Below are 282554 nucleotides of genomic sequence, written 5' to 3' on the forward strand. Positions count from 1 at the left end.
CCTGATGTCTGAGCTTTGCTTTCGGACAACTCAGCACACTGTGGGACGTATAGAAGAAACCGGGTCTTCCAAATTTTGATATCTGTTAGTGCTGGGGGTTGGTGGTTGGGAGGGAGGGTCATGATGTCATTTTCTCTACTTTTATGTGTGTTTAAAATTTTCCATGAAAATGTCCAATTTTTCACCTCTACTTCCAGCCAAAAGTGTGAGAACTTGCTATTGTAAGCCTCAAGAATTACCTATTGTAGAGCATTTTTAAAGTCATACGGCCCTGTAGGTGAGCATATCATGAGATTTTCCCGGCTCACCAAACTGCAAGTGTAGAACAGTGCCCTCCAATAGAAATAGAACACAAACCACATACGTAATTTACGGTTTTCTTGGCCACACTAATGCAAATAAAAAGGAACAGGAGAAGTCAACATTAATAATAATTTTACTTAAGTCAACACATCCATCATATTATCATTTCAATGTGTAGTATAAAAATTATTAACAAAATATTTTACTTTCTTTTTTATCCTCAATCTTTAAAATCTGGTGCGTATTTTACACCTACAACATATCTCGGTTTGGCCGAGCCACACTGCAAGCCCTCAATAGCTTCACGTGGCTACTGGCCACCATACTGGATGGCTGGGCAATCAGGACTCTGGGGTTCTTCTCTGCCCAACTTCTCATGCATTGTCCAGTTCTTGGGTAAGCTTCTTCCTGGCTGCAAGAAGACTTCCCATAGAAACCAGGGCTCTGTGTTCCTAGTTCGCATTCAACAGGACTGAGAACCTGGCAAACATCTTCTAATGTCTCCTTCACCCATGAGGCCTAGACCTGTCATCCTGAGCATTGCAATCATTGGCAAAGGGCACGGGATTGACCTGATTGGACAGACTAATCAGAGGCCTGGAGCTGGCGTCATTCTCCTGACTCTCGCAGCTCTTAGTGGGAAAGGGAGGTGATGGATGTTGGGGAGCCACGGCCAAAGTCTATATTAGGGAAGGTGCTAGCACCTGGCATTACCATCCAGACTGCTCAAAATCTCCTCCATCGCCCATGAGACAAGAGAACGCAATTCTTCAGTGGGGCAACTTTAATGACCTTTTTCACAAAGGAGCAAAGAGTTCATTAAGAGTCTGTTTGCAAGCCATCCAGCATGAAGCTGAGCTGTTGGCAGAGACCCATAGACCTGCCTAAGGAAACAAACCCACACTTCCACATTCCTTCCGCACAGTGCAGATGCCTGAGATACACAAAACAGCCCCACCTGGCATCCTCACCTGCTCCGCCCACCGCTCATTAGCTGAGAGAACTTGGGCGGCACAGTGGGCTGCCCTGGCTATGTTTCCCATTTGTAAAATGGGGGATTATTTTACAACAGGGGTGGTCAGTGGTTGACCTAGAGTCTTGCGGAACTGAGCCTTTAATCTGTGGGGTCTGCGCTAACTCGGAGCGGGTGGTGCCGGATTTGAATGTGGGGTGCCCAGTCAGCATCTGGAGAGGACTGGAGAAGCGCTGGATGTGGAAAACCCCACGCCTTTGGCGTCACAAGTGTTGTTGGTGTGAGCAGGAGTAGGGAAAACCGGTCTTTCTCCTCCTGCATGCATACGCTCACGGGAAAAATGGGGCAGACTTTGGTAGTCAGGGTTATCCTAGAAAACTTAAATGCCGTCAGTTCATAGGGACAGAAGTAGAGCGGTGGTTACCAGGGAGGAAGGATGGGGAGTCGATGCCCAGCGGTGCCGAGGTTCAGTTTGGGGTGATGAAGACTTTCTGGAGATGGACAGTGGTGATGGGAGCACGATAACGTGAACACAGTCAGCGCCACCAAGTTGCACCTAAAAATGTTAAAATCCCAGGCAACATGTATTGTACTGTAACATATTTTTTCCAAAAAGTTACCCTGGAAAATGCACAATCTGTTGACTACATTTTGTTCATGGAACCGACTCACCGAAGCACAATTCTCAGCTCTGGCTGTTCCACCATTTGTTCTCCCCTCACTCTGAGAAGGTTAAGGTCAGGGGTGTTACAGTCAGACAAACCTGGGGTGCACGCCCAGCCCTATCACTTGCTGGCTGGGGGACCAGGCTAAGTTACTCAAATAGAAAATTGTCCGCTCACATTTATGGACTCACTGAGCATTGTCCTTTAGGGTGGGCACTGCACTGAGCGTCTCACATGCATCACTTCATCTCATCCTGGTCATCGCCACATACAATCCGTTCTAACATTTATTCCCGCGTCTCGGGAGGAAAGTGAGGCGCGGCGAGGTAAAGTAACTCAGCCAAGGCTACACTGTCAGCAAGCAGGGGAATTAGGACTCACGCCCAGACCTGGCCGACTTTTCCATTTGGCACGGGAGGCACATGTGGAGGACTCACAGTACTTTCAGGGGGCCACAAAGTTGTTTTAATTTTCATTTACTTCTAAATCAGAAGGAAAAAAATTACTATAATGATAATGACTATACAATAATGAATTCAATCTGGATTAGGTTCATCTTTATTCCAATATAGTCATAAAATATGCTTAATATTTTTATGGAAGGGAGGGGCCCATAAGGGCAAGAGTGCCCAGGGCCCATGATATCAGGACCTCTAACCCCAGACCCTCTAACTCCAGGCCCCCAGGTTTAAACCATTACAGCTTACCAACTCTCCAAACCTTGGTCAACCCACTTTAAGACTGGATGTCTGTGCAGACTCAGACAAGACACCTTTTCTATGCCTCAGGCTCCTCCTCTGTGACATGGGGCTGATCGGTGGTGTCTATTTGCCTCTGGCCACGCAGATGCCCTGAGTAAATGTGCAGAAGACCTGAGCAATGCACCCGATGCTCAGTGAGGGCTCTGTAATGACCAGCTACGTCTGACATCATTCCTCACTGAACAGAAGGGGCTGCAGCACAGACCCCAGAGGGGCTGTCTCTGGGAGGGCCAGCTGGCCAACGGCCTCAGCGCAGCGACACCTCGTCAGGCACACCAGGAATTCCACAGCATCTTCACAGTGGCCCCCAGAGAGATTCAGAGGTGTTGTTCTTCAACCAACCAGGGGAGAGCCATGCTTATAAAAGCTTCCAGGCCTCAGTGATAATGTTCCCCCTTCCCATACCCCTTGCCACTCCCCTGGGCCCTTTTCTACCTTCGCTCAGTTTCTGCAGGAAGCAGGACAGAAGGGACTGTGTTTTAAGCAAGTGTAGAAGAAAGAATACAGGCTTGGAACTCTCAGGAACTGGCGTTGCATTCCGGCTCTGCCAAAACAAGTTTGAATAAGTCACGCAACTTCTCTGAGCCCAGAGCCCTTGGCTGGATATTAGGAACACATAATTAACTGAGGAATAATACTCGTGACCATCATTACTACAGGGTAGTGGTACAAGCATAAGGGCTAAGTGATCAGAGTCCCTCAGTTCAAATTCTGATTTCCACCCCTTGGAAGGATGGAATGCAATAATTATATCTAAAACTCGGCAATACTGGGGACACAAGTAAGTATAAAGGTCAGCAATTTTCACCTTAATCATAATTGTGCCTCTTTATGAGCCCTCTAGCAAATAGTCCAGTTTCCCAAGTGCACACAGTAGGTGTCCAGTGAACAGATGTTAAATGAACAGAGGAATGAATCAATGGGTGAACTAATGAACAAGCTTGCTATCGCTCTCTGTCTGGGGCTCTTTTCTTTATGCCAAATCTCCCTTGACCTAACTAAGGGCAATAGACATTTTTGCAGCCTCAACATTTTCCATTTTCTTGTTTCTTCTGGACTGTATGAGGTGGTTTAAAATTCACCTGGGACGTTGACTCTCCTTTCAAGAGTCACAGGTTAAGTTTTGACCCTCATTTCCTTCCTCCTGACTGTCAGCAGAGCATAGTGACTCACTCCTACCCAACAGAATGAAATGGAAGTGGCAGTGTGCAACCCCCAAGACTAGGTCATAAAAGTCATCGAGGCTTCCACCTTGGGCTCGCTCTGGGCTCGCTCACTCCCGGGAAAAGGCTGCCACGTCGTGAGTACCCTGGAAGGGCGCATGGAGTGAGGGACTGAGTGCGTGCTGCCGACGTCCATGTGAGCGGGCCCTCATGGATGCAGGTCCTCCAGCCCCCGTCAAGCCTTCGATGACTGCGGCCCCAGCCAAACTTGTCAGAGATTCTGAGCAAAAGCCACCCAGCTGAGCCACTCCCAATTTCCTGGCCACGGAAACTGTGAGATAACGTGTTATTTTCAGCTGCTGTTTTGCGGGGGGGTAACTTGTTACACAGCAATAGATAACTGATACACTTTGTTGAAGAGGTTGAACAAATACTTTTCTAGTGACACCTGGCCCATGGAGACTTCTGATGGCCCATTCTCCGTATTGTTTTAACACTATTCAGAAAGTCAGAATCCACACTTTACTTCTGACATTAGTAGACCATGCTTGCTAATGAATTAAGAACACTTTCCCCATTCGGGTCTCAGGTGGGCTGCATCCTGACACCTGTTATACATCAGCCCTAAGAGGGGTTGGCACCACCAGGTCCCCATCGGGAAAGAAGAGCCGGGCTTGGGGCCAATCAGGCTGCCATCTGGTCAGTAGCTCTCACATTGTCAGCTTCAGGGGGGTCCATCTCAGAGCACCCTTTCCTTTCTCGCACCCCCCATGCTGTTTTCACAGCAGCTAATCCCTCCACCTCATTTGGAGACAACTCCAGAATCCTTTCCTGGGTGAGCCAAGTCTCTGTGAGCTCTGCGGGGAACCCTCACAGGCCTTTGCACCTGGGGAGTGTCTGCCTAATGTGGAGAAGAGCCCGGAAGGGGTGTCTGTGCCGGCCAGACTGAGGGCTGAGGCTGACAAAGTCAAGCCAGCTCTTCTCATCCCACAGTGAGGACTTTCGCCATCGGGTTGTCCTGGGGCATCGCCAGTGTGGCTATTGCCATCAAGTTCAACAGTCTTTTACTGTAGACAAGACCAGGGCACGATAATGAGCAGACAAGGTCCATGCCCTGAAGGAATGCACGGTTTGTTTGGGAAGACAGGCAAACCAATCAATAATTACAATTAGGAACAGTAAGCAGAGTTCTGCCCACGCAGGTGAACTGAGAACACAGAGTAGCAGAGAGCAAGGAAGAGTTCCTTCCTTGGGGATGGAGGAGAGAGGACAGAGGCAGGGAATGCTAAGGAGGCAGGATTGGCCATGAGTCAAGTACAGAAAGGAATAAATCCTGGGTCAAGGACCTGGAAGGCTAGGGCAAAAACACCTGAGTTCTTGGTCATAACTTCTGGGTGCAGGTGGGATCTGATGTATCCTCCTCCAAATCCTCTTGGAGTCTGGCTGGAACACGAACCACCAAACCAGACGTGAAAGTTAAAGGAAGTTCTCATGAAAAGAGACCACACCCAGTCTGTAGTGAGAGTCATGTCGCAAGTGCTGAGTGCAGGTTTCTTGTCAAATCCGAAGTCTGTTCACTTTCTCCATCTGCACTGCCCTCAGCCGGGTCTCAGCCACCATCCTCTTCTGCTCAGACTTTGCAGTAGTCACCTAACTGGTGTCCTCATTTCTAGCCCCCATTTCTACCTTTACATGACAGCCACAGCAACCCTTTCAAAAACTCAGACTCTATAATGTCACCCCCCTGCTTAAAACCCTGGGAAGGTCTTCTAATAACTCTCAGGATAAACTACCCTCTTTTCTTCACTCTACCAGGCCCATGGTCTTTCCTCTGCCTACCTCTCCTGCCCTGCCCCACCTGCTCACCCTGTCCCACTCACTGGCCTTGTACTGTTGCCCAGTATACCAAGCTCTTCCTCACTCAGAGCCACCCACTTACTCAAAACGTATTTATCTAGCACGTTCTGTGCACCGGACATCGTTCTCAGCACTGAAGACACAACAGGCAACAAAATGCACAGAAGTCCTTGCCCTTGGGAAGCTTACACTTTAGTGAGGGAAGACAGATCTAAACAAGACAAGTAAAAAATAACTACAGTATGTCGGATGGGAATCAGTACTAAGGAAAAAAAAAGAAAGCTCAGAGAGTGGATCAGAGGTATTGGGAGTGAGTTTACAGTTTTCAACATGGTAGCCAGGGATGGTCTCAGTGAGATGGTGACACTTGAGACTTGAAGGGGGTAAGGGAACAGGCCATGCACGCAAAGGCGTGGAGAAGGAGCACTCTCGGTAGTGGGGATAGCAAGTGCAAAGGCCCTGAGGCCGGGCCATGCCTAGTATGTTCAAGGAGCTACAAGGAGGCCAGAGGGGCTAAAAGGGAGTAAGAGGTGAGATTCAAGAAGTAGTGGGGATCCCAACCAGGGGAGGCTGACAAGCTGGCACAAGAACTTTGGCACCGTTAGAATCTTCTACCTAGAGTGTTCTATCCTGCCCCTTCACGTGGCTGACTCTCTCCCATTTTTCAGATCTCAGAGAGCCTGTGCTTGACCACCCTCACACTTTACTATCACAACTCCCTCTCTTCTTTGTAACGAGTCCCCAGATATGCAACTGTTTGATCTAATTCCATAGCACAAGTCCCACCAAGGGCAGGGGTCCTATCTGTCTTGTTGACCATTGTAAACCCAGGGCTTAGCAGCCTGTCCAGCACTTGTACATGTTCAACAAACAATTTAGTGAATGAAAGAAAGAAACAGGGAGATTCTGTCATTATTATTTCTAGTGCAAATCCAATGGAATAGGAAGAAATATGTTTTGATGTTGGAGGAAGATCCCCAGGAATTCTGTGGACAGCGGCCTAGAGGTGAAAGAGCTTTCAGACGGAGGGAGGGAGAAAGGGAAGGAGGGAGAAAGAAATCAAAGAAATTGAGAAAATAAAAAACCAAAAACATGCCACACTTAAAGGCTTGGGAATGAGAATGGCCTTCACAATAACAATAGAAGCTAGAAGGCAAAGGAACAAAGCCTTCAGAATGCTGAGTGGAAGATATTGTTAGCATCCAATTCTACACTGGGCCTATCTACCAGTCAGGTGTGAGACAGGATGAACACAATTCCAGATACTCAACCGCTCAAAAATGTTACCTCTTACGCACTTTTTCTTAGAGAGTAATGGATGGTGTACTCCTCCCACATGAGAGAAAAGCACAAGAAAAAGTGCTCCTTATGTGCACTTACACACACAAAAGCCTGCACATGGATGTTTATATTAGCAGCTTTGTTCATAATCGCCAAATATCGGAAGCAACCAAGAGGTCCTTCAACAGACGACTGGAGACACAAACAGCATTCAGGTGCATTCAGGCAGTGGATTATCATTCAGGCTGAAAGGAAATGAGCTATCAAGCCACGAAAAGACAAGGAGGAACCTTCAACACATGTTGCAGAGTGAAAGAGGTCTTTCTGAAAGGATGTTTACTGTATGATTCCAACTATAGATCATGCTGGAATGGTAGCCGGAGAATGATGGACGATGTACTCCTCCCATATGAGAGAAAAACACAGGAAGCAGTGGCTCCAACCCAGGAGAAAGGTGAGGGAAACTCACAAGCTGATGGCAAAGGGAAGGCTCCGGATGACAGCTGTGCAGAGCTCAGTCCAGATGTGCACAGGACGGAGGAGGGCTCCAGGATCGAGGTCTCCTGGAAAATAGGGAATTCACACACTGTGGACCCCATGCAACCAGCACAGCTTGCATAATTTGCAAAATAAAAATGAAGATCTTGTTCAAAAATTATTAAGGATTTCAAGATGGTGCAAGCAGAGCATTAAAGCTCCAGGTCACATGCCCAGGCAGTTGAGAGCTACTCGTATCAGAGGGTGAGAGAGACCAACTACAGTTGATTTAAGGAGAAAGGGGATTTTCTAAAAGGATGTTAGGTGACCCACAGAGTCTCAAAAGGGCTGGAGAACTTCGTTCATAGCTATCCAACTAGAAATAACTCTTGAAACCAGGCTGTTAGCGGGTCAGGTGAGGGTGACGCTGCTGCCGTCCCCACGTACCAGGCACCGCTCCTTGTAGAGCTGACACTGCTGGGTCCCTCCCTGGGCAGGGCTCGCTGCAGGCCCCCTACAACTTCTTCTACCACAAAAACATCCTTGCACTTCCTGCTTCTCCAGTGATTACTGGTCTATTTGAAGCCTCAGACGTGTGCACTGCATCCGATGGGTGAGCCCAAGCCAGGTGCCCATGCCCTAGCCCCAAGGCACTGGGAAAGCGAGCATCTAGAATCTTCCTCTGCATTGGTGGAGCTCTGCTTCCCACAAGTCTCATAAGGGGGAATTCCCCAAGCACAGGATGGGTTCAAGATTCGTCATTTTGGAAGAATGACAAGAATTGTTGATGTTTTAGATTTTTTAAAAAACACAGAAGCAAAACTAAGCAAATGAAAAAAAATGAGACAAATAGAAACACAGACAAAAATGAAACGAAAAGTTGTTCAAGAAGGGAAACAGAACCACAGTGTTGTGCATTTGCATATTCTGAATATGCACAAACCGCAAGTGGATTTAACCCAAATTCTCCTATTTAGCACACCGTGAAGATGAAAAGGGGAGAATCGCGGTTGTTGATGATTTAAGAAAGCTAACGTGTCATCTGCTGTAATAGAAGTTAATAGAGAATGCCTAAAATGGATTCATGGAAGATTAGAAGTAAAATCGTATTTAGAGAGAGGGACATAAATGCCAGAAGCAGCTGCTAAAACACTGAAAGTGGGCCTCTGGGGACCAAGTTCATAGTTTATAGCAGGGCTCACTCTTCGTGTCGTATAGTCTATGGGCTTTAACAAAGGCGTGATGTCAGGTATACACCGTTATAGTATCCTATAGAATAGATTCATTGCCTTAGATATCCCATGGGCTCCACTCATTCATCCCTCCCCATTTCCATACTCCCTGAACCCCTGACAACCACTGACCTTTTTACCATCTCTATAGTTTTGCCTTTTCCAGAATGACCTGTAGCTGTAATCATATAGTAAGCAGCCTTTCATGATCCATTTTGAGGTCATTTTTGTGAAAGGCATAATGTCTGTATCTAGAAAGACCTCTTTCACTCTGCAACATGCATTGAAGCTTCCTCCACGTCTTTTTGTGGCTTCATAGCTCATTTCCTTTCAGCCTGAATGATAATCCACTGCCTGGATGCACCGCTGCTTGTGTCTCCAGTCTCCTGTTGAAGGACCTCTTGGTTGCTTCCGGTATTTGGCGATTATGAACAAAGCTGCTAATATAAACCTCCATGTGCAGGCTTTTGTGTGGATATGAGTTTTCAACTCATTCAGGTAAATACAAATGCGACCGGAGGAATGCAATTGCTGAGTCTTACAGTAACAGCATGTTCTGCTTCATAAGAAACTGCTAAACTGTCTTCCAAATTAGCTGTGACATTTCGAATTCCCATTAGCAATGAATGGGGATTTCCTGCTGCTTCACACCCAGCACTAGTGTCATCAGTGTTTTGGATTTTAGCCCTTTTAATAGGTGCAGGGTGGTGTCTCATTGTGGCTTTAATTTGCAATTCCCTAACGACATATGATACTGAGTTTTCCACACGCTTATTTGCTATGTGTTTATCTTCTTTGGTGAGGTATCTGTCCAGATCTTTTGCCCACTTTTTAATTGGGTGGCTTCTTTTCTGACTGTCGAGCTTTAAGTGTTCCTTGTATGTTTTGGTACAGTTCTTTATCAAATATGTGTTTTGAAAATATTTTCTCCCAGCCTGTGGCTTATCTTTTCATTCTCTTAACTGTGTATTTCACAGAGAGAGTTTTAGTTTAAATGAAAAGCTCCTTATCGATATTTTCTTCCATGGTTTGTGTTTTTGGTGTTGTGTCTAAAACTCACTGACAAAGCCAACGTCACCCAGATTTTCTGCGATGTTGTCTCCTAGACGTTTTATGTTTTACATTTAGCTTTATGACCCATTTTGAGTTCATTTCTGTGAAAGGCATAACGTCTGTACCTAGACTCATTTTTACTGCATGTAGATGTTCAGTGGTTCCAGCACCCTTTGTTGAAAAGACTCTCCTTTCTTTACTAAGTGGCCTTTGTTTCTTTGTAAAAGATCAGTTGCCTCTGTGTGTGAGGATCTAATTCTGACCTCTCCATTCTGTCCCATCAACCTATTATTTTTTCATCAATACCACACGATATGATATTGGTGACTGCGCCTTTAAAGTAAGTACTGAAGCTGGGTAGTGGCAGTCCTCTGACTTTGTTCTCCAACATTGTGTCGGCTACTCCGGGGCTTTTGCCTCCCCGTGTAAACCCAGTTAGCTGAAATTCACAAAATAAGTTGTGGGGATGTTGATTGGGATTTAATGGAATCTACAGATCCAGCTGGGAAGAAATGACAACTTGACACCGAGCTTTCCAATCCATGAACATGAATTACCTATGCATTTATTTTGTTCTTTGATTTCTTTCATCAGAGTTTCGCAGTTTTCCTCATGTAGGTCTTGTATACGTTTATTAGATTTTATACCTAAGTTGTTGTTTTTTTTTCCGGGAGGTGCTTGTGTAAATAGTATTGTGTTTGTTCATTGCTGGTACACAGGAAAGTGACCGGCTCCTGTAACCTCGCTTAGTCACTCATTGTTCCTGGAGTTGTTGTTGATTCCTTGCAACTTGCTACAGACGACTGTCCGTGATTTTAAGATAATTTTATATCTTCCTTCCCAATCTGTGGACATTACACCATAAATGCATCATTTCGCTAAAAATAAAAGTTGGGGATACCTTGGAAAGGTACTTGAAGTACTGAGGTGCTGAGGCGCTCTGCTATGAGACAAAATATTTTAAGTATATCAATCTCTGTTCCCTTGTTCCTCAAAAGTTAATGACCTTACAGAAAACGACAAGTGTTGGCAAGGACGTGAAAAAATTAGAACTCTTGTGCACTGCCTGCGGGAATGTAAAATGGTACAGCCACTGTAGAAAACAGTGTGGCGTTTCCTCAAAAAGTTAAAAATCGAATCATCATATGATTCAGCAATTCCACTTCTGGATATCCACCCGAAAGAATTCAAGGCAGGGTCTCAAAGAGATATGCGCACACCTATGCTCACTGCAGCATTATTCACAGTACCAAAGACGCGGGAGCAAGCGAGAGGTCCACAGGTGAATACATGGATAAAGAAATGTGGTACAAACATACAGTGGAATGTTACTCACATGCTACAGCCTGGATGGACCTTGAGGAAATGATACTAAGTGAAATAAGCCAGTCACAGAAAGACAAATACTGCATCATTCTACTTGTATGAGCTGTCTAGAGTCATCAGGAATCACAGAAACAGAAAGTAGAATGGTGGTTGCTAGCAACTGGGGAGGGGGAAATGGGAAATTGTGTAGTGAGTGTAAGTTTTGGTTTTGCAAGATGAAAAGTTTCTGGAAATCTGTTGCACAACAGTATGAATATACTTAACACTACTGCACTATACACTTACAATGATTAAATAATAAATTTTATGTTGTGTTCTTAATACAATTTTTAAAAAGTTAATGGTCTTTCCATATTGGCCTGGAAAGATGAATTAGAAAGCTCTTCAGGTCCCACCAGACCTTACTAGAAATCTTTCTGTAAGCAAATACTTAACACACCATGTTATTACTATTTAAATTTTAAATCTTTTAGTCCTAAAGGGGCTCTTTGTAAAAGAAATGATTATTTTGTAGAGAGTGGCCAACTTTACCCAATTTGAAAAGTTAAAATTTTGTGTCTTGAGCTTTTTAAAGGGCATCAAAAATGAAAACACATCCTGGGGTTAAAAAAGTTTGTTGCCCCGGCCAGGTAACTTAGTTGGTTAGAACGTTGCCCACGTATGCCAGGGCTGTGGGTTCGATTCCTGGTCAGGGCACATACAAGAAGCAACCAAGGAATGCATGGATGGGTGGAACAACAAATCAGTGTCTCTCCCTCTTTCTCTCTCTCTCCCCATCTCCTTCCTCTACCTCTAAAATCAATAAAATTTTTTAAAAATTAAAAAATACTTTAAAAAGAAGTTTGTTTTGTGAGTCCAGACAAAATGCAACTATTCAACTACCATTTACTATGTAAGTAAAGAAGTAGAGCCAGCCATGTGGTCTAAGCAATCAGTTTGTTTTCCGTCTTAAAGGCGCTATCAGTTATATAGCAAAAGCGCCAACCAGGAAACTCAGAACAAGATTTTCAGCGCGCCCCGAACATCTGCTCACAGCTTTCAGCAGTCTGCGTTTGGGCGGCTTTTGTTCTAATTTGCCTCTGACTCCACCAACTTATTTTCTCCCCTAATTTTAATTTAGCCCCAGCTTCGCCACTTAAAAAAAAAAAAATCTTCTGCACAGCACACATTTAGTAAATCCTCTTTGGAACATAGGAAGGTATATAAATAAATGAAACACAAGTGAGTAATGTGAACGGAGCACCTTACAGATCTGCTCTTACATTGTCACGAATTTCTAAACATCATCTAATCCATTACTTCCGAAGACAAATAAAACTCTAGGGCCAAGTAACATTCATCTTGTGAAGCACGAGGAAGCAGCAAAGCATTAAGGGTGAACTCTTCAACTAATGTATTTCATATCTCTTTGTAAACAGGAAACACGCAGCTCTAACAGCCAAGCGGCTGATGGGGGAGGAGGCGGAGAGGAGGGCTGGGTCTGTGAATGAACTGGAGCTGGGGGCAGCCATTGTTCACTGCACCCCTGATTGAAGAAACCTGCAACCTTCTAAGACAGAGATAGGAAGTGAAAACTATGCAGCAAGGAAACTCCTAAACTCACAGATGGATCGTAAATCAAGATGACATTAATGACTTCTGTTGGTTGTAATTTGCTTTGAGCGTTTCTGCAGCGGTGGGAATGGGGGTCTTGGAGCTACCCGCACTCTCCCTTCTAGTTTTCTTTCCTAAGAGCCATGACAGACTTGAGTGAAATTGAGCGAGTGCTCATCAATTAGGGCTCTTGGTTACAAGCCACAAAAGCTAACTCTACCTCCAGCAAAACCAGAATTCACTAGATGGGTGTTATGGACAGAAGGTGTCCACTCCACAGATTCCTCTGTTGAAGCCCGCCGTGTGATGGGGCCTTCGAGAGGTAATCAGGGTTAGATAAGGCCAGGAGGGTGGGACCCTCACAATGGGATAGTGCCTTATAAGAGGAGACACCAGAGAGCTAGCTCTGCGCCCCCTCCCACCCATCACATGCAAAGAAGAGATCAAGCTAGTACACAGCAACATGGCAGATGTCTACCAGCCAAGCGAAGAGGCCTCAGCAGGAAACTGTGGCACTCCCACTGTGTCTCTGATCTTACCTCCTAGCATTCCTCCCTTCACTTACTCTGTTCCAGCCACACCTGCCTCCTGGCTGTCCCTCCAATAATGTAAACATCCTTTTTTTGCCTCAGGGCCTTTGATCTTGACCTTCCGTCAGCCTAGAACTCCGCTCCCCCAGGGAGTTGCCTGGGTCCATCACTCGGGTTCTTCAATCTTTGCTCAAATGTCTTCTCAACAGAGAGGTCTTCCTTGACCACCTTTTGACCCTCTATTTCCCCACCCTGCTTCACCTTTCATCACAGCATTCCTCACCCCAGACACGTTCCACATGTCTGTTTAATCGTTTGGCGTCCGTGTCTCATCTGAGAGATGAACTCCGTGAGGGCTGCCGGATTTCGCTGTGAAGTCTGCCTGAAATGGAGTGGGCGCCCCGTGAATGATTGAGACGAGGAAGAGCCCCGCCCCTGGGAGGGCACTGCTCCACTCAAACCCTGGGAAGCTCAGGACCCTGCAGACCCTGCAGGCCCTGCAGTGCGAACCTCTTTTCCCACCATCTGAATGTTGATCTTGAATTCCTTCACTTTAGGAGGACTCTCCAGAGGCTAAAATTAAAAAGCATTGGCCTTTTAAGCCCCAAAATGCCTTAAGAGCTGGGAAGAGCGTAGTCCCAGAGCAGGGTCAAAAATATTTTCTTTTTCTTGTCCCTATCACCCGGTTTTGTTTTTCTTCATAGCGTTTGTCACTGTTTGAACTGGAGCGGAAGCCCCGTCTAGCTACTTGGCTGTTCCTTTATTTTATGTTTGTTCTTTCTCAAACCTTCTCCTTCTGATTTTCTTTTGGGGACACTGCCGCTCCCTCACTCTCAGTCTATATGACTCAGTGGGCATAACTCTCACCCTGGCTCCGGGAATGGGCATGGGGACCAGGCGTATCCTAGTCAGTCTAGTTTATCCCCCTGGCTGCAGGGACTGCTTTGAATATGGCCATGTGACCCCATTCAGACAAAAATAATCAGAACCAATTCAAGTTGATGGGACTACTGGGGAAATACAGCATCTTCTTCCTGCAGGTTTTAAGAGAGAACACCTGGAACTGCTGGTGCCACAGCTTGGGAAGAGCCTTTCTGTATAAAGTTTCACAACAAAGAAAGATGGGTCTTGATACCACTGAGCTCCTGGATTCAGCCATTCCTGATGTCAGCAGACTTTTCAGATACATGTTGCCTAACCCAGTTTGAGTTGTATGTTACTTGCCACCAAGGGAGCTTTCCTCTTTCATTCACTCTTCCCTCTCCACTTACTATACATTCATTCCCTCTGACTTCTCTTCTGTTAGTAGGAGCTGTATTTCTAGGTCAGACATCAGACTCTGAAATAGGATATAAAAGTCACTTCTTGCTCAAAGCCCAAACAATTAGATGAAGAAGGGGAAAGGTCAGTCCATTTTCTCCATGTTTTCAAACATTTGGACACTTGTCAACAAGAAGATGGAACTTCTAGCTTTTTATCTGGTAATTTTGGAGCTCTGTTAACGCCAAAGGGTCTTATTCTCATGCTCTCCTGAGAACTGTAAGACTTCCTAGCGTTTGACTGAAGTCTTACACCTGAACAGAATAGGGAGAGTGGGGTCCTGAATACACGTGCCGAAACATTTACCCACCTTCCCCTTAACCTCCTTAAAGGGTGTTGTTATTTTTAGTGCACTGTGACCTATTTTTCCTCGTCAATGTGAAAAGCACAGAGATAGCTGTATAAAAGCTAGATAGATGTGTATCTAGACTGTATCTTCATTATTTTTTATAAATAGTTAACCTTCATCACTTTTTTCTTACTGAAGTGCTAAATACCTTATAAAAATAAACCATTACAGAAATATGTGAAGAATAACCTGTAAACTTCCCCACGAGCTTACTCTCTAGAGTGATGTGACTTACAGTTTGGTGTGAATTCTAATGTACACCGTTACATGAAGTTCTTAGACACAAATCATACTGACCGTTTGTGGCTTATTTTTTTCTTTTATATACCGTGGACAACTCGCTGTGTCTTTATATAGAGTTATCACAATCTATTAAAATGTATCATATTCCATTGTGTGCAGGGCTATGTAGGTTTGAGTTGCTCTGGTTGTAGAGAAATAGCATAATTCATCTTTCCATTCTCTTTTTAAAAGATTTTGTTTATTTATTTTTGTTTATTTATTTTTAGAGACAGGGGAAGGGAGGGAGAAAGTGGGAGAGAAACATTGATGTGAGAGAAAAACATCTATTGGTTGCCTCTTATACGCACCCTGACCAGGGACCAAACCTGCAACCCAGGCACGTGCCCTGCCCAGGAATCGAACCGGCAACCTTTTGGTTTGCGGGATGACACCCAACAAAATGAATGGCCAGAGCTTCAGTCTCTTTTTGCTGGACATTTGGGTTATTAATAATCTGTGCTCTAATAAATCACACTATGTTTTAATCTTTCTATGTTCACATGCTTGTATGAGTTTATAGAATGTTTCTAGATGTGGAATTCCTGGGTCAAAGGGTATGAACATTTAAATTTTAATAACTAATGCATAATTTTCCTCTGCACAGGTTGTACCAGCTTTTACCAATGGTGCATGAGAGTGCTTTGGATAGCATACTTTTTTTCCCAAGTAAAAAATTAAGTGTCAATCTATTCGGGCTGCTATAATAAACTGCCACACACCAGGTGGCTTATAAACAGCAGGAATTCATTTCTCATAGTCCTGGAGGCTGAGAAGTCCAAGGTCAAGTCTCCAGTAGATCACTGCCGAGTGAGAACCTTCTTCCTAGTTTATAAATGGTCACCGTAACAGAAGGAGCAAGAGAGCTCTTTGGGGTCTCTTTTAAAAGGGCACTAATTCTATTCATGATGGCTCCACCCTCATGACCTAATCACCTCCCAAAGGCCCCACTCTTAATGTCATCACCTCAGCAATTGGATTTCAACATAGGAATTTGTGGGGGGACATAAACATTTAGTATATAGCAATAGGATTGTGCTCCCCCCATTTAGTCAGTATTAGGAAATGGGTTGCAATGAGCTATTTACTTTCATTGGTTTCATTAGCCAGAGGTAAAACTCAAATTATCTCGGCAAAAAACAGAAACTGAAAAGTAAAGTCAATGGCTTCAGGCACAGCTAGCTTCAGGGCTCAGGTGATGACGTTGGAACTCATCTGTTTCTCACTGGGTTGGCTTTATTCTTCTGCTTCAGGTCATGCCCTAAGCAGCTCTCAGTTTTGCCCTTGTAGTGGCAAGGTGGCTGCAGCTGCTCCAGCCCTCATATGCTCTCAGTTCTAAGTTCTGCACACAAAAGTAAATTTGTTTTCCAGTAGTCTAAGCCATAGTCACTCTTACCAGATCTATCATTGATCCCATAATAGTGGCCCAAGAAATGAGCTGAGCTGGAAAAAAAGAAGAGAAGAGGAGAGAACTGAGCTGATTAAGGTAGGCCTAGGTGGTTGAGTGCTCCCCATCTGGCAGAACCCAAACCCCCACCACACAGGGACTGAGAATAAGGGGAGGGGCAGAGAGCCGAATGGATATCTGAGAATGCCAAGGGGCTGCTGGGGAAATCAAGTTCATCCAGCTCTGTCAGTCACTACTGCCTCCAGTGCTGTCCTGCAGAAAATCCATTCTTTACCCCACAGCCAGGAAGGGGCCCTCTAAAAGAGAACAAATTTTAGCCTTCTTTAAGACACCTCAGTGGTTCTTTCCTTGTTCTCAGGGAAACTTCCACCCTCCTTAACAAGGCCTGGGGGACCTGGCCTCCCCTCTCCACACCAGCCTCATTTCTCCCTACCCCACAGTCCCAGCATCTCTTAGTAAAGCCATGGCCATGGCTTAGCTGCCTGAGTGGCCTCGTTCTCTCTCCCACTTCTAGGCCTTTGCATAACAGTCCTAGTGATTTATAAAGCACTTACTAAGTGGCAGGCCATGTGCTAAGCATTATATGTTTATTATATACCCCGCCTGAGGACTCACAAAAACCCCATGAAAGACAGTAGGGTGTACAGATAAAAACACACACTCCGGAGTCAGACTGCTGGAGTTCAAAGTCAGGCTCACATATTAATCATGTTTTTATGTTCTGTGTTTTATGACGCTTTGACATTTTAGGGCCCTGCTAATCCTGGAGAGACTGCCTCTTCCAGGGCTAGCTAATTCTCAGAGATAGTAAACAGTTTGCCTGCGAGCCAGCCTTTCATCTGCAAACCAAACCACTCAGAGCCCGAACACCCCACGCCTCCTCTACTTAACTCTCACACACCGAGTGGATATCCCTCTGCCCTAAATCACCCAGGGCCAAGTACCAGACAACCAGGGGTCCCCCCAGAGCCCTGGAGCCTGCTGAAAGTACTCAAACTAAACAACCCTAAACTGTGTACCTTGCCTCTCCCATTCCTTCCCCATGAAAAGCACAATAAAGTCTTTGGCCCAGGCTTTTTTCTGTCTCCTGACCGGCCCTGGTTCTTTCTCACAGGGCCCTGCATGGCATGGTTTACCCCTCCCCTAGGAAAGTGCAAGCAATACATTCTCTCAAAGGCAGTTGTCTCCATGTCTGTCATCTTCCTGTATCTGATTAAAATGCAATCTTGGGTACATTTCACAACCACTTAGCCCAGTGATTTTCAACCTTTCTCATCTCTTGGCACACATAAACTAATCACTAAAAGTTTGTGGCACACTAAAAAATACATTATGTGCCGATCTGACAAAAAATTGTTATTATTTTGATTCATTCGCTCCAGACATCCACTGTTGTGTGCTGCTGTCATTTTTCAATTTGGCACTCTAAGGGAAAAGAGGTCAGCGCCCCTGACTAAACAGTCGGGTATTGCATGTTTTAAAAATTCTTGCATCACACCTGTTGGAAATTGCTGGCTTAGCTCTTTGATAGTTATGTGAACTTGGACTACATCTCTGCCTTGAGTTCTTTCTATCCAAAATGGAGATGATAATAATACCTACTTAAAGGGAATAGGGAAAAAACAGAGGAAGACTTTAAAATGGAAAAAATGAAAGGAAGGAAGGAAGGAAACCAAACAGGGTTGACTGCCTGCTGCAACGAAAGCCAAGCTCGTGAGACAGGTGTTGGTGAAAGGAAAAAGATCTAACTTAAGTACCAGTCACCTGAGAAGACCGGGGACTCAGGTCTCAAAGCCCATCTTAATATCTCAGTGCAGGCAGAGGTTTTATTAAGGAGGACGAGGGAAAGCAGAACAAAGAGATCAAGGGGATGGGATTGAAAGATTCTCTACGTGCAGGTGAGCACAGTCTGTTCTGAAAAGCATCTCAAAACTGGTCAAACTGAAACTGGAAAAGTCAGCATTCACGCTGCCTGTCACTACCAGAACAAGTAAGTAGAGACAAGGATTGAGCCTTTATGGATACTTTATTCGGATACCAGCGATCTGAGAAGACCACAGGTTATGTACCTTAAAAACCATCTTAACATCTCATCTCAAGCCTATATAGAAGGAGATAAAAAGGGTAGGTACGGGATGTGGACAAGGTTAAGTTGCAGTCCGGCCACACTTTTCCTAGTACTTCTTTATTTGCTGATCAACAATTCTTTATATGTGTCACAGACGTTCCCTCCCTGGAACACACTGGCTCAGATGCCACCTCCATCCCTACAGACCCCCCGGGGCACAAAGGTTGAGTTGCTCGTCGACCTCCTGGAGTCACGTAGGTCCTGTATTCCAGTTCTTGGAACGACAGCTCGTCCTGAGGATATTGACCGGCTTCATCAGTTTTGCAGTTATTTGTAATCACTTCAGCATCCTTTTCTGACTGTAAATGATAGTACTTTCAGTTTTCCTTTCTCGTTTTTCAATTTTCCTTTTAGCCACCCGTAACATCATACTGGTTCCCTCGTTACTTAATGAGCTCAGTAAAGTCTTTAATAATGTTTGTGTATATCTGTCCATCCAAGAGTCACAGTTTTACCTTTTTTTGAAAATGACCCTTTGATGTTCCACCGAGATGTCCACCAGAGCCAGGTAAGCTGCACTGGCAGAAGTACACCTGCCTCATGGGTGGTGTGGACGCAGACACGACCCTTCTCGGCTCTCAGAGGTGAATCCTAAGTAGCAAGAGAACTTAACTTTACTAACAATCCACTTCTCTATTTTCTTTTTCTCTACTAAGTTTGTGTTTTGTTTTTGGCTCATTCACACCAGACATCTGTAGCTGATAAGTTTTCTTCTTTAGAGGCAGCAATGATTGGGAATTTGATTTATCTGGTCAGAACAATTTAGTGATCCCTGTAAGGGGCTAATGGATTATAAAGATCTATTCTCTGTTGGGAGAAGCAGAGAATCTGGCTTGTTTATCTATTTGAGCTCAAATCCAACAAGAACCTCATGCCCGCCAGGAAGAACGGCTCTTTACTACCTGGACCAGTGAGCTTTTTGTGTTTGTAAGTTTACTCTTGATCTGTGTCTAAAATTGTATATCTGAAGCTATAGGCTCTCTATGTGTGTAGAAAAGCCCTATGTCTTCTTGCGTAAGTGTGTAAAGTTTTCCTATCTTTACAGAATATTAATAAATTAGATGATGAAGTTTCTTAAAGGAGCTCCTTTCTGAATTGCTTGTAGAGATTTTATTTTATTTTGTAAGATTTTACTTATTTAGTTTTAGAGACGGGAAGGGAGGGAGAAGGAGAGGGAGAGAAATATTGATGAGAGAGGGAAACAGCAATCAGTGGCCTCTTGCACACGCCCCAACTGAGGACCAGGCTGCAACCCAGGCACGTGCCACAACCAGGAATGGAACCAGAGACCTTCTGCTTTGCAGGATGACACCCAACCAACTGAGCCGTGCCAGCCAGGACTCTTTCGCTTTATTTTTAAAAATTACTAGGAATAATTGGATTTGCTTGAAGCGTTGCATAGGATGACTTGTCAAACAGAAGAGGTGCTCAGCTTTCTCTAGGTGAAATATGTATGGGTAAAATATCATTTACATAAATATTCTTAAATTGTAGGCTTTATGGGAAGTCCTTGGAACACTGCTCTTGCTCTCCTTAGTGTGTTTTCACCCTCAAGGAAAACGCTCTTGTGAGCTAGTTCTTTTAAGGGCTAGACCAATGATGAAATAGCTCTGTCAATTTTTCTGCTTTCCTCAGAGGCCTGTCGGTGCTCCGTCTGATGATATTGGCAATAACGCTATAGTGTATCAGTCATGAGCTCAGATAGTATATAAAACATTCGCTTGCTGTAGCCTTCCTTCTTTATTTGAGTCTAGCATGGTCTGGGCCAGTGGGATGCATATCAGGCTTATTTATCATGGAGTAGAGATCTATAGACATCTATAAGATGTCCAGGCCCCACTCCAGGCTTACTGAACCTCTTTACTTGATATTCTTGGTGCAAAATATAAATTATGTCTCAGTCTTAATTACATTATACCTAAAGATTTTTTCCTCTGTACAAATTATGTCCGTCCATATTTATGAATCATATGTAACAGGTACTGACGTCTTTAAAAATAGACTTCATCATTATCTTGAGAGCTATTTTACCTAAATTTTATTCTTTTTGGAATGGTTTGATTAACTTATTTTGCATGCCAGAAACAAACAAAAATCCTGTCAGTTTCACGATTGTTGTTATGAACCCTCGTCAGACCTTTCACATTGGAAAATCGCCAGTAATAAATACATCAGCCACAGTCAGTTGTCAGTCATTGCTACCTACAATATCTCTGAGGCTCGCCTGAAGACCTTGCTATAAGCTACAGGCCAGAGTTTGTGTTTTCGGAAGAAGACCGTCTCAGAGCCTCGCGGACAAGGGCTGTACGGGATGCTTCAAACTTCTGACACTCAGCACTGAGCCGGCACAGCTCACACGACGCTCAGTCTGTACTGGCGGAGTGAGCCAGGATCTCCAGGTCTCTGCAGTCAGGCAAACGGCTTCATGACTCTACTCAAGAGCCAGCAGGGCAGGAATTAACCGCATAGGGCCCCGACCGGTGTGGCTCAGTTGGTTGGGTGTCATTCTGCAAAATGAAAGGTCATCAGTTTGATTCGTGGGCAGGGCACATGTCTGGGTTGCAGGTTCAGTCCCCGTTGGGGCACATACGAGAGGCGACTGAGTATGAGAGGCAACCAATTGATGTTTCTCTCTTGAATCCATGTCTCCCTCCCTCTCTTTCTCCCTCCCTTGTCCTTTCTCTAAAAATAAATTTTAAAAAATATTTTAATAAAAAAGAATTAACTAATAGAACTAAATGAACTGATGAGGGAAATTTTCTGGTAGTTCTTTGTTCGGAATATTGCGGATCTAGTTTTAATGTCCTATTTTCCAGATTTACAAGGAAGCCTTTTGTCTTTCTTCTGAAGCCATCTGTAACCCATAACAATGTAGTGGATTCCGTTTTTGTAGACTGAACCAAAACACTGAAAAAAATCTGATTTTCACCGACCTTACAGAATTCCGAACCCCTGCATGTCTCCTCACTTTCACCGTAATAGTATTCACATAGGTTACATGCCCTCCACCTTATCTCATTGTAACTGTGGGGCACTTGATTTCTCCTCTGAACTAGTCATACCGCCTCACAGGTTCCCTCACTACGCAAGAGGTTCCATAAACTCTTTGATACGGGTTCATTTCGTATGCATATGAGAATCAAAATTTTATATTTAAAAAATTACCTTCTGAGTTAATATACGTAAGATGTTTAGAACAGTGCCTGGACCCAGTAGAAGCTCAATAAATGCCAGCTTTTGTAAGTAAAGGATTTAGATTATTTGCATCTTGCAGGTGAGGAGAATGAGGTGCAGAGAAGGTAAGCGACCTTGCTTAGATGGCACAGCGTGTCGGAGGTGGAACAGAATGAGAGGTCAGGTCTGTCTGCCCTCAGAGCCCGTTTTCTTGCCCCCACCCCACCCTGCCCCTCTCCTCCCCACAATCCTCTTTGGCTGAGCTCTGCTAACTCACACTCATTTTTCAGGTGTCATAGTTGGAATGTTTCTGGATCCATCTGGACTAGGTTAGCACCGCCTCCAGCCTTGTATCTTTCCCTACTGAGCTCCTACCATAAATATGTTGCAACCCTCTATTTCTCCATCCAAAGTATGAGCCCCATACCACCAGGGACCAATACTGTTTCCATCACCATCCAGCCCAGAGCCTGGCATGCAGCCAGTGCCCATGTGCATGGGCCAGGAATGAAGCCGTGAGGCCAGGAGGTGGGTGTGGTGTTTTCTCCCCCTGGGATGGAAAGCAGGATGCTTTCTGGAAGTGTCTGGAACCCCTCTGCTGCTCTGTTCTCTGCCAGCTCCATACTCCCTGGGCTTCTGGTCGCTCTAGAGAGTACCAAGCCTCCTAAAGAAGATGCCCAGAGCTACTAGCCTCTCATGACTTGAGTTTCTGGTTTTTGTTTTTTCTTTTTCTTTTTTCCCAAATCAAATTCCAGAAATGCAAGTTTAAAAATAACCAAGAAATGCAATCTTCTCCACCAAGCCACTTGGCAAAAACAAATCCTCAACAAAGACTAGTGTGCAGGCTCCCTTCACACTTACTCATTTTCAGACGCCAACTCAGCTCTGTTTTGGGTGGGGAGGAAAGGGGGAGGCAGGACTCCCTGGGGCTCAAGGGCAAGAGCACCAGAGGAGCAGGGCACAAGCTGGGCTGGATGGCAGGGCCGACCCCGTGTTATGGGCACACGCCCTTGCAGGAAGACAGCTGCTTGAGACTGCTGTGAAGTCCGGTTTTCCTTGGAGTTGCAACTTGCTGGTCCCCAGCCCTGGACTGGGCAGCAGATGAAAGCAGCCCTGGAAAACGGTCTCCATTAGTGATCCGGAATTCACTCTCCTTCCCTGGGGAGACATCAGCTTCTGCTTGAGCTTGCCTTTCCCCATCATGAGTTAGGAAACTGGTGGGAGGAATAGGGAGCAGCATTTACGCTCCTGCTCAACAACATCCTCAACCTCCCTCCTCTTTTCTACGTGGTCTATTTTTTGACCCTGTCATCTTTCTTAATGCCCATTTTGTGGGTAAGAAAAATGCGTGATGGAAGAGAGGAAATTCAGGACCAGGGAAGGCCTGGAAAACTCAAATTTCATATTTCCTCCTCTTTTGAATCAGCATTTATGTCCCTCAATGGGGTTTTCCTGCATATGCTTGTATAACTCCCTTTTAAAACAATTTTTGCTGTTTTTTCCTTTCCCTGCCCCTGGGTAAGTTATTCCAACGACTACTTTCCACCTCAAAAGAAAGTAGTGGACAGGAAAAAAGTGGTCGTGTGGTCTGTTGGCTACGACTCTAAGTGGAGCCAGGAGACTTCGGTTCTATTCTGAGCCTCTTTCGGAACAGGACGAAGGAGAGGGACAGGAGCCCTGCCCTTTTACCAGAGTTCCCAGGACCCCAAGCCAACAGGGGGACGTTTCTCACTCCAGATCAGGAGACCGGGCGTTAGCATTTATGAAACACCTGCAAAATGCCAGGGCCTTTCCCGACCAGCTCCCTTCATCCTTGCAACTTTGTAAGATAGGCTTTTGTGGTTTCCACATTACAGGTGAGGAAACTAAGGCTCAGAGAGTGGCAGCTGGGAACAGAGCCTGGTTCTGGTTTTCATGTCTGAGCTATTTCACGTGAGTGTGCAACCTGCCAATCCTGCTTTATTCACTGAGTTACTCAACTTTTTTTGAGCACCTATTATATGTCTCCTCTCCCCCACCATCATAGTCGTGAGCAAAACATGGATTCCTTTCTTTATGCAGCTTATTTTCTAGGTGGGGATGGGTGGAGGAAGGATGAAGACAGAATATAAACACAACAAATAAGTAAATTATGTAACATGATAGGTTTTACATGCTAAGGACAAAAGAAACATTTCAGTAGGCCAAGTGTATTGGGAAGGCTGGAGACACAGTTGTATGTTTAAATAAAATAATCAAGATAGGCCTCCTGAAGGAGGTAACATTAAAGATGTGAGTCAGCAATGCTGATATTTAAGGGAAGATTATTCCCGTCAGAAGGAATAGTCAAGTCAGTGCAAAAGCCCTAAGCTGGGAGGTTGCCTAGCAGGATTGAGGAACAGCAAGGAGGCCAGGGTATGTGCCGCAGAGTAAGCAAGGAGTCCTTACGCAGAGAAGGGCCACGCTCACTATTTTGTTGAGAACAGACTGCAGAGGGGCCAGGAGGAAGCAGGGAGAGCGGCGAGAGGTCCTGGTGCTGAAGACCAGGCTGCGGGCAGTGGAGGGGTGAGCAGCAGGGCTGTTCGAATCGAGTCCTGAGGCTGCAGCTGGTCCGCCTGGGCTCCCCAGCCTGTGCTGCCTATTTACATGTGACTTTAGGTAAACTACCTAACCTCTCTCTGGGCCTTCACTTCTGTGTCTACACTACAGGCATGGCAATGATAATAACGCCACCAGAATAGACTCCTCGTGGGGTAGCAAGTATAGGATGCCTAGAACAGCGCCTGGAATGTAGAAGGTGCTTGCTTTATAAGGATTTATTTTTATTAAGGGCTTCCGCTCTAGAGAGAAATAGATTGGATTTGATTGTCAACATAACTTCTTACGAGCTGTGTGATCTTGGGCAACACACTCACCCTCTGTCAAATATTAATCTGATTCTCTCTAGATCAGTAAAGGGTGGTTGTCAAAGATATTACACATCTACTGACTGGCACAAACAATCTCTAACAGATACATGCTTAGTTAGTGTTAACATTTATTATTATCATTATTGATTGATTTACATCTCTTTTCAACCCCATCAGTTTCTGTAATGCTTACTCTTTTGTCTATATTTTTAAATTGTTTTTGATCTGAGAGAGAGAGAGAGAGAGAGACATCGATTTGTTGTTTCACTTATTTATGCATTCATTGGTTGATTCTTGTATGTGCCCTGACAGGGGATCGAACCCACAACCTTGGCGTATCAGGATGATGCTCTAACCAACCGAGCTACCCAGCCAGGGCTACCCTTGTTTTTATTGAGCTTTCTCAATTCCTTTTGTTTTTTTACTTGATGGTTCTGTGGACTATCTAATATAATCAAATTATTAAGGTTAAATATGGACATTTATTACCCAAATGCAAGTACTTATTGAGCTCTTAGCACACATCAGACTGTGTTTCAGGCACATGGATACATCAGTGAACAAGAGTCAAACATCCCTGCCCACAGTATCTGACATTCTAAACATTAAACATTCTGCCTCCTACAAAGTCCCCTTTACTGAGCTAGAGAGAATCAAACTAATATTCGACAATAATAACTTTACATCAGTTGGACACAGGTCTATACTATCTTTCCCCAGACACGCCTCTATAAGCTGGGCCCCCAGTAGCTCTCCCAGCCCCACTCCCACCACCAAACATTTCTTTCTTCCTTAGACATGCAATGCTCGTTCACGGTTCATGCCTTTGCACATGCTTGTCCCTCTGCTCAGGACAGAGTTCTACATGACAAACTCCTACTTGTTCTCTGGGTCCTGAATCAAACGCCCACTTCCTCCATGAAGCTTTCTTTGACTCCCCAAGGCAGATGCCCACTCTACTTGAGCTCTCCAGGGCACATCTGCTTATCTCACCCGATTACCATCAATTCCTCAATCATCCTTAGTAGTCCTTTAGGGAATAATCTCCTTCTTGCTTTTGGTCTAATGGGCTGATCTTTACCCTACCTCACCCCTCATTGCAGGACTGATCTCTTGACTAAACGTAGCCAATCAAGAGTATTTCATGTCCCTAGCAATAGTCATTGGTTCAGGGATAGACATGTGACCCAAGCCTGACCGATGAGATTCAAACCTGGGACTTTTTGTTTAAGCCCATTTGAACTGGGTTTCTGTCCCTCACAATCAAGAATTCTGACTATTACAAGCAATCCCTGTGTAGATTGCTTTGTGATTTCTCCATTACCTTCTCTCTCTCTCTCAACTATTAAATATGACAGGGCAAAAATTGTTCTTATTCATGAGACGATCTGGGGTCCAGGTCCCTTCAGACAAATGGCAGGACAATTGATATAGTCCTGGGACAAGACTGTGAATACATACTCTTGTATGTCCCATGAGAATGTGAACTGCTTCTGGCCCTTTTTGGTGGGGATGGAACAGAATACATTTGCCAGGTCAGTGACCCCCATACCATGTATCTGAGGTTGCATTAATCTGCTCTAGCAAACATCCCTCATCAAAAATAGCAGCTGCGATTGGTGTCACCGTTCAGGATCTGCCTGGCGTTTGTCGGGACCACACTGGTGAATTCACCCTCTATAGCTGATTAATCACCCTCAGCCTTTTCTTTCTCCAGTGCATTGGTGACCGTTAGCAGTAGCCATCGGATTCCGAAGTCTTTAAAACTCTCAAAAGCCTGATATACCAACCCATCAGGTTATTCTCTTCCTCTAATATCCCACTTCAGGTCACCACCAGTGAAAAATTTAACAATTGCACTGTAATTGCATGCCAGAGGCTCCTGGTACTCTACAAACCACCACTGACAGGGTCTTCACTGCCATGTGATTGGCAGGTGGTCTGGCTCTAAAATCCCATTCTTAGTTTGCTTCCTAAGACTACTTCCAGTATTGGGGGACTTAGGCTGGATTGGTTCTCTGTGAAACAGATTCTGAGTCTGAAATTGGCATGTAAGTAGTCGAGGGGTTTGGCAGGGATGCTTCTCAGGAAAAACCCCTTTGAATGAGTGAGTGAAAAAGAATTGGGCAGAGAGGGAAGGGGTGCGGTTTCTCTGAACGCTTCACACAGAACCCTGGAGGAGCTCTGGAGTTGAAATGGACTTTCAAAGTTGTCCTGCCTTGAAGCAAGGGGGGTTAGGCCTTTATACTCCCTACCTGGGGGACCAGTCATTGGATGCAAGATGCCTTTGGGGGGGACTTGATCTTGGGCAGGGCACCACTCCTTGGCTGGCCTAGGGGAGGAAGTGCCTGATCGTGAGGCGGGGGGGGTCTGGGAGAACACCACAGCGCCCTCTACAGAGAACCTGTCTTTTTCATGTCGACGTGCAGGCATTGCACATACATTTTATAGATCAGCCTCTTGTCAGTTTGTTTTAGACATTGCAGATGTCTTCTGTCACCCGTCTGCTGTGTCTCGGTGTCATTTGTTAAGCAGAATTCCTTAATTATGATGTAACCAAACTAATAGATTTCCCTTCTTAAGAACTTGTCTCCAGTCCCTAGATCCCAAAGACATCCTTTTACATTATGTTCTTCCTTTGAGTATAGCTTTCCTTTCATCTTCAGGTCTTTAATCCTTCTGGAGCCCACTCAGAAGGTGGGTATTGTGTAGACACCCAATTTTTCCCCCTTTTCCATTGTATTATCAACCAGCTTTTCCCTACATGTCTTGAACTCTCAGCTTTCTGGTTTCTGCCCTCACCACAGTCTTAAGATGCCACATCTGCAGAGCATCATCCACCTATCAATATTCTTACTCCACGGCTTTTTTTTTTTTTTTTAAGATTTTATTTATTTATTTTTAGAGAGAGGTGAAGGGGAGGAGAAAGAGAGGGAGAGAAACATCAATGTGTGGTTGCCTCTCGCATGCCCCCTACTGGGGACTTGGCCTGTCCCCCCAAGCATGTTCCCCCCAAGCATGTGCCCTGACTGGGAATCGAACCAGTGACCCTTTGGTTCACAGACCCCTGCTCAATCCACTGAGCTATAGCAGCCAGGGCACTCCATGGCTTGTTAAAAATCCCTGTTCATCTTGTTCTCCATGCAGAACTAGACATTTTGGATCACTTCTTCTGGAAGCTCTGTGTGTGTGCCCTTTCTAAACTTTTTATTCTTGTCTGTCTTTTCTTTTCTTTTTTTTTTTTTTTTTGGTCTCTTCCTCCTCTTTCACCCCTAGGGTTTTGATGGCTTAACTTTCACTTGCAGCTCTAAACAATTGGTGTAATTTAAGGCTCTATCCTTGTCTTTATTTTTATCCCTTGTAATCCCATCTTTTTTGAGAAATTCATCCACTAGCAAGATTTCAATACCTCCAGGTGAGTGACTTGCCCGACTGGCAAACCCAGCCCTGACCCCTCTTGTGAGTGCCAGTGATCAATTTCAAACTCAAAATCAAACATTTTTTAGTTCAAATGAACCTTAACCGTGAAAGTAATTTATACGATTCGCCTGTATTTTATACATTTCCAAATCCTCCAACGTTCTAGCACAGTACATTCTAGAAACCAGGTGTTCCACATATATTTATTCAATGAGTGAGAAGATCGTTTCTGTTTAGCCATATTAAAAGTTCAAGTCAAATTGTTTGGTTCAAATATTCATGGTTCAAAAAATCACATAACATTTCAGAGGGAAGTTCAGCCAAGAGTCAGCTTTCTTCTTCCTTTGTGCAGAGAGCGGCTCTCCCGTGGCTGGTCGCCTCCTCCTGTCTTGCACTGAGATAGAGTGGGGAGGGAGGAGCTGGGGTTGTCACTGTGCTACACTGGAAGGATCAAGTTTTGGAGACAGAAAGACCTGCATTGCAATGCCACTCCCTCTACTTATGGGGGGCTGGTTTCCTTATCCAGAAAAGGGGGTAGGAGGGGGCAACCCAGGTGGCTATTAGAAGAATAAAAGAACCAACACGTGGAAAGTGCCTTGCCCCCCACGCAGGCTAAGAATTGTGAGTTCCCTGCCCTTCTTCCTCCTTGCATCCCTCTCCTGCATGCAACTTAAAGCTGAAGACAGAAGTGTCTTGAGCCCTCAGGGTAAAGGGTCCTGTCTGAGCATTCTGCACAGCAGAAGGGGAAAGTCGGGCTGAAATTCTCCTCGGTCCACACAGCATCCCCGCGCATCTGCAAAGTACAGTAGGTTGAGGGAGCTATACTTGTCTCCTCTTTACAGATCAAGAATCAGAAGTATCAAATTTCCAAGAGCATGCAACGACCATTTTACAGTTTACAACAGCTCAGAACTCAGACTGGCATGCAGGGAGCTTGGACTTAACTTTTCAGATGGGCACTGAGGAGATTGTGCCAAACTGTCCATCTACCATGATCCCGTTAAATGACCTGGGAGGATATTGAAGTTGCTGCAGGGATGAAAGTTAAAGTCACCCAAAGCATCCTCGGTTTGTCTTGGGAATCCTTCCAGACCACCTCCTGGTTTTTCCATCCCGCTACTCCTTACTCGTAAAGTTCTTGGTCCTCAACTCTCTTTGTTTTGGCTTCATACTGTGGTTCCTATCCTCCACCCATTTCTTTGCTGGATGGTCCTCTGGGCTTGACTCACTTTTCTGGCTCTCACCAACCACACCGATCCAAGCCGTTGCTTTGGTCTTCGTCCTTCGATCCCCCACACTGCTCCCACGGGTAAGAAGCAGCCCATCTGTTGGACCTGCTGGGTCGCCCCACCCCTCACCAGGACCACAAGGCTCGTGGCGGCCTGCCAGTTTTGAGATGGCAGAATAAAGATGTTGCTGTCCCCCCACCTTGAAAAATCACGCCAAAACAAGAAATGCAAACAAAAGTTTTGGTTAGTAAACCAGGAGAAAACAGCAGCCCCTGATCATACTAGATGAACTGGAGAGAGCAGGGGAAAAGCATCCCAGGTAAGTGGTGGGCGTTAGAGCATCCTCTGAGGGACACCAGGCCAGACCTTAAAGACGACAGGGGGTTCGGCTTACACATTTCTTTATCCCCAGAGCTTAGCACGGGACTGGCCAAATCAAGTCCTCATCAACACTGGTTGAATGCATTGCATCATTTTACATTTACCACATAACATACATTGTATATAATATTATCAGCACATGAAGACATATTTTACTGAAAGAAGTGTTGGGAGTGTTTACTACATTGCTAACGGAGCTGCCACTATTTCCATCAGAGAGAGGGCCCTTCGAAACCCGCGCACTGAGGAAGGGAACGCAAAGCAATACCCTTGCCCTGACGTTCAGCATTTCACTGCTTCAAGTATTTTTTTTTAAACGTACAAAATCTGCTCTTTCATTAGCTCAGTTTTCCTTTCTCATTATTTGAATGTGAACTTCGTTCCTGTGGAGGCCAGGACTTGATAATTACAGTCAGCCCTTTGCAATTATTAGTAAGGAACCAGGTAACAGCACTGACATTTAATATTTAATTGTTTTTGATCAACATTAATTAGTCACAGATGCACACTAGATTCCCATTTAATTAAATACTCTTGGGAACATATTGTGGGCTCAGGGATTCTAACCACATCAAAAAGTAAATGTTCAACTTTAAAAGTTAGGCCCTAGAGACCCAGGCATCCATGGAGAGGAAATTCCAGATGTCTAGCATTCTCCCTCTGCTCAGAAATAAACCTCCTACTCCCAGCCCCTGGAATCGATACCCTGTGGGTTTCTGCTGGGACCTTCCGGGCTGCAGCTGTCTCCTCTTTTCTCTCGCTCACCTCACCACTGTTACCCTCTCTGCCGAATCCTTCCCATCCACACACGTGACTAAGGCCTCTCACCTACAAACCTGCTATCGACTCCTCCCCTTTTCAAGCTATGGCTCCTTTTCTTCATCCCTCTTTGTGGAAACACTCCTTGGAGACTTGCTGTCTCCAGTCTTTCTCTGCCTAGTCTCTCTCAAGCCCACTGTCTTCAGACTTGGGCTCCAGCCCCTCCAAGGAAACTGTTCTGGTCAATGCAACCAAAATAACCCTCTTGAAATTAAATTCAATGACCAATTCTCCATCTTCGCTTGACCCAGTTTATCACGTTCTCTTTCTTGAGACATTTTCTTCATTTGGCATCCAGGAAGCCTTTTGCGGCGGGGCGGGGGGGGGGGGGGCGTTCTTCCTATACAAGGTCATTCCTTCTCATTCTCCTTTGCTGATTCACCCCCAGCCTCTACATGTTAGAGGGTCACAAGGCTCAGTCTTTGTTCTAACTTTCTCCTCTGGCCATACTCATCCCATAGGAGATCTTAGAGAAGCATATATATGCACTGAATTCCCCATTTTTATCTCCAGCACTGACTTTTCCTGTGCTTACTCTGCATTTCCACTTGAACATTGGCTAAGCCTGGGTTCCTTAGAAATTAGAGCCTGAGGCAAAGCTCATACGTGGGCATGCTCTGTTGAAGAAGTGCAATCCCAGGGCGGAAAGGGAGGGGAGAGGGAAACAAGGGAAACACAAGAAGTACATTATCAAGCTAGCCACAGATTCATAAGAAAACACAGCTAGTGTCCAGGTCACACGAGAACATCTCCAGGGGGGAGGGGGGGCAGGGGGACAACAGAGCTTTGGTGTTACCTCTTGAGAAGGAGACTAGAATTCAGAAGGAAATAGAATTCATCTGTTGGCTCTCTTTCATCTCTTGTCTCTAGACAATAAAAGTTTACCCCTGAATCTCTGGGTTGTAGTCTTTTTGCGCTTCTTGGGGATGTCAGCTCCCCCAGCTCTGGGTTAGAACGTGATCTGGGTTCAGAAGTGTTGGGAGGAAGCGTAGCCTCTGTGTCTGGTCACTTGGGTCTGGCGCCTGGAGCTTTTGCATGATGGAGGTTAGCTGGAGCCTGGCCCTCTCCCCCGGGGAGACTGAGACAGCCTGTGGTCTTAGCAGGAGGTCGTTAGCTGCGGTGCCTTCTTTGAGTAAGCAGTGAAGGGGGGAAGGAGGAGGGGGGATGGAGGGGGGGTGAGGAAACAGGGGGTAGCGCACAAACTGGGTCTACTGGGCAGCTCCAAACTTAACCTAGCCGACGCCGAATTCCGAATTCTGTTCCCGCACATACAAGCTTCTTTTTCCATCTTACTGTGCACTCCCATCTTTCCGCTTGCTCACCCCAAACATCTTAGAACCATCCTTAACTCCTCCTTTCCCCCCCTCAAACCCCACATCTCCTCTGTCAGCAAATCCCGTAAGTTCTACCTTCAGGAAACATCCAGAAGCCAGCCTCGTCTCATGGCCTCCTCCTCCATCATCCTCAGATGATGGGACAGTCTTCCTGCCTGACTCCCTGTCCCAACACTCTGTTCTCAACACAACAGTCCGAGTGGTCTTTGTTAAATACAAGTGAAGAGGTATCGCTCCTCCCCTCAATAACTGCTGGTGTCTTCCCATCCCACTCAGAGCAAAACCCAAGTCTTTGTCATGGCCTCCACGGTTCTACACCATCGGCCTCCACCACCCTCTTGAAAGAACAGAGCCAGCCCCATCTGCTGTCGTGGCACCACTGCAGCAGACCGAGGACCTCATTGGACATGACGGCCAGTTTACTCTTCGGAGCCTGTCCCCAGGACTGGCAACACTGGACAGCAAGGACAGAACTAACTGCTCCCTATGGCCGCAGGCAGAAGATAACATTGGGACAAACTGCAGCCTCTGGTTACAACACCCCAACACAACAGCCCAGGGGCCACACAACAGCAACCCCCCACTCCGACCCTTTTTTAATCCAATAAAAGCTCAAAGTCCCCACCCGTCAAGGCTGGTGTATCTCTCCGCACTAAGTCCCTCTCCTTTCCTGGAGAGTGAATAAAAACTTTACTCTCTACACTTTCTCCTCTTTGTGAATTCTCTCACAGCCCACGTCATTGTCCACCTTAACAAGCATGGTTAGTTTCTTCTCGGTGACTCAGAAGTCACCAAGTGCTTGGTGACAGGCTTGGTGGCCCATGCCTCTCTCCTATCTTCTGGTGATTAATCCTTGGCACATGGCATTAATCCTCACAGGCACACAGCTCCAATCTCTGCCTCCATTGTCACACAGCCATTTTCCGTCTGTACCTGGCTCTGTATCTCTTCTCCTCTTGTAAGGGTACCGGTCATTTTGGATTGACGGTTCCTCTTATTCCAGTATGACCTAATCTCAACTGATCACATCTGTAATGACCCTGTTGCCTAATAAGGTCACATTCTGAGGGGCCAGGAGGGACATGAATCGGGTGGGGAACATTATTCAACCCAGTATATCTGCTTCAAGGTCACAAAGCATTAAGTTTGCAAAGTGTCTCTATCATCTCCCCTTGACGTGGACCTTTTCATTACATTTTTTTCACTTTGCCCTGGCTGGTGTGGCTCAGGGGACTGAGGGCCAGCCTGTGAACTAAAAGGTCATCGGTTTGATTCCCAGTCAGCACACGTGCCTGGGTTGCAGGCCAGGTCCCCAGTAGGGGGCACACGAGAGGTAACCACACATCGATGTTCCTCTCCCTCTCTCCTTCCCTTCCCCTCTCTCTAAAAATAAATAAAATCTTCGAAACTTTTTTAACTTAATTTTTTCAATTACAATTTTTTTTATTGATTTGAGAGAAACATTGATTTATTGTGCCACCATTTATGCAGCCATTGGCTGATTCTTGTCCGTTCCCTAAACAGGAATTGAATATGTAACCTTGACATATCAGGACAAGTCTCTACCCAACGGAGCTACCCAGCCAGAGCCCCTTCCATCACATTTGAACCCCACACTCCTATCACATTATATATTCAGAACGCATGATTGAGTAGTTTAATAATTTGAAAGAGCAAGAATTACCCCAATGAGATGCCACTGTACACCTATCAGATTGGCAACAACTTTAGAGTGTAATTAAAAACCAGCTGTTGGCAAGGATATGGAATAACGGGAACGTTCGTTCACTGCGGGTGAAAATGTAAACTGGTACGATCACTTCGGGATAAAGCTGGCGATACCTAAAGAGCTGAAGATAGGCATGTCCTACTGCTCCCTTTAGTTCTATGTCCTATAATCCTACAAAAATGCATGTCAATCCTCATAAGGATGCATTTACGAGAACTAGGAGCCTTGTTGGTAATAACCTCAAACTGGAAGCAACCCAAATATCCATGGACAGAAGAACAAGTAAGTAAATTATGGGTAGAATATAGTAGAATACTATATAGCAATGAAACCAGAATGAAATATACACACAACAAGCATGGATGAATTTTAAAGCATACATAATAATGAGCAAAATAAGGCAAATACCATAGAATGTGGGATATATGATTCTAATTATATAAAGTTCAAAAGCAGGCAAAATTAAACTGTATTGTTAAGGATATATAATCAGGGAAACAATACCCAAAGAAAAGCAAGGAGCCCTGCCTGATGTAGCTCAGTGGACTGAGCATGGGCCCGTGAACCAAAGCGTCACTGGTTCGATTCCCAGTCAGGGAACATGCCTGGGTTGCAGGCCAGGTCCCCTGTGGGAGGCAGGCAAGAGGCAACCGCACATTGATGTTTCTCTCCCTCTCTTTCTCCTTCCCTTCCCCTCTCTCTAAAAATAAATAAATAAATAAAAGAAAAGCAAGGAAATGAGTGACATGAAAGTGGGGATAGCGGTTGTGCTAGCAGAGAGGAAGAGGCTGTGATCTGGCAAAGGACACACCTTTGGGAGTGGGCTTCTGAGGTGCTGGTGATGTTCATTCTATAGCAATTTATTGGTTACGCTGTACTGACGTTTCCAGCACTTCTCTGTATGCCTGTTACCTTGTAAGTACCAATGTATGTATGTATGTAAATATATATAAATGGGAGGAGCTTCTGGACTTTGGAACCAAAGAAACTACTTAGTAGCTGTTTGAGTACATTGCTGAAGGGACAAAACAATAACATAAGACCCTGCTTGAAGAAAGAAGATAATGAAACAAAAAAAAAATGTGAACCTCCCTGTAAGAAAGGAATTAGTTTTTAATAGAAGGGAAGCAAACAAAAAACACCCCACTGAAATCTAAAAGACCTTTGTGCAGGTGCTGTGCTATAAAATATTCTCATCTGTGTTGTTAATGAAGCTGGGTTCACAACCTGGTAAACCAAACGAAGAGCTTTACGTCAAGTTGATGAACCAGTTGGGGCTGAAGTCTAGTGTACTTAAGTGACAGTTTTTGCTTTTTCATTTGTCTTCTATCCAATGTAAAAAGATGCTGGCTCTGTTGTTGTGAAATTCCTCTATCACAAGACTGTCTTAACCCATTTGAAATGCAAACTTCTATCTTTGTGAAACTTGTCCCATACAATTGAGAGAAATCCAAGTGACACTAATAATGACTTATACAGAGACCCAACTGGGAACGAAGCACTACTGTAGGCAGATTGTAGTTTTTGAAACATTTTGCCATGAGAGCCTTTAAATACTTCCTTATTTGGTGACACAAGAATCTGTTCCATTCCAGAGTCATCTCATATTCTCTCTGGTACAGCCCTAGAGTCTCAGTGTTTTCCCAAGGAGCCCTGGGTTCTTTTAGTAGAGAACAGTATTTAGAAGCCAAGACCTGGGCTTGCATATTGCTACTGGTGTGCCATTGTTGGCAGGGCCCCTCAGCAAACAGGAACAGGAAATACACACACACACACACACATTTTTACATCTATCTCTGTTATACTAAATGCCATGAGTCCATACTGATACAATGAACTCCAGTCCAACAGCAAAGAGTCCTGTCAGGCTTTTCCCCTTTTCATGTTTGTAAGTAACTCCCTTCTCCAGCACTGGGAAATCTATTTTTAAACATTTTGAATGTAACAAAATTTATAATGTATGTACTGTTGGGTTTTAAAAATATATATTTTTCTTGTACTGGTCTTTGTTCTCCAAGAACTACCAAAACTCCAGAGATTTCATTTATTTTATTCATTCAACCAACATATATTTATCAAGCAAATACTACGTGTCAGGTAATGTTCTCGGGCTGGGGATACAGCCGTGAACAAAACATTGCATTGGGAAAGAAAGGAACATGGAAGGAGAATGATACATAAAAAGCCAGGAAATGGCAAAGCTGGGATCGGAACCCAGACAGCCTGGCTCCAGAATTCAGACTATACCATCTGCCTCCGATTGCTTTTGTAATTGCTCTCTGCCTTCCACAAAATTTTACAACTCTCTTGAATCCAATAAAAATGCCTCTGTCAGTTTCTAAGTCTACACAATGCATCTTCCACATTAATTTTGCTGATACTCAGTTTCCAAATCTGTGAAAATATACTAATCTCAACCTGCTGTGAGGATAACTGAAATTGTACGAGATGCCTGGTGCTACTTGTGACACATCATAGGTAGTTAGTGAAGTTAATTTTCCTTTTCTATTTCAACGTAAGTGCTACCCTATAAAGTTCTTCCAGAACAAAGACTTTTTTCTTTTCCTCATTCAATCAATAATATATTCATATAGCCATTTATTCTTTTTTTTTGAGATTTTATTTATTTATTTTTAGAGAGAGGGGAAGGGAAGGAGAAAGAGGTTGAGAAACGTCAATGAGAGAGAGAAACATCGATCATTTGCCTTTTGTACAAGCCTCGCCTGGGGACCAAACCCGCAGCCCGGGCATCTTGCCTGCGACCTTTAGCTTTGTGGGTCGATGCCCAACCAACTGAGCCACACTGGTCAGGGCCCTTCATTCTTACAGCCATTCAAAAAGCATTTACCGAAAATCCAGTATCTACCAGGCTCTCTGCTAGTCGTGGGGGATACAGGAATGGTACAGTCTCCATTCTCCAGGAGCTCACAGCCACATCCAGGAGACACACAAACAGTAACAATAAATCCAATATGTATTACAGCTCAGATGAGAGCTAGAAGGGAGGTCACGGAAGAAGCCTTCCATGGAAGTGCGGGCTCTCTCATAGCGAGGACTGGTACAGCAGTTCTGCTGTTAAAGTTGCCAAGGACAGTTAGATGAAAACATAAACAGGTGCATGAATTCGATTCAGTGCAACAAATCTTTCACAGACAATCTTACTGCCCAAGGCATTGTACTCTGAACTGGCAGTGTGTGTGTGGAAAAGGGGCACCACGGGCTCTTAATGAGCTTCCAGAATACTTTTCCTGGCAGATACAAACTTCTGTAAAGAGATGTTTCAATAAATGGAGCGAACTGTAGGGGTAGGCAAGCTCCTGTGACAATGAGATGGTGAAGAATTTGAGCAGAGGCCTAGCTGAACTCTAAGGTCTCTTAACGCAGGCCTCCTAGAATGAACTTGTTGAATTGAAGCGGGGCTACTTGTAGCAGATAAATGACAGTCACTGACAGCTTCTACTCAAAGGAATAGTATAGTCGGATTGGTATTTATTGATAGGATGGAAGAAGGAAAACTAAAATCGACGACACCCGCAAGGAGGCTGAATTAAGAATGCAAAGCGTGGGGCAGACGTCTGTTCGGTGTGCGGGATCTGGCAGTTGCGCAATTACTCAGGGGCAGTGTGTAGAGTGAAAAGAGCATCAGTGGAAGGTGCCCCATGAAACGACGCTCTTTCAGCTCTGGCAGAGGAAAAGCCGCCATGGAAGGACACCTAAAGAGAAGAGTCAGAGGAGGAGGACTGGGAAAGACTGGTGTGCCGGGAGTCCAAACGAACTAAGAGAGGGTAGAGCCCAGGAAGATCAGGAAGGAGGGAGCGGTTGCGTCCAGTGCTGCACCGAGGTCCCAAAAGCCTCCACGCGATTGGCAGTAGGGGACCTTTAGCCAAAGCAGTTTCTATGTTAAGTGGCGCCGGTGGGAGTTTCACTGCAATAAGCGAGTGAAAGAGGGAGGAGAAAAAGTGAAGGTGGGTACGTGAATGAATGAATAAATCAAGCGCTGTGCCCTCACTTGCCTTGGGAATTTCCAGAGCCAACGTCGGGAGTTGGTGCGGAGGAAGGGCTTCCAGACAGGGCTCTGGATGCCACCTAGGAAACCTGATAGCTTCGAAACCCTCAGGTAGGCACAGCTCCAAGGTCAGGGTCACCTCGGGCCTCTCAGCAACCCGTCACCTTGACGACCAACTCAGAAAACTGTGAAGGACGGAAGCAGTCAGATCATCTCGCGATATCTGGCAGGCCGACGCCGGTCTGCTGGGCCTGGGACCCGCCGCCAGCTCTCGCGAGTCTTGCCTGGAGTCGGAGCGCGGGTCCCGGTCGTAAGCAAAGCTGTAGTTCAGGGCGAGAAACATGTCGGATTCAGAGCTCGGCAGGAAGTGGGACCGGTGCTTGGCGGATACGGTCGTCAAGATGGGTAAGAGGCTGCTTGCCCCTGGCGGCCGCCGCCCGGAGCCGGGGAGCCAGCTCAGGGCTCCGCTGACCTGGAGGGCGGAAGGGAAGCTCCGGGAGAGGTCAGGCCGCCCGGCCTGTTCCAGTCCCTCAGGCCAGGGCCAGGTGCCCGAGCCCGGGCGGGAGGTCACTCGGGCGGTGGGGAACTCGGGTCGGAGGAGGCCGGGCGGCGCCGGGCGAGAGGAGTGGAGTTGCAGCCCCGAGGAGGTGGGGGGGTTGGGTTGGCAGGTGGCACAACCGCGTGCCAGAGGCTTGAAATTCTCCCTGGGGCCACATCTCCCGCACCGGGAGTGGAGCCCGGTCAGGAGGCCACGGCCCACCCCAGCTGAAAGTAAAGTGCCTTCTAAAGGTGGTCATCGGGAGCACTTTATGACGCCGCCAGGCCCTAACGTGAGTTGCTGTCATTCCCGAGTTGTAACCTGATTTATCCGGGCCTGAAACCGGAGACAGTGATGGTGAGCTGGAATGAGAATTGCCCTGGAAAGTAAGACGTTGGTCACTTTGTAGTCCTGAATGTAACTGTAGCCTTTTCACATGTGCTCAGGGACGACACGCATTACCAAGAGGGAATTCCTTTACGGAGCGAACTCCTAGTGCCAGACACGGTGCTGGGTGCGCGACTTAATTCATTACCCCATAGTGGTCCTGAAATTGAGAGCCAGGTGGAGGGATCTGCCCGGGGTCTAATAAATGGCAAACGTGGGTGTTTGTCCCAGGCTTTCTGGCTTCAAGTCCCATGCTCTTTCTTCCATACTCATTTTCATTGTTCAAATTTGATGTTTTTGCGTGGAACTCTTACAGAGGACTTAAGAGGATTGTCCTTCAATGACAATATAGGAAAAGAAATAAGATCGTAAGCTCCATGACAACAGGGATGTTTTTGGTTTTATTCACTGCTGTATCCCCAACCCCCGGAAGAGTGCTTAATAAAAGTCGTTGAGAAGAGTGACTAAATGAAGCAGTGTATCTTAGGTATTCAATACCACTTCACCCTTGAATTCACTACTTACCAAGCTGTGTGATTTGGGGCAAGTTATTTAACTTCTCCATGCCTGTTCCCTCGTTTGTAAAAGGGCAATAAAAATGATTACTATCTCCCAGACTTGTTGTGAAGATTAAATGAGTTAGTTTTATGGCTTGAGTATGACTCACTTATTAAGAATGGATTATTTTGGAAGTGACCAAACAAATGCACAATTTTTGTTTTTCTTAACAGCTTACATTTTGGAGAGAAGATTTAGCTCCTAGATATAAAAAGATAAAAGTAATTACTACACAGTCTGATGTAGTAGTTAAGAATGGGCGGTAGATAGAGCTGAGTTTGAAATCATCCACTCTCAGGCTTCACCCCCACACTCAGTAGTTTTGTAGCTTTGAGTAAAGTCGCTTCCTTAAATGGGGACAAGGAGACAGATTTACCTAAAAGGATTATGAAGAGTGAAGGTCGAAAACCCGTGAGATACGCAGCAGAGTGCCCGGCACTGTGCATAGTAGAGGGTGGTAGTGATTGCTGATAGAAGTGTTGTTTTGCCAGTGACGATCGCCCAGTGGGGCGGTGGCTGGGGGTGTGGCATACACAGGTAAAATTAGATGAGACACGGTGATGTATGACTACAGATAAAAATTAAAATGAGTGATTGCGGCTCTTTTGCTGTAGCAAGTAAGTGGAGTGATGGGCTAATGTCATCTAGTGAGAGTTTGAATGGGAAATGGGCCCGTTAGCTGACCTTGGAGAAGGACTTGGACGTGGATAGTCAGGGAGGGTGGAAGAATTTGAGCAGAGGCCTAGTTGGACTTAGTGGAGGAGGAAATTGAAGCATGGAAAGGTCAAGTGGCTGGAAGTGGAGGAGCTGGGTTAGAATCCCGGGCATTGTCATTTCAGCACCCCTGTTCCTCAGGGAAGGCTGGTTTGGGTGAAGTCAGAACTGGGCCACGTCTTGGAGAGATTCCACTTTGTCTTTAAGGCTTTTTTACATGCATTCTGTAGATTCAAGGCCTCTGTCTTGGGTTAAAGCTACTACTTGATCCTTCCAGGGCTCATTACACGTAGGCTGGTGGGGAATCGTGGGATGGTTTTAAACAACAAATACTTATTGAGCTCTGGGCCAGTCCGTGGGCAGAAGGCATTTCACTGCCCTCAACAGGGACCTGATGTGATAGCCTGAAATTTCCATATGATTGTTCTGGCGGTGTTTTACACAGAACAAATCTGGAGTAGAGGAGACAGACAGTACTGTAAATGTGAAGCGAGAAAAGTCTGAACTGTTAGACCAGAAAGAAACATTTGAGGAACTCCAGACTTTTTTCCCCATTTATGAAATGAAAAAGTGTAACCCACTTCCTAGACCAGCACAGTGGCGAGGACAGAGTAGGAACTCAGTAACTGCTGTTTTTTCTTATTTTCTCTCCAATTCGTTAACTTTACCTCATCCTCATTCCTGATAAAGATGACTCCTGGCCCTGGCCAGGTAGCTAAATGGTTAGAGCGTTGACCCAACGCACCAGGGTTGCGGGTTCAATACCCCAGTCAGGGCACCTAAAAGAGGCAACCAATGAATGCATAGGTGGGTGGAACCACAAGTTGATGTTTTTCTCTCTCTCTGTCTCTCTCCCTTCCTCTCTCTCTAAAAATTAAAAATATATATATATGTGTATATATATATATATATATATATTTAATGGCTGCAAGGTTAGAGCTTGGGTAAGTGGTAATGTCATTGATCAGAATTTGGAAGTAAAACAGGAGTGGGGTATGTGTACCTCACTTACACCAAGTAACATATAAGACTTAGTAACTGGTTACCTTTAGCAGGAGAGAGACTATAGGGAGAAAACAGGGTCATGATTTTGGTTGCTTTTCTAAAGCTTACATAGTTGAATTTGAGAGCGATAGCGGAGAAGTTGAAAGGGGGAGCTGAGTTCCGATTTAGAGGCGGTTGTCCCTTTAGTGATGGTCGTAGACATGGGGCATAAGAGAGACAGGCATGGAGTCTAACTTGGGGAGCCTTATTTAGTCTGAATGGTCCCTGAGACTGTCGGGGTGAACTCCCCTCTGTGGGGAGTGTGCTAGCTCCTGCTCCTTTAGGCAGTGAGAACTCTTTAAACCTCTTTGGAGCTGTGCTTTTCCAGTACTTAAGAGTAGAAATGCGCTCGGAACGGCAGCCCGTCAGAAGACAGAGGCTGTTTAGAAGAGTCAGGCGGGGACGAAGGGCCAGTGCAGGTTTCAGTTATCCATCGATACTTTTATACTCTGCCTTGACCGAGACCGCAGGGCAGCCGTGGTGAGTGGACAGCTCCCTTTGTGAGCACGTCGCTGTTTGGCTAAAGCCTTTTTGTTTTTTCCCCACTGGTTTGCTGGGGGAAAAACACTATTTTAATTGTTCATGTTTGGCCTAGATGTTGCACAGATGAGTTAGATAGCCCTTGGAAACACGTACCTTAGACAGTGTTTCCCCCCCACACTTTTTTAAAGATTTTATTTATTTATTTTTAGAGAGGGGAAGGGAGGAAGAAAGAGAGGGAGAGAAACATCAATGTGTGTTGTCTCTCATGCGCCCCCTACTGGGGACCTGGCCTGCAACCCAGGCATGTGTTCTGACTGGGAATCGAACCAGTGACCCTTTGGTCACTTGCTTAATTCACATGTTTGATCATGTGTCCTTATGCTTTTGGGACTTTTATCAACTTTGTATTTCATCTGGGGATGTAAATTACTGTCAGTAGCTCTTAATATTAAAGGAGTATTAGAAATGTTTGGAGGTAGTCAACCAAGAAACATAAACCAGAGAGCAGTTTTATTTTTAAACAGAGAGTGATGTTGCTTTAAATGCTAGTGCCAGCGCCTTACTGCAGGAAATTAAAAAGGGATGAAGGATATTACATTTCATGAATGTCATGTTCCGTTGGTTTTATGTGACTGCGTCATTAATGGCTTTTGATAATTTTATGCGTTTATTTTTAAGTTTGTTATCAGGTTTATTGAATGCTCTGGTTTCCTTTCCTCACTCGCTTCAAGGCCTGTGCCGTTTATTTTTCTTGTAGTACTGAGTAATTTGTCTTGTATGCACCCACATACATCCCACATTCTTGTTAATGAAAATAGGAGGCATAGGCTCTTGCCAGTGTAGCCTGGATGGGAGGTTCTGCATGTTCTCTTTCCTGGGGAAAGTCAGTTTCCAGATGAGAAAGTCACGGACACCAGGCCCACAGAGGTGCCTCCCTCCCTATGGCTTGAGCACCTCTGAGCCCTGCACACGTGGGTCACGGAAGCACTCTGTTGCCTTGGAGTCCTGTGGCAACTCCCCCCTGAGTGCTGAAGGCCAGCACTGCAGGCTGCGATCTCCAGACCAAGGTAATGTGTGTGTGAGGATGGCCAGAGGGCCTCAGGGCTGCAGATTTGCAGGAGACTGAGGAAAATCTGACTCCAGTACTTCCCGGATTCATGTGGAGGTCCTGGGAATCCCTAACGTGACTTGACAAGCTGTAAAATCGGTGGTGTCCCTCTTCCCTGCATTTCATTCCCACTGTGAGACGCGAATAAGCGATATCTAGTGTACTAATCTGTGTATCGCCCAGGAAATCTGAAGTGGTTGGGGGAGGGGTGGGCCAAGGCTGTTGATACTTTTCTGATAAAGGCTGTTTTTGCAAGACGGGTACATTAAGCACCACAGTGTTTTTCACTTTCTTAGTGACAAGGAAAAAGGCAAGCCGTGGCATTTGTCAGCAGCCCCTGGAACGTATTCCGTTCAGTGGACCGTGGCAGCATTCGTGTGCCTTTGCTTTTCTTTTACCCACTTTTTCCCCATTAGAAATAAATGCACTTCCAATAAGTGCCTCTCTGTACCTTTTCCCCTCGTCTGTAAAATAGTAGTACTGGCTTCAGACGGTTGTTGTAAGTGAGGAAGTGAAGTGATCTCTGTAGAGCAGTTAGAACATTAGCTGTTCTTGATCAATGTTAGCTGCATTAGCGATCATAAGTTAAAAAGACACATTTGCTCTGATCTTGGCTATTGTGAGTGGTATGGAAGCCTGACTAGCTATACACACACACACACACATACAGTCTCGTTGTTAATATAAATGAGAACGGTTTGTGCAACATCGATGTAACCTGGCAGCCAGGGAGACTGGACTGGAATGCGCATGTGTGAACAATGACGACTTCACAGTACTGATCAGTGGGGACAGTAGGCGTCACTGAGTGAGCGTATGTACCATGTGGCCATCACATTCAAAATGACTGAGCAAGTAGAGCAATGAATCTGCATCAAGTTTTGCATTAAGCTTGAACACTCCTCTATGGAAACTATTTGGATGGTTCAGAAGGCTTTCAGGGACGATGCAATGAGTGCAGCCCAAATAAAAGCGTGGCACAAGTGCTTCAAAGACGGTCAGAACCTGTTGGAAGTGATCCACGTTCTGGAAGGCCTGCCACAAGCAGGACACCTGAGAATGTTGAATGTGAATGGCTGCAATAACAAACATTGGTGACTGGCAGTGTGAGAACTAGAAGCTGATCTAGAGATTCCAAAAACTCCCGTGTCTGAGATTTTGATTCAGGATCTTGGCAAGAAATGTATTATGGCAAAACTCATTCCATGGCTTCTGTTACCAGAGTAGAAGGAATGCTACTCAGTAGCAGTTGCTAATGACTTGATTCAAACTGCTACTAATGAACCAGATTTCCTCAAGGCTGTAACTTTGAAGGGGACTGAGATGTCATTGTCCTGTGTACAGTGTTTCTTGTGTCTTGTATCTGCTTCAATAAATGCCTCTTATTTCATATTACATGGCTGGTTACTTTCTGGACAGACCAAAACTGTGTGTATGTGATGATTGCATAATATAAACGTTAATGTATATCCTTCCCAACACAATACCAGGGGTTGTGACAAGCCTGGGGTATGGGGGTTGCACAGATGAATAGGCACTGGCCCTCCCCTTGAGGGGCTTATCTCTTTGAGGGGTGTGAAAGGGAGGTGGTGACATTGGAGTTTTATCTCGGGGACAATATGTGGGCGTTTAGTAGGTGGGCCCGGTGGAGGACTGCATTCCAGGCCCCGGAGACTGTCCAGGCTACTCCCCAGAGGAAAGAGACTTTGACCCCTGTGGGGAATGATGCTAATGGCTGTCATTTATCCAGCACTTACCACGTGCCAGACACTGTGCTAAGCATGTTACATTTTACATGCATTATATCATTTAGTCCTATATTTCCCTGATATTTGTCCAATTTTTGTATTGTGATAAAATATACATAATATAATTGACCACTGTAACCATTTTTAAGTGTACAATAAGTGGTAGTGTCAAACACATTCGTAATACTGTGCAGTCGTTACTATCACCCATCTCCATGACTTCTTTTCTTCTTTTAAAACTGAAACTCTGTACCCGTGTGATAATGACTCCCCGGGCCCACCTCCCCCCAAGCCCCCAGCAACCATCATTCCACTTTTTGTCTCTGTGATTTTGACTGTTGTTAGGGACCTCGCGTACGAAGAATCGTGCAGTATTTGTCTTTTTCAAACTAGCTTATTTCACTTTGCATTATGCCTTCAAGTATCATGATGTAGCATATGTCAGAATTTCATTCCTTTTTAAGGCTGAATAATATTCGCGCGTGTGTGTTTGTGTGTTCACTTGTTGATGGACATTTTGGTTGCTTCCACATTGTAGCTATTGTGAGTAATGGTGTTACGAACATGGGTGCTTACTCAGAAGTGGAATTCTTGGATCATATATTCATTCTATTTTTTATAGTTTGAGGATCTGCCACACTGTTTTCCACTGCGGCTGTACCATTTTACATTCCTACCAACAGTGCACAAGAGTCTCAATTTCTTCACGTCCTTACCAACACTTTCCTCCCTCCCTCCCTCCCTCCTTCCTTGATAGTAGCTCTCCTAGTGGGTGTAAGGTAGTATCTCATTGGAGTTTTGATGTGCATTTCCCTAATGATTAAGGGTGTCGAGCATCTTTTCATGTGTGTATTGGCCATTTGTTTTTCTTTCTTGGAGAAATGTCTTTTCAGTGTCTGTTGTGTTTTAGGCACTCGTTCTGTATATTCTGGATATTAATCTCTTACTAGATGTATGGTTTGCAAATATTTTTTTCCATTATGTAGGATGCCTTTTTACTCTGTTGATATTGTCTCTCTTTTTTTGAGCTGCAGGAGGCTTTATTGATCTGACAGTTGAGGATAAATTCATGCACAGGGAGGTGGTAGTGGTGGTGTGGCCGTGGCTGCTTGTGTAGCTGGTCTGGTGGCTGCTGGTAGCCATATCTGGGGTCCACGTGGCACCGTGCTGACTGCCTAGCACTTGCACCTGGAAGGCAGACGTGTGGGGTCCCATGCCTGGTGATCAAATCTCCTCTGGGGGACAGTGGCCTCTCACTATCCCCCAGAGAGGTTTGTACATGTGTGTAAGAAAGAGAGAGAAGAGAGAATTACACTTTGGGGTTTTTTTTCCCAAATTGCCAAAGGAAGTGCTACAACTTGGTGGGTATTGATGGGCTGACGCATTGACAGATTGGTTGATTTTTAAATTTCACGGAACAGTTCATCATCCATTTACCTCATTTCAAACATGCGTACTCCCCCGCGCCCTGTTGTTGTTAAAGAATGCTGAAACTGACGACCGACCACATTGCACCAGCCTTGCCCACACCCTCCCACTTGTTGCCTTTGGGCCTCGTTTTGTTATGATATTGTCTTCTGATGGACAACAGTTTAAATTTTCATGGAGTCCAATTTGTCTATTTTTTCTTTGTTGCTTGTGCCTTTGGTTTCTGAGCAGGAAAAACTTCCGTGTTTCTCTTTTACTCACATACTCCCAGTACTTCTGACATCAGATGTGTGAGTTTTCCATGCTAGGCGATTCTCTGACACCAGCTAGATGTCCTGTAATTCAATTCAGTTCTGACGCTCACCGGAGTTAGCACAGAGCCATAATGAGTTGATTTTTGTATTTGGTGTCAGGTAAGGGAGGGTCCAACTTCATTCTTTTGCATATGGATATCCAGTTTTCCTAGCACCATTTATTAAAAAAGACTATTCTTTCTTCATTGAATGGCCTTGGCACCCTTGTCAAAAATCATTCAATCATATACAAGCGTTGTTTCTGGGCTCTCTGTTCCACTGGTCTATATATCTTTATGCCAGTGTCACACTGTTTTGATTACTGTAGCTTTGTAGCAAATTTTGAAATCAGGAAGGATGAGTCTTCCAGGCTTGCTCTTATTTTTCAAGATTACTTTGGCTGTTGAGAGTCCCTTGATATTTCATGTACATTTTTTTAATGGGTTTTTCGATTTCTGCAAAAAATATGTCATGGGATTCTGATAGGGGTCCGTAGGTCACTTTGGGTAGTACTGACATCTGTTGCCAAATAATCGTCTGTGGTTTGGAATCCTGCATTCTGTTTATCCATTTGTCAGCTGGTGGGCATTTCCGTTGTTCACACTTTCTGGCTATTAGGGATTATGCTGCTGTCACCCAGTGCATGAGTTTTTGTGTGGACGTACGTTTTCATTTCTCCTGGATATGTAATGGGAGTGGAATTGATGGGTTGTACGACCACTCTTTATGTAGCTTTGAGAAAAACCATTGAATGTCAAGTTGAAGAGTGACATGGCTGCATTTCTGATTTCAGAAAAGTCACTGAGTTAGCATGAGGAGAATGAATTGGAAAGGGTCAGAGTGAAGACAGAGAGATGGGTTAGCGTATTATTGCAAAATCTTGCCAAAGATGGTCAAATTAGAGGGGACCGGCAATCAGGTGGGAGCAGGAGTGGAGTGGAGACTGACGTGTGGTGACAGTACCATGGTTGTACCTACAGAGCTTGAAATGCAGGCCCAGGAGTGGGAGGAGCGGGCTGATGCCTGGCCTCTGCACACGGAGAATGCTGTTGGAGTTGACCAATAAGAGAGGCAGGAGAGGAGCCCCAGTAACATTTTGCAGTTTATTAATTTCTGGTTTATCTTGAGATCGGTCATTGGTTATATGCAGCTCAAGTCAGCGGGATGAAAGTTATTGCCTTGCTATATGTTCATCTTCATGAAAAAAAAAGGGGTTTGGCCTTGTTCCTTCCTTGTTAAGAAAGTAGGACAGGCCTTTCCAGTGGTGATGACCTCCCCATGACAACATCCCTCTCACTAAGGCTCTCCTTCGTCCCTCTGCAGAAGAGGAGAAGAGGAAACACAAAGAGAAGAGCCTGGTGCAGAGCCCCAGTTCCTGCTTCATGGGCGTGCAATGCCCAGGACGCTGTAAAGTCCCCTGGCCCGGCGCCTGCCCCCCCACCATCTGTAGCCCTGCACAGACAGAGGTCTTGTGTGCTAGCTGCTCCTCTCTCCTCGGTCGCCTGCAGGAGGAATAGCCAGGCTGACCAAAGGATGCTCCTTCAGAAGGAAGCAGCACTAAAAGCACCCCAACTCAGAATGAGTGGGGAACCATCCCAATAAACACATTTTGAATAATAATAAAAAAAAAAAGGACAGTAAATAACTTACTTAGCAGCTAGGCTTCCTTAGAATTAGCCAGCAGATTTTGTGTGTTCATCCACTGGTCAATTAAGTGTAGTTAAATTAATTGTTTCCAACCACTTTAATGTTAAAAAATACTACACTGAAAGAGACCTTGAACAAAGTCATGGAAAAAGAAAGCAAGTTTTTGTTTTTCTTTAAGTATCAGTTCATCTGATAAATGTGGGTTACCGCAAAGTATTGGTGGTTCACCAAAAATTGCCTTTTGGTGGCCTGTGTTTGCAAACTGATGCCTCTCCATTTCAGGGAGCGATATCAATTAGGCCAGACGAAAGTACTTCAAAGGGTTTTGTTTGTTTATAGGTTTGGGTTTCAAATTAGTACATGTTAATTGTTGAATTAGTAGCCCTGTTTTGTTACATGTATTTCTAAATAGTGTATGTATTTCTAAGCAATTTCTAAACAAGCGCAGAAATACTTTTTCCATTGGCAGCAGCAATATATGAATAGTGGAACATTGTGATCTTGCTAGAGGAGACTTTTCTGTCAGTATTATAGAATAATGTAATTAGGCACTATATGGAACTTGAAAACATATTTACATTTTTGTTTGGCTGTGGTTTTATGCTTTCCTAAAATGTGGGCTGAAATAGTTTATTAGTAAATATGCTGAATTGCTTTCTCTGGCAAGTGCATTTTAGTGTTGAATCCAAGTAAAAATACAAATATTTACTTATAAAAGTCATTTGGTGTGGTAATATTTTTACTGTGGCCATTGACCCACTAGTGAAATGGTAGGGCATTGCTGGATTGGGTCCTATTTATTTAAAGGCCAAGAGAGGGAAAGAGAGACAAAGCTAACGTTAATTTAATGCTGGTTATTTGCCATAGTATTTGGTACACTACCATATTAGCCTTTTTTACTCATCCAGTGAGGAAGTTTATCTTTGTTTTTCCCTCAAGAAAAATAATGTTCAAAGATATTTATAGGAATTGAGAAGCTTATTTTAAAATCTATATGAAAAAGTAAACAATCCAAAATAGCCACAGAAATTATTTACTTATTAATAAAGATTTTATTTATTTATTTTTAGGGGAAGGGAGGGAGGAAGAAAGGGGGAGAAACATCGAGGTGAGGAAAACATCGATCGGTTGCCTCTCACACGCACCCCATCTAACAGACCGAACCCACAACCTGGGCATGTGCCCTGACTGGGAATCAAACCAGTGACTTTTCGCTTTGCCTGATGACAGCCAGTCAACCGAGCCACACTGGTCAAGGCAGCCAAAGCAATTTTTAAAAAGAAAAACCAAGTTGTAGGAATAACATTACCTGATTTCAAGACGAACTGTGGAGCTGCAGTGAACAAGATTGTGGTACTGGAGGCGGGGTGTGCATGCGGGTCGGTGGGGTCAGCTATGTCCAGAAATCCTCGCACACCATAAATACACGGTCAGTTTGTTTTTGACAAAGATGCCCAGTCAGTTAATGGGAAAAGGGAAATCTTTTCAGCAGATCGTGTTACAATTACTGAATATCCATGTAGAGAAAAAAATGAACCTCATTATCACACATAAAAAAATTAACTTGAGAGGATCACAGACCTAAATGTAAAAGCTAACACTGTAAAATCTCTAGATGAAAACAGGAGAAAAATATTTGTGACCTTGAGCTCAGAAAAGATTCCTTAGGGCACAAAAAGCAAAAATTCGCAAAGAAAAAATGACATACTGGATTTGATCAAAATATAAAATGTTTGCTCTTTGAAAGACACCATTAAAAAATCAAAAACACAGAGCACACTTTCCCTTTCCACCTAAGACTGCGGCTCTCTCCCTGGCTGAGTTGAAACCCTGAAGATGTCTCTCTGGAGCTGAGGGGAGCAGACCCTCGAGCAGAGCCGAGCCATCCAGCTGGAGGGGCCAGGCCCCTGGCCGCCTCACAGCCAGGCTGTGTCACACTGAGCTGTTCTGCAGCTGCACAGCCGTGCTTCGCTGCACCCCCAGTGGGGGATTCCTGTTGGCGTTGAGCTGGTGCCAGCAACCACCGATGGACACTCGCAACTATCGTAGCTTTTCCTCCCTCTTACGTAAAAACAAAAACTCAAGTGCATATTGTTCCTTTAGCCTAAGTAAGTAGATTTTTTTGGAAGCAGAGGTGAACCAGGCTGCTCAGTTGGGATTAGCGGGAAACCCAGCCCTTCATTCTTGTCCCCAACGGCTGCACCTGGCCGCTGTTACAGAGCCGGCTGAGCAGCCCGAATCTTGCCAGCCCCCAAACACTGTATATCTCAGACGCTTTGAGTCTGTGAAGGGATAGACAAAATGTGGACTATTACTCAGCCTTAAAAAGGAAAGCAAAGAGGGTGGGGGAACAGTATGAAAGTGGTCAAAAGACGCTTCGGTTGTAAGACAGGTGGACACTGGGGATGGGACGTGCAACGTGGTGGCTACAGCGGCACGGCTGCGTGGGCACCTGAAAGCTGCTGAGAGAGTAGGTCCTACAGTTCTTATCGCGCGGAACAAGCACACAGCACACAGCGACAAGCCACAGAATGGGAGGACACCTTCGCAACGCATGTATCTGACAAAGGAGTTGTTTCCAGAATAAATTGGGAAATCTTAAAATTAATCACAACACAACTCATTTAAGAAAATGGGTAAAATGTTTGAAAAGATTTTTTACAAAAGAATTAAAATTGCAATACGAGATACCCCTACACATCCATTAAAATAGTTTAAAAGACTGACACCACTAAGGTTCATGCGGGTGTGGACCAGCTGGCATCTTGCACACCGCTGATGGGAATGTAAAATGATGCCGCCACTTTGCAAAACTGGTAGGTAGTTTTTATACAGTTAAACACACCGTGTAGTCGTTCTAGTCCTGGGGATTAACCCAGGAGAAATGAAAACACGTCCACAAAGAGTCTGGCATATGAATGTTCATAGCAGCTTTGTTCATAATGCCCCAAAACTGGAAAGAACCCAGATACCCATCACAGATAAATGGATAAGCAAAATATGGACTAGCCATAGACTCGAACATTTGCTAATAGAAGGGAGCAAATTGCTGCTGCACACGACAACATACATGCATTTCGGAATCATTCAGTTGGGTGAAAGAAGCTAGACACAGAAGAGTACATATTGTCTGTCCTGGGGTTTCGCCACCAAAACACCCTCCAAGCAAACAGACAGACAAAGAGTGCAGGCAGACCCTGGAGATGGGCCATCGATCACAGCACTAGACCACAGCAATAAAGCGGGTCATAATCTTTTTGCTGGTGGAGGGTCTTGCCCTCAGTTTGTCAAAGCACATGCCTGGGAAGCTCAGTAAAGCAAGGTGCTGCAGTAAGCAGCGTGTGCCTGTGTATACTTTATGATTCCATTCACATGTAAATTCTAGAAAATGAAATCCAATCTGTGATGACAACACACAGGAGATCAGTGGTTGTCTAGGGCAAAGGGGGAAGGGAAGGATGGACTGCTGAGAGGCACAAGGAAATTTGGGGGGGATTGTGGTGCCGGTTTCACATGTATACACACCTATCTAACTCACTGAATTGTACAATCTGAAAGGGTGCATTTTATTGCACATAAATTATACCTCGAACAGTATTTAAAACCAAAGGGATGAAGTATGAAAAGGATGACAGATACTCGGTGTCAGTGAAGATGTAAGCAACCCCCCTTAGGCTCATCTGGTGGAAGTACAAATCAGTTGTAACCCCTTTGGAGAATCGGCGGTGTCTGCTAAAGCTAACTCTACGTACACCCTGTGACACAGCAGTTCCACTCCTGGTGTATATGTACCCAAGAGACACGCATGCATCTGTTTCACCAAGTGACTACACTAAAAGTTCACAGAACACTATTCTTAACAGAATCAACTAGAAACTACCCAAATGCCCAGCAGAATGGGTAAGTAGGTTGTGGTATGTTAATGTAGTGGCCTGCTATACAGCAATGATAATGGACGGACTTTTGATACATACAGCCATCCACAACGTTGTTGGGTTAAAGTTCTCACTGTGCAATTTCATTTCTGCAAGTTTAAAAACAGGCGGAAGTACTCTGTGCTATTAGAAATCAAGATGGTTATTTTGGTGACAATGTGGCTATCTTTGAATGGAGAGTTCTGCCAAAGGGAGCACAGGTGAGCTTCTGGGGGTGTCACTTAGCTTCTGTTCCTTGCTCTGGTTGCTGGTGATGTGGCTGTGTTTAGTTTGAAGATTCATCGAGTGGTCTACTTAACTGTGCAGCTTTCTGTATGTATATTTCAATAAAAAGTTTTAAAAAGATGTACTGTCACAGAAGGCTGTCCTTGATAATTATAAAGTGAGAAGAGCAAGTTGTAGGACATCATGCATGATATGATACTGTTTATATAAATGGACTGGTAAACTTAATCCAAAGTATCCCTTGGGAATAATAATGATGCTTGGAGGGGAGGATCATTAACTTCGTTTTTGTAACGTAAGCAAATGAACAAATGAGAACAGTTTCTTTTCAAAATATATTTACCACTGAATTCAGTTGGTTCCTATAGTTGAAGACAGTGAATACTCTAAATGAATATGTTAAGTCTAGTCTTGTTACTGAACAGGTGAGTAGTTTAACGTGAAAGTCCAACTGTGAAATCACCTTGGTCTCTATTGATGAAGTTTCTCATCGGTTGACAGGTTGAAAGGATTTACTTGCTCTTGGTGGATGTGATCATGTCCCATTGTTGTTTTTCTTGGATGGCCCCGTGTTAATAACCTCCGTGAATTCACAGACTTCCAGAATGATAGATGATTAGAGCCGGAAGAAACCTTAGGGACTCATTTGGTCCATGGGTTTTTTAGTGTCCTCCAGAGCATCCCAGGAGTTGCCATTGGGTAGGAGTGGGTACAGAGAGGAAAGTGAGGGGAGGCTGAGAAAGTGCTTTCTGGTCAGGCTTCCAAGCCACTTCCCCCTGCCCCCCAGAGCAGCTCCACTTTGATCTGTTTTATTTTCTCTTTTCTGTATGATGCGTATTTTATTTGGAAAAATAATTTTATTCTTTGGGGGGTGGGAAGGCTGGTAACAGCTAAGTTATTTCAACTCTCTGGTTTCACAGATTAGAAAATTGACACCTGGGGAGACTGAGACCTTTCCCTAGGCCCATGAGCCAGGGTGATTGGTTTGGAGCCTGTTTCTTTCTCTGGGTATTAGACAGATTTGTCCATGAGACTGCTGTCTTCTGTTCCCAGCCAATAACTCTTCGCCTCCTGGATTTAACCAGCCATTGGGGTCCCACCCACTAGGCACAGACATACACCCTCTCCATTCCCCCACCACTGACCCGGAACTAGTTTGGAGCTTGGTTTAGGATATTATTCCCCCTGAATGGAGCTGGTTTCTATTTCAGCTAGAGACCGTGCCTACCTGAGATGGCTGTTTGGAATCATGTAACTTATAACAAACGGGAGAGTTCATTTATTACCAGTTCTCAAAATATGCTCTATGGAGCCCTAGAATTTGTGGGTCTCCTCTGGTACAAGTATGAGGTTCAGGAGGTAAGGCCTGGATGCTACTTGAATTCCTCCAATAGAAGCTTAGTTTTTATCTATTGAATGTACTGGAAGAAAGGCCTTCTTTCTGATTTGAAACTTCCCCAACTTCTCACTCTCTGTGACTCCCCAGCCACAGCCCTTTCAGACTAATACTGACACAGCACAGGGTCACGGGTTCACACGTCTGTGCGTGCACACTCTTCCAGCGACTGAACAAGATGGGGATGAAGAAAGAGGAACAAACAATAACTAGCATGACTTTTTTAAAAATGTAGGTTGTAATTTTAAGGTTTTTTTTAAAAACCAAAAGAATGCTTGTAAAAAAGGAAGATAGAAAGAAGGAAAGAACTGTATTATTTATAAAGTGAAAGTCTGTTTGAATTGGTAACTGTTAACAGCAATTTAACTTGGCTTTTTTAAAAATAAGAAGTGGAGAAAATGAATCTGAAGTGCTCTTTAGACAGCATGACAGGAGTAAGAAATACAAGATAAACTTAAGTGCAAACTAGAAAAAGTACAGGATGTGAGAATAAGGGTGCATATTAATGGGTGATGGGGAGTTGAACGGAAAAGCGGTGTGAGGCATGTCTCGGAGAGAGGGCGGGTGGACGGGCAGATCACAGCATGGCCAAGGGCTCGTTTAAGGTCACATAGACTCTTCGGGTGGCTTCAGTGATGTCTCTTCTAGTAGAATTTTAAAACCGTTTGATTAATAGTTAACAGTGTACATGGGAGGAATTGAAATCCTGTGCTTTTACTTCAGGTTTCTTTATCCAACCTAAACCTGCATTAGGATGCGTAGGATAACTTATAATTAATGTAACACTGTCACATAATTGTTGATGGATTTGTAGACTTACTTAACTTTGACAAATGTTTACAAGTTAGAACAAATGTTTCTGATTGTTTGTCAGAACCTGCACATATAATCCACTCAGAATTCCTGTTTGATGGAAGTTAAATGATTAACTGAAGCAATTGATTTAAAGCAGCATAATTCACTTTTTACTAGGAAGGTAGTCCTAAGAAAGCTGCTTGTTTCTTGGCATCATTTCAGACGACTACATCGAAATCCATTAGTGGTAGGAATGTGTGTTTTTATTTATCTTTTTACCATTTCAGCACAGGCCTGTATGTGACAGACCCTGAACTCGTAGGCTCCTGAATATCCCACTTTGACTGGAAGCAAAAGTACAGTCTGTAACTGCTCCAGTCATGCTTCGTCTTGATATTAGAACAAATGCTGGGAATCGCATGTGTTCCCAGAGAGATTGACTGTGATCATTGACACATTACAGCTTATTTTTCTGCTGGTTTCAGTGTAGCTTGAAATTCACTTTATTTCCGTTCATAACTTATATTTTAGGAGATTTCTTTCTTCACTGAGTTTATGAAACTAAGTTTTTGGTTTCTTAAAGTATCCAGTGGTTTGGAGAGGTTCACGTCTGGGGCTTTGTAGAATGTCGGCCCCTTTCGGAGTGCCCCTGTGGAATGCTGCTGGATGCGAAGGCGTCGGGGTGCTGTGTCCTGTCTGCCCGCCCACGTAGTCTAGGCGCTCTATTAGAACCAGATCTGAGGAACAGAGAAGAAGCCGCGTGCTCACAGGAAGCCCCCAAAATTCAGGCGAGGCCTTCCGACACCTTTGCAATGCCGATTTGAGATATTCACTATTTGCACCAGCTATACCTTAAATACAACCCGTTGGTATCTTTTAAAAATATTTGACCCCCTTTTCTATCTCTTTTACTGTGTCCATGACTACATGTATCTTTACATTGGGATCTGTTATTTCAGAATCATCATTAGGTGTGGTCACCCCTCCTCAGAAGTTCCTAGTTCCTGTTCAGAGGTCCCTTTTGTTTCTCCCTGGCATGGAGTACAGCGAAGGTGGGGGGACAGCTGTTGAGGAGGGACAGAAGTATGTAAGGCAACGTTTTTCAGTTGCATGGGCAGGAAAGGTAATCCGTGCTCCCTGTAGTTCATTTCTCTTGCCACTGTCCCTCCCCCTCCCTTCTCGAATGGTGCGGGCGCTCTGTCCATTGCTTCTGGTACACCCTGCTTCTGTCGCTGTGGCTGGTGCTCCACACTGGACAGTGAGCGCAGTGAGTGCAGGAACTTACGCCCCAGGGCCCAGCATGGTGCCCGGCTCTCAGTTGGGACTCGGTTTGTGTAAGTAAGGAAACGCCTCACTTAGTGTTGGCCAGGATGAATTTGGGAAGGTACTTAATTTCCTTTGGGAAGTCAGAATTAATGACTGTAATCATATGATTATGATCCGTACATCTGTGAGGACGCTGCCCTGGCAGTAATGCAGCGAGCGTGGCAACCAAGGACTGGGCCTCTGCAGTCAGACCGCCTGGGTTCACATCCCAGGTGTGTGACCCGAGGCAAGTTACTTAACCTCTCTGTGTCTCGGTTTCTTTGCTATAAAGCGGGGCCAATAAAAGAAGTTTATTGTGAGGATCAAAATGAGGTGATTTAATCCCAAAGCATAAGTGCTTAGTGAATGTTCTTAACTTAATATTGCGTGGTGTTCCTGAAAAGAATGTACATGTTGCAATTTTATAAATCAAGTTATATTTTAGACTTATTAAGGGACTTTGGTATTAAAGCTGATTTAATGACTTATAACTAGCACCAGTGTTTTTATAGTTATCCAGGTAGAAATTCTCAGCGTTTTCTTTGCAGCCTTCCCCACAGCACCCTCCAAAACCCCAGATACACATACACACACTTAATCAGTTGTTAAGTCCTACAAATTCTGCCAGCAAAATGTCTCTTGCTTTCCAAGTAATCCTACACACCTTAGTCAGACGACTCTTCCTAAAGCATAGCCTCAATCCTGTTAGCCTTTTAAAAAACGCTTCAGGGAACCCCCCTGCCTGCTGAATTAAGTGCTGTGGAGGCTCCTTGGCCCAGATTCCCGTGCCTTCAGAATGAGTCCCACCCCTTTCTAGCCTTATCTCCTGCTCTTCAGGACCAGCGAGCCTCGTGCTTTAGCTGGACTGCCACCCTCCCCCACTCCCACCTCCCACCCCATTTCCCTACACAAACCCTGCTTTTCTGCCAGTGGGGGGAATGCATGCCCATTCCCCGAAACCTCTGGCGGTTAAAAAAGTCTGTCCTTGCCCTGGCTGCTGTGGCTCAGCGGGTTGAGTGCCAGCCTGCGAGCCGAAAGGTCACCAGTTCGATTCCCAGTCAGGGCACATGCCTGGGTTGTGGGCCAGGTCCCCAGTTGGGGGCGTGTGAGAGGCAACCAGTTGGTGTATCTCCTTCTCTTCATCCCTCCCTTCCCCTCTCTCTAAAATTAAATAAATAAAATCTTTTTTTTTTTAAGTCTGTCCTTTAAGACAGCTCAAACGTCACCTCTTTCTTGAAGGTTAAAAAGAAATCTTCCCGGTAGAACACTGCCCCTCTGTCAGGTCTCGGGGCACCGAGGATCTGCTTTTGTTCGCCTTTGTGGACGCCTGACCTGTTACCCTTTCCTGATCATGAGCTCTCCAAGGACGAGACAGGTTTTACTCATCTCTGACCTTGGGTAACCGCAGCACTCTTGCTTGCCCTTCGGTGCTCAGTACACATTTAAGGCTTGGGTTTGTTCGTGAGAGGCTTTCTGTGGAGGAAAAGAGCAGTGACGCTGTCAACGCGCTGTCCTTCCGAGCTCTCTGCACGCGTGCTCTTTAGTCCTCACTGCGCCCAGTCGGGGATAGGCCTTGTGAACGTCGCGTGCTCCTTTTCCACGTGAAGAAACTGATGCCTAGAGAAGTTACATAACTTACCCGAAGACTGACCCCCAACTGCCAAGTAACCTGAGCAGTATCCTCAGTCACGTTCAGCCTGTCTGGCCCCCAAGCCCATATAAGCTTATAGCTGAAGTATAACCACTGTGTAACACTTCCCGCTTTTCAAAGAGTAAATACTATGTATTGGAGCGGCGTGCTGCACGAGTAAGGAAATCTGTGCTCGGTGCCTTCTCCTTGATAAGTGCTAGTGCAGGGGTACCTGGGCGCTCGTCGTTAATCCGTCCAGAACTCGCGAGGAGCGACACCGATGAGGACCGAGCCATCGCACACTTTCTCTTGCGGGGTGGTGGTGTGACTCGGGCGAGTTCTCGCAAGCGCCAGGTGCTGAAACATTATTCTCTCGTCAGAATGCGAAGAGTACAGGGGTTGACGAGTTCCGAAGCCCATGAGTAGTGAGGTACGGATGTAAATGTGTGAGGAAGAGAAAGTGCTGGGACTTGTTTCTCGTTAAATTCTTCACTTGAAGCAGGACTGGGCGATCACATAATAACTACGATGATGGTGCACATCGGGTGTACCAGATTCCCGATTCTTGTGTTCACTCTCACTAGGAAGAGAATCCGGTTACCGGCATTGGTGAGAGAGGCTAGAGGTATTGGAGGTGTTGGGAGGGAAGGGACCGGCAGCTTGGAGTCATTTGTCGGCCCTCCGCCCGTTTGGGCTCTTTTTGCCTCCAGTCAGTGCACTGGGAAATATTTCCTGACTTGATTTGTTGACTTTCTCATTGATTCTAAGTAATTTTCGGGGTTTTGTTACCACTCTTGATTGAGTCAAATATCCATGGTTTCTGTTGTTTTCTTAGGGGACCGAAGAGTAGTAACAGAGTCATAAATCGTGCACACATAGTGCTGTAATCCGGAGAAACACTTTGTTGTCACGTGTAACAGTGGCCCTGCCACTGCAGACCTCTGCGGGGCTCATGCTTGTGTACAGGAAAGAGCCAGCCTGGGCACAGGAGGCGACAGCCTGGGCGTGAATTCCACCTCTGCAGGTGTGTGTACCTGGGTAGGTCACGTGACCCCTCTACCTTGTTTACGCTTCTGTAAGCCAGGACCACTTCTCTTGTGCATCCTTGGAAAGTTGTGTGGCGTCAGGATTCCGGAAGTTGGGTCATGTGCTGTATGCATTTATTTAAAAACGACCCTTTTGTGGGTTTGGCTCTTCTGGAAGCAGAGCTCCAGGAGTGCCTTCCACGGCTGCCTTCCCTGCCTTTCCTCCTTCCTGCTGGCTGGTTTGTGTGTCCTGGTCAGAGTGCGGGCAGTAGGCGTCTACCGGGGAAATTGCTGCAGATGTGCCAGCCCCTGTCTGGTCTGGGTGGCCACGGGAAGGTGCCGGTCCTGTCGCCTCCGTGCCCTGCAGCAGTGTTGACTTCTGAGAAGCTGATGGACACAGGTCCGACCTGCCGTCTCCAGGTCTTTGTGGTCTGGCACACGTTCTCGGTTAATTCGCATGACTCGGCATTTACACTCGGACACCTGGGGCACTCTGTCTTTGCCTCAAAGGGTTAAGTGACACAGTTTGGAACTGACTGAAAACCCTTTCTTTCTTCATAAATTGGGCCTGAGCATCTTTCATGGAAATGTGATTCTCACTAAACTCAGTCCCCGGGGTCCTTTTCTGTGAAAGCGCACTCCTGTTTGTTCTGCCCCGGCAGATGCATGTGGGGGCTACAGTAGCATCGATGGAAACAAGACTGAACAGGAAAACCTGCCCTTGTAAATAGGTCAGTGTGATAGTAATCTGTGTTTAAAGCGTACCTCCAGCTTTATTAAACACAAGACAGCTCTAGGAAAGCCTTCATTTTATACTTTAAAGCAAAATGTTCGACTTCAACAGTGAGTCTGAAGGAATTCCCTGTTTAAAATATATCTACATGTATACCAAAACCTGATATATTCCTAGAAGCAATTGCTAATGCCACTAAAATATAGTCAACTATGCTAAGAAAGGGGGAAAAGGTTCTGATTTTCAGCTGTGGCTCACCCTTGGTATATTTTAATAGAAGATTAACTATTATATTACACTTTTGACATTGTTTGAGTTTTGTTAGGGCTCTGGCAGAATTTAGCGCCCTTACTGAATTCTGTCAGACATTCCTACACGCAGCAGCTGCGTAAGCTTGTCCCCACGCTGCAGATGAACGGGCCTGAGGCCGGAGAGCTAGCAGGCCCTGGGGCACAGGCTTTGACCGGGCCTGTGGCGCTGCACTGCCGGTCCCCTCCGCAGGAGAGCCAGCCCCTCCTTTTCTGGAAGCTGTGTCTTTTCTTTCTCTTTCAGACCTTCGGGAATAAAGTTGTGCCCTGGCTGGTGTGGCTCGGGATTGAGTGCGGGCCTGTGAACCAAAGGGTCGCCGATTCAAATCCCAGTCAGGCACATGCCTGGGTTTCAGGCCAGGTCCCCAATAGGGGGAATGAGAGAGGCAACCACACACTGATGTTTCTTTCCCTCCCTTTCTCCTTCCCTTCCCCTCTCTCTAAAAATAAATAAAATCTTTAAAAAAACTCTATTCTAAAAAAAAGAATAAAGTTGTTTGGCATATGGCTTCTAAGGATCTTAAAAACTTGCTTGTTAATTTCTGTAGTTCTCATATTTATAAACTGCCAATTGCTTATGGTAAAGTTTCTGCTCATGCATCTTGATATAAGTTGTTATACAAATTAAAATGGAGTTGCTTTGCAATTTTAATTAATTTTTAGATGCGCATCAAATTTAGCATTGATTACTATACATTAGGCTTATGAATTTAGGAGCTTGGTTTGAAGTGTTAAGTGTGAGCTGGAGTGAGACCTTAATTACCATACTAAATAACATACTAAATAGACCAATGAGGTGGGTTTGTGGACTTTTCCCCTCTGTAATTTTAGAGAAATGTTTTCTAAGAAAATTTATGAGGATTTGTTTTTTTCTGCACCTCTCCAAACAATAGTTATTCCTTCTTAAGTGGAAGTCCTTTGGCAATTGCAACTTCTACAGAATTGATGCTGCAGGAGCGTGTGGTATTCCGGCTGGTCTTGCTGAGGAGCTGTAACATCCGAAGTACCTCTCTTCCCCAAGACTTCCCCAAGATCAGATGGTGTGGCCTGCACGTTAATTCTTGCCGACTGCGTCTGGTTCCTCGTTCTCTGCAGTGAAGCAGAAGCTTCATGGCCTGTGGCCTGCTGAGAACAGAGATGTTTTCTGAGTCAGGTCGCACCGGCTGGCTGGCTAGTGTCCGAATGCCATGGTCACAGCCTTCTTCCTCTTTTTCACGCAGAGCGTGGCTTAAGGTGTGCGCTGGCACGCCGCTGTCAGTTGTCATTCTTCTAAATGTGTTGTAGCGTCCACCTGGGTGTAAGATGAGGCAGAGTTTTATGTGTAGTCAGTGGGAGTGAGTTCTCTGTTGTTTTGGTATTAAAATAGTATCAGATGACCTGTTAGGGAGTTGCTCCTTCCTAAAAATGTGTGTTTATCTACTAGCCAGTTTTATGATGTCCTTTTGGGCACTAAGCGTGCATTAAAGTGCAGGGTCAGATTGATTTGGAGTAATTTCTTTTTGAAAGAATTTGTGCCAATTCTTTTTCCTCTCCAAAAGAAATGGTTTCAGAGCACGGGCTCTTTGCCTAATGTCAATTCCATAAGGCTCCTCTGTTGTGGGGTTTTTTTTTGTTTTGTTTTGCTTGCCTCCTGTCTCGCCCTCCCCTCCCACCCCGCCCCCTTTAACTGGGCTTTGCTGTGAGGAAGATGTGCACCTATAATCAGGCATTTCTTTACTTTGGGGTTATTTGTCATTCCAGACAGCAGGGACCAAAAGAACAGGCTTGAGTTGGGGGAGGCAAAGTTATATAAACTATGTTCATAGTTAAATATTTGCTTCCAGGGAAGGTGAAAAATGCTTTGTACTTTTTCCTTTGGCTTTTTTCCTCTAAGGGAGCTTGTCATGCAACAACAGAAAAAAGTGGCCAGAGGCAGAGAAAACTGTTCTCTTTTCCACGTTGGTTTGTTTTTATTGTAAGAGAAACCTTTCATGTTTTGTTGTTAATGAAGTTTAAACCTGGTGCAGAGGTGCCAATCTTTAGTGGAAACAGCTGCATAGCTGGTGTCCCCTGCTCAGGTGGGACTTTCTTTGAAGCAACATGCTGCCTTTTAAAAGAAAATTGAACATGTGAGAACTTGAACCTATGAAACTCATCAGCAGTTCCATCATTGTTCATCTCTTCAAAACTGAGATAGTTAACTTTCAGTAACGCACTGGCATTTAAAAGGCATTTTTCATATTTTTTCCTGAAGAAGACAGTCTTGTTATTTTGTGTCTTAAAAATATGGAAATGAAGGGTGGGAATCACTCGAGGACTGAAGATGTAGCAGCCCAATGTAACTAAGCTCATAGGCACACTCTGTCTTCGGCCAGTCTGAACTGTGATGTTGATCTCGTGGGTACTTGCAGATAACTGCCTTTTATAGGAGCAGAGCTAGGTGGTTGGGCATATACCTGAATTTAAATAAAGTCTAGAGATGAAAGATTTTCTACTCTCTGTTGATGAGTGTTGAAGTGTTTCTCATCTTTGTGGTGGAGTGATACTGTTAGCAGTGGGTTCTTGGTCTGCTGCTCGGAAAACTTGAGCATCAGAGAGCTTTCTTTCCTTGGGGGAAAAATAGGAGAGACAGGCATGGAGTCAGAGGGACAAGAAAAATGCTGAAATATTTTCCTGTAGGGCTTTTGATTTGTTTGCCAAAAAATTGCCTTCCAGATGGAGAAGACCGAAAGCTCTGATTGTAAGCCATTATGTTTTTACTGGCCTACCTCCCCGTCCCATTGCCTGGTTTGAAATCTGTAAACCGGTCCAAACCCTTTACCTCATTTTCTAGTACCAATTTACTGTCTTACTCATCTTCCAGCTGCAAGGGGGTGAGGCAAGCCGTTTTGAAATTGAACCCTGTGCCATTTTATGACCCAAGGAACAGTAGGTTCTTGCCAAGGAGTATCAATTGCGATAGCTTCCATTTCTCTGAAGTTCTTGACTCATGCGCACCAGGTAGACCTGTGCCTGTGACATGTGCGGTCACATTAGTCTGGGAATGAATCTGAACAAGCCCTTTTGGCCTTGTGTGGACTTGTTACTACTACCCTGGTTGCCTAGCATTCTGGGCTCTTGCATGGGAAGCACAATTCCTCTTTGGCTGTATCATGGTGCGCTGGCAGTAGAAATCTTGATACTCCTCTTTCCCTTGGGAGGTAGTGATTGTTTCGGGGTTGAAACTGTAAGGGAGTCCAATGTCAGGACATACAGTGGGGATAGCGGCTTTGGAGTCTGGGAGACTGGGGCCCAGTTCGCTGCTCTAACGATACACTAACTAGACAGTGACCTTGAGCAAGCTGTATTCTGCATCTGGACAGTGTGGGATAATGCCACATCAGGTCGTCACTGGCTTTAACAGATAGTTTTTGGGAAGGAAGAGAATGTTGGGGACTCATGCGAAATACTGAAATGTTAGTTCCGTTTCCTTCTTGTTCTGTCGATCTTGAGTAGGTTAATTATTATGGTCTGTAAACTGACCGGTTTTCTACCATTCTGTTAAACTATGTGGAAATTGAGAAGACATGAGCGATTTTCAGGTATTGCACATTAAAGTTGGCACCAGATCAGTACCTAATGCACGGTCTGTTGGACAGAGCAAAGTAATAATTTTTAATTAAGATTCATGTTTATGTAGTGTACAGTCGTAGGAAGAAACATACACCATGGCTACATATACACGGTAGGGGAGAACAGCCAGAAATCATCGCGGGTGCTAGCATAAATACCTTCTTCAGGCCAGCATCAGCTGCACTGTTGCGTAGCTAGATCAAAAAAGATGTGAATTAGCTTGCTCGCTAGTTCTCTGTGTCTGGATGAGGAAAGGCCAGGCTGGTTGACCGAGGAGCATTGGCAGTCCACACAGCAGCAGTCAGGGTTAGCTGGAGAAGCAGCTCTTTGAGTTCCAGTAGTTCGGATTGGAAAACCACTCAGGCGACTGAGAGCTGAGACTGTGGTGGTGCTCGATTGCAAAGACGGTAGTCAGGGACTCTTGGCCTGCGGAACAGACAGTCGGTAAAGAGCGTCAGTGCGCTCGGAAAGGTACAAATAAAGTTGTCAAATCTGAATGGAAAAAATTGGGTTTTGGTTCTGTTCCTTGGCATGTTTAACTTTTTTTGATAATGGGAAAATAAGTTTATCTTAAAGTTTGGGACATGTATCACTACAGTATGTGAGCTGATTTTTTCCCCCTAAAGTGGTACTACAGACAAACATTTTTATTTTATTGCTTCTACATTTTAACACACCTTGTGAAAAGAAGTATAGCTAGCATTCAAATCTGTGATTATACCAATAATATATACTTAAGTTGCAGCTAAAGTTATGTAATTAAATGCATGCATTGATTTTCTTTTTTCTTTTTTAAAGAAAACTATTAAGTAAATAGTTGTACAGGTGATATGTGGATTTAGCAAAATTGAGGCAGTGGAATTGGAATGACAGTGTTTGAGAAATGCTGGTAAAAATGAGGGTTTGGTCCTTTGTATTCAAGCTTAGATGCCTGTGAAGTTTAATTTAAAATTAGGCATTTACAATTTTTTTCTACCAGACCGTTAAAATAGGCTTGTGTGTGTTCTTTTATTTTGAAGGATAGTGGTTAAAAGTGCCCTCTGAGTAAAATGAGGGGAGGGGGTAATCTCCACATTTGGACACTCTGACTTGTGACAACCTTTACGATTTTCCTTAAAAAGTAGCCATCACTCCAAGTGTTGAAATGACAATGGGAGCTTCCAGTCGAGGGTGTTTATCTGGATTTCTGGCTGTGGCACCCCTGGGGAAGATGGGCAGGAGAGAACCAGGGTGCTGGAGACTGTCCCCAAGCGGTGCAGGAACATCTGCTCGAGAACAGTCTCCTGGCTCGTTCTCTCCCCCTCCAGGACTTGTCCAGACAGAACGGGGAGTGAAGTTTTTATCCCCTATTGTGGGCAGGGGACCAAAGGCATCTAAAAAGCCTCTGACAACAAGGAAGAACGTTAGAAATGAGAAAATCAACTCTACCAAATTCCGCAAAGAAAAATCTTTTGCAGATATTCACATTGATGGAATGTTCATTTTGTTTTTGTCAAGTTACTGTTACGAGATGTAACGTGTTGTTCCTCCCTCTCCGCAGGTACTGGTTTTGGATTAGGACTTGTTTTCTCACTTACCTTCTTTAAAAGTAAGTGTCACTCTTACCACCTTTTCAGCATGATGTCCTAGTTGTATACACATAGCAGGGATGACACTGCTGGAAGGCACAGCTGCATGGCTGCCAACCCTGGCCATTTATGGGTTTCGGCAGCTAGACAGAGAATGTGGACTCAAAAGAGGTCAGAATAGGTTGAGCGTCTCCAGAATTCCCCTGGGGAATATCTTAAATATGATACCATTTAAAAAGCCAGTGAGGCAGCCCACTGCCTTCATGTCAGTGAGTCATTTGGCCAAATGTAGACATGCTCAGATATTTCTAATTAATTATAATTTGGGGGGAAGGAACTTGAAAATGAGAGTACTGCTAGTAGTAAAAACAAGTGGACCAGAAATACACATGCTTTTGACCAAAAGTTCTTCTCAGCAACGGCAGGCAATACCCCTTTCATTCTGCGGAAGAACTGGTCTGGCTGTTGCCCTCTTTCCGTGAAGAACTGGTGGGAATTCATAACTAGAGAATCTTAAATAACATTTCATGCTGACATGAAATAAGCATTTACAGCATTGGCCTAAGTATACCTCACCACTAACTGTAATCAAAATATGGAAATATTGGTGAGATTCCTAGATATTTTTAAAACCCAAGCACCTTACTGAAAGGTGGTATTATTTCTGCTAAGGTTAAAAAATTAGTTAATGAGAGTATGATTAGAACTGGTAAGAAGTTGTTAAAAGTTTCAACTATGTCTGCTGTTTTCATATTATATGACATACCATTCATATGTACCATTATTAATACCTCAAACCTGGCAGCATAAGTACTTAATAAATACTTGGTAAATTAAGAAGCTTATTAGTAGCCCCCATCTTCCTTCCGTTGACTATTGATGAAACACGGACAAAGCCTGGCATCATGTAGTTGAGTACCTGTCGAACCCTAGGCAGGTGTATGCGAGCCAGAGAGAAAGCTGCATCTTCTCACGGTGGCGCCCTGTCGGGACCCCTGTTTCTGCCCACCAGGAAGAATGTGGCCGCTGGCCTTTGGCTCCGGCATGGGACTGGGGATGGCCTACTCCAACTGCCAGCACGACTTCCAGTCTCCGTACCTGCTGCATGGGAAATACGTCAAAGTACGTACCAAGGTGATACTTCCCTTTCCTTCCAGAGAACAGGAGTTTCCTCCCGAGTCCTCGAAGAATTCCTCATAGTATGTGTAGGGAACAGGCTGCGTGTGTCCTCCGCCACCACTGAGGCCCTGATGGCTCCCCGGCCATTAGTGATGCTGCCACCCGCGTTGGTGCCTGCAGTCTGCCCCCTCCCCTGTACCGTGAGGCACATACGTACCTTCGGATAGATGCTCACACGTTACCTGGCTGGTTGACAAACCTGCCCGACAGTGCATCATCACGGGGAAGTATCCGAAGTAGCACTTCTGTTCAGGACCTCAGGATACCCTGCAAACACATGCACATGCTAAACTTGCGTACTTCTGGGATTCCGTCATTATTCTGCTTCTACTTGAAAAGGCCAGGTTTTGACTGTATGTCCCACATAATTCTGCCAAAGTCTTGTCTACAGATGCATTTGTTAGTGATGCAGACAAGACGAAAAATTACAATACTTGCCACAGGAGAGCAGGTGGCACATTTCCTGAAGGTCGTGTGCGTGGCAGCGCTCCTCGTTGCCTTACTGCAGATGACGGCTGGTTACCGTGGGGTTCAAGTGAAGGGGCCTGGGAAGGGGCCAGGGTGCTGCAGGACCCAGGGGTATGTCTGGTTTTGTTTTCCCAGGGCCTAGGACAAAGTAGGCACACGAATGTAAAAGGAATGAATGAATGGAGTAAATGGTTTATCCTATTAGAGGTGTTAATGGCCTCAGACTTACTAAGGGGTAACCTTTATAGCAATACAAACTTCAGGAAGAACTTCACATTTCCTAGCTATGTAGAATCATCTACTTCCTGGGCTGCCTTTGAGCTAGAATTGCTCTGAAGTGGACAGCCTCAGGGGCCTAGCGGAAAGAGCGCGGTCGCCGGGGGACCTGGGTGTGAGTCTGGTCCCTCACTTGCTTCCTAAGGGGTCTTGAGTGTTCACTTTGGAGACTCTCCTTCCTGTCTATGACATGAGGGAAGTGATTGCTATGCACCGGGTTGCTGTGAGAGTTAAATGTGAACGTGGTTTTAGGAGGTGAGGTATTGTATAAATAGATGTGTTCATTATTATAGTTGAGGCCAACCAAGAACGGGGTGATTGACTTGTCCATTGTTCCATCGTAGTGACAAGTAATGAGTGTCCTAATTCCGATCAAAAGCTGTCACCAAATCTGAAATGACAGCACACCACCACCGCTCAGTAGCCTCTCTCTCATAACCTGCCCAGAATGCCAGCTGCCTGCCGACCCTCCTGTGCATGTTTGGAAAGAGAGTGGGAGCCGGGGGGTCAGCCGGTTAGATGGTGGCTGGCCTTTTGCCGCCTCCCATGTTAATGAGCCATTTCTGTGCCAGAGCCAGGGTGAGGTAATCAGAGGGACAGCACGGGAAGAGGCGCAGCTGCGTGGCACAGAGCTGACGACAGGCAGTTTCCACCGCTCCCCAGCTCTTCACTTCGTTGGCACCACAGCCAGATTTGGGGGAGAACAGAAAGGCACGGGGAGAGGAGCTTCAGGTCTTTTAATTGTTTGAAATGTTCCCAACTGAGTTGCCATGGATAATGGCTCAGGGGTGGTTATAGGCATATTATATATTTAATGGCTGGGACTTAACTGTGGAAAATATTGTTACATTTTTTACAGCCTTGTGTGTACTGCTCCAAAATGGCCTTGTAACTTTATCTGAACTTGAGTCTATGCCTCGATGTTGTCATCCTCCATTCTCTAAAAAGAGGAGCAAAATCCCAAGTTGGAGCTTTCTGAATGTAGTCCTATTATGGTAATTGCTGCTTGAGGGCCCGCTGTGCCCTGTGGGTCACCCAGGGTGCTCTGCATTCTTTCCCTAGCCCTCCCCGGGCCCCAGGACATCTGTGAGAGATAGCATTATCCTCATTCAGAAGAAGAGAAATCTGAATCTTACTGAGGTTGAGAAACTTGCCAAGGATCCCATCGTTAGTGGGCTGTTTGATTCCAGACCCATGTTTCTCCCACTCCCCTGCGATCTGCCCCTTTGACGGGTTTAGGAATATACTTGTTCGGGTGCTGAATATTTAGCCCTGTTCCACTCCTTCCCCACCGCCCTTCCTCAAAGCTGGGGAACCTCTCTTCAGAATGCGGGCAGGATGGTACAGTCCTTTTGTGAGACAGTTTTAAAGCAAGTGGGGGTGAGGTTTGGGGCCCGTTGGTCCCTCGGGTGTGACCTGCTGCCGCAAGGTAGAGGGGTTGTGAAACGCGGTCCGCACAGCTCTAACGCGAGTGCCCTTGCTTTACAGGAGCAGGAGCACTGACTCCCACCTGAGAACGAGCCCCCCAGTGGGAGGCGAAGAGAAGGCACGTTTATCCCTCAGGAACCCTGAAGTGCTCTGGAGTGAGCCGACACTCTTCCGTAGCGATGTTTTCAGCAATGCTTTAAACTCCAGCACTCTGTTTATGTATTGAAACCAAGTCTGTTTCTTGTTTTGTATTTTCTCTCTGGAAATTGCAAGGAGGTGGTCTTAAAAGAAATAAATTAAACAAAAATAGGCAGCCCAGTGCAGTGCCTGCATTTCTTTGCCTTTGGTGCCTGAGCATGAGGAGCATTGTACTGGAACTGCCCGCTGCTGTAACCGCCCAGTCCCGGCCGCTCCGAGAACCTTCCTGAAGCCACAGCCGTCGTGCGTTCCTTGCGTGTGGTTTTCAGAACGGCTTCCACCTCGTAAGTCAGGGGGTGGGGGTTGCTGCTCTGTTGCCTGACGGAGGTGATGAGTGTCGAGTGTCATGAGGAGCCTGGCCTTACTGTTCTCACTCCGGGCGGGCCTGGCGGGTGCGTTTCAGCTGGGCTTGCTACATGGAGGTCAGGTAGCAGGCTGTGTCTGCCCCGTGCAGCCTGGCCATGCTGATGGCTCCCCGTGCCATGTCACGGGTTTCCGCAGCTCCTTGGAGCTTGACACGTGCCAGGCTTCAGCGCTGCGGGCTTCGTCCTGGGGTCTGGGACAGTGTGTGGCATACCCACCTAGCTGGAAGGGCACTTGTAGGCTTGGTTTTTGTCTTCATGTGACAGCTGAGATTTGAGGGCCAAAGGGCCGCTTCTAATGCCCCTCTGTGCGTTTATTCCTTTGGTTTTACTTGAAATGTGGACGCTGAACACAAAAGTAGTATTATAGCAATTTCTTCTGAAAATACAGAACCCCAGAACTCAGTCTTTCATATCTTATTTCTCTCCTTATAATAAAATTAAGATGGGCAGAGCTTGGTCCACCTGTTCCTTTGTCCTGTAAATATTGATTGAGCATCTACCAAACAGAGTTAAGTGGATGAAAAGGTAAGACAGACGTGTCTGTCTTTCCACCGTCTGTCTGGTGGAAAGACAGACGTACAGACTCTTTTGACACCGGAAGAGGTTTGTGGACAAAGTGCAGGGAGAACAAAGGAGAGGAAACAACTGAGTCTCCTCGGGGTGTCCTGGCAGAGGAGGAAATAATGTGGACTGAGACTTGAAGTTGACCTGGGCGTTCCCGATAGCCGAGGACGAAGAGAAAGGCAATTCACGCCAAGGCTTGGAGTCCTGGCTCGGTGTTAACGATGGTTGGGAAACTGCGAGTGGACCAGGGTAGCTGAAGCATGCAGGGCAGGGGAGGGGTGCAGAGGGGTGAGGCTGGGCACCTGGGTGCCACTGGTGCCTGACCCCAGTTCTGGGACTTCTACTAGTCAGTTCTTGCCGGTGGTGTAATGAGTAAATTCAGGGTAGGAACACGGCCTCTTTTTTCCTTCCCTCATCCTTCACTGCAGTCCTCTTTCCGGAAAGATGTGCCAACCTCTGGACCAGAAGCAGCAGCAGTGGCCCTCTGCCCTGCGCACTGTCCGGGCTCCTCTGCTCTCTGGGCTGCCTTGTTTCTTTGGGTCACTTAGCCCAGAGACAGGCCCAGCCTAGGGCTGTAAGTCGTGGCCGTGCCTGGCTATCGCCGCTCTGCTGTTGTCACTTTGCCCTGTTCGCTCCATGATCAAGATGGCCCGCGTAATTAAAAGAAAAATAACCCAGCGACCTGTTTCGTTCCTTACATGTGTCTTCTCCATGTTTGCTTTAAAAGTTATTTCCCCCCAGTGTTTCCATTTTTATTCGGGCAGAGAGAAGAATGACAGGCCCCCTCCCCAAAAGAGAGAGAGAAACAGAAAACATGCTCCATCCCCTGATTCTGTGGGTGTGTCAGAAGACCACAGAGCGGGAGTGGGCACAGGGGTCACCCCTCTCCATCTGGTCAGTTAGAGGGTCAGGCGTTTATTTGGAGGGATCCCTTTGCCCAGCATCTCTGAAATACCGCTCCTGTGTTTTTGAGAAGCTGGTGAGCACTGTGAGGAAATAGTTCTGGGCAAAGGCCAGCTGAAGGAAGCAGTGGCTGTTTGCTTTAATTCCAGGGTACTTTGTATTCCTGTCTTGTAGCGCTTAGCAGAGACTGGCCCAAAGCACAATGCTCGATCTTGTCCCCACTCCCTGCCCCCATCTCAAATCAACCTTCAGAAAGTTCCAGCTCATTGGCAAAGGCATACATTCTGTTCTACTCTAGTTTCATTAGAATTCAAGTCTTCCGGGACCTGTTCCCTTGCGGGGTTGTGGAACTTTGACTTTGCTTCTTGTCTTCCCTTCTGGAACCAAATGCAAGGAAATTCATGGGTTTGGGGGGAGAGAGAGAGATGGGAACCCAGCTGGGTACAGGATACGATGATAAAATTGTGGCGCCCCCAAAGAGGCCTGCTCTGCCAGCTTACATAAATGCATATAGTCTGAGCTTGACATCGCAGTTTGGCCCAGAACAATATGTATTCGGAACTCATTTAGGTGAGTGACTTTGCATTCCAAGTACCCACGGGGGGCGGGGGGGGGGGGGGGCTTATAGAGCTGCGATTGCCTCGTGCAGAGCACGCCTGTGCTCTGAGAACGGCCTCAGACACACTCAGTTGAGCTGTCCCCTCCAGTGATTGTCATCCCCGCTCACCCACTTCAAAGATCTGAGGATGCGGTCTTGAACTCCTGCTCGCAGGAAATGCAGAGGTTGGGCACGGAGGGGAAAATCCATGTAGTTTTGCGTTTAGTTTTTCCAAACCTCATTGTTTACATTTTTTCCCATGTAACCAAGCCATAATTACATTTTACTTGTTGTGGTACAATCTGATTGTATTGTTGCAGGACTATTTTTGAACCTGTCCAAATAAACTGCAAAGTATTTCCACAAGGATGGACTCCATGGGGCTGAAACAGCCTTCCCCCTGAATGGTACTGAGATGCGAATGGTTTCCTATTGCATGCTCACTAATTACAGAAATGCAGAGGGGTGGAAGGGAGAAAGTGGAAATTCTAAGTAGCAAAAGGAATGTCAAATTTAGAATAACAGGCTCATCTGGAAGCTATCACCGCTTCTTAAAGAGTGCTGCTAGCACCGCTTCCCCTCTGAGACCAGAGAATGATTTTGGGGGGAACAGACCTGGGCAGGAGCAGGGCAGAAGTTCCCACGTTCACTGAGCTGCCTCTGTGTGAGACAAGTGAGAGTCAGTGACACGTTAGAGTGGACGGGGAACAGGGGAGAGGACCCGGAGTCGGAGGGCCTGGGTCCAAGTTCCTGTTCCACCATTTACTGGTCATGTGAACACGGGGGTGAGAGGGTGGGGTGCTCTTCAAACTTCACTTTCATCTGTAATGGGAGAAAAAGTAATTCCTACCTCATAGGCTTTGGGTGTCAAATACGTGTGCTAACACAAGTATTTAAAAAGTTGTTGCTGTTTCAATCAGAATAGAGTGCATGGTTTTAATGGTTGGTAGGGGACTGTTCTGGAACAGAAAGGGCATAATCTCTGGGCTCCAGTTGGCTCTTAGAGTCTAAATTAGCAAGATCTGAGGGGAAAAATAAATTTCTCAAATGGGTTCCTGGTAATAAGAATTGTTAGAAAACTCTGCATCTTCACACGTATTCGTGTCAGTTGTCTCCACTCCGTTCTGTTAAGACATGTATAAGTAGGCCTTGACCACTCGGCTCAGGTGGGTGGGTGTCGTCCTCCAAGGCTCCAAGGCGCAAGGTTGCTGGTTCGATTCCCTCCCAGTCACGTTGATGTTTCTCTCCCTCTCTTACTTCTTCCCTTCCCTCTAAAAAGAAATTTAAAAAAAAAAGATACACACGAGTCAGGTCACTGCGGCTTCTCCCCTTCTGAGCCCCACCTAATGGGAAACTGGGGGGGCTCCAGCATCGTAGGAAACGAAACAGAGGCTAAGTATCTGCGTGCAGGGTAATGGGCTTCAGCTGTGCCACCCTCACTCCTGGAGCCCGGAGTCAGAAGATGTAATGGAGGAAGGAGGTGTCGAGATTTCTAGGAGGAATTCGGGAGTGGGCAGGAGTGAGACTATTTAATAGGGAAGAAACTGGGCCTAGAAAAAGGAGCTCCTTATCAACTGCCAGTCAAGTCATCTTTATTCCCGACCTAGCCAGTGTGAGGCCAGCAGAACGTAATTTGATCACTTCAGATGAATATATAAGAACAGTTAGTACTTATTGGATACATACTTTGTGCCAGTTACTGTTCTAAGGCTTTACATACATCATGTGGCTTAATTTTGACAACAATCCAATGAGAAAAGTACTATTATCCTCATTTCATAGATGAGGAGACCTGTTTTGAAAGGATAAATTAACTTCCTCAAGGACAAACAGCTAAGAGGTGATTCAGGAGGGATTTTTACTGATTCCCAAACCCAGACACTTAACTGCTCTGCTATGCTGGGCGAGAACTGTTTAAACTGGGAAGCTTCATTCCAAATGGTTTGATCCAGTTTAAACCTGATTTGACACAAACCTGATTGAACTAGTTGAAATCGATGAGTCAGTTTCATTGAGTTTAAATTGATAAAAATAAGTTGATCTGATTTGGAATCAGCCATATTTGTTAAAAAGTAAAAATAATAATTCCTATGTTCATTAATTGAAACATAATTGTCAACTGAGCTTCAGGTCAGTGGTACTGATGAGTTCTAAGTCCCTGCAAATGTAATTAAGTATCACAACATTTTATTAATCTCTGCATCTTAAAAGCTGCATACACTTTCAGTTAGGCTTTTTTAAGACATAATTTACAAACAGTAAAATATACCCACCACTAGGTAGAATATGGAAAGCAACCTTTTTTATAATATATACCAATAATATTTACTACCTTTATATTTTACTTTTAAAGGGTTAAGTTTTTTGGTAACTTTTGATTTTGCTATAATTGTATACCTACAGAAAAGCTGTGAACATAATTCAAGGAACTCCTTTGTGCCTTTTACCCGTGTTCACCAGTTGTTCACATTTTTCCTTATTTACCTTATTGTTCTGTGTGTGTGTGTGTGTGTGCGTGCGTGTAAACCGTTCGAGAGTAGGTTGGAGACATCGCGCCCATTTACCCCTAAATACTTCATTGTATTTTCTAAGAATCAGGACACTGCCTTGTATAACCACAGTGCAGTTACCAGAGTCAGGAAATCAACACTGGTACAATAATGTTATTTAACCCACACTGCACATTCAGATTTTGTAAATGGTCACAATACGTGTCATCTGCCTGTTTTCCCCAGTCCGGGACCCAGTCCAGGACCACGCACTGTATTCCGTTGCTGACTCTCTCTTTCAATCTGGACCAGCGCATGGGCCTTTTTCCTGATCTGGACGTCCCTGAAGAGTACAGGCCGGCTGTTCCGTAGAGTGTTCCTCAGTTCACCTTCGTCTGCTGTTTCCTCACCACCGGATCTCGGATCTCGGTTCGCAGTTGTGGCAGAGGCGTGGGTGTGTCCTCGGGCCCTCACGTGATACACCCCTGCCTTAATGTTAGTGGTGCGAGCTTTGGTCAAGAAGCGGTTAAAGCGGTTTGTCATTAGTAAGCAAGTTGTGGGAAGACTCTCCTGAGACTGTAAATATCCTGTTCCTTATCAAACCATCGTTGGCTTCAGCATAGATCGGTGGTTTTTCTAAATTCATCATTGCTTGTTACTCGACATTTTGTGAGGAAGAACTTTCCCTTCTCCCCCAAGTATTTGTTCCTTTATTTATGGACTCATGAATTTTCACTTTATTAGACTGATTATAAGCCATTATGGCCAATATTTATTACTCGAATTGTGCAGACTTCTCTCTAACAGGAGCTCTTTCGAGCTGGTGCCTGCGCCCTTCTGACGTGGCCACCCTGCACTTCAGGCCCCGGGCACCTCAGACTCTTCTCGGGCCGGCTCTCCCCCAGCCTCGGAGTCAGCCATGTCCCCAAAGAGCCCCCGTCCCTCCTGGTGGGAAGGGGTCATTAGAAACCGAGGTCTGTAGCTGTGCTCATTGCTCTGCATGTGCCATTGCTTCCAGGCCTCTCGCCAGACAGAGCTCCAAAATAGGGGTGTGTCTGTGACCTTGAGTTTGTACTGACGCCTTAAGTCCAAAACCTAGGGTTTAGTCCGGCCTCCCGCCTACCATAACTCCCTCATCTTCTGAAGAGAGCACTGACAAGTCAGGCTGACTCGGCTCCTGTGTGGATGGAGCGGAGTGGAACTGGGCTGCGGTCCTCTGAGAGATGGGCGTGGCGCGTGTGTGCTCTCTGGTCTCTGTGCCTTCGTCTGCCTTCAAGCGACTTCCAGTCTCTGTCATTCCTCGCCCTCCCCTGTTTCTGCTGCCTGAACCTCTGCGTGCCGTGAAGGCTAGAGTACATTTTTATTACATTTATGGCATGGTTTTACCCTTACTATTTTTCAGTTAGGTGATTCAGTTTAATGCTTCCTATATTTTTAAAACTTCTAAATTAACTTCCTTGTTAAGTGGGTGGCCCTGACTGATCATTTCTATGGGTCAGTGACTTTCAATCAGAGGAAAGGCTTCCCAAAATTCGTACTATAGAGCATCCTCTGTTCTCATCTGAGCTGCTCCCCGGGGTCACTGTAATCATGAGGAAGTCACTGATCTCTCTCGGCCTCATGGTGTAACGATCCCTTCCTGCCACGAAGTGCAGACGTGAGGTCCAGCACTCTGTCATTGAGGAGAAAAGTGAAGTAGCCGGCTGAGCAAGATTGTTTTATAGTACGATCAGCTATGAAATAAATTATAATCAAAAGAGCGACCCCCCATTTGAACTGGAGGGAGGGAGGTGCATCAGCGGTGCTGCCGCGTGACAGACTTGTCTCCCACGGGAGACGGCCCCCCGCTGTTGCAGACCTGACTTCCTCTCTCTCCACCGGGGGACTGTGTGGATGAAACTCAAGTTCTGCTTGTTTTACCAGGAAGGGCTCCCGTCAGGGAGTATAAAGGTAATTACAGATTTTTCCCTTGTCTCTGTAGATGCCCTTCTTGAAGACCAGGGAACAGAGCCATAGAAGATGAGGCATAGGACATGCGGACCAGTAGCCACAGCTATTAAGGTTTCTCGACTCCTCCCCTGGGCCCCAGAGAGCAGCCGTAAAACTTCCCTTTGGCCTGGACCCCTGATCTGTGAAGACAGTTCGGTGGAGGATGGGGAGGAAGGGGAGCCTCAGAGGGTTGTTTTCACATTGCAGGATCTCCGTATGCCTTCCAATGGCCTCAAGCCTTCAGCCTCTCCCCTCCTGTCCGCCTGAACGCCGTTTTAAGCATGTTGCTTCCTGTTCAGAAGTGTTCAGTGGCTCCCCAGAAATGCACAGATTATAGGTCCAAATTATTTAGCCTAGCACTCGAGGCCCTCCACCATCCAGCTCCCAGCTCTACCTTCCACTGTGTGCTCACTGCCCGTCCATGGAGTAGGACAGAGGCCAAGAGCAGGGGCTCTGGACCACACTTCTGGGGTCTGAATTCCAGTTCTGACACATCTGCTGTGGGGCATTGGAAGTTATTTACTCTGTGCCTTGGTTTCCTCATCTGTAAATGGGAATGATAATACCGACCTCCAAAGCTGTTTATGAGAATTCTTATACGGAAAGGCCTTGAACAGTGCCTGGTGTAGAGTAATGTTAGACTGTGCAGTATTATTATTATTGTTGCCCCCCCATACATGCTTCACACAGCAGCCAGTGTTAATACACAATGGGACTGTGTCAGTGCTCCGCTCAAAGCATCCCAACGGCTCTTCCTCCCATTTGAAGACAAAGCCCAAGCCACTGCTGCAGTGGAGTCCCAAGACCCTCCCAATCTGGGCCTCCTGGTACCCGCCTGAGCTTGGGCTGCCATCTTCCGCCTTGCTCCTCTGCCTCAGTCGTTCTGTGCCCGTGGACCCTGACCCCACGGGCACATTCCCACCTCGGGGCCTTTGTATTTGGGGCTCCTGCTGAGACCACCCTTCTCCCAGGGGTCCACATGGCTCGCTCCCATCTCCTGCCAGTCTTTACTCAGTGAGAGGTCTGCTCCTCAGTGAGGCCTTCCCTGACCACTCTGGTTTGTATACTCTCCCCACCCCACCCTACCCCCGCCCCGCAAAAACACCCTAACCTGCTTCCCTGCTTTATTTGTCTCCATCGTTTACCACTCACTGTCACACAGTCTAGCTTTACCTACATATTTTGTTGATTGTCTCCTCCCAGAGCTTGGCACATAGTAGGCACTGCATAAATATTCGCTGAATATTAGTATATTTACTTCAGTCAACTAAATCTAGTTATTTGTTCCTGAAACCCGTCTTCCTTGGGCTGTCAACATTCATCCAGGTGAGTGAGTTTCATCTCATAAGCCCATGTACCCTTGCTGGCAACTGCCTAGAGGAGATGTGTTGAGAAGGATTCTGAGGCTGTTTCTGGGCACATCCAGAAAGTGTGTTGCTGGTGTCTGCGATGCTGCCGTGGAGTCTGGTCCCCTTTGTCTGTGCAGATTCCTTTTTCTGGTCCCTTTCTCTTGTTCTAGTCCCATTCAAACGTGGCCCCTCCAGCAAGCCTTCTGAGGCATGGCAGCCACCTGGGGTCTCTCCCTTCTCTGAACTCTTTGGCCCTCAGGGCTGGGCAGCTTCCTTGGGCTTTTCCTTTGCTCTGTGACTTCCCATTATTTGCGTGTTTGCCTTTTTCCCTTAGAGGTCAAGCCTTAGGCCTTATTCTATCTCCAGAACCTGGTACTGTGCTGGACACTTAGTAGATAGTCGGAAAAACACATTGTTTTGCCTTGACCAGGTGGCTCAGGTGGTTGGAGTGTCGTCTCAGACACCAAAAGGTTGCGGGTTTGACTCCCTGTCAGGGTGCAGATGGGAGGCAACCCAGTGATGTTTCTCTCTCTCTCTCTCTTCCTCTCTCTCTGAAATCAGTAAACTTATCCTTGGGTGAGGATTTAAAAATATCAGTCAGCTGTGGCTGGTGTGGCTCAGTGGATTGAGCACCGGCCTGCAAACCAAAGGGTTGCTGGTTCGAGTCCCAGTCAGGGCAGAAGCCTGGGTTGTGGGCTGGGTCCGTGGTTGGGGGTGTGTGAGAGGCAACCACACATTGATGTTTCTCTCTCCCTTCCCCTCTCTCTAAAAATAAATAAAATCTTTAAAAAATATATCAATCATTTAAAAAAATTGTGTTAATCAAGACTCCTTTAGCTCGGGTTAAGATTGTAAGATACTGGAGAAGCTCAGAGATTCCGAGGAAAAGGGGAATATTGAGGGTGCACAAGGCAAGAACCAAGCCGTCCTCAGCCTCTTCGGCAGTCAGAGCCCCTGGAGGTCTGCCCTTAGTGTGGTTCAGTGCCCTAACACAGAGTCCGTGCCTCTCAGTTCCGATTCCAATCTGATTGGCCCAGTGTGGGTCAGGTATCTGCTCTGGTCCAATCCGCTCCAGCCAGCAGTGCAGGTTCAGGGAGAGCAGACTGGGCTTGGGGGGTACCCTGTGTTTGTGGATTTGGTGGGGGCGGGTCCTCCAGAAGAGGGGCTGACTGGGCAGCTATCCAGATGATATTCTTTTGTGCCTTCTTTTTCTCCAGTTCCCATGTTCCTAAAAAGGGGATTTTACAGTGAATTTGTCTTGCACAAAGGCAGAAGAAAAATGCTGTTCTGTGGGATATTAAATATGCACAGAAGGGCCGACTCTTGAGGAGGGAGAAGCATTCTTATCCCACTCCCTGGATATGTGTGGGCCGCTGGGGGCTGAGAAATGGAAGGAACCTTGCAGGGGGAATGGAGAATCGAATGTAGGAAGAATGCATTTGCGTGGTGCCACCCACCACCCGGCAACCTTGCTGACCGAGTGTAGCACAGGGGCAGGGCAGGGCAGGGGGGTACCAGCAGAGGCCCCTTCCTGAGAACCCAGCCCGGGTGCTGTCCCACAGAGGCCAGTGGCTTTTACTGGGGGGGGGTCAGTCAACTCCAGCTGAAGAAGACAGAATTCAGCTCCATGGGTGTGTGTGTGTGAGAGAGAGATGGGTGGGGGAGGAAGCAGACACACAGAGCAAAGTGAGTGGCTGGGGAGAACGCCTGGCCCCCACCCCTGGCATTTAGGCCACATTCCTGGTATCATCCGTACATTGTTCTTACAGATGAGGGAAGAGCCGTAACCGGCACGCATTCTGCCTCTTTGGAAGGGAAAGGACAGTTGTTGGGAGTCAGGCAGACTTGGGTTTAAGTTTCCACTCCCAAAATCCCAGAATCTAGTGCTCATCTCTGACTTTCTCTCCTCTCATTCCCCTATTCTTAGCACTCAATCCCTGTTCTTGATTCCTGGTCTTTCACCCCACCTACAAAGAGCATTTTTAATTTTTCCCCAGGGCCTCAAAGTCTAGGCCAAGGCCATACCTCCCACTGCCTCAGGAGCCCTGGGGACAGACCCTTTGGTGCAGAGCCTGAGATGAAGCCCAGCAGCTTCCTGAGCCTCGGGGATCAGAGGAGGACACAGCCCAGGGGGTGGGCTCAGAGTCAGAGTAGCTGGTCCTGCCCCGGACTCCGGAGTGAACTTCGGCAAATCCTTTTCCTCCTTGGGAAGGGATAACAGAAGCAGCTCCGGCTTCCTGAAAGCTGAGCACGGCCAGGCTCCGTGGTTCAGGTGCAGGTCTCTCAGTGAACTCTTGAAGGAAGCCTGCAGGTTGGGTGCTGTTAAAATTCCTGTTTCACAGATGCAGACACTGAGACCCGAGAAGTGCACGACTGGATTGAGTGAGGTGAGAATGCTTTGTGCTGAAGCCTGGGTTTGATCCAGGGACTCTGTCTCCCCCCTCCCCTCTGCTACTTGCGAACCTCCCTAAAATAGCTTTCATTTTCTGGAACACGTGTTATTTTCCAGGAACTGTGCCGAGCACTTTGCATCCATTTATCTCCCGGAGTCCTGGCTCCCTCTCATCGTAATCTTACCTTAAACGTCACCTCGCTGAGATGTCTTTGGAGGCCTCTCCCATCACATCACACCCCCTGGCTCACTCAGTCCCTTCATGAGCCATCGGTTAGGAGAACCCCATTCGTCTGTTTATTTGTATACTCTCTGCCTCCCTGCTTCTTGAGGGCTGGGACTGCATGGGTCTCGTCCATTGCGTCCCCAGCACCTCTGTGCTTGTCTGGCACATAGTAGGCATGATAAAGATGTGTTGAGTGAGCGAGCCCCCACAACGACTCTGTAGAGTGTACACTGTACCAGCTGCATTTTACAGAGAAGGAAACCGGGGCCAAGACATGGGATGGCCTGCAGGGTCCCCGAGTCACTGGAGAATGGAGCACGAATTCAAATCCCAGCAGAAAGACTCTAGAACCTGCCATGATGAGTCCCAGTGGCTCCTCCCAGCTCCACACTCGGAAGCGTGGACACCTGGTCTTTATCTCATGGGAGGGGAAGGACTGTGGTTCTCCTGGGCCCCAGTACCAACCCTCTGCTTCCGTGGGGTGGACTAGGAAGGAAGGCCTTTTGCTTGTTTTCGCGCTTTCTCCAGGAGAGTGCAGAGGTTTGGACCCCTGTTGAGGCCGGGCTGACGGGGATTAGAGGAAACAGCTGGCCTGAGCCGTGCCCTGCGGGAGGGAGCTCACATTCCCGGGACTCTGGGAGGGAGCGGCTCCCCACAGCCCAGTCACATTCCAGGTCGGTCTTTTTCCTGAGCCCAGATGTTTGCTAATGAGCTGGGGAGAGAGACTTTCAGCCCTCTCCCCCGGCTCTGGGCCCCACATTACCTCGGCCCCAAGAGGCTGGCCCAGGGCCAGCAGGCTCTGGCTCCAGGCCCGTGCCCTGTGCCAGCCAGGCCTGTCGGGGCAACTGGCATACCGCTGCCAACCAGGTGCACCTCAGTGAGCGTGGAGAGTCTAACGTGACAGGTTCTGCCTTTCCTGCTGGGGCTCCACCACCCCAAGTCCTGTGGTGCACTGGGAGGGGCTCTCGGCAACCACGAGGGTGTGGTGGGCAGAGGAGCACTGGCTTGGGTCTGGGTTCAAGTAGAGACTTTGTCAGTCACTAACCACTTGATCTTGGGCAGGTCCTAAACATTGTGACGCCTGGACTTCTCCCACCTGCTAAAAGGGAATAACGGTGGGATTGTGGTAAGGCTGCGATAGGGCTTAGCATGATCCCTGGCACATAACGGTAGCTGTCGGTATTATGAACAAGTCACTTTTCAGACCCCCTCCCCTCACTGTGGCCCTCCTGCAATTCCCAGTCTTCGACAGACAGGTGTGACTCGACCCCAAACCCGTAACCTTGATTAGGCCGTGGGGATTGTTCTAGCAGTGGCTGAACGGTCAGAGGCATCCAGTCGTGGTTCTCTGGGAGATTAGCTTCCTGCAGCGCTGGAGTGGGTTCTTCCCAAAGGTGGGCGCCCTCCCCGGGGTGCACACTGAGGACGCTGGTGGTAACCAAAACGGTATCTCCTGACGCCTGCTGTGTGCAGTGCAGCGAGGCTGGGCTCTGTGGGACGAGATCATGCAGTAGACAGTGGCCGTTACCGGCCTCACTGCGTACCGTATCACCTCGTTCAGTTGACCTCTCTCTGTCTTGTTTTATTTTTATTCTTTTACTTAGAAAATGGGGTTAACAATACTGCTTATCTCATCGATTTATTATGTGGGGGGAAAGTACTTAGAATAGGACCAGGCACATAGTAGGGACCTCACTGTGTGTGCGTGAGTACGATTGTTATAGTTGTCCCCGTGGAAGCCCTTTCCTGTGGGGGGTCATGCTTCATTTAGACAAATATATTGTACACCTTGTCTGGCCCGATGCTGAAATCCCTGTCATCCCTGCCCTCCAGGAGCCCACGGTCTAGTGGAAGAAGGGGATCCACTTGACCCGCCCAGAGAGAGCAGTGGTAACAGAGGTGTGAGTCCCCTGCTCCAGGATCACACGGGAAGAGGGAGTTATGCCACCTGAGGATCTTGGGAAGGCTTTCCACTCTGATGCTTGAAGAATGCCTTTACCAGGAGACGGAGGAGGGGAAGGGACCCCTGGCAGAGGGAACAGCATACACAACTGCTAGGAGGATGGAGAGGGCGGGGAAGCCAGAGTACACCATGCAGTCATCAGAAAGCCTCTAGGAGCCACCCGGGATGCCCAGCAACCTCCAGACTTCAGATGAGCGGGGCTTCATCAGTCTGGGAGCTTCCAGCCAGGCTGGACACAGACAACTCGCATAGAAAGCAAATCTCCGAGTCCCAGGATTGTGTCCTGGGCGGCGACGATTTTGGAGCAGTGCTATTTTCTCACTCCACTGGGCACAGAACAGAGAGGGCACGACTGCAGTCGACCCAAGTGCCCGCCTGCAGGTGGATTGGTTGGGTACCTCCTAACTCATCTCCAGGTGAGGCTGGGGGCTGCAGGTTGGAGGCTGGGCCCAGCCGGGGCTCTGCTCTTCACTGGAGCCCGAGAAGGGAGTCCCTTTCCTGCCGCTCTCTTTCCGAATAGTCCTTCCCGGGGCTCTCAGACCCTTCTCTGGATGCTTAAGCCAAGTGTCGGCGTGGAGGGGATGCTGGGCGGAGGGTAAGAGACACTAGGGTACTAAGAGTACGGCCTGACCGGTCCCACATCCAGGGGTGAATGGATAGGCTGGGCGCCCCGCAGGACTGCGGAGCGAGGAGTCTCCTGCTGGCGGGACTCGGCGGGCTGGAGCGCCACGCCCTCGGAGCAAGACTGGTATTCCCACCTAAAGGAACACCTCCGTCTTTGTCACCCCGAGGCCTGGCAGGGCCTGATGCCCCGTCTCGGGAAAAGTTAGGCGGAAAGAAGTCGAAGAGCTGAGAAACACCGCGGAGGGCACTTCAGAAGGGGCAGGGGCGCTGGGCACTCCGCCCTGGCCCTAGGACACAGGCCAGGCCGGCACCGCAGCTCGGCCGCGCGCCCTGTCCGTGCGCGCCGAAGGCCCGCCAGGGGCTCCCAGGCGGGCGGGAGAGGGGGCCGGGGCCCAGGGCGGCCGAAGCGCCCCCTCCTGCGCCCCGGAGGGAGCGGCCGAGCGAGCCCGCCCGCTCTTTCTTCTTCGCGTCCCTCCCTCCGCTGCCCCCGCCCTCGCTCCCTATTTGGAGCGGAGACACCCCTGACGTCGGAGCCGCTCGCTCTCCGCTCCCCCGCACCGCGCGCCCGCCCGGGGCCGCAGACGGCGCACCGCGCAGCCCAGCCGAGCCTCGCAGGGCCGCCACCAGCCCTGCCGGCCGAATCCCCGAGCCTCCCGGTGCTGCCGGGCCTACCATCCCCGCGGCCGGCAGACAGCTCCGCACGACCCGGAGGGAGCGCCGCGTTCCTCGCTGCCGCCACCGCGCGCGGTAAGTCCTGTCCGGGCCGGCACGCGGGTGCTCAGCTTCCAGAGGCTTCGGCCGCAGGGGCAGCGCCGCACCCCCGGCTGCGAGCTTCACCCCAGCCTGTCCGGCGGCCCAGGACATGGAGCCGAGACGCTGCTGCCAAACCCCTCCGGACGCCGGGGCTCGGGACGTGGGTGCGGCATGGGGTGGCCAGGGGACACCTCTGCTCCCTGAGCCCGTCCCCAGACTCTCTCGCGATCTCGGGATTTTCACTTCTTGGTAGGAGTCTCCACAGCCAGGGCAGAACGGGAGGGAGATGCGTGGCGGAGCGAAAGCCCAGTGGGTCGAGGGCGGGTCGGGCCGCACGGGCGCCGGGACAGCGCCCGGAGCTCGGTAGCTGGGCTCGTGCGTCCCTCCAGCTGTACCCAGGCCTCTCCGCTCCGGTATGTTTCTGCCTCCTTTTTGTGTTTCTCCCTCTCTTAATCTCTCTCTCTCCCTCTCTCTCTCCCCCCGTCTTTCTCTCCCTCCCCCCATCCATCTGTCTCCCCCTCTCTTTCTCTGGTTCTGTCCCTGTTCTTTCTGTTTCTCCGTTTTGAGTTGCCCTGGGTTTGTGTCTCTGCCTGTGTGTTTTCTCCGACTCCCAGTGCGGCCCCTCCGAGGGGGTCTCTCACAGTGTCCTGTGCGTGTCCCTGATCCCTCACCCTCAAATTCAGACAACCCTCCAGTGTTGGAGTGGCCAGAATAGTTTCCTAGACCCGGTAAAAGAAACGAAACCCTCCCCCTACCTTCCGCCTGCCCCCAGGGCCTGGCTGGGGTCATCCCCCTGGAATTGAGCCTGGGGCAGGGGGAGCCAGCCTTTCCGGGGGCTTAGTTTTCTTAAGAGTTCCACCCCTGCGAGGCAGCCTGGACAACAGGGCCCTGCTGCGGGCCACCTGCCTGCGCCCTGGGCGGGGCAATTCTGATCTTTTACAAGCAGCAGTAAAGGGGCAGCTGCGGGCCTTGGCCTGGCCAGGGGGGTGGCGGGCACCGCAGGAGAAGTGCACATTTTCAGGCTTTCTGAGGCCCTCGCCGCTGGAGGACACCAGCCTGTAACTAAGGGAACCCCGGGGAAAACAGAGGTCAGGGCCTGAGGCCAGCGGCTGGGCGCTGGCAGGGGATGGGGGTGAGGAAGCAATTTGTCAACAGGCCCCTGGTCCTTTGTTACTGTCAAATCACCAGCCTCCTGAAACTCCAGATGCTGAGCCGCTTGGGTGTGGCTTGCTTTTAGCTGGGGCCAAAGAAAAGGTGAAGCCGGAGCATTTCCTCAGTGGCCCCCCCTCCTCTCCTCCCACCCCTGCAAGCTTTCTCCTGGGCCTGTGTGCAGGAGGGGCGGATGCTCTGCACTGGCCGCGGCTATCTCCTCATCCTTTTAAAGTGAAATCTTGGACCAGTGTAGCCCCTTCTCCCATCCCCAGCCCCAAGGGTCCCAGGAGCCAGCACCAATGCTGGTGAGGGCTGCAGGGGGACTTCTGCTGAGCAGATGTGTCGCCGGCCCAGCAGCAGCTCATTAGCATAGATTTGTTTTGGAGACCACTTTGGGTCTGGCAGGAGGGTCTGCAGGCAGGAGGGCCGGGGCCTAGGTTGGGGGTTTGTAGCCTGGAAGGTGGAGTTGCCAGGCAGAGGTGGGCAGGCCTTTTGGGCCTGGGCTTGGCCCTGCGTGTCTGCCTCCTGGATGGCTGGTTCATGCTCTGCCAGCGCTGACGGGGGAGGAAGGAAGCCGCCCTGCGGTGAGACTGGGGTCATGGAATCCCGGTGGCCTCCAGCAATACCCAAGGAGACAGATTCTCTGTGAGGGAATCAGCTGAAGCGGACATTCCCAGGCTGCTCTCCCTATTTTACAGACATGAGGCGTAGGGAGCCGAAACCAGTGGCCTGCAGCCTGGGCTGTAGCCATTAGACTGTCCTGCCTCCAGGCGCACTTTGAGCCAACAGATGAGCCTGGGCCTGACTTTGCCCCCGGCCCCAGAGTGGGCCTGGGAAACCTCACTGGGCGGACGGAGACTGGCCCCCTCCCAGAGTGACCTTTCCAGTTGCACCATTCAAGGAAGTCCCTGCACTCAGTCCAAGATCTGAAGTGATTGCCCCACCCTCGCTGATCCCTGAGCCCAGGGCCACGAACCACACCCTCTGCACCCAGCAGCCTGGCAGCCAGGCCCAGCCTGTTTTCTGGAAGTTGGATTCTTGAGGGGGCTGGTTTCTCCTGGACCCTGTCCTTTCAGTCAGCAGCCCAAGAATGAAGAGTCGGAGTGGGATCTTGCCCTGGGCTCCCACCCTGGCAAGCGAGTGTGAGTGAGGCTGGACCGGATGGTTTATAAAGCCCTTTCCCAGCCATCCCGTCATTTGCTTGAGCTTCTCCTCGAGGTTCCCCCTCCATCCAGTTTCATCGAGGCAGGTGCAGCCCCGGATTTAGATGTCAGGACCACCCAGGATCCGGTGGGAGGGAGCAGGGAGGAGAGGGTGAGGCGGGGAGCGTGTGGGAGGCAGAGGGGTGGGCATGAGCAGAGTTCAGGGAGGATGAGCGGCCCAGGGTGACTCCGAGCTAGCATTAATGGTGACATTTACTGAGGACGCACCCCATGACAGGCACCCTCCCCAGAGGTTTCCATGCACAGCTGCCCTAGGAGGTGGGTTTTATCACTGCCCACTTTGCAGATGAGGAAATTGAGGCAGAGAATGTTGAAGTGGCTGAGCGAGGATGGGACCCCGGTCTGTCACAGTCTCTTGTGACAATGGAGAAGCCCGAGACCCTGCCCTGGGAGGTATGGGGGGGCTTGGGGTGAGTAGGTACTTTCTACCAAGAAAATCCTGGTGTGCTTGGCACTAAGGAACCCAGAATGTTCAAGGTCACCCCAAAGAGGGATGAGGAGTGGTTGTTCACGTGTTGGACGGAATGGGCTCTTCACTCTACAGAGGACCTCTCAGTGGGTGGTGGCGGGCCTGGGTCTCCCTTGACATCGGGGCCCCTCTGAACTGGAGGCTTCACTCCGAGCTCCATGATGCAGGCAGTGGGGTGGGTGGCCCCCTAGTGGTAGTGCTGTTATGGGGGCCCCTTCCCTGGGGAGTTTGGCTCTGGCTCCTCACCTGGCCGGGCCTCAGGATCCTGTGGGGGCCCATGCAGATACGCCCAGGCTGCACCCCAGCCCTGAGGGGTCAGACCCGGTACTGAGCCTCTGAGGCCTGGACAAGCCTCTCAAGGAAGAGGCTGAGTTGCAGGCGGTGTGGAAATGTAGAGGACCCCAAAGGCCTGCTGCCCCCACCCCCAGCCCTTCCCAAAGCGTGTTTTTTCACTTCCCTCTTTCCCGGTGTGGGAGATTCAGTGGCCACTTTCTTGGTCTGTGCCTCAGTTTCCCCAGTGCTAGAATGGGTCAGCTAGCGTCCCCCCTGGAAACTCCCTTTCTGTGTTGTTGGCAGCCTCCGAATGGGCCAGTGTTTGCGCCAGGCCTCGGATGGTCCGAAGGGCTTGGACTTGGGAGGGCAATGGGGGGGGGGTGAGAAGGCCTCTGCCCTGGGCTGTAGGTGCCCTCACTTGAAGCCTGCAGAGGACTTCAGGAGTGGGGCTTGAACCCTGTTTTGAGGGGCTCCCAAGCTCCCCAGACAGGTGGTGGCTGAGAAGGGATGAGAGACATAGCAGCCAGGCCGGGGCAGGGCCAGCGCCAGGGCCAAGGGCAGGGAGCCCCAGGCCTCCTGGCCACTCCACGTTCCCCGCCGCCTTCTCTATTTCCTGCTTCCTCTTCTGTGACCCTTTCATCTGCAAAGGTGGCCGGTGGTGTCCAGGGTCAAAGCTCAGGTCTATTTACTATTTATTGGTTGTAACTATGGAGGAGGCGTTCAGAGCACCTTTCATGTATTCCTTTATTCAGTCTTTCCGACAGAGGCACCGAGGTTCCTTGTAAATAGTAGATCTCTTTCTCTTTACTTCTCCGTAAGTCTCGAGCCAGCCTCTCAGCCTCTCTGTGCCTCAGCTTCTTCACCTCTGCAGTGGGGGAGTAAGGGGAATACGAGGCTCTGTGGCACAGGGCTGTTGCGAGGACTGAATAAATGGATTTACGCAAAAGCGCCTGAAGCAGCGCCCAGTCCACAGTCGCTGCGCTGGGCTGACGTGGATAAACGCCCCTCTCCGGGCCTCGGTTCCTGCAGTGCCCTCAGCCAGGAGCACGCTTCCTGTCCCCGCCATTGGTAACTCATCGAGACCCTGTGTTAAATCCAGGGTCCTCCACAGTCCTCTCGGCCGGCCCCTCCTCTCAACAACCTCCCCTAACCCACCCCCCTTCCCCCTCCCCATCTAGGCTTGGAGCTCCCAAGTGGGCACAGGGTCTGGGGCCCCAGCTCCCCTGCCCACACCCTTGCCTTCCTCTCTGCCGCCCTAGGAGGTGCTCCGTAAATAAGTGGGGATTGCAGGGAACCACGGGACTCGAAGGAAGAGTGCTGCTTGGCTGACTTGCTAGGGGGCCTTGGGACGAGGTGGGGAACCCGCCTTCCCACCCTGGTGTTCTGCGAGTCCGTGACTTGCCATGTGACATTCAGGGTGGGGAGGAAGGGGTGGGAATTGGGGGGTGAGGCTCTCAAGTGTCAAGAAGGGAGGCCTGACTGCCGCAGAAAGATAAACCAACAAAAAGGTAAACTTGTCGGGCAAAGAGCCCGCCCCAGTCAGTGTGAAGCGTTAGGGTGGGGGTGAGACGGGGCAGGGATTCTTGGTGGCTGGGTGTGAGAGCCGGAGGAGGGTGGGTGTGTCTGGATGACAAATGTGTCTGTGGGAGAGTGGCCTGGCCTCCTCCCTGCCTCCTGCTCCAGCGCCCAGCTTTCGCTCAGATGCCCACCCAGCCTTTCTCAAGACCCCCCGGGGGGAGAACTGACCTGAGCTGGGTGCCTGCAGGGTATTGGGTGCTTTCACTGCATCTTCCCACTTGCTCTCCGAGGAAACTGCTATGCTCCCCGGTCTAGGGTTGAGGTAGGTTGTGCAGGGAGGTGAACTTTATTTCTGGAAATCATATAGCTCCTAGGTGGGAAGGCTGGGACTCAAATGCAGGAGATCCCAGGGGCCGTGCCTGCGGGATCCCAGGCAGCCTGCTGGAGCTCAGGGCTCCTGGCCCAGGGAAGCTGAGTGTGGCCCCAGGCCCCTCCTCTGAGGTCCGGGCCAGGGCTGGGGGAGAGACCACCTGGGCTGGGTTAGTGTGCCCTCTCTGTGGACACAGCTGGCCCTTAGGATGAACTCTCAGCTGTGTAGTAGAAAAGGAGGAAGAGCAGGGAGGTGGCCTTCTGCCTCAGTGTGTCTCATTCCTCATCAGCTTCTGCCGCACGGTGACCCTAATATCCAGTCCCCATCCCCTGGGCCAGCGACTCCCTTAGACTCACTGCTTTCTCCCAGCAAGCCTTGTTATTAAGCTCAGCCCCAGTCTCTACTTGCCTTGAGCCTGACCCTGGTCCATGACCTCAGTTCTGACCTCTCTTCAGCCCAGCTCCACGTCAGGCCGGGGTTTCATTAAAATCCCAGTCTTGATTCCCAGTCCTAAGAAAACCTGAGATCACCCCGTCCCTGCCGCCTCCTTAGCCACCCCTGCCCCGACCTTCTTGACGAGTTGTGATGGAGTCAGGTATAGGACAAAAGTCCCTGGATTTCTCTGAGGTCTCTAGAGGACCAGTACCTCCTGGGGAGACCCAGGGGGCCCTGGCCTTAGGTGGCCTCTAGCCTCTTCTGAGTCAGACCCTGCCTGACTCAGGCCGATTCCTTGGGGACAGATGGGCACCACTGGGAGTAAGGAAGCTTCCTAGGTGCTAAGCCTGTTGAAAATTTAGCTAGGTGGCCAGTTAGGAACAAATCCATTCTATTTTGTTAGGATGTGGTTGTATTAAAAACACGGGCTTTACTGTCTGTCTTGTGAGCAAGACCAGAAGTGTGTGGGTGGGGGCCTGGGCCACGGCACGGGCCCATCTGGGACTCACCTCCTACTGCTCTCCCAGGTTCACCCCACCCCGCAGCTGAGGGGACTTGCTGGGTGGAGAGAGCAGAGGGCTGTGGCACGCAGGCTGGCCCAGCCCCTCTCTGCAAGCCCAGCTGAGCCAGTGCACTTAGGTCTTCCCTGCAGGAGCAGGCAGGACACCCTCAGCATGTCCCTCTCCCCAACACTGTCGGAAGTACCTGCCTCTTGCGTCAGAAAGCGGGCTAAGCTTGTTCTGCCTGGGATGTCCTGCTCCGAGCCAGCCTATCTCTAGCACTGGGCCTCTGTGGGACCAGTGGGTCCATACCTGCCCCCTGCTCCTGTTTCAGCCCCACCCAGGCCCCTCTGGGGACTATCCCAAGACACAGAATCCCAGACTGGCAGAGCTGCGCTGGTTCCCACACCTGGCTGCGTATCCGAACCGTCCTGGAAGCTTATTAGAATCGCAGACTCCCACCCACCCTCGGACTTTCGCACCACGAGTCCCCAGGGGATTCTAAGGATCTCAGAAACCAGTGGCCTCGGGCACCTCACTCACTCATCTTACAGGAGGGGCGGTGTAGCCCGTGTGCAGGGGCACAGCACTCGTGGACTCCTGACTGTCCAGCGCCCTTTCCCCAGGGGCCTCCTTGCAGGTATTGCCTTCCTTCCTGAAGTCCCCCAAAGCCTTCCTCCTCCACATTTTTTGAGGTGGGGGGGTGGGGGGAACCCTGGGAAAATTAGCTGGGGAAGGTTGGGAGAGTCCCCTCCGCGGCAATCCGTGGGACACACACTGCCCTGCAGCGCCATCTGCTGGCAAACTCTGGTATCCTAGTGTCTTACCCTTTCTATCCGTATTTTGCCGTGTATAACGTGCACTTTTTCGCCCAAATTTTTGAGGGAAAATAAGTATGCGCCTTATACATGGGCAGTACTAATTCTGTATCTATATAAATGTTTATAATTCTTTTACTTAGGCATTAAAAGTGTAACTCTAGAAGGCAATAATGATATCCATGTGCAAAATAATCCGTATGCTAAAATTCCTTTATAATACAAAAAACCCCCAAGTATCTAAATAAAAATTTAATTAAAAAACTAAAACGAAAGATTTTTTCCCCTGAAAGTTTGGGTCAAGAACGTGGGTGCGCATTATACGTGACAAAATACGGTAAATTACTGAGGGGCCAGCCCAGGTCATGGATTGGTTCCCACCTGCCCCAGGTTGGGATGGAGCTGCCCACGGTGGTGTGTGTGTAGACTCAGGGCTCGAGGCTTTGGTGGGGCATCCGAAAAAGAAACACAGTCCAGGCTGGGGTTGTTTAATTTTTAAGCTGAGGTCCAGCCAGCCAACGTGGCCCGAGAATTCAGTGATATGAAGGTGTAGGTGAGCTTTCCCAACAACAGCCGTGGCCGCAGGTCTCCGCAACGTGCTGGTTGGCCAGCCCTCGAGGGCACGTGCGGGCAATTTCTCGTTTGCCTGGGGAACCCACAACATCAGAGGGAGGAGGGAGCTAATTAATGATTGCTCAACCCTCAACACGTGCTGAGACTTAGTGTCCTGTTGAGTATTAGCAGCAGTCCTTGGACACGCCCAGTATCACCACCCCCGTGTTTTAGATGAAGTAACTGAGGCACAGCGGTAGAAGTAATTTGTCCAAAGCTACCTCGTACGTTATGAAAATAACTGACACATGGAGTGTGTGTATTCTCCTGAGGGCTTTTCATGTAACACCTCATTTAATCTTCAGGATACCCTCTGATGCACATACTATTAGCAGCCCCAGTTTTTTAAAGATGTTATTTATTTATTTTTAGAGAGAGGGAGAGAAACACAGATGTGAGAGAGAAACGTCAATTGGTTGCCTCTTGCACATGCCCCGACCGGGAACTGAACCAGCGACCCTCCGCTTTGCAGAACCATGCCCAACCAGCTGAGCCCCACCAGCCAGGGTAGCAGCCCCAGTTTTGAGGTTCACAAGGGAGAAATAACTTGCCAAGGTTGTGCTTGTCTAGGATTTGAACCCAGGGGGTCAGATGTCAGAGTTCATGCTTTAAGACTACCGTTCCCCTCTTCCCAGCCTCCTGAGCCTGGCTGGCCTCACCCACAGTCTGTGCTCAGTTCTAGGGCTCTCCAGGTCACGGGCATGATGCTCTGGGTTCTGGTGGGGGCTGTCCTCCCCACCATGCTGCTGGCCGCTCCACCGCCCATCAACAAGCTGGCGCTGTTTCCGGACAAGAGTGCCTGGTGCGAGGCCAAGAACATCACCCAGATTGTGGGCCACAGTGGCTGTGAGGCCAAGTCCATCCAGAACAGGTGGGACCCAGGGGTGTGGGTGGAGGGGAGGAAGACAGGGGCCCAGGAGGGAGGAAGAGGCACGGGCTGCCCATCCTTGCCTCTGCCACGGTTGACAAGGGCACGGTGACCTCTCCTCCCACAGAGCGTGCCTGGGTCAGTGCTTCAGCTACAGTGTTCCCAACACCTTCCCGCAGTCTACGGAGTCCCTGGTGCACTGTGACTCCTGCATGCCAGCCCAGTCCATGTGGGAGATTGTGAGTACCGCTGCCCGCCCCTGCCCCGCCTGCCGCGCCCCACAGAGCCCGGCGTGGTCTGGCTCACCCGTCTTTCTAGCTTCACCTTGCTTCCCTCACCTTCTTCGCTGGTTTGACACTTGACACCAGCTCACCTTTCAGTCTCTCACACCTGCTTTGCTGGTTACCATCACCACAGGGCCTTTGCACATGCTCTTGGCCCTGGTTGGAACACCTTTCTCCTCCTCCTCACCTAGTGAACTTCTATTCAACCCTCTGCTCGTAGCTGACGCATCATTTTCTCAGGGCCCCTTTCCTGAGCCCCGAGCACCGTCTGCCTCTGCTTTAAGCATCTGTCACATCCCCAGTTCTCTGTCTGCATTTGGGAGATTTTGACAAGTCTGTTTCCTATGCTAGACTCTGAGCTCCTGGAGGGACCGTGCCTCGTGTCCTGGGAGCTGGCATGGAGTAGGTGCTGTGTGGAAGGAGGGAGGGAAAGAAAGGAAGGGAAGGAAGGAAGGCAGAAAGGAAGGTAACTAGGGGCAGAGGAAGATGCTAGAGGGGTTCGTACAGGTCTGACCTCAGCTGGGCTGGGGGTTCTGGGGTCGGGGAGCTCTTTGAGAAAATGATGTCTGAGCTCAGACCCAGAGATGGAGTAGAAGGTAACTGCAATGTGTCAGGCAGGTGGTAGGGAATAGGTGGGGTGAGGACCTTCCAGGCAGAGGGAATAGCATGTGCAAAGTCTCATGCAGCTCATTCAGCCCAGTGGGCGGGAGTGGCACAAAGTCAGGGGTAGAGAGGTTCGCCAGGTGCAGCCCGAAGGGCCAGGAGCCCGGATTTTCCTCCAAGTGCGGGGCGGAGGGAGCGCTGAGGGGGAATTTTAGGCAGAGGCCAATTCACACTGGGTTTTCCCCCTCAGGGTGCCCTCTGGATGCTGCGAGGGGATAGATGGGAAGGTGGCAGGACGAGATGTGAGGATACAAGTCAGGTGGCACCTGCAGGGACTCCCCCTCTGCCCCTGGATGGGTCCCCGGAGCTGACTGGGGTCTCAAGGGTGGGCTTAGGACTCCAGGGTCTCTGGGATTCTTGGTCCCATGAGGATGTGTTACCCTTGGGACTTCCCTCCTGGCCACAGGCCTTTGGAAACACCCCTGCTGCCCTTCCCAGGTAACGCTGGAGTGCCCCGGCCACGAGGAGGTGCCCAGGGTGGACAAGCTGGTGGAGAAGATCCTGCATTGCAGCTGCCAGGCGTGTGGCAAGGAGCCGAGTCACGAGGGGCTGAGTGTCTACGTGCAGGGCGAGGATGGCCTGGGCTCCCAGCTGGGCACCCATCCCCACCCCCACCCTCACCCCCACCCTGGCGGGCAGACCCCTGAGCCTGAGGAACCCCCAGGGGCCCCCCACACCGAGGAAGAGGGGGCTGAGGACTGAAGCCCTCGACTCTTCCTCCCCTCTCATCCCCCATGGAATGCTGGGGGAAGTGTGTGGGGAGAGGCTGAAGCCCCTCTTTGGCACTGGATGGACTTGGACTTGGAATGCTTCCCAGTTGCCATGGAGATCTGCAGGGAGGGGTTGGAGCCAAGCTGCACAATTTAATATATTCAAGAGTAGGGGGAGGAAGCAGAGGTCTTCAGGGTTCTTTTTCGGAGAAGGGGGTTCCCTTCCTTTCTGCCTCCTAGAGATGTGCCCTGGGGAAGGGGAGGAAGTTGGCTAAGCTGCTGAGGCCATCCAAGATGGCAGGAGTCAGGCTAAGGCCCATGCGGCCTCTGGTGGGGCAGGGCCCCTGGGGTACAGTGGTGGAGCTGGGCCCTGAGCAGAAGGTGGGTACCTCTCCAGCAGTGGCCCTGAAGGGGATGGGTCCAGGCTACGAAGGCCACTGGCTGAAGCAGGGAGCTCACCCCAAAGGCTGCTCACCCCACTCCCATGCCAGGGCAGCTTCTCTGCATGGCCCCATCGTGGCCCCCCACCCTCCGTGGTTGGGAGTCAGGCCTGGGCAGGACCCTCCTGACTCGTGGCCCTGGGGCCAGGGGCTAGGCTCTTTGGGCTCTGGCTTTCTTGGCTTTCCAGGGGATGTAGGAAGGCAGGGGAGGAGCCTTCCTAGGCTAGGGCATAGCAGTGACCCCCCAGACCATCACTACAAAGAGCATCCCTCCCTCCTGTCTCTGAGGACTTAGTGCCTCCCACTTGCCCCCAAGTTCCAGGCCCCTCAGAAAGCCGATGGAACCAGCCTCACCCTGTTAGGGGAATTCTTTCTAAATATCTAATTTGGGGAGGGGTCACCCTTACTGAGACTCCAAGGAGGGGCCTGGGTGGGATGGACACTGGCTAAGCCTCAAGAAAGGAGGAGGACGGGCAAGGGCTTCCGTGGGTGGCCTGTTCACTGTGGATCTCCAGCTGCCCGATCCCACCGGCCTCCCCACTCCCACTGCACTTTAACCCTAGAGGGGGTGAGGGATCCAGACCAGGTCAGGGAAGCACTACCTGTGTCCACTCTTCTGTCCCAGGCAGCTTCCAGCCCCACCAGCCCCCTGCCTGGGGCTGCCCCACCCCTCCCAGCTGTTCTGACAAGAGCTTCTGGAGCTTGTAACCAGTAGACTGTCTCTCTGACGGACCCTGAGTTTTCTCACGAATAAATTCGTTCAACGCCTGTGTTTCCTTCCTCGCTGGCTGGCTCTGCTGACCCAGGGTTCCTGCGGGGGTCTAGGGGGAGGGGCCAGGCTATGCAGGGCATCCCAAGTGGATGGGCCCTCCTGCCGTGAGCACCCTGGGCCCTGTCTCCCAGCTCCCACCTCTCCTTGGGTGCCCATTCCTGGCCTTGCCTATATCTGGTGGACCTCCCCAGCAGGGCTTTTCTGGTTGGGGGCTTGCCTGATGCCATCTCTACCCTTGCAGCGGCCCCGCCTCTGCCCTTCCCTGGCACCGAGCCTGGCCTGGACCGGGAGGAGGGGAAACAGACAAAACTGGCTACTGAGGACAGACTATATACAGGTGGGGTGCTGTTCTAAAGATTTTAGGCAAGTAGCTTGCCTAATCCTCACCGCCACCCTGTAACACAGGCATGGCCCCCATTTTGCAGACGGGGCGTCTCAGGTGCAGAGGGGTCAGTGTGCCAGGGCCATCCAGGAACAGGACTCAAGGCCAGGCAGTCCGGACTCGCCACTCGGCTCTCGGTATAACCTTAGGAGTTCCCCGTTCTTGGCCTGCTGTGAGCTGGGCTGCTCCTGACACCCCACGATAACCCCACCAGTGTGGTAACATGACCCCCCCCCCCCCCCCCGGTTCATCCTTGGGACAGGACAGGGTGAGGGCTAGGCCCTTTCTTCCTCACACACATGGCTGTACCCACCACATGCCAGACAATTACATTATTTCTAATTCGGGGAAAATGCTCATCATGCTAATGAGAAAAACGAGGTCCTTAATGACCCTGGAGAGATTTGCCCAAGCTGGAAGGTAGCGGCCCCAGGATTCCAATCGGGCGCCCTCTAGTGGTGAGGATTGTGAGCTGCACGTGTCCCGAGCCTTTTCTTCACGGCTGCTCTGCACTGTCGCGCCGGTTGTCCTGACTCTAGAACGGCACTTCTTGCACTCGTGCTGGACACAGCTTGCGTGGCCACCCACAGTGGTCCTGCAAGCCTTGTTGTGGACTTCGGAGGGTCAAGCCCTAGCCACGTTAGTAGTCTTTCGATATGGCTGGAGGTGGGAATTCACTCCAGATTGCTGAGTCCTGCGGGGCTTCCGAGGACACAGAGACCAGGTTCAAATGAAAGGTTATGGGGGCTGTGGCTTTGGTGCTGGGCGTCTGAGACCGGCACTGTCTCGGCAGGATGTCCCTTGCTCAGGAGCCGCCTCCACCCTCTGTGTGGAATAAGGCAGGGTATAAGTTCATAGAAACATAAAGAAATTATTAAGAGGCTGCTTGGAAAGAAAGCTGGCGAGGGCTGGCGAGGCTGGTGGCAGGCCTGGAACGCCGGTCAGAGTGCAGACTTCGCTTACTTTGCAGTAAGAGCCCTGGAAGTGTCTGCGCAGAGCTGAGTTTCATTAAGACTGAAAAGAAGGCTCGTGGGGAGGAGCGGGAGGCTGGAGACCAGCGGGAAACTGCAACAGCCCAGTCAGGAGATGATGGAAGTCAGAGTTGGGGAGGAGCGAGTCTGAGGAGGCGGGGTCACCCAAAAGAGACGCTGCTGATTGGACTTGGGAGCAGTGAGTGGGAGGAGCCATGTTTGAGGGACTAGAGGCTCAGGTTAGCTGTGCTGGTTTGCCAATGGGAGTGAGATGCGAAGTAGTAACTGCCAGTTTTTCTCTCCACCTACCTCAAATGGACAAGACAGTCCCCCCAAAACTGCATCTCCCCCTCCGCCATCCTTCCTCCCTACCCGCGCCCTCAAGGGATTAAAAATCTTTACAAGGGCCCTGACTTGCGTGGCTCACTGGGTTGGGTTGATTCCGGGTCGCGGCTCATGGCTCGGTTGCAGGTTAGGTCCCCGGTTGCGGGAGCGCGAGAGGCAACCGACCGATGTTTCTCTCGCACATCCATGTCTCTTTCCCTCTCTTTCCCCCTCCCTTTCCCTCTCTCTAAAAATAAATAAATACAAATCTTAAAAATAAAAATCTTTACAAGGGGTTAACACTGACGCAGCATGGGCAACTCAGGCCCCTCCCCGGATGGGTGGGAAATTGGTCCCACTTCCCTGCCTTGTTAGCCTCTGTGAAGCCAACAACCCCCAACTAGTTTTTTTCCTCCTGCTCCCAGGCTCAGGAAAAACCCAGTGCTCCTGGGTTCAAATCCTAGCAAAGCCACTTCATAGTTGTGTGATGCTGAGCAAGTCCCTTGAGATCTCTGAGGCTCAGTTTTCCCATCAGTAAAATGCAGAGTAACGATCACACCTTTTTCACTCTCGGGGTCGTGGTGAGCTTTGCATCAGTCTGTGTACCCATGGGGCCTGAAACAGTGTCTGGCATGTAGTAAATGTCAGCCATCACTGAAGGTATTGGGAATGAATGATTGGCCCGCGCCTGCTAGTGGTCGGGCGGATAGTTTTGTTCGTTCATTTATTGAACATACATTTACAGACAGCCTAACATGTGCCGAGGGCATAGCAGTGAACCAAACCCACAAACCGCTACCTTCATGAAGTTTACCTAGTTGGCCAATGTCTTGTGTGAGAGCAGTTTTGGGCAGACCTCACACCCTCCCTGGACCTAGGTTTCTCCATCTCTGTAAGGAGTTGCTCCTTTTGGTTCTCTACGTACTGACAAAAACAGGCCTGGGGCAGAGCACTTCCTGAGACTCAGCTGTCCCATTGTGGCACCAGCCTTCTCCTCTAGAGAGAGAGCACCCCGTGGCCAGAAGTAACCAACCAAAGGCTAAGCATCCTTGAAGGTCCCTCTTTACCCTGAGATGTTAAGGAAGTCTAGGACATTAATCGATGCCGGAAATGAGAAATTTAGGAGCACCCTCGGAACTTTGGAAAAGTTCTTAAATGCAACATAATAGCAGCATGGCCACAAGGTGGCACCACCACCCAGGCCCAAGTTTGAAAAAAAGATTTTTTTTTTAAATTATAGCAAAGTACAGATCATAATATAATAAACATCTGTGAATCTATCACCAAGAATGAACAAACATTAACATTTGTGTCATGTTTTCTTTAGGTCTTTTTTTTTTAAAAAAAGATAAAAGCTATCAAATGTTACAGCTAAAGTTAATGCAGAAGGACTAATATTCTCTTCCACTCTTCGCCACTAATTTTTCAAAGCTAAAATTTATCAGGCAGCGCCCTCTGTGTGAAGTGGTCAAGTACTCATTCTGTCCACATCTTCACCTCCCCCGTTTCAGGGAATGGAAGCAGAGAACTGAAGAGGCTTCGCTAAGTTCCCAGAGCAAATAGCAGAGTCAGGATCGCCAAGCCAGGGCCCCGGGCCCCGAACCCCGGACCCCAAAGTCGGCCGCACACAGTGCCGCTCAGGTGTGCCATTGCTCGGCCAGACACCCCCAGGCCGAGGGGTTCACTGCAGAGCTGAGTGCACTCGCATTGTTCACACGGGAACGTCGAGGCCGACAGCCAGCTAGCACTGGCGCGGTGCCGTCAGGTTTTCAGATTCTGCCTGGGTCATTTCGTCCCCCGACAACCCTGGGAGGAGGTGCTGCATTGCTCTGCTGACTATTGCAGACGAGAAAATAGTGACCCAAGGAGATGGGGCCGCTGGCCCCAAGTCCACAGAGCTGGTGCGTGGCAGAAATGGATCCCAAGTCTAGTCTTTACAATATTCACCCAATGCTTGGTATACTACACCCTGTTCCTGGGGGCACGGCAGAAACTGTCGGGGGGGTGCAGGTGGTGTTGGAAGGGACTACAGGCCTCCTCCTCCTGCTGCCCGGACCCATGTGCGGGCAAGACAGGGGCTCTGAGCACCAACAGTGACTCGTGGGAGGGTGAAGGGTGCTGTCGGGTCTTGAGGTTTCTCTGCCTTGGGTGTCAGGAGACCCGGGTTTCAGTTCCACTTGATCACCTGCTGCTGGAGACCTTGGGTGAGGCCCTTGGCCTCTCTGAGCCCCACTTTAACGTCTACCGCTCAGCATCATTAGAGAGGTCAGAATAATAAAATAAAGCCTTTGAAACAGAGCAGGGACCTTAGCTGTGGGAGCAGTTGGGGCTCAGAAAGAGTCTCCACAAGGCGTGCCTCTGTGGGGCCCAGACTCTGGAGCTGAGGCGAGCGAGACCCTGTGGGCTTGAGAGAAACTTGGACCTCTCTCTCAAAGAATTTAACTGTGGGGCCTTGCCCATGATAGGAGTCATCACCAGAAATAAGCTTTTCCTGGTATACTGTGGGGCAGGGCAAACATCTAATCATCGAACACCTGCTCTTCTTACGCGGCTGTGAATGGCCCTCCTCCCGTCTGAGGCCTAAGGCCCTGACCCCATCCTTAGCTCAGGACGGCATACACACCTCACTGTCCGTGTCTGCCTCTGAGCCTGGCATGTATGTGGGGTTCCCATGGGTTCGTATGCAATTAAATTTGGTTATTTTCTCTCGTTAATCTGTCTCACGTCAATTTGATTATTAGATCAGCTGGACGAACCTAGAAAAGTAGGGGAATATTTCTTCCTCCCCTACAGAGGTATCACTTTTCTGTTTCTATGAAGGGAAAAAGTCACACACACCCCTTTAGATTCCCTTTGCGTTGCTCTCCACTTTATGTTTTTCCTATAGCAATTGTCACTTTATGACTAAGTATCTATTATTATGCTTATTGTTTGTGGGTCTCCTTCCACTGGGACGTAAATGCCACAAAGCTGGGCTCTCTGATTTGGTTACTGTAGTGTCCCATTCGGGCAGAACAGCGCACCAATGGGGACACCACAGTGGCGTCAACTAGGTGCTCAATAAACGTTTGTTGAAAGGACAAATGGAATTCACCAGTTAACCAGTGAAGTCTGATAGACACTCTGGGCAGCCAGGAGAAGAGATACACAGTGGGGTAACACCCTGGACGCAGGCCCCACCTCTATACCGGCAGTGGGCCCCTGGCCTAGAGTTCCCCCAACCTGTTCGCACCCTGTTAAACTGGGAGTGCCTGCAGACCAGGGGCTTCGTCCTTGGTGCCAGCGCGGTGGGCAAAGGGACGGTTTCTGCTGGAACGACCCTGAGGAGGGGGCCACCTGCTGTTTAAACTGAAGGTTTCATATATGATATATAATATATGGTGTGTGATATGTAATATTTTATATTACATTACATATAATGTATAGTATATGTTATGCATAATATTACATATGTTCATATGCATATGCGTGCGTGTTCACGTATGGATGTCAAGCAGTCTGCCCAGTATCTCCCAGCGCGCTCGGGCTGATAGTGCGGTGGCCCGGCTGCGGGTGGGCCGACCGGCACTGGGGGCCGTCCTGGATAAACGTGAGCCACAGCCTCCTCCTCTGAGTTCCTCCTGCGCCGTCGCCACGTGTGGGTTGGGGAGGGGTATGCGGTGCTGTGGAGGCTGTCACAGCTGGGGAGGCGACCTGCTGCAGCGGGGGCACCCGGATCGTCCCTCCACAGACCTGGGGAACCAGGCACCCCGCCTGCCTGCGAGTCCAGGGCTCGGCTCTCCCCGCCCACCTCGAGGAGGGGCGCAGGCTCCACGACGCGGGAACCACGCGCTCCTGGTAGCACCGTCGGCTCCTCTGAGCGCGCCGGCCCCTCGCCGCGCCTCCCGGGCTCCCTGGGCGCCTGCCCGGCTGGCGGCCGCCTCTTCCTCTCGCAGCCTCACGGCGCCTGCCGCAGTCACCGGCGGTGGAGCAGCGCTGAGCGCCCCAGGTACCGAGCGCCGGCAGAAGCGGGGCCCGTGACCCGGCGACCGGGTGGGGAGGGGGTGGAGGCGCGGCCGCTGCTCCTCTCTCCCCTCCAGCGGGCCCAGCATCCCCACCCCCACGCCGCAGGAGACCGCGTCCGCCCAATCCCAGAAATGCCTCTGCACCGCCTCCGAGACCTGCCTTCCCCGCGGGGGGCTTCGCTCTGGCGCATGGGTTCCATCCTGAGACCCCAAGCACTACGGCTCCGGCCCTACCTCCCCCAAACGCCCACCTGCCTCGGGGGAGCTTGTCCGGGGCCCTAGATCGCCCATTTGCCCTCTGCTCCCACCTCCCCGGGTCTTTGCCCCAGGCGGGCGTCCTCACCCTGATCTTGCCGCTCCTTCTAGGGGGGCTCCGCTCCCACCCATTTAACCTCCAAGAGTCCTCTGGCGCCCCCATCCTCCGGACTTTCCGCCCGCCACTCTGCTCCTCACCAGGCGCCCCCTCCCAAACTTCCTACCCGGTCGATCCAGGTGCCCCGCTTCCGCCCGGGGACGCCTACAAAACCCAGTCCACCGTCTTCGGGTCTCTGCCCGCTGACGTACCGCCCGTTCCTCTCTTCCCACCTGCCCTCCCCCGAGGGGGTCTGTTCTTCCCGACGACGACGCCACTCCAGCCTCCATTCCTTCAGGCCGCCCACCGTGCTCAGGATTCCTCTCGGGCCCCACGGCCTCGGCCTTGCTGTCCACACCCCGCCTCCATGGTCCCAGAGCCGGGCCCCGCGTACAACAGCACCCCCGACTGGGGCGCGGGGCTGGTGTCAGACCCAGGGGGCAGCGGCTGGGTGGCGGCCGCGCTGTGTGTGGTCATCGCGCTGACTGCAGCCGCCAACTCGCTGCTCATCGCCCTCATCTGCACGCAGCCCGCGCTGCGCAACACGTCCAACTTCTTCCTGGTGTCGCTCTTCACGTCCGACCTGATGGTGGGGCTGGTGGTGATGCCGCCGGCCATGCTGAACGCGCTGTACGGGCGCTGGGTGCTGGCGCGAGGCCTCTGCCTGCTCTGGGCCGCCTTCGACGTGATGTGCTGCAGCGCCTCCATCCTCAACCTCTGCCTCATCAGCCTGGACCGCTACCTGCTCATCCTCTCGCCGCTGCGCTACAAGCTGCGCATGACGCCGGCGCGCGCCCTGGCGCTGGTTCTGGGCGCCTGGACCCTCGCCGCGCTCGCCTCCTTCCTGCCCCTGCTGCTGGGCTGGCACGAGCTGGGCCGCGCGCGGGCCCCCGCCCCGGGCCAGTGCCGCCTGCTGGCCAGCCTGCCCTTCGTCCTCGTGGCGTCGGGCCTCACCTTCTTCCTGCCCTCGGGAGCCATTTGCTTCACCTACTGCAGGATCCTGCTGGCTGCCCGCAAGCAGGCCCTGCAGGTGGCCTCCCTCAGTACGGGCACGGCCGGCCAAGCCTTGGAGATGCTGCAGGTACCCGGGGGTACGCAGGGAGATCCGGGCTTGTGGGTTGGAGAGAAATGAGCAGCCAGAGGGTACCTAGGGGCATCCACACTTAGTGTACTGCCTGCTGGTGGCTTCCAAGTGGCCATCGCAGCTTCCGATTGTCTCCTGAACTCCAGACTCAGCGCCCCACGGTCCACAGGATAGCTTCATCAGGATGTGAGGCAGGCTTCTGGAAGTAACATGTGCTACTGGGAATTCAGGGTGTTCCAGCTCTCCCGCCTGCACCTCCCAGGTCTTCCCCATGATGGCAAAGGGCACCGCCATGGCTTCACAGGATTCCGCCTGTCGGTGCTGTCTCCTAAACATGTGCTATCCTCAATGCCCCCTTCCTCATCCAAGCCATCCTGGCTTTTAACCTGGGAGCCTTTGATAGTCTCGGGCTGGCTCCCCCACTTGCACTCCGGACCTGCTCCCACCCATTTTCTGCACAGCAGTGAGAGGAAGTAAGAAGAGTGGCATGTCACTTCCTTGCTTCAAACCCTCAGTGGCTCGCCATTGCTGTCAAGATAGAGAGGAGACTCGTGTCAGGATCTGGCTGCGGGACCCCGCCCTGCCCACCTCTCCCACTGCACCTCCTTCCCCCACCCTCTGCACCAGCCACGTGGTTCTTCTGGCTGAGCCTTGAAGGCACCAGGCCGACTTCCGAGCCAAGGTCTTTGCCCGTGCAGTTCCCTCTGCCTGGAATGCTTTCCTCCCCGGGAGCTTCGCTTGCCTGGCTTTTCAGCTCACAGATGACCTTTTCCTAGAGGCCATCCCTGACCTCTCTGCCTGCGGGCCCACACTCTTCTCCACCCAGTTGCTCTCTAGCTGAACCCTTGATTTATTTGTTCATTGATTTGTTCATTGTCTCTCACGCCACCCGAATGTAAGCTCCATGAGGACTGGGCATGTCTGGGTAGGTTTTGATCTGCACTGTGCATAGTAGGTGCTTCCTAATTACTTGTGAATGGGGTAGGTGCCCTTAGCTCAAGGCCCTGCGGTGTCTCAAGGTAGAGTACCTGCTTTAGCCACCCAGGCCATGTGATGCCCAAGTCCTATTGTCCACCTGGGGGATGGGGGTTTAGACTGACCAGGCCTGAGCCCCAAAGACTTAGGTCACAGGCCCTAAGAAAGGTCCCATCTGGGCTCTCCAGGCTCATCTTGGTGTAGCCTCAGGTGGAGGAGGCTCTTTCTTACAGGCTGCCGGGGGTGGCTCATGGGTCACCGGGTGAATGGGGAATTGACTGATATGGGCTGCAAGGCTATCACCCTGTCAGCAGTCCCCCGGAGCTGCTTGTCTGTCCCACCCTGGCACTGCAGCTGGCCATCAGCCAGGAGGGTGGGGCTTCGGGTGGGCAGGAGGTCCTGGCTGCAGGCCTGCTTTCTCCCCTATCTGTGCTCATTGGAGAACATTCTTGAGTCTCAGCAGGTAGCTGTGACCCTGGCTTGGTTCTTCAGCAGTAGGGAGAATTGCCACGGGCCATCCCTACTCTCTGGGTTCTTGTAAAGGAATGTGTCCCAAACTTCAGGCTAAAGGAACCACCTAGGGACATCTGTCTTGCTGCCTCCTCCCCCTCCCCCAACCCCCACACTCCTCAAGCCACTACATTCATATGTACTTAGCATTTTCTTTAAATCACCTCATTTACCTTTTTACTTCCATGAATTTGTTTTGGAAGAAAACTTGTCTCTTCTGGAAATGGACAATCAACATCTTTGCCGTAAATAGAAGGCGATCAAACGCAGCCTCGGTGAGGGTGCAGAGCCGGTGGTGGAGCCGGCCCAGCTCCGCTGGGGGGAGTGACGGGCCGCGCCTGCTCCCGCTCTGTTAAGTGTCAGACGGGTGTCAAAGACAAAGCAGCGTCCACAGGAGACTTCCTCAGGACGAAACCGGAGAGCTAGATGAGGCCATAAAGGGCGAAGGTTCCCACCCCGTTTCAGTCATTTCACAGGGTGTCCATTTCCTGCCTCAGGTCACCCCCCACCCACACTGTGGGGAGCTCTTCACTCGTGACCCAGGATGGGAGGAGTTGGCTGGTCCTCCTGAGGCTGGGGTGGGAGAGGTCTGCTTTCTTGGTTCCAACGGGACCCGTGACACACAGATTTTCTCACCGTGAAGCTAATTGGGTGGTACCAGGACGTAACCTGAGCTGGTGGCCTCAGAGCTGGGGCGGGCATCCCCCAGGGATGATCCCTCAGCCCTGCAGCCTTTGAGGACTCCCTGTGTGCCCGGCACAGAGCTGAGCTAACCCCCAAGCTCCCAGTGAGGAAAATACAACCACCATCTCTGTGTGACAGATGAGAAACAGATTCAGGGACAGGAGAGGTGACTTGTCCAAGGCCACACAGCTGGTTAGTGAGGTTCGAGCTCAGATGGGGCTGATGCTAAGGCCTCAGTGTGAGCATTGGACTGCCTGTGGGTGATGACATTCTCTTAAAACAGTGCTTCAGGGACATCATCCCGTGTCTCTCTGCCTCACTGCTGTGTCTTCTCAGTCTCCTCGGTTGGGTCCCCCAGCCGTGATATCTCTGGGCCTCCAACCTCGCTCACTTTCCACATTCTCTCCCTGGTGAGCTCATCTTGTCTCATGCCCTGAATACCACCTACACACTGGTGATGTCCAGCATGGGCTGCTCCCTTAGGAGGCTCCAAGCAGAACTCGGGGTTTCCAGGCCCCAGCCCTAGTCCCCCCACAGTCTCCCTCGCATCGGTGAATGGCAGCTCCATGCTTCCAGTTGCTCAGGCCAGGAACCTTGGAGGCAGCCTGGACGCCTCTCTTTTTCTCTCAATCCACAGCTAGTCTTCTCATCTCCACTTTCAGTACATGGGCAGGCTGGCCACTTCTGGTTTCCATTGCCGTCCCCCGTCCCCAGGCTGAGCCCCTTCATCTGATGCCTGGGTTATTGCAAGGCTCTCCCACTGATCTCCTGATTCCATCCTCTCTTCCTTTCCAGCTGACACAGCAACCAAAGCCATCCCCACCTCCCTTTTTTTCAGAGCCGTCCCTTTAAAATGCAGTCCTGTCGGGTTGTTCCTCTGCTCCCCTGGCCTCACATCTCCCATCATCTGGCTCTCTGCCCCTTCTGGGGATGCCTTTCCTTCCTCATGCTTTCTCTTTAATCACGCTGGCCTCTTGGCTGTTTCTTGAGCACACCAAGCACAGTCCTGCCTCAGGACCTTTGCACTTGCTGTTCCCTCTGCTTGGAGTGCCCCTTCCCTACATCTCCACATGGTTTCTCCACAACCTCCATCACTTTCTTCGGGCCTCTGCTCAGTTGCCAATCAAGAGTAGCGACTGCCTCATGTCCCTGGATCCCCTTCAGTCCTCATGTCCTGAGTTGTTCTCAGCAGCACTTAGCACCCCTGATTTGTGATACACTTTCCCATTTGTTTAACTGTTGTTTATTTCCTCCTACTAGAATGTCAGCCCTGGGAGGTGGGTGGGCCCTTGTCTCTCTGTTTACTGCCGAGTCCCAGCCCCTGCGACAGTGCCAGGCCTGGCCCCGGCGCTCAGTGCTTGTGGACGGAAGGACTGAAATGAACACAGCTCTCCACGGGCCGGCCCGCAACCCCTGTCCATGTTGCTTCCTCTCCGCCCACTCTTCAGAATCCGCTCTTGTAGCTGATGGATCCCACGCTTTTTCGTATATCAGTTTGTTTGCATGGTAACCTGTAGTGAGGACCTACTATGTGTAGGAGCTGTTCAGGGCTGTGACTGCCCTGAATAAATGGAAAGAGAAGGTCCTGCCCTCTCGGAATCTGCGTTCTAGTCGGGGAGACAGATATCGATCACAAAACCTTATCAGGATGAGGGTGATGGAGCTATAAGAGGGGTGCCTCACCCCGTGAATATTCAGAGCCTGTCATTTGCTGTGCATGTGTTTGCAAACTGAAGCCGAGAGGGCTCAGTGAGTCCTAAAACCAAATGCTGGGAGGAGCCTTCATGGGTCACTGAGGCCGGCACACTGCCTCCCAGGCGGGATGAGCCATGGGCCCCTCAAGCCAATCCCTCCCACTTCCTGGAAAGCCTCTTCTCCGGGTCTGAGTGTGGGAGTGGCCGACCCCACCACTCACTACCTGTGCTGCCAAAACCACTCTGTCCTAAGCAGGCCTCTGAGCCCTATTTTCTTCATTGCCCAGAGAATTGCCTGCGTTTTGGGATTTGCTTGCTTCTGGGGTGTTGCCTCCATTCTGGCCTCCTGGGTCCTGACCCCTTTCCTCCCACTCTAACTGGCCTCTCCCAGACCAGCATTGTCCAGCCTGGGTGTGCAGGCTCCTCACCACCTGGACCTAAAGGACCTGATGAGAACGGACAACACTGGGGCACATGGGGCCTCTTTCCTCCTGGGTTCGGCCCCATTTAGCCCTGAGCTCCCTTCCCCAAGCCAGCCGCTGGCTTCCCCAGAGGGGGAAGGAAGTGGGGCCCAGGTCCCTGAATTCTGGGCATCCGGGTAGAGAACGCCGGAGCTGAGCAGGCTTAAGCGTTTCCTCTCCCTCCACCCCCCACAGCTGCCTATTTATGTGAACAGGCTTTTAAAAAGCCACCGGTTCACTCAGTGGTTTCAGCCAGGTCTTCCCGGTCCCAGGGGCTGTGAGAAAAGAGTGTGTGTGTGGGGAGAATCATGCTTGGAACTGAGGCAGGGACTGTGGCATAGGAGGGAGTGGGATCAGAGCGAGATGCTGCCAGGGAGGGGTCGGGGGCGGGGAACAGAGAGAGACTGTGCCCGTGCCGGAATGGGGCTCATCCCTGGGAGGTTCCAGAGGGACCAGTGAAGAGCTCAGCAGGGTGGAACCCTAGCAGGTGGCCCTCCTAGCAGCTTCTGTTTTCTCTCTGTCTGCCAGGATTCCTGTGACTGGGGTCCACAGCACCCACCCCTGCGCCTCACCTTTTTCCCCTTCTCCCCACTTCTCTCCTGCAGTTCCATTTCACCCCATTCTCTTCCTCCTGCACCCTCTTATCTTCCCAACCCACTTCTCTCCCGGCAATGTCTCCTCCTGTCCCTGCTCTCCAGCTTCTCCCACCCACCCTCACCCAACTATGCATCATTCTGTCTTCACGATCCATCTTCCCTTCCCCCTCTGCCTCCTCCTCCTCAGAGGGGGAGGCTGTGATCACAGAAATATCTCCAAGGTAAAGGAGGGGGCTGACCTGGGGAGAGGTTGACTGGAGGAGCAGTGTTGAGCATAGCAGGCTTGGCTGCTGCTGGGACCGAGGTGACCTGGTGGGGCCAAGGCTGGAGCCTGTGTGTCTGGCTGGTCATAGGTTCAAATCCTGCCTCCTTCCCATCACACCCAGATGACTTCAGACGAGTCCTTCACCTCCCTCTGCCCCAGGGTTACTGCTGTTTATCACTTGAGTTTGTTTGAAGAACCAATGTGATAATATATGTACACCTGACACATCGTGGGTGCTTGACAAATGTTCCTCTCATGGTAAAAATACGGTTTGGGGGAGCTCCCCCCCTTTTAAGCCATTCTAGGGAAAATACTATCGCTGCCACCAGCATCATCATCACCACCATCAAAGAGCTAAACTGGACACTAACAGCAAAAACAACAGCAACACAGCCAACCTGAGGTTCAAACTCTGTGCTGAGCTCTGTTCGAATCACTTGCTATATGTTATTTCATTTACTTCTTACTACAATCATATGCGGTCCATGCGCTTAGGGTTGCCATTTTGCAGATGAGAAAACCGAGGCACAGAGAGGTGAAGTACCTCGCTGTAGGTCACGCAACTAGTTAACAACAGAGCCAGGGTTTGAAACCAGGCATTCTGGCTCCGGAGTTCTGCCTTGTCACCTCACACTATGATTAGATGGTTATAAAAAATTTTTAATTGCAGAGATACATTTTAAAATAAAAATTTAAATATAGAGATAAAGGGTAAGACCCCTCTGACTTCTAACCAGTCACTTTCCGCTCCCAGGGAGCCTCACTAACTTAGATTATGTCTCTCCAGTCTTTTTTCTGTGTGTTCACATGTTTTTTATGCACCTAAGGAAGTTTAGCATTTTTTGCATTTTTTAAACAAATGAAATCATGCCTCAGAGCTCTGACAAGATCAAGGTCCTCTCTCGCCTCTCCCCTGCCCCAGGGCCCAGGGCTCAGAGGGGTTCCTGTGTGGGTGGGGCCTTCTGGAGACCATGGCTCCTCCCCCCCATTGTCTGTGCCCATTGATGGCAGCAGTGGGAAGGCATGGCAGATCTTAGGAGATTCTTTGGGGGAACGGGAGACCCTCTCCCAGGCTGACCATGGTGAGGCCACAGAAGCCATGTGGAGACCACTCTAGAGGAGAGGAAACAAGGAGAGAAGGATAAAAGCGGATCCTCTCCCCCCACCCACCCCTGCCCCTCACTGCAGCATGGTGAGTCAGAGCACCTGTCCTGACGTCTGTGCCGCTTTGGGGATGCCGAGCTGCGGGCAGAAGGGCCGGCTCCTGAGGCACTAACACTCCTCCAACCTCATACACGTGCCCCTGAGCCAACATCAGGCTACCATGTATTTAGCGCTTACTCTGCGCTGGGCACCACGCAGGCATTTATTTCCCACAGCCTCACAGCGAATTCCGTAAAGCACTGTTTCTCCCTCTGGTGGGTGGGGAAACAGAGACTCTGTCAAGGTCACAGAGGGAGTAAGTGGCAGAGGCACGGTTTGCAGCCAGAGCACTGGTCTTAAAAGCCCAGCTCTTGCCTCTGCACAATGCTGCCCCGCCAGGACAGGGGAGAAAACAAGGGCTTCTCTTTGGCTGCTGTTTGGGAATTTGACCTTGATATTCATATAGCCAGACTTCACCTGGATAAACACATTGAAGGGTGGCAGTTGAAGTTTGCTTCATCTCTCCCCTCCGGCCCAATGCCATTCCAGAATTAGACCCCTGATCCTGTAGAAAGACAGAATGGAACAGGTGTTTCAGCACCATGGACAACAACAAAGTCTGGCTGCTCTGAGGAGGCGGGGAGAGAAAAGCAGGGCTGGAAGGAGGCGGGGCCCTGCATCGGAGGGCGGTGTCGGAGGCGGGGTTCCAGTTTTGTGCTAATGTAATGGAGCTGGCACATCTTGGTTTGGTCTCTTCCGCCCCCTTTCCATCTGCGACGGTTGCCTGGGAATCTGGTTCCCCTCCTGCCTCCTGTGACTTTAATCTCTATACCCAACCAGTCACTGGCTGCCTCGTGAACGGAGCTGGGCTCTCAAGCAGTTTAGGAAACGTTGGGCAGAATCAGAATTCCCAACTTTCAAAGCCCAGGTGTGCTCCACTGAACACACTCACCCTTTGCACAGTTCAATGAAGTGTGCACACCCCTGCACACTGATATTTACTTAAATTGTGACTATATGTGGGTCCCACTTTGTGTAAATCTTATGTGTGAAAATCCAAATTGTTTACAACATATGATTTAGAAGAGGACTTCACGGACCCCCAGGGGTTCACAGACGGACTTCCAGATGGTTTCAGAATTCTCTGGATGTGTGCAATTTTTTTAGTGAGTGTGTGTGTAAAAACAGGTAAGCCTTAGGTTTTCAGAGGAGCAGTGTAGATTCTGATTCTCAGTGGGCTCATGGGGTTGAAAAAGTTATGGGAACTTCTGGGCTGAAAGATCGTCCAGCTGAGGGAGACTTTTCCTGTTTCGGGTCTGTGGGCCGCCAGTGCGCAAAGTCAAATTCTAACTTCCTCATGCCCGTGTCTCAGGCTGCTGGGGAGCAGCTCCTTTCTCCCCCCTCCCTTCTCTACTCCTGCTCTTGAAGTCTCTGTCTGGGAATGGAGACGTCTGCCAGTCCACACATAATTTGAGTTGTGAAATGCCAAGCTCACTAGCACCCCTAGTAATTTGCAGTAGATTCATTGTAAATGAAATTTGTTCTGTGCACACGTTTTCAAAAAAGCACCTTATTTTGTGGAGCCTGAGGGTCAGAGTGCAAGGAAAACTGTTACTCCAAAGTACGGAGAGAACCCATTTGCAAGAGATTGCCAAGCCCGGCACAGTGCCGAAGCCTCTTTTGTCAAATGCTATTCAGTTGCAACTGGTTCTTGCCGCGCCAAAGGCTTTGGGAGGTGCGGGGGCTCACGGTTGTGCGCTGGCCAATGCCGTCGTCGTCCTGTGGGTGGAGGGTGGATCTTTTGAAGTGATTAGTGCTCTGGGCAGTGTGGCCGCCTCACTGCAGTGCCTAGAGCTCCTCGCGACATGTTGCACCAGGGTCAGGGCTCAGGCTGGGGCAAAGGCTGGCTCGGTGTGGTGCAGGCCTGAGGCTCAGTTTGAGACCTTGGTCATATAGGGCTCAGTCTACGGTAGGCGGCAGGGATCCGTCTGGGCCCAGGATCAGGGCTTGGTCTGGAGTCAGGGTCAGGCCTCAGGTTAGGACTGCAGTTGGGGCTCAAAGATTGGGGTGCAGTTTATTGCTGGTACTAGGGTTCTGTCTAGCATTAGGGTCGTGGCTCAGCCTGCAGGTGGGGTCAGGGCCGGACAGGGGCTCTTTCTCAGCTGAGTCATGTGGCCTTCCTTTCCGCAGGTGCCCAGGACCCCACGCCCAGGGGTGGAGTCGGCTGACAGCAGGCACTTGGCCACCAAGCACAGCAGGAAGGCCTTGAAGGCCAGCCTGACCCTAGGCATCCTGCTGGGCATGTTCTTTGTGACCTGGCTGCCCTTCTTTGTGGCCAACATAGCCCAGGTAAGGCCACCGCAGGGGGCAGATGCATCCAGGCCTTGCTGGGGAGGCCCCCGAGCTCCTCGCCAAACCAGGCACGGGGAGGGGGCACAGTGGGCTGCCTCTCGTGGTGTGTTTGTGTGTGTCTGTGCCGGCTGGGTGGGGTGGTCTGTGTTCCTGCCCTGGAACCAGGTGTGATGCGCCCCTTCCCTCCAGGCCGTGTGCGACTGCATCTCCCCAGGCCTCTTCGATGTCCTCACGTGGCTGGGTTACTGTAACAGCACCATGAACCCCATCATCTACCCACTCTTCATGAGGGACTTCAAGCGGGCCCTGGGCAGGCTCCTGCCATGTCCCCACTGCCCCCAGGAGCACCGGGCCAGCCTGGCCTCCCCCTCCATGCGAACCTCCCACAGCGGCGCCCGGCCAGGCCTGAGCCTGCAGCACGTTCTGCCCCTCCCCCTGCCCCCCGACTCTGACCCTGACTCCGACTCAGGCTCAGGAGGCTCTTCAGGCCTGCAGCTCACGGCCCAGCTGCTGCTACCGGGGGAGGCCAGCCAGGACCCCCCGCCGCCTGCCAGGACTCCTGCCACGGTCAACTTCTTCAGCATCGATCCTGCGGAGCCCAAGCTGCGGCTGCATCCGCTCGGTACCCCCACAAACTGATCCAGGCTTGTAGTTGGTCAGCAGGGAGCTGGACTGAATGGAACCAAGTCCCTAAGGCCTTGGGCCAGCTCTCAGCTGAGGCCAGGAGACTGCGGGCCTCTTGGGCGCCCTCTGAACTCCAGTGGGGTGCACTGAATCAGCCCTCACTCCCTCAAGGTCCTCCACCTATGGAAGCCTATAACTGGCTTCCACAGTCTTCTCCAGGATGCTGCGTTGCCGATCACAACTTGTGGCTGTGTGTAGAGGATGGTTGGGGGGCTCTGGGTGGGGGCGGGGGCCTCTGGGTTCAGGTTAGGATGAAGACAGTCTCCTTTGCACACTCCGTCAGCTCACAGGGGAGGGAGGCCTCCGTCTGCAGAGGTGGGTCAGTGCAGGGCTGAATCCCTCGCTCCTCTGAGTGTAGTTCACGAGCTGCCGGATCAGCAGGGCCCCTGGGGGTTCATTGAAAATGCACACCTCTGCCTCCACCCGGACCTGCGGAGTCAGAACCTACAGGTTGACAAGGTCTCCTGGGACATGTGTGCGGCGCCTCACAGTTTGAGGTATGTTGGCTTAGTTGATCTTCAGCCCTGAGGATGGTTTGCTGGACAGTTTTTGGGACCAGCAGCCCCTTGGATGTGGGTGGCCTCACCAGAAACCCCTGAGGCTGGGAGACCAGCAGGCCTAAATTTGAATCTCTGCCCCACTAACCTATAAGCTCTGGCACAGGTGCTCGACCTTTCTGAGCCTGTTACTCCGCGTACAAAATGGGGTCATGATGTCTCCCGGCCTCATGGGGTTTCACGAGAATCGGGGCAGTGCCCATAGGACGCCTGGCACACGGCATGTGGCCGGCAGGTGGCACCTGCTGTTGTTATTGCTCCTGGCCATTCAGCACCCTGGCCTCTGGGGAAAACAGCGGGAAACAAGGGCCATTTGTTCCCACTGTTTTTATCCATCTTCCTCCTCTTCTTCAGCCCCGTACCAGCTCCCAGGGTACCACACCACCTCTCCTGGGGCAAAGGGGTGACTGGTGATTTCTTGCTCATCACCTGGGATGGGTGTTCCTCTGCCCTGGGCTTCCTAGGACCTAGAAGGGAACCAGCTGATGGGGATGGAACCATCCCCTTTCCCTACCTCCTTCTGGCCTTTCCTGGGTCAGTGAGGGAAGGGGGAGTGGTGGCCACTCAGGCCGGTAGAGCTGGAGAGGAGCTGTCCCTGGCGTCACCTGATGTAGGCAGGTGAACCCTGTTATGGGGGCCTGGCTTTTTTTTGTGGGGGCAGGACTCAATTCCTACACATTACCCGCTGCAGGTTCCTTCTCAAGCTGAGGTTTTCCTTACCCCCCACTTGCACTAAGTTCCATCAACCTGAACTCCCAGGGGTCTTCCGAGGTGGCCTGGCGCCCTCCTTGGTGCTGATTCAACTCAACTCCACCCTGGCTGCGGGCCACAGGGGGACCACGGTGCTTGTTGGGGCTTCCCCTCTGCCGGGGGCCTGCTCCAGTGGACGCTCAATAAACACAGGCTGAAGGCAGCAACTGCAGTGTGGACTGGATCCGCCTGAGGGGCACTCGGGCTGCTGGCGAGGCAGCTGGGGATGTGGGAGGAGACCCTGGGCACAGGTGTTTTGGGTTCTCCTTCAGACTCTGCCCCTAATTTGCTTTGGGACCTCAGCAAATCATTTTCCCTCTCCGGGTCCTCAGTTTTCCATGGGTGACATAAGCTGTTTGGATTAATAGCAGCAAGAGTTCTGTAAGTATCTGTGAAATGAACAAATACACATGACCCCGAGGGCCAGTGCAGCTTCAACACCCTAACTTCCCCTGTCTCTCCTCCTCCCCACTTGTCAGTACTGTCCCTGCCGGGGCCTTGGTTTCCCCTCCCGTACAAGGGGCGGGGGATTATCTCTGGTCCTGTCATTCGGGGACAGTGGGAGGAACAAAGGGGAAATGTCTCAGAGATGCAGGTACAGGGCTAAGAGCTGGGCTCTGACGGCCGACGGACGAGTTGGAGATGGCCCAGCTGTGTGATCTGGAGCAGATTACCTGACCTGCCTGGGCGTCAGTACCTGCAGGTGTGAAAGGAACGTAACAACAGGGAGACGATCCCTGTAAGTGCTCTGTGAGCTCTACGGTGAACACCCAGTAAGTGGTAGCCATTATTCTTTTTTATTTTCATCATCACCTCTGCTCCTGCTACAGGAGATCCTCCCCCCATACAACCCATTATTGCTACCAGGGCCAGCTCCCACCTGTACTGCAGGCAGACTCAGCATTGACCGCCGTGCTGTCACAATTACATCCAGGGCCGCCGCGCAGCACACCTTTGGGGGGGCGCCCTGCACATCACGTCTGTGTGGCTGATGCCCCTGCGGGTGTGCAGTGCACAGCCCGCATGGCCATAAGTGACTGATCCGATCGGAACTCCCAGAGCAGGGAGTGAGCTGCCCCCTCCCTGCTGGAACCTGTGGGCTGATGGACAGCCCTGGAGTGGACGGGAGAGCAGGCAGACACCTGGCTTGCCTGAGGCCGAGGGAGAATGGCGGGTGGGAGCTTCAGGCCCTGGAGAGGCCCCCGACCTCCTGATGGACAGCCAGACATCACAGCTGTGACCCCCCAGGCCGTAGTCCTGGGCTCTCAGCTGTGCTTGGTTGATTCCACAGGGCTCTGGCTTCGCTTCCCCAGGGAGGGTCTGTCACCTCCCTACAAGTCTCCCTGCTGTCAACTCCATGCTTTTTAATCTCAGAGCCTTAAGTCTAGGAAGGGCACTGGTGGAAGTTCTTCAGAGATCCTGTGGGGAGCCTGGTGGCGGGGACAAGAGAGCAGCGAGGCCTATGGAAATCTGGGAAGACACTTCAAGTCCCCTTTTGGGGTCAATCCAGCCCCTTGGGGCAGGGCCTCTGAACCTCGCTGGCACAGCTGGGGCAGCCCAGTGGGTTGGGGTCCACGCCGTGGCTGCACGTCTGGAGGCTCTCAGCGGGGCAGGCAGCAGTGGGAAGGGAGGCCCCTTCGGACTGGTCCAGCCCCGTTGGCACCTGGGCTTGGCTGGGGTCAGCGGATGTGGGCACTCTGGAGGGGTCTCCAGGTGCAGGACCCTGGCTTTGCCCATCCTGATCGGTGGTCTTATCTGCTGAGGAGAGGGCTGCTGCCTGGCGAGGTTCCTCTTGGGGAAGGCTGCCTGGGGCCAGCAGAAGCCCCTTTTCATCCCAGCCTGGCTTGGTGTGGATGCCCACAGCCTTCAGGATGGCGTCCATCTGCTTGGCATAGTCCAAGTGGCCGCTGACCTGCAGGGGAACAGTGAGTGCGGGCCAAGGTGGGTAGGCAGAACCCCACCCTCCCCAGGGCCCCAAGCTAAGCTCCTGGGCCTCACCCTCTCCCTCGGTCACCAAGGCCCTGACTCCCTCCCGCTCTTCATGACTGACATGCAGAGTGGGGTGGGAAGCCTCTAGGTTCAAGGCTGCTCTGGAACTCATTCGGGAAAGACGAAGGAAGTTCCTCTATAGAATCTGGGACGTCTGGGGGCGGGAAGGAATCTCCTGATGGTGGGAGTGGAGGTTCTCATTCTGCCTGCAGCTTTGGGTCTCAGCAGAAGGACTCTGCTGCTCACCAGCTCGGGGGCCTTGGGCCAGCCTCTGGCTTCCGCTGGCCTCACTTAGCTGCAACATGGGGACAGTAGTGCAGCTACAGGAGAGGGCTGCCGTGAGGTCGCAGCAAAGCCCTCAAACCGGAAATAGTGCCGTGGCACAGACTGCAAGGTACCTTCTACACTTCACTCTCCCCCTTTTCCTTAGTCATAAGAACTTTGACTTAACAGCTGGGTACTTTTTTCTCCTGCAGCAAAGTGAGGCATTGTGACAAGTTCTGGCCAATGAGATGAAGGGGCAGTGTTATGTGGTGCTCCCTGGAAGTCTCCTTAAAAGGGAAAGTGCTCTTCTTTTTCCCTATTTCCTCTTTCCTGCTGGCTGGAATTCAGATACAATGGCCAGAACTTGAGTAGCCATTCTGGGCCATGAGTTGGCCCACTAAGGTCCACTTGCTGGCTTGCAAAGCAGCAAGACAGGGGGAATTTTGGCCCCTGAAGAGGGTGGAGCCGCTATACCAGCCCTGAACTGCCCATCCTGGCCTTTTCTTACACGACAACATTAACTCTTGTTTGTTGAAGCCGCTTCAGCTCGGCCTCTGTTATACGGACTTGAATCTTCACTAAGACAAGGGTCCAGAACTCAGAAGTGTCTACCCTCTTCCTCAGAGAATCCAGACACCCCCATTTTTGTGTCGGGATGTGCCAGTGGGTGACAAGTAGAAGTGCAATTAGAATGCTGGATGCCTAACCGTGGTAATGGACAATGCTCAACGCCTAGGGGGTCCTTAGCACGTTGCAGAAAATGAACCTATTGGGTATACTCCTTGACGGGGGTCGGCTGCTAACTGTAGATGGAGAAATTGAGCCATGGAGAAGTAAAGTAAGTGACTTGCCCAAGGTCACACAGCTAGGACGGGTCAGAACTGAGATCCGAATCAGCTCTATCCTCTTCCCAGAAAATCGGAGAGTGAGAGGAAATTTTAAAAATCATCTGCATTTTATAGATGAGGAAAGTGAAGCCCAGAGAGGGGCGGTGGTTTGCTTAAGACACACAGCACGTGAAGTGCAAGGTCATGAGCTACGCTTGTGCTGAGGCCGCTTAGCTCAGATGTGCTCCCGGCCATGGAGCCTCATGCTTTTCCAGCCGGTCTAGGGGTCAGAAGTGAGCCCAAGACACAGCATTCCTTCAAGGCTGAAGAGGAAGGATTTTGCTTACAAAGAAGACAGGAAAACACCAGGAGGCAAGTGTGAGGAATCTTAGGAAACAACACACAGGCTTGGCTGGTAACATCTGCATTTCCATGTGATCACACTGGGTTATGCAAACGATTTTTCAAGAACACAGGAAGAGAGTTCCCTGTACAGTTTTGTTATTGTCTCATAACCAGAACCTGCCTACTTCTTGTTCTTTTCTTTCCCAACGCTTTTAAACGGTGCTCGGCGACAAGGCATGCATGTACACACACCCTGGGTTCAGGGTGGGGGTCAGGGTGGGGCAGCTCCCTTCCACGGGCGTTTTGAGTGGCTGTGTGGCATGAGAAAGAAGCTAAGTTTGGGATCTGAGAAAAGGGGGTTTGGTTCTGTGTTTTTCTAATAACTGGGCGGGTCCCTACAATGTCCAGAAGCCCAGCTTCCCCAGCTTTCTCTGTAAAATGAAGATGGCTCCCTTGGTAAGTTCTAGAAGCCAGTTGGCATTTCCTTTGAGACCTGAAGAGTTCAAGACCCTGGGCTGGGTCTCTGCCCCCAGAAGCCTCATGAGTTGGGCCCCTGGAGTGGCAGGGTTCCCTGCCCACTGCAACGCAGTCCCCACACTAGGAGGCAGCCTGGCCTTTGTCTGCTTCATTCACCCTGAGACGCCCCTGCCTGGGGCAGGGCCAGCCCCTCACTCGCTCCTGGCTCAGGCTTGTCCTCAGACCAGGAGCCACCTCAGACCACGTTGGGGGCATTTGGGGAGGGTGGCTGACCTCTGAGGTGATTCACAAAGGGCCCAGCCCCTGGCAGGAAAAGGCAGGCCCTGCAGGTCTCTGCCCCAGGGCGGGGCAGCCAGGGCTTCCTCTAAAAGCAGTAATGAAACTCTTTCTCCAGCAACCTCTCCTCCAGCAAGAATTTTCAAGGAAAAACAGGAGGGAGGCACAAAGGCAATGCTAATTACTCTAATTACCCCAAAGAGGAAAGCACTGCTTTTTGTGATGTTCTCCTAATATGATAAGGAGCTATTATTAGGCAAGAACTGCGAAGCTGCCATCAAGGCAGGCGGAGGAGGGATGTCCCAGAAGCCCTGGTCCAAAGGGCAGAACCGAAGGCGGTGGCAGGAGAGGAGGGAGCTAGTATTAAATGAGGGCCTACTATGCGCCAAGCACCTCACATGCGCTGTCCTGGAAAGTAGGTGATTTCCCCATGAGAAAAACAGGCACAGAGAGGTTAAGTAACTGGCCCAAGGTCACACAGCCAGTACACCAGTACACCAGCAGCCAAGACAGGATTCTAGGCCAGGCCTCCCTGGTGCCAAAGGCTGTGCCCACCCTAATATATCCCATTCAGAGGCTTCGTGGGCAGAAGTTGGATCTTGTGAGGGCTTGTGGCATTTAAAGGGAATTTTCATTTAAAAGGAACTTTCAGCTGTTCCTCCTTCTGGCAGAGGGAGACTCTTGGGATGGTGAGGCACAAAGTCACTTCTCTTCTTCCCCACTTCAGGATAAGGGGCCCTTAAATAGGACAGAGACCCCTGGACACGCGTCAGGAAGCACCGCTGGATCCTGTGGTCCCTGGTCGGTCTCATTACCCAGCTTCCCTCGCTCCCACGTTCCCCGCTCTGCGACCCACAGTGGCACAGCCAGGCCTTCAGGAGCTTCTGCTGTGGTCTGGCCTGACTCCCACCCCCGCCCCCACATTCTCTAGTTACATCTGGGGAAACAGACTGTCCTGACTAGTCATCTGGGGGCGAGGGGAGTTGGGGTGGGGACACTGGGAAGAGGAGTGGGGGAGGGAGGAGAGGGGACTGGGGCAGTAATGTAGGGGCCAGAGCATGGGCTCTGGGGGTTCAAGTGCAGGCTACTAGTCGGTAGTTGTGTGATAGAGACTTTTCTAAGCCTCAGTTTCCTAATCTGCAATACGGGGGTAATAAGGCCTGCCCAGAGGCTGCGTGAGGGTTAGTGGTAATTCGGGTAAAGGGCTCGGTGACAAACCCATGGCACAGGGATGGGGCTGTAGATAGGAGTCACCTCTTCCCAGCAAATGCTGTGATCTCCCTCCTCCAGGGTGGAATGGGCCAGGGCTAGTGTCCCTGGGGCAGGGGCTTGCTGGGCTGATTAATGAAGTCCCCGCCCCTACCCCCACCCCACAAACGCAGAGCCCTGGGGGGCCAGGCGCCGGTACTCACGATGGAGGACAGGTCCACGTTCTCCACCCTCCTGTCCTGCAGCAGCACGGGCTGCAGGCCGGCGACGTGCAGCTGCACCGAGGACGTGCGGTACACGAAGCTCAGCAGCCAGTCTCCCCTGCGGGCACAGAGCGGGCGGACATCAGCCTCGGGAGCCCCAGGACAAGGGTGGGCCTGCCTGGCCCTGGGAAGTCTGGTGCGACTGGTGCTTTTGTGGGAAACCAGGGCCCTGACTGCACCATGGGGTGGGAGCGGCAGGGACCCTCGGGAGTGCTGCCCGGGACATGGGAGCTCCACACAGGGGTCTGCTCTGCTCCCCGCTGGGTCCCCAGAGCCGAGAACAGTGCCTGACGTGCAATAGGTGGGGTTCTAGTGAACGGATGAATGAATGAGGAAGCTGGACGAAGGTCTCGACAAGTCCGCGTGTGGAGCAGGAGAGCTGCTCTCAGCTCAGCGGGGTCCCAGTTCCCTGGGGGGCCGGTCTCAGGCTCCCCAGGAAGGAGAGAAAGGCAGCAGGCTCCTTCTGGGGCAGAGGACCATTGAAACTGGGGGCCACCATGCTCTTCGGGGTGGTACTCTAGGTCTAGTCCCCACATCGTCTACAAGCTGAGAGCTATGGTCTCCCTGCCCTTGGCCATCTCAATAGGAGTGAGGATGGCCACCTGGCAGGTCACATCCCTGGGAGTGCTCCTCTACTTTCATGGGTGCTGTGAACCCCATTCCCTGCACCCACACACCCCAGTCAAACACACCCCTATACCATTGAGAGAAAATAACCCTGGACCCTCTGCTGCCTGTTCCTTCAGCGGCAAGAGCGCTGTCAGTGGAGGATGTGGTCTGAGGTCTGCGGGACAGCTGTCCTTCTCGAGCCCTTGAGCTTTGCCCTGGGGTTAAGCTGGGCCGGCCCTGAGCCATGCACTTGACCTCACACTCAGCAAACCCACGCGTGTGAGTGCTCCTGTCCTCCCCTCTGCATCCGGGACTGAAGTCCAACTTAGTGCATCCATTTGTCTTCTATTTAGACCAATTCCACGCTGGTGTGCGTGCAACTTAGTCCAGTGTTTTTGTGTGCTTGTTTGAAAGGGCCGTCCTTCACTGCAGGGCGGGGGGAGATGGCTGAGAGTCCCCCAGCTGTCTGGAGTCCAGGGTGTGGTGGGCTCTCCAGGCTCCCTCTGTGGCCTCTGACCACATGGGGCCTGTGTGGTTCCCACTCAGGAAGCCCTTAGGAGGACTGGCCCAGTGTTGAGGGGCCCACTACCAGCCCTGCTGGGGCCCCAACTAAGCTTGTCAGCCCCCGACTCCTCCTCCACCGTCACTGACCTGCTCCTCAAGTAGAAACCAGCAGTGCAGTGTCTCGGGCACCCTTCCCTGTGGCCAACTTCCTGGAGCCTTGCTGATTCTCACCACCCCTTCCTCTCTATACCCAGCCCTCTGCTCCAGCCCTGAGGTCCAGTACCCAGCCCCCCACAGACCAATGCCATGGCCTCTGCCCTGTTCGCTCTGTGCTGGCCTCTCCTCCTCTGAGCCACCATGGCCTTCCTTAAACACTCATCTGACCATGACCCCCACTGTCTGCAGGCTTCCTCTTCTAGAATATTCCTCAGCTCTCTCCAGACAGCAATGCTTGCCATCTTAATGTCAATGATAATCTTAATCAAGCACTGTCTCTAACAAGGGTGGCAAAGCGGGGAAGGAGGGAGATTGACTCAAGTTTTTTCGCTGAACTAATCGTCAGACGCACGTGCATCGAATGCTGAGTAAGAGAGTGGTCCGTGAATGTTTCTGATGTAGGCGGTTACAAAGGAGCCAAGTCAGAATCACTCCTTCGCAAACATTTGTCTCAATTATGACGACACTCTACTTAAGGTGTAAATCGCACTCACACACATTTAGGGGCGGAACAGGGACACACATAAGAAGGTTCCGTATCCTCTAAACTGTGCTGGGCAAACCACAGGGCTTTTACTGGCACTCGAGACCCTTCACCTGCCTCTCTTGCCGGCGTGGGCCACGTGGAGCCAGGTCCAAGTCCCGCCTTGTCAGTTACTGGCTGTGTGACCCTGGGCAAACTGCCTGACCCCGCTGGGCCTCAGTCTCCTCTCGGGCTGGGTGGAGAGTGTCCAGAGCCGGTGTGCCATGTACGCAGGGCTCCCACGTGGGCACTTAGGAAGCATCTGGCACCATTCCACCTCCCCCTCTGGGCCTTCGCGTGCGGGTGGCCCTTCTGCTTGGCCTAGTCTTCTAGTCTCTGATGGGCTTCTGCCCATCCTTTCAAAATTCAGCTTGGACGTCACCTCCCCCAGGAACTGGCCCTGAGGCCCTCCCGCTGATATTATTCTCCCTTTGCCCCTCAGGTGCCCAGAACATGCTCCTTTAGTGATGTTTGTCACATGTCTTCTATGCGTCTAGTCCTGGCTCTTTTCCTCCAGGCAGGACTGTGCCTCAGTCCCGTATCCTGCATCCTGGGCTGCATTGGGAACTCCCTAGGGTAGGACCAGCAAGCCACGCCTGTGGCCCTCCAGGTGATGCTGATGCAGGAATCTCACAGCTGAATCCTCGATTTGCCCTCACGTGGCATGCTGAACAGCGCTCCTTGGCTACTCACAGGCCTGGAGCCACTTGCAGGCAGGGGTCCTCCCTGCTTCTCCTCCTACCATCATCTCCTGCCCATACGGTACCTACAGCAGAGACCATGGGGAGCCCCTTGGGGGGCTCAGGATAAAACCCTCTCATTGTGGAGTGAGATGGGTCTGCCTGATGTCACTTCCTGGCTCTGCTGTGTGATGTTGGTCAAGCACCTGACCCTCTCTGAACTTCAGTTTCTTCACGGTACCAACACGGAGCAGTACCACCTGCTGGCCAGCTTCCAGGGTGTTCACGAAAGCCCAAGTAAGAGAAGGAATTTGCATAGAGCTTTATGAAGGCACATTATAAATTTATAAGTGCACATAGTTGGGTAGTGTTGGCCCGAAGCTCCCCCCACCCCCTCACCCCACATTTAAGCAGGCTCACGGCAACTATAATGCCTTCGGGAGCTAAGAATACAAATGTCTGGTGCTTAATTTACCAAGAAACTACAGTTATGGTTTTGGTCTGTTCCTTTCCTCTTCTTTCCTTCTCCCTCCTCCTCCTCCCTTCTCTCGCTAGAGAAATGGCCCAGGATTTCACAAAATAATTGAAAAGCAAGCTTTTATTAGCCTCAAGTTCTCAATAGAACAGATGGGTTTAATAAGGGCTTGTTGGTCTCATACTGCACACATGCAATTTTAATCCCGTCCTTGCTGTTCATGGAAGGCACCGAAAAGCCACGTGCTGTGTGGATGTGTCCGGTAGCAGCACTTCTAGCTGCTATCGCGTAGTGCCAGCCCTCTCCCTCAACAATCTCTCTTACCTTTCCTAGAACCGTGTGCAGAAGGGAGTGCGATCCCATTCCACAGGCAGGGAGACTGAGACTCAGGGTTGTTTGTCCAAAGCCACCACTCAGTAGGAGAATGGTGGAGCCGATTTTTTATCCACATCTGAGGATATATATTTGTTGATTTGGGAGAGCGGGAGAGACAAACACTGGCTGGCGGCCTCCCATGTGTGCCCTGACCAGGGATCAAACTCGCATCCTAGGTACGTGCCCTGACTGGGAATTGAACCCGCAACCTTTTTGGTGTCTGGGACAAGGCTCCACCCAACTAAGCCACCTGGCCAGGGCAGTGGAGCCAAAATTTTTACTGAGGATGGGGCGCCATCAAAGGTTGGTCCGTTCTTTTTCTTTTATTATTTTTTAAACTATCCTTACTTAAAAAGTCAAATTAAAGTCTCTTTCATGCCGTACTTCCAGTGCCTGTCCGTTCCTGGGGTGGGTGGGGCGCCGTTATCAGTCTCTGCCGGTCTCTGGGCCTCCCGGTGCACCCTCAGATGGGCAGGCACGTACACGCACGCACAGACATTTCCCCCGACAAATGGGATCGCAGTACACACGGTGGTGCTCACTTTTTCTCCCCTGAACTAGCCCCCTGTTTACGGTCATTTAGGTTGTTTTCATTTTTAAATTGTAAATAAAGCTGCAACTACCCACTTTTTACAGCCTTCTCTGTGCACATGTGCATCTAGTATAATCCGGACCTTAGAAGTCAAAGTTGGGGGCGGGGGTCAGAAAATTGGCACACTGAGAGTTTTGAATTTTGATTCTGTCAACTGTCCTCCAAAAGGGACTTACTAACTCCAGCTGCCGCCCACAGCGGTGAATGATGGACGGCGCTCGCTTCTCCACATCGTCGCCAACACGAAACGTCCTCGTTTCTAAGTGTTCGATAACCTCATGCGTGCGTGCTCAACCATAGCTTACTGACTTTAACCTTCATTTATTTCATTAACGATGCAGCTGGGCCTCTTTCCAAACGTTTATTGACTATGTGTATTTACTCTGTGGGCTTGTGTGTCGATATCCTTTGGCCATTTTCTTACGTATATATTTTTCTTGCTGATTTGCACGAGCTCCACACACGCTACGGCTCCTTGTCTTTTGTTTCTCTGCTCTGTTTACCACGCCCTGATTGTAAAAGCTCGGCCAGGAGTGCGTGCGATGGAGACATGCAATGGGGTGCTTTGCGGCCTGCTTGATGCCCTCTGCTGATAGCCGGAAACCGCCTTTACCTCTAGCTCCGCAGAACACAGCTACTCCTGTGGGCTCAGTACTCAAATGACAAAGACTTCCCAACCTATTCCAACTTTGGGTCCTGGTCCTGCTTTAGGATGGTTGCCCTTTGATCAAATTTAAAGGTAATTGGCTTTTTGACGTGACCTCTCTGAGCCCCCATTTCCTCACGTTTAAGACTGGATTCCTAACACCAACACCGTGGGGTTCTGGGAGGGTCAAAGGAGGTAATTATAACAAAGACAGGGTCCGGCAGGTGGGAAGAGTCTAATCCTTGTTATGTCCTCCCCCCCTCCATTGCTTCATGACGGCACTTTTAGGTTTTTAAAGATAAGTGTCTGTTTCCACGTGTCCCTTCACCTAGACAGAAGCATCTCTCATGTGCCCACGTCTGTGTTCCCATGTCCAGCATCAGGTCCCGGGCACAGTGTGTGGGATGATCCTGAGTTGCCCCAACCTCAGGGTGGAGCCCCTTCCTCCTGCCACCCTGAAATGTATTCCCTCGCCTTGGGAATCCGGTGTCTCCTCTTTCTCTACACTTCGCCTTTCAAGTGCTCTCACGGGTCCCTCCAGCTTTAGCTGAAACTGATGAGCCCACTGGTCCTTGCTGTGGTTCTAATTCCTCTGCGTTCTAAGGTGTGCTTCCAACTGCCTTCTGGAAACTTCCCCAGTGAGTCCTACCTCCTTATTTTTTTTTTAATTGTAATTTTAGAAGTTGTGTTAATGGAGCTGGCCACCTCCCACCAACACTCCAGAGTCATTTTTCCCTCCCTTTTCCTTTTTGCCCCTACAACTAGACACCTGACCTTACTGCTTCTTAAACTTCAAACTTGTCCTTTGGACCTGGGCTGGGAATGTCAGCTTCTCTGCTGACGCAGTCAGTACTCCGCGCTTTTGTGGCAATGACCTTGAAATATGGGTCCCCTATCCAAAATCTTCAGGGGCCTGTTGATTTCAGGATTCAGAATAATGGTTTAGGTTTCAGGAAGATAATCTGGCTTGTAGCCTGGGTATCAGGTAATACCCCCGCAAGGCTTGCAGTGGGGCCCCCAAGCCCAGTGGGAGAAAGACGCAAAGCCTAGACATCGCTCTCATCAGCTCAGGGCCAGTTTATCCCTAAACACTTGCACCATTCCTGGGGAGGAGCCGGCTTTCCTGCCTGCTTTCCCCACCGAACGCTAGGTTCTGTGGGGCTGTGCTTGGTGCCTATTGCAGCCCCAGTGCGGTGCTCAGCACGAGGTTGGTGCTCACTCAGAGGCTGTTGAATGAATATGCCAAGTGGCTGCTGCTGCTGCTGGTGAACAGTAACATCATCTGCACGTACTTAACACGTGTGACTCTATTAATCATTTTACCATCGTTGAAATCCGGTGGGGAATCACGAGTAGCATCCCTCCTTCACTGATGGAGAAACTGAGGCCAGCACAGGGGCCCAGCTCTGTGTGATCCCAAATTGTGAGCTCTTAAACTGTAACCCTGTTCTGCTTCATTTGGGGGCCGATGAGCCTGGGTACCTTCTCAGGCCCATCTCCTGAGGTCTCAGTGGTGGATGTCATCTCTCTTCTTCCCTCAAGTCTGGGGCACAGCCTTGGCCGCAGCCCCTTGAGTTCCCTCAAACCCCAAGCCCAGTGCCTCCTTTCCAGTCCCCAGCTGTCAGCCATGGCAGGCCCCCACCTGTAGCCAGAGATGTTTCGCAGGGTGTGGGTACAGGCTCCCCCACGGTTGTCAGCCTCCGGTTCTATCACCTGGCCTTGCCCTGCAGCCATGCTCTGGGGCCTCAGCCTCCCCCTTCCCTGTTCCTGCCAAATGAGCACATTTTTGCTCCTGTGGACATTGGAGGACCTCCCACTTGAGGCCTAATCTTTGTTTTCCAGTCTTTGTCCCATTTACCCATGTCCCCCTCCCCAGATCATGGTGACAACCTGTCTCTCCTGTAGGCTGGTCTCAGGCCTGACGCTGAGAGACTGATATTCACCCTAGGGGGATGGAAGCTTCCCAGTTCAGAACACTAACAGGCCAGTGCCCCCTGGTCCCTGTGTCCCCAGCACAGGGCCCGGGCATGGTAGCTGCTCAGTAAGTGTCACCTCCCACTGGCTTGGGTTTGAACAGACCTGCAGTAGCCGTTGATGATTCTCCCGGACACCACCTTCCGGAAAGGCTCCCAGTGCTTGGCTTCTCCTTCCACAGGAGCACCCAGCAGGACAACGTCCTCGATGATCCCTTGGCAATCTGGTGAGAGACCCAGAAAAGGCCGTCAGTGTCCCTAGCTACAGTGGTGGAGGAGATGGATGTCTCACGCACTCAAGCACACACATGCACTCACACGCTCACACACACATCCATGCACACATTCATGCATACGCCCATGTGCGCACAGTAACAGGGGCTTCCACTTCCTGAGTTCCAGGCCCTGGGTGAAGTCCCTCACGTACCTGAGCTATTCCTGCAAAGCACCATTCTCCCAACTTTAGAGTTAAGGAAAACCAAAGACATTTTGAAGATCACATGGCTAGTAAGTGACAAAGCCTGAGTTGGGACCCAGGTTTACTCCCACCATTCATGAGGCTCACCGCTGGCCATGGACTTGGATGGGACGCCTTCCCTTAGAAGGACTGACGGGCCCTGGCTCATCACACCACCTAGTGGGAGACACCACAGCTTTCCTTGGCAACTGTCCCCTGGGGCCCGTGCAGCATGGCAGGAAGGTGGGAGTGAAGAGGGGACAGGTGACGAGGTCTCGGGACAGGGAATACAGTCATTAGTGGCACTGTTTTGTTCGTGGCAAAATTATGCTCAGAGGCTGAGATTGCCTTTGCCAATAAATTATTTAACACAGGTTCACTGTGGGGATTATAATTTATAATAATACTTCACAAGCCAATAGCACACAAGATAATGTCTCTTAATAAGCCAATCAAGTAATAACATCCTCCAGCCCTGGCTGGTGTGGCTCAGTGGATTGAGCGCGGGTCTGTGAACCAAAGGATTGCTGGTTCGATTCCCAATCAGGGCACATGCCTGGGTTGCGGGCCAGGTCCCCAGTGGGGGCCACGTGAGAGGCAACCACATAGTGATGTTTCCCTCCCTTTCTCCTTCCTTTCCCCTCTCTCTAAAAATAAAATCTTGAAAAAGAAATAGCATCCTCCAAAGTGACGATAGTTTGGTTACACTCCTGTTCCAGGCAAAGGGGAGACGAAAGAAAGTCTAGATTTCACTGAGGTGTAACCTTCTACTTGGCTCAGCCAACCAAGAGCTGACATCCAGCTGCTGCCAGTGGGCAAGGTCCTCTCCTTCACGGGCTATTGCTCGGTCTTCACTACTGCTGGCGAAGAGTCGCCTGGCACATGGCTGGGGCTAATGTCCGAATGTTTTCAGAGAGCTCTTTAAGATCAGCAGAGAGCAGCCCTGCCTACACCGAACACTCTTGGGAAGTCTTCCCAGACTCTTGGTATTTCAAGCGTAAATGTCCATTACGTCATTGTCGCTCTTCCATAAGTTTGTATCCACACACACTCAGTAGCATGACAATTCTGACAACAGTGCCAACAAATTCATCCTTAGATCAAAACAACTTCACTCAAGTTATAAACACGTGGATTCAAAACCCTAACAAGCCAATACACAACAGCGACCTCATGGTTCAAGGGTATCTTAGGCCAGGGTTGTTCAAAGTGCAATTCACGGCCAGGGCTGCTCCACGGACTACTTGTCCTGTAGAAGCAGGGAAGAGGCATGTCTTACATCAGACTGGAGACCAACAGTTCACAGAGGGGCGTGCACACCGCACCTTGAGGAGCATGTCTCTTGACCAATGAGAGGTGCACACGCACCTCCCGCCCCACTCCATCACTCTCTATTCCTTTACTCTGCTGCACTTTCTTCTTGCCACACATCACATATGTCTGTCTCCCCCTCTAACATCTAGGTTCAATGAGGACGGGTGCTTTGCCTGCCTATTCACAGCTGTAAGGGCTTGGAATGGTGCCTGCTGCACGCTTGGTACTCGCTTAACATTTGAATGAATGAATGAACTGCTATCCCTCGGGAAAGCCAGGATAGGTAGTTTGCAATTGCAAAGCCCTGGGTTCAAATCCCAGTTCCCCACATCTGGCACTTTCTTATGATTCTGAGTTCCTGTACATCTCAGAAAGCTGCATGCTCAGTGCCCTCCTGGGGAATGGGCCCAGGAGGGGGCAGCTCTGCCCAGCTTTGCCACACTCTTGCTGAGTGACACAGGACAGCTGGCCTCCTCTCCCTAGGCTCCAGTTTCTCACCAGAGTGCGTCTGTTTTCTGTGTGGGTGTCCATGTTGGAGTTTGTCTGAGTACAGTGTTCCAGGCTGACAGGAGTTTGAGAACCCCCGTGGTACCAAGCTCTCTGAGCGCTGCGCTGGCTCCGCTGCTGAACGGTGCTGTGGCACAGAATTCTGACCTCACTCCTCTCACTTCCAGGCAGACGACCCTCTGGCAGAAGGATGTAAAACTTCAGGAAGCTGGTGGTTTGTTCTGAACAGCAAGGCTGACTCAGATACCTCTTGATGCAAGGGCTATTTCAGGGGCTTATGTTGCTGGCAAAGCTGCGGAGAACGAGGTTTTATGCCAACCGCTTCCCTTGGCGGATGAGGAAACTGACTTTCAGAGGGGATGGAGCATGCCCGAGGTCACACAGGTGGTGGGAATAAAGCTGGGACCAGCGTCGGGCTGCACAGAGAGCTGCCGGGTCCCTGAGGCCATGCTTCCTGCTCTTTGCAGTAACAGCACAAAGCGCAGCAATGCAGGTGGGTTAGCATTGCTCCCACAGGGCCAAACGGTTACCAACCCAGGACCAGGGTCAGCTCAGCAGCTCTCTCTGGGGGCCTGCCGCTCAAGGCACCTGCTTTCTGGGAAGAATCATGCCCTGGGTACCGATACCTGAAGGGCTGGGACCCTTTGTGGCCAGAAGTGGTAATGCAGGGTTCCCGATGATGTCCAGAGCAGCTGCTAATGCTAGGGTCTTGGAAGTGGCTACCGAACAGGAGAGCTGTTTTGAAAAGCAAAAAAGGAGTTGCTTGTGACCTTGGACTGAGACAAGTAGTTAAACCTCATTTAGACAGCCCAGGGCACAGCCAAATCAGGTCAGGGTGGGCGGCAAGCTGGAAACACAGTTACCCATCTCTGAAGCTGGCTGGCAACCGTCCTTACTCGACATCCCCAGATTTCTTTCCTCTTCCATCCCCAGACCGCTGCCACACTCAGACGCGCTCTTCTTAGTGTTTTAGGGAGGACCTGCTCTCTTCGAGTGGCAAACCTGGACATAAGCCACGTGTCAGGCTCTCGGGAATGCACAGGTGTTAGCTCAGGGAAGTCTGCGAGAATCACTTTAGACATACACAAGGCGGAATTCTGTGGGGCAGCTCAGACCCATCATGGCCTCACTGACCAATCCCGTAGCAGGACGGTCCAGGAAGGGGCCCTGCGCTAGGAGAAAGAAGACACTGCTGCTGTGGTAGATGCTGGAAATGAAAAAATGTCAACATTCCTTGCTTGGTTCCAAACCCTATCATACCAGGGGATTGCAGCCTCCCAGGTAAAATACGGACAATCCTGACTCAGGTGCCACTTTTAGCACCAAGCAGACGCCGTCCATGGGCACCCACAACACCTCCCGACATGACCAGAATTCAGTGCAGGAGTGCAGGTGTCCTCACTTTTCAAGACCAACAAAAGAAACTGGAATTTAACATGTTTATAACAATGACCATGAGACCTCACCGCCTTTTTGCTGCAAGGATGATGGATGTTTGTTGAAATGTGTTTAGATTTATTCCTATGGTTACCATCAACCTTTTTCCTTCTGAACTTTTTAAGGTATTAAGATAGTCCTGTAGCTTTGTGGATAGTCACACTGTTAATGGAAAAGAGGGTAGGATCCAACTTGCATTCTGTCACCTTCAAGTTCAAGAGCCCCAGGCAGGTACAGATTTTAGGCTTGGATTTCTCGTTTCTTACACAGTTGTCTGTATGTTATTAATGCCCTCCTTTCCCTGTTGAAGCTGGAGGCCCTTTTTCCTGTTACAACTTTGGCATCAAGGAGGCTCCAGACTGCCAGTAGTTACAAAAGAAAATCCTTATCAGTCATGTCTTTATTTCTCCACTTTTACTCATTGTCACTCATGGGAGCGGGGAAGAACGTTTCTTCCCCACACCTTTTCGTCTTAACACAGAAGCCAAAGTGATCCCTTTAAAATGCAAGTCACAGGCGTGAGATATCTTTTGGGGGTGATGGGAAGGTAAAATCGGGGTGTGGTGGTGCTTGTACAACTTTGTGCATTTGCTAAAAATCATTGAGTTGTACTTTTGTAGTATGTGAATTATACTGCGGGAAAGTCTCATCATTTCACTCCTGAGCTCAAAATCCTCCACGGCACCCATCTCTCATGGAGTAAAAGTTAAAGTCACTGTGATGGCCTGCAAAGCCCTTTGTGGGCTTGCCCGTGCCACCCCCTCCCCCCACTCACCCTACCCCAGCCACATGGGCCTCGCTGTTCCAGAACATGCCGGGCTTTCCCCTTGCTGTTCCCTCTCCCTGAATGCTCTTCCCTCCGACATCCACAGGTCTCCTGCCCCCCCTCCTTCACCTCTCTGCTTACATGCCACCCTCCAAGGGCAGGCACACGCAACCCCACCCCTACCAGGCAGGTGCCCCTCTCTGAATTCTTTTGCCCTATTGCATTTAAGACCTCCTGACTTACTACCTACTTTACTTTTAAAAGTTGCACTTACAGTCTGTCTCCTACTAGCATGTGGGCTCCCCAAGGGCTGAGCTTATTCCTTCTTGTACTCCCTAGTGAGTCCCCAGTGCCTAGAACAGTGCCTGGCACAGAGGCTGTGCTCAACACGTATTTGTGGAATAAATGAAAGTGAGCAATGAAACTCACTTTATTGAGTGAGCAGCGTGAACCCTTCATCTGAGAACAAATGCAAAGAGATTGTTTTTCCTCCTTCCTTTTCTTTTTTCCTCCTGGCACAATCTCTCCCCAGTGGCCAAAGATGGGGATCTGTAAAGGCAATATAAAAGCAAATGAAGAGTGCTAAGCCTGCTCAAGGAAAATGGAAGGGTATTCAACCGCTGTCCTCAGCTCTTCAGTTGCTCGTTTCCGGAGCTGTGCTGGGGGGACTGGTGTTGCTGTGAATGGCTGCGGTCTGCAGTGGGCAAGAATAATGAACGTGCTTCCCAAGCTAACGCCGCCTCAGTCCCTCCCCTCCCCCCGCCCCCAGACACCGTGATCCAAAGGCTCTCGGCAACTCTCCCAAGGAGCACCAGCACGAGCCCTATTTGTAGAATTCCTTGGCCCTAGCCCTCAGCCTAAGAAAGCTCAGGGTCTCCAGGCCCTTCAGCTCAGTCATGGTATGGTTCAGGGGTGCCCACTCTCTGGGGACAAAGATCCAGAGTGACTTGGAGGGTCTCAGGAGCCAATTAAATGTCTCATGATTCACATATCAGGTGTTGGAATTTCAAGACGGCAGGTGCTGGTGGGACTCACAGGATTCCTGGATTCAGGCAGCGTTCGGTCATGGCACATTTTCTCAGCCAGGAGACAAAGCTTGGCTATACTGCCACGCGCAGGTCTGGGGAGACGTTGCCGTTAGGGGGGGCCCATGTGCACAAGGACACTGGGAATCGCTGGCCCAGCAGTGACCTCCAGCACGGGAGGGACAAAGCTGTGTTCAGATCCTGGCTTTGCCGCCGAGTGAACTGAGCTCAGTCATGGAGTAACCTGGAGCCTCAGCCTCCTCATTGGAAGATGGAGGTAAGATAATCGTACTGGTTTCCCAAAGCTGGGGTGAGGGTGTGGGTTTGGGGCAGTGCCCGGCACCTGGCTTGGCCAGTGCTGTCTGCTTCACTGTTATTCCCACACAGGCTGTCAGTCTGGCAGCTGGGCCGGAAAGGTGTGCGTGAGCCGTTGTCTTTGGGGACAGCCCCTTGGGGTGCCTGTTTCCCGCCATCCACTCATCAGTCGCAGGCACTGTTTCAGGAGTTTAGCATTGCTGGGTGATGACTGGCAGGTGGTGGTCGTGAATGGGAGGCTCGGTCTCCTTCGGAGCCGAGCCGCTGGAGAGAAGCAGCTGAAGAGCTGCAAACTGTGGTTAAACAATTGCTCATTCTGTCCTGGCTGGTGTGGCTCAGTTGGTTGGGAGCCATCCCACAAAGCGAAAGGTTGTCGGTTCAATTCCCAGTCAGGGCACATGCCTGGGATGCGCATTTGGTCCCAGAGGCAACCGGTCAGTGTTTCTCTCTCATATTGATGTTTCTCTCCTTCTTTCTCCCTCCCTTCCCCTCTCTCTAAAAGTAAATAAACACATACGTACATACTAAAAAAAGATTGCCTATTTCTAAAGACATTTAAAAATGATGGCAAAATACACAAAACATAAAATCTACCACCCTAGCCACTTTTAGGCGTGCACTTGCGTAGTGTCGAGTGCATTCACATTGCTGTGCAACTGTCCTCGTTTCCTTGTAGCCATCAGAGCTCGGACACACCGGCCTCGGTCTCGTCAGGCGCCCTTCCGCTGTCTGCTGTTCCCGCTGGGTGCTCACAGGACACTTCTACCACGTGGCACTTCTCAGCCTGGAGATTGTCTTAGCTTTTCAAAAACAATTAAGAGCTGAGCTTCCGTACGATAGCAAACTCTTACCTACACTATCGCCTTGGTCTTAAAAATTGTATGTAAATTGAGCTTTTATAAAACTAAACATTCTTCAAATGTACCAAGCAGGGCCAGCTCTTTCTAAGAGCCCAGGGAGACTCCTTTTGCACAGTGGAGGGGCCCGTGGCCTCTGGAAGAACTACTCCTTTGTCCTTCTGTCTTTTCCACACAGCGGGCTCTCTTACAGCGAGGCAGGCCCGCCTGGAGCTTTCCAGGTGTTTCCAAACAGCCTCCTCCGGAATTACCCAGAAATCTCATCAAATAGCTGAAAGGCAACAGCACACACTCCCCCATGCCTGTCACGTTGTCAGTAATGAGATTCTCCTGGGCTGCAAAGACCAAAGGATCTCAGGTTTGAGGAGCAAACGAGACAGCTTTGCTCCCTGCCGGCAGGGGTTGTGTGTGCAGAGTGCGATAAGAGGCGAGCGGAGGAGGGAACGGTCTCCCGACCGCGGGTCCAGGAGACAGACCTTGAAGGAAATGATATGAACTGCCTCTGACACAAGCAAAATCCCTTCCAGAGACGCACCCTCACAAGCATGATAAACACGGAGAAGCCGCCACAGGGAGAGGGAGGGAGACAGGGAGAAGGGGAGACAGAGCTACAGCAAGAGGGAAGCTTTGACCAACTCTCCTTGCTGTCCACCCGCCCCCCCCACTGGAATAAGGTTCACACTGGCAAGAATTGCTTAGAGAAGGCCGTTTGGATATATTGTAAAGATTCGGGATGAATTCTTCAGGGGATGAGGAAGCCTTCATCTCCCCCTTTGGTCCCCATCTCTTTAACTGGGCCATGCAATGTGGTGTGGCTATCACCAGCATCCTGGCACCTAGGACATTAACCTGCACGCCTGACCCCTCCACACGTCCCGTTGTGGGGACTAAAGCTGGGTCTGTCCGAGGACAAAGCAGCTGGTGGGTGGATTCCACGGCAGGGACTAAATCACATCAAATGCGATGTCTGCTCTCACAAGGATCAAAGGGCCAGCTGACCCAATGACAGCCTGTTCTGCTTTTCAGCTGGTGTCTAGAGGCGGCTCGGAGATGGTTTTCAGCCAAGTGGGAGTTTCGGGGCTCAAGGGCCAGCATGTTGGAACGTATTGGTGTGAGCTAATTGACAAACTCTTTTGCCTTGGTTTTATCTCGTGAACCTTATGGGCAGTCGCGCTGGTTTGAATTCACAGGTGCTGGAAATGAAATTGGAGAGCTTGCTGCAAAGGCTTTTTAAAAAGTTCTGGAATTCTATTTCCGAATCCTCCCCCTGATGATGATGATGATGGATTGCCATCATCATCATCATTATAACCATCACAGCTTGCTTCAGGACAGGCCAAGTGCTTTATACATCTATCATTTCTTTTACTCCTCACCGCGATCCTAGGAGGCAAGCACAATCTCTCCCGTTGTGTGGTGGGAAAAGCTTGCCTCAGAGACCTAAGTCACTTGTCCATGGTCACACTGGAAGTGGCGCAATGGAACTTTGTTATTCGTCCATTTTCTCTCCTATTCTCCTGTCCCATTTTCCTTTCCAATCAAATATAATCTTGAGCCCTGGCTGGTTATATATATAATCTGATTATGTATTATAAATATAATCTTGAGCCCTGATTATATATATAATCTTGAACCAAAATGTCTCTTGACAACTGTGACACCTTGCAGAGTTGTGTGTTAAACGCAGAACACACACTTCCTTCTATCCCCGTCTTTCTTTAGTCCATGGGTCCCGTTCACTTTTGATGTTTGCGGGGCTACAACGATGGTTTGCTTTCTGACAGCGCAGCTACTTTAAAAGGTGGCCGTACTTCAACTAGTAATTTGCCTAATTTGACTGGATCTAAGTACAAAGATGAGATTTCCCCACAGTTGCTTCTTCCAACCCCCTCCTAAGCTATACAACTGCTCATTCTGTTCCTGGAACAGCTGGCATAGCGATTGCGGCGGGAACAGTCAGGGCGGGGAGCACCGATAAAGCTGCAGGCTGCGGGAAGTCTCCAGGCTAAACACCGTCTCCTCGCATGAGCGGCCCTGCCAAGCTGGAGCCCTGACTGGAGACCTGCCTGTGTATTTGGATGTCCCTGTGAACATTCGCGTGTGTCCATGAACTTGGCCAATGATTTTCTCCCCTGGGGTCTGCCACACGACAGGGCCTCCCAGTGACTGCTGGGAGCTGTAAAATGATCAGAAAACAACTTCACCTGAGTTCCCATCCACCTTAAAAAAAAAAGAGCCACGTGACCCCATTTTTAGTGTTTTGATCATTTTAAAACAAGGTGACTTGTCATTAATGGGATCCAATGTGTATTTCTTTGTTCTTTCTTCTAAGAACTTTTTTGTTAGATCATTTCCTCCTGATTTGCACCGAGGAAATAAAGGTCACTAAAAGGAGAGCGCATGCTGGGCAGCTGCTGCTTGGAAGTCCAGTCACGCTTAGATGCGCCGAGCTTTTACTTTGGTAGTGGTCCGACGCCCATGGGAGCTGGGGCCGGAGCACACCTGTCCACTTCCTCACCTGGAAAATGGCCCCAGAATCCTAGAAACACCTGTCACAGCAGGGACTTGGTAAATATCGATTCCTTCCCCTCTTTGTATTTTGGGTGCCTAATAAATGTAAACCAGAAGGATAAGTAGGTGGCACAGAAATTTCTCGGGAAGCAGGAGCAGCTGCTTGGCTTTACACAGCCCTCATTGGAGGCAGTCAGACCTGCCCCAGCCAGCACGTGGTACAAACCCATAACTTGGGGGACCCCCCTCCTCTGTGTCATATGTGCCCCCCACCGAAATCCGCCGCAAGGTGGTGCTGTGGCTGTCTCTCTGGCCGGGTCCTGGAGCTTCCTGGAATGTCTTTACAGCTGGAGAGGGTGAGACAGCACTGCCAGTGGGTGGGCTGCCCCCACCCCCCCCCCCCCCCCGCCGCACACCTGCTGCTCCCCGGAGTCTCCGAGGTGAGCCCTGAGACTGGGACTACAGACCTGGTTGGCCCTGCCTTTGACTAGCTGTGCAGCCTGGGCAAGCTGGGTCACCGCTCAGCTGTAAAATTAAAGGGTCCCCAGAGGCAGGGTTGGGAGTCAGACAGGGTTGGGGCCCACCCTCAGCTATGTGGCTTACAGGCTGTGTGATGGTGTACAACCCCCCTGAGACCTCTGGGCCTGTTCTCTTGAGAACCAGGGACAAGTGTCCATCTCTCCATGGCTGGCTGTGATGATGAATGAGACACCACAGGGGAAGGGCCCGCCAGGAAAGGCACTCAATCATCTGGCTTCGTCTGGGGCAGTTTGACAAACCCTGTTATTGGGGATCCCAAGTGGGGCCAAACTGGGGGCTGGAGACCCCTGCCTTGGGGAAATGGAGCATGAGAGAAAAGGACTCTGGTGGGTACATGCAGCCCCAGTGCGGACAGCTGTAGGACAGGGTAGGGACTGCGTTCAGAAGGGAGGTCCCCTCCTATCTGAAATCCCAGGTGGGGATGAAGTCTGCTGACCTCCGACCCCTCTGTGCCCTGCTAGGGTCCTGGCACATGGTAGGTCCTCAGCAGAAGTCTGCTGATGATGCATAAATAAATACATCAAGTGAAAGTTAAAACTGAAGACTCAAGTCAGAGCTGCGTCCCTGTTTCTGCTTTTCATCCAACAGGTGAAGCCTCTGCGTTCTGAACCCTGTTCATCCCTCCAACCTTACTTCTCCCAACTTCCTAGCAGAAGCCTTGGCTCAGGGGGTGCCTTCTTGGACCATTTACTTTCCTACCTCTGGACCTTCGCTCTTGTCAATCCTGGGCTCTCAGGCCTCCTGCCTCCCTCATAGCCTCTCAAGGCTCACTTGTCCTTCAATGCCTGCCACCTCCTCCTGGAAGCCTTCCCTGCCATCTAGAGGACAGACTCCCTCCTCCAAACAGCTTCATGTCTGGACCCTTGTGAAGAAGACCCCTGGACAAGTCACCCAAACTCCCTGGGCTTCTGGTTCCTCATCCATACATATGGAAAGTACACCACCTGTTTCCAGGTGTAACCAGGTCCATACCTTTCGAGGTGCCTGGGGAAAAAGTCAAGATGGGATTCTGTTCCTACCCAGCACATAGTAGGTTGTCAATAGCCACCAGCTTCCCGCTCCCCCCTGCTCCCCTCGCTGGGACAACAGTTTCCCTTCTGGAAATGAGCAGCTGTTCCCCAGCAAACTTCTGCAGTGGAATGTGGCAAGACGGGCTAACCCCGCCTTCCAGTGCCCGCTGAGCCTGTGGTCCAGGCTCTGCAGTCCCATGAAGCCTCCTGAATCTCTAGCAACTGCTAAATCACAAAATGGAAAGTCACCCAGATGAAGATCCACCTTGGGGCCCATCGCCTCATTAACAGTCTTCCAAGTACCCAGGTGATCGCCAAAGCTGAAGAGATCGTGATCTCTAGGCTTAGTTTCTGAAGAAGTCCCTGCTACACGCTTCCTGTCAATCAGGCAGCTTCCTGGCAAGATTATTCCCAGTCAGGACGGTCTCCTCCTGGTTCCAGGTCTGCAAGCCAAAGCCCCAGCCGCGACCTTTCCAGCCGGCCAAAGGCAGACATGTCGGAGGCTCTGATGGCTAATTAAACCTGAACGTGAGCGCTCAGGTCCTAAAGAGGATGCAGCTCTCAGAGGAAGTCCAGCTGAAATGGAAGGTCTTGTCATCTGTGCAGCCGGCACCTCCACATGCCCTCACGGAAATGAGAAATAGGCCGTCGACGCCTTCCGTTTGGGCTCTGATGGCTAGGAAGCTACTAGCTAAATTCGCAGCTCAATTACAGCAGCTGGGCAACCACAGGAGAAAGTATTACCATAACCACAACAGTGACAAAAATCGTGGGTCCGGAGTGCCTGCGACCAGCCAGCCATCCTGCTGAGTGCTTTTCATACAGTGTCTCACTTACTCCCTTTAATCCTCCTCTGGAGAAGGTATCCCTAGACCCATTCCACAGGCTGGGAGATGGAGGCCGAGGGACTAAGTCCATGTGCCTGTTTGTTCAGCCAGTAAGAGGGAGAGCTGGAACTCAGACCCAGGCCTGGCTGCCAGGGGTGGGGGGCAGAAGGGGGCGGGCAAGCTCCTCCCACGCCAGGCCCTGCTCCTGGCATTTGAGCCTCTCCACTGGCTTATGTGCCCCATTCAGACTGGTGTTTTCTCTGGTCCTGAGGGTTTGTATTTAACCGTAAGCTGTTGCTTCCATGGCTGTGAGAAGCCCTGCAAACCCTCTGAGGACGGAGATGGGGCTTTGCACAAATTCGTAATTACGTGCAGGTGTGGACAAATGACTGAACAAAAGACAGAGGAAATGAAGAATAATGAAGACTGTACTAGAGCCCTGAAGGCCAGAGTTCACACAGGGACATCCTGTCCTGGGGTGGCAGGGCCAGGGGCCCCCAAACTGAGGCCCTGTCATTACAACACAAAATGTAGGGTACGCACTGACCCACTAACAGAAACGGTTTTTTATCTTCTGTTCTGCACAGCGAACGGGCCTGGCAAGTTTTCAAAAGATAACCCTTGTGACAAAACCGGCTAAGCAGGCTCGATGGTCCCAGATACAAGGAAAAGCAACCCCACAGTTTCCATTACAGAATGCTGAGAACTGAGGTGGCTCATTAATACGTAAATTAGCGAGACCTGGGGTGTTTTCTTCCCCTGTTTGGAACACGCCCCAGCCCCCTCCCCCCCAATGCTCCTTCTCTGCAGGCAGTCTGGGTGCTTTAGTTACTACTGACCAAGTCTCATACACAGACTTGCTTATGCAAAGTTCTGAATGAGGGGGAGGGCCAGGAGGGAGAGGGGGATGGTCACTAGAGAGGGATCAGTCCTCGAGAAAAAGAGAAATGTTCCTGGAGACCACTCCCTCCCTACCCCTGTGCTCGCCGCCCCGGACTCTGGCACTTGCTGTTTCCTGGCAGCCTGGGCAGTCAGTTCCTAGCCCTGCCTCTTGTGAGTTTGCTTAACGGGGCTCTGACCAGCTCTGAGTGCAAAATGGGTAAGATCGTGTTTCTGAAAAGCCTAGGACCAGACCTGGGGACATGCTGGCCAGGCAGGTACTGCAGCCCTCAGGGCTCCATCAGGGTGCCAGCTGCCTCCCTGGCCAACATCAAGGGCATCTGCCACGCCCAAGAGGAAGCAAAAGCCTTCAAAAGGAGTCGACATAATCCCTGCCCAAGCTTCTTGGAGAGACCCAGTTAATTTAGATGAAAGCGGCAAAAGAATTCTACTTTCTGCTGACTCATTCAGCTTCCTGCTGACTCTTCCCCGGGAGCACAGGCCGTCTGAAGACAGTACGGTTTTCAGTGAGCTCAGATGCGGTGAGTGCCGCAGCCTTGGGTGGACCCACCTGGATACAGTAATGGAGAGAGGAGGAAAGGACCCCTGACTCACCGAGGGTCTACCATGTGCCGCCACGCACTGTTGTCCCTTCCGCTGTGCTGAAAGGCCAGCTATGTGGTCCACCCTAGGGACTTCGCTGTGCCAAGTCCCATACCAGGTGCCGGTGACACAGGGGTGAAGGAAAGGGACACCGTTCCTACCCTCGACCTCTTCCTTGGTAAAATAGGAATGTCGGTACCTACATTGTAGGGTTCGTTGCACATTAAAGGAGAGAAAATATGCCAAGTGCTTAGTGTAGCGTAGTGCCTGGGACATAGTAAGTGTTCAACAAATGGTCGTGATTAGGTCCCAGAACACTCTCGTTTTACTAAAAGGCCTGGAGCTCAGAGGTGCAATGACTAGCCTAAGGGCACCCAGACAGTAACTAGCAGAGTCTGCCCTTGAACTCGGGCTTCTAAGCTCTAGGTCCAGTGTTCCTTCTTTCAGCTCATCACTCTCAGCTGGCTGCTATGGCCCCTTGCACCTTGAAGACACGGGGAAAAGTGATTGAATGGAGGCTTCTTACAGATGGAGAAGGGGTGGGGGAGCCAAGGTTGACTTAATTAATGGGCCCCAGGGCCTAGAGTTCAGCAGCCCTGCAGGCTTTTATTTGCTAAAGGAACACGCTGACAGGCAAGCTGGCTCCTCTCGTGATGTCTCTCCAACTGTGTGGACAGGGCCACCGGGAAGAGACAATATGTAATGCCTCTAATTAATTCCCTCCAAATCCTTTGGGAATGAAGAGGAGGGCAAATGCATAAGCAAGCTGAAGCGGAGCTGATTTCTTGGTTCATGTGGCCATTTCCTGGCTCAGCTACCTACCACGCGTCAGTTGGAATTGAGCTCACCTTGCAACTACCTAATTTCTGAAATCTTTGTAAAGCAAATACACAGAAAAACGAACAATCTGCTGGGATCTGGGGCCCAGAGTCTCGCAGTGGGTACTTGCATAGTAGCTCTTCTTGGCATCAGGCACCACCACCCCCGTCCTCGCCACCTGCTGGGGCCAGAAATACCCTTGGTCAGAGGGTCAGTCACTCCCAAAGCAAATTCACCCTGTGCACTGGCAGATGGGCCATTGTCAGAAGCAGACTGTTGGTCTCTGGGAATTCTGGCGATGTCCATTTCCTGTCCAGAGGCACAAACACATGACAGGTGCACTTTTGTCTTGATTTTGAGTGGGCGCATCGTTGCGTGGGGTGGGCACGTGCCCGGTCGCGCCTGCCGGGCAGCCCGGGAGTGCAGTGGCCCGGCTGCCCTGGGTCACTGGGGGGCTTGCACAATAGGCCAAGCAGCTGGCCCAGGTCTCGGGGGCTGTGAGTTCTACTTTGCTGAGGCAGCTCAAGCCTTTCATCACCCACAGGCCTCGGGCATCACCTTCTGCAGGCGGCATTCACAGCAAGTGTCACGGCTGCTCTGTGGGCCCTCGTTAATCAACCAACTACTAACATGTACTTACTGGGTGTCTCCCTGGGCCAGGGCCTGGGCCGCAGGGGAACCAAAAAGACAGTTCCTGTCCTGAAGCTGAGCACCCTCTGGTGGGGGCCAGAGACCTGTCAGCAGGTGCCCAAAACAGTGTGTGTGGTGCGGGCTGAACAGACAGCCAGGTCAAGGGTCAGGCAGGGCAGGAGGTGGCCGGGCGAGGTAGAATGACCCAGACTTAGGGGTCAGGCACTGGGCGGGAATCCCAGCTCTGCCACCTTCCTGCTCTGACTTTGGGCAAATGCCTCGGGCTCAGAGTCCCAGTGGTCTACGCCTCTGTACCACGGGATGAATGACACAGGCCTCCTGAGGACACTGAGGATCAGAATTAATAAAGTGACTGCCGTCCGGCACCAGCCAGACGTTCCATCCCATGGTGACCCATGCCAACGCCAACACCAAACCCACGCTTTACCCTCTCTCAGAGGCAAAGCAAACATAACAGGGCCACCTTGTCTACTTCTAGTTCCCAAAGTCAACGGGCACTTCCCACGAGCCGCTGACTCACTAATGGGAACAACTCTGTCCCTGGTGTTTGGGAGGCTGAGGTCTGAAGATACGGCATGCCCTGCGTGGCTTCATGGGAAATAACCTCGGGAGAAAGGGCTGCTTTTCCATCAGAAACGAACTGATGAAAACTCCATAACCCTGGTAATTGTGAACGCGTTTTCCCTTTCAGAACCTGGTGAGTGTGGGTGTGTGCGGGGGGGGGGGGGGGGGGGGGGGGGAGGTGTAATTTGGCAAGCCAGGCCATCTGAAGTCTAACCAATTTATACCTTTTTGCAAGAAACAACTTTTCTTTTCAAAATGCTTCCAAATCTGCCCTAGCCAGTGTGGCTCAGTTGGTTGGAGCGTCATCCCATAGACAGGAAGGTCATGGGTTCGATTCCCGGTCAGGTCACATGCCTGGGTTGTGGGTTTGGTCCCTGGTTGGGGCGCGTTCAAGAGGAAACTGATCAATGTTTCTCTCTTGCATCCATGTTTTTCTCCCTCTCTCTCTCCCTTCCCCTCTCTCTGAAATCAACGGGCACATCCTCAATGAGGATTAAAAAAAATGCTTCCGAGTCTGAGTCTTCCTTCAACGGGATTTTTGAGCCATATGTTGAAGTGGGTGTCTGAGCTGGCGCCAGGCTGTGGGTCGGGAAGAGGGGAGAGTATTCTGGAGGGCAAGAACAGGTATAAAGGCATAGGATGCTGGGCTTAGGCAGATAGGAGTTGTCCTGAACCCCCAGTTTTCCTTGTTGGGTAGAGGGGAGCTCTGGGTGTGGCTGCAGGAAGGACAGCTGATGGAAACCTCAGGACTTGCAACCAAAAAATCCCAATGGATTCACCTGGCTCATCACTTTGCTTCACACTGAGCCTCAGGTGATATTAAATGGAGATAATTATCCTGGCCATAGGTCGCTCTGAGGATTAGGGGTCATTCACCAATAAGAGCCTGAGTTAGCCACTGTGGATCCAAATTCCAGCTTCATCGTGACTAGTCCTATAACCAGGGGCTAGTGACCACGCCTCTATAAGCCTCAGTTTCCTTATCTGTAAAATGGGGGTAGCCAAAACCTCATAGGATTATTGCAAGGATTAAATCAAATAAGGCATGTAAAGTACTTAGCCATGCCTGGCACATAGTAAGTGCCCCATAATTGTTAGCTGGCAAGATGATGACAGAACAAATCAATCAGGCAAGTAGGTGGCAGAGGTCTTAGTTGAATCTGGGTCTATTTCTGTTTGAAGATTCTTCAGTCACACCAAGCATTTAAATACTCATCCAGAAAGCAAAAGATTCCTGCTGGAAGTCAGTCCTTCCCACCCAGCCTGGGCGCATCTGAATACGGCAAGGTTGCTCCGAGAACCCCAGGAACAGATGGAGAAAGCTCCACAGATGCTGTGCACATCTGTAGGACAATGCACGGTGGAGTGTGGTCTAGCCCCCGCTGTGCCTCTGCTAACCCAGCCACCTGCCTGGAGACACGAGAGGAGCAGAGCCGGCTGGCCTGGCAGCCTTACTGAGCAGCTGACCACATCCTGCGGGGCTGGCTTCTTGCGACTCTTTCTATTTCCTAAGCCAAGTCCTTACGGGCTTGAAGAGGTGGACATAGTGGTCTCCACCTAAGGACAGGACACTCAGGTTAAGGGCATCAGCCCCAGCTGAGTGGCTGCCCTAGAACTGGCTATGGAAGAACAGCAAGGGCTCCCTCAGGGAGCACTTGCTATGTGCCAGGTGCTTTTCAGCTGATGGACACACGTCACTACCAACCCCCACAGCCATTCTGCAAGACTTGAACTCATTTGAAAGGAAGCTGCCCACCCTGAGCTTGAGGGAGGGGCAGGGCGGCGGTCAGGAGCACCTCGTGAATGGTGGCATATCTGCAAAACAGTAACCCCCTGATCTTTGAAACATCACTCCTAAAAGGAAGATGGAGCGGTGAGAACGGTTAATTCTACAGGCAGCGGTTCTTGGGGAAGAGGGGAGGGGGGATGAGCCACAGCTAGGAGGGAGTGGGGAGGGGATACCGGCTGCAGGACACCAGTGGGATTCATCACTGCATTTCATCACTCGGTCTCCAGGGCACTCAGAAAACAATTAGTGGATTCATATGCACTACGGTAATTCCTCTGTCTCATCCCCTAACTCAGATAATGACAGCTTTCCTGCAATTAGGAAAAGGTCTCCCCTGTGTGCAGATTCATTGGGTGTTAAACAAGCAGGCCTGCCTGAAGCCAGACAGGGGAGCTGGGATGAATTAGATACGAAACAGCAGCTCTGGGCAAAGAGTGAATAATTCATTCACGACCACAGCCAGGTGGAGACTTGAAGATGCCCCATTGGTTGCATGAGGCCAGGATGTAGGAGGGGGCTGTCAAGGAGGAAGGTAGTAGGTGGCTCTGGAGACAGGCAGGAATGGGAACCGCAGGCCCCAGTCCTGGGGGAGGCCAGTGTTAACCCAACTCTGTCCACGGCCCATGTTACCCTCACGGGGTGCTCCCTGTCTGTGGGGCCCTCTAACGCCATGGGCCAGCTCCCACTGAGAAAGCATACGACAGTTCCTAGCATAATATAAATGCTCGATAAAAATTGCTGGTCTCTTACTATTTGCCAGCACTGGTAGGCACTACTGTGCTTCATCCTCACCACAATGTCTGTGCCGGTACCATTATCATTCCTGTACCGTGTTTCCCACAAGTCACCTGGAGTTCAGAGAGGTTAGGGTACTTGCCTGGTGTGTGTTTGGGCTTCAAACCAGATGCCCTAACTCTAGAGCTGCTGCCATTACTACTTCTACTATTATTATTAATATTATTATTGGAATCTATTGTTAATAATCTACTATTGGAATCTAGTATTATTATTGGAGGGAAAGCTTCTGACAAGGTGAGACCTGAAAAATGAGCAGGAGTTATCTAGAAAAGATGGAGAGAGAACACGGTCTGTCTGGAAATGGAGCTCGGTCTGCCGGAGCCCGGGGGTGGGAGGAGATGCTAGAAGGCTGCTCACGGGCGGGCTGTAAGTCAGGCTGAGAAGTCTGCACTTGATCTAGAGACTAGTGGGGCTGCTGGAGGCCCCTGGGGTCCGGTGAGTCGCTGCCATGTGTATCTGAGTGTGTGTGTGAGTGTGCCTATGTGGGTGAACTACAGGCTGCCCGGGGCCGACCTGCCCCTAGCTCCTCCGCCCGCAGGACCCACGCAACTACTCATTTACTCCTGGATTCAGGGACCACACCAGTCGGGGACTCCTTCGCCAGGCGTGGGAGACCTTGTGCCTGGCTCCTGCCCAACCATTTCCCACCGTTCCACCTCAGTCCCCTTTCACCGGCTACAGAAACACTAGACTTAATGTTCCCAGGCCCTCCCGAGAAGCCTGTCTCAGCCCTGCTGACTCAGCCCTCTGGCCAGTCCTTTACCTCTGGCTCCACTGGATAACCCCAGCCCATTGTTCAAGGTCAAGGTCCTGTGCAAAGTAGAGAGCCGTCCTGGGCACACATCCTGGCTCTGGCACTTAGGACTTGCATGTCATACCCCCGAGGCCACCGTTTTCTGAGCTGAATATGCCCCTAGGGTTGTTGTGAGGTTGACCGAGACCCTGCGTGGACATGCTTAGTACCCGGCCTGGCACACGGTGAATTAGGACCTGGCTCATGAGCACAGCAGCACGTGCTTGAGTCCCTCACCCAAAGTCAAGTTCCTCCATCTTCCTGAGCACTCCACATGTGCCCGGCGCCAGGCAGATGGGGGGACACAGGCAGATCCCGCCTACATGGAGTTCAGGGCCTAACATGGGAGCTGGAAAGGGAACAAAAATGACAAGCTTCTCTTTCTACATGACACTCACCATAATTCTCCATGCAAAGCAGGTCCTCAGATTAGAGGTAGAGGAAGAAACATTCACCCTATTCAGGGCAGGTACTTTCCTTAGTCATCAGCTCATTTTAACCTTCAAGGTAAGTGTTCTAAGCCCCACATTCAGGTGAGGAAGCTGAGGCTCAGAGAGATTAAGTGACCGGCTCAAGGTCCCACAGCCAGTCAGTGACAAAGTCAGGACCCAAATCCAAGTCCACCTGATACCAAAGCCCCAGTTCTTACCAATGGGCCATAAAGATCCAGGGGAGGGAGCAGGGACCAGGAAAGAGGCAGGAAGGCAGCTGCTTTGGGAGCCATCCCCCAAAAGGCTGAGGTGCAGGAACACCTTGGTGTCTCACTAACCAGCCCTGCTACCCAGAGGCCACCGAGGCCACCTGCCTGCCTGCCTCTCTCTCTCCCACCCTCCCTGCAGTTCCAGCCTCACATTCCGGAGGCAGCTCATGGGCGAACTCACTTCTGATTGCCACAGCCAAACAGCAAATGGTAATTAATTCAGTTGGATCAGTAAGGGAGCTGAAGATCTGGCTTGTATTAGTGATCTGAAGTTAACATGTAATTTATTCTAATTGCAGCCAAAGACATGCCTTTCTCCTCTAAATTGAGAATCGGTCCTATTCATAAGATCACGTCACTCTTGGCAATGAGGAGCCTGGTGGATGGTCAGATGGTCTGCTGCATGGGTTGGGGGAAAGGTGACTAAGAAGGGGGCAAAAGGATGATAGCAAAGAGAATGACAGTTTTTCAAGAGCCTCTCCTGGGGGGAGCAGCTTTAGAGAGCAAGGGGAGTCTGCAGCCACCTCCTGGACCTGCAGCGACCTCAACCTGAAGGATGCAGCTGGAGGGTGTGTTGACCAGGACCCAGCATGGGGTTGGCTCCATGCTCTCTGGCATTTGCCAGTGCCCAGAGGCGACATTAATCTCTTGTTGCAAATGGAGAGGTGCATGTCCAGCGAGGCTGCCTCCTTGCCTCACCCAGGCCACCCAGGCAAGCAGAGGCAGGACTCAGAACCAGGTCTCAGATGACTGCGAAGCCCATGCTTTCCTTTCCCCCAGCAAGAGAGTCTGGGTTAGCCTTAGCATCTGGATTACTGCTGGCAACCACTCGCTCCCCTCCAGCCCTGCTGTGGGCGCACTGCCCTCCTCCCCCCACTGACCTAGGGCTTGGCCATCACTTGCTCTGGCAAGCAGAACATGAGGAAGATTAAAAATCGCCAAAAATTCTTTGCCCCTTCTCCCACCCAGAAGAGGAATCTTCCCCACTTTGTCCCTTGAATCTGATCAGGCCTGAGATTTGTTTTAACCGACAGACTGTGGCAGAAGTGATGTGTTCTGGAATCTTGGCCTTACGAGGCCTTGCAGGTTTCACTCTTGCCATCTTGAAGGAGGTCGGGTGGGGCTCCTGGAGGGTGTGAGAGGTCTGGGTAAGGACTGAGGCATGCTGGGTGATGGCCAGCACCAACCGCTGGGCAGGGAGTGAGGTCGCCTTAGACCTCCCGGGCATTCCAGCCCTGTCTGCAACTGCATGAGTAAGAGGAGGGGAGGGACTGCTTAGTCCATTCATAGAATTGTGACAAATAATCAGTTATTGGTGCTTTAGCCACTATGTTTGAATAAGTTGCTTGCAGTAATAAATAACTGATGTAGAATGTGTTCAGCCACTGTGTGTGGATAGGTTGTTTGCCGTAATAAGTAGCCGATGCAGAATGTTAGTAAATACTGCAGGAGCAGAGGTCTTAAATGCGCATCTGTGGTTTGGCTTGGCTGTGGCACTCTAGTGATGGACGAGAAGAAGAGCAAGCCCCGGTGGCTGCTGCCTCTTCAACCTCACCAGGACAAAGACACGTGGAGCAGATCTGAGCCCAGCCCACAGTCTGGGGCCAAGCCTATCCAACTCACAGCCAGAAACAGAGGCTATTCTAGAGCAACCGAACCACAGAGAAGCTGTAGATCCTGGGCATGCAAATATTTGGTGTTGTAACCCTCTGAGTTTGGGGGTGGTTTGTTATGCGGCATCACAGCAGCAATAGCTGACTGATACACCCATCCTGCCTCTCTATAAACCACACATTTTTATAGCAGAGACTGAGTTCCGTGTGAGAGACAGACCCCCTATTTTTCTCAGCAGAGATTCAGACAGTATAAGTTACTTGCACAAAGTTGCAGGAACAGAGAACATGGTGTTGTGCAGTAGGACTCAGTGGTGTTGCTAGAGCTCAACAAAGCCATTTACTGGAGGGAATGAAGGGCTGAGGATGGAGACATGCCGTGGGTACCCAGGGGTTCCTCCCAGTGGGCCATAAGGTCCCGGGTGGATTATCTGTGGCAGGTGGAGCAGGAGAGGCAGGTAAGGGATGGCTTTTTGACTTGCTCTGCCTCTGCTGATGCCAGGGAGGAGGGAGCATGTATTCAGAAAGAGAAGGCACAATGCTGTCCACGGTAAAAACGGAAGCACCTTTACCAGAGCTCCAGATTCAGCCCTGTCTCCCCAGTGGTCATTGCCTGACCTCTGATCCCAGGCTGGAATTCATGCTGAAAACAGCTCAGAGCTGGCTCCCCAGGCCCTTCTGCATCGCCGTTCCAGGTTACCCAAAGCTACTGGAAATAGGATAGAGGTGCCTCCCCATTGCTTATTGATGTGGACAAAACCAGGTGCAAAGGAGGGGGCTGGAAGCTATAGGGGCTTCAGGGTCCTCCAAAATGGCACAGATGAGCTGGGAGGCTCACTGCAGGGCTCACACACAGCGGCTCGGCACCCCCATAGTGACTGCCAAGCATGGCACACCCCCCTTGCCTTTGCAACCAAGAAAACAGCTCTGATCCTCAGTCCACTTAAGCAAAAGATAAAGAACAGGAAAGAATCATGCTCCTGAGCTCCAGGGTCTCTCTGATGCCCGCTGGTGACGCCAACACTGAAAATAACACCAGTCAGCCCCGACTCATAGCATTGTTTCTCAGCTCCAGCAACGGCAGATGTTCCTGCCCCTCCAGCTTCTTAGCAGTTGGTCAGCAATCAGGTCACACGCTGGGGACGACCAAGGGGAGTGGCCAGGGGACATCTTCAGGGGTAGCCTTAGGTTGGCAGACAGTCTGAAGAGCGGAAGCTGCCAACGGACATCCTTGAGCTGAATGTGGTCACTGATGGGCTTTACGATTTGCAAAATACGATACGTGGGGTTCCTTGCTTGCTCCTCAAAGGAAGCGCGTGGGGTGGGAATTATTAACTCTATTTTTTAAGCGGGGAAGCTGAGGCTCCGAGACGCATTCGAAATCACCCTGAGTAACCATGCTGGGCATCACTCCAGCCTCTCTCGTCCCCACTCTGCTCTCAGGACAAGGATGCCCTGTCTCAATCCCTTCTCTTGCCGTTAGGTCCTGCTGCTGCTATGCTTCACCAGGAGAGAGGTTGCTCTGGGACACGCAAACAGAGGACCACTAGCTCCAAGCTCTGCACTGCAGCCCCCTGACCCCCTCCTACGGCAGCCTCTGCTGACAGACCTGCCCCCAGAGACCTCACCCACCCGTGGCTCCCCACTGCTGGGGCACGGGAAGTACGCCCCCAGAGGGCACGACACACACCCAGAGGTACCTGTGGCGGGTTGCATGGTGCCCCGCCCCCAAAAGACATGTCCACCTGGAACCTGTGAGTGAGACCTTTTATGGAAAAGGTGTCTTAGCGGCTATCATTAAATTATGCAAATGTAATTGTTTAAGGATCCTGAGATGAGAGAGACCATGCTGGATTTGGTGGGCACGAAATAAACCCAACAGCACTGTCTTTAGAAGAGAAGACAGAAAGGAGAGGGTGGTGTGAAGACGGAGCGATGCATCTGTGAGCCTAGGAGTGCCAAGGAGGGCCGGCAGCCCCCAGCAGTGGGAGGAGGCACCACCGAGCCATCCAGAGGGCCTGTGGAGTGCCCGTGGCTCTGCCGCCACCTTGATTTTGAACTCTTCATCCAGCTCCTTGCCCTCCCATTCAAGAACATGCATCAGAACACCAAGACCAATGTCATTATTATAGGACTGTCTCGCATCCACTCTAATTTGGATACAGAAAACATACACAATTTTCCAAATGACTTCACGATTTTGTCTGTCTTCAAACTCTTAAACAGTGACTATGGCTTCTCAAAGCTGAGAACACTTTCACAAGACTCCCAGCTCCTCTCCCGAACCTCTGGACCGGGGGTGAACTTGGGAAGGGTTTTCACCTGTGACAATAAGCCAGACTCACCTTTCTCCTGCGCCATCTCTTGCAGGCAGAAGTAGATGACTCTGGCTCCCAGGCTGAAGCCAATCAAAGTGACCGGTCGCCGGCCCTGAGGCAAAAAGGACACAGGTGTCTGGGATGGGACACAGCTGATTCTAACAAAGCATCAGCCCTGATGAGGAAGGCCCTTCCATGCTCCCGGTGCCGGCCTTGACTTAATGAATGGTGTGTGTGCCACTCCGGGCCCCTCGTTCATGCAGGGCGTGCCTGATGCAGGAGTTGGAGTCCGGGGCCCTGGAGTCGACAGGCAGCTGGGTTAATTCCCTCTCATCTCACACTGTTATCCAGCTGCCAGTCTCTTCTTCCCCCAGACACAGGACTCACCCACCTCGTGGCAAAAGACTGAGGTGAAGTGGGGCCCTTCTGGAGCCAGGGAGGGGAATGGAAGGTGCCCTGGGTGCAACGGGAAAAAAAGGCAAAGAGTAACATGGGAGGGACAGCTGTTCTGTTTCTAGAAAGGCAGGTGGGACCTGAAATATTGGCCTTGCATTACAAGTGTAGGTAGTAAGTTAGACATAAAGAAGAACTTCCTGACTAAAGAACTTGCAGGAAAGGCAACTCATAAGAAAAAGGAAGTTATCTGGGGTGTCTGGGTACCAGTTCTACTTGGAAGGAGCAGGAAGGCACAGACGAGTCCAAAGGTCATCTGGTCTCACCAGTCCATTCCTTCTCCTTGTTTTTGTGCCAGTAAATGTGTCCACCCTCCCCTCCGCCACCCCCACTTACCACCATAGGAAACCATTGAAGTGCACTCCAGTTCTGCAGGAGACTGGTGGCAAAGGCTGCTATCCACCTCCCAACACCCGTGCACCCACCCATGGCCTCGGTGACAGAATTCCTGAGTTTTCTCGGGCTACGCAGCCAAAGACTGAGTTTCTCTAACTCCCCCGTAGCTAGGGATGGTGCCACAGGGCTGAGTCCTGGCCCGGGATGTGAAGGGAAGCAATAGATGTGCCTTCCAGTCATGCCCTTCACTCCACTTTCCTGCCTCCTACTGTCTGGAACGTGGACATAACCCGGACCACATTCCATGGCACTTGGACCACTGACAATGTGTTCAGAGGGTCACTCTGTACTTCCAGGGAGAAACACCTGGCCTCGTCTATCCCTGCAGGTGCCTCAGTTATTCGGTCCTCACCTAGTCACCTGCCAGGGATGCAGCCTGTAGCTCTTACTGGTCTATCCCAGAATACTTCCATGACTTGAACTGGAGGAGCAGCGAAGACCATCTGCTCCCCAAAGCCAGTGGGCCATCTCCACACAGACGTCTTTAGGGCTGACGTCCACAGACGAGTCAGCCCCCTCACGTCCCCTGTGGGCCCCCACCCGAAGCCATTCCCAGGTACCTGCTGCCGGGAGAGCAGGATGTGGGCCAGGTGCTTGCCAACCTCTGCTGATCGATGGAGACACACCCCCCAGGGGTTGTCGATGATGCTGGCGACACTGAGGAGTGAGGCCGGCCAGGTCAGGGCAGCCACGATGCCTGGGAAGGTGACATGACAGTGATGTAGGCGGTAGGGGTCCTTGTCAGGAAGTGGCTGGCTGGCTAATAGATGCCCGAGTGAGGGCACACAGTGTCTCTCACTTGGGACTGTGGGTTCTCCAAGGGTTGTCAAACCGCTCAGTGGCACAGAAGAAAGTGAAGCTCACGCATGTCTGACCCATGGACCAGATCCTTGCTGTTCAGGTGTCTGACATGTGTGAGATTCCAAAGATGGCCCCAAGTAGTCACTCCACCTGGCACCCTCCCACTTAGCCTCATCCTTCTGCAGGGTGCCTGCCCCTGCCCTGCCCATCCACAGTGGGCTCGGTCATGTGACTTGCTTTGGCCAATGAGATGTTACGAGATGTGACACCTCAGATGGACTTGTGCATGGAGGCTGGCCTCTCACGTACTCCATCACTGGTGTGGGCTGGCCTGCTGAGCCCAGGAGGGTGAGAGACAAGTGGAACGGAGCCACGTCACCCTGGCTGTCCCAGATGAGGCCAGCCTAGATCAGTGGACAGCCAGCTGACCCACAGATGCATGAGCAGGCCTGGCAGAGATCAGCCCCATGAAGCCTCATGGCTCCTGAGCTATTAGGATAAATGAGTGTTATTTTAAGTCACTGAGTTTGGGGGTGGCTAATACATCATGTGATAATGTGGCTGGCTGTCCACCTATCTCCTCCCACAAAGGTGCTATGCTTCACAGACAGGAATGCAGCCTTAAACTCTCTGTGTTCCGAGGGTCCAGCACAGCGCCTGGCTCAGCGGGGCCCCTGGGATGCAAAGGTATGGTACCAGCGTGGGTTGGGAGCAGAGGGCATGTTGCTGGTGGTGGGGACAGGGAGACTTACCAGACAACATCGTGTACTTTAGGGCCTCCTGGGCCACCATGTTTGCCAGACCACTGAGGATGGTCTCCAGGGCGTTGCCGAGCTCCATCAGGTACTTGGCCTCCCAGGCCAGGCAGTACTGCTCACGGCTGTGTGCCAGGGTGGCCCATGGGGCACTGAAGGTGCCTGGGGAGGACACAGGTAGGTGGGGTCTCCCTTGTCTGTGCCAGAGGATGCCCCACCCACTTTCCCAGACCGGGGACCACTCACCCTTGGAGGGAGACAAGAGGCCCACCCCTGCTGATGAGCGGCAGCTGTTGGCAGAGTGGATGGAGCACCCAGATGGAGCATGGCGCCACCCTATGAGTCAGCAGGCTGGGGTGAGAGTCCCAACTCCTGCATTCACTAATAGACGGGCGACCTTGGCACATCACTCTGCTACCCTGAGCCTCACTTTGCTTATCTGTGAAGTAGGGAGCTTAATACTTATTTCCCTTCACAGAGTAGTAGTAAGAATGAAGTATGAACTTCTATATAGGAAAGTGGCATTCTTCTGTCGTCCTGCATTAATGCTGGCACCAAGCTGCTGAGGACACACAATGGGAACACACAAGGGGACAAGCAGGGATCCAGGGAGTCAGCATTGTCTCATTCAACATGCACTGCCTGGGAAAGACTGGTCGTTTGGGGCAGAGGCATTGGAGCCCAGCTCTGCCGTGACCCCGCTGGCTCACCCAGTTCTTTCTGAGCCCGTTTTCTCACTTGGGGACTGTAAATGGAAGGATGTGACAGCACCACCACAGTGACCAAGGTCAGGCAGGAAGTATGGCCACCACGGTCTGCCTCCCTCTCCCCCCTCCCAGCCCTCTCCCTGCCCTGAGGATAGTGTCACCTCTCCAGGCAACCTGCAGGCCCTCTGTGACCTGGCTTTCTCACTTGCTTTCTTTTGGGTCATTTAGTGGGAAGAGGGTATTACAGGAACTACTATAAAGGACACATGGACAAAACCAAGGGGGAGGGTGGAGAGGGGGGAGGGAGGTGGGTTCACCTGGGGTGGGGTAGAGGGATGGGGAGAAAAGGCATACAACTGTAAAAAAAAAAAAAGAAGAGCCGTGGCTTCCGCCCTCGGGTCCCTGAGACCTGGGAACTGGGGGGTCTGAGCGTGCGTGCCTGGTTGCGTGCCCAGGATTCCCCGGCCCACCCTCCCTCCCTCCGAGTGACGAGCTCTGTGCTGGGCCTCACACCGTGGAGGACGCACACGTTCAGGGGAGACCAGCAGAGGGAACTACGTTGGTGGATGCCAATTAGAAGCCAGGGGCCTTCGATATGTTATCTTGTTTAATTTAATCTTGGTAAGTTCCTTGAAAGGCAGGAACAAGCAAGCTGAGGCACAGAGAGGTTAAGTAACTTGCTCGACGTCACACAGCCAAGGCATACTGATCTCTCACCTATGTGCTTAAGTCCTTTGCTCTCTTCCACCTGCTCTCAGGACAAATTCAAACTCCTCGCCTCACGTGCTCCTGTGCGATCTGCTCTGGCCCTGCCCACACTTCTGCCTCCTAGCTCCCTACTCTGGCACCCTGTGTTCCTGTTGGTTCTTTTGCGCCACCGGGCCTTTGTACATGCTGCCCCTTGGCTCGGCGTGCACTTCTTGCTCCCTCTTTACCCAGCTGATTCCCAGGCAATCCTTAGAAAAGGTTACTTTCTCTAGGAACCTTTCCCATGTTCTGCAGAAATGCTCTGCGCTTCCCCTATTGTGCCGTCCACAAAGCTTCCCTTGATGGTCACTTGATCAGCAGTCTGTCTTCTGCCTCAGACCAGGTGTTCCGCGGGAGCGGAAGCCGCAACCGTGTCGCTCACCACTAAATTCCTAGGGTCTGGCTCGCTGTCCAGCACACAGTGTGTGTAGTGCCCTATGCATGTTGCCGAACGGATGGATTGAGAGGCGGGCGGGTGGGTGAATGGATGGATGGGTAGATGGATGTGTGGATAGACGGGTGGGTGGTAGATGCACAGACAGTTGGATGGATGGATGAATGAGGACAGATGTGTGGATAGACGGGTGGGTAGTAGATGCACAGACAGTTGGATGGATGAATGAGGACGGATGTGTGGATAGATGGGCGGGTAGTAGATACACAGGCAGTTGGATGGATGAATGAGGACGGATGTGTGGATAGATGGATGGGTGGGTGAATGGACAGAGAGTTGGATAAATGGACCATGGACGGAGGGATGACAGGTGGAGGGGTGTGTAGATGGATGTGGGATGAAGTCTCCTCACGGCTTTGAGCCTATTTCCTCCTCTGCGAGGTGGGGCTCCCCTCCCCACCCTCTAAAAACATACACAGGCAAGAGCCTAGGCCGGAGTCTGGCCCACAGCAGCAGGCCCAGCTCAGCTAATGTCTACCCCTCTCTACATCCTTGTCCCCTCCATCCCGGTCCTCACGGTATCTGCCGGACGCCAGCCACCCGGTGATGGCGATGGTGATGCGCAGCTGCCTGCCTTCCGTCAGCGGCAGAAACGTGAACTCCTCAATAGCCCCGACACGCTTCTTCATCTTGTATCCTAAAGATCCAGACACACGAATGGGAACAGAGGCGACTGCGGACCCCGGGAACGTTCGTCAGAGGGTCTCCCTGGGCTTGCATCGTGTCCAGCGAGCGCCGACCCTGTGCCCCGTCCTAGGACAAATGTCTCATTTTTCAACTCATTAAGGTAGGTGTCATTATTTCCCCAATTACAGATGAGGGTAAGAGGCTCCCACAGGCTGGCCGGCCCCCGAGTGCAGAGTCGGGGTGGAACAGAGGGCCTGGGAGCATAACCACTGCTCTGTCCTTCCTCAGCGGTTCCAGGTCATTTTCCTGTCTGCAAACTTCAGAGGTCCACTGCACTCCTCTCAGTGAAAGGGGATCAGACCGACCAAAATCCTCAACGCAGGAAGTGACATCCCTCTTGAAGAGTGGAACAGGAATCCCTGTGGGACTTGGGGGCTGCTGACGTACGATTTGGGAAGACTCCCCCAGGAGGTGCCGGTACATGAAGGGTAGCCACGCGCTCTCTTACGAGAGGAAGCTCAAAGGTCTCTGAGGGGGCCTGTCTGGAAACTTCCTAAACGGAGGCAGGCAGGTCCAACAAGGCCCTTCTCAGGAAGTCTGCACGAGGTGCAGTTCCTCAAACTCAGCCCTGACACCGACCCACGCCGAGCTCTCGCGCAGTTCTCGGTGAAGCCTGCTGCCAAGTTCTGGTAGGGCTGGAACCCGGCGTGAGGAAAGCTATGTGTTCCTCCTCCATCTCCTGGGGAGCCATCACGGGGAAGAATTTGGGCATGGGGAAGTGTCCTTCAGGGGCTGGGCCACCCTGGCTGAAAACCCCTCATGGCCCACTATTGCTCTCGAAACTTACCTGTCAGGCCAGCTCCAGCGGCACCAAACAGCGAGGTCATGACAGCTATGCCGGCCACTGAGCCCAGAGCCGCTGCCCCGGCGCTGCCAATGATTGTTGCGGCCCCGGCGGCAACAAGGGGAGCAGCTAGACCCCCGGTCACACCTGCAAGGAAAGCAGGGTAGAGGTGGGAGTGAGGATGTGGCCTGCTGGGTTCTTCCCGCGCCAGCTGCCCACTGCCTTCCACAGAGGCTTCTAACAACACTGATGAATACACTGCTGAAGGAGCACCTACTACGTGCCCAGGGGCACCTTCCAGCCCATCTCCCGCCCTCTCCATTCCCAGACTGACATGGTCCCTCACTCTGCACTGCACTGACCCATGTGCCACCGTCTCACCTTGAGCTGGCCTTACCGATCACTGTCCCGCCTCCGACGGTCGCCAGGCCTATCAGGAGATAGCGTTTCCACTTCCTCCGGTTTTCTTTCTTCTTCCTGGATGCCTCCGCCGTTCTGGGGGAGGAGAGGTTGGTCTTTAGGGTTAGCTGTGCCTGGGACCCCCTGAGGCCTCTCCATCTCACCAACCCCTAACTGGGAGCAATGCTGGGTACTCTGTTATTCAGAGCAAGGTACCAAGTCACCCTGGGCCCATCGATGCTTTTAAAAAGCTGAAAACATTGTAAAACCCACCTGGGGGATCCCAGTGCGTAGGATGCACTACTTACCCAAAGGATCCATCCTAACAGGGTTGCAATGTGAATAATGGAAAGACAAGAAAATGACAATAATAGTGAAAGAAGCACGAAAATTATCTTTCAACAGGTGGACCCAGATGAGGACCAGGTAGAATCACAGACTGCATCGCCTCCCTCCTTCCTTCCCTTCCCCTCAACATGGGAGCTCGGTCTCCTGGGATATTTGGAAACCAATATCCTTCAGAATAGTCATTTCCAAGGTGGGTTACTAGAGAAATGCCTGCCCTGGAGACCTTGGCCTTGGGGCAATAGCTAGAGTCGTTCAGACTTGAAATGCAAAAGGTGTACATGCAGCGGAAGGGAAGCATTTAGAGTGAACTGGGCCTGGGTGAGCCCTGAGCGTAACCATGGTGAGGGCTCAGGAGCTTCCCGTTTTCCTGTGGGACACCCGGTCCTCAGTGCTTTGGGACAACACGGGGCAGGACCGGGGGCAGGTCGGGGAGGACACGATGAGTGCGAAGCCTGACCTGAGGCTGGAGTTTGGACAACTCAGTGTGTGGACCGATAGCAGACGATGATGATAACAGCGGGGTGGCTCATGTTTACTGAGGGGTTCCTGCGTGCCCGCTGCCACGTTTTGTGTCTCACGTGGTTGAACTTCTCCTAGAAGCAGCGTTATTTTTGTCCCCGGGTTTGGAGGAAGGGCTAATGGTGCCCACCTCCGGGGGGCTGTGGGGCCAGGGAGGAGAGCGTGTGCCAACCACGAGGCACCACGGCACAGTGAGTGCACCGACAAGTGGTGGCCCCCGCATCTCCCCGAGCCCCAGTGTCCTTGTGTGTACAATGGGGATAAGAATATCTTCCTCTTAAGGTAGCTGGTTTGTGAGGATTAAATTCATTCCTTCTTCCTCCATTCAATCCGCACTCTTCATCTGAGAGTGGATGACATGTGGGCTCCTCCGGGCGCCACGTGCCAGTGAGCAGAACAAGGTGGTTTGAACCAATCCCTGTTTCCTTCCCAGCCCTGTCAAAAAGGACTGGGGTCTGACTTGGGCATTTGGGCAACTGCGATGCTTTTTGGGGTTCTGCTAGCTCAGCTCAGCTGACTTTTGCCCTGAGCGGCTGCTAGGTGGACCTGCACGGCACTGTCGGATGCTCCACTACACAGAAGCGTGACCCAGGGATGAGGTCTCCATGCACATCACAGGCGCCCGATCTCCCTGCCTGCCTGCAATGCATCGGACACGCGGGGTGAGGCATTCGGAGCTATATGCATTTAGCCAAGTGGAAGGCGGATGTCGAGGAAACGCCTGGGTTCTGAGGTCAGGACTCCAGACCCATCAGCACAGGCTGGAGTGCTTCCTCCGCTGGGGTGCTATGTGTCACCCGCTGCTCATCGAATCCGAATCCTCCATTAGCCCTCCCTGCCCTGGCCTCCGATGGGAAAAGTGCACCCCCCTCCCTGTTGAACTGGCTGGGCCCATGACCTGCTGTGAGTGCGGGAGACCGGTAAGTCTCCTGTTCTGCTCTGAGAACAGCAATGTTCAAGAGAGAGGTGTCACTGTCAGCCTGGGACCCAGAACCAAGGCAGGGTGGACTAAAGCCATAGCCAGTTGGCAGTGGACACGTCGTACGGACAAGAAATGCACCTGTGTGGCTCTATGTCACTGAGATTCGGAGGTCATTTGTGAATGTGGCAAATGACTGTCCCGAGGGAGAGAGCCCCATCCTCATCCAACAAGTGGGGGTAGTAACAGCACTTAGTTCCCAGGGGTATTGTGGGAGCTGCAGGCAATAATCCACATACAGCACTGGCGTGTTGTAATCGTCCGGTATGTTTGTTGCTATTATCATTGCGTTCATTATTAACGATAGTTTCCACCTAAACGCAGGAGATATACTTTGGCCCTTAATTGCTAGCACTAATCAGGGCAAAGATAGGAAGGCTGTAAACAAGTTGTTTTTGGCAGAGGTCAAGGCCGGAGCAAAAATTCAAGTTGTCAAGGACATACAATGGGAACACACAAGGGGACAAGCAGGGGCTCAGGGAGTCAGCATAGTCTCATTCAACACGCACGGCCTGGGAAAGGCTGGTCGTTTGGGGCAGAGGTGTTGGAGCCCAGCTCTGCCGTGACCCCGCTGGCTCACCCAGTTCTTTCTGAGCCCGTTTTCTCACTTGGGGACTGTAAATGGAAGGATGTGACAGCACCACCACAGTGACCAAGGTCAGGCAGGAAGTATGGCCACCACGGTCTGCCTCCCTCTCCCCTCCTCCTGGCCCTCTCTCCTCCCTGAGAATTCTGTTTCCTCCCCAGGCCCTCCACTACTTGCTTGCCTCCTTCACAGACTCACTGCTCATCACTTTAAAAATAATAATAAGTTTTAAATTTAAGTATAGCTGGTATACAATCTTACATTGGTTATATTAGTTTTAGGTATACCATACAGTGATTTGACATTTTTTAACAAAGATTTTATCTATTCATTTTTAGAGAGAGGGGAAGGGAAGGAGAAAGAGAGGGAGAGAAACATCAGTGCGTGGTTGCCTCTCACCCCCCGCACCCCCCACTAGGGACCTGGCCTGCAACCCAGCATGTGCCCTGACTGGGAATCAAACCGGCGACCCTTTGGTTCACAGCCTCCGCTCAATCCACTGAGCTACAGCAGCCAGGGCTGATTTGACGTTTTTATAGCTTACCACGTGACCACCCCACTGTGCAAACTTATCACAATCTTACTGACTGTATTCCCCTTCTCCTTTTCACCTGTCCTCCACCCCTCGTTATGGCAACCACCCCTTTGTTCTCTGTTTCTGTGAGTTGGTTTGGGCTTGTTTTGTGGCCCATCTCTTCCTAACATACCCTTTGCCCTCCAGGCGCATGGACCTCCCATAGACCACTGCCTCTACACCTCTGTACCGTGTCCCCGCTGGCCCTCTGTTGCCAAAGAACTTCTTAAAGAACATTGGTCAACGGTCACCTCCTCCAGGAAGCCTGCTCAAGCCCCAAGGTTACTTAAATGCCCTGACGCTGGGTCCTCCAAGCCTCCAGATGGAAGTAGCCTGCACTTCTAGACCACTGATTTTCGAAGAGGGGGCTTTGGATCACCTGCATGAGAATCCCCAGGGATTCAAAGCACAGCTTCCTGGGCCAGAAGCTCTGGGCCTGAGGGTGAGGAAGCTGCCTGTCACAAGCTCTCCAGGCACCTGCTGAGTCTCAAGTCTGAGAACCGCTGGGCCAGACCTTCAGGGCACAGGCCGAGCCTTTCCTGCTCTCCACCCTCCGCTGCCGGTCGCCATCAAGAAGGAAATCCTGGTTCTAATAGCTGCGGACGGTGCCAGGTGGGTCCTGGAAATACTGAGGGAAGCACCGGTAAAGTATGTGACGGCCTAACCGCTGTGCTGTTCGCCTGAAAGCAATACAGCGCAATATCACATGTAAACTGTAATTGAAAAAAATTATTTAAAAAGCCCCAAATTCTGGGATAGTAGCACAAATCTGGAGTGTGTACAACTTTAATGATTACTACAGAGTTAGTTTTAAGGACACAGTGAAACTTTTGGGCGGTGCACTTGACATTTCTCAGCACCGTCTGCCTCCAGGCGGCTCCGGCAGCGGCATCTGCACATCTCGCGTGCTGGACGGTCAGCACGTGTAGCCGGGCTCGTGGCGGGGGAAACGCGCAGCCTCCGGGGAATAAAGTGATTGAAAAGTAAATACATTGCAATCGTTCTTGAGGCTGGTTTATTTAAAGGCGTGAAGGCTCGTATATCAAATCCATACTCTAACCTCTAGTATTCTGCTTTGTATTGTTATTTTAAATGTTTCTAAACATTTGCTGAGTCAAAAAGGATGTAATAGTTTCCCTTAAGTTATTTAGCTAAGGCACTGTCTCATAACGTTCACCCGAACCCCCAATCTATTTCCTTATCTCTGTAAGTACTTGAACGCTCTTAAGGACTGTTCTATACCTAAAGTACAGAGCTTCCCCCGACGTCATTAATGATCACAGCCTTTTATTCCTGCTACTCCTTCAACTGTCCGAATTTCCACATCTGAGGCACAAGAGGAGACATGCGCTCTGAGTTACGTCGACGACGTGCCCGGTATGTGGAAGCGAGAATTCAGGGCACGACTTCCCATTCAAATGAAGCCCCGTTCCTGTTACTGACAGTGCTCGTTGGTCACAGGTCATGGCCACACTCAGGTTCCGCAAAGCCAGAAATGACCCCGAGCTGGCGTTCTGTGTCAGCCTTCCAAAGACGGAGGTGGGAGCCTAAATGCAGATCCTGGGCCGAAGCCACTGACACCCGGTGAAGAGCAAGGGGCCCCGCTGCCCACTGTCCCACAAGCCAGGGTCACTCCCTGCCAGCTTATCTCCCCCAGAGAGGGTGTTCCTTACCCTTTGGTCCTCACCACCACCCTCTTCTTTGTTTTAATCACTATCTCCGTTGATAGAGAGGGAGAGCTTATCACGGGGAAGTTTAGAGACACTTCCCTAGTAAAAAGAGCTATCTTTACTGCTTTCTTCAGATTAAGGAGGGAACCTAGGATGTTCAGCTGGGCCTCGAGGGATGCCCAATCGACTGGACACGGTGTTAAAATCAGACAATGCCTTGATGGGCTGTGTGGCCTTAGGCGAGTCATGTCACCTCTCTTTTCTGTTCCTTTACCTGCAAAACCCTCAGGAGACTGTTATAACCACTGAGTGAGGTGACGGCTTGGGCCTGCATCGAGTCAACACTCAATAAAAGTTAGATATTGACGATGTTATTATGATATGACCAGAGTCAGCTTCCAGCAGTGCACTCCCTCATGTTTATTGAGGCCCGCTGTGCCCCAGGCACTGTTCCAAGCTTTTGATATGTATTAATTAATTTAATCCTCTTAACTGCCTAATGAGGGAGTCATCTCCATGATCCCTGGGTCAGAGAGGAAGAAACAGAGATGAAGAAGAGGAGTAAAGTCATCAAACAAGTGGGGGAAGCTTGGATGGCCTCGGGACTCCGCTGGGGACCCGAGAACAGAGAGAAGGCACGTCACACCCTGAGGCCCAGCTGCAAAGGATCGCCTTGGGGTGCTGAGTGATAAGCTCGCCTTGCAGAGACACAAAACCTTAGTTAAAAGAAGCCTACATATAACTGAATCCTCTGCGTGCACTGGTGAGCACTCTGGTGCTGCTGCCCCGAGGGGGAAGCAACGTGCCCACACAGAGACCTGGTAGCAGAATCCCACTGAGGACGAGGCTGAACACTCACTATCCTTTTCCTGGGTCTCAGATCCTTCCACAGACCATCAACAGAAGCTGAGAGGTCTCCAAAGTCCCTAACGCTGAATGTACATGTTCCACGCGTGGAGTATCCTTCTGAGGCAAGGACTCATACACGGTAGTAACGGCAACGATAGCAGATACTACAGCAAATAGTGATGTTTATCAACTAGTGATTCTGTACAAGGCCTGCTCGAAGCACTTTACACGTGTAGACTCATGGAAACCTCTAAGAACCCTGTGAGCAAGGTGCTATTATTATCCCCATTTTGCAGGTGAGGAAACCGAGGCCCAGAGACGTTAACTAACTTATCCAGGGTCTAGCATGGCAGAGCTGGGCCATGTTAGAACTTCCGTTTTTACATATTCCGTGATCTGACTACTGGTATAATCAGAGCAAGTCCTCTGGGTGATATATTTCTTTCTGACGACAGGCTCTGCACACAAGAGCTGAGAGTTTCCTGCATTTCAAGGTGCAAGAGATACTATCGATGTTCCGTCCAGCCCCGGAATCTGGGCAGCCCTGTGATGGCGGTAACTGACCTGTAACTGACCTGGGTCCAGGTGTTTCTTTATTGACACAGCTCTGGGCATCAAAACCAGCCTGTTTTCAGGTTATTTCAACAGACCAAGTTCTCTCACTTCTCAAGGAAACTGCCTCCCCCTTCTCCAAACCCTGGCAGGGGGGTGGCTCCAGTTCTGAATTTGGCCTTGGAGCTAGATTCCCAGGTGGGCTGGGTTGGCACATCCTGGCTGTTCAGAGCCAGTCATTATGTCCCAACATGACCTGAGGCTGGGAGATGTGCCTGGTTTGAGGAGCCGGTAATTAGGCTGTGACTGGATCGATTGGTTGCTCTGGGAGCCTGTGCAAAGTTTTTAGCAAAGAGCTGAGCTGTGGCCACAGTGCCGGGCTAATTTCCCTCTACAAACTCCTACGTAGGTGGCAAAGCCGCTCTACAGCTGGTAGGTGCAGGGGCACGTGGGGTAAGGGAAGGGCTCATATTTTCCAACCACTGGCTCATGCCAGCCCTGGGCCGGGCACCTTATGATATGGTCACATTCGTTTTTCACAACTGCCCTGGGGGACTCTATCCTTACTCCTGTTATTTAGGTAAGGATCCTGAGGCTCAGACAAGGTGGGGGCACCTGCCCCAGGTCAAAAAAAGCAGATGGATGTCAGAGGGGGGATTTAAACCCAGGCCACTCTAGCCTGCAAACAAGAATCTGGTATAAGGCAGGGGGTCAGGGCCACCGAATGTTGGTCACAAGCCCTTAGCAATCATCCATTCAACCCCCTCTTCCTAGGAATGAGGAACGGGGCCCAGAGGGGGAAGTGACTTTGCTGAGGCCCCTCAATGAGTCCAGGCTGCCCTGGGGACACCCCGTGCACAGTCTCTTAATGGAGGGAAAGGAAAGAGGGGGCTGTTATTTGAAAAGTGCACTCAAGTGGCAGTTCTTGATTCCCAGCAGGTGGGGCCAGGGTCTCAGGGCTCTCTTACTCAGATTCCTCCTCCTTGGTTTCCTTCAGGCTCTCAAGGAACGTTTCTTCCAGGAGCTCCAGCTCCCCCAAGGGCACTCGGAGGACGGAGGTCATGTGGCAAATGAGGACTCGGGCCCGCGCGTCGTATTGCCCTCGAAAGAGAGAAACAACACGAGCAGAGAGTCGGCTTGGCTTTTGAGAACAGAGATGTTAACAGCAGAGTAACCGATGAAACCCAAACCCAGCGAACGTCCGAAGCACACAGCCAGCGCACGAGAACCAGGCACTCAAACAACAGTGCAGCTTCCTGGATGGAGTCCGGTGCAAGTGTTAAAAACAGTAATCAACAGCAAGGTAGTGTCGTTTTCACCAAATTAGCAAAGGTCAGGTTTTTAAAAAAATCTAACCCCAAAGCTCTCAAGGAGACAATGGCCACAGGCGCCCAGGTGGGAGGGTGCATGACATAAACTCCCTGGAGGGCAGTGTGACAACATTTATATCAGGAAGTTTAAATACTGTGCACCCCCCAAGTCATAGGGCCGGAAGGTAGAATGGTGGCTACCAGGGGGTACGGGAGGGGGGGATGGGGAGTTAGTGTTTCACGGGGGCGGCCTTTCAGCTCTGCGAGATGAAGGGTTCTGGAGACGACAGTGGTGATGGTCGCACAGCAACGTGAATGCGCCTAATGCCGCCGAACGGTGCGCTCGAACGTGGGCAAGATGCTAAAGTTCATGTGAGAATTTTACCACACACACACCCAAGCCCGGGAACGAGATGTGCAGCTCCTTTGGCCCAGGAGCTCTATTCCTCGAATTCGAATCTTAAGAAAACAATCTTCAGTGTAGGAAATACTGAGTAAGTAAAGGCCTTACTGTTGCATCTGTAACATGGAAGTGGGAACAATGGGAGGTTTCTGACATCGGGGGTTAGATGAGGGAGCACAGCCCACCGCCCAGTGGAAAACTGTGAAGCCGTCAAGGATGATTCCTAAAAGTCTGTAGTCACTGAGGAAAATGCTTGTGTATGAAACAGATTTAAAAAGTGGGCAGAAAATTTATGTGATCCTATGTCACAGGGTCCCAAGTAAGGAAAAAAAAAAGCCACTGCATGGAGTAAAAGGAGAGGGAAATATGTTAAAAAGAGGGGTTTTTTTTGCCTTTCAAAAATTACCCATAATCACTTTGGGTTAATTTATAATTGGAAAAATGAATCTGTCAGAATCTGACCAAAGGTGTTCTGTCCAAGCTCAGAAGCCTGTAAGAATGCACCAGTGCCCGGTTCCCAAGGACGGGGGACCCGAAAGGGGTCAAACGAACCAGCTCCGTGTGAGGGGTTTGTCTTCGGGCAGCACGAGGGACAGGGCCCTGTGCAAAGTGCCCCTAGTCTACCATGACTGCTTCCATTACCAGCCTAAGCTGTGCCCCAGCCTGCCCGCCAGATGACGGGCCCTGTGTGGCATAAAGGACCCTTCTGGCTCTCCTCTTGGGTGCCTAGCCTTAGAGCAATGCATCACCCAGCACCCGAGCCAGAGACCAGTGACACCCACCTCCCTACTCCCTCACCCCTACATCCTAGGTCTCTGGGTTGTATGGACTCTATCTAAAAACAACCCTGCTGCCTCCATGTCACTTCTCCCCGCCCCCCGCCTGGCCTACCCCAAGCAAATCTTCACTGGTCCCTTCACCCCATCTGCCCACAGGACCCAGTCCATGCCTCGTACCCTGGCATGTGGGGGTCGCCTCCCCCCCACTCCCACGCCAAGCTGTGTGCCCCCGACTGTGGGCCCGCAGGGATCCCCTCACTGTGCAATGGAGAAGAAGGGCTCTGTGCTTTCCTGCAGCTACCAGAATGGTTCTCCCATTCATCGCTTTTGGTTTTAACCCCCTCCCCTGCCATTTTCTTTTTTTTAACAGTAGAAATTCCTATGTTACTGCATCGATGATTTCACCCCACCTTTTTTTTTAACCCTCACCTGAGAACATGCTTATTGATTTTAGAGAAAAGGGAAGGGAGGGACAGAGAGACGGAGACATTGACGTGTGAGAAAAACATTGATTGGCTGCCTCCTGTACGTGCCCCGACCCGGGACCCAACACGTAACCCAGGCACATGCCCTGACTGGGAATGGTACCCGCAACCTTCTGGCTTATGGGATGATGTTCCAAGCAATGAACCATACTGGCCAGGGCTCCCCTGCTATTTCCCATTTAAGGGGTCTTAGATTACTTTACCCTTCTGATGAAATGTTTTCTGATAGTAAGTGAACATCATTACAATAGTGCAGCGTGCAAAGTAAGATGTATGCATTTCTTATGGCTGCTGTAACAAATTCCTAGACTTAGTGTCGTAAGAAATGCAATTTATTATTTTACAGATCTGGAGGCCCCAAATCCTAAAATCAAGGTGTGAGCAGGGCCGACTCCTTCTGGAGGGCCTAGGAGAGAATCTGTTTTCTTATCTTTCCCAGTTTCCCCTGCAATGCTGGATGTGTGGCTCCCTCCTCCAGTCCCTCTGCTCTCTGCTTCCCTCACCCCATCTCCTACTTTGACTTAGAGCCTCCTGCTCTCTCTTAAAGATGGTGATTAGGTTGGGCCCACCCAGATAATCCAGGACAACCTCCCCATCTCAAGATCCTCAACTTCCTCACACCCGTAAAGTCCCTTTGCCTTAGAGGTGACACAGTCACAGGTTCCAGGGATGAGGACATGGACATCTTTGGGGGAGCATTATTCTGTCCATTACTTAAACCTTGAACTTCTATTTCCTCCCAAGATGTGGCCGGGCCGTCACCTCCTCTCTGAGGCGTCTCCAGAGCACCCCTTCCCTGGGGCCCGCCGTCCCCTGCACAGGCCTCGCTCTCATCACCTGCTCCCTTTCCTGGTACCTGCCTGCGTTCTACATCAAAGTTCCTCATCAGCATCTCCGAGCCCACCTCATGGTAAGAGCTCAAACAACACTTATCCCAGGAGCGAAGGAATGAAGAAACTCTTCAAATCTCTAGGTCAACTTCTTTATGATTCCAGCACGATGACAGGCTTCCAAATGGGATCTTTTTGACAAAGGGGGCGGGTCCCAAGGACTTAGTGTCCAGCTAGTCTTCGAATAGGCCGTGTGATGATGTGCATTGTCTAAAGTCCAAATTCCCAAATCCGACGGGACATCATCATTTGAGAAGGAAGGGCTCCCTTTTCTGACCCTGGAGGGTGTATGGGAGCCTCCTTTCCCTGGCCTCAGGTGTCCCACCTTCTCTTTCCACTTGTCTCCTCCCCCGCTGCCCTTCCGGGCAGGAGTGTGACTTATCCGACTGGGTCCGGTCTGACATTCTCTCTTCTCTCTGGGACCTGCCTGGCTGCCCACTCCAGCAGGGCAGTTAGGTTCCCTCAGGTGGGACATGTCATGCCACTCAATCAGCCAAACTGCTGCCATATTCTCCCGTCACCCGCTGACATCGGAGCTCCATCTACCTCACTCCTGTGAAATCTCTCAACTGGTTCCAAACTGGCGGGGACAGAGGGTGTCACTCATGGCACTGCTCGGATGCAACGAGTGCCACCTCCCAGAGATTCTGACCCCATAGCTCTGGCATGGGACCTGGGACCCATCTCCGAACACGCACAGCCAAGTCTGAGAATCACTGGCCTGGAGGGACAGACTGCTGTCGCTCTGACTCTCCCCTGGGTCCCTCTCCCTCCTTGGTTCCAGTGTCCCCACCCCCAGGAACTCCTGTCAGGCCTCCTGGCACTTTGCTCTCTTCTTTCCTGGGAGATAATGTAGTCCTGCAGTCTGTCACCATTAGAACCAAGTTCAAACTCTACCAGGGCCCAGAAGGGCCCTGGCCAAATCTCTGACCTTCCCTTCAAGAATGATCCTTCTGCAGAGCCTTTGCACTCGATGGTTCCACTTCCTGGAAGGCTCATTTTCCAGATCTTCCCCTGGGGCTCCGCCTCCTAATTCAGGTCTCTGCTCAAAGGACTCCCAGCCAGAGGGGCCTTCCCAGCCACTCCCCACCCCTCTACCCCTTCACACTGCATTTTATTTCTCTCCGAGCTCCCCACTCTACCATCCCCATTCATTTGTTTGTCTCACCCTCTGAAATACAAACTTTATGAGGGTCATCGTTTTCATTGCCCTGTCCCTGGTCCTTAGAACAGGGCCCAGCCCAAAGGATAAACATTCAGAGGACATGACAAACCCGAGTGGGGATTCCACTTGTGCACCTAATCTCGAGCGCGGAGCTCATCCTTGCTCAGGTGAGAAGTGGAAACAGAGTCACGTCACAAAGTTTTGAGGAGAGGGCTCCCGGTCTATGTCACGGGCTGGTCTCCTCTGCTGGGTGTCTGCCATGCTGGGCAGTGACCTTGTACTACAGCAGTGGCGGCTAGCCTTCAGCGTGACAGAGCCCCCGGTCCCCCTGCCCAAGTCCTGAAGTTTGATGTTTCAGCTTCTGCAAAATAAATCGGTTCCTTCCTTAAACTAGGGTCCTCAGAGGGAGCTGTGGTCGGCGCACTGGCCTCGCCGCCCCTGGCTGCCTCCCCGCACGGAGAACTGTCTACGTGCTGGGGAGCAGACACTGCGTGCTTTGTCTTGGGGTTACTAGGTCAGTTAACGCTCCAAACACAGGCGTTCCCTGTGTCCAAATTGGATCATAGACTGTTGCACCCTGGTGATAATCGAGCTGTGGAAACCACCAAGCCTTGGCCATGGTGATTAATTGGTGGCAATTACAATTAGTCACTAGTTCATATTCCATTTATCAAGGCTGCGGTGGTACGGGCTGCCAGGCACACAGATAGCCCCGCAAGGTGTTCTCAGGCACAGGGTTCTAGAGTGTCAGCCTCGCGTAAGCGTCGTTTCAAGGACGTTGGTGACCAGGCTGCTGGACTGGGAGCTGATATTCTATTAAAGGCAGGTGCTAAGGGGTGGGGGAGGGGCGCGAGTCCCAGGAGACCCAGGACACAGGGGTTCTCTGGTCTTGGCTCTACCGCCAACCTGTCAGGTAGCCAACTCATCCCTCAAAGGCCTGTCTGCTCTGTCTTGGGGTTCAGGCCAAAAGCCTGGGAGTTGTTCTTCATCCTTTTTGTTTCTCCACCCCTCACTCCCCAATCCACCAGCTAATGCAGACAGTGGCACCTCCAAAACATGTCCTGAGTCTGACCGCTGTGCTCTACCTGCTCGGCTATCGCCGCTGTGACTGCCACCGTGACCACCATCACTCTCAACTGCCACCCACCTCACTGGCTTCCCATCTTTCAGTCCTGCGTCTGTACCCTGTGCATCACACAGCAGCCAGAGGGGTTCTTTAGAGTCATACATCTGATCACGTTCTCTCCCCAGCTTGAGACTCTCCAGCAACTCCCTGATACACCTGGAATCGAGTCCACATTTCTTCCCATGGTCTGTAAGGTGGACACCCTCTTCCACCTCACTTTCTATATCAGTCCTTGTTTCATGCACCAGTATCTGTTCCACCAGGAAGCCAAGCTCAGTCCTGCCCCAGGGCCTTTGCACTTACTGCTCTAATCAGAAAGTCTCTCCCCCAGAGCTCCACCTGGCTGATCCCTTCTCACCCATCAGGTCTCTACTCAAACATCACCTCCTTAGAGGAGCCATTAGCCTCTGAGGTGGAACAGCCTATGCCCCAGTCCCCTAGTCCCCCTCACCCTGTTTCCTACCCCTGTTATATCTGTGACTGGGGCTGTAGCCTGGACCTCCCCGCCAGAGCGTAAGCCCCACCAGGGAAGGAAGTTTTGCTTTGTTCCTTGCTGTTTCCCAGTGCCCAGGACAATGCCGGGGATTAGTAGGTTCCCCATTAAGATCTGTGAGCTTATTAACTGACTGAAGCGGTTGCCCTCAAAGGGCCGAAATACTTTTAGGACTGTATAAATGTAACTACTCCTTAACTGTTAAGGAGTTGAGATTACATCTGGCCCTTCAAAGGCAACCTCGAGGCTCATGTGGCCCCCGGTGAAAATGAGTTTGACACCCCTGCTCTACCGGTTCTAAGGGCTGCTCAGGTCCCGCCCAGTCTAGTACCTGGGCCAGTACTTTTGGAAACCCACCTGAAGGACCAAGGAGCTGGTCTCCTGAGGTCCCTTCCAGCACAGAGAGCTGAGGGTCAGCCTCAGAGTGCCTGTTCCCCGTCAGAGGGAGGAATTTTCAAAAGTTCAAGGTCAAATGGAGTGGAAACATCCCAACAGCAGCCTCTACACCACCATCTTTAGACAACCCTGGGAGACAGGAGTCTGCGAGATAGGAGTCACGGTGTACTTGAATCCAGATGTGGCGTCTTGAGAGGAAGGTGACCTCTCCAGTGGGGCCTCCAGTGGGAGGTCACAGGGGAGCTGGTGAAAGTGCAGATCCCTCGGCCCCGTGTGCAGATGATCTGGTGTGGGGCACAGGAATCTGTATGTGTAGCAACTTGAAGCAGGGGGTCCAACTCTCAGAAACCCAGCTGTGCGCCAACAGGTCTGAGGTCTGGGTGCACTTGTGCCTGGGAGGCAGGGTGTGATCGAGACGACCCCTGTGTCCCCTCTGCCGGGAAGGAAAACCAGCATCCTTGGCGCTCCTACTGAGTGCCAGGCATCATCACTCAAGGAGCCTGCATCTGTGGTTGCCAAGCCTCCCAACGGTACTGGGAAGCTGGCCGTGCGATGCCCCGTGTTGCAGATGGGGAGGAACAGTGCAGAGAGGCTAAGGAACTTTCTAAGTCCCACAGATGAGACAGTGGTGGAGCCTGGAGCTGCGCGCTGCTAAGACAGGTCAGGGACCCTGTGCCTCTCCTCTCCCTAGGGTCCGAGGACACACCTCTCAGGCTGTAGTCACACAGCTGCTTACCTGGCCCACTCTACTACCATCCATGATTCACCGACTTCTCTAATTACATATTCGTATGTGTAGTATTTAGAATATTTATCCCAATTTTCACCCTAAGTTAAATTTTTTTTTCATAGAAAGAAACCACACCTCACTCCCATCACCCTGGCTGCCGCTGGGCAATGGGTTTGGGCTTCTACGTGGAGGTTCAGGGTCTGCACTTTGTGAGGGGCAGTGTGGTGGAGGGTGGGGAACTTTAGGACGGGCCCCCTCACGGGCCAGAAGTTGAACTCAGATTGTTTCCGGCATGATCCTGCCTTTTCTCTTCCTGGCTTATTTTGGGGGGACAGTTTCATGACCAGGGTCATGGGGGTGGTCATGGGAGCAGAGGGGCCACTTCTGAGGTTCCCCTCCAGCTCTCCCCTCTAGGATGCTGGCAAGATGGGCTGTGCCTCTGGCCCCAGCCACACGGGGCACCCACTCTGCCTCCCAGCCTCACCACTCCCTCTCTACGTCAGCTGTGAGGGCGAGGGCTTTATCCATTTCCCCCCATGTGGGAAGCACAACAGCAGCTGAGAGTGGGCTCTGGAATCACACTGCCTGGGTTTGAATCTTGACCCCCTTACTTTCTAGCTTTGTGACCTGGGGCAGGTTACTTCCTGCTCTGTGCTGTATTTTCCTGTTTCGTAAAATGGGGACAGTAATACTATCCACCTCCCAGGGTTGCTGAGGAGTTTAAAAGAATTAGAATAAAGTTCTGAGCTCAGGGCCTGCACATAGTAGGCATGCAATGAATATCAGCTATGGTTAAAATTGCGCCTGGAGCCCAGCACAGGGCCTGGCGCATGCAGTGGGTGCTCAGTTCTCATCTGCGGAATGAATGAAGCAGCCGTTTTTAATGCTGATTCCAAGTTGTGTGACTCTTTAGGATGCTGGTGGAGAACCCAGCAACCAGCGACAAAGTTTGCATCTCACCACGACCAAAGACCAGTATCTCGAACCCTTCTTCTTCATCGTGGAGGCAGGGCTTGCAATTCAGTAACAAAGACCAGGTCAGAAAGTAGGGCCAAGTGGGTGGCAGAGGTTGCTGGCCCCATGCGGCGCGCCCCTCCTCAGGTCCCACGGCCTGGAGTTGATGCCATCTTTGGCTTCGGAGGACAGGGGACAAAATCCGTGATTCAGTTTAAGTTTCCTGGGCACCAGCGCGGAGTTCCCAGTGAGACTCACTTTGCCTTAAGTGGAAGTTTTAAACTCTGAAATGTAGTCCTGGGCTACTTAACCTTCTGAGCCTAATGTCCTTCTCCTGTAGGTGGGGAATAACGGGACCTACTTAGCGGTTGATCCGAGGATTCTATACTCTGCAATAATTCACTAGCTTTGTACAGGACCTCGAAGAGCAGCTAGAATACCTGTAAAGATTACCAAGTACAAATAAACCAGCCCCACCTGAGATGGCACCGGTTCTCAAACCAGGGCTGTTTTTTGCAACAGCTACACCCCCACCCTTCCTCCACCCTGGCCCCCCGCCACCCAGAGGACATTTGAAAGCATGTGGAGACATTTTTGGCTGTCACAACTTAGGAAGTGCTTCTGGTGTCTACTGAGTAGAGGTCAGGGATGCTCCCAAACACCCAACAAGCACAGGGTGGCCCCACGACAAAGAATGATCCAGCCCCAAGTGTCAGTCATGCCAAGGTGGCAAAACCTGGTGCAGGGTTAGCTCGGGTTCAGGTTAACCCTCAACACACAAGAGATGCATTTTTGCAGGTGTGTGGGCAGAGCTTCGTGGGCGGTCACAGGACGAGGAGAAGAAAATGATTAACACACGCGTATGAAGAATTCCACCCAGCTGCCCAGAGGGCCTTGTTTTGGGACTAAGATCCTAGTACTGTCGGTAAAGGCCAGCCTTCCAGGAGGTTCTGAGAAATGCAGCTTTTCATGTTGATTTCCTGACTAATCGCCTCACCTCACGCCCAGGAGAAACCCAGCAGCACAGACAGCCAGCCTCCGCCTCTGCTGTGCAGTTTAACCCTCAAGTTCAGACAAACCTCCCTGTTAGTATGTAAACTCGTTCTCTAAAGAAAGGCCACCCATCCATCCTTCTGTCCATCCATTCTTCTTCCATCCTGCCATCCCTCCATCCATCCAACACTAAATGCCCACCACGTGCCCATCAGTGTTGCAGAGCTGAGAGACGATGGCGAACAATCCAGAGAAGGCCCTGCCCTCACGGAGCCTGTGGGGACGGGAGTGAGCAAGTAGTCCACTTGACACCGACCTTCGCTGCACCAGTCCAAGGCCCCTGGGGGATGCCTCAGACTGTGGATCGCACCGCACCCTATAAATGCTATGTTTTTCCTTTACATATATACCTGTGATGAAGGCTGATTTATAGATTTAGCAGAGTTAGAGATCACCAGTAACTAACAGTAAACGGACAACTACAACAACATACTGTACTAACAGTTAGGTGAGTGTGGTCTCTCACTCTGACCGATGACCTGAGACGACTATCATGTGACTAAGGGGACGGGGCAGGGACACGCTGGGCAAAAAGAGGATTCACATCTCAGGCCAGACAGAGCAGGACTTCAAGATTTCATGACACCACGTAGAACGGCCTGCAATTTAAACCTTGTGAGTTGTTTATTTCTGGCATTTTCCATTTAATATTTTCAAACTGTGGTGGGCCACGGGTAACTGAAACCACAGAAAGCTAAACTGCAGCTAAGGGAGGGGGGGCTACTCTAACTAAGTTAAAGATCTCAAGGTGAGGTCAGCCTGTACGATGTCCTGGTAAGAGCAATGCAGAGGAGAGGAAAGGGAGGAGGAGGAGAAAGCATGGAAGACGAAGGTGGAGGCTGGAGTGATGCAGCCACAAGCCAAGGACACTCGGAGCTGTCGGCCGCTAAAAGAGGTACGAAGGATTCTCGCCTGTAGCCCTGCGGAGGGAGCAAGACCCTGCTGACACCTTACTTTCAGGCTTTCGGCTTCCAGAACTATGAGAGAATCAGTTTCTTTTGGTTTCAGCTTCCCTGTATATGGTAATTTGTGTTGACAGCCCTAGGGCACGAATGTAGTGAAACCCTGTGCTGCCACTTCCTGAGCAATCGTGGGCAAATTGCTTAACTTCTTGGAGCGGACTTTCTCGTCCATAACACGGACCACTGGGATCCATCTCATTAACCCAGTCGACAGATGTCTGCTGAGTGTTTACTGTGTGCAGGTGCTGGAAGTACACGTGGTGAAGATAACCGGGCAGGGTTCCGCCGCGGAGCCCACGGTCTGGAGGGGAAGCCAGTTACCACGAATGCAACAGGCGGGAGGCCAGGAAGGCTTCCCCTGGGAAGTGACGACTGAGCGGAGGGTTGAGGGAGAGGCAGGGAGTAGCTGGGCGAGTGGAGCAGTATGTTCTCCCGCCAGGGGAGGGGCCTGCGCAAAGACACTGGGTGCCAGAAGCAGGGTGCACTCCACGTGGGAAGAGGGGAGGGGCTGTGGTGAGAGATGAGGAGGGGGAGGGGCCAGCCCATCAGGAAGGGCCACCTTCCTCCAGCAGGAGTGGTGGTGGGTACAGGCTGGGAGGCAGCATTGTCACACCTGCGTCTGGAAAGGGTGGTCCGAGCTGCAGGGTGGAGGACAAATTGCTGGCCAGAGTGGTGGCAGGAAGACCTGGGAGGAGACCCCTGCTGTCATCCAGGAGGGGGTTGGGGGTGGCCTAGGCCAGGATGGTGGGTGGAGATGGGGAAGGGCCAGATCAAGAGCTACTTAGAAGGTTAAAACCTCAGGGCATTACAGGAATAAACGAGGTAACCGCTAAGAAGCGCCACACAGCGCTTGGTGCAAAGGAAGTGCACACTGACTTCCTGACTACGTGGGGTTCCCTTTCCTTCCTTGCAAGGAAAAGACCAGGCAACCAGGCCCCAGGTGAAGACAAGAGCCCACAGTTTACAGAACTTAGAAATCAACTCACCATCCTTGAGTGAGAAGCTCAGCAGGTCCTGGGGAAAAGTGACAGGGATTGGCAGTAAGTTGATATGTAGTCAGCCCGCTCATTGGACAAATATTTATTGACTCTTACTAAGTGGGAGAACCAGACGGACAACCCCTCTGCCTTATACTCCACTGGTGAGTCAGACAAATAAGTCAGCAAATGAACGAATGTGTGAGAATTTCCGGGAGTGAAACGACGGAGGGGAAGGGCTGTTTTAAATCTGTTCTCGAGTCACAGCTGCCTGTTGCACTGCGCACAGAGCAGGTGTGTGACTAGCCCAAGGGCACACAGCAGAGCTGCTGCTTCTGACAAAAGGCACCACAGCACGGCACTCAGGAGCAGGGGCTCTGGAGTCAGACTGCCGAGGTTCAAATCCAGGCTCAGCCCCTTGTCGGCTGCATGACCTGGAACGAGTTACTTAACCTCACTGTGCCTGGGTTTCCCCCTCTACAAAACGGAATGCTCCTGCTACCAACCTCATAAAGTTGCTTTGAGAATTAAAGGAGTTAATATTTGTAAAGGTACTCATACTAAGCACTGCTTAAGTAATAACTTAAATCAATAGTAAATGTTCAATAATGAGGATGTAACTTAGCTATGATCATCATCACCAGATGATATTTGGATGAAATGTTTTATCTTTCCACTACCCCACTTAGAAGCAACGTTCAGACTGACTAAGGAAATGCTTTGTCCTGCCTCCCCTGGCAGCTACCGCCCAGGGGTGGGTGTACCTGAGAGATCACCAATGGGTCCTCCTTCAAGATGGGGTCCTTCATTAAAATCTGAGCAAACACGTCAGCTCCTTCGCCTCCCACGCCACTGGCAAAGGCATTCATGGTTGGCAAGACAGCTTCGGACAACTCCAGCCACTTCACCAGGCCTGCCACAAACTCCGTGCAGAAGGAGCTGAAAGACAGACACAACTGAGATTCCGAAGCTTCCAGACTGTGCACCTCACAAGGCCACTGGGCAGTTCAGCGTGGATGTGTTCACGCATGTGAACAGCCAACACATAAGAAACCATGGTGACTGCGGTCCGTGGAATCCAGAGGAGCCAAAACCCAATTTTAGGTGGCGGGGATTTTAGCTTCTTCCCCCAGCGAACCTTTGACCGAAAAGGCTGATAAACCAGAGGCGATGAGCAGCCCCTGACCACGTGCCCTGGGCCCAGCCTGAGCCAGGGCTGTGCCTGGGCCGAGGGATCAAAGAGGAGTGAGATGCAGCCTCTGAGGGGAAGCTCCCAGCGGGTGGATACGGGGATGTGACCAACAGATCCTGGTGGTGTGTGTTGTGCTAGGCCAAGGGCAGGGATCGAGCCCTGGTGAGTGCAGAGAGGGAGCCCCAGATGGGTCTGCGGAGGTGAGAGCAGCGACTAGAAAAGGCTTCCAGCAGAAGGAGGTTGCTGCTGTTGGCAGTCCCCGAGGGCGTGTTTTCTCGGGAAAAGTCAGCCACGCGGCAGCAGATAAAGTGCAGAGGAGTCTGTCCACCCTCCGTGGCCACTGCCACCGTGGGGTCTCCACAGTGGGCATTTGAGTCCCACAGAAGTCCCTGGGTGGGTGGTGGCTGGGACGCCGTAGGGAAGAGGGAGCCCCAGCAGCTGAGAGACAGCTGCAGCAAGTGCATGGCATTTGGGGGACAGCAGCAGCATCCACATCAGGTGTTGACTCGAAGTCACCACTCGTGGCAGTGAGGGCAGTAAGCAGAGTGAGAGGTGGGCAGGGGGACGTGGGGCAGGGGAGTCAGCTAGGAGCCCAAAGCAAAGGCTGAGACCTAGGGGTCAGGATTATCTCCAAACCCAGCACCCCGTCTGCCTCCACCACGCTGCCCTGGCGTTCCCTGTACTGGGTTCTGCACCCCCAGTTCTGGCCAGACTGGGGTAGGATCAGGCCTCCCAGAAACAAGCAGAGCTCCTTGGGGATGGCAGCGACATCAGGAGGCTCCCTGCTTGTACCACCTGGTCCTGGCCCCCAGGGATCCCAGGCAGCCCACCCCTCCCAGTCCTGAGAGCTGGGGCCTCCGAAGCCCGAGTGGAGAGATCTCTGCAGGCCGGGTCCCTGATAGGAGCGGGGAAAAGCTCAGGTTCAATCCTGGCCCCACTGTTAGGGTCCAGGTCCTCAGGAGGCAGCTCTGAAATGATTATGAGGATCCTCTTGGGATCAGCGCTTGTGGGAGGGCAGGGAGGGTGCAGGACTGGGCAGGGGGAGCAGTGGGGGGGTGCGCCGTCTCTACTGAGGCCTCAGGCAGCCATGCAGGGAGTGCTGAAGGCAGGTGACCCTTTGGAGTTGCCCTCACGAGGCAGGAGGGCTGGGCCTTTATGCAGCCACATCAGCTGGTCACAGCCCTCTCAGCAGCTGGAGGAAAGTCTTTTATTCTTAAAGAGGCGCGTCAGCAATGCAGCATGTTGCAAAAGGAACTTGACCTCTCTGTGCCTCAGTTTCCTTATCTGCAAGTGAGTTTAAGAGAGCAACTTCTCTGTTGGAGGTTAAATGAGACGATACCTAGGAAGCACCCAGAGCAGGGCTCGGCACGTAGTAGCTGTTCACCTCATGTTAGCTGGCGCCATTGCTTTTATTATGGGATGGCCAAGGGAGGCTGTGGGGAACAGGGTGCGGAGTGAGGCCCCCGAGTCCCCTGGGGTGTCCCCCTCGCGTCTTTTCTTCATCTCTCTCAGCTTCATGGTTTTCTGCTGTAAAGTGCAGTTGACACCAGGCCTGCCTCAGGTTGGCTGGAGAGATTAAATGACACAGTAACAGAGCCTGGCACCTGATAACCCTCAGTACATGTTAGCTACTGCTACTCCAGCTACGATAACTTACTTTGCTGCCACTACTGGGGTCACCCCGGGATGGTGTGCGGGGGTGTGCAGGGGGCGGGGGAGGACTACGTGGACTGAACAGTACTTAGGAATAAACTTCCCTGCCGAGAGGGCGCAGGGCTGAGGGTGGCAGCGTGGCCTGGCCCTGTGTCCATGAAGAAGGTCTGGGAGGCAGAGAAGCATCTCATAACAAGAAGGGAGGGGTCAGGAGCACACACTCTGGTTCAAATCCCAGCTCTGCCTCTAGCTGTGGGATCTTGGACAAGTTACCTAAGCTGTCTGTGCCTCGGTTTCTTTATCTGTAAAACAGAGGCGATACTGATGAAACCTATTTCGTAGGGGTGTTGAAAGGATTAACTAAGCTAGCATTTGTCGTGTGCTTATCATAATACTTGGCACGTACAAAGCACTATGTGTGTGTTTCTTTAAATGAACGAGTAAATTAATATTTCGTATATATGGAAAGCGGCGGTGCAGCAATCTATCAAATAACAAACGGCATTTTTGATGGGCGGGGCCTCGGTAACTGCTTCTAAAGTGGTGGGAGGTCTAGTCGAGATCCATGAAAATCAACAGCAGCAGTGACAAAGAACGACAACCACGGAGCAACTGTCCCTCAGTCCCCATGCTAAGCGCTTTGTACACACGGCCTGTTCGCTTCCCATCACACCCCCATGAGGGAGGGGGTACTATTTTTACCCCTTCTAGGTATAAGGACACCCAGACCCGGAGGGGTTAAGTGTCAGCTCCAGGGTTGAAGACCACAAGTCTGACTCGGAGGTCATCCTTACCCACGGAGAGACCGCAGATTACGTTCCTGGGCACTCGCCACATGCCGGGCCTTGACAAAGCAGGCGCATCAAACACCCTCTTTCATCCTTACAGAGCCTTGCAGGTGGAGCCCCCGCTGCAGAGATTAAATGCCTCCTCAAGGGTATCCCTGATGGGAAGGGCAGAGCTTCCCCTGGAGCCCAGAGACCCTGACTGTGGCCGAGCTCTCCCGGCTCCCCAGGGGGCTGCACACCTCCCGGGCGGCTACACCGGCCTGCAGCCTGCGCTTGTAGATTAAGTTTCACCGAACAGTCACACCCAGTCCTTTACTTACGGTCTCGGGCAGCTTTAGGCTACAACAACAAAGCTGAGGGGCTGGGACAGAGACCTCACGGCCTGCAAGCTAAAATACCCCATCCTCTACAGTAAACACAGCGCCCTGCTCTACCCACGCATACCTCCACGTTTAATGAATAGAATTAATCGTAGAAAACAGCGTCTGTGACGTTTACAGCACGGGGAAGAAATAAGTACAGGGGTACCTCGGTACTCATCGTTAATTCGTTCCGGAACTCGTGACGAGTGGTGAAACCGATGAGTACCGAACAAGGAAACACTTCTCTTTCAGGGCAGTGTCTGGATCCACACCAGTCCTAGCGAGCGCGACGAGTCCTGAGCAAGCGCCGAGTGCCGAAACATTTTTTTTCTCGTCAAAACGTGACGAGTACAGGGTTTGGCAAGTTCTGAAGCCAACGAGTACCGAGGTATGACTGTATCTTAAAGGCTTGCTTTTATGTCCCAAGTGGACAAAAGTGGCCACAGAGTGTTCGCTTTGCTTTGCTTTTTTTTTAAATCCTTGCCTGAGGATACATTTATTGATTCTAGAGAGAGAGAGAAAGGAAGAGAGAGAGAAACATCAATCAGTTGCCTCCTGCCTGCAACCCAATGGGAGAACCAAACCTGCAACCTAGGTTTGTGCCCTGACCAGGAATCGAACCCAGAACCTTTTGGTACACCAACCAACTGAGCCACACTGCCCAAGGCCACAGAGTGTTTTCTTATGATTACTGAAACCAAGAGCATATCTAGGCTGTAAAAAAAAAAATTGAGGCTGTGTGTAAAATGTGTTTTGGGCCAAGGAAAACCAAGACCAACCACGTGGAAAGAGTTGGCATACCGAATCAGAAACTTTCCGGAAGGAATGCCGCAGGGCAAAGGCTTCCAGATCCATGTGCTTAGAACAATACTTGATGTGTGCCTGAGAGGGGCACAGAGGACAATAACTTGCTTCCCTAGGTGCCCCGCACAAGGGGTGCCCAGCACAGGCCTGGCACAGTGCCCAGGTTCACAAAGCTCTTCCCTACCTATGTATCAGCTTACCAGTTAGGGGTTTACCAGGTCAGGGGAAGCTTCCAGAAAGATGGAGTCTTCCTAGATAGGGCACTGGGATTGTCCAGAACAGGGAGAGAGTTGAACGCTCGCAGGAGATAGGACTCTGGCTTGCTTAGGAACAGAATATCCAGTGAGATATATTCCAATCTCCAGGTAGAGTACATGACTCCGTTATTAATAATGAGAATATCCAGTATTTGTTTGGTAGCAGCTCCACGCCAGCTCTGCGGGGTCCGTCAGCACATTCCCTCCTCACGAGCACCCTCTCTAGCGGATGCTGTTTCTCTGCAGCAGTAATTCCCCAGCCCCTTCTCCCTGGCCAGCAGAACCCATCTCTCATGATGGAGGTTAAAAATGGCAAGTGCCTTTATTTTTTTCCCAGCCCCCTTTGCAGATGAGGCTTGGGCAAGTGACTGGCTCTAGCCAAAAGGGGAAGCCTTCTTGGCCTAGTCTGGGAAAGCTTTCCTCCCTGATGAGAGAGACTTGAGGGGAATCCCTGCCCTACTCCTTGTGCCTTGGGCCTTTTCCTGTGAGGATGTGATTTGTGGAGCTGCAGCAGCCATCATGTGACCAGGTGGCAAAGGCGAAGAGAACTGCAGAGAAGCCAATCCAAAGGCTTTTTGAGGCCCTGAATCAAGCCTGGAACTCCCTACCTTTTGATTTCCTGTTAAGTGAGAAAAAAGAAATCTATTGTGACGTGCAGCTCCAAACACCCTGACTAGCAGGAGTAAGCTCAGTGTTGTCTCCGTTTTACAGATGAGGAAGCTGGAGCAAATAAAACAAGCCACAGAGCTAGCAAGTAACCATTTACTGAGTGCCATTTACTGTGCCATTTACTGAGCACCTACTATGTGCCAGGCACTGTGCTGGGGGCTTTACCTACATTATCTCATTTACTTCTCCCCCCACTTATTGAGATATAAGTGTTATATATATATATATATATATATATATATGTATGTCACTGTGTAAGTTTAACTTATATTAATATATGCAAACCAGCATAATGGTTTAACTTACATATATTGTGAAGTGGTTACCATAGTAACTTTAGTTAGCATCCAGCATCTCAGATAAATACAATAAAAAGAGAAAGCAACAAATCGTTTCCCTTGGGATGAGAACGCATAGGACTGACTCTTAACCACTTTCATGTCTGTTGTGTGGCAGTGTTGATTACACTCACGCCGCACCTTACATCCCCAGCACTTACTTGTCTTGTACAAGAGCTTGTACCTTTTGACCACCTTTCTCCAATCATTTCATTCCTGTTGTCCCCCTGCAAGGGTGGGTCTTATTAGCCCGCCCTCAGATGAAGAGACTGATGCTTAGGGAAATTAAATAACCTGCACACCGTCTACCATCACATGTACCTGGAAAGCGGCAGAGGATTTGAACACAGATCCGAGTCCAAAGCCCATGGAATGTTTCCTGGGCTAATAAAGCCAGCATGTATCTACCACCTCTTGTCGTGAACCTCACCCTGTGTCTTTGCTACGCTAAGCTGGGTGTAAGGCACTGGGACTCAGAGGTGAATGAGGCAGCTCCTGCTCTCCAGGAGCTCAAACTGCCGGGGTGGTGGGTGTGGGGAGAGATCCAGTGCAGCCTGGGGTCATGGTGATGTGTCACAGGTAGAGAAACACCCTGGTCTGACAGTGGGGAAGGTCAGGGAAGGCTCCCCGGAGGTGACCCCCAAGGAGATGAATACACTCAAGTGTTGGGTCCAGTGGGAGAGACAAAATAAAAGACAAAACAATACAACCAAACAAAAACACCCAGCTAAGACCCAAGGCATGGGGAAATTTACTCATGGGGGAGGTTTGGGGGGTGGGATCTTGAAAACCCTGCTGATGTAAAAACTTCCTGTCATCTCCTGTCCCCCAACCTGCTGTTCCCCACCTCAGTAATGATATCTCTGTCCTCCTAGGTGCCCTCTCCACCTGGACCTTTGGGGATAGTTAGTTCCTCCCTCTGCCCGTACAACATCCAGCCCGTTCCCAAGTCAACCCCGTTCTCCCTGAGAAAGGTTTGTCTCACCCGTGCCCTCCACCTCTTGGTCACTGTCCTGGTCTCCCAGGTGACTCCATCAGCCTCCTCACTGGCCTCCTCCTGCCTCTAAACTCTTTTCCCATAGAATCCTCGAAGCCCTTAAAGGCCAAAACCCAAGCTTTGAACAACTCTCTATTAGAACTTTAAATATACATTTAAATGCACGTGTTCGACAGTGACAATGGCAGATATTAACATGTTCATTAAACTTGTCATTCTTTTGCTCCTGTGATACCCCATCTGTTGCTATTATATTCAGTCATTTAGGTACCGCCCCACCCTACCAGACCTTGCTCTTCTTTGTTTCACCTACAGGGTCTTGTCATATACCCAGCACATACTAGGAGTTCAACAAACGCATGTCACATGAATGAATAAATATCTTATCCCCGTATTAGACTGTGTCCTACCTGAGGGCAGGGATACTGTCTGCCTTGTTCACCTTCTTCATGGATCCTTCCATATACTTCAAATGGTGCCTGGCGCACAGTAGGTGCTCAGAAAATGCTGGGTGAAGGTGTGAGTGAGTGAGTGCTGAACGAGATGTCCTATTCCCCTGGCAGGCTGTGAGCTCCTTAAAGGCAAGGACAATGACTCCCTTCTTTCTGTAGTGCCCCAAACACCTGGCAGGCCGCTGGGGCGGTCCCTAATGGTCTCCCTGAAGAAGTATGACCTTCCTGCTATGAGACAAAAGCACTCACCTTTGCTCAGGTTCTGGAAACAGCTGGGACAGGGATATGCCGCAGAGGGCAGCATAGGCAAAGCGGTTGGCCTCGGACAACTCCCGGCCCAGGGGCTGCCGTGGCTCCCCCTCCATGGCCGGCTCGGCCACCTGATGCAGCCTGAGGCTTGATCTGTCCCGTGCGGCCATTGCCAATGCTGCAGGAAAAAAAGCCCAGTGAGCGAGAAATGCGTCCAGGGGTTAGGCAGAGGTCACTTAAATGGGACACAAAAATTCAAGCATAAGAGAAAAGATTGATAAATTAGCTATCTTAAAATTAAGAACTTCTATTCATCATCTTTAAGAGAGTGAAAACTTATACCAAACACTAGTAGGAGATATTTTCAATATGCATTTCAAGAAAGGATTTGTACCAGAGTATATAAACAATGCCTTTAAGCCATAAAGAAGAAGAAAGGATGCAACTTTTAACACAGACAAAATAGCCCTGGCTGGTGTAGCTCAGTTGGCTGGAGCATTGTCCCATACACTGAAAGGTTACTGGTTCAATTCCTGGTCAGGGCACATACCTAGGTTGTGGGTTCAGTCCCCCGTTGGGGTGTGAACAGGAGGCAACTGATTGATGTTTCTCTTTCACATTGATGTTTCTCTCTCTCCCTCTTTCTAAAAAAAAAAAAAAATCTTAAAAATAATAGGCAAAATAAGTACTTCATAAAAGATAACCAATGGCCAATAAGCATGTGCAAAAATGTTCAACATCATTAGTCATCAGAGAAATAGAAATTCCAACCCCAATGAGACATTACTCCTCACCCATAAGAATGGCTAAAATAAAAGACCGACAATACCAAGTGTTGATGAGGGTAAGAGACAAATAGAATATTGCATTGCTATTTCCCCTTCTTGCTCCTTCCCTTCCCTTCTCTCTAAAATCAATAAGCATGTTCTCGGGTAAGGATAAAAATGCCCCAATGGGATACTACCATTCACCTGTCCGAATTGTTAAAACTAAAAAGACTGACCAAGTGCTGGTGAGAATAAGGAGCAAATGAAACTTTCATACACTGTTGATGAGCATGTTAACTACCATTTGGAAAAGGATTTGACATTATCCATTTAGGCTAAGCATATATTCTTCTCTTTGCCCCAGTAATTTCACTCCTGATAATGAGGGCTTCCGTCCACCAAAAGACGCGTACTCGAATGCTCATAGAAGCTTCATTCATAACACTCCCAAACAGCAAACAACCCACATGCTCGCTCACAGGAGAACGGATGGACTGCACCATATTCAAACCGTGGACTATAACACGATGAACAAGAATGAAGTCTGGCTAATAACAGCAACATGAGTGAATCCCATAGACACAATGGGAAGCTGACAGCCATTCATGAGGATACATTCTGTGGGGTTATGTTTACATGAACTTGAAGAACAGATCAAACCAATCTGGGGTGATAGCGGTCAGAAGAGAGGTTACCTGCGGGAGGGAATACTGGCTCAGAAGGGGCACAGAAAGCTTCTGGTGGCAGCAATGTCCTATATCTTGACCCACGTGGTAATTATATGGGTACAAGTATATTTAAAAAGTCATTCAGCCGTATACTTAAGATTTGTGCACTCTATGTATGTTCTACTTCAGTGAAAGTAAGGAAGGAGAGAAGAAAGGAAAGGTGCCCAGTGCAGCCAGGGTTTGGACAATGGGAGGGAAGAGACGGGGCGGGAGGGGATGCCGCCGCCAGGGGCCACGCACTGCAGGCTACGTTCTCCCAGCTAAGGGCTGAGACTTAGCTGCAAGGCCACAGCCATGCGAGGAGCTGCGAGGTCATGCGGGACCTCTCCGTACTATTATTTTTACAACTGCCTGTAGTCTATACTTATTTAAAAATAAAAACTAAAAAAAAAAAAAAAGAAAGAAAGAAAAGAAAAAGCACTGTGATGTCTTTACAGGATTTGAAAGACCTTGTCTTAAGGTCTGAGCAACTAAAAACAGAAATTCACCTCCTCCCCAAACTAAGCAGTTAGTTAATTGAATAAACCCATATTGGCACCTACTATGTGCCAGGCACTGTCCCACATGCTGGGGACACACGGTGACTAAGACAGACACCAACCCTCCATCACAGAGCTATGTTCTAGTGGGACAGACAGACAATATGTAAACTCGTAATATCTAAAATAAGACCATCTTAAATAATGGCGAGGGTTTTGAAGGAAAAGAAACCTTGAATAATACTTACCCAGATTTCCAGAACAACTGTGGGCCTCCCGTCGGAGTCTGAAAACAGGCTGCCAGCGTCCAGATGGCTCTAGGGAAATATGCAAATTGCCCTGGAGGAGCAAACCAGAAAAACCAGCCCGTGGGTCCACAGGGTGTGGGATCTGCAGGAGGCCTGTGGATGCCCAGGCGCAGGAAGCCTTGCCCCACAGGTCCCTGAGCCTGGGATCCTTTCTCAGAGAGCAGCAGGCAGCTACCAGCCACTGAGCACAGCCCTGGACTCTGCTTGAACCGTCTGTTCTAACTCCTCGGACCCTGAGCTGTGGTTGCTGCGCCTGCTCCTTGGTTAGCCTGGTCATGGAGGGCGGGCACCCCATCTCCTCCATCCCGGTGCGCAGCCCTTGCCTGCCACAGAGTGCTCAAAAATGTTATCAAATGAATGAATGAACTAGTTTGGGGGCTTAAGCAAGAGCTAGACTTTCCTGGTTATTTCTCTCCTGTTCTTACCCTCCCATTGGGCATTGGATGAGGAACAGAGATAGAACAAGGGCCACGTGTCTGGAATTACCCGGGGATGGACTAGAGCGCCAACCCCAGGGTCCCCAAAGCGTCAAGTAACCTGAACTTCATCCTCATGGCCCTTTTCCACGCCAAAGAGCTAGAATACTATTTTCTGCCTCTTTAAGCCTCCGCAGGGTTTTTAATGTTCGCCTTCCGGGGGGCGCGAGAACGTGCCCGTACCATGCCTACAACCTGACAGACTGCAGCTACCAGTCCAGCCACGTTAAAAAGCTGCACAGAAGAAAAATGGCCGGAAGAATAGCGTCCACAATTATTTCTGAAAGATGAGAGGCCAGAGACTTTTCTGCATTCCCCGAGTGTTCTGTCATAACCACGTACTGCTTTTGAACTTGGGAGCAAGCTATTTTGTTTATGTGCCTGTCCATAGTGAGGGGACTGTTGGGACTTGCCTCAGGTTGGTGGCGGTGGCTGTCTTCAAAGGCAGGGGGGAGGGTTGATTATAGGTGATTTTAATTTTTTTCTTCCCCATTGCTGTTTTATGAATTTTTAAGAATGAGTATGTATTGATTTTAACATTAGAAAATAGATGTGATTTTAAATTATAATGTGATGTGCTGTCTCACGCTGGCTGGAGAGAAGTAGCTCCATGCATTTCTTTCAACTCCGCAGTCCGATGACGCCGGCGGCCTGAAATGGGCCACGGCAAGAGTATTTACACCACAGAGACTGGCAAGTGCTACAAATGAGGGATTCTATTTTCCAGAGGGACGGCTAAGAGCATGCTGCCGGATACGCAGCACAATTCCAGTTATGTTTCTGAAAACTGTTTCAGATGATCACAAGGAAGCACATTAACATGTTAATGATCAGCGTTTCTCAGCGGTGGGGCTGTGAGGCTAGAAGTAACTGGTTTTTGTTCTTTCTATTTTTCTATGTTTTTAAACATTTTCTGTCATGAGCTTCTTGGTGCTTTTATAACAGAAAAATAATTTTAATTAAAAACAACAATTCTGCCCTTGAACCCTTACAGGGGGAGGGTCTCATCTCAGAAAGCCCTGGCCCTGTGTGGACCAGCCGAGCCTCACAGGGTGGAGGTCACAGTTAAGTCCCATTCCTCTGCCAACAGGTCCTGTCGTCAACAACATGGACAAGGGCTGGCGTGACAGACAGGAGTCTCCAGCTCTCCGTGATGGTGGGATGGAGGTGCCCATGGTTCCAACTCTGTAAACTGTCACGTCAGACAGGCTGGGCTCCAAACTATTCCAGCTGCAGAGTGCAGTGGCAGCTGTGGGCAAAGGGCATGTGCCACCTGAACTGTGTATACTGGTTCTCAGGCGCCTCCACCTCTTGGTCTGAGCAGGGATCAGGATCCAGTCCAAAGCTGAACTGGATTCTCAGGTGCGTCTGAGGAGCCAGGCTGATGCCAAGAGAGAGTGCTGGGTTCCCGCAGAGAGTAAAGGCCCGGCTGGTCCCGGCCCCTGGTGCTCTGCCCTTGGGCTTGGGGGGGTGCCTCCTGTGCGCAGAGCTCATCCAGCAGCACCCGGGGCTCAGGAGGTCACTGAGGGATGGGGCAGCCCCCAGCTCCCAGGGGTCTCCTGGGGGTCTTGTTCCTGCCCAGGCACTGTAAGGATGCCAAGGCCTGCACTTCACCCAGAAGGGCCCAGACTCTCAGGGACACAACAGGGACAGAGTGAGGAGAATGGGGCGAGCACTGACCCGTGGCTAGACTGCAAAGACCAGCTATGGGCTAGACAGGGGTCATTCTCTAGTAGGACCTCAGTTGGATGCTCTGCGATTATGACTTTTGTCCAGCTGGTCACATCACCTGTCACCAGAGAAAATGCCGGCTGCGTTATTTTTGTCAGTGGTGGGGGCAGCAGGGGGGGGGGAGGCACAGACAGTTGTTCTGCACACATCTGTCCTCAGCCTGCAAGAGCCCACAGTAGGTGCCCAGGCAGGATTGGGCCACTCACAGCATAAACAGCACGTGGGGTTTCTTCTCGGGGAGATAAGAAATTCCAAAGTCAGCACCAAGGAGAAAATCAAAGATGGTCACTGTTGCCCTTGAAAATCCTTTAAATCACCCTTAGAACTCCATCACCTGGGCCCTTAGTCCATCACATGCAAGAACAAATTTCATTTGCTTTGCTTACATGGCAGCCAGTGGTGGCCTTTAACAATAAAAACAAACGAACAAGAAACAAACAAAAACCTTGAAGTAGCCAGGGAAGGCCAAGGTCAAATCCAATGCACCTATGAGTGCATGTGTGGTGTTTGTTCTCCTTCTCTCCCTTTTCCTCTTTTCTGGTTAACTAGTCACAGGTGCACTTTTAAATAAGTCCGCAGTACAGTAAAACGAGCGTTACTACTGGAGAGATGGCTATAGTGCCTCAGGAAGGCTAAGAACTAATCGTCTAATTGTTCTTGCGCCAAGAATGAAAAGCATCTGGCTGAAGGAATCCTTTATAATAATAGAACTCAGCACTGTTTTCAGGCCAGAAATGCTGAAGACTGTAGATCAAAGTTCTCACACACACACACACACAATCTCGAGAAGGTCCCAGAAGGGAGGATTCTAGCAGGCCCAATATACTGCCCCCTTCCCCTCTGATTTGGGAGAGAAACCCACTCATTCTCTATCTCTATCTGGAAGTTAAGTTGGAAGCCAGTGGTGAATGCAGCATCTCAGCAGATCTCCATGGCAACAGATCCAACAGAGAAGGGGGTGGGGTTGGGACACTCCCACTATAGACTGGAAGGAAAAAGGAATGTTGGCACAGAAAGTTCCCGCCCCAACCCGACTTCAGCAGCTTGGAGGATGGGTGAGGTGGGTGCAGGCAACAGGGTGCCATTGGGGCGGACACCCAGGCGCTGAAGCATTTTGTCCGGATTTACTGTTGTGCCTGCCTCCCCGACTCACCCCCTTGTACCAGCTGCCATCACCTCTCTGGCAGGGGCCTTCTCTCGGGCCTCTGATTTCATTCTGCCCTTGCCCCTACCTACCTACCACACAGCCCCAGACCGCTCCATTCTAAACTGAAGTCAGATCATGTCCCTCCTCTGCTCCAAACCTCCAAGGACTCCCTCCTCACCAGTCACAGTCCTTACAATGGCACCTCGGCCAGATGCAATATGCGCTCCTCCTCTCCTCCCCTTCACTCATTCTGTCCAGCCCCACCCCCTGGGGCACTCCAGGCACATTCGCACCTCAAGACCTTTGCCTGGCTGTTCCCTCTGCTGGGAATCCTCTCCCCCCAGATAACCATTGGCCAACTCCCTTACCTCTCTGGGGTCTGTGCTCAAATCTCACAGCGCGATGAAAAGGCAGGTCAGGCCCGTCCCACACATGCTTGGGGCTGGTGGAAAAACGAGATGTTAGTCTGCAGACAGGTGGGAGCTAGTGAGATTCATCGAATTTGGCGGTTTTCAAATTGTGTTAGATATCTTTCTGGCCCCTTCCGGATATCCACTAGTCCAAAGAAAAGCAGCGTGAGCCTCAGGGCTAACACCCAGGCACACGTTTCAATTGCACAGCACTTTTCCCGTGACCTTGCCCTTCATTTCTGAGGGCCTCTCTGTCTCTGTCTGCATAATGCAGATAATGGCACCTGTGCAATGGGACTATTGGGAGAATATTAGATGACGTATACAAAGCGGTGGCACATGACTGCCATTTACGAAGCATTTGCTGTTAGGACTTTCAATTTAAAATTTTAATTCTGATAGAATATGCATAGCACACAATTCCCTGTCTCAACCGTTTTTAAGTGTGCAGTTCAGTAGTGTAAGGCACATTCACACTGTTGTGCAAGCGATCTTCAGACCTGTCCAACTTGCAAATCGGAAACTCCATACCCAACAGCAACTCCCCATCCCCCTCCCTCAGCCATGGTTACCAGCACTCTACTTCCTGTTTCTGGGATTTTGACTGAGTCTGTGACCAGTTAACCGGAAAAAAGGGAAAGAGAAAGAGAACACCACACACGCACGTCAAATTTGACCTTGGCCTTCCCTGGCTACTCCAAGTTTTTTGTTTGTTTGTTTGTTGTTCGTTTGTTTTTATTGTTAAAGGCCACCACTGGCTGCCATGTAAGCAAAGCAAATGAAATTTATTCTTCCGTGTGATGGACTAAGGGCCCAGGTGAAGGAGTTCTAAGGGTGATTTAAAGGATTTTCAAGGACAACAGTGACCATCTTTGACTTTCTCCTTGGAGCTGCCTTTGGAATTTCTCATCTCCCCGAGAAGAAACCCCACGTGCTGTTTATGCTGTGAGTGGCCCAATCCTGCCTGGGCACCTACTGTGGGCGCTTGCAGGCTGAGGACAGATGTGTGCAGAACAACTGTGTCCCCCCTCCCCCCGCCGCCCCCACCACTGACAAAAATAACGTAGCCAGCGTTTTCTCTGGTGACGGGTAATGTGACCAGCTGGACAAAAGTCACAATTGCAGAGCATCCAACCAAGGTCCTACTAGAGAATGACCCCTGTCTAGCCCATAGCTGGTCTTTGCAGTCTAGCCACGGGTCAGTGCTTGCCCAGCTCTCCTCACTCTGTCCCTGTTGTGTCCCTGAGAGTCTGGGCCCTTCTGGGTGAAGTGCAGGCCTTGGCGTCCTTACAGTGCCTGGGCAGGAACAAGACCCCCAGGAGACCCCGGGAGCTCCTGAGCCCCGGGTGCTGCTGGATGAGCTCTGTGCACAGGAGGACCCCTGCCCCAGCCCTGAGGGCAGAGCATCAGGGGCCAGGACCAGCAGGGCCTTTACTCTCTGCAGGAACCCAGCACTCTCTCTTGGCATCAGCCTGGCTCCTCAGACGCACCTGAGACTCCAGTTCAGCTTTGGACTGGATCCTGATCCCTGCTCAGACCAAGGGGTGGAGGCGCCTGAGGACCAGTATACACAGTTCAGGTGGCACATGCCCTTTGCCCACAGCTGCCACTGCACTCTGCAGCTGGAATAGTTTGGAGCCCAGCCTGTCTGACGTGACAGTTTACAGAGTTGGAACCATGGGCACCTCCATCCCACCATCACGGAGAGCTGGAGACTCCTGTCTGTCACGCCAGCCCTTGTCCATGTTGTTGACGACGAGGCCCACGTGACTTCAAACCCAGGTTCTTTCCCACTTCCCTAAAGGGGCTCAGGGATGGCCATGAGCCTGCCTGGTTTTGTCCAGCTAATGTGCGCTTGCCACCTCTGAAGCACCCCACGCTGTGTCTGGGCCACCCCAACTCCTCTCGGGTTCGCTACTGGTTGCTCCTGTGCCTGTGCCCGTGACGGGCTGGGTCAGGGTGGGAGTGGATGATGCTCGGACATCAGTGCCCCCACCCCCTGGCTCCCCAGCAGAGCTCCCTCGGTACTCCTTTGGGTCTAAAACGGCAGTTACCACCACTTCCCCCTCCCACCCGAGACTGCTGACTGCTCTCCAGAATCTGCCCCCACCGGATGATGGATTACAGGCTTGTTGGTGGTCTGTCTCCCTCGCTAGGGAAAGCTCCACGCGGCCATTGGCTTTTGTATCATGTTCCTGGACGTGCCTGGCAGAGCAGGTGAAAGAATGAGTGAATGAACACCGACCCCCCACAGCTAAGAAATGACTTCAGCATTACTTTTTGACGAAGGACCATACAGTTTTATATAAAGTGGGGTCCCCACATTTGCTCAAGAGCTACCCCCACAAGTAGATTTCATGAATGAGCACCCCTCCAAGTGAAATTGGACCAATCCCTGAGGGCCTGGAGGTTTCGGTCCAGGTGGTGTACAGGGTACAGGCAGAAATTATTCCCAGTGATAAGTGTATAATTCCACCTGAGCTAAACTTCCCATGTACCTGGGATGCCATGTGGCCTGGGGCACTGGTCTAGTTTGAGCTCGGATCTGAAGGATGAGGAGGTGTTAACCTAGGAAAAGCGAGATGAGGCAGGATGAGTGGCCTGGAAGAGCATGTGCAAAGGCCCTGGGGCAGGAGGAGCCATGTGCCTCAAGCACAGAGGGCTATGGGCAGAGTGGTCTGAGGTAGGCTGAAGGAGTAGGCCGGGCATGCGTGGGGCCCAGACTGTGTAGGGCCTTGTGGTCCATGATAAGTTTTTTGTTCTTTATCGCAAGAAAATGGGAAGCCACAGCAGGGTTTACACAGAAAGGGTACAATCAGATTGGAGGGTAGCTAAGTGGAAAGCGGGTTGGATTCCCCCCTTCCAGCCTCCTTCTGCCCGCTGTATATATCCAAGGCAGTGGAACCCCCACCTCATCGGCAGCCCCAGTTTATAACATACAGTAGTCTCCTCAGGTCCCACATGTGCAGGCCCGGGTGGCTGATGCAGCCGCTGTAGCTTGGTGGTCCCAGGGCAGGGAGAGAGGGTTTGAGGCCGATGAGAAATTCTGCGGGCCCTGACCTTGATAAGCTCCCAGGCTGAGCTATGGCACCGAGTCAGTCATCTCCGCCCCTCTGAACACTCCTGGGCCTTAAGCCAAAAAGCAGAAGGGCTCCTGGAGTGGCAGGCACTGCACAGGGCTCTTTGAGGCTCCAGCCCCTTGCATCCTCATGACAACCTTGGACACAGGGAGTTTACAGATGAGGGCATTTGAGGAGGCTGCAAAGCCAGGACCTGAACCCGCGTCTGTCTGGGGCTGCACGCGTGCCGCCCGGGCTGGAAAGGCTGAAACACTGACTGCGATAGGGGCATTCTGTTTGTGGAGTCGGGCAGGGAGCCTCCGTCTGGGCGCCTGGAACTCAGCCACCCCAGCGCTGCCTCTTTTGTCTCTTCACAGAGAGCAGTAACAGGTTATCACTGCGGTTCCTAGCGGCTCCAAAGCAACCCGCCCGAGCTCACGCCCACTTTGACAAGGCCTCTGACGGAGGCCGCACTTGGGGCCATGCTTTATCATTTGTGAAGCATTTTCACATAGTTTCACCAACTCTATGAAGTGTCGCGACACCCCCCCCCCCCCATAAGAAAACAGAGGCCCAGAGAGGTGCGGTGACGAGATCACACAGCTAGGAAGTGGCAGTTGCAGGTTTCCAGGCTCTGAGGTTAGTTTAGGACTTCCTCTGGACCACTCCCTATCCACCTAGCACCCCCCCCACCCCAAATCCCTGGGGGGTGGGGTGAAAGCTCAGGCTGGCAGAGCATCTCCAACAAGCGAGAACCAAAGGCTCAGAGGGCTGGAGGCTGTGAGGTTCAGTCTCTGTCCTCTTGACCTACTTCATAGGTTGGGAAGATTCCAGTGGTCTCTCCTCCCTGCCCAGCCTGTCCCACCCCCATGCGCCCAGCCGAACGCAGAGTTCTATCCCACTCTCTGGAGTGTACTCCTGGAGGGCAGTGCTTGTTCACCGCTCTGTCCTCAGTGCCTAACATGCACACACCGGCACACGGAAGGTGCTCGGTAAGTACTTGTCGAGTGAACAAATGGATGCCCCTAAAGCTTACAGGGGTTTCGTGCTTCTGCAGCGAAAGAAACACCAGGTGGGGTAGGGAACAGAGAATGAACCTGTGCACTCCTACTTTGTGATAGCAGCGTCCAGGCCAAGACCCTGGCTCTGGCCTGACTGTGCCCCAACTGCCTGGGTGACCCCAGGGCAGGGCAGAGAAGGACACTGTGACAGCCTACTCCGCGCCAGGCACTGGGTCAGGCTGCGGGGTAGGGTAACCCAGGTTCTTATCCTCCTGTTCTCCTTCCTTGCCCTGTGGTCTTCAGGAAGTCATCCATTTCTCTGAGCCTGTTTTCTTAGCTGTAAAACCCACTCGAAACTCAGTAGCAGTAATTCCCCCCTAACAACAGCAGCTGGGCGAGGAGACATGGCCAGCCTGTAACACGAGGGTCTGGGCTTTTCTCCAGAGGTTATTCCCCAACCACCTCGGTTTGGGTGTCTGCTGTGAGCTCAGAGGCCACAGGGGCAAGGAAAGCAGGGGCGACGGCTGCCCGAGGCCTTCCTCACCAGTACCTGGTGTGGTGCGCAGGGAGGCTGCGTGGGACCAGGTGAAGCCCAGTGAACCCGTGTGTGTGACCTTGAGCAAGTCCCTTCTCCTGGGACCAGAGCAGCGGGCTCATTTATCAAGGGAGACACTGGGTGATCTCTAAGGATTCGGAGCTCCGACCTGGGAAGCAGGAGATAACCCCTGCGCTCTGCCCCGCCTCAGTTTCCCCAGCTACCTCCCCGCGTGATTTCTAAGGGCTCTTCCGGCTCGGAAAGAAAACAAGCAACAACCAGGCCGCCTCGTCTCAAGCAGCAGTCAGCGCTGGGGAAGCGCGCGGCCACTCCCGGTGGGTCCCGCGCCCACGAGCGGCGGAGGGCGCGGTGGGGGGCAAAGGGCTCTCAGGGTGGCGGCGGGGAGTGGCCCCGGCGGGAGCTGGCCCCTTACCTGGACGCTAAGGCGGCAGCGGCGCGAAGGCGAAGTTGGCTCCTCCCGCCCGGCTCCTCCCCCGCCCAGGCCGGTGCCACCGCCTGCCCTGGGCCGCCCGCCCCGGGCGCGCCTGGCCCCGCCGCCCGGCGGACGTGCGTCGGGACAGCGGGGCCTTCCGGGCAAAGCTCGCGAGCAGCGAGTCCCCACCCGGCTCGTCCCGCCGCCACCCCGCGGCAGGGGGGCCGGCTCAGGAAGTGACGGGCCTGTCCCGCGCGAAACTCGGGTTGTGGGTGTATTTGCCCTGCAGGAAGCTGCGCAGGGCAGGGCGCGAGGGAAGGCCGAGCAAGGTTGGCTTTGCAAGAAAGTGCCCGCGACGCGTCCCGGCCGGTAGTGGAAGGACGAACAGCAACTTGGATGGAAATCTTACAAAGTAAATTAGGAAAAAATCAAAGAACCAGCCACAGAAACACCCTTGCCGCGTGTACAGAGACCCTGTTGAAGTTTACAGAGTGTTGAGATATCCATGCGCAGTCTGATTTTTCTTTCAGTTTCTCTAACGCTAACTAACTTTGGTTCAGTCGCAGGACCTTCGCATTTGAGGTGCCTGTGCCTGGCACTCTGCCACCACAACTTCCTCTTCCTGGGTATGTTTCCAGCTTGACATCGCGCTGGCATCTGTGAGTCTTCCCTAACCACCCAGCAGACTCAGTCACTGAACAAATGTTTACTGAGCACCTACTATGTGTCAGGTACTGTTCCAAGTGCAGGGGAATCATACCAGGCTTCCAGTCTGTTCTACTTGATCATAGTATTTCACACTCTTTGGTATTACTTTGGCCGTTTTGTTTGCAGTTTATTATCTGCCATCCCCACTAGAATTAAAAAGCCTGGAGAATGGGAGTCTTGGCTGCCTTGTCCTCAGCTGTCTGTCCAGCCCCAGGGGCTGTGCCAGGCACTTCTTAGGTGCTCAGAGTCATTTAATGAACTCATGAATGGGCCTTATTCCCCTAACAACCCTATACATTCTTATCACACTCATTCCACAGGATAGGAGACTGAGGCTTAGGTCTGGCCAGGCAGAAGCCACAGAGCTAATGAGTGCCAGAGTGGGGACATGGGTCACCGCGGCCACAAAGGCTGCTGCTCTTTCAGTGAAGACAGCTCACGGCCCTGAGTGGAGGAGACAGTGGACGGGGTCAGAGACCAGCTGTCAGTGCAGAGTCTGTGAGTCATGCGTGCCTCCAGAGAGTGCTCTGGGCCTTTGCCTGCTCATCTCCACGCTGGCCAATCAGGACCAAGAATAGCCTCTCTGCCTACTGAGGTCACATGTGTCAACAGTGTGCACCTTTTAGGGGCAGAGGGAGTTATAGCTGAGCATGTGGGTCTTGTCAAGATAGAATATTAGTAGCCACGTGGAAGTGACACCAACAGAAAGCCTCCAGCCAGCCCTCCTCTCGATGTCTGGAGGCCCCTCCCAGCCAGACTGGCTGTGAGGGACCAGGCAACATCGTGCATGTGTCTCCGCTCTGCCCTGTGTCTGGTTCGGTTTGAGATCCTGTGATGAACACTCTGGACTCTGGACATTGGATCCAGTTACAGCCACTGCCCACCCCGCACCCCATCACCTCACTGAAGAGCACACAGACCTCATCCATAACCAAGGCTGTGGTGGGAAAGGCGGGGAAAACAGGGTTTCCTCTCCAGTGTACACCTTTACACCTTTTGAGGTTTGGTGTTGGACTTTGAAGAGTTTACCTTCCTCAACTGTACAAGGGGATCATTATGGCCCCCACAAGGGCTGTCGTGAGGGGTAAATGGGAATATACAGCTGAAGGGCTTTGTGCAGGGGCTGGCACGTGGGACGTGCTCGGGAAAAATTAACTGCCCTCAGTCTTGGTGAAAGGCACTTCTACTGAGATGTCTTCTGTCAGCTTCTCCTAAAGGAGTGTTTAGGGGGTTGTACTAGAAGGAGAAGCCGTTTCATAACCATTAACTAATTCAACCAGAATTTATTGAATAGCGGGTGAGGTTCTAGGCATTGCAGATACAGCGGGGGAAAGGCTGATCTTGGGCAGAAGTCACCAAGTGCAGCTAATAAAAATGCAGGACACCCGGTTACATTTGATTTTCAGGTATACAACAAAGAAATAGCTTTTCAGTAGGAGTATGTGCTAATATTGCCCAGAACGTAGTTATACTAAAGAATTGTTCATTGTATATCTGAAATGCAAATATAACTTGGTGTTCTATATTTTGTCTGGCAACCCCCCTGGGGCCCCACCCCCAGATTCTGATTCTGCTGGTCTCGGGTTAGGCCAGGCATAGGTATCATTCAGAAGCTCACCAGGTATTCTAATGTGTGCCCAGCATCAGGAACCACTGACGGAGGGCCTGTCTGTGGATTTTATTCTGTGTGAGATAATGAGTGGTGGAGGGTTTGAGGCAGTGATGTGACATGATCTCATGGTTTTTTTTTTTTTTTAAGATTTTATTTATTTTTAGAGAGGGCAAGGGAAGGAGAAAGAGAGGGAGAAAAAGAAGCATCCATGTGTGGTTGCCTCTCGTGTGCCCCCTACTGGGGACCTGGCCTGGCCAGCAACCCAGGCATGTGCCCTGACTGGGAATCAAATCAGAAACCCTTTGGTTTGCAGGCCCGAGCTCAATCCATTGAGCTACACCAGCCAGGGCTGATTTCATGTTTTCAAAGGCTCTCCCTGGCTCTTTGTGGAGGCCAGATCGATGGGAATGGACACGGGCAACCAGTGAGGAAGCTGTTGCAATAGCCTGGGCCGTGTAGGGAGCCTACTATGGGCTAGGCAAAATAGAAGTATATCATGGCGGCTTAGGTGCTTGGGCCCTGCCCAGACCTACCCATTTTAGAATTTCTCAGGGGTTTGGAAACCCAGGAACTTATACTTTAACAAGTATACTTTAACAAGTAACAGGTGATTCTGATGAACAATCAGTTTTGGAACAACTAAATGATTGGATTCTATTGTCCCAGAAATTATAAAACTAACCATGAATACTGTTTAGGGAGCATTATCCTTGTGGCTGGCTCTGTGTGCTTTTTATACATGTTTTTTATCATTTAATCCTATGCAGTTTATACTATCATTAGCACATTTCATAGAAGAAGGAACCGCAACTCCGAGAGGTTAAATAACTTGGCCAGGGTCACCACGCTACGACACATCAGAGCCAGGATTTGATCCTAGATCGGGCTGATTCTGCTGTCCTGACCTCTCATAGGTTTAAACATCAATACTGGTTCAAAGACATTTGTATAAGTTGCAGACAATGGATTCCCAGCAGGGGATGGCTCCTTTGCTGTGTCCCACAGGTGTCCATCTTTCTGGGATGTAGGTGGGGTGTGCCTTGACACAAAAAAATTGCTGTTGAATGGAATTGAATTCAGAAATGATTTCACTGAAGGCGGCCCATATCTCTTGGAATTGAATTCAGAAATGATTTCACTGAAGGCGGCCCACATCTCTTCCCATAGAGCATCTTTATGATGCTGTTATGATGAACTTGAGACTGAGTGACTCAGCCGATGTATGGTAGTCACTTCTTCTCTAATGACACGCGGAAATAAACAGTGCTCTGGTGGGGAGGGACTGGACACACCTTAGAGGAAGGACAGGGTAGAGGGTGTTGCAGATGGTCTGTGGTTATCGAGGATGTTGTTACATTACTGAGCAATCTCTTGGGTCCCTAAGGCATCTTTGACCCACAGACTTAACCTCTTTTTGTTAATTGGACCATCAACGGGAATTGGCTATGCTAGGTGGCAGGGGCTGGGGGTCAAAGCCACTTGGGTTGATATTTTCCCCCATTGTTCTTGTGTGCTAGGTAATAATTTTGTAGCCCTCTACCTTATCTCTTATACGGAGACTTGGGTGACGACCTCTACCTGCTTCTTACCTAAGAATGCTTTGCACTTGCCCCTGCTCTCATATGTTCTAATGCAGAGACCCCGATCACTGATGGCATACAAAGTACCTTTAGCTGGTGCATGAACTTGCATTAAATCACTTTGGATCATACATGAGAAAGTTATTCCTTTCAGTCCTTATTCTGTTGAGAACAGTTTGATGCTATTGAACCTTTTATTTTTTAAGGTACACTTTTTATTTGTTTCTTGTAAACTACTAATCAAGGCCATTACTTAACTAATATTTAAACTATTTTTCTCTGTGACTTACAGGTTCACAGACGAGCAAACAAAAAGTGTATATATAAATTTTCTTTTAAAAACAATCATTGATATTTTAACATGTGAAATGACATATATTTAAGGCGCACGAGTTGATGTTTTGAGGTGTGCCCCTCCTGAAGAGGACTGCAATCAAGCTGAATAACTTACTCCATCCCCCCATGTAGTTACCAGTTGGGGGAGGTGTGTGTAGATTCACTTTAATATCATCTTAGCAAATTTTAAGTATGCGAGATACCTGTGGCCACATGCTGTTCATTAGATCTCCGGAACTCATTCATCTTTTTTTAAACAAGATTTTATTTATTTATTTTTGGAGAGGGTAAGTGAAGGAGAGGAACATCAGTGTGTGGTTGCCACTCACGTGCCCCCCCACTGCGGACCTGGTCCGAAACCCAGGCATGTGCCCTGACCGGAAATCAAACCAGCAACACTTTAATTCTCAGGCCCGTGCTCAATCCACTGAGCTACACCAGCCAAGGCCCAGAACTCGTTCATCTTGCATGACTAAAACTTTGTACCCTTTGGCCAATATCTCCTCATTTCTCCCTCCCCTCTCTCCTTAGCTCCTGGCAGCCACCATTCTACTCTCTAGTTCTATGAGTTTGACTATTCTTGACTATTTTAGGTGCCACGCACGAGCGAGATGGTGTAGCATTTGTCTTTCTGGGTCTGGTTCACTTCTTACTACACTGCGCTCCGGGCTCATCAACGCTGTCACAGTGGGAGGATTGCCTTCCTTTCAAAGGCTGCATAATAACCCGTTGTACTCCTCGAAAATTGACCAATAACCCTTTTTAGTGAAGGAAGGCCAGTCTCCAGCTCAGAGGCTTTGGCTGTCTAAAGTGTGAATTAGGATTCAATTATTCTGTCGTTCATTTATTTAACAAACTTTTTATCTTGTCGGGACTTTAGATTGACCAAATCTAAAGTTACCAAAAGGTTACCAAGATTTTACAGAGTTATTATTTTTTTTTTACTTTAAATAATTTTTCACTTTTCAATTACACTTAACATACAATTTTATACTAGTTTCCGGTGTACAGCCCAATGAGTAGACATTATATAACTTGCCAAGTGATCATCTCAATAAATCGGGTACTCATCTGGCACTATACATAGTTATTACAGCATTATCGACTGTATTCCCCGTGCTGTACTTTACATCCTCGTGACTATTCCGTAACTACCAATTTGTGCTTCTTAATCACTTCCTCTATCCCTTCAATCCCCCTCCCCTGTGGCAATTGTCAAAATGTTCTCTGTATCTAAGAGTCTGTTTCTGTTCTGCTTGTTCATTTATTTTGTTTTTAAGATTCCACATATAAGTGTGATCACATGGCATTTGTCTTTCTCTGTCTGACGTATGTCACTCAGCACAGTACCCTCTGGGTCCATCCACATTATTGCAGATGGCAAGATTTCATTCTTTTTTAGGGCTGAGTCATATTCCATTATGTATATGTACCACTCTTTCTTGATCTATTCATGTATCAATAAACACTTAGGTCGCTTCGTATCAGTGACTTTCAACTGGGCGCCACGGCACACTGATGTACCGCGAGACTTTTTAAAACGTGTGACACCTGACTATTGAGTCAGGGGACTGATCTCTTTTCCCTTAGGTTGTCACATAAAAAAGGTCAAGAGACACCACAATAATAACTGGTGTGAATGAATTGAAATTATACATATTTTTTGTCAGATTGGTAAGAAATATTTTTTTGGCATGCCATGGAATTTTAGTGAGTAGTGTCCGTGTGCCATTAGACGAAGAAGGTTGAAGTCACTGTTCCGTACGCTGGCTGTTGCAAATAATGCTTCAGTGAATTATAAGGATGCATGTGTTTTTTTCAGTTGGTGTTTTGGGTTTTTTGGGATAAATACCCAGAAGTGGAATTGTTGGGTCCTTCTTTGTCTCTTGTTATAGCTTTTGTTTGAAAGTGTGTTTTATCTGGTGTAAGTATTGCTATCCCAGCTTTTGCTCATTTGTTTGTTTCCATTTTCATGAAATATCTTTTCCCGTCCCTTTATGTTCAGTCTGTGTGTGGTTTTTGATTTGAAGTGAGTCTCTTGAAGACAGCACGTGTAAGGGTCTTGTTTTGTTATGTATGCAGCCTCCCTGTCTTTTGATTGGAGTGCTTAATCCATTTGCATTTAAAGTAATTGTTGGTATGTATTTATTGCCAATTTATTATTCATATTTTTAAACCTTTTTCTTCTCCCTCTTAAAGAAGACCCTTTAACATTTCTTGTAATATTGGTTCAGTGGTGATGAACTCCTTTAGCTTTTTTTTTTTTTAACCTGGGAGATTTTTCTTGTCTGGGAAGCTCTTTATCTGTCCTTTGATTCTAAATGATAGCTCTGCTGGGTAGAATAATCTTGGTTGTAGGTCCTTGCTTTTTTATCACTTTGAATATTTCTTGCCCATCCCTCCCGGCCTGCAAAGTTTCTGTTGAGAAGCCAGCTGACAGCCTTCTGAGGGCTTCCTTGTATGTAACTACCCGCTTTGCTCTTGCGGCTTTTAAGATCCCTCTTTATCTTTGACCTTTGGCATTTTAATTACGGCGTGTCTTTGTACGGGCCTTTTTGGGTTCATGTTTTTTTAGGACTCTGTGCTTCCTGGACTTGTATGTCTAGTTCCTTCCCCAGGTTAGAAAAGCTTTCTATCATTATTTTTTAACATAGGTTTTCATTTCCTTGCTCTCGCTCTTCTCCCTCCAGCACCCCCATCACACGAATATTGCTACACTTGAAGGTGTCCCAGGGGCTCCTTATATTATCCTCATTTTGGGGTTTTTTTTCTTTTTGCTGTTATGATCGGGTGTTTTCTGCTCCCTTATCTTCCAAATTTCTGATTAGATCCTCTGCTTCATCAGCTCCAATGCTGATTGGCAGTCTTAGTGCGCTTCTTCTGTACACCCTTCGTTGTAGGGCTTCTGTTCGGCTAGATTTCAGGTGGTTCGGAATGATGGTTGGCCTGTACTGTAGTTGTCATTTTGATGTGATTGTGGGAGGATTCGTGTACTGCATTTCCCTACACTGCCATCCCGACTGGAACCCCAAGAATTCTTAATTAAGAACTGTAGATCCTTCACCCTGTTTCCCCAGCGTTAACATCTTTCTTTCTTTCTTTCTTTTTTTTTTTTTAACATCTTGCATAATGATGTTGTATTTGTCAGGACTAAGAAACCAATATGGCACATTTCTACTAACTGAAGTACAGACTTTATTTGCTGTTTTTTCTACTAATGTTTTTTGACCATCCCGGAATCCAACCCAGGATACCACATCGCACTTAGTGTTCTTTATTTTCATCAGGGTGCCTGTTTCTGCTGGGACAGCCGGCCACTGCTGTGAACACCTAACGCTGACCAGCAAAGTGGCTGAAGTCATAACAACGCCGATGATTTATGGAACGTAAAATACAGAGGTATGTGGTTCCAGGGTTGGCCTAATAGCTCGGTGATGTCAGGGAGGACCTACATCCTTCCCATCTTTCATTACCCTTAGCGTGCTGGTTGTGTCCTTCACTGTGTTGTCCTGAGACCCACAGATGGTTCTCTCAGCTGCAAGCACCCTTCAGCAGTTATGTTCAAAATCAGAAAAGGAAAGATAACAATGTCATGTGTTCCCGTCTGACCTCACCTCTGGGCAGAGATGACCTGGGCATCTCTCTCCTGGGCCTGACATCAGAGAAGCCTCGCCACAAGGTCAGGCTGGCTCTCGGGAAGGTTGTGGGTGGGGGTGGAGCAGCTTGCTTGGGCTTGCTGTGGGTCACGGTGGCATTTTTCAGCAACCAGAGGCCTGGACAGCTCCTGTTCAGGAGTATTGATTGCAAGCCACAGAAACCGATTCTGGCTCTCTAAAGAAAAAAGTAAATTAATTGTAGAGAAGAAAGCTGGGTGTTCACTGAATCTACCAGTGGCTCAGAGCTGTGGAGCTCACCTGGTCTGCTGCTACCGCTGCCACTAACACACCTGCATCCCTCCATCTCTAGCCTCAGGTTCATCACTAGCCTCACGTGCTAGGAAAGGTCACGTGACCTGTATCATGTGCCGGCCTCAGGTGAAATGGGAGGTGGGCAGAGGAAGGACCAAGTGCCCCAGGTGGTGTAGTTGGCGCTGTGTGTGGGCTGTAGGTGGAATTCTTCCTTTGACAAGATTAACCGCAGGGCAGTTTTCTTAGAAAAGGAGATGAGGGGCTAATAGGGTGGGGCTTGGAGGGGGGCAACTGAATATAAGACAGTCAAAGGAAAGAAAAGAAGATAAATGTCCACTACAGTTTTGTTCTCTTTGAGCAAACAAGCTCTTATGATGGGTATTCAAGCATCCTGAAAGACACCTTGCCTGCCTCTGGATGCAGACAGGCTACAGGCAGAAGCAGTGTGTGGCAGTGGGAAGTGCAGGTGTAGTTTGGGGTCAGTTGGTTCACATTCTGGTACCTCATTCGCTTGTGACCTTGGTCAAACAAGTGCCTCAGTGCCCTGGGTTTTAACTCTTTAATTTGTGAAATGGGGGTAATAATTCAGTAATTCTCACATGGTTGTTGCAAAGACTAAAGATAATTTAGGAACTGTGGGTTCAGATTCCAACTCCATCTTTCATATTTGGGCACGTTTTTGGTGGGGAGGATATCAGGGCTTCTCTGAACCTTGGTTTCCCATCCACAAAATGGGAACAGTAAGATCTAATCTTCGGAGTCCATCAGACCTGATTTTGAGCTCAACATTGCCTCTCATAGGCTACAAGACTCTGGGTAAGTTCTTTGTCTGAACTTGAAGTAGCCCAGCTAAGGGGCATGGTGTAAGCACAGACACGGGAGAACTACTCTTTTGGTTTCCTAGGGCTGCCATACAAGGCACCACACACCTTGTTGATTAAACAACAGGCATGTATTGGCTCACACAGTATGGAGGCTGGAAGTCCAAGATCAAGGTGTCAGCAGGGTTGGTTCATTCTGAGAACTCTGGGAGCATCTATTTTAAGCCTTTCTCCCAGCTTCCGGTGGCTTGCTGGTCACTGTTGGCCTTCCTTGGCTGCTGTTGCATCAATCTGGTCCCTTCATTGTCATGTGACACTGAAGTCACATTGTCTTCCCTCTGTCTCTGGGTCCAAATTTCCCATTTTTATAAGGACATCATTTCCCCCTTTTTACAAGGACATACTGTTCTGGGCCCACCCTAATGACTTCATTTTAACTCATCTCTGTAAAAACCCAATTTGCAAATGAGACCGCAACCTGAGGTTAGGGCTTCGACCTGTCTTCTTTTGGGCAGGGGGACACAATTTAACCCATAACAGGTGCTTTTCACATACTAGTTTTCTTTCCTCATCAAAGTTCCTTGTCAAATAAATGAAACACCCTACTCAGTGCTTGGAACAGAGCAGATGCTCGATCAGTATTCGTTGAATAAATAAATGCATGGACGGATCCTAGGTTTCATGGTGTTCTGAGTTCCTCAGAGTTCTCTACTGACCCAGGAAATATTGCCCCTTTTAAACAGTGATCTCAAGATCTTCCGACAAGAATATAAAGTTCATAAAAATAGCTCCAGGCTTCAAGAGTGGGTATCTGATTTCTCTTTGAATGTGCTCTTTGCTGTTTCTGAGAAATTGCAGGAACATTTTTCATTCCTGGAAAGGCTTTCCTTTGCCACGGACAAAGAATTAATTGTTCTAGCAAAGGCTGACAGACTTCTTCCAGTCATCTGCAAAGAGGTTCTGACAATGGACAGGGACTGGAAAATAATGTGGAGGTGGGTAATGGGGACAGGTAGGCTCCCACAACCCTCTGTCCCAGACACCTGCTAAGTCAGGAAGCTATAACCAAATGAAGGAATGATATTTCTTCTTAATTCTTCACCCTTCTGGCCAGGCAGACCACATACCTTGAATGCTTATGATGGACCAAAAATGTTCCTTCAGATGAAGCAAAGTGACTCAAAGTCCACACTCTATAGAGTCAGACTTCTGTGGTCTACCCTTGACCCCACCACTGCCTCACTGTGGGATCTGCAGCAAGGAAGTGGACCTCTCTGTGCCTCAGCATTCCTGTTTGCAATTCGGGGGTAATGATAGTGCCTACCTTATAGCACACATGGTACCATGTAATATACTTCGCACGGTGCATTCCAATCATGGTAGCCATTATTGTTTTATTATATTTTGCTGATGACACTGCTGATGCTGAGGCTGGTCTTGGGAGAGGTGAATTCCAGTGGCCAGGTTTTAATAACCTTCCTTATCAGTAAGGTTGAATAAAATAAGGGGAGTCTGTTCTCATTGTTCCTGTTAGGACTTTCTAAAACTCAACCCAGCTCCCTCTCCTTATCTTTTCGTTTTTCTGCTTTACCTCCTTATGACCCTAAGTGCTCAGTCATGGGCTATTTCCTGAACTCCCCCAGCAACCCTCTGAAGTATGGATTATAAGCTCTGTCTCATGGGTAAGGAACCTGAGGCTCAGAGAGGTAAAGTGACTTCTAAGTGGTGACACGAGACTTCGAACCAGATATGCTTTTCTCCAAGGGCACAGATTAGGGAGATGTGTCTGATCGGGATGAAATTTGCTCCACTCCCCACCCCCCACAATTATTCTTCATCCTTCGGACCTCCCCTCACAACCTAAGCACAAAGCTCTCCACAAGACTGGCCTGTCCTGGACCATGCTCCGCTTTGGACTGGCTTGTCCACCCCATCATCAAGGCCAGCTCCCCGCTGACTCTCACACTGAACAGGCCCCAAGAAACCCATTCCCCAAAGGGGTCAATGATGGATGATAAAGCCAACCTGTTAGGAGACAGGATTCTTGGCCAGAAGTGCTTTGAATTAATTGTCAGGGAGACCTGGGAGGTGTGTTACATCCTCCTCTACTTTACAGTGAGCAAATTAAGGCTCAGGGAAGTTCTGTAAATGGTCACATGCTGGGTCACAACTGAGCTTTGAACCTTGGCCTGCCTCTCTGGTCACTTCCACTCATACCCATTTTCAATGCTGCCTGTTTCCTCTGCTCCCCTGCTGGGCAGCCTGGGCTGCTATGAGCCTCTGGTGCTCTCTGTTCCCACACTGCAAGGGGCCAGGAGGTCTTTGGGACCAGCTGGGCTTCGAGGGTCATGGTGATGGCAGTGTCAGGACATCTTTACTCAGGGGGATGGGGGCCCACTGGTTGGGGACCATGTGACAAGAGAGCTCCCTGCAGGAGAGGCTGGGCCTGGGTGGTAAACATCTGTAGAAGAACCATCTCGTTTGTATCATTGTCTTTTCTTTCTCTTTAGCACAGACAACAGGTTCTGGAATTCGCTGGCTTCTCTGAGTACCTGACCACTGGGCTTTGGGGGCTCCTGAGCTTAGTTTTCTGCTCTCCCTCACAGGCCCACAGGTGGCGACCAGCTTCCTGGTGGTTGAGGAACTGCACGCAAAGTATGCGGCATGATGGGGCAGAGAGAGCCCTGGATTAATGCCCCAGCGAAAGTGGCCGGCTGTGCAACCTGAGGCAGATGAATTTACCTCTCTGATCCTCAGTCTCCCCATCGGCAAATGGTCTCTACCGAGTAGGTTGTTATTTAAGGTAGTTTTGCAGGGCTTGGCACTGCAAAAACTAGATAAACATGCAGCCACCATTATGAAGGTAGAAACAGTGTTGTCATTAATCTTGGTAAAGGTTTTCTTGTTGGTGGAGGGTCCAAGAACTAGATGAAACGGGAGTGGTCGTAAGTGGGGAGAGAACATTCTTTCCCTTTCCTATTGGCTCCCACCCCAAAACCACATGCCCGAGGCCAGCTCAGGAAATGCCAAGCAGTTCTTGCCACTTCCTCATCCTGGGGGGACGGGGTGTTCTTCAGGCCCACTGGGCCTTGGCTTGACGGTGTGTGCGATGCACACCCACGTACACTCACACGTTCTCTCTCAGCACTGGGAGTCAACGAGACCCATAGTGTGGGGTCACAGAGCGACCCCAAGAGACCTTATAAGAAAAAAAGAAGGCCTCCAGATGTCCAGGACAGCTAATCGCATCCTTTCGTAACATTTTGACTTTTCTCCGTGTGGGGCCACAGGGAATGTGGCCCGTGCGTGCCCATTGTTTGGGGTCCCAGTGTGCCCTCAGCTCTGGGCTGCAGGGGTGTGAGGAACATTCCAGGTCTACGAGCTCATTGCGGGGGACATGGGGCTCTGAGAGGCGAGATTTTGTTCCGAACACAGGGCCAACCCCGTGCGCCAGTGGCAGAGCTCTCGCCCCTCTCCCCGACAAAGGTGAGGTCTCCATAATGGGTCTCCAGGAGGAAGAGGGGGAGGCAGGGCAATGGGTCGTGCTCAGTGGGTCTTTCTGAGGTTCCAATTATGGGGCCTTTGGAAGGAAATAACGTCTGCTTTCACCCTCCACTCCCCTGCACCCCATGGGTCCCCCTGGCTGAGGCTTGACCTGGATGACTATAAAAGGTCTTTCCCTCCAGCAGAAGCCTCCTCTAGGTTACGGAGCAGAAATGACTGAGAAAAGATACCAAAGCCTTTCTGATGACTGACTCTCAGGGCGAGGCGGGAAATGTGGGGTTATTGGAGAGGACTGTTGCATTTACCAGGCTTCTTATCTTTATGGCAAAAGCTCAAAAAGGAATCGAGATACAATAATAAAGAAAGCAGCACCCAAAAGATTTGGTTCTGGGGTGTGGGACTGCACATCAGGTGGGCAGCTGGGCCGTGCTGGGGGAGCCCTTGTAACTGCAGATTCTCTGTTAAGTCAGCGCCTGATGACAGGGAGCTGGGAAATCCTGGTGGGCATGCTGGGGGAAATTCCAAGACTCACCTGCATCCCCTCCACCCTCCCCAGCTCTGCAAACTAAATGTGGGGCTCCCCCGGCAGCATCAGAAGTACCACTTCTTCACACAGGTTCTCTCTCCCTCCATTCTTAGGGAAGAGAAGGGTGGGGCGACTCGGTGGAAGACCCGAATGGCTGGGACTTTTGGCAAGGTCGGGTAGGCACCAGAACGGCTGCATTGGTGGGGGGTGGGGTGGGGGAGAGGGACGGAGCACAGGAGGGCTTCCCATGGGCTCTGCCTTCCCAGGAAGGAAAACATGTAGCAGCCAGAAATATGAACAAACTCCACCAAACACAAAAACCCAATCCAAAACCAAGCAATAAAATAAAACCAGCTACATAAGTTGAAAATAAACAAAGAGGAGTTTCTGGCTCTATTCACTTTTCAGTAATGTTACTATTGCAATACTTTCATCAAGGCATAGAAAGAACAACCCAGAGCATCGGAATAAGAGGAACAGGGGGTCCTCCCTTGCAGCATTCAAGTCATTTGTGCCTCCTCTCCACCCCAAACAGTTCAGCTGCGCCATACCTGGGGCAGGCATAAGTCTATCGCCCAAGCACGTGGATCTAGACCTAAGAGAGCCATTCCAGCTTTAGGAATGGCATTTCTGACTGGCATTTCTTTTGCTGCGGGAGCCAGTCTTACTTCGTAGCCCCTTACCCTGCCCACTGTGGGAATGACGGGGCTGCAGAGGCAAAAGGTGCTGTGGGTGCCTGGTCAGGCAATGGAAGAGATCTCGCTGTGTTTCTGCTGGCTGCAGAAGAGAGTCCTGGGGGAGGGCCAGCAGCTGCCCTGGCTGCTGGGGTGACAGCAGAAGAGGCTGGACATCAGCAGGGCCAGGGCGATGATGAAGGTGAGCGCCCACTGCATGACGCCGGGGTAGATGAAGGGCATGATGAGGACGATGAGCAAGGACAGTAGGAGCAGGTGAGCCACCAGGCGCCGTGCTGCCATGCGGTTGACACTCGCCACGTCCTGCCCATCCTCTCCTGTCAAACTGGGGTGCCCTGCTGTCAAGGTGACAGGATTCGCCGGCACCTGAGGACAGAACTGCATCTCTGGGCTCGGCCGGGCTAGCCGCCCCACCACAGCCTCCTGGTCGCGCAGGCTGCAGATGAGGCCCCCGGGGACGGCAGTGGCCTTGCGGCACACTGGGCAGGGGACAGACCAGGTGTTGTCCTGCACACACAGCAGGAGCTTCAGGCAGACGGCACAGAAGGAGTGCTGGCAACCCAGCAGCTTGGGCGGTCGGGCACAGCTGTAGGGCTCCCGGCACACCAGGCACTCCATGTCGTGATCCACGAACCCCCCGTGACCCCCAGCAGGGCCCGCGGGGTTGGTGGTGGTGGCTCCCGAGGAGATGGGCTGGGGCTGATGCGGGGCTGGCTGCTGTGGAACCTCAATGCAGGCCATTCTGGGCATGGGAGCCAGCGGGACGTGGCAGCTTAGGGCACGGGCATGGACGAGGTGCTGCTGGAACACAGATGTAGTCTGACCTTGGTGAGGTGGGGCGTGTGCAGCCTCCTTTTCCTTCTTGTTAGGTGCCTGGTGACAGCAGCCGTCGGGCACCACTCTCCCAGGGTGGCTCAGCTTGTCTCTGGGCTTGTGTTGTCCCTTCGGTCATTATTATTTCTTTTTTGGAGTTAATCAGTAACGAGCAGGCCTGGAGACTTTGAATTACCTGATAGAAGGGCCAAAGTGGGCAGGGCCAGTGAGTGAATCAGAACTTTCCTTTGGGGCCCGGCGCCTCAGCAGTGCCTTCGGACCGTGACTTGTGAGCTCGGGATGCATTAGCAACTCCGCCACCACCAGCAGCCCACCGCTGGGGCCTTTGAACATGCAGATCTCTAGCCCCCGAGCCCAGAGGCCGACCCAGCAGGGCTGGACGGGATCTGAGAACCTGCACAGTGAACAAACACTGTCATTCTAACATAGGCGGATTGGGGGACCCCACTTTGAGAAACACTGCCATAGGTGGTCTCAGATGAAACTTTTCGGATGTCAGGATCGGTGGGGAAAAAGTTTGTGCTTCGAACACATTTGTAAGCAGGTGGCCCGTGAAAAAGAGATGGGAAAGTATTCTGAGTAGGAGGGGCGGGGGAAGCCCAGCCGAACCACCTGTTTACGGTTACTGATTCCCGAGCTTCTCATCGGTATTGGCTGTGCTCTTCACATACGTAATAACAGCTACCATTAGTCGTGTGCTAGGCGCACCACATAAGTAATAAGGACAGTTGCCACTTACTTGGCCTACTCTGCGGAAGCCCTGTGCTAGGGGGCCCTATCCATGGTCCCCTAGAATCATGGGGCCATGCTATAAGGAGGCACCGGGGGCCTGGAAGCAAAAAGCAGGCCAGGGTCAGGGCGGGCCTGCTGGCTGCCTGCCAAGGGGCCTTCCATGGGGCAGGAATCTACCAGCGTCCAAGGTCGGATTCCCAGCTGCGTGGATCCAGGAATTTAATCTCATCAGTTTGTGTGGAGGCAATTAGCTGCCAGGAAGGTGACTCAAGCTAACAGGACTAATACGGGACTGACGGATAGAAGCAGCACAGTGGGTAAGAGAAAACAGTGTCTGTCCTGGCCGGATAAAGCATCATCTTGATACCCCAAGTTTGCGGGCTTGAACCTGGTCAGGACACATATAAGAATCAACCAATGAATGTATAAATGAGTGGAACAACAAATTGATGTTCTCTCTTTCTCTCCCTGTCACTCCTTCCTGTTACCTTGACCTAAACATCAGAGGTGGGTAGGGTGGGGAAATCCACTCCCTCAAACAATTGCCTCACTCAGGCCACGCTAAACCCAGGACATGCTGAGCATTCCTTTGCTGCTCAGGCCACCTGTTGAGACCCACAGAGTCCAACTCCGCTGATCTAGCTTTCCACCCCCCTGCTCAGGGGCAAGCAGTGCCCTCTGGCTGCCCCCTCCCCTGGGCCCTCGGTCTCTGAAGTCCAATCCCCCACTGGACCCCCACCATGGCATCTCTTCTCCTTAGCCTTCAGGTAACACTCAGTTATTTCTTTCCATTCTGTTTTCCCCAGAGCAGGCTGAAGGGGACCTCAGATCGAGTGCTGGGCCTCCTTTTTGTCCCCATGCCAAGCATCCATTTTTCCTTCTACAGTGGCCCGTGTGTTCCCTTTGGGCAATCACTGCTCCCCACTGTCATTCTGTGTGGTTCCCAGCTCTGTGGTGGGGGGTGGGGCGGTGATGTGAGTCAGGGCAGACCAATCAGCATATTCCACCCTCTGGCTGTAGCAATTGGTTCAGACATAAACATGTGATCTAAGCCAAGCCAATGAGATTCAATTCTGGGACTTATGTTGGAACTACTGAGAAATTTCCCTGCTTGATTTCCAAACTAGAGGACAGAACTCTGGAGCTGCCAGGACCACTGCATGCAAAGGCACTGCCCAAGAACAAGGTCAGCACACATACACACACACAAAAACAATGAGAACAGTCAGAAAAGGCCTAATGACATTGCTTGAATGCCTAGATCCAGCCATGCCTGAAGCCAGAGACCTCTATCTTTGGCTTTCTAAGTTCTATTAATCTAAAAATGCACCCCAATTTTGATTCTTAAGCCAGTGGAAGTTGGATTTCTGTCCCTTGCAAAGGAAACAGTAACACAGCAATAAATGAAGAAGCCATAGGGTCAGACACAGACCAATCAGCCTGTGCATGGTTAAGGGTGAACTAATGCCTGTGTGTCCCCGTGCTAAAAGAGACTCTGCTTCTTTTCTCTGCTTTGACTGGCACTATATAATGCCCCTTTCTGTTTGCTAGGTCCTAGGAAGGATTGAGGAGAGGAGGAGAAACAATTTGTTGAGCTGCACTCACTTATACTGAGAAGTAGAAATTCAGGTGGACAATGCTGGGTTGGCAGCTGGGCCAGCGTTCCCCCTTCCAGCAGCCAGCTTTACTGGAAGCCAGCGTATCAGGCAGGTAGCTGGGTGAGGTTGAAATCAGACCAAGGGCCGTTATTTGGGCTTCCTGTCTAAAGAATAACCATTTGAAACTTTTGGAAAAACAATTAAGAAAATATATTGATTAGAATCATCCAAATATTGCAGAAATATATTCAGTAGAATGTGATCGTTTCTTTGAGAATGTTCTATTCCTGAGAAATGATGGCTTTTAACAGTGTGGTCCTTTGTGTGGCCGCCATCCTACCATCTTGGCTTGGGAACCACTTTGTGTCTTAAAGGTGCCTTGGCTTAACTATAACCTGCACTGGCTTTACAGGTGGATATATGGCTCCTGTCACTTTGAGAGCTGGGTGACCTGAGGTGAGTCATTTCCATTTCGTTGAGGCTCAGTTTTAAAATGTGGTAACATAGAAACCTAACACTATAGGAAATTACGGGGGATGACTTAACTCCCCACCTCCATCCAAACCTGCTCAGGCGAGCCTCAGTAATTTATGCACCTGGCTTTGTAAGTGACCTTGATGTAATCCATCCCTTCCAGGAACAGAGGAGATAAGACTCTTTTGTGATTGTTCATCCAGTGCTTCTTAAAGAGCAGTGAATGTGGGCCTGGGGCACAGTCTGAAGCAGGTCTGTCCCGGGGGAGTACAAAGTGTCTCTGGAGCCTTAAAATGTTGAATTCATTTAGATGTCTCATTCTGGTCTGGATTATATTTGTGCTTGCTGTAACATTAGAATTCAAAAACTTAGAGTCCTTCCAAATCTCCAAATAAAACATGTTTGTTTTTTAATCTCTGTACAAATACACGCTCATTAATTCCCAGTAAAATTCTTTTCCTTTGAAATGCAGTTTCTTTCATCCGGAGACTTCAAATACCCCAGGGGTTATAAGCAGTGTGAGAAGCACAGCCTCAAGATGGGTTAGAATTTCACACCTAGCTGCTACTGGGGAAACTGGAGTCAGTTCTCTCGAGATGGACCACCTCGGCCTGGGCTGGTAGCCACAGATCCGAGCCCTACAAAGACACTTTTGATCTGAGATTAGGTCCTGCATCAAGTTCATTGGGAAAGGAATGAGGGTGCAGAGATGCCATAAGGTCAAACCATTGGATCCACGCCTGGCCTCTCTCTGATCGGGGCCAACCCACCCTCACACCACACTCCAGTGGCTTCAGAGAGTCCTGTCCTAGCTGAACGCCCATCTCTCTCTGATCCCCTCTTTCCCTGGGGGCTGGCTGATGTCCCATTCTCCTCTTACTCCGGAAGTCCTACCTCTGTGCTCCTCAGACCCCAGCTGGCTGCACCTCCACCCCCTCAAAGCACCTATGTCTCTGAGCACGGATTGGTGGGCAGACAGAGGAAGGGGATTTGGAACCAAAATGACAACAACAGCACAAGGAAGTTCAAGTAGGAAGGTCGGGGGGTTGGGGGAGGATGATGCGAGAGAGAAGGTGGCTCACATACTCACTGCAGGAAACTGGAAGCTGCATTTTGTTTTCTTTTTCTGCTTTTTAAGAATAATTATCTAAAAGAATCTATGTTTACTGTTAAAAAAGAAAGCAAAGAATTACTGATGATCATACAGAAAAAGGCACCCGTGATCAGCAGTCTCACTGCTCCCAGAGAGCCAGTTCTAACTTTGGTATGTTCCCTTTAGATGCCTTTCTTTGTATGCTTACACACAAAAATGTTTTCTTCCATTTATATTTAGGCAATGTGTCATTTTACTTGATAAGTTGTCATACATCCCTTTTGCATACTAATAAATATACTTCAAGTCATTTGTGGAGGTCGTCCTGTCATATGAAAGTACTGCATTTCAGCTAATCAGTTCCTGTGAGGGGAATGTGGAGGTTTTTTCCATTTTCCACTGGTATTATTAGTCCCATGACCAGCACCCTGGGACATGTGCTTTTCATGTCTTGCCCTTTCAAAGCTGCGATCTCTGTGTTATCTTCTCTATCTGCCTCTTTGGCTCAGAGCATCTGGTGGTTCAGGTCCCAAGTCTGAATCTCGGCCGAGTTTTGTATGAACTTGATTTAAGGCATGGAATTTGGAAACTATCGTCAGTGAACAATAGATGAAATCACCTTTGTCCGACTCAGAATTATCAAAGCACATCTCCTCCTGAGGTTATAGAAACCCGATGAGAACGCCCACAGCCCACATGTTTTTGAATTCAGACTGATGCTAGGATCTCTCTAGACCTGTGCCCCACGGCTACCTCTAAACCAACCTTCCTGCCCCTATATCATTGGCCAGCTCTCCTTCAGACTTCAACTTGAAACTCATCCTCGACCTACTTCTGACTATCTTCTGGGACACATCTAACATGTCTTTGAGACTCCACTCTCTTAACTGCTCCTCTACTCCATGCAGCCAAGCCAGTGCACAAAGGGAATCCCAACTGTGCACCTGACCCAGGCTCTAGGGGAGCACACCTGGCCCCCACTTGGTGGAGAGGGAGCATCTCACAGCTTGTGAGAGGGTCATCAGAGGGTCGCCTTTTATAATGTCTTTCCCATGCCCTCTAGTTCTTGGGACTAAGTGTGAGTGAGTCCTGGAGAAGAGGAGCTTGAGGAAGAGGTGTTTTTATTTCATCGTGACAGTATCAGAAGACTGGAAGTCTGGGCCATGTCCGAGTCATTGACTTAACCCATTGGATGGCCAACTCTATCAAATGCCTGATCGAGGGAACTTTTATTTGGAGGAGTTCGGCTTAGCCGTTCCTCTAGGTCAGCGATTTTCAACCAGTGTGCCACAAGAATTTTTAAAACATGCAATACCTGACTATTTACTCAGGGACACTGCCTCTTTTCCCTTAGATTGTTGAATAACAAATGACCACAGCCAACACAACAATAGCTGTCCAGTGTGAATGAATTAAAATTACACCTTTTTTCTTGTCAGACTGGCAAAAAATATATTTTTGGTGTCCTACAGAAGAATTTTAGTAATTAGTTTATGTGTGCCATGAGATGAAAATGGTTGAAAATCCCTATTCTAGATCATCTGTGGTCCATGCATCTGAAATGAGGTCTCTTGTGAGCTTCTAACAGACACTCCTGAAAAAATGGGGTGGGTGGAGAGGAGAGTGCCATCAAATTGGAAAGTCACACAGACATTAGGGTGTTAAAAGCTCTTGGACATTTTGAAATTAAAAAACCAGCTTGATTTTGTTAATTCCAATTTTATCTCAAACTTATCTCCCTGTGAAACCGTTGTTTCTTTTGGAACAATTATTAATGCTGCGTTATTAAAGCATTAATTATTAATGCTCTGAGGTTTTGAGAGTTTGGGAAATGCTGTTGAGTCAGGCTAAATCGTTAGAAACTTGCATTTGAATTACTTTCTAGAGGTTCTCAAGGATGGTACTTTGAGTTTATTTTGTTGGCTTTCTTCAAAGGATACTCTAAGAAAGAGGCTTATGACACTACATAATTGACTCCCCTGTTTTTGCTTTGGCTACTAGGAAGCTCGATGTTAGCAACTGAAATATCACATTTGGCATGTGGTGCTATAGTCCATCTTCTTAGTCTGTTCTTCTTATTCTGTGTGGCTTACCTAGTCCTTGTATATATTTTCTGTGAATTATTCTAAAACAGTGTGGAAAGAGGAGATGTACAAAAAAAAAAGAAGACATAAAATGAAGGAAAAATGATAGAGGAAGAATTGGTAAACATAGGACAGAAGGCAGGGGTGGGGGTGCAGAGTGTGGGCGTGTAGCTTGGCATCCTCCTGCCCCCTCCGACTCATGCAGTCCTGGGTACTAGTGGCTTGGAGACCTGCGCCTGTCTCAGAACACCTCTCCACTGCCTACGGTGCACCACATCCCAGGAAGCACAGACCTGGGGTCTGGACGACTGGACCATGTGAAAATTAATCCTCCAGAGCATGGCCTGTGACCCATTAAACTACTCTGCCAGGTGCTTAGCCCAAGGTCAGGAGGCTGTCAAACCAGCCTTGCTTTTCTCTCATGATGCCCAGCCCTGGCCTTTGCAGAGCCCCCTGGGAGGAGGACAGGGGACCAGAAAAAATGGAGGTCCCAGGCACTTGGGTGGGAAGGCTGTGTATGAGCAGACTGGCTGGTCCAACAGACCTGTGTTCCAATCTCAGTTGTGTGTCCTTGAGCAACCAACTCAATGTCTCTGATTCTCGGTTTCCTCATCTGCCTAACGGAGATCAAAACAGGGTCTGCGCCAGGACTGTCTGGGTTATAAGAGTCAGGCAACTCGACTCAAGCGTGCAGAGCTCACAAGTAAAGGAGGGGAGCTTTTCCTTAAAAGCATAAAGGAAAATCTTTAGTTCCCTGAAATGGTTTTTACTGTGTCTGTAAAGAGGTCTGACCAAAAACAAAGTCTTCTTTCCTTTTTAATCCTTAGACTTTTTCTTAAAGAAAGTGAACACACTCTGGAATGCGTGTGGGACTCTGCTTCTCACACTTCCTCCACTCTACTCCATCAGAGACCAACTCCCAATCCTTTGCTGAAATCCCTTGCCTTGTAGTCTGTTATTCTCCATCTTTTCCTTCCTTACACATTCAGGGGTTTCGTGAGCTTTGAGGGTGGCACAGATGCCCGAGTGCTCTGCCAGGTGCATTTCAGAGATATCTGCTCCCTGCTTGGTTGCCAGGACACAAGAGTCATGTCATATCTGAGCTTAGCTCATTGCAATTGCTCAGAGGGCATCTGCAGGAAGAGTACTGTGTCTAGAAGTATCCAGGTTGGGTTCATGTGTGAGCTGAGCAATCAGAAGGGGCAGCAAAGGATCACAGGCCCGAGCCTGGACTCAGCCGCTGCCATGGAGCTGCCCGGATGGAGGCAGTGCCCGCTGAAGGCCATGGCCCTCCCCCCCAGAGTTCTGCTATTTGCCCACTGTCTTGGATCTTGGCAGGAAGCAAGCCTACAGCTTACGTCTCCACAAATTCTTCTCTGTGTGTGTCCCCCACCTCCCTCCCAAGATAGGTCATTTTATAATTTGAAATCAAGGGAACAGCTATAAAAAGGGGGTTGAAAAACATGGGAAATTTCATGAGAAATGACCGAGAAGTCCAGAGGTCATCTGGCTTGAGTGATGCCTTGCCCACGTGCCTCTCACCAGAGTTAGCAGTTGTTGCCTGCTATCATGGATCAGTCATTTAGTGTCCCCAACACACCTCGGAGATAGATATCGTTTCTGCTCTGCGATGGGAAAACTAGGTCACAGGGAGTTCAGGTGGCGTCACATGTCTAGTGAGCAGTGGCCTGGACACCACCCAAGGGTGTCTGGCTCCTGAACCAGCACTCCAGCCGCTACACCGCACTGAGTGAGCTTCCTCCTTTGCTGGCCAGGTCTGGATGTGAACATGTGCCCTCAGGGGCAGCGAGGGAGTCCAGAGCACCCCGTCCACCCTACGCACAGCACTCCCGCCTCACCACCAGGTCTGCCTTGAGTCCTCGCTCTCAGCTCATGAGGCCCTTTATCTCAGTGTCACCAATATCCACCAGGACCCCAGACTCCCAGGTCACCTCTTGTCTCGGGCTTGCCAATCTCCAAAGGGCTCTACCATGCTCTAGTCTGTCTCCTTCTTGCATTCCTCCCCGACTCCAAAAAGCTTCTGCTGTTTGCTCTGGATGTCGTGGTCAGTGATCAGCAAAACCCCCCTGTCCTGACTTCTCCCCTGGAAATGCCCTTCACCCAAATGCCCAGGAACCTGGCCCCCGCTTGGGACACTGTTGCCTTTCCTGCCCTCTCAAGCAGTGGCTGTTTTTCCTCCCACAACCCTGGCATTGCTGGGCGTTGAGGTGGGGCAGGTGTCCTCCTTGCTATAGAAACTCCTCTCTCTCCTTCATCCTAAAACCTCCTAACTTTGAACCTGCACTCATGTCATCATCGCATTGGACGTTCTACCGCCTTGTTTTCCGCTGACGTCTGAATCATTCCTCCGCATTTCCCAGTCATCTGGGCTCCTGGTTCACGGTTGCATTTTTTCCCCTGACTCCAGTCAGAATTTGTGGTGATGCAATATACGTGCAGGTGTTCCTTCCAAGCCTGAGGCTTCGGTTCCCTGACCAGCCCTCTTCCTGTGATCTTGACCTCCACCCAACCTCAGGCTCTCACTCCTTTGACCATGTTTTATTTTTGCCAATAAGTCACAGTGTCAATTTCATGCATTTAAATCTCTACCTACCTCCCCCTGTCTTTCCAGCTCACTACCTTTGTATCCAGACTCCGATGATCTCTGGACATTGCAACCTCCAGCTCTCCTATCAGCATTTCACAGCCCCTCATCCCTTCGTGTCTTCACCCCTTTCTTCCCCAGCTACAATTCCATTGCAATTGGAATGGAATAATTGGTCAATTATTGCAATCACTTGACTCCTTGATGAAATCTAATTCTATACCTGTTCTCTGCCTGTGCCAGTAAAGCTGCACAAGGTTGGAGAGAAAAACACACAACCACGCTGACCTTGATCTTCCCCAATGGGGCTTTCATGCTGCCAGGCATGGACCTGCTTTGTCCTTAGTCTATTCATTCCCTTCTCTCTAGAATGGCTAGTTGGTATCCTCTGCTCTCCCCTCAAACCCTCACCTTCTCCCTATTCTTTTTTTCAACTGCCAACCTTGCTGCCCATTTATTGAGACATTAAAACCATCAAAGAGAACTTCCTTAATCTCCCCCTCCCCTTCTGCCCACCTACCAGCATCAGCCTCCACCTTCTCTGCCTCCCCTCGTGTTTCCATAGGTGAATTTCTGTGCTTCCAGCTAAAGCCAACTCCCCCACTTGTGAGCCAGATCCATTCCCTTGGGTCTGGTCAAGGACATTGCACAGGACATTCTCTCCTCTCTTACCTGCAACATCACTTCTTTTGCTCTCTTCTGGATCATTCCTGATAGCACAAAACCATCTATTGTTTTTCTTATCTTAAAAAACCAAACTTATCTTGATTCTACCTCCCCAGCCAGCTGCCATCCTATTTGTTTAGTCTTCTTGGGTGACTCTTCCTTGAAAGAGTCATCTATAGTCTCTGTCCCTCGTTCTTTTTCTCTTTCTTCCCAATGTTTTATTATATAAAAAAAATTTTAATATCATACAGTTAAAGAAGTTTATGGTGAAACCTGTATATCCATCACCTAGATTCTACTGTGAATATTCTAGTATGTTTGATTTAGCACGTATCTAACCATTTGTCCATTGCTCTGTCCATCCACCAATCCACCTAATTTTTTATGTGTTTCAGAGTAAATTACAGTTATCGGTATGGATCCCTCTAAATACTTTAGTATGCATATTATTACTTTATAATACTGGTTTACAGTTTTTTCTTTTGTAGAAAAATTCACGTTCCACCAATGACTTCCATGATGCTAAATCCAATGGGCAATCCTTAGTTTTTAATTTACTTACTTAGCACAGGCAACCTTAGGCCTGGCTGATCACTCCCTCCTTTATTTGGCTCCTAGACACTTTTTTTTTTTTTTAATCTCACTAGCCAATGCTCAGTCTTCTTTGTTAATCTTCCTTATCTCCCTGATCCATTCCTGTTGGAGGGCCCCAGGGCCCAGGCCTTGGTTTTCTTCCGTTCTCCATCTACACTCACTTCCTTGGGAATCTCGTCCATCTCACGGTTTATACATCACCCAGATGCGGACAACTCCCGAATTTGTCTCCGGCTCTGAAGCTGACTTCCAAATTCCGCATTTGCCTATTCAACTGCCTTCACCACTCTTTGGATGCCTCGCTGACATCTCCAGCTTAGCATGTCTAACCCTGCACTCCTGCTTCCCTACCCCCATCCCGCCCCAATACCCAATCTACCTGCATTTTCCTCCATTTCCTCCATTTTGCCCACCTAACTTTCCTCCATTTTTTTTCAGTTGATGAGAACTCCATCTATCAAATTACTCAGAGAAAACTACTCAGGAGAGTTTGTCCTCGACTCTCCTTTACTTCACACTTCATATCCAGTTGGTCAGAATCTAATTAGCTCCATCTGCAAACTATATCCCAAATCTAACCACTTGGCTCCACTGCCGCCTTGTCTGAGCCATCACTGCCCTGCCCTGGGAGCCTGGCAGTAGCCTCCATAGGTCCTCCTGCTCCCACCCTTGCCCTACATGCTCTCAACACACCAGCCACAGTAACCCTTTAAAAATGGAAGTCACCTCGTGTCATTTCTTTTCTCAAAACCCTGCAGTGACTCCCAGCTCACTCTGAAAACGAGCCAAAGCCCTCACAATGGCCTTCAAGACTCTCAGCGAGCAGGCCCTGTTATCTCTCTGACCTTCTACTGCTCTCTTCCTTCTCACCAAACTTCAGCACACTGCATTGCAATTCAAATTCAGGGCCTTTGTTCTAGCTGTTTCCCCTGCCTGGAATTCTCTTCCCTCAGATATCCACTTGCCCTTTAAGTCTTTGTTGAAATGTCGTCAACTCAATGAAGCCTATCTATCCGGACTGGCCTATTTATTACAACAGACCTCCCCTCCACCTCTGCTCCTCACTCTTCTCGTCCTGCTTTTGAATGTACTATAATATATAATTGGTGAGTTTATCGTGCTGACTGCTGATTGTGTATTCCTTGCCCCACTTGGATGTCTGGTTGACATCTCGAACTCAGTGTGTCCACACTAAACTCTTGTTCCCCTCCTTCAACTGCCACAAAACCTGCTCTATCTGTAGCTTTCCCAGAGGGCAGGTATCTTTGTGTCTGGTTCGCTCATGTGTCCCAAATGCCCAGAACAAACCTGGGTACCTAGTGGCCCTTAATAAATATTTGTTGATGAACAACTATCTATAGCTATATGTGCTTCCGTGTTAAGTCATATTTTTGTTCAGCTGTTGAATAACCATTACCCTCCCTGTCCTTTTTCCTTGCTGACAAAATGCCAAATTACAAGGCATAAAATAAGACAGAAGTTGTACCAGGCTGCTGGGGCTGCCATAACAGAATACTACATACCGGGTGGCTTAAACAGCAGAGATTTCTTTTCTCAGAGTTCTGGAGGCTAGAAGGCCAAGATCAATGTATCATTAAGAGTAGTTTCTGGTGAGGCTTCTCTTCTTGGCTTGCAGATGGCCACCTTTTCACTGTGTCTTCATATCTAATTTCCTCTCTGCCCATGCAGGGAGAGGGGTCTCTGGTGTCTTTTCCTCTCCTCATGGGGACGCAGTCCTATAGGACTAGGGGCTCACCTATGACTTCATTTAACCTCAGTTACCCACCTAAAGGTCCTATCTCTAAATACACTCACATTGGGGGTTCGAGCTTCAAGATATGAATTTCAAGGGAACACAGTTGAGTCCGTAACATAGATTTATTTTTCTATCCCAAGGAGTCTCGGTTGGTGATCTGGGGCTGATATGGCATACCACAGTGTCAGGGAGGCCTGTCTTCTTTCTCTGCCTTAAGTGGTCCCCATCCCCAAGTTCACCTCAACTACTCGATGGCTACTCAGGTCTACCTTCCAGCTTGCAGAAAGGAGAAAAGGGACAGAGAAGATCCTTGGCTTCCTCCCTTTGGACACTTTCCAGAAGTTGCATGGATCAATGCCTCTTATTATCTCATTGGTCAGAGTTAATCACAGAGTTAATCCCAGCTCTAAGGGCGGGTAGAACATGTAGTATTTACTTGGGCAGCCATGTGCCCAGTTAAAACTGAGGGTTCTTTTACTATCACTTGCAGAAACTTCATCTAACTAATAAAGCCTTGGCTAGCATGTAACCTTAGAATAATTACTTCAGCTTTTTGAGCCTCTCTTATAAGAGAAACTAGTCCGTGTTGGACACATGGTTTGTTCATTTGTCCTACAAATGTACATTGAGCACCAACGAGGACGCAGCTCGCGGGACAGGTATTGAGGACACAGCGGTGAACAGCACGGGCGCAGTCTCTGCTCTTTGCGTCCACAAACAATTCGGGCAATAAGGAGAGTTCAAACAGAGTGACCGGCTCGGGAGTGACTGGATGGATTGTATTTAGACTGGGTGGTCAGGAAGCAACAGTTACTCTGACATCTGAATGATCTCAAAGTGTTCAATCAAATAAGAGCCATTGTTTTTAGTTATTATAATGGAAAAGGAACAGAATTACCTGGAGTCCCTTCCTGGGTCTGGTCCTGGCCCTACCCTCACTTGTTCTGTGACCTTGAGCAAGTCACTTAGATGCTCTGATTCTTTGTTTTCTTGTTTTAAAAAGAAAATGCGCCCCCCCTTCCTTCTCTTCCTGAATGATTTAGTCCTAAAACCATTAGTGGGACAGAGCAAGGCAGGTGTCTGCGCTGGTCGGATGGGTGGCATGGGGAGCTGCAGTGACCTACAGTGGGACGGAAAGGTGCTGACACACGAGCTCAGCCTGGCAGTGAGAATCGGAGGTCCGCTGTGTGAGGTGTGACCTGCTGGGTGTCCTCAGAGCCCTCAGACATCACTGGTGGGAAAGTAAAATTATGCAGACGCTTTGGAAATTATTTTGGCAGCTCGTCAACAAGTAAAACAGAACAACCACACGACGGCAATTGCACTCTCAAGTGTGTACTCGAGAGAACTGAAAACCTGGCCACATAAAAACTTGTCAATGAATGCTGACAGCAGTATTATTCACAATAGCCAAAAAAGTGGAAGAAGCCAGATGGCCATTAAGTGATGAACAGACAGACGAAATGCGCTACATCCATACACTGGCATATTATTCAGCTATAAAAATGAATGGGCTCCGGCTGGTGTGGCTCAGTGGACTGAATGCTGGCCTGTGGACTAAAAGGTTGCTGGTTCGATCCCCAGTCAGGACACATGCCTGAGCTGCAGGCTGGGTCCCTAGTTGGGGACATGCGAGAGGCAACTAATTGATATTTTTCTCTCACATAGATGTTTCTCTCCCTGTTTTTCTCCCTTCCCTCCCTCTCTCTAAAAATAAATAACAGTTTAAAAGATAATAAAAAAGAATGAGGTAATGACGCATGCTGCAACACCGATAAACCTTGAAAACACCGTGCTGAATTAAGGAGGCAGACAGGCAAGGTCACATTTTGTTCGATCCCATTGATAATATCCAAAATAAGCAACGATGTAGCGTCGGAAAGTAGATCAGTGGTTAGACGAGGGACGGAGGCATGAGGGGTCTGGGGAGTGACTCGTCTAGAGTTGCTTTTTGGAACAATGAAAATGTCCTGGAATTAGATCACGTCGACGGTTGCACACCCTTGTGAATATCTTAAAAATCAATGCTAGCACGTTCCACTGCTGCATTTTATGGCATGTGAACGATGGCTCAATTTCAAAATAGGACCTGAGTTTTCACTGTTGGAGAAGGAAGATACAAGTATAGGAAGGGAGAGAACTAGAATACATTCTGAGGTTTAAAGTGGAATTAGAGGCCAGGTGTGAATTCATGGCTTGAGAGAGAGAGAGACAGAGAGAGAGAGAGATTTAAATGTGCCGGTGTGTGTGCATTCCTTTTCCTTGTCCACTGAAAATACCTGGGAGAAGGGACATCCTCATGCAGTGAGTACAACTAACAACCCAGATTTTGGTTTCTAAATACCATTCCCCACTTGAGGACTCCATTAGGAGTCCAAGGAAGCAGGTTGCCTCGGAGGAAGGGCCGATTCCCGGGTTGGAGTGGAGACGCTGCGAGGCGAGTCTGGAACACTACCTTGTGTTAGAAAGTAAGGCAGAGCTCAAAGGACACTGTCCAAATCAGGGCCATGTGGGTAACAAAATAAGCAGTGATAGTAATCGATTCAAATTCATTAAATAAAGTGGGAAACCATGAGTCCATATAGATATAAATCAACAATAGCATAGATAAAAAATGTCATAAACAATATTTACACAGAGGTCCTCCTCACAGTACTTACTCATTACACAGAAAAAAAGAATGACCCCACGGTGGAAAAGCCTGGCAGACACCCCCTGGACGAAGAGATAAATAATGAGCGTCGTCAATCACGGGACAGATCTAAACAAATCTCCAACTGACAGGGCGCCGTGAGAACTCAGCACTGTTTCTATCGTATTACTGCCGAGGAAGCAAAGCCTAAGCAGAATCATGAGGAGACAGTTAAACCCACACCAAGGGACATCCCTTAAAATAACCACCTGTGCTCTCCAATAATGCCTAGGTCACGCGAGTCGGGGGACAGCTGAGGCACTGTTCTGGATTTCAGGGGCCTAAGGAGGCTTGCCAGCTAAATGCAACATGCGATTCTGAACTGGGTCTTTTTGATATCAAGGACGTTGTCGGGACCATCGGGGAAACTTGCGTGGGGTGTCTGGATTAGTTGGTGTTGATTGCCGGATTTAAAAAAAATAGTTTTAATGTGGCCGCTTGTGGGGGGTGATGTCTGTGTTTGTGGGAAACACATGCCATAGTATTGGGGGACGGTACATCCGACTGGCAACTCATTCCCAAACGACTCAGGAAAAGGTCTTTGTCAGAGGCGTGCTGGAGCACACTCTGCTCCCACCTTTCCCGCTCGCGTTCAGTAGCATCGTATCGGTGGACGGAAATGGTGGGTGGCATTGTTGACACCATGGAAATCGGCAAATGTTACAACTCAGGCCTTTTCGGCCCTGGAGAGCCAATTGTTGAATAGTTACTGGCACACCATTCTCTCTATCATCTTTCCAACTTTTTTTGAAATTTTTGATTCTTTGAAAAAATTATTAAATTAAAAAAAGAAAAGATTTAGTAACAAGTTAGTGTTTCAGACTCTCCCTTGAACAAGTCTTGCTGTACATATGTGAAGAGCATTTGTACAGTGCTTTATAGTTAGCAGAAGTATAGTTCTGTACTTCCACTTAGTGTTCTTCACAACCCTGTGAAGTAGAAGTTATCATACCCCTTGTAGAGACAAGTAAATTGAGGCTCGCATAAGTTATGGTCTTAAATTTTAGGACCAGTGGCTTTTTGTATTCATCTCTGTATCCTTGTTGCCTGACCTACCCTTTGGCATAATTGCTCTATAAGTGATGGAGGAAGGTCTCCAGCTAGAAAAGGCAAGTCTCAAATCCAGAACTTACGACTTCACATCTCACATATTTTCTCTATGAAATTAAACTTTAAAACATTAATTTTAAGTACACAAATATTGCATGAATAAGTATCCATCCTAAAGTTTAATGCATGACAGGTAAGTGTAACTTCTCCGTGACCACCTTTACCACCCCTTCCTCGGCCCCCACTCTGTCCCCTCCACAAGGGTGCCTCTGTCGCCACTTTGGTGTTCCCCCTCAGGCCTGATGCTATGCATTGTGTTTTTCTCTGAATCACCCTAGACGGCAAGTTCATGGCCACCCTTGGCAATCCTGGAGCATTAGTGTTGTCTCTGGAAAAGAGCTCTACCTGCCTTCTCCCTCTTTTCTCCGTTGACCTTGACTTTCCTTCTCTCTCTTATAAAAATAGCATAAAGTCATCTCACCAGCATTTGAGCCACCTTCCTCTGCACAGAAGCCTCGAGAAGATTTATTTCCATCTCACAGTGAGGTCCCGGTTTGTAGCCTTGCGCCAGCCTTGTCCCTACGTCACAGGAGAGGTCACCAGGGTCATTTGGCTGTTCCTTGGCAATGACCTCGTACTCTAAAATAAATAGCTATGACCTGAAGAGAGGAGGAAGGAGAGACAGAATGTTTTCCAAATGTAAGAGTGTGAGGGTAAGGTCCTACAGGGGTGAGGGGTGGGCTTGGAATATTTTCCTTTCTTTGTTCACCTTCTGCGAGGACTGTCTTCACCCTACAGAGTCAGCATTGCCCATTTATCATCAAGGAATTTACCTGCCTCTTAAAACAACTGAGCCAGCAACTCGGGAGACCTTACTCCAGTTGGTGTTGGGACTGAGGTCAGAGCACATGGTTGGCAGGGTCAGTTTGCTGGCAAAATCCCAATGGATCTCTTATTAAACGTAAAATGGAACTCAAGTCAAGCAGTTCACCTTAAATTAGACTTCTTTTTTAAAGGAGTGTGAAGAACATACTACTTGTGCATATGTGATCATTTACTAAGATAATTCTGTGTTTTTGTTCGCGTAATGGTGGCTAGTTTCTCCTCCTTCGTCCCAAGGAGGTAGTCAGAAGCAGAAGTGTCCAGGTCCCCTTACAGCAGAGTCTCCCCATCCCCAGGCCTTGAGTTCCTCTGGATGACCACAGCGGGGTTGGCTGAGAGAGGCTGGGGCTCCAAGGGTTGGGAGAGGCAGCCCTCCCGGGGTGGAGAGAGCTTCCCCAGAGAACAAGAAGGGTAGGACAGAGAAATTCTATGAATTCCAGAGAAGTGAATCAGGCAGGCCCTCTGATGGAAATAACTGTGGCTAAGCAGAGGTGGTTCTGACCCCGGGCCCAGAGGCTCCTGGCCTGGGCAAGGACCTTCTGTGCTCACACGTAGCTCGCAGGAGCTAGGTCCACCATCCCAACCTTCAAGGAGGCTGGGATGGTGGACCTAGCAAGTCCAGTGTGGGCCGATGATCAGTGGGTCTCTCCCAAAATGTTCTAGATTGTGTAAGACACAAGGACTTTGGCACTATCCTAGAGAGAGAAGGGCTTCAGAAAATGTGACCAAGATGGAATTTTCTAGAAGCCAGGCAAGTATTAGGTTTAGAGAGTAGACATTTTCTTACACCAGATTGTTAGGGAGTTAATGCACACCCACTCGATAAATGCCGACTTTGATCCAAATAATTTTCACACTTCTTTTATTTTCAATTTTTATCTATATAGGTGTATTCCATTAAATACTTTACCAGATTCCAATAAAACCCTATCACATACAGAATTTAATTTTATCTTCATGTTACAGTTTGATGGTGAATAGATAGGTATTGTCTAATTTTCTGAAACCCAGAGAGAAATCTGATCCATAAATGAGTCTTTCCCGACTCTTTCCTGTGTCCTGGGAGGCCTAGGTTGGGACCCAAGCTGTCTCTCTCATTCAACCTTGAAATTGGCTACCAGCACTTCTGGTCTCTTGGTTTCCACAGGCCTTACAATTTGCTAACACTTTTCTTCTCTAATTCTCATTCCTTTGATCTGCTTTGACCTATGCATACAAGACTACCCCATGGCCGATTTCTGTCCCCCATCAATACTCCATGCCTGGCTGTAGTCCCCAGCAATTGTAGTCTTGTCAACATGGGGCCATTTCTGTTTCTTGGCTTCAACGACTGGTTCAGATCTAACAGACACGTCAGGAGCACCTCCTCGGTGTCAGGCATGGCGCAAAGCGTTCTCACAGGGTGCTTCGTTTACTCCTCATGGCGGTGGTGTGACTGGACTGATTTTCACGTGTGGCATCCAAGGTTCAGAAACATTAAGGAGCATGCCCAAGGCCACCCAGCTAGGAAGTGGTAGACCAAGGAGTCACATCTTCCTTCTCTGAGTCTGAGTCTCTGTTTTGTGTTGAACCCCACTTGGTAGGCTGACACAGTTCCTAGGCTCTCTGTCCACTTCCAAATAGAAAAATAAGATCAATGTTCAAAGGAAATCTACGCTGTGTTTCTCTGAATCCCAATGGAACGTTCATACCTGCCCTGATTCAAAGTCCCCCCAGGAGCAGGGACTCGGTTTTGACTCCGATCTCAGACACGGCGATGACAGCCCTGGCTCCTACAGCTCAGGGCCCCAAAGCGAGTCCCATGGAACTCCCATTGGATGGGATATTTTGCAAACAAGAGACTCCATTGGCAAACAAGCTTGGGAAATGGGGCGCTAAGTAACGTTAAACGGGTTTGATTCTGCAGATGTTCTTGTATGAACAGGTGCGTTTGAATTGCCAAGGGAGGATGGGGTGGATATATATTTGGGTTTCCCAAATTTCTTTGTTCATGGAACCTTTTCTTCCCTTTTTAGTTGTGGCAGAGCAGGGGTTCGAAGCCCAGCTGTGGCTACCTTCCACTGAAGACATTTCAGCTTTTCCACACATGGGCCCCGACGGCCACCACAATGGTCCTGGTCTTTGCAAACAGCCAATGGGAAGACTGAGCTGATGTGTCTTCCCTGGCAGGAAAAGTCTTTTTCTTTGTGTGTAAAGACAGTGGGGTGGACAGGCCACCCCCGGACACTGCGGTTTCAGGGTCCTGAACGATGAGCAGAGCAATGCCTCATCCTCCAGAAGGGGAAACTGAGTGCGGAGAGAGAAGCCAACTTGTCCTGGATCACCTGTACAAGACCACAGTCCCTGTGCTCAACACCCAGGGGCCAAACCTCACTGAGTGCCAGACGCCTTACACACTTCACCTTGTTGGACTTTTAAGAATGGTATGTGTATGAAACTTACACACCCTTCAGAGTAATTATCTATTAAGGTAGGGTTGCCAGGTCAAGTTCAGGCCAGCCAGTTGAGTTTGAACTTCAGATAAACAACAATGAATACTTCTACTGAAAAACTATTCATTACTTGCCTGCATTTTTATTTGCTTAGTCTTACCATCTTGCATGAGTCCAAAGCCCTTGGGGGAACTTTTAGCCATAGTGCGTGGAAAGATTTTGATATTAGGTTCACATCCTAATTTGGCCACTTACAGATTCTGTGACCTTGGACAAGTCACTTAACCCCTCTGAGCTGCAGGGACTGGTAGTAACAAACAAATAAATAAAACATAGGCGAAAGCTCCTAGTACAGTGCCCAGCATGTAGTTGGCACTCAAAAATAACAGTTTTAATCATTACTGTTTGCTTAAAATAATGCTCATTTCTCAAGCCCTTGTCCTGGTCAAAAAAGCATAAATGTAGATCTTGGGAGAATTAATCGGAAAGGTGTGCTTGACCTGGGCAACCTAAGCACTCACTTCAACTGATCATCCACTACATCCCGAAAATTTCAGAGCAATAAGCAGAATGTGGACTTTGGCACGTGTGGCGGGCACTGCTAGGTGCCCACCAGGGGCAGACCCAGGCTTTGTGGAATCAGAAGTTTATGCAGTTTGGTGGTGCTGGGGTGTTATGTAAAAGGATATAGAACTAAGTATACAAAATTAGGTACAGTGCACCGGAAGGGGCTGACAAACAAGATACCCTGAAGCTGAAGCTTCATTAGCTCCTCAGTAAACCTAGTGTGATGCCTACCAAATACCCTTTGTCCACTTCTGAACATTTGACAGAACCCACACCTTGTCTGGGTGGTGCTGCGGACTAAATGTTTGCGTCCCTCTGCAATGCATGGGTTGGAGCCTGATCCCTAATGTGAAGGTATTTGGAGGTGGGGCCTTTGGGAGGTGATTTTAAAAACTGTTCAGGTACAAAAGCACCGTTAGTCATAATGCTCTCTGTGTGACTTCATAAAACTTATGTGTCTAACACCTGCCCCCAAAGAACAAGTTCATGCAACTATGTTATACGTTCAATGCCATTAAAGTGAGATTGAGAGATTGGAAGAAGCACAGCTTTGTTGGGGCTTCTGCTCTAATGTCAGGCTGCTGCTTGTTTGTTTATGTATTTTGATCATTTTTCAGATGGGAGGCAGATACTATGTTTATTGGGGGCCTTTTATGGGTCGGACTCCGAGCAGACAAATGGTAGTGTTACCAAAGTCTGGGAGGAGACAGCGTTAGGTGAGAAAAAAAAATTAATATTGATAAAAATCCAGGATCCTTTCTGGGAATATTTGTATTTTGAAAGATGGTTCCCTTCTTTTTACCCCAGAAGGACAGCTCTATTGGTGGAATTTCAGCCAGAGCGACATATCAGTATGGGAGATCTCTTTGGGGTCAGGGATACCCTTGCAAAGCTACTCAGCCTCATGCCATCGGCAGCACTTTCTTGTCCTGGCAGAGGCCCTCCAAGGGGAGGGACTCAGGGTCAAAACAATCTTTGAGCTTCATTGTAAGGCAAGATGGAGAAAGATTTTTGGGAGCCCCATCAGTGGGACTTGACCTTTGTACAACTTTGAAGAAACGAGAAGAAAGTAACTGAAAGGATGTGACATCTGCCCCATTAATAACCATCTAGGTGGTGGAGCAGGTGTTTCCAGGTGTGTCTTGGTTGCCATGTCAACAGGCACGTCATTCAGCACCCACCCTGCTGTTTTCAGAGAAACCCTCTCCTCTTCCTGCTGCCCTTTGTTCTGGGGTTCAGCTTCCTCAGCCGACTCTGGGTGAGCCTGGGTCCCAGGGAAGCCCTCGGTTCCCTCTCTGTCTCTCACTGTCCAGAAACACATCTGTGGGCAGGAAGGAGAAGCAGCAAAAGATCACGGACTTGAGTGTCAGACCACAGGCCTGTTGCTTCCTGGCTAGGTGACCATGGCAAGTGTCTTAACCTCCCCAGGCCTCAGAAAGTGAGACTAATGATAGAATTGTCATCAGAGGGATGTGCGAGGATCATATACAATAGTGCATGAACGCGCTTTAGCACAGTGGCGAATGTTCAATCGATAGTAACTTGGACGGTTATTAATGTCCCGAAAATTCAAAATATGGGATCATTCAATCCTTAGGGAGACTCGTGGACCTGGCATGCACCTTTCTCCCACTGTCCTTTCCCTGGTGGCCCAGAGTCTACTTTGCATATTTCTTAGACGAGAAGGGGCTGTCCTTATGGGGTAAAGTCCCCCACTGCAGGATGGAATTCAGTGGAATGGGAGAGACTGGGTGCAGGAGTCTGATCTCTGCGATGACTCACCTGCTTTGACTTGGAAACTGCCTTTGAAAATGGAGACAATAAAACATTCCCCCTTTTACTGCCCCGCCCTTGTCTCCTCCCAATTTATGAGGTTGGTAGGAGCAATGATTAGCTTGTAAACTCTCTGGTCTTTCTTGGCAAATAACATCTGACAGAAGTGATGAGGATAGCTGCAATTTACAGGTATGATTTGTTTTCAAAGCAACTCTTCCCAATTCCTGGAACCAAAGACTTCGTTCTGACTCAGACAGCTGTAGGCGGACAGAGGATGAAACTCCATCTTGGAGAACCAGGGGTCCTAGGAAGGGTATTTGTGCCTGAATCCATGTGCTCAGGAGCATTTGTTGACATCAGATAGGCAGCTGAAAGGTTGAGGTAAACTCTTGGCAGCCTCTCAGAGATAGGGGAACTGAAGTAGGGCTTTGGATTCCATCAAGGGTAGTGATCTTGGTAAACCATTTCCATTTTTAGCTGAGACTCAAAAGGGTTCTGCCCTAGGAAAAGAGGTCAAGCGGAAGTGAACCAGCTGTAGTGCAGACTGTAGCCCGTCTGTGAGTCATCAGGGTGGCCTTCTAATGTCGATCTATTTAATTTGAGTAAATTGTCCCAGGAAGATAGTACCCACAGGTGACTGATTGACACTAATGAAAATCCTCTTTGGAAGAACATAACATCTTCTTAGGCCTCAAGTGATTTTAACAAATAGGTTTAAAAATACAGTATCCAATAAGTAATTAAAGATAACCAGCACACGGAAAGACGAGACACTGTGAGCAAGAGCCATAGGCAACAGAAATAGACCCCTCGGAACTGCTGTTGTTAGGCTGACCAGAAGCCAACAATGAAACCATCACACTTACTATGTTCAAGGAGATACAAGCTAAGCTGAAAAATTGTGTCAGAAAACAGGAAGTGCTAAAAAATGACACAGCAGATTCGAAGAACCAGATAGAAAACCTAGAACTGAAAAATATAAGAAATAACATGGAGAATGCAATACATCAGATTAGATATAGCAAAAGAAAGACTTAACAGTGGTGAACTGTAAGGCAAGTCCACAGAAAATCTCCAGAAAAAAGGACAGGGAGTCAGAAAGGTTTGAGCTACCGAAGAGAGGCACACGATATACATAGAACGTCTAATTTAGGGTTAATTACAGTCCCAGAAGGAAAACTGGAATGGAGACAAGCTATCAATTCTGTCATAGTTGACAGGAGCTGATGAGCAGACGGGAGGCCGGGCCCCTTTGTCAAATTCCTGCTATGTGCCATTTGCTGTGCTGGGAGCTTTGCGTTCATTATCTCATTTTAAAGTGGATGAAAGCACGAGGCATGCAGTTCTCTTCTTCCTCCTTAGATGCCCGAGAACTAAAAACCTTGCAGGGGGTTCCTGACAGAATAATTGTCCTGGAGGAAGAGGGAGAAAGAGAAAAGATGTTTTATGTCCCGGAAAAGTCTTGATCTTCGAGCTCCACTGCAAGCTCTGAGCTCAAGGAGGCGGGTGGTTACTTAGTTGAGTGAGATTCTCTCCTCCTGTATCCCCAGGCAATTGAACAAATTTTGGTAACACAAGTCTGCAAGGTCCTAGGGGCCTGATATTTCTCTTCCTATAGCCACTAACCTTCCAAGAAATAAATAACTAGTATAGTAAAAACCATCCCCTTCTGGAAAGGCACAAAGGGGCAAGGGGGCAAAATCACGTGAGGCTGATTTAACAGGATTCAAACCTCTGTACTCAGTTACGTGCAGCCAGCAGCACTCTGAGTAGGCAATGTTGGACACACTCCATTTGCACAGCCCTTTAAGTTTGTAGTAGTTTGTGTAATAATGCTAGATGTTATAACAAATACACCCTAAGATTTTAGAATTTGAACATAATCAAAGTTTACCTCTCCCCTTACTTAACAGTCAAATGAGGGCATTCCCTACTGTCAAGAAAAAGGTGATGTCAGGCATGTCCTTGAAATTTTATTTTCAAGAATAAAATACTTGAAATAAGCTAAGCAAGCACTTGAAAACAAGTTCTTTTGTAAGTTCTTCAAAGCCAGAACTTAAATGACACATTGTCACAGGGGTCTCCCCTGCTCCCCTTATCTTCCAACCACCCTGCACCCCCAGGTCTCTATTTCACGTGATCTTGTGTGTTTTCCTCATTGCACCATCGCCATCTGAAATCAGGCACATGTTGGTTTCCCGGCGGATTGACTTTCTCCCTCACTAGAATATAAGCTCCCTGCTTTTTTGTATCCCAGTGCCCGTCATAGAGCCCCGCACACAGCAAATCCTCAATAAATTTTTGTGAACTGTGTGAGTAGGCACATCTGCGAAGCACTGTCGGCGAGAAGCATTCATTTATTCCTTCTCACATTCATTTACTCACATATGAGCCAGCCATTCACTCATTCATCCATTCATTCATACTCATTCCTCCTTTCATTCATAGGCTCTGTCTCATGCCAGGGCCTGATCTGAGGATAGACAGATGATAGTCCTTGGTCTAAGGGTAACTTGTGAAACCCAGAAGGCTTCCTGTAGGTGGTAATGTTAGAGCTGGAGGGAATATCTAATTGTGAGTTGGGAAAGGGGGTGTGTCATATTACCTTTTTTCACATTTTGCATCTTCACTTGACCTGCTACCAAATGCATTGCTCCCCCAGCTTTGCAAACTACTATTGCTCAGCAAGGAGATCAGCCTGGCAACCGCTTTATGACTGCAAATCTGAACTATATAAACGATAAAAAGAGCAGAGAATAGATTCACAGTGGGTCAAGGTGCCAGGGTGGACTCGTCCTTTCCCTCTCTCTTAGAGGGGGCCAAGGGCGGGGTCTAGGTTCACAACAGAACACTGGAAGTTTTCTTTAGCCTATAAATAAAATGACCCAGCCATCCACGTGATGGCCAGCCCATCTCAAATTCCTGATGCCACAGCAATGCCAATGTCACAGCTGTGAGCATACATGTCCCCAAGGAGGTTTTTGAAAAATTTGAGTTCTTACTCTTCAATGTTCTTTTTGGGCAAACCAACCCAATGGGTACGACAGCTACTCCATTCTGATACTGAGGAGTATTCTTAGATAATGTCACAAGTGACATGCCTGGCACGAATCAAAGTTAGGATTTGCTGCTGGAGAGTGGAGCATTTGACCTCTCCCCACCGAAGCCCGCTCCAGCGCTGGCGCCGAGGGCTCCGGGGCTGGGGGAAGCTTTAGGGCACAGGGTAGGGCACAGACGCAGGTGCTCCAAAAGCTATTCTCGTCCTTGGGGGCACTTTCTCTTATAACCATCGTAACAAAACTTCCACGTCCAAAATTTAGAAAAATGCAAACGTGCAACAATGCAAACAAAGAAAATAAAAGTCACGGTTCCAAGTTCCCAGCGGAAACCAACTTAGCCTGTGGAATCTGTGCTTTCATTCTGTCTCTGTGCCTGTGTCCGGTTCTGTTTACAGAAACGAGACGATCCGCTCTCTGCAAACTGCCTCCCCCGCCCCCTGACATGTGGTGCAGGTGATTCCCTCTCAGTTCATTCGATTGACCGTCTTCAGCAAGACTATTTGGAATGGCTTCGGGTTACTGTGTGGTATGGTGGCATCCTCGTTTATTCGAGAAGCATTTAGGCTGTTTACCACTTTTCCCAGGATAACAAATGCCATAATCATTATTTTTGAGGGTTGGGCATCAAATGGTGCACACATTTTTAAAGTGTGACCCATTTTTAAAAAATCGAAGTATAGTTGACACACATATCATATTAGTTTCAGGCGTGCAACACAGTAATTTGACATGTTTACACCTTATGAAGTAATCATCATGACAATTCTAGTGACTTCCTGTCACCGTACAAAACAGGGCATTTTTCACCGGCAAAATGGAGAAATCCCAGTGGCTCTAGCTGTGTAAATTAAAACAAAGGCTAATTGAAGTAAAGTATGTGTATGACATTAAGAATGGTGAATACAAAAAAGAAGTGGTCATTTCTTTGAATAGATCTACCCCCAAAAGGGTCATTTTGACCCCAATTCCTTTTTCTTCTAACTGATCAGAGAGAGGGAGAGACTGAGAGAGAGAGAGGGAGAGAATGAGATAGAGATAGAGAGAGAGAGAGAGAGAGAGACAGAGAGACAGAGAGACAGAGAGACAGAGAGAGACAGAGACAGAGAGAGAGAGGGAGAGAGAGAGAGGGTTTGCCTGGTACTATGAAACCTGCAGGTTTCACCTCCTTTCAGGATGCTTTTGAGTTAGAGCTTTTGCACCTGGAAATTTGAAAGATCTTTTATTTTGAAAGAACTTGATTTGAAAGATCTCATCTCTAGGTCTGAGTCTCTCCTGGACTTTAATGACACACGCCCCTTTCTTCCCTCCATCTTCTCAAAGATGAGACATGAACACAGAACCAAAGGCAGTTTCCTGGGATGTCAGCCACGGACCTTCTTCAAGGCACAGACGTGTTCTGGAGAAGGGCTGTGAACAGCGAGTCCCAGCTGCTGTACGGGACCGCAGAGATGGCGAGACTCTGGCTTTCTGCAACCATGAGTTTTCATTCTCCGCTCAAGCACCAGGCGGGTTCGGCTTCAACAGTCAGAGGCAGTTCCCGGCCACACCAGCTGGCTCAGGGAAGTCGCTGGCGTTGACAGGGTGTGCGGCAGGCAGTGAAACGGGCAGTTTAAGCCCGTCTACTTGCTCGGAGGGCGTTAGTGTCTCTAGTTGGCAGATGAAGAGACAGAAATTGAAGGAGGTTAGCGAACTGGTCCAGGGTCGCACACCCTGGAAGTGGCAGGCAGGACTCTAACTCGGCTGTGCCTGATTCCGAGCTGGCACCCCTGCAGTATGCCGCCTCGCTGCCACTGTGGTTGATTGCTGTCTGTCCCTGCGCATTGCAGCTCAGTTTGCGGGTACACTTTAAACTCCTCAGGGTTGGGAAGATTGGACTTCTAAAGGAATTTTTTGGTTGTCTTTGTTTTAAGGCTCCAGCCACACCATTTCCTACTAATTATGAACTTTAATTGTCAGAAAAGATTGGACATAAATATATGAAAAAATCCTAAGAACGTGTTAATACCTTTATCTGAAAATGTGGGTTTTGGTGGTGATGGTGAAAGGGATCGACTCATCTTCCAGCAACAGGCTTAGAAGCTCTTGCCCCTCCCCTGCAGTTCCGGATGGGACGCCCTACTAGCCCCCTACGTCTGGCACGAGAGGGTGACACCATGATGGAGTGTCCAGCCTTGATATCTGCTTCTCCCAGACAGGAGACCCTTCTGGTCATCAGTGCTCTGCCTCGGGTACCCTGCAAAGGAGCGTGGGCTTGGTTTCCAGAGCACTGGTTCTCACTCTCTCACTTCCTGCGCTCGTCCGCTCCACTCAACACCCATTCTGGAGCCTCTCAAGCCAGAGATAACTAAGACAGCGTCCCCAGTCAAGGGCCATTGATGAAATGGAAAAACCAAGTCAGAGTCATATGAAGATAGAACCTGATGTCTTTAGTTTCCCCAGGGAGCCGTGTAAACTGTTCTGTTTAGTTGCCAGAAAAAGTAACCGTGGAGGATATGAACCTGTTCATTTTACATATATAAGCAATTCTTATACGGAATACATTTCAGTGTTGTAGCCTTCCAGGCAAAGTGGAGAGGATGGGCAGTGGTGAGGTAGGTGAAAGAGAGAAGTGAGGGCAGGAGGAGGAGGGAGTTTATACTCATCGGACCAGGGTCACGATATCAGCGCCTCGGAACTGCTCTGAGTAGAAGCCACGAGCGCGCCCGTTTTCAGATGAGGGGCCAGGGCTGGGGAAGGGTGTGGAAAATGTTCTTGGTCACATAGGTTGTAAGCGACAGAAGTGGGATTTGGACTCAATTCAATCCGAGCACTCCAAACGCTTTTCTTTTCAGTCCGCCCTCTGTGAAGTGGGTGAGACAGAAAGGGTGCTGGACGTCCAGAGAAAGAAGGTGACGTCTGGGAGAGAAAGCAGGATGGATAGAGGCACCCAGGAGGGCCAGCCACTGCCACCAGCAAGAACCAGATAAATGGAAAAAGAGACAAAGGGAGACAAAGCTCCGTGTGCGTGTTCATGTGCAAAAACACACACTCACACACGAGAACAACAACAACAGACATAGAAACACAGAATGACTGAGAAAGGGAGAGGGGGGGGAGAGATGACTTTTGTTGATAACATTCTTCTCTGCAGCCTACTAGGAGACCGTCACAGAAGAAAATCAAACCTGTTGCAATTTTAGAACACTAGGTACAAATAATGACATCAAAGACTTGGCCTTGGTACTAGACACTCCTACTCTGAACTTGTCCTTCTCAGAGACTCTGCCAGTCAGCCATCTGTACAGAACACCCACTTTGCCCAAGTGAACTTGTGGAGTGGGGCTGGCTGCTGGGTGAGGCCATGATCTTTGTCTTCAGTATTTGATGTCTTCATACGTCCTCTCTGACCATTAAAGAGAGTGACGTATCATTAGTTCAAATTCTAGTGCCATATAGTCTGTGACAGTTTGGACACACCTAAGTTGATATTTAATTTTGTTTAGAAAGTCCCATCCTCACAGGAAGAGCAAATTGAAAATAAAAAAAAGACTCATCTGAGGGCAATAGGGTGAGAGAGGCAAGAGAGCAAGATGCCAAGGACTCAAAGCTTATGCCAACTTGAAACTGTCAGAAGGCAATAATCAAACAAAAGCATTTACTTGGACTCAAAGAACTGCAATTTCGAGTACACAGATAGGAGTAGCAACCCAAATAGTGCCCACCTGGGAACAAAAGTCAGGGATTTTAGAGGAAAAAGAAAAAAACAAAAGTTTGCATGAATTACTTACAAAGAGTTTTGACTGGTGTCGGCAGCAGAAAGCTAACCTTGGCTAACATAAGTGATTTCTAAGGCTATCAATAAGAAGTTCATTCCTGTAGCAAGTTTCAAATGCTCTTTGTACAGACCTTGAGCTCTCTGGGGTTTGGCCCAGTTCAAAGACCTGGACCAAAGACCTTCTTGTGAGGAAGGTCTTGGGGGCTATCAGCTAAGAAACGAAGTATAGAGACCCAATCAAACAGTCTTGCTCGGTAGGCAGTTTTCAGGCTGGCCTGGAACTCTGCTGTGGCACTGGGGACCAGGAAGAAATTGGTCGTAGGTATAACTAGGGGGTGTCTTTAGATCTGGACCATATTGCTCTTTGGAGACACACCCAGCATTCGAAGAGATTTTTCCCCCAGTTGCTACATTTTGGGAATAGTCCACTAGAACATTATTTTCCTATTTGCCAACAGAATTGCCCTCAGAGGAGGAAAAGACTCCAAGCTAAGATTAAACAGATGTTTAACAAAGTACTTAGTCACCATTTCGGACACAACACAGGAAGTGGCGAAGGGATATTCCCAAACCACCAGCTAGCTAAGTGGACCTTCTTTAGCAAGACAATGGGCCTAGGAAGAGCAATTAACCATAACATTCCCAAATCCCCATGGACAACAAGCATATCAATCTGGGTAATTTGGAAACCGTCAAGATTGTCGGATCATTAGGTACCCAAGAGGTCGACAATGTATCAGCATGATGGAGCAGGCCTGTCCTGCAGAGGATCAGTGATGAGGTTGGAGCAGGGTACGTGGCGTGGCCCTGCATCTCAGGGATGCCGCCACAGTCAGATGTCATCTGCCTGACGTCCTAGTTAGTTTTAGTTTTAAGTCTCCAGTCAGGTCAGAGGTCCAGCTGGAGCCTTCTTTAAGTGAGAAACACGAATCCAAGGAGCAGTACCGTGCAGTTTTGCAACACGAGGATTAGGTAAGAGCACCTGATTGGTCCTTTCCATCGAGGTTGCAATGAGTATTTGCGAAGACGTCTTTTCCAGGAGACAAAAATCACCTGGTGTAGATTGTGATGCTTGTTGCCTTATCTCCTGGGAGCACACTGTGGCACGATTGCTCTCCCAGGGCATGGTTTTTGTCTAAGGCTCCGACTGTTCCTTTGCAGTAATGAAGCATGTCTCCTTTAGTTAGTTGAACACAAAGCCAGGGAGGGCCAAATGCATGGGTCGGCTGGTAATTATTGCAAAGAGTGACGGTTTGTGTTTCCCAGAGGGAGCAGATCTCAGGTTCGAAAGGACCAAGCTAATTTGAAGGGCTCCCGAAATGTTGCCAACTGAGTGTGAATAATGGCATCTGTTCTTTCAGTGCAGAGGACTGAGGGACGTAAACACAATGAAAGTGCTGTAGAACAGGCCAAACCTCACAGACTTGTCTCATAACATGGCCGGAAAAGTACAGGGGCGGGCAAGAGGAGGAAAATAATAAACAATTCAATAATAAATAAATAAATAATAATACAGGAACTGCGTGTTTTGGGTACTGACAACTGTAAACCTACTTTTGCCACCCCCATGCATTCCCAGTCACTGTGTGGCTCTGAGGGCATGTCCTATGCAGGTATGATCTTTTCTTTTCTTTTTTCTTTTTTAGATTTTATTTATTTTTAGAGAGAGGGGAAGGGAGTGAGAGAGGGAGGAAACATCAATGTGTGGTTGCCTCTTACACGCCCCCTACTGGAGACCTGGCCTGCAACCCAGGCATGTGCTCTGACTGGGAATTGAACCCGTGATCCTTAAATTCACAGGTTGGCACTCTATCCACTGAGCCACACCAGCCAGGGCCAATCTTTTCTAATAATATTTTTGCAATTGCAAAAGCAGTGGCTTGTGGGCAAAGGAATGCTTTAACCCAATGAGAAAACATGCAAACCGTGACAAGGACAAATTTACAAACTTAGGAAGGGGCAGCTGGATAAAGTTTCTTTGCCACGCGTTGAGAGGTCCTGTAGACAAGTCAGAATGCCCAGGGGCGGGATGGATAGTCTTTTCTGGATTGTACTTGGACATACAGTAGTACAAGTCAATCGTGCCTCTTTGGTGGCCCTTGAACTACCTTCCCACCAGCATTAATCCATGAAACTTACAAGTTAACAGCTGCCCAGTGGGTCATCTTATGAGCCATTTCTATCAGGGGTCTTCTCATGGCTGCTCCCAGGATAGGTGTCTTATGTGGGCCACACCATAAATTAGTCAGTGGGCGGAGACTACATCCATCATCCGCCCAATAAAGTTTTACCTTGTAGGGTGCCCTAAACTGAGCATCTTAACAATGAGTTTTACATATTCCTTTGGGAAGTAACTAATGTTCGTTACTAAGGCCTTGGGTTTGATAGCTTTTCAGGCAGCCGTCCCCGCTGCCTGATCAGCCAAACTGTTGCCTTTCGCTTCTCCTAAGTCTAATTTTGAATGTCCAGGAACTTGATAATGTAGAAGTTAGATCGAGACTGGTAATTTATTAACAAAGAGTCCATTCTTCACTGGAGATCCTCCAGAGATTAGAAATCCTCTCTGTTTCTAGATCATACCAAAATCACGAATGGCCCCAAAGGTGTTAGGACTGTATGTGTACAAGTTTGCAGCTTTACCGTTTGCTGAAGTGTGAGCTCCAGTCAAGGCGCAGAGTTCATTCAGCCTGTCAAGCTGAAGTGGCCGTGGGCAGCGGAGCTACTTTGGCCACCTGGAAAGAAGCTGTAATAGCTTCCCCAGCACACTGTTTTCCTTCAATCTTAAAGAGGAACCATCAGTGAGCCCTGGGAGCTCCGCGCTCGTACTGGGAGTTCCCTTATGTTAGCTCTAGGTGTCAGTATTGGGTCAGCGTCAAAGTCAAATGTCTCCTTCAACGAAGGTGAGTTGCAGGGCTGAGATTATTACAGCTGGGGGGGGTATGAAGTGGGGAGAAGTTAGTAACAGGATTTCATAAGACGTCGGCTCGCAGAAAGGTGTTGAGTGTGGTGGGAATTTAATAAAGCTCCCACTGCCCAAGGAACATAAATGGGGAGGGAAGAGCCCATGACTATTTCTTCTGTTATTTGGTAAGAGCTGCTGTGGCTGAAATGGCTCTCACGCCAGGAGAAAGTCCTTTGGCTACTGAGTCTAATAAGGGCTATAATAGTGACTTTTCAGGAAAAGCAATACGCTTATTACAAATTCAAGGTAGGGTCTGATAAAGCAGACCCTCCCCCCCTAAATGCTATAGGGCTTCAATTGGAAGGAAGGACTAGATTTTGTTAGTCTACTAAAATATTTTATTAATCATATACATCATACACAATTACCTTGCCCTCATTAAAAAGAATTACAGATGAAGATAAGGTCACATTCACTCTCTCCTCCCTCCTCACTCTTACCAATTTGGGCTTCATCTTTCCAGACCCTGCATATTTAAGTGCACACACATACTTGTTGAAAACACACAGTTCTTCTGTCTTATCTTGTTTTTCTGTTCTACATAAAGGCTGCCTGGAGTGGCTCGCTCTGCCAAACGCTTTTCCGTTCAGCCGTGTGTCTTGGGAAGCTACCATGTGAGTTCACATAGGCCTACCTCATCTCCCTGCCGCCTCAATCTTTTAAGCTGTTGCAAACCATTTAATAAATGCCTGGTCCATAATTTAAGGAGCCATTTTCCTATGGATGGATATTTGCATGGCTTGTAATTATTTACTTTTATACACCATTAAGCCTTAAACATCCTTGGACATACCCCTGAATACCTCTGAGGGCATGTGTACAAGATTTTTAGCAGAGATAAGGAGATGTGGTATTTCTGGGTCACTGGGCTTCGAGACTGTCACCAGAGACTGCCCGACTGCCCTCCCAAGTGGCCAGACTAGTTCACCCCCAACAGCAGGGTGTGAGAACTCTCGTGTCCCCGCAGGCTTGATGATATGTTCTTGCAGGCCTGCAGCCGCATTTCTTCACCAAAATTCTTCCAGTAACATTTTCTTAAACTAATTGGTACTAAATGCTACACAGTGAGGTTTGATGATTTTTTTTAAATGACCTCTGACGAAGCTGGTAAAGCATCCAGTTAATTCACAAGTACTCCTCTGCTCTGGCCTTTAGACCTGACTTATGGGCAGTACTGCCGGGCACACCAGGGGAGACGTGGTCTTAGCACACGCCCAGCTGCGAGAAGCCAGCCCATTCGAAATTCCAGCCGTGGGCTGGCAGGCCGAGGGCCTATGCAGCACAGACGTCTCCAAGGAGGGCAAGCTTTTCTGTCCCTACTTTCACATGTTCCGCATTTCCAGTTTCGTGGTGGCGAACCCTTCCCCCCGGTTTCTGAAGTCTGCAGAGGCAGAGTTTACCCCCGAGCTCCCGGACCTTCCACGACCGGTGGGATGATTCAAAGGACTTCATTAAGCTGCTAGTTCCTGGGGGCCTGGGGCTTTGCATTTTTATTTAACCTTTACAAGTCTCCCACCCGATCTTATGTCACCGAAGTCATTTTGCAGAATCAAAAACCGAGGTTCAGAAGTTGAATAACTCACGGAAGGTGAAAGGGTGGAAATGCAGGCCTACCAGGCTCTAAAATCTTTATGATCTGATCTAACACAGAGGAAGTTAAACAGGAAATCAGGTGAGAGTGACATGGGAGAATAGGGATGGTAGAAAGGCTGTATGAGCGACAAATATGGGAAGTATATGAGAGTTAATAATGAAACAAGTTCATGTGTGATGTAGAGCTCTTTGCAGTTTCTAACCAATTACATGTGTAGGATAACATAGTGGTCGAGAGCATATACTCTGGAGCCAGATGGCCTGGCTTCAGACCCTGGTTCCGTTGCCTGCTAGCTATGTGACTTCGGGAAAGGTACCTAACCTCTCTGTGCCTCAGTCTGCTCCTCTGTGAAGTAGAAATTAAAAATAATACATGCCTCCTTGGGTTGCTGTAATGATGAACAAGATAGTGTTTGTAAAGCAATGAGAATAGTGCCTGGTACACAGTAAACACCATAGAAGTTTGTCATTATTATCTTTACTATTGTATTTGGCCTTCGTTGTTGTTGTTCCCATTTGACAGGCGAGGAAAAGGAAACTAGGGAAGTTAAACAACTAACCCAAGATCGTGGAGTCAGTCAGTCACAGACCTGGACCAGACTCTGGGTGGCTGCCATCCTGTGCAAGGGTTTTCCACTCCTAGCGCTGCCTCCCAACTTTTCTAAAGCCAAGCAGAGGGGTCAGTGCAGGCCTTGGAATGTCTGTGCAAGAAAAGTCAGAGCCGGGCACAATTCTTGCTCTTCCTTCCTGAGAATCAGAGCAGGATCATGTAAAACGTCTCACAGCAATTCAGTCCTATCCCATTTCATAATGTGTGAATCTACCTTTCCAGTCTACTTCTCTTCCCCTTCATCCCAGCCCCCACCACCTGTCTTTGGACATTGAGAGGTGCCTCCTACCTGGCATCCTATTTTTAACCTATTCTCCCCTCTATAGCCAAAGACATATTTCTAAACATAAACCTGATCATGTCAGTTCCCTGATTAAAACCCTTCCAGGACCCCCCATGGATCTGGGGACTTGGAGTGAAACCCGTCCACACACCCGAGGAGACTGTCCAGTGCTGAGCCTTTCTTCTACGTCCGGCCTCGCGGCCCAAGCCCTGTGCCCTGTTAGACTGCACTTCCTTCAGTTCCTCTGAACTAGGCTCTGGTTTGGAGACACAACACCGTTTGCTCTGAAATTTCTTGCTCTGGCCAAGTCCTACTCATCCTTTAGGCCTCTGCTTAGAACTCAGCTCTTCTGGGAAGCCTTTTTGCATTTTTCACTCACTCTTCCTCACAGCGCCCTGTAGCTCCTCCTTGATGGTATTTGTCGAGTATTAGTGTGATTGCCGTGTCCTTGGCTCTGTGTCCCATTAGAATGTGGGCTTCCTGAGGACAATTGCCATGTCTCAGGTTCAGCGTTACACCTGGCACCACCTAGCACAGGGCCTGAAATGGGAATTATTTACACATCAAAGATAAATATAAATGCTAATCGAAACTGAGGAAGTGCAGGCTTTTGCCAAAGAGCAACTTATAAGTGGAACAAGAAAATGGGATGGTTAAGGGCATACACATCAGGAACATTTCCAAGGATGGTGACAAAGACTGTTTAGATGGCCAACAGGAGGAGACAGTGGCATCAGGATGGGAAGAGACTGTTAAGAAAGAGAAGCTGGGATGAGGGAGTAGAGGCCGTTACTGAGCAGGTGGGTGTGGAATAGGGTGACCGACTATGCTGGTACGCCTGCGTCCCAGGAAGACCCTCAGTCCAGACAAACCCAGGATGGTCACCCTGGGTGGAATCAAGGGGACCAGAGGAGTCAGCAGTTTTGAACAAGGGCTACCTCTCCCTTGGGTTATGAGGGAACGTAGAGAGGCCCAGAAGGGCAGGGTAAATAAACAAAGTGTCCAGCTTTGAAACCAGGGCAAAGCTCTGCGTCTGAGCTGTGTGATCTTCCTGAACTTAGTTAACCTCTCAGATTCCTGTAACTCGGGATAATTAAACAAGAATATGAAAGCGCCTCTCCTAACCGTAGGCTCACAGCTAGAGTTAAAATCTTTAGTTTCCACTCTTTCCTCGCTTTTGCCGCAGCTCTCATCCCACTCTGGCTTACCTCTTTTTCCTCCTGCGCTCCCTGACCGCCCGGCTCCTCATTTTGAGTACCACCCACCGCTAGGGGGAAGAGCGGAGCAAACAAAGATGCGCGCCTCTCTAGCCCGCCCCGGCGAGATCTCTACGACCATCAAGCCCCGCGGAGGGGGCGGGGTCCGGTCACGTGACCCGAGTGCCCGGTGTCGGCGCCGCCGGACTGACAGCGTCGCGGTCGCTGGGCTCCGTCGGCCGCTGCGCTTCCCCTTCTGTGCACCAGAGTGGCCGCCCCGCGGTCCTGCGGCTTTTCCTCCCGCTGCTGCGGGCCGCGGGGCCAAGGCCATGTCCCGAAAGCAGGCGGCGAAGAGCCGGCCGGGCAGCGGCGGCAGGAAAGCCGAGGCCGAGCGCAAGCGGGACGAGCGGGCGGCGCGCCGGGCTCTGGCCAAGGAGCGGCGGAACCGGCCTGAGTCCGGCGGCGGCGGCGGCGGCTGCGAGGAGGAGTTCGTGAGCTTCGCCAACCAGCTGCAGGCCTTGGGGCTGAAGCTGCGGGAGGTGCCGGGGGACGGGTGAGGCGGGCCCGGGAGAGCGGGGGGGCGGCGCCGGGGGACGCGCCGGGCTTAGCGACCGTCGCCCGCTCTCGTCCGCCCACTCATTTCGGCGGCCCCGAGAGCCAGTCGCGAGCCGTCCGATCCCCAGGACAGGGGGTCCAGCGGCGGGCGAGATGGCTAGGCCCCTTCCCGGCGACGCTCGAGTAATCTCAAGTTCCCCCTCCCCCCCAATCGTTAATGGCAAAGGCCGTGAGGAAGCTGAAGTGGTGCGGAGAGAGAATACCGGAGCAGGTGTTCTTGAGATGGGTGCAGGAAGGCCTCTTTGAAAGGTGACATTTAAGCTGAGTCCTGCAGGGATGAGATGGAGCCATTCCCTTGAAAAGCGGGACGGCACGTAGAACGGACATAATGACGGTCAAAGAGGCGTAGGCCTCACTTGGTAGAACACTTTGCCTCCTGTGAACCCATACTTTGGGTCCCCTTACCCCCTTTTGGGAAATTAGGTCTGTGAGAGCCTGTTTTAGGCTGAAGGCAACTTGTCTACTTATTTCCATGGGCCTCAGTTTCTCCTCTGTAAGCAAAGGTGCTTACCCAAGCTTCCTTGGAGTTTGGAATGGAATCTAGGTCCAGCTTCTTTAGGGACGAATAAACGGGTGGGAGGCAGAGAATGGGAGAAAGGAAGGACAAACGGCTCAGGAAAGGGGATGCTGAAACAGGAGCCTGGATGGAAGGAGGAGGGTAGCGGCGGAGGGAGGAGAACAGGTATTAATCAAGACTTACGAACTGGCGCTGATTTCTCTTTCCCATCTTGACTACATATGCTCAGTGCTGTAGACTAACTGGATTTGGAGTTTGATTATATTTTATTCACCACCACCTAGCACAGAGCCGTACATAGAGGCATTCGGCGCATTTTTGTTGAACGAATGAATGAATGAATGGGAAATAGAAATATCACAGAGGAGGCCAGCTAGACCTTCACCAAGTCCTCTCAAAGGAGCATTTTCTTAGTGTAGTCACTGCAAAGACTTGCTTTTCATGTAGTACTTTGATTTTTTTTCAGATATAAAGTTTATTAACTATTCAGGGCCTTATTTTAATCAAACTCAAAAGCACAAGACACCACTATGTACATCAAAGCACCAGTTGAATACTTTATAGTAGGATTGGGGTGGGGCTGTTCCTTGCACAGGATTGGATTGCTTGTGTCTGCTGTTCGGGTACAATATTCTCAACGTTAGGGTTGTGTTTGCTGTTCTGGGTATGGTATGCTCAGGGTTAGGGTGCCCAGGAAATGGAAATACTCAACAGAAGGTTGCTTGTGAGCAGGAATCACACCAGGAGGAGTTGTACGATCTCAAGGGAGCTCTCCTAGTCTCTGGGAGACTGGGGGTGGTACCACCCTGCCCACCGCACAAAGAGCGCACTTGTGTAGTTAGCTGAGCAAGCGTTGGTTAAGCAAGGAGCTGGGACTTCACTGATGACTAAGTCACGGAGCTCCTAGTCTAGTCAGAGAGAAACGTAACAGTGGGTCTCAAGCATTTTGGTCTTAGGACCCCTTTACACTCTTAAAAATTACTGGGGACCCCAAAGAGCTTTTGTATATGTGGGTTATAGCTAGCAATATTTACTATATCAGAAAGGAAAAGAGAAAAATTTAAAACAAGACTATGCAGACACTTTAGCCCCCTGTATCGGGTAGCTTCTGGAAAACACTGCACACTTGCGGGAGAATGAGAGTGAAAAAGAGAAGTAACATCTTAATGTTGACTGCATGGATGCCCTGGAAGGGGCTCAGAGGTGCCTGACCCCCAAACTGGGCCGTGCTTTGAGAATGGGTTACATAAATGATTAAAATAAAGTCTGATACATTCTTAACAGCAGTCAATTACAGCATTGCTGGTGAGGAAGAAACGGCTGATGCTCCTAGAAGTGGTCAGCGCAGCCTTCTCATTCATTCAGCAGGCTCTCGGAGGAGGTCCTGTGCAGGCCGGGTTGTGGGGGAGCACTGGGAATATGCCAGGAGGACATTCCAGGGCGGGGGACGGTATATGTGGAGGCACCAGAGCACTACAAGTTGTTAGGATGACGTAGTGTAGGGTGCTTGTGGAAGTCAGGGGCAGCGAGGCCGGAGAGGCCAGAGGTCAGCTTGACTGGGGTGCTGTGTTTCTCACGTCCGAGGCCTTTGTTCTTCGGACAGTGTTAGGTAAAATGGTAATACCCCTTGTGTGGGCTCCGTGAAGCTAGCCCACTCTCCCTGCCGTTTCCATGCGGTGGACTGCGGCTCAGCCCCCCTTAGTGCCTCGGCGCGCCCTCGGCTGTGTGGTGACGGGCCGGGTCACTGCGTGGAGGGTGTCTCCTGTGGATGTGGTGGGCTGGCAGGTGCCGGCACATTCTTTTATTAATATTTATTGAGCACTCTTTGGGGAGATACAAAGTTACGGTAATATAAAAAAAATAATTGACAGTCTCCACTCTTCCATCTTTCCATTCCGGTCTGATTACAACATGGAGAAGCCCGAGAGAGCGTCTTGCCACGTGAGCATGCCCATTGCGGGTGGCATGGCCCTTGTAGCACTCTGGAGCCTCCGGGTGCTCGGGGATAAATTAGCCGGTGTCCTCGGAGTCTGATGTTTCCATGAGTTGAGTCAGTTTTGCAAAGATCAACCAGGGAGCTATTTATAGGGTGTTGTAATGCATCATGGGCCATTTTCCTATTTGTTATGTTGTCTGGAAAGTGGACCCACATAAATTGGATTCAATTTCAAAACAAGAAAGAAATATTTTAACCTTGGTGTTGTCCTTAAATCATCATTGGCTGTATGTGAAAAGAACCTCTAATTGCATGAGGCAGTACAAGCAACATTAGCATCTTATGAACTGTATCCAGTTGTATTTACTCCTGTGCCCTTAAATTACATAACTAATGAGAGTGTTCTAAAATTAAAACATTAAAGAACCACTAATTTTAGCCATTTAGCTCTGTCTAAAAACAAGTTGTCTTATTTTTTATTTTGTTTTTGTAATTGTAGGATCTTGGTGATGGGAGGGCCTTCACACATCACCTTGCCTGTCAGTCACCTGCGTCGTCCGCACAGCAGCCCCATCTTTGTGTCTAGCACGGTGGTTTTCCCCCTGGTGACACAACAGGGTCACCTGGGGACCTTTGGGAGCGATGCAGCGCCTGGCTCTCCCCCAGGTCAGCCACACTGGAATCTCAGCCAGTGCAGCCTGCTTACTGATAATTTTCTAAAAGGTCCAAAGGTGATTGTTATGTGCAGCCATCATTGAAAACCACTGATGTATTAGGGTTTAGATTTTAGGCTAGCGTTTCTCAAATGTTAGCATGCAGCAGAGTTACCTGGAGGGCTAGTGAAAACACTTGGAGGGACTCGATTTCTGGGCCCCAGCCCCAGTCTGATTCAGTAGGCCTGGGGTGGCTCTGGAATCTTCAGTTCAAACAGGTTCTCAGGTGATGCTGATGGTGCTAGTCAGGGGCCACACTTTGAGAACCAGTGGCCTAGAGCAGCGCCGCCCGACCGAAATTCAATGGAAGCCATGTGTGTGATTTAAAATGTTTTCAGTATCCACATTAACAAACTACAAGGAAGCAGGTGAAACTATTTTAGTAAGTGTTTCAAGCCACTCTGTAAAATATTTCAACATATAATCAATATAAACGTTTTTAATGTGAAGTTTTACATTTAAAAATACTGTTCAAAATCCAGTACTTTACACTTAGAGCGCACCTCCGTTTGGATTAACCGCAAGTCACGTGCTGAGTAGTCATACGTGGCTGTGGCCACCACCTTGTACAGCGCAGATACACAGAATTCTTGAGGGTTGCCCGTAGAAATTTACAAGATTCGGAGTCTGTAAGGTCTGTGTCCACGGGGCTATAAAGTTTCCTTTTATTTTATTTACTGAAATCTGTGTCTCTGTAGCTCCAGTGCGTTAGTGTTACGTTGTTGTACAAGTATAACGTACCTTTCGTCTAACGTCAGTAGTCCTTTACGGTCTTCCAGTTACGCGCCTTAAAGCCCTATCATTTCACCCTGGCTGGTGTGGCACTGGGTTGAGCGCCGGCCTGTGAACCGAATGTTTCCCAGTTCAATTCCTGGTCACGGCACATGCCTGGGTTGCGGGCCAAGTCCCTGGTTGGGGGTGTGTGTGTGAGGTAACCAATTAATGTTTCTCTCCCTCTCTTCCTCCCTCCCTTCCCCTCTCTCTAAAACAAATAAATCTTTTAAAAAAAAACCCTATCATTTCATCTGAACGTTTCTCTCTTACGATGCAGTAACCAGAGTGGTACCCAGTCCTGTAGCTGTGGTCTGACCTCAAAGAATAGGACAGATCCTGTCCCTTCCCCCCCTTTTTGTGCTCGCGGACTCCTGTTCGGCAGCCTGGGCGCCCGTGTCTGTATTACAGTAGTGGCTCATACCACATGGTGGGGCCTGTAAAGCTCTTACCTGCTGCTGTGTCATTGGTGGTTTTTGTGGACGCAAATGCAGGACCTGTACATGTCCCAGCAGCTCAGTGGTTCTCAAGCGGGGATGACTCTGCTCCCCTGGGGAACATCTGGCAATGTCTGGGGACATTTTTGGTTGTCACAACTGGCGGGCAGGGAGGTGGTGGTGGTGCTACTGGCATCTCCTTGGCAGAGGCCAAGGATGCTCCTGAACATAACAGGACACCCCCCAGAGCAAGAATTACCCCCAGATGTCAGTAGTGCGGGGGTTGAGGAGCCCCGCGGTGTGTGATGGTGAGGGCGTGCCCTTGGGAGACAGTGGGGTCCCCTGGAGGTCCTTTGGGCAGTGATTGTTCCCACGAGTGTCCGGGCGCTCGCTGGGCTCCTTCAGGGGACTCAGGTTGGCCACTGTCAGAAAAGGAGGTGATTTGTCTCTCCCGGTTTTTCATTTTGATTATTTTTAGTGAGCTCAGGAAAGTTTGGTAAATATAGAAAAGTATGAAAATAATATATACTTTAACCTTTACTCCTAATTCTACTACCTCGGAGAAACTGCGGCTGACATTCTGGTGCCTGGGTTTGCATCCTGGGTCCACCACCAGCTCCTAGTTATGTGACCTTGCTCAAGTTACGTGGGGGGGAATAGTAATAGCACCTGGCTCAGTTGTGAGGGCTGAGCACACTTACTACCTGTGGAGTGTGCACAGCAGTCCCCGGCACACGGGGAGAGGTGTTGGGGGTGGTTTCGGTGTTCTTTCTTGGGAACATCTGTGTGCGGTGTGCCGGTGAGCGAGTGGGCTCACGCGGTGTGGTTTTATACCTGCTTTTGTGGCTTAAATGGGGAACATTTGCCCATGTTACTGAAAGTTCTTAGAAAGCGTGTTATTTTCTGTAGAATACCATGACTTTTGATATATTAAATGTGAAAATAAATAAAGACATAATTTTGGGCTAAATTACACCTCTTAAGCTAGATTAAAGAATAGGCCTATGGTGGCAGATGCTTAAAGGTTTAAGGAAAGTTTGAGAGAAAAGCTTAAATTTGAGAATGCTTTATTCATTATCTTTTTTCCCCTGTGGTTGAGAAAAGACTGCTATTGTTAGATGTTAGCAACATACACCTCAGTCTGCTGTAGAACTGCGGTTTCCCAGTCCCTGCTGGAATCTCGCCCCAGACTGATGCAAAGCTTGGTTTTTAGTTTATAGAATCCGTCATCTTTTAATTTTCCTCCCCCCTTGCAAAAAAATAGTATAAATCCTTATACATTTGAAGAGATTCCTGCCTCTATAACTTTCTATTGAAAATTCATTTTTCTAAGTTGAAACATGAAAAAACAAAAACGACCTCTTTTTCCTATGCATTTACGTCTGAAGTCCTTCTGGAAGTGATAAGTTTATATTTTGGAATTGGAGTATCAGGTTTTCATTTGGAAGAGTAAACGTTTGGTGTGAAACTGGGCAACTGTTGGGCTTCAGAATGGCTTGTTTCCTTAGCTCTAGGGATACTGGGCTGTGTGTGTCTTTTTCAAGCTCTGTGTCCCTTGGCTCAGTGTTTGTGATACACTTTGGAATTTTATTGCAGAAGTCTTCTCAGGGTTTGAGAGTAATGATAACTCTTAAAGTTTATTAGCAGCATTTTAACTTTGGAAACGACACAGAATGAAAGTCATGTTTAAAGTTTTCACTTGGCAGGAGTAGCAGCGGCACCGGCACCGTGGCCCCAGGTGAGAGGGGAGGAGCCAGAGGTGGAAGCGTCACAGCCTAGTGGGACCATGCTTGTCCGAGGGCCTCTGTGTTCTTAGGGCTTAAGCAGGATGCTGAGTTCCGTTGTTTGTATTGGGAGCTTGACAAATTACCATCTTGTGGGTACTGTCTGTTAGGTGAATGATTAGTCAGCTGGGCAGCTGTAGTGAAACTTGTTTCAGGAAAGAGGCAGTAGACATGATTTACCATTTTGGAAGAACGTCTGGGAGTCAGAGCCCTTAAGAAATGGCCCGTGATGTCCAGACCCCGTCTTCAGGCAGGGCAGTGCGTTCATCACCAGCCTCACCTGTCGAAGCAGCCGAGGCCCAGGGATGTTTCATGACTTTCCTGAGTCGGCCCGCTGCTGGGCGGGGGGACTCGGGGGGAAGCATCGAAGTTTGTCGCTTGTTACGCAGGTGACGTAGTTGGACACCTGCCCTGGTGTTCTCCCCTCAGGTCTGGGAGAATCAAGGAATGTCAGTTGAGGCTGTCTCTTTTCTCTGTGTGAAAGCTTTCCATGGATGGCCTAGCATGAGACATGGTCGTTTTAGATGAGCTAAGTTAATTTTTTAAAGGTTTTGACCAGCGTTTTTGTTTTGATAGCAATTGCCTGTTCAGAGCCCTTGGTGATCAGTTGGAGGGACATTCGCGAAACCATCTCAAGCACCGACAGGAGACAGTGGACTACATGGTAAAGCAGCGGGAGGATTTCGAGCCCTTCGTAGAAGATGACATTCCCTTTGAGAAACATGGTAGGTTCACGGGGGACACTGGATCCTCCAGGAGGAAGACGTTGGGTAATTAAATCCATCAGCCTCCCCCACCCTCCCAGCCGGGGATTTGGTTACTTAAACAATGGTGTGTATTCGACAAATACTTGTCTGCTCTGTTATAGGCGGCGTGCTAGGCGGTTGGGAGTCAGGAGGTTTAGACGTGTATTCCCTTAATTAGAAGGGTGATGCGAATTGACTGGGGGGAGGCAGGCTATAAAATAGTGAGCATAGATTGGTCCTATTTTTAAAAGGTACACACACTAGAAAAATTCTGGAAAGCCACGAACATTTTATGGTTGTTTATTCTTGACTCCACTTATTTTCAGAAACCACTTGCTCTCTTTAAACTCCTCTAACGGGGAGGTAATAATAGCACCCATTACAGGCTTCTTAGGTGAAGATTAAATTAAATGAGATAATTAAAGTAAGTTCTTAACTGTTAGCCATCTGGGGATGATGGGTCTTTGTGTATTTTAAATTAGCATCTGTAGATTCTGATGATTTCATTTTTAACGTTTATTTATTTATTATAGCAGGGGAGGGAGGGAGACAGGGGGGGCAGAGAGAGAGAGAGAGAGAGATTTGTTGTTCCACTCATTTATGCGTTCATGGGTTGATTCGTGTATGCACCCTGACCGAAGATTGGACCCACAACCTTGGTGTATTGGGATGGTGCTCTAATCACTTGAGCTGCCAGGCCAGGGCTGTAGAATTTTCTGATTTTAAACGATCATGTATTACTTCTATAATCAGAAAAGTCAATAAAGTTATTTTAATTTCTCACCAAAACCCCAAACATGTCCTGTTGTATTTGGGGCAAATCGTTTAGTGATTTTAATTAATTCCTTAGTAGTAAGAAATCTAGTAAGAAAATGCATATGAGCTTTTAAACGTTAATTTGACAAGTATTTACTGAGGATGTACTATGCTGGGAGCTGATACATTTATGTTTCACAATAACGTTTTCATCATAGGACTCACAGTCTTATCTGTGTCTTACCAGGAAAGAGACAGTATTTCCTGTGCTTCAGAGCACTACTCTGGGGACCAGGTCAGGAAAGAATGGGGAGACTGACTGGGAAGGGAGAGGAGTTAGGAGGCTCTCCACACTGGCCAGATGAAAGAGGAAGAGCGTCTCCCCCAAGGCAGCTGCTGGGGATGAGGAAAGGGGTCCAGACCGGGACACAGCTGGCAGTTTGATTGACAGGGCTCACCGGGGGTAGAAGGAAGGGAGAGGGGGAGACAAAGCTGACCCACGATTCCATTTGGGCAGTGGCTAGGGAGCTGTGCTGTTAGCAGTGGAGAGGGCAGCTGTCAGTGATTGGTGACTCATAGGGGAGGAACTCATTCACTGGGCACCAGCAGCAAAAGGGACGCAGCAACCGGACTCCCCGTGGGTCGTTGCTACCAGTCACCGAGCTGGTGGTCCCTCTCCCGGGATCGCTTTTTGTCCAGCACACAGGCACAGTTTACCGGGTGGCCCGCAGTCCACAAATCAAATGTGGGTCTGTGGGCGAGTTTTGTAGTTTAGCTACAGAAAGTGAATTGTGTCATTGGTCCAGTTAAAATAGTTCGGAGGAAGTGAGTTTTTAGTTTGTGACGTGAAACTCCACTTGAAGCATCTTCAGTGAAGGTCATTTGGTAGATTTTGGGGCAAGGAACTTGTGTCCAGGGTGAGGCACTTTAGATGTCAGTGGGAAAACATTTTCTGGAGATGTCACAGAGCATCCCTTGGCGTTGTTTGGTGCTTCATAAAGAGATTGAGCCTCCAAGTGAGAGGTAGCTCTAACTGCCGTAGTGACGTGGAAGGAAACTCAAGTCTGCAGGTCCTGTTTGCGTGTCACTTGGAGACCAGACTTACTAGGTTGTCACTCACATCACAGTTTTGTGTTTGGAATGTCCGTCTGCCTTGTTACGCTGAGATTCTTGAGGGCGGGGGCTGTGTCTCTTCCCCAACAATGCAGCGCCTGGCCCATGGGAGGCACTCAGAAGATATTTGTTGAGTGAATGAATGAATGGCCCACTTAACTTTTCGGGACCTGGTTACCCTTTCATCTTTCTGTATCTTTTAGGATCATTTTCCTTTAGACGGTGCCTTTGGAGAATCGGCAACGTCTTTTCTCCAGCTGTGCAGATGTCCAGATCAGAATCCTGAATGTTCTTAATGCCTCCTCTCCATCCCTCCCCAAGCCCGGTCATTCCTGAAGTCTTGTCACGTCTGCCTCAGTACTTTTTTCTCTCCTGCTAGCACCCCAGAAGATCAGCCTCTGGTCGTGTGGTCCTTGCCTAGATTTCTTCAGTACTCTTTTGACTGGCCTCGTTGCCCGTTGCCCCGCTCAGTTTGTTTTTGCAGCAGAGTAGTGACCGAAATGTACATCTAACACATCTTCCCCCTGTCTGCGGCCCTTGACCGTAGGGTAAGGCACAAACTCCTGAGCCCTTTGGGAGCTGGGGCTTTCTTACTGCTCTCTCCTCACCTCCCACCCTGCTCTCTCAGCATTCTGAGTTCCGGCAGACTCATCTGTCTACCCCTCTCATCTCTCCCTCTCTCTTCTCTGCCCGGAACACCATTTCTCTTGTGTGGCTCTGTCTTCCATTTGTCACTTGGGAGTTAGCTTAGCTGTCTAAGCTGAGAAGCGTCTCTGGTAACACCTGACCTCCCCCTCCCCTCTACCTCACGGGCTTATGATCCCGATCTGGGTTTGCAAGTGCGGGGTTTCCTGGAACCAGTCTCAGGTTCCATGATTTGCTACACGGACTCAGAATTTACTGAAGGCTCTTATACTCACAGTTGTAATTTATGACATGGCCAGGTTAGAAGTCAAAATTAGCCAAAGGGCAGAGTCTGGAAGGTTCCGGACACGGAGCTCTGGTGTCCTCAGGATGCATTATCCTCCTGGCATCTGTGTGTGAGACAGAGAATTGCCAGCCCTGAAGCTCCCCGAACTTCAGTGTCCCGTTTCATCATGGGGGCGTTATTGATTGATTGCCTGGTTCCCCAGTTCCCAGGTCCGGCTGACGTCACATGCTCAGAGTTGAGGAGCCCACTGTGAATAGCATAGACCTTCCTGTCACTTGGGAAACTTGAAGGGTTTAGAGGTTATCTCCCAGGGGCCAGGGATGATGGTCAGACCTTTCTTTGGGCAAGGCCAGATTCTTTACCGTGCCCCTTTCCTGGAGCACTCACACCGCCGCAGCCTGTTTTCTTGTTCGCCCCCACTGACTGTGACCTTCTCAAGGGTGGACTGTGACAGGCTACGGAACAGAGTGGCCAGAAGCCGGGATCTGGGAGTCAGGCTGCCTGGGCTGTAGTCTCAGCTCTGCTGCGTACTGGCTCTGCGAGGTCGGGTACAGCTGTACATTACTCCGTGCCTCGGTTTCCTCATCTGTAGAATGGCGTGCATGATAATACCTCTCCGAGGGTGTTTTGAGGATTCACATGCTAATCCGTGAGGAGTAAAGCAGTGCTCAATGCATAATATGCATTCATTAACGCAAACTCTCGTGATCACTATTTATCGTTACATTTCCTGTGTCTTTCATAGAGATAGGCTTATAGAAAACGTTCAGTAAATGTGTATTGAAAGAATAAGTAAATGAGCCCTTTCTTTATGAATGATCGGTACGCTTTTGAGTAGCAGTGTGCACACTGTTTGGGCACCCAGACTCCTGGACTGACAAAGCTAGCGGGCTTTCCAGATGCACACCCTTCTTTCTCGCTGTTTGGAGCTGAATAAGTACTAAAGCATGCTTGCGTTTGGACTTTTCTGTTACAAAGACTTGAGTTTTCTCTCCTATTTCCATGCAGTGGCCAGTTTGGCAAAGCCTGGTACATTTGCTGGCAATGATGCAATTGTGGCCTTTGCAAGAAATCATCAGTTGAATGTGGTGATTCATCAGCTTAATGCCCCATTGTGGCAGGTAGGTCACCTGTTCAAGAGTTTATCTTAAGCTCTTCTTTATAAGTTGCTTTGGGGATGTCCTAAGTGATGGGGCCTGTGCTACTGAACTGTGTAGGTAACTTGGACTGGGAGCCTAACCAAAGCCCGGAAGCTTGTGGCGGCTTGGGATCACCCTGTGCCAAGTTCACGTGGAGTCTGTTGTATAATTCAGAAACCTGTAAATGGCAGGAACATTCAACATTCAGTTAATTGGGTAGTTTCGGGGCAGAGAGCCTAATGTAGAAGTACTATAGATAATTCTGCAAAATATCTTAAGTGATAACATAAAGGATTAGTGTGTAGAAATTTAGTTTGAAGTATGCCGAGTCCCACATACATGTTTGTGTTTTTTAGGTGGAGGGGAACAGACCAAACTTACTCTAATAACCATTGCTAAAAAGGAAGTTCTGAAAAACAAAATTTATTTCACGGCCTAGGAGGTCAAGTTCCATGTCTCTGGTCGGCTCAGCTGTGTACATGGCTCCCGTGGTTTTTCTGCAGCTGCTGAGGTTTTACAGCAGGTGTTATGTGTGCGCTGTCGGACGGCAGAGCACGTCCCTGAGCCGTGTAGTTTCCTTATTCCCCGGCTGTGAAGTACTTTGGAGCCTGAATTAACCTGACCTCCCTCGTCAAACCAGACATTCTGCGTGGAAGGTCGGAGGCTGGAGGACAGTCTGTGCAGGGCGCCTCCCCTCGCTCTTCCTCCCTGCATTCAGAGTGCTTCCTGTACTCTGCAGCCCTGCTCCTGCACACTGGGCCTGTGATTTCGACCAGTCCTCCCCCTTCTACTGCTCCTCCACTTCTAACGTTTTTTGTTTTAATTAGAAAGGTAAAACATACGAATCGTAGAAAAATTTGAAAATTCAGAAAAGCCAATGAAGGCAAATAAAATTCACCCGGAGTCCCGTTCCCAGTTCCCAGAGAGGATTACTGTTAACATGTCGGTGTGCAGCCCTGTCACTCGCACACACTCGCAGCCCTGCAAACATTCACACGTAATGGGGAAGATGGGTATCACGGTGTTTTCATGCACCCTTCAAACACGGCTGCGCACACTTAGACGTGTCCGCGTGCGTGTGGGCGCACGCTTGTGTGTCCCTCGGTATCACCACCACACAGGCGGCGGTGGCCTTTTGCTCACTGTGTCGTGTGACGTCAGCACGTATTTTCCTCTGTAAGCGGTTTATTCACCACCTCTGCTTCTTAAGAATAAAGGCGAGTTTATAGAGATATAATTAACATTGGGAAATTAACCCTTCTCAGGCGTATATTTTTGGGGGCAAATAACAGTTGTGTAACTACTGCCACTGGCAACACGTACAGTATTCCCATCTCCCCCAGACGTTTCCTCGTGCCCTGTTGCAGCCCCTGCCCCTCCGCATGCCCCCAGCGCTGCGGTCACTGATCCGACTTGTCTCTTACGGTGTGGCCCTTCCAGAATGTCGTCTCAATGGCGGTATATAGCCCTTGTGTCTGGTGTAATGTGCTTTTAACGAAATGACAGCAAAATAATGAGACACTCCACGGCCGGCAAGGAGTTTCACAGGGAGGGAGACGGCACAGGTGTGTGGGCTTCGGGCAGTGCTGCTGGCTGCACCGCCGCCGGGAGAGCTGCCATTTGTAGTGAGGTGCTGTCTTTGCAAGGGTGGCCTTTGAGCCGAGAATACTGTTACCTTCTTCACTGTCCTCACTCTTCGTCGTTAAATTATTACTGTGTAGCGGAAGCCATCAGAATCATTTGAATATATAGCAGAATGACCCTATTCTTGCAGGGAAATAGTCGCAGTGTCACCTGAGGGTCCAGAGCCTGCTTTCTCTGCCTTTGACAACATAACTTTATCTCTGTTTCTCAATTATGTAAGCAGTTGTAGGAGATAATTCTGCATAGTTAGAAGTTTTTCAAATACATTTTTATAGCGTTCTCTTTCATGGATTGCTACATATTGAAAGTATATGTTTTAAAGTAAATATCTTTGCTGTATAATGGAACTATTCACTGGGTCTCCCCCATCTCCCCCCACCCCGGTGAAGCATCTTATGAAATTTAAGAATTGAGACTGCTTTTGTTGCTACTGTCACGGGTAAGAACTCTTGGATTAGTAACAAGCAGGCTCAGACAACAATAGAGATACTGAAACCTAAGTATTTTTTCTGGTTACAAATGGGATATGTGCCCCTGTGAACTACATAGACGTGTGTAATGTAGGAAGTGGAGCTTCAAGCCCAACAAGTCTGCCCACGCCCGTGGGCCTTCCCTCTTGGAAGGGCCTCTGCACCGGGGGAGGCGCTAGTGCCCCGGGACTGACGCCTGTTTAATTTCGCTGAAATCTGCCCTGGGTTTTGAAGGTGCGTTTTCATATGGACTTTTTGCCACGTGCTTCCATACTAAGCACATCAACGCGTATGTGCATGGGTGGGAGAAGGAGGAGTCAAAACCGCTCTGGACGCACCCGCTCATACCCCCAGTCATTTCACATAGAGCCTGCCGACTGGACTTCCTGGGCCGGCTAGGTCGTTTTTCTCTCCAGGGGCAGCCGCCACCAGGTCCCCAGTGGCATCTCCTTTCCCTTGCTTCCAGATCCGTGGCACGGATAAGAGCAGCGTGCGGGAGTTGCACATCGCGTACCGGTACGGGGAGCACTATGACAGTGTTCGCAGGATCAATGACAACTCCGAAGCCCCTGCCCATCTCCAGACTGATGTGAGTAAGGCCTCCGTTCTCTTCTGTAGTCTCAGCTCTGCAGGAACCAGGGCGAGAGCTGGGTGCCCGCAGCTAAAAACCATTGGTGTTTTTATGACGCTTGCTTTAACAGTCTGTGAGCTTGATTTTTTTCTTTTTAAAGATTTTATTTATTTATTTTTAGACAGAGGGGAGGGAGAGAGAGAAGGAGAGAAACATCAGAGTATGGTTGCCTCTCATATACCCCCTACTGGGGACCTGGCCTGTAACCCAGGCATGTGCCCTCACAGGGAATCAAAACAGTGACCCTTTGGTTCGCAGGCCGGTGCTCAGTCCACTGAGCCACACCAGCCAGGGCTCTAATGCCATTCTTACCGAACAGTTGATCCCATATCTTGGGCTGCTGTCTTTAATACTCCTGTTGTGGCCTGGAATCTCAGTACCTGGATGAAATTTAGCCTAGTCATAGCTCTTAAGATTGTTTCTGGAATCTTTTTCCTGTATATTTCAGTGTTTTTGAGATTAAGTATCTTCCTTAGTCAAAGATTCTGAACATAGTTTGCAAGAGTCCCATGATGATTACTCCTCATATTTCTTTTAGTTTCAGATACTTCATCCAGATGAATCAAATAAAAGAGGAAAGATCAAGACAAAGGGGGTTGACCTTGAAGACGACCTGCAAGATGAAGTGGGAGATGCCGTCCAGAAAGTTTGCAGCGCAACCGGCTGCTCAGTTAGTATTCCTGCCCCGCAGTGGCCCTGGCTTCTAAACAAGCCTTGCTGTGCCCAGTCCACCTGCTAGTTCTGTAGCCCCTGCCAACCCTCGTGGCCAGGACAGGCCTGTGATCTTCGTAATTTGATGAGGTTGTGTGATACAACTTAATGAGAGCTGCGGATTCATTTCTCTTTTGTTGGTAGACTTTACCCAATACTGCTCAAAATCCTAAGGAAGTGTGGATTTTTCCCCCTGATGTTTGTAGAAGTAAAATCATTTTATAAAGGGAATTTATTTATATTTACTGGTTATTCACGTGATCAACTTTATTGAAAACCAACATTTTCTAAATGGAAAGGTCTTGAAACTTTGTCTCAGTTCTCACTATTACATCGTTCTGTTTATCAAATTATGGCAGTAGAGAGAGTTAGAAAAGTATTTCCAGAGTCTTGAAGTGTTTCTTTGTTTCTTGGATAGGATTTTAATTTGATAGTCCAGAGCCTGGAAGCTGAAAATTATAATATTGAATCTGCAATAATTGCCATGCTTCAGATGAACCAGGGGCAAAGAAATAGTAAGTCCATGATTGATATTTACAAGCTTTCAAAATGATTGTATTGTGATTTTCCAAATATTTATTTTTGATCAAGTCACAGGAAGTAATGGTACCGTCCTTCTGTTTATTCACTCGGCAATTGTTCATGGAGCACTCGCGGTGCAGGCCGTTCGCTAGGCTCTAGTCCTGCCTCGGGGCGAGTTGACGGTGGTGAGACCGTCACGTGGACGGGCACTGCGGTGCGGGCAGGGTTGCGGGTCCAGCATGCTCGGGGAGTGTGGGAAAGGCCGCCAGGCCCAGTTTTGGAGGGGTGGAGAGTGTCAAGGAAGACTTTATCCTTTTTTGAAATAAGATTTCTTTATAAAATCAAAATGGTAACTAAAACTGAATGGAGAGAAAAATACCCTATTGTTCCGATGGAAATATTTAGATTACTAGCATCTGTCAACTGCTAATCATCCAGAATTATTTTTACTTCAACTGAGTTTAATTCTGTGACACACAGGAAGGAAAAAAGATGGGATGTCTTAACAGTTTCTCGAGTCATTTGTTTAAAATGATTCGAATACTTATGGCCAGGCACCATGTGGCAGGTGCTGTCCCTGGCGTCATAGTTTTCTGTGTGACGGGGCTTGCTGTCACCCGCTCTATATATTTGCTGTGTCGTCTTAGGGAGCAGTAATAGCCTGGCCTTTGTGCCTGTAAAGCAGCCCCGTCCAGGGTCTGCTGCCTGGCGTGCTGAGTGCTGGGCGTGTGGCTCCGTGAGGCCGAGGAGCCACAGTTTAAGTTTTATTTAACTCTGAATAGTCACATGTAACTGGTGGCTGCTGTAGTGTGTAGCAAAGCTTTAGATCCTGTTTCCTTTTCTGGTTTTGGGGTGCAAGTGAAAGATTTCCCCCTAAATATTCATGTTAAAAAGTGGTTTATCTAATGAAACAAAGCATTCTGCTCGTAGGGAGCTGATGATGAGGCTGGTCAATAGGTTACTTACAGATTTCCAAATTTTGCCAATATTTTTTCCCTATGCTCCCTGCTATTGATTTGATATTACAGTTTGCCTCAAGGAAACTTGCTCTCCAGGTGACAGCAAACTAGGGACCCAGGTGATTTTGGAATCACTTAATAGGAATCGACTTGTGTAACTATTTTTGGTTCTCAATTTTAATAACATATCTTTCTTTGGAAGATGCAGAGGAGAACCTTGAGTCCAGTGGCCGAGTGCAGAGGCAGAGTGGTCCTTTATGGGAGGAGGGTGGCAGTGGCACCAGGATCTTCGGAAATCAGGGCTTAAATGAAGGCGGGACTGACAACAATAAGGTGCGGGCCAGCCCTAGTGAAGAGAACAAAGCAAGTAAAAACCAGCTCCCAAAGGTACGGAAGATGGGGTTGCAAGGGCAAATGGTGGGCTACTGTAATTTGGTGGTGGGAACTTGGGGCTCATTTTAGTGCCTAATTTTCTTTTGATTTATAAAGTGGCAGTTGTAGAAAACACGGGGAATGCGTAAGGGATGGCAGGACGCAGAACGAAGGCCCCGCTCCTGCCTGGTGTGCACAGTGACGAGGGGAAGGACTCGCGTGCTGACCTGTACTCTGTGGGCGCAAACGCACCCCTTTCCCACCTGGCGTTGCTGTGGGCATGGCTGCTTTCCATGTTAATTCACGCTGTAGAGCCCCATTTTTGGAAAAGAGATTTTAGAGAGACAGGAAAGGAGAAAGAAAGATAAACACATGTGAGACAGAAACATTGATCAGTTGCCTCCCATACATGCCCCTACTAGGGATCAAACCTTCAACCTCTTGGTGTCTGGGACGATGCTCCAGCCAGCGGAGCTACCCGGCCAGGGCTGTACAGTCCCGTTTTTGAATGGATGTCATGTGCAGTGAACACCTGCAGCAGTTATTTGTATAAATCTGTATTTTGCATTACTTTCTTGGCCGAAGTCCCAGAAGAAGACTTGATAGGTTGAAGGGCGTGGCTATTTAATTTTTTTTAAAGGCTTTTTGGTAAATTATCAAGTGCTTCCCAGAAAGGTTGTGCACTGCCCTCGCCACCCCGCCTGCCTACGAGTAATTTATGACACCGTTTTAAAGACTTTCACCAAGAAGTTCTGAGCTCAGAATGCAACCTCACATAAAAAGCCTTGGGTGGAGGCAAAAAAGCAGGGAGTTTCTGGAGTTCGTTAGCACTGCCTGGGGCATTGCATTCTGTAGAGACAGGTGTCTGTTCTCTGGCACGGTTGAGGGTTACCTCTTGCTGGCCTCCGGTTACCATTTCTTAGGTCATTTTGAATTGGTGTGTGAGGAGAATGGAATTGATTTTGTTTGCCAGCTCACAAGGGGGTGGGCTGTACATTTAAATGGAAATTTGAGCAGTGATGGAAACCACGTCATGTTTGCTCTGTTCCGTGGGGTTTCTCTGTCCTGGTCTGGGTGCGAGGTGGCCTGTGCCCCGCACCTCCTTGGCCCCACACCCCTGCAGGCGCAGCCTGAGTCGGTGAGCCGCGCCTCACCTGAGGTCTTGTCTTTCAGGTCACCAGCCGGCAGCGGAGAGAGCAGCAGCGCCTGGAGAAGAAGAAGCGACAGGAGGAGAGGCACCGTCACAAAGCCCTAGAGAGCAGGAGTGGCCACAGGGACAACAACAGGGACGAGGCCGAGGCGAATGCGCAGGTCACCTTGGTGAAGACCTTCGCCGCTCTCAACATCTGACTCACCCGGCCGGCCGGGCGCTGGGGGAAGCGATGGAAGGCGCATTGCCGGGCACTGGGCTCCCCAGGGAGGCCGTCCGTGGCGACAGCCTGCAGAGCCACACAGCAGCGCACCCTGCGTTAGTGTCCCTGCGCCGCCCCCGTTTTGTTCGGGTTTCGTTAGCGACGTGTGTTGTTTAATGGAAGGCCAGTGAAGCCGTTCGCGTTCTGTAATTAAATGCTGAGTTTAGGGTGGATTGCCGGGTCAGGAAGAACCTTGTAGGTGTGGCTCCATTTGTTCTGAAAATGCTGGAAAGCAGAGTTCGGTGATGCTGGGATCTCTCCTTAAGCTTTGGGGTGAGTTTTGCTGTAACTGTTTGTGAAGTAGTTTAGATGAATTGCTGGAAATTCAGAATGACAAGTTTTCTTTGTTTCTCTTTCAGTTTTGAACAGATGTGTTAATATACAGGATAGTCTGTAAACGATCTCCAACTCAGGAACATGTCTAGGTACAATTTTCTTGTAACCCACGTTAATCAGAAAATACTTCAGGAAGTGTGCTCTGCTCTCCCGAAGTTCCGGGAGCAGGGGTGTGGCCTGCAGTCTGGGCGGGACTCAAAGCACGATTCTGCCCTTCTGACTCTGCTGCTGTTCCAGACGGGGTGCAGGTGCGGTTCGCTTGTTCACACTCAAGCCATTGGATTCATGCGCCTGACTGTCAGAGAGGCCTGGGCTTTGCGGGGAAGTCGGCAGGGCTGTTGAGACTTCGGTCCTTTGTTTGGACGCCGGGGCCACGGCACGTTGCTGCTCAGGATGGAGTTCTGGGGCTCCGGCAGTGCGGAGAGCTGAGCGGGGGACGGCGCGGCTGCTCTTGAGTGTTTGCCTAGGAAGAGGCTAAAGAGTTACTTGATTTTGTAGGGGAGAGTGTCTGGAAGAGTAAGGTTGTTCGTCCTCACATTGTAACTATTTTCTTCCCCACTCTTCTAGACTTAGATGCCTTCAGAGAAATAAAAGGTAACTTGACCGGTTGCTAAATGTTTGTGTGTGTTGTGAAAATGAACCATAAAATGCTGCCTTTATTTCTATTCAAGTGCTGTCTGGGATTGTGATGCGGGGAAGACTCCCTGGCGCCCAGTGTCGGTGAGTTCGGGTGGCCCAGCAGGGCAGAGCACGTGCCCCGGCTGAGGGATGTGAGCGGCTCCGCAGTTCAGCAGCAGCCGACCTGGGCAGTGGAGGTCCGTCGTTCCTAAGGCTGAGTTAGGTGGACGTGGCCCTGAAAACTGTAATGTCTGAAGGGGCCAGTCTTACACAGTCTTTACCTTTTGGGGACCCAATATTTAGACAGGTAAGACATGCCGATGAAAAGGCAAATGGCTGCCTCCGCCAGCTCGGGTTTCAGAGTCCAGGCGGAGGGGAACTGCGGGAAGGCGCTGGCGGGCGCAGGCGCATGGTGCCTGGGCCGCCCCGGGTTCGTTGGACTGGCTACCAGTAGGCGGTTTGCTTTCTTCGGTTTAAGGGCATGTTTTAATTGTTTGCTTTTTTTCCTTTGGTGACTTTTTGGGGTTGGAGCGTCAGTCGCCTCTAGGAGTTGCTCCCAGGACGTTGTAGTCTGGGCATCTTCCGGCACAAACATTGTAGTGTCGCCAGGCCGGGAAACCGCACAGCCTCCTTTCCTCGCGCCTTGCGGAGTCCTGAGCCTGAGAGGCGCCAGAGCTCGGTGCAGACGAGTGAGGGGTCTCCACAGCCTCACTGTTTCCACAGGGGGGGGATCGTGCAGGGGACCGGGTTCTCCCAGAAGACCAGGACTGTGTGCCAGCAATTCAGCAGAACTCGGAGTCAGGAATAGCGTAAGGGAGACTCATTGTCAGAAGTGGTAGAATTGCTTTATTTACTTTGTTAGTGAAGGTGGCCTTGGGCCCTAGCAGGTTTTAGAAGTTTTAGAAGCTGCTAAAAAGTTAATAAAGAATATTGGGCACATTTATTTATGAATTACCTAATTCTGGTAACAGGCTCCAGCATTTCTGGGGTAAAATAGCAATGGTTTTAACAACTAGTCAAATGGCTCCAGTAATGTTCTTTTACCACTATTTTATAGCTTTCCGGTTGTAGCTGGTCTTTGTTGTTATGTTAACCATCAGGGATGGGGTATATGTATCCAGCTTTAGTGATATCTTCTAGCCAAGGGTTTGAATGTAGACTTCACTGCCTCAGTTTCCCTGAAGAATGAGGTGGGTGGAGTCTGTGTACTTAGTTGCCTTCATAGTCACTTGAAAATCACTTCACAGGCGTCCAAAAGGGAGGCCGTGTTCAGCCCGCAGGGCCGCGGTCAGTGAGGAGCCCCCTGGAGGGGGTGCGTGCGCTACGGTCAGGAAGCGGGCCTCTTCTGACCTCTCCTCCGACTCGGCTGTTCCCGCTGTTCCGTGGGGCCTCTCAGCAGCTGTCAGTGAGGCCAGGAGAAGGGACGGGGCGGTGATCCATAGCTGCTTACTAGTCTTAGAAACTGTACATAAAGGTTTTATGAATTTAAAAAAAGGTTTTTTTAAAAAGTCAAAACAAGAAATAAAATTGTAGTGGCAGCAGCTTTGTACTAGAGAGATAGATGCATTAAAACAACATAGAACCACAACTTCTAGGTAATACCGGTGCCACCAGGAGGTGTTAGAGAGATGGAATGTGTGTGCACGTGTAATTTTTCAGTGATACGAACATATGCTTTCAGCACTGGTAGAGGAATTGGAGCAGAAAGGAGAATCTTTAATGTTAGGTGAGGTTGTCTGTAGTTTCTCTTTTAAGCTCTGAAGACACCTCCAACCCAGTTTTGGATCTGAGGCCTTGCGAAGTGGGATCTCCCTCGTGGGGCACTTAGCGCTGGGCTGCGAGGGAGCCTTTGCGTGGGTAGTTTGAAATGCCCTGCTTCCCGGGAGAGCGCTCACGGCGTGAATGGTAAGGTTGGGGCGGGAGGAGGGCCACGCCCGCGGGGGAGAGCTGCTCACAGAGGAAGTAGGTGGGGTCAGATGGACGTTGGCATTGAACCCTGCTGGAGTGAGTCCCTTTCGTCCACGTACAGTTTCTTCACTGGGAGAAATGTGACACTCTGCCTGGATTGTACTGGGTGGACACAGAATGCTATCAGTTTACCTCTGTGAGATGTTCAACTCAGACATTCAGTCGGTGAAAGGAAACCTGGACTCCCTGTCAGCCTGGGGCCGGGTGGGGAGGGGGGTGCATGACTGCGGTTGTCACAGCTGTGGCCTCTCTGGCTCCCATTTTGGGGGGGGCGCACAGCTCGTTACTTTGTTACCTCAGGACTCTGGCAGACTTGCAGGCTCCAAGTCCCGGGCGGCCTTTCTGTTTTCTGGGGACCCACCATCCAGCCATCTGGGCTTTCAGAACAGGCGCAGCTAAACCCCAGGGCCTCCCGACCACGGTTCCGGGGCATTGGAGCGTGGCGCCGTTTCCAAGGTGTGTTTTCCCGAGTCTCGAGTGGATCGTGTTTTCCAGTGATGTTGAGTTGGAGACCCAGCTGGCATATTTGAATTCCCCTCTCAGAGGGAAACGGACGGGGTGAAGGGGAGACAGTGGGCAGCAGTCGCAGCGCGCCTGCGCAGCACGGCCCCACAGCGTGCACCCAGGAGCTGGGCCCCAGGGAAGAGCTGGGCCGGGTGGACTGCCTGGCTTGGGACTCTGTCCCAAGGTAAAATCCCTGGAAAACGCTTAAGGCTCTTAACCATTTTCCCCGAGGAGTTGCTTTCTAGAGTCTCTCTCTCTACCCTCGTTCAACTACTTTGTAGCTCGATTGAAATGTCCAGCACCCTTGCAGGGTACCTGGAGGAGAGGCAGGTGCCGGTAAAGATCGCACTTCCGTGAAAGCGCGGCTTCTGCACGGTGACTGCACTTAAGCAGGGCACAGCCAGCGTGTGGAGCTGCTCCGCTCACCGGGCCGGCGGTCGGGGAAGCCCTGGTCTCTGGACAGAACCCCTGGGGCCTGCCCCAGCCCTCTGCACGTCTGTGTCCAGCTGGTCGCTGCTGCCAGCTGTCCATGGCCAGCGAGTGAGCTCAGTCATAGGCCTCAGCCTGGCGGGTCCCTCAACCAAAACTTGAGGAGCACTGGTGTGGGGCTCCTCACACCTTCCCACTTTCCTTACTCATTTCCCCTAGATGCTGCTCTTCCAGCATCTTCCACCAGCACTGAGCTCAGGGAGAAGAAAAGAGCCAGGACTTCAAACCTCCATGTTCCTCTTCCTGAGGCCGATGTGCGGGGGGTGTCAGTCCCCTTTGTGAAGGAGGGCGTGCGTGTCCGTGGGGAACACGGGCTCTGCAGGCCCAGGAACATTCTTTCTTTTCTAGTTGCACTATACTTGTAGCTTCAGTCTGGAGATAAATGTAAGACCTCCGTGGGGTCGTGACCCGTAGGCCCAGCAAGCCTTCCTTATCCCTGGAGCTCGGCAGGAGAAATGTGACCGTCGTGTGGCGTCCACAGTCCATTTCCTCTAGGCTGTTTGTTTCTTTCCACAGACTCTGTTAACCCGAACCGTTTTATTTTTTATTTACCAAAGTACTGTACTTGGCTGTTTGCAGTGTTTTCAAAACCAAATGTTTCTTTTATTGTGTTTTTAATCTTCAATACTTGGTGCAATAGAAGCTGCAAAGATGTGCCACTTTATCTATGGAAAATTTATTGCATACCAATAAACTCTAGTTTAAAGACAAATGTACAAGTTGTGTGTCTCTCTGACCACTCGCTGTTGGAGCCCAGGAGTCTGAGAGCGCCTCCTGTGAAACCCCCTCCTCGGAGGCCTTGCACGGAGGGTGCGGCCTCACGGAGCGGAATCTCAGCGCGCGGGGCGTGGGGCGTTCGGGGTCTCGCTGAGCTGAAAGCGGCAGGCTGGAGGGTGAGTGCAGGGGAGCGCACACTGGCAGAGCCGGCCCGAAGAACTGGACGCTCGGGGTTCCTGCTTGATGTCTAGGAATACCTCTGCCCATTGGAGCAGAGAAATCAGGAGCAGCTGTCTGTGGCTGCCACCTTGGGCTTTCTATGGATCTCTGAGAGTTTGACCCCATTCCAGGAGGGGGCACACTCTGCCAGACACACAGGGACAGCAGTGACTGCTAGAAGAGGCCCTCAGAAAGGGGAGGGGAGTGCGGCCCAGCCCACACCAGGGGTCCGGTCAATCCGAGGTTAGGATTGGTTTCACCAAGCCTTGCCTTGGCTTTGCAACTCGAGACTCCCACTGTCCTCATTTTGTCCTCAGTGCACATTGAGGTGCAATCAAAACGTCATAAAATTCTCTGCTTCGGGATGGCTCTGGCTGGGGCGCTCTTGGACCGTAGCGAGGCAGACACCGCGTGCTTCTTTGGTTGTAAAGGGTCAAGGCCAATCCTGCCACTTCATCGACTCTGGCTTGGCAGAAGGCAAAATTTCCCACTTTGGAGAAGCTTGTCCAGGTCTCCCTATGGTCGAGGGACTTCAGTATGTCCAGATAGTCCATTTTTATTGGTTTATTCAGACATCCAGGAACGCCCCCACCCACGTTTACTGAACCTGCACGCTGTGCGGTCCTTTTTCCTGGGCATGAGTCAGAGGTAGACCTCAACAGCGTCCAGTCCCGGGGCGAAAGTGGGGAGAACACGTGACCCAAAGGAGGTACTGCAGGGAGGGCTGTGCATTCAGCAGGGAGCTCAAGGAAGCCCTGGGGAGCGGAAGCGACGGGATTAGGCATGGGAGGGAGACAGGATGTGGAAATAGGGAGCTAAGGCATTTTGGACAGAAAGACCAGCACAAACAGAGCCCTAGAGTGGGCTGTCCCCTGTGTTCAGGACAGGGTTAAGGACATGCAATTTGTGTAGAGAGAGACTGCATAACACCAGTCACATGCCTGTTGCTACTGGACGACGATGCTCGTCTTGCTGAGTGAATCGCAAAGGTCAGGTATACTTCGTCCGCCCTGACTGCCTTTCCGTGTCAGCAGTTGGTCTGTGTGCCTTTCGACCTTGGCACACGTCACAGGTAGACGCCCTCCAGGAAAAATGCCGCGCCTTCTCCCCAGCCTGTTCTGCTTCTGCCTCTCAGGGACATCAGCTCAGGGCAGTGAAGGTGAATGATTTTCAAACATGTCCACTTAAGAGAAGTGAGCAGTCGGGATAGTGAGTCAAGGGGCTATTCAAATAAATTAGCATAATATTTGTCATGGGTATGATGCCACTTCCCCAAAATAATTCCAATTATGTGTCCCTGGATTCGATGGGACCGATTTTCTTTCTTTTTTTTACAATTGTGGATACAATAAGGAAGGCAAAAATAAGTGGCCTAGTCTAGATGGAGCTTCTATAACGCTCCAGCAACTTTGAATATGTTGTCTCATTTAAACCTTAAAACCACCCTGTAGGCTGATGGTTCTATCCCCATATGACACATGAGGGAATAAATAACTCGTCCAAGGTCATAGATCTGCACCCAATCTGCCTCCGCCATGTAGGAAGCCAAAACAGGAACCCAAATAACGGGTATAAACACATTGCTCAGCAGCTCAGAGGAGGGTGAAACCTGCACCAGGTGGGAAACAGTATGGAAAAGGTGGCATTTGAGATCTGCCTTACCCTGTGTGGACTTGAACATGGAGATGAGTAACCCGTGGACAGGGAAGCTTCTAGGTGGGAGGGAGCTGTTGCACAGAGGTGTGAAGGCAGGAAGGCAGTGGCATGTTCAGGGTGTGGGGAGGAGCACAGAGAAATAGCTGGGTGTACACGGCTGGAAAAGCAGGTGACACCAAACTTGAATGGCAGGGATTGGCAGACAGGGGGGAGCCAGTGATGGTCCAGGGGGCAAAGGAGTGACATGATGGATGTCAAGCTCTGGGAAGATGAAGGTAGCCTCGACCGACTGGGTGGAGACTGTGGGGAATGGAGGGCTGCAGAGCTGCTGGTTCTGAAACTCCAACCTGAACTGTGAAGGTCGCTGTGGGTGTCTGGGGGAGTTACTCCGTCCAGCAGGATTCTCCCGTCTGCCACAGGTGAGAAATAAGTTGTCCAGGATGCAATCTTGCTGTTCCAGCAGGAAAGGCGGTGGCTGTTCCCTCTAGTGGAGAATGCTCCGAGCCCTTCTCCCAAATGGCTTTTATTGGGAATGGTATGTGTAGGTGTATCACATGCATAGCTCATCCATCAATGTCAAGAGGCTATAGTCATACAAAAGCAGGTATTATCTATAGATAACAATTGAAGGAACACAGATTTGTCACAGGAAAGGGTCTGTTAGTCATGCTGACGCCAGAGGGTCTTTAAGACGTGTTTCATGAGATAAGGAGTTTACTCCTTATGCTTGAACTTAAACATCCGGTTCATATTGACAGAGCCATACAAAGCAAAGCAGAGCAGGCCTCAAAGGATACAATGTATTTATCAGGCCTGATTCCAACGGGAACCCTCGTTGGGTTATGTCTGCCGCCTGCCTTACCTGGTTTTCCAGGGAGACTTACTAGCCCCTTTCAGAGCCTGCTGTCACGGGACTGCAGTCTCCAAAACCATACATGGAGTGGTCCCCAACAGGTGTCTGTCTGCTGGTGGGGCGCATCTGATATTTCTCCACCTCAGCATTCAGCAAGGAGCTGGGAGCATAGTTTGTAGAAAAGCCCACTGAAGGAAAGAAAGAACTTTAACACGGTATTCAGTTCTCCAGTGGAGACACTGCAGAGAACCCCAAAGGAGCAGACGGATGTCCATGAAATCACGATCGAACTCGCATTAGCTCGGGGATGCCAGTGTGACTGCTAATCATTTACTCAACAAGTTATTTAACTGAGTACTTTGTTAACAGCTTTTGTTAGGGGCTCAGTGGGGAAAAAAGCAACACCAATCCAAATCCCGTTGTCAAAATTGGAGGGGCAAGCTACGAAACAGGCAACGAAGTCCCTTCTCCAGCATTGATGTAGCCCTCGTATCCCTCCCTTCTTCCTCCCTCCGTCCCTCCTTTCTTCTCTTTCTTTCATTGAGTTAAAAAATACTTAGTGCCTGGTAAACACCGCATGCCGAGTAGATGCTAGCAAATGTGGTTATTAGGACAGTCACTCATTCACAGAACGCGAGTGCTTATTATGTACGAGGCACTATTTTGTGCACTTTCTTCCACACACGCTGCCTTATTTAAGCCTCGCCACAGTCAACCTGCCAGGGAAATGCCACTGTGCTACAGATGCAGAAGCCGAGGGGGTGTTCACGTCTGTGCTTTTTAGACTTTCGGGTGTCCACGAACCACTTGGTGGGGCTCGTTAACCTGTAGAGCCTGACTCAGCAGGTCTGGGGGCAGGTCTGGGGTCTGCATTTCTAACAAGCCTGCTGCTGCTGCCGCCGCTGCCACCACCACCACCACCACCGCCGCCACCGGCCACACTGAGCGGTGAGGCTCCTGAACAGACGCACCGCTGCTGAGTGGCAGAGCGGAGGGTCTGTCCCTGGCCCTCTGCCCTCAATTCAGGGCCCTGTTTCATTTTTTCAGTCCTCTCTACAAGTCTGCAGCAGGAAACCAAGTGCGTGTACTACAGACACACACACACACACACACACACACGGAATTTACACAGACCCTCTGACTCATTCACCACCCATTTATTGACCCCTGGGAAAGCACGGGGTCCGTGCGACCTGGTCTGTGGGCAGAAGGTCACAACAGGTGTACTGAAGTCTTGTTCTCCAGCTCCTTTTTCACGCTGCCTGGAGGTTACACAGCTGCTGGATCAGCCCTGGAGACCCTCGCCCCACCTGGAACAGAACCTTCCTCCATCCCTCCCCAGTCCGTGCCTTCTTTCTCATTTATGCAGTAGCACCGTCACTCTCAGGTAGTTGTAAGGACTTACTTGGTTATTTCTTAGCATGTTTATTATTGAAAATGCAAGGGGACTGATTTCACTCGCTCAGAAGCACACTTTGCCCCACCATTCCTATGAAGGGAAATCCATAGCAAATCTAGGTTTCCGTCTAGGAGCCTGAATAAAATGGCCACCAGAGGGCGCCTCAGGACCACTTTTCCCAACAAATGTGGCTCCTCTTCCCCAAGCAATCCATTTTTGCTTAATCGCCGACCTTCAGGTGGTTCTTTACTGAGCAAAGCCGGCACACCTGCCCCCTCCTTTTGCTAGCACAGAACGTAGTCCTTTTAAAGTGTATGGCGACCATCCTTTGATTTCTTCACTCTATTGCATGTCCACTGTGAGTGCTGCCCTGTGAAACGCCTTTCTGCCTCCTTTATCTCATGGAACAGGCTCACCCCAAGCCTGCAAGGCTTTATCAGCATGCTACAGATTGTGGAGGCCTTCTAGCCACATCCAGGAATAGAATCTGCCAAAGCACATCGCTTCCAGGATAGGCTGCCTGCTACCTGGTGAGAATCCTTCGGTACATTAAATTCTTCATGCCCCAGAGTCAGCCCCACGACGACGTTCAAATCTTTTTCTCTTCCCTCCCTTTATCAGGAGCCTGCCATGGCCGGGGCACTCTGGTCTGTCCAAGGTGACAACCAGAGGGTCACATGTCAGTGGCTGATACCGACCTACGAAGAACTGAAGGTGCAGTGGCCTGGAAGTGAGGACCCCTTGGCTAGAACCTCCCCTCTCTGGCCCCTGGGTGCTTGTCAGTCAAAAAGAGGAATTTGGATAAGATGATTCGAGAGCTTCTTTTTACTCTTAGCCTGTCTGCTAATGGGAGGGACTTGAATGAAGCCTGATGACAGAGTGGGGACAGTATTTTTAGGCTGGTATTTTTCATGCTTCCACTACCTGCTACATGGCCAGAGATCGCCACTATTGTCTTGGACAGGATGGTAGAATATTAGAAAAAGGATAACAAAAACTTACTATAATGGAAAATCAAAAGGACAGAATGTTGGAACCGCACGTGGGGCCATCCATGTCGGATTTGCTCCTGCTGTCTCCCAGTGCTCTGCTCGATGCCGGCACCTGGGAGGTGCTCCCAAAAATGAATGAATGAATGAATGAATGAGTGAGTGAAACTGTATATTAATCAATGATAGAATCAAAGAATATTAGAATGATGGGAAACATTATTCACTTATTCAGAAGAGGGAACTGAGATTCCAGGGGTGGGTTACACAGTCTTCTAGGCTGAAGGGTCCAGGGCGTGGCTCTTCCTAAGGGGAACATGGCCTGGGAGGCCCACGATGGTCCAGGTCACAGGCTGGGCCCGTGTTCTCCAGGCCTGGGGCTACAGCAGCCGGAGGTGGGGGCCTGGGGAGGCCACAGGGAGGAGGTGGGGCACCGCCTCAGCAGGGCGGGGTGGGTCCTGTGCAAAGCTTGTTGGGGTAATGGACGTATTTGCGGTTGTAGGTGCCCAGGTTTTGGCGAAAGCAGAGTGCAGCCATCTTGTCACACTCGCAGGTCTGTCGCTGGCAGGAAGTTCTGCCTGCTGATGGGACAAGGACAGTCAGGGACCAGAGGCTCTGCCTCCTTCACTCACAGGCATGGGACCCATCCGGGGGCCACACTCTCACCCCACCTTTCTGCTGGAAGCTCTTCTCATAAGGGGGGTGTCTCAGGGATGCATGAGGACAGGGCGGGACACAGGAGGGCCTGCTGGGGCCAGGATGCTGGCAGGCTGCCAGAGTGTCCCCCCTTCCCCCAGCCCGCTCGCTGGTCTGTCCTTAGCTCTCTACACCGCTCCTCCCCTGCCCTGGGAAGTGGGGGCAGCCGATTCCCTAACTCTCATCTGCCCCAGCCTGGGGGGATTTCTAGGCAGCTCCTGCCCCACTGTGAAGCATTGCTGACAGTGGGCTGCAGCCATCCAGCAGAGGAGAATCATGAAATGATAGCGACCCAATCCCAGGTGGCCTGTGAGCCCAGAGCAGCCTGCGCCCACTGGAGGCTGTTGGGACTGAAGCTGGGGACCCCGTGCTCTCTCCATGAGTGGGTGGAGCTCATTTTTCTGGCATTTACCTTAACCATCCCCCCTCCATGTGTGTGCCCACACCCAGCCAGGGGATCAGAACTGGCATCAGGCACCGGGGCCCAAAGCCCCCTCTTCCCTCACTGCCTGTCTGCCCGAGTGGCTCTGGCTCCTTTCTGTCCCCAGGAATACGTCTCGCAGCTCAGCAATGCCCAGGCTCATTTCCCCACAAAGGTCAGTCTTCATGTCCCATCCGGGTTCTGCCCTGGCTGCTATTTCAGCAAAACTCAGCGTTGGAAGAGGCGTAACCATGGCACCAGTCTTTAGGGCGGCTCCTGCCGGGAACTGGACTAAGGCTGGCAAGTGAGTACGATTATCTGCTCGTTATAGAGGAAGAGGCAGAGGCTTTTGAGGGGCTCCATTGTGCCCCTGAAGCCACACAGCGCGTAGGAGGTGAAGCCCTGAGCCTGTGTCCATACCCACTTGACACCTCCCAGCACTGTCCTGACAGGTGGCCATCCTGCCTTGCTTGAACCCCCAGTGATGGGGGGCTCACTCCCTGACAAAGCGGCCTTGCCGAGTAGTTGGCTGCACAAGCAAGAAACTGAGCCAAATCTGCCTCCGGTGGTTCTGGTCCTGGCTCCGCCCTCCCCCTCCCCTCCCCAGACCTTTGAGATCTGAGCTGAGTCTTCTCTGACCTTCTCAGTCCTTCCCTGTGCCCCTGCTGGGCCTGCTCCCCGTCCAGGCGCCCCTGGTTATCTGGTCTGGGCTCCCCAGGGAACAGGGCTGCATGAAGCCCTGCTCATTCTCACTTGGTTTGGGCTGCTTCCCAGGGCTGGGACCAGAGGAAAGCTAGTTGGTCCAAGTGGGCTTTGAACCTGGCAAAGCTGAGCAAATGGGCCCTGCCCAGCAGCCCCCCGGGGTCGGGGGTGTCAGCCTTTAGCAATGGGGTTTGATGTCCCAATTGAAGCTCCAGCCTGCTCTGCCCTGGGATCTCACTGGTAGCTGCCTCCCAGGCCTGGGGAGGGTGTGTGAGTGCAGCTCCTCTGGCACCTGGCTCAGCTCTGTTCCTTGGCTCCTCTCCCCAGAGGCTGGAGCCGGGAGGCCTCTGGGTGAGGCGAAGCGCCTGGGTCCCGGGGCTGTCTAGATGGGGTGCCGGGTGAATGTCTGGGTGATGGACACGCCTGTCCCCAATTTCATGATGATGGAAGACTCCACCCTTCCAGCCCAGGGTCTGGCTCAGGGGTCACCCCCAGGAGGCATTCCTGTCTGACACTGGTCCCCTCCCCAGCGCCTGGAGCACCTAGGGCTGCTCACTTACCACAGAGGACGTTGTGCCTGTTGGCAGAGAAAAGATACCTCTCCAGCTTGGGCTCACAGCCCTGTTTCTCCAGACGCCCATAGCAGCAGTCGTGGGCATGGCAGCACCTGGAAGGGCCACCAGGGACTGTCTGAGGCCAGGCCGCAGGGGCTCAGAGGGGAGGTGGCCCTCACGTGGCATCTGGCCTCCGCGGCTCCGTCCCCCAGGCAGGCCCCGCCCCCACCCCGCCCCCTCGGGCTCACCAGTCGGTCGGGTCCACAGGCCAGTGGGAGCCCCCAATGCCGCAGTAGCAGCCATAGTCGCTGTACTGCAGCGCTGACTTCCCTGTCACCTTCTCGATCATCACCCCAAACTGGACCAGGTTCCCGCCAGCCAGGGCCACTGCAGGAAGGGTGGGCGGGTACCATCAGATCCCTGAGGGCCCCTTCAGTCCTAGTCCAGACATGTCTCTGCTTGTCACTTAACCTCACCTCTCCACGCACCCCGCCCCCAATACCAGTGACGCTGGTCACTGATGATGTCTCTGTGACACCCATTGCATGCGGATCCTCTCGTCCCCACCTCACATCGGGGCACCCAATCCCCCTCCTACTCTCCCGCACCGCCTCCCAGAACACCCCACCCCCGTTTCCCAAATGTCTCCCAGCGGGTCCTGACCATCTCCCCAGGTGTCAGCCCCACGCCCCAGAAGCACCCTGTTCCCACCATGTCTCCTAACCACCTGGACTTCCCCCAATTCCTCCAGATCCTCCCAAAGTGGAAGCTAGAGTGGGGGTAGAATGTGGGTGGCTGGAGGCCCGTGTGTGTTGTCTGGGGTCCCCGCCAGCCCCCTTTCTCTGCCTCCCAGGCCCCCTAGGCTGCATCCTTCTCCCCACCTGCCCACCAACGGTCAGTGTGCTCAGGCAGAACTGGGATCAGATGACCTACCACACCCTCCCCAGAGCCAGGCTCAGAGGCTCCCTGCTGGGTCAGGGGAGAGGTGAAGGTCACAAAGGTCACAAAGGTCACTTACCCAGAAGGCAAAGGACAGTCAGAAGAGGGGGAGGCTTCATCCCAGGGGAGGGGAGGGGAGCAGGGGCAGAGGAACCTGGCTGCAGGAGAAGGCAGTGAGCAGGGCACCCTCTGATCTCAGGGCACCTCCTCAATCAGTTAAATACCTGGGTCCTGTCCACTCCCCATCATTAACCCTTGAATGCCCAATGATGCAATGATACTTCCAGGTCTGCCCTTCAGCCGAGCCCCCAGGGGAGGGGCCAGTCCAGGGTGTGAGCTCCGCTTCCAGGCAGTTTGGGGGGATAATCTGGGCTCTTTGTTCTCAGGGCCCTTCCCATCCCCTACCCCATTCCCCAAGTCATCACTAGCTCTGCCCACAGAGCTCTGAGCAGGGGCTGTGCCAGGTGCTTGTCATTCTCGGTGTTTTTTCTCACCCCCATTTCACTGATGTGGCTACTGAGGCCCAGAAAGGCCGAGAGGCTTGAGTTCACATGGCCTGGGAGGGCCGCGTCTGTCCTGCTTGCCTGCAGCTGGCTACGCCAGCCCAGCGTGGCCTCTGCCCCCGCCCCTCGCCTCTCGCCCCGCCTCCGTGTCACCCAGAGGGTGACCACCAGCAGGACACCGGGGGCCTGGAAGGCCATTTATCCAGGAGCCTATGAGCCAGCTGAGCTTTCTTTATTGCTCTTTCCTGGGAAGGCTGCTGCTTGCTAGACAAGCAGTGAAAATGCTCCCCGATGTGAATTCCACCTCCACAAATTCTCAAACAGTGGGGCAGTAGCCCCCCAGGGAGAACTGCTGTCCCTGTGGTCGGAGAGATGGAGGAGAGGGTGGCTCTGTGGTAGTCAGAAATTTCAAAGGCCCACTCAGCCCTGGACCCCCAGCGACTCATTTGCTGACTGCTGCCCCCCCCCCTGAACCCACTCAGGCAGAACTGGAGGTGAGACACCCCTTCCCGGGCCTGCGTCTCCCTCCCTGGCCTGCGTCTCCCTCCCTGGCCTGCGTCTTCCTCCCATCTCTGCCCTCCCTGTTCCAGGTCTGGGACTGGGATAACTTGACTATCCACTTCCACCAACATCTGGGACCTGGGAGCTGCCTGATCTACGGCCTTGGAGTCCTGGTTCCGCCATTTATTACGTGACCTTGGGCAGGTCCTTTTCCTGGCTCCGAACATGGGTTTTCCTATTGTGAGAATAGAATGCATCCCACCCGTGGCTCCTTAGGGAGAAGCTCAAGTGCAGCAAAGCAGGTGGCCCGCATGGAGTACTTACTTTGTACCGGGACTGAGATGAGCCCACCCAGGTGGAATCTCAGGGGGCCCTCAATGAGCCCCACGACATGGGTGCTACCATCATCCCCACTTCATAGAGAAGGAAACTGAGGCCCACGCCTAAGTCCTCGGTGAGCCAGAATTTGGGGCAGGCGGTTCAAAGGGCCTAACTAATTGCTGACGGTCGACCCAGTGCCTCGCACAAGATGTTTTCATTTCTTCCAAACCGGAAGAGAAGAATGTCTAGAACCCAGCCTGGGCTATATTTGCCTCCATCCCGATGAGGCCATGACATTTGCTTTTTACTTTTGTTTTTCCCCAAAGGCAGGAAAAGGCCCACAAAAGCAGAAGTCACGCTGTGGCCCTGAGCTCAGGGGCCAGGAATGTCCCCTTGGAGGCGCCGACGTGGGGCCTGGCTGTGGCCTCCTTTCCAGTGGAGAGGCCGGGTTTCACATTGGGGACAGAAAGCAGTCCCCACCCGCCAGGGACACAGTCCCTGGGGAAGTGTCACCTTGGGCAGGGAGAGGAAAGCTGGTGGCAGGGATCCCTGGCCGTGATCTGGAATTAAAGGTTTTAGACACGAGAGGCAAGTCAGTGAACACTGACGTCCATTAGGCAGCGGCCCTGCCTCCTGCCCCATTTCTTGCTAATAACTCCTCCTAGAAATCATGCTGGGCTCTCTCACCCACAGAGCAGACTTGGGGGGAGAGGGGCCAGAGAGGTGAGCAACCCCCCACCCCCTCCCTGGCCAGGAGCACCCATGGCAGTGAGTTGTGGTCTCCAGGGACAGGCTCCCCAGTGCTCACCACCGCCTTTTGATTTTAATGAGGGCACCTTCTGGCAGCCCCTGGCTCCTGGCCTGGGTCACAGGAGCCCAAACGGTGAGTCACTGAGGAGCTGCCCTCTAAGCAACTGAGAATTAGCTTTGATTCCTGGGGAGGTCTGGCCCACAGCCCTTCCTGCAGCAGCATCAGGGCGTTTCCCAGTGAGGGCAGAGTTTCTGAGACAAGCCTTTGTGAGCCATTTTGAGTCCTGGCCTGGACAGGATGGGGCCCCTGCAAGCCCCTGCCAGTGGGTACCTGCGACAGAAAACTGAAGACTGAAGGGCCAGAGCCAGGCAGGGAAATCTGGGCAGGGAAATCCAGGAGGGCTTCCAGGCGGCTGTGTCCCCAGCTGACATTTGAAGTGGGGCCGTTGGGAGGACTTGTGCTTGGAGGAGAGGTTGGAGCATCAGGAAATGTGATTGGTTTTATGGTTTCCTCACCGGTGGCACATGTGGTTGAATCGTCTCTGCATCAGCAAGAATAGGACTTGAGTGTTAGCTCTGCCACTTAGGGGCTATATGACCTTGGCCAATCCTGTGTCCTCTCTGAGCCCAGCTTCATCATCCATACTCTGTGGATGATTAGACATTATCTTTCAGAGTTTGGGACCAGATGGAAAGGAAAGGAAATGTGTAGATCCCTTTGAAAGATGCCATGCCCATAGAAGGGGCCCAGCAATATTGGGTCCCCCTCTCCCTCCTTACCTGGCCACAGAGGAGGCAGCTGCTGTCCCAGCAGCTCAAAGCACTTCCCCCTGCAGGCGTATAACCCACAGCTGGGCCAGTGCCCCCTGCCCCCAGCATTTCTGTGGGATTATTGTCCCAACATGACGGGTCTTGTTGGAGAGGAGGTTTGTAAAGTTGCCCCTTGTAGTTTAGAAGTCATCATCATCATCATCATCATCATCATCTTCATCATCCTAACAATAAAAATGGCAAAACAATTACCACTGACTAAGCTCCCACAGTGAGCCAGGCACTGGGCTGGGGCTCCTAATCTGTCTGATCTCATCACCTCTGTTGCATCCCAGAGGAATCCTACAGACTCCCAGAAAAGTGGGGTAACCCGAAGGATTCTTTGTCTGCTCAGTCATCGTACTATGTTGAGGATTTACTGTGTGCTGGGGATACACGGGAGAATCAAACCAGGTGTGATTTCCGCCCTCCTGGGGCTGACAGCCCGGTAGGAAGACAGACGACAGTAGTTGTCTACTGACTAGAACTTACAAATAGAGGTCAGCAGCTTGGCAGAGTGTCCGCGGGGCTCTGAGAGCACTGAACAGGCATCTGTCTGGGCAGGGGATCGGTGAGGGCTTCACTGTGGGAGCAGTAACTCGGCAGGGATCTCAAGACATTCCCTGGGTAAAGACAGAAGTGGAGAGGGTTTAAATAAAGGAACAGCCTGTGCAAAGGCCTGGTGGTCAGAGGGACATAGCACCCAGGAGAGGCTGGCTGCTAAGGCTGGCTATCCCACCCAAGGAGGCTGGGGTAGCTGGGCTGGTGATGACCAGCCTTGAAGGGCAGCTGATCTTGGGACCCTGACCTTTCATTTACCCCACAGGAAGCCTTTTGCTTGAGCCCGATGGGCAGGTGGCCCGGAGTCTGCAAAGAACTTCGTGACATTTTCATCCCAGTGGGGAACACTTGCAGGCACCCGATGGCCAGGGAAGCGGGTCCCTCCAGTGGGAACAGGCTTTGTACAGTGTGGTCCCACAGTTGGGCTCTCCATGTGTGATGGAGAGAAAAGAACAAGAATGCTGGTTGTGAGCCTGCTGTCGGCGTTCACAAGGTGGCCATCGTCCCTGTAAAATGATACAGCCCCGTGTTGTTATTGGTGTTTGTCTAGGGAATAATGGAACGCCAGTGAGGCCCTGAAGCAAGATGCTTCCGGTTGTCGGTACTGTGAATAGGAGGGGCACCAGCAAGGAAGAGAAGGCCAGTAAGCAGGGCACAGCACACTCCAGGACCGCACAGGCCCCACGCATCACGTGACACGGCGGGGCTTCACGGATTCAGTCTTCTTGGGAGGGAGAGGAGGCAGCAGACCCTCATCTCGCCAATGCTTCGCTGCTGACCCAAGAAGGCAGAGGGAGGTGGGGTTCTGGGGAGCATGGATGCCCCCCACTCCCGGATGCCCAGGCAGGTGCTGTGTGCAGCACAAGGCCTGTGTGTTTTGCTGGGGTGCCTGTGTTTGTGGGGGGGTGGGGCACGTCTAGGCCCCGCCTACTGTGAGGGCCCCTTTACGCTGAGAACTCCGGGGGGTTAGGCCGCCTGGCTTTATCACCTGCTAAGTGGACACTTGGGGCAAAGGACCTCACTTTCCACCGTCTGCATTTTCTCGTTTGTACAGTGGGGCGGATTCTGACAGTATCTGTCTCGTCACTTTGCTGGGAGAGATAATAACACAAGACTTGGAACAGGAAGTTCGGTGGTTATGACTATTATCGTTGCTGGTGGGAGCAGTGTTATCTGATAGCACAGATTTGGGGGCCCCTACAAAGCCCCTTCCTGCGGGTCCTCCTCCTGCTTTCCTGGAGACCTCAAGAACCTACCTGCTCTGGTTGGAAGTGGTCAGGCTCCCCCCTAACACTTTAACGGGTGTGGAGTCGGGGGTCCTCATGCCGTGTGTCTAAATGTTCAATGGTCATGAATCACGCCAACGGACTGGAAAATAAAGTGTGTTCAGTCCTTCTACACAAACATACTTTCCTAACGGCAAGTGAAAGAATATACGGAAAGCTTTTCACACGACGGAAAGTCGGGAATATGTCCAAACTGATTGAGTTGAACTATAATTATGTGTATTTGGGTGTTCTGCTGATGGACTGGCCATATCTGAATGACTTATAAAGTAGAGATGTACACACTTCACAAACTAGTATACATTTATTTCATAAAATTTGTTTTTCATGCTTTCATTTCAGCAAAATCTCCAATTATGTTGTAATCAAATTTTTATAATTTGTGTTCCTCTGACAGTAATGACCTAAAAGATGTTTTAAAATGTAATTGTATTTGAAGTGTATAAAATCTAATTATGTTTCATAAGAAGCACAAATGAGAGTAAATCTAGAGAAAAAATTAAAATTGTTTAATATGTTTTTATAAGGATTTTTCTTCTAAAATGCTCTAAATTCTCTATTAAAATAAAAAGGCAAAATATAAACTATAGCTAATGAGTATAAAACATGTTAAATAAAATTACTTGAGTAAAGTTGGCTTTTGAAGAGTTTTTTTAATTGACATTTAGTTACATTTTGCCAAATGTTTTAATGAAAATGAAACCATTTGCACTCCTAGTGTTCGCGGCGCCAGTTGCGGACGTGGAGAATCGCCACCGTGACCCAGGCCACGTGCAGACCTGCAGGCACCCGAGTCTGCGAGTGAGGTGCGTTTTGTTTGACGTCTCCAGATGTCCCTTCTCACCCTGTGAGACTGGTGAATTGCCCACTAGGTCAGGAGCACCCCCAGGCCCCCGACTGGAAGTGAAGGGACACAAGAGAACGGATGCTCAGAACTAGTGGGAAGTGAGATTTTGTTCTGCAAGACCGCTTGCGTTCAGGCCCCCGAGAGGACGGATGCGGACAGGCTCCAACCCGGCGCCTCCTGCTGCGCGCGGCCTCCCTTTGAAGCAGCGTCCCGCATCCACCGCGACGTGGCCACGGCACAGCCCACCGCCTTCGTGAGACTTTGAGGCAGCCGCCTTTTGTCTCCCGGACACAGGGCCAGAAACCCTCCAGAACTGAAGGAGCCCGAGGCACAGACTGGAGGGGAGAATCCCAAACGGGGACGTGGGCGATCAGCCTTCGGACTCTGCCACTGGCCAGCCCACTGCACCTTGTGGGCGTCTATTTCCTCAGCTAAACCAGGAGACGATGGTATGAGAATCTGCGAGAGGCCTCGGAGTTCTACACTGGGCCCTGGCCCCAGACTGGTGGGGTTCCTAGCAAGGGACTCCAGAGGCCTATTGTTGGTGACAATCCACCCCAAGCACAATGGGTCAAGGAACAACTGTGTACTGTTCCTCACAATTCTGGGGGCTGGTGCGTGTTTGCTCTACTGGTTTCACACGGGCTCGCTTGGGAGTGGGGGCTGTCCTCAGCTGCAGGGCCCGCTGGGCTGGAAGGTCCAAGGCGGCCTCTCTACCGTGTCTGCTGGTTGGTGCTGGCTGTCAGTGAGGCGCCTCCACTCTCCTCCGCTGCCAGGATGAGAGGCGGGACAGCTCATCCCCCATTTGACTTGATCGGCTTTCTTACCTGGGAGTCTTGGCATTTCAAAAGGCAGAGGCAGAAGCCACGCCATCTCTGGAGTCTCTGTCCCTGAAACCCACCCATGGCAGCCAGGTGCTGCTGGTCAACACAAGTCACAAGCCAGTTCAGATGCAAGGAGGTGGAGAAACAGACCCTCCCTCCGAAGGGGTCGGCTCCTATTTCACAAGAACCCCTATACTGGGAAGGGAGGAATTTGTGGACATCAGACAACTCATTAGACTGATAGAGAGGGGCCGTCCTCGGGGACAGATTCAAGTCGACCTACTCCCGGGGGTGGGGCGCAAACATTTTCTACAAAGGAAAATACAGTACATATTTTAAGCTTTATGTACCCTATGGCCAGTCATACGACTTCATTCTGCCCTTGTAGCTCAAAGGCAGCCACAGGCAACAAGCAAACAAAAGGGCGTGACTGGGTCCCAATAAAGCTTTATTTACCAAGCCAGGTAGCCGACTGGTTTTGGCCCACGAGCTGTAGTTCGCCAGTGCAGGACTTTCATGTCTGTGGTGACTGCCCCTCCTGCCTCGAGGGCGGGAGCAGTGTTTCATGGGAGTGGCCGCTGCTCTTAGACACAGTGAGTTCCTAAAACTCACATCATTCCCAGGATCAATCAAGTCGCTTTCAGCTTATTTGTTCATTCAGTAAGTATTGAGTACCTACCATGTGAGAGTACTGTCCTAGGCATTGGGCAAGCCAGATAGACAGTCCAATTGCTTTCTGGGAACTTACGTACATTCTGCTGATTGTAAGGAACAGAAGAAGTGGCTTAAAGATTACAAGAAATTTTGGCTCTAGTAAGTGAAGAGTCCCCAGGTGGACTCCCCGCCGGGCAAGGCTTGATCAGGAGTCAGGTTCAGTTCTCTTGATCATCCACTTGCCTCCTCTCTCTTCATGTGTCAGATGCGTCCTCTTTATTCTCAGTCTGGTTGTGCTTAGGGTAGCGATGTGAGCGCCAGCCAGAGGCTTCCTGGGGCCACCTGCTTCCTTGTTCTTATTTAAGAGAGAGACTTCTCTCTTAATCATCAACAACAGTCCTGTTTGGTTCATCTTAGATCATGGGCTGACTGAGCCGATTCTTGTGCCTGAGAAAATGGCAAGTGATGATCGGCTTAGATCTGGGTTACCAGGGCCAAATAGTGTGGCCAAGAGGATGGTAAGCCCCTGATGGCTTACACCAATCAGAACCCACTTCCTGGGGCTGGATCGGGAGCCGTCCCACCCCCCACTGCTGCACACGGGTGAGGGGTAGGCTGGATGTTAGAGAGGCCATCACACTGGAAAGGAATCATCACAAAGCAAGAGTCACAATGTTTCTTCCTGTTGTTTTGTAGGAATCAGTGAATGAGGTGACAGAGTGGGAAACAGTGAAGTCCAGGGACTATCAGGCAGCATCAATGGAGCAGGGCAGTGAAACAACAAGGTCAAGTGGGAACTCGGTTCTTACAGATCTTGGGTGCATCAGGCCAGAAGCCTTAGAGGTCATCGCATCTGCATCCCTCAAGGTTTATGTGGGGAAACTGAGGCCTGGAGAGGAGCAGGAGTTTGCTGGAAGGCACTCGAAGTTCGTGACCATGTTGGAGTAGAAACTGGGTCTCTCTCCTGCTTTTCTGTTTCTCTGTTTCCCCCTCACCTTGGGCACAGAGCGCTGCCGTGCACAGGCACATGGAAAATATATGGCTATGATTAGCTTCCAATTATGGCGAATGGACCTCTGGTGGGTATATTCACAGGGACGTATTCTACGACCTTCATAAATCCCCAAATTTGCCAACAGCCAATAGCAGGAAGCGATGTGCCATATATTAACACACAATGATAATATGCATGGACTTCGGACAACCAGACCTGATCTTAAATTCCAGTTCTACCAATTAGAAGTTCTGTGGTCTTGTGTGAGTTACTCAGCCTCTTTGAGATGAATGTACATTCAGTGCCGGGCACAGTGTATCCACACAAGGCATAACTGAACATGGCAAGCAACCCATCAGGCCCTCAAAGATAATAAGTGCCTAGGTGAAAAGACCAGCTGACGAGGAAGTTACTGCATTGCAGTAGAGATGCTGGGGACTGGCTCAGTGACTTGGCCAGCACAGGACATGACAGGTGCTAAAGGTAGGAACCATACTCCTTCCTGTCCTGGGACCCTTACCTGGAAGGCTGTGCCTCACATTCTCCTCTGTACCTAGTGAGCTCCTTCCCATCTCAGCACTAATGTCACTTTGTCAAAGAAGCGATGTTGGTTAAGATGATACTAGTGGCTCTAACGTAAATCCCCAAATTTCAGTGACTTAATACAAGTTTATTTCTCTCTCATATAATGGACCAATGACAGTTGGCAAAAGTAGTGATGGGTTGGGTGGGGGGCTCTGTCTCACGAAGCCTTTGAGGAATCCAGGTTGATGAAGAATTTTCCAATTCCAACATGCGGCTTCCAAAGTCACCCTGAGCAAGAGCATCAGCCAGAAGACAGAAGAAGAAAGAGACACCATTTCTTTAATGTTTTAGCCTGGAAGCCATACCCATCACTGCTGCTCACATTCCACTGGTGAGAACTAATCATGTGACCTCACTCCGATGCAAAGAGTACCTGGGAGATGTAGTCCCTGACTGGGCTGCTGCATCCATGCCAGTAACAATCTCCCCACAACCAAGGAAGCCTGACTCTTTGGTGTCTCTGCAACAGAAGTCTCTTCCCATGCTTTTAAAGCATCATCTTCTTTTCCCTCAAAGCACTCATCACAGTTTATTAGCATTTTTAAAGATTTTGATGACTGTTTGACTATCTCTCTCCTTTTGCAGACTAAGCTCCATGAGAGTAGGAGAGTCATCATTGTATCCTCAGTGCTTAGCACATAATGTGTTCAATAATAGTTTGTTGAAAGAATAAAGAGAAGAAGATCTATAGCTGTATCACATACAGGGTCCGGCAGAAGTAACGCCTGCTTGAGTGTGGTTGGTAGGGTAATAATACGGGTGTGGTAATTTATAGTTTTTATTTGAACATTTCACCTAAAATGTCATACGGTGTGCTTGAGTGTGATGTTGTTGTTACAGAAGGACATGCTTATGGTTTTGTAATAAAAGATTTTGTGATAAAAGGGGCATTATTTGTGCATGACCCCAGTATATATTTTTACTTTTAATATGACAACATATATTTATGTACTGATGCTTTTCATCGCAAGCAACAAAAGAAGCAATTTTCCACGTGAAACAGTGAAGTGGGTTACTGGCTCAAGTCCGTGAAGATTCCGGAGGCAGGCGACTTGTGGGCACAGTTGGATCATGGCTCTTGTTCTGTTTCCTTTGCAGTTCTTTCTATGCTGCTCTCTCCCAGGGTTACCTTTGCTCTTGGCTGGCCTCTCTAGTGGCTCTAAGATGTGCACGCAAACAGGGCCTCACACTTCCTCATTCCCACTGGGAGAGAAAGAAGGGGCACAGCCTCCCACAGCCACTGCGCAGAAATCTTCAGGTTTGTTCTGGGAAGACAAACCTAGGACAATCTCTGGTGTGAAGGGGATAATAGGGAAGCTGACTGACCATCCCTTGGGCCCATCCTTGGATCTAGGAGACAGGAGTCTTTAAACAACTGCATGGTTGCTATGCAACAAGGAAGGAGTGGATCCCCAAAGGAAAACTGGGGTTCTGTTGGTGTCAAGAGGACAAATGGATATTGCAGAAACACAGAGCATGCCCTTTCACTGGGGTATGTTTCTTCTAGATCCACTTCCAGTAAACACAGAAATGCCTGTTAAATGAAAGGTGGGGTGGGGAGAAGGACCCGCTACTGGGCAGGAAGAAATACCAAATTCAAACTAACTCTATAAGATTGTGAAGCTGAAACTACTCACAGAGAAAAATCCAGAAGAACTCTGACTGGTTTGGGGGAATTCTGGAGATGGCATTTGCTCTAAGCCTCAGTGTTAGACCAGGACTATGAAACTTGCTGTGGTGAGTTGTTGGAAGACACAGAAGTGATATCCAGGAAGTCAGTGTGCTAAGAACAACCAGGCTGCCTGCCGGTCAGCTGGAGCACAACACAAACAGAACACAAAACAAGCAGCTGGATTTCCTTAAACGAAGAAGCCAGCAAGATGAGATGCGAGATCAAAAAGCCCATCTCAAAACCAAAACAAAGCAGATCTGGTGCTCCCAGCACATCTTACAGCACAAATGGAGGAGCTGGCAGAAGGCAGAGAGAAAACGCCAGCAATAGCAAACACCTTGGTTTTGCCTGGAGATACCCCAAATAGGTGCAAATTAAGGGCCACCAAGTCCTACAAAGGGAGAGAAGAATTTAATACATTTGGTTGAGCAAACATTAGGGGTTCTAGCACTGTGTTGATTGCCAAGATGAAAAGACTGTGCTGTCTCCACGGACAGACTAGTGAATGTGTGAGCCTGTGTGAGACTACAGCAGAAGTGTGTAAAAGCATCAGGGGCCCCTGCATGGCCTTCAAGGAGAGCGGCAGAGAGGGGCTGTCATCTGAGCTGAGGCCTTGAAGGGTGAACAGGGTCCAGCGGATGGGAACTCCAAGGAGGGAAAGGCAGTAGGAGCTGTGGGTACAGAGTCCCACAAGCTCAGAAGTTCTGTGGGCGTCTTTGCTTTTCTCTGCTCCAAATCCCTTCTCCCCTCCCTTGATATCACCCATTTTTCCTTCTCTCATTCTATAAGGTCTGAGTAAAACTGCCCATCACAATGAGGCTCCACCCTCAGAGGCAAGCACAGGACCAAAGCCAGCCAATCAGACTCTCTCCTGGGACTCAACGGCTTTGGCAGAAGATACAGCAGTTTAAGACAGACGGAGCACAGCATTCTGTCCTTGGTGTTCTACAGAGACTATTCCTGAGGTCTTGCTACTGAGACGGACTCCTTGCGTCTTGTCCCTCCCAAGGCCTGCTGGACCAGCTCTTCTTTCATTTTCACAAGTCGCCCAACATCCTCTCACCAAGTTCGTTTTGGGCTTTGGTTTGATGGATTGAGTTTCTATAGCTGGCAAGTGAGTATCTTTAGTTGACATGGAAATTGTACCAGGAAGAAGGTTGTAGGCAACAGGCCCTGAGGGAAATAGGGGACCTGGGAGAGGTGACTAGGCAGAGATGGAACCATGATTTGGCACACTAGCTGCCATGGTACCCACAGTCACCAAACAGCCACTTGCTCGCCAAGGGCCAAAACCCTTGGTGGACTAGGTGGTTGCTGACAGCAACAATTTAAAGGGTTGAGGAGGCCTCACGGTAGGATGGCTGCTTTGACAGAATTAGGTTAATTAGCGGGGGAGATATTTATCATACCAGCACCACCCAGCATATTATATGTTCCTTGTCTGTTTCTTTTCTTCTTCGCTAATAGAACGGGAGCTCCTTGAGGGCAGGCACTGTCTGGCGCACCGCTCTATCCCCAGTGCCCAGAACAACACCTGGCGCACAGTAGGTACTTAAGTATTTGATAAACAAATGTGAACAAACAGCAAGTTCAAGGTTAGAATTTCTAGAGTAAGAAACAGAAGGATTATTGCAGAAAGAATCTATTAATTCCTATTATCAAAAATCTGGGGAGAAATTGGGAGAATAGATGTTGAGGTTCCTCCACCAAGACTGAGATGCTGTGTCAGGTTGGGTATATGACTTGGGGCCCCAGCCCAAGGTTTGGCAGTGCAAGGTGCGAACTTGGCCAGCTCTGTGAGTCTCATGGAGCCTGGGTTGGCGAATTCAAACGTCATGTGGTGTGGAAAGTCAGGCCCCTCGTCTTGACTTTGGAAGGAGAAACGGAACAGCGTGGAGGAGACTGCACTCCTGAAGGCGTCTGTCCCGAGTGCCCTGCCTCCCACGATTCCCGGGATTGTCCATTTCTTCTGAGTCATCCTCCTCCCCCTTGTTCGAGTATGTTGGCCTCCTTCATTCTGCAGTGTTCCTTCCCATTTTCGATGGTCCTTGATTGTTCATATTTACAGGCAAGACATTAAGCATCTCCATATACGGATGGGGGTTGTCGTTCAATGGGTTCTGCTTTCAGATGAAGGGGCAGGGACCCAGCCTTTGGGCCAGAAGGAAGAGTTCTTTCATCTCGGGCATTAAAGTCCCCACTAAGTGCTCTAAGTATTCCCAGACACCCTGTTGAAATAGGGAAACTCCTCTGATCGTTTGCTGGGAGTGCAGTGGTGGTCGCATGGCAGGGGTTGGAGACTGGATGCCCGGGTACCAGGCATTTTCTGTGTGTATGCACGTTTATGTGAGTGTGAGTGCGTGTGTGGTGTAGTGGGAAGGGTTTGTGTCAACACTTCCTCTCCATTTTGTTGGTAATAGCCATTTTTTACTTTGATAAACAAGACCATCTCTCCCTCTGTCCCCGGTGACCTCCTGGAGTTAATGGTCACGGTGCCCTGCACCGTCCACCACCAGGGTGGACTTACGACCCACGCTCTCTAAGCACAGCTCTTCATTTCTCCCAGCCACTGGGCTGATTCCAGGAAGAGGCACGTAAACTGGGCCAATCAGAATCTTTCATCAGATTTGATTATGGGCCTTCTGTTTCCCTGGAGCCTTGATCTATAAAGCTGCCTGTAGATTGCAGCCAATATGCTGAGGGAGGGAAGGAGAGAGGGAAGGAGAGAGAGAGAGAGAGAGAGGGAGAGAGGAATCCCTCGATCCACCATTGTTGACTTCCACTCTGAACCTTCAGATTACGTGAGCCAAGAAATTCTCTTGGGCAGTTATGCTCCTTTGACTTGGGTTCTGTCATTTGAAACTGAGAAGGTTCTAGACTCATCCAGGAGGTTCCCCTGGGTGGCAGAAATATGGTCCTACTTCTACTCAGGAGATTCCCGGATGGGGATGTCTGGTTATGTGGAGGTGAAGCTGAATACCAGGCTCTGTGGTTGGAAACCTCACCAAAGACCCATGGGCTCCAGCCTTTCAGAAGGGCCAGCAATCACTCGGAAGTACAGCCAGGGTGTACCGA

At 50.1% G+C, this 282554-nt stretch overlaps 7 protein-coding genes, 1 long non-coding RNA gene and 1 pseudogene across 16 annotated transcripts; 6 read left to right on the forward strand and 3 right to left on the reverse strand.

Annotated features, from left to right (window-relative positions):
* The first annotated feature begins 37906 nt into the window (after nt 1–37906).
* MICOS10 (mitochondrial contact site and cristae organizing system subunit 10) lies at nt 37907–67801 on the forward strand. Of its 2 annotated transcripts, none has more exons than XM_024554302.4 (4): nt 37907–38083; nt 64110–64157; nt 65150–65271; nt 67549–67801. In XM_024554302.4, the coding sequence occupies exons 1-4, from the start codon at nt 38020–38022 to the stop codon at nt 67561–67563; spliced, it is 249 nt and encodes an 82-aa protein (XP_024410070.1). In that variant the 5' UTR covers nt 37907–38019; the 3' UTR covers nt 67564–67801. The 2 variants fall into 2 exon arrangements, with proteins under 2 accessions (XP_024410070.1, XP_024410071.1); XM_024554303.4 differs by having other exon boundaries at nt 37922–38083; nt 65150–65259.
* On the forward strand, nt 47251–52459 carry LOC112299166 (small ribosomal subunit protein eS27-like; annotated as a pseudogene).
* A 13957-nt stretch (nt 67802–81758) lies between the features above and the next one.
* NBL1 (NBL1, DAN family BMP antagonist) lies at nt 81759–93008 on the forward strand. 5 transcript variants are annotated; one of them, XM_053921806.1, is made up of 5 exons: nt 81759–81895; nt 88176–88481; nt 89948–90142; nt 90267–90378; nt 91525–93008. In XM_053921806.1, exons 3-5 carry the CDS (start codon nt 89973–89975, stop codon nt 91786–91788), a joined length of 546 nt encoding a protein of 181 aa, XP_053777781.1. In that variant the 5' UTR covers nt 81759–81895; nt 88176–88481; nt 89948–89972; the 3' UTR covers nt 91789–93008. The 5 variants fall into 5 exon arrangements, with proteins under 5 accessions (XP_053777781.1, XP_053777782.1, XP_045046533.2 ...); XM_045190597.3 differs by lacking the exon at nt 81759–81895 and adding an exon at nt 82049–82150; XM_053921807.2 differs by lacking the exon at nt 88176–88481 and having other exon boundaries at nt 81763–81895.
* A 5313-nt stretch (nt 93009–98321) lies between these two features.
* HTR6 (5-hydroxytryptamine receptor 6) lies at nt 98322–110963 on the forward strand. 3 transcript variants are annotated; one of them, XM_053921802.2, is made up of 4 exons: nt 98322–98673; nt 99290–100122; nt 108644–108802; nt 108995–110963. In XM_053921802.2, the coding sequence occupies exons 1-4, from the start codon at nt 98340–98342 to the stop codon at nt 109442–109444; spliced, it is 1776 nt and encodes a 591-aa protein (XP_053777777.1). In that variant the 5' UTR covers nt 98322–98339; the 3' UTR covers nt 109445–110963. The 3 variants fall into 3 exon arrangements, with proteins under 3 accessions (XP_053777777.1, XP_053777778.1, XP_053777779.1); XM_053921803.2 differs by having other exon boundaries at nt 98551–98673; nt 99340–100122; XM_053921804.2 differs by having other exon boundaries at nt 98626–98673; nt 99325–100122.
* Nucleotides 110964–111557: 594 nt separating this feature from the next.
* On the reverse strand, nt 111558–189147 carry TMCO4 (transmembrane and coiled-coil domains 4). 2 transcript variants are annotated; one of them, XM_053921800.2, is made up of 20 exons: nt 188951–189147; nt 186421–186490; nt 183881–183954; nt 182572–182769; nt 180099–180251; nt 178427–178520; nt 177877–178054; nt 170880–171054; nt 170125–170152; nt 159361–159493; nt 152314–152411; nt 151920–152063; nt 150963–151082; nt 148535–148699; nt 147542–147678; nt 146160–146244; nt 123605–123673; nt 123146–123263; nt 116387–116504; nt 111558–112708 (listed from the first exon to the last, which is right to left on the reverse strand). In XM_053921800.2, the coding sequence occupies exons 7-20, from the start codon at nt 178044–178046 to the stop codon at nt 112298–112300; spliced, it is 1971 nt and encodes a 656-aa protein (XP_053777775.1). In that variant the 5' UTR covers nt 178047–178054; nt 178427–178520; nt 180099–180251; nt 182572–182769; nt 183881–183954; nt 186421–186490; nt 188951–189147; the 3' UTR covers nt 111558–112297. The 2 variants fall into 2 exon arrangements, with proteins under 2 accessions (XP_053777775.1, XP_053777776.1); XM_053921801.1 differs by lacking the exons at nt 123605–123673; nt 186421–186490 and having other exon boundaries at nt 188951–189135.
* Nucleotides 189148–189153: 6 nt separating this feature from the next.
* Nucleotides 189154–224787, forward strand: LOC123479156 (uncharacterized). The gene is made up of 3 exons (XR_006654693.2): nt 189154–189576; nt 196474–196585; nt 221716–224787. It is a non-coding gene; the product is annotated as an uncharacterized lncRNA (long non-coding RNA).
* RNF186 (ring finger protein 186) lies at nt 201621–203604 on the reverse strand. The gene has a single exon (XM_024554682.4). It carries the CDS (start codon nt 203388–203390, stop codon nt 202686–202688), a length of 705 nt encoding a protein of 234 aa, XP_024410450.2. The 5' UTR covers nt 203391–203604; the 3' UTR covers nt 201621–202685.
* A 13336-nt stretch (nt 224788–238123) lies between the features above and the next one.
* Nucleotides 238124–260732, forward strand: OTUD3 (OTU deubiquitinase 3). The gene is made up of 8 exons (XM_053920603.1): nt 238124–238485; nt 245282–245430; nt 249260–249372; nt 251971–252093; nt 252674–252805; nt 253265–253361; nt 254530–254714; nt 255873–260732. Exons 1-8 carry the CDS (start codon nt 238262–238264, stop codon nt 256047–256049), a joined length of 1200 nt encoding a protein of 399 aa, XP_053776578.1. The 5' UTR covers nt 238124–238261; the 3' UTR covers nt 256050–260732.
* Nucleotides 260733–266104: 5372 nt separating this feature from the next.
* Nucleotides 266105–269290, reverse strand: PLA2G2E (phospholipase A2 group IIE). Its single transcript, XM_024554930.3, has 4 exons — nt 269251–269290; nt 268481–268619; nt 268239–268345; nt 266105–266440 (listed from the first exon to the last, which is right to left on the reverse strand). Exons 1-4 carry the CDS (start codon nt 269288–269290, stop codon nt 266298–266300), a joined length of 429 nt encoding a protein of 142 aa, XP_024410698.1. The 3' UTR covers nt 266105–266297.
* Nucleotides 269291–282554: the final 13264 nt, after the last annotated feature.

This window comes from Desmodus rotundus, chromosome 3 (assembly GCF_022682495.2).
Source record: "Desmodus rotundus isolate HL8 chromosome 3, HLdesRot8A.1, whole genome shotgun sequence".
Classification (NCBI taxonomy): Eukaryota; Metazoa; Chordata; class Mammalia; order Chiroptera; family Phyllostomidae; genus Desmodus; species Desmodus rotundus.

Excerpts from the sequence above, each read along its gene's own strand:
- MICOS10 (XM_024554302.4), top strand. The coding sequence starts at position 38,020 with ATGTCGGATTCAGAGCTCGGCAGGAAGTGGGACCGGTGCTTGGCGGAT. Across the intron at positions 38,084-64,109 it reads GGATACGGTCGTCAAGATGG|GTACTGGTTTTGGATTAGGA; the intron begins GTAAGAGGCTGC and ends CCCTCTCCGCAG. Across the intron at positions 64,158-65,149 it reads CTCACTTACCTTCTTTAAAA|GAAGAATGTGGCCGCTGGCC; the intron begins GTAAGTGTCACT and ends TCTGCCCACCAG.
- OTUD3 (XM_053920603.1), top strand. The coding sequence starts at position 238,262 with ATGTCCCGAAAGCAGGCGGCGAAGAGCCGGCCGGGCAGCGGCGGCAGG. Across the intron at positions 249,373-251,970 it reads TTAATGCCCCATTGTGGCAG|ATCCGTGGCACGGATAAGAG; the intron begins GTAGGTCACCTG and ends CCTTGCTTCCAG. Across the intron at positions 252,094-252,673 it reads CTGCCCATCTCCAGACTGAT|TTTCAGATACTTCATCCAGA; the intron begins GTGAGTAAGGCC and ends TATTTCTTTTAG.
- PLA2G2E (XM_024554930.3), bottom strand. The coding sequence starts at position 269,290 with ATGAAGCCTCCCCCTCTTCTGACTGTCCTTTGCCTTCTGG. Across the intron at positions 268,346-268,480 it reads CCTGTGGACCCGACCGACTG|GTGCTGCCATGCCCACGACT; the intron begins GTGAGCCCGAGG and ends TGGCCCTTCCAG. Across the intron at positions 266,441-268,238 it reads CAGGCACAACGTCCTCTGTG|CAGGCAGAACTTCCTGCCAG; the intron begins GTAAGTGAGCAG and ends TTGTCCCATCAG.
- HTR6 (XM_053921802.2), top strand. The coding sequence starts at position 98,340 with ATGCGGTGCTGTGGAGGCTGTCACAGCTGGGGAGGCGACCTGCTGCAG. Across the intron at positions 98,674-99,289 it reads AGCAGCGCTGAGCGCCCCAG|GGGGTCTGTTCTTCCCGACG; the intron begins GTACCGAGCGCC and ends CCCTCCCCCGAG. Across the intron at positions 108,803-108,994 it reads TTGTGGCCAACATAGCCCAG|GCCGTGTGCGACTGCATCTC; the intron begins GTAAGGCCACCG and ends CCTTCCCTCCAG.
- TMCO4 (XM_053921800.2), bottom strand. The coding sequence starts at position 178,046 with ATGGCCGCACGGGACAGATCAAGCCTCAGGCTGCATCAGGTGGCCGAG. Across the intron at positions 171,055-177,876 it reads TTTCCAGAACCTGAGCAAAG|CTCCTTCTGCACGGAGTTTG; the intron begins GTGAGTGCTTTT and ends TCTGTCTTTCAG. Across the intron at positions 123,674-146,159 it reads AGAGATGGCGCAGGAGAAAG|GTGGTGTGATGAGCCAGGGC; the intron begins GTGAGTCTGGCT and ends GTCTCCCACTAG.
- RNF186 (XM_024554682.4), bottom strand. The coding sequence starts at position 203,390 with ATGCCCAGAATGGCCTGCATTGAGGTTCCACAGCAGCCAGCCCCGCAT.
- NBL1 (XM_045190598.3), top strand. The coding sequence starts at position 82,011 with ATGGAGCCGAGACGCTGCTGCCAAACCCCTCCGGACGCCGGGGCTCGG. Across the intron at positions 82,151-89,947 it reads CTCGGGATTTTCACTTCTTG|TTCTAGGGCTCTCCAGGTCA; the intron begins GTAGGAGTCTCC and ends GTCTGTGCTCAG. Across the intron at positions 90,143-90,266 it reads GCCAAGTCCATCCAGAACAG|AGCGTGCCTGGGTCAGTGCT; the intron begins GTGGGACCCAGG and ends CTCCTCCCACAG.